The 288,358-nt window shown below is 39.9% G+C and overlaps 3 protein-coding genes across 3 annotated transcripts in view; 2 read left to right on the forward strand and 1 right to left on the reverse strand.

Annotated features, from left to right (window-relative positions):
- Positions 1-5,859: 5,859 nt before the first annotated feature.
- Positions 5,860-202,614, reverse strand: Tbc1d32 (TBC1 domain family member 32). The gene is made up of 33 exons (XM_051164597.1): positions 202,327-202,614; positions 198,684-198,845; positions 188,301-188,475; positions 174,411-174,479; positions 168,995-169,120; positions 167,920-167,998; positions 167,696-167,799; positions 167,547-167,608; positions 166,529-166,673; positions 164,139-164,198; positions 153,423-153,513; positions 146,745-146,885; positions 141,526-141,618; positions 138,686-138,828; positions 135,384-135,511; positions 127,565-127,766; positions 126,683-126,765; positions 120,711-120,849; positions 116,053-116,140; positions 113,512-113,630; positions 107,734-107,850; positions 101,274-101,362; positions 73,981-74,103; positions 72,765-72,873; positions 71,930-72,023; positions 54,360-54,485; positions 46,609-46,692; positions 35,131-35,200; positions 33,460-33,575; positions 32,643-32,797; positions 20,150-20,290; positions 15,080-15,268; positions 5,860-6,110 (listed from the first exon to the last, which is right to left on the reverse strand). Exons 1-33 carry the CDS (start codon positions 202,479-202,481, stop codon positions 5,991-5,993), a joined length of 3,897 nt encoding a protein of 1,298 aa, XP_051020554.1. The 5' UTR covers positions 202,482-202,614; the 3' UTR covers positions 5,860-5,990.
- LOC127205342 (male-specific lethal 3 homolog) lies at positions 92,484-94,482 on the forward strand. Its single transcript, XM_051164596.1, has one exon. It carries the CDS (start codon positions 92,797-92,799, stop codon positions 93,904-93,906), a length of 1,110 nt encoding a protein of 369 aa, XP_051020553.1. The 5' UTR covers positions 92,484-92,796; the 3' UTR covers positions 93,907-94,482.
- Positions 202,615-287,193: 84,579 nt separating the features above from the next.
- The window catches only part of Gja1 (gap junction protein alpha 1), an 11,238-nt gene continuing 10,073 nt past the window's right edge, over positions 287,194-288,358 (forward strand). The window contains exon 1 of the mRNA XM_051164151.1: positions 287,194-287,404. The gene's annotated coding sequence lies outside the window, so the exon portion shown is untranslated. The remainder of the gene's footprint in view (positions 287,405-288,358) is intronic.

Genomic DNA, 288,358 nt, shown 5'->3' on the forward strand with positions numbered 1-288,358 from the left:
GAACTGCAGATACACTTCCTAATTACCTGATGTGGGTGCCGAGAACCAAATCGAGGCCCTTCGCAAGAGTAGCTAGTGTTCTTAAGGACAGAGGTGTATCTCTAGCCCTTAGCACCATTTTTGTATGAAGCAATCAAGTAAATCACATCGAAATGCAGACATTTTCTAACAAAAGTGAACTAAGCTGGAAGGGTTTGGAATCTGACGTGGCCCCGTGGAAACAAGCCTTCTGCTGAAGGACACACTAATGCTGCGACTCTACCCCAGCAAGTTTTATGTGAGATTCTCTTTAGAGTATGTTGTTTTGATAAAGTCAGCTTTGTTAAGGTAAAGTTTGTACTTCAAATTTTACTCCCTTAAGTGCACGTTTCAAAGTTTCTTTAAAAAAAAACACATAGGATATGCAAATGTCTCAGTGATATATAGAAATAGCTCGAGCTTTTATACAGCCAGTCCTTTTTATTCTTTCTCTCTCACTCCAGTGCCTGGAAGCCACAAACATTCAGTGAGCCCCAATTCTCTTTTCCTAGAACTTCACGGTGGAATCATACAGCATGTTTTGTCTACCTTTCTTTATTCACCATAATGCATCTTGAATTCTTCCATAAATGTATGTAAATCAAGTGATGTCATTCCTGTCGCTGACTTACAATTCAAATGACTATTTCTCCATTCATTATTTGAAAGAAATCTAGGGTGGTTTCCAATTTGGAACTATGGAAGTAAAACTTTGCTGTTGTGTATTTCTTTTGGGGAACAAAATACCCAGAAAGGACATAGCTGTATCATGTTATTATGCTTAGCTTTAGTAAAGACAATCACACTGGAACTCAGTTACAGTTACCACAAGGGGTTCATACACCTTGCTAGTCATTTTTGTTGAGATTCATGTCATACATTTTGGTGTAGAAATTTCAGTGACATTTAGTGCTGATCTCCTGGGTTTCACTGACAATTCCCTTAAACTAATGATTACGAATATTTGTGAGTGTTACATAAATGTGTTTTGGGGAAGTATCTATTCAAACACACTTTATAGGACTGTAGATATAGCTAAGGTGTAGAGCACTGTCTAGCATAGGTGAGGCCTGGATTTCATATCTAGCACTGAAAACAAAGTGTGTAAAACACATCTAATGTAAGTATTTTTATTGTTAGGAATGTACAGATGTATATGGACATAAGTTAGCTCACTCTACTCTTACCAAGTGCCTAGAAGTCTGTATAATCTGAACAGAAAGGATTTTACTAGAAATGCTCTGACAGTCTGTTTTCTTGTCACTTGTCTGTCATTGGAGAACGTATTTTGTACTAGTTCAACTTTTCCTCTTAGAATGGCCAAGAGGAGAAACAATCAAACAAACAGATACCAAAACCAAATGACAGCAGGTGCTGATGAGGATGTGGGGCAAAGGGGGCGGGGACACCTCACTGCTGGTAGAAGTGCACGGTAGTGGGATAGTCACTACAGAAAACAGTAGAAGTTTCCTTAAGAAGCTGACAACAGACCTACTAAAAGATTCAGACATACTGCTCTCGGTCATATAGCCAAAGACTCTATATCTTCCTATAGAGATATCAGCTCTTCTATTTTCTTTGCTAATTTATTCACAGGAGTCAGGAAATAGCAACAGCACAGATGTTCATCGACTGATGAATGGATTATGAAATTTCATAGCTGTACAATGAAAAATCATTAAAGTGTTAAAGAACAATGAAAATGAGGAAGTTTTCAGGTAAATGAATGGAGCTAGGAATGGTTGTGCTGGAACCAGGTTCCAGAAAGACAGAAACTGCATGTTTTCTCATATGTGGATGTTAGCTTTTAAGTTTTAGCGAGAGTGTTTCACTTGGAATACCACACAGCTTATGTAACTAAGAAAAGACCATGGGAAAGGAGGGAAGAATAAATAAAATACAGTATAGTGCTCTAATGGGAGAAACAGAATGGGAGGGTTGAATCCCTTCCTTTAACCTGTCCTCCTGTCCCCTCGCCATTTAGTCCTGATTACTGCCTAGTCCTGGCATGCTCCTGAACACAAACAGGTGGGAAAACATACACAGCTTTGTGGACTCTTCTTACAACTCAAGAATTCATAACTACACTGCTTTTCACAGTTCACTTACAGTTTTACTGTCCTTGACACTTATATCACATCCTCTCCTCACCTAAAAGTCCTACCATGGTATCTTCCATGCCAAATCGTTTCCTGTATCACTGTGAAAATAACAGCTTCTGAAATGCCTACTATACATCTGTATTCATGGTGTTATGGTACCTTGAATGAAATATCCAGGATCTTGGCAGACGCTAACACTACCATGTATGCATCCTCCACCACCACTGCTGTCGAGCACGGTGCCAGGAGTATGTGGTTTTGCTTTTGTTTTTTTCCTTCTTGGTTTTTTGAGACAGGAGTTCTCTGTGTAATGGCAGTCCTGGACTCACTTTGTAGACAAGGCTAGCCTTGAACTCACAGAGCTCTGCCTGCCTCTTCCTCCCTGAGGGCTGGGATTAGAGGCATGTGCCACCACACCCAGCTATAGGGGCTGTGCCTTTAAATTCTGGAGATAAGGCCCACAGCCTGGTGCAGCCTGGAAAGCATACAACCACTGAGCTATTATGCTGGATATTATGTTTCCACCCACTAAATATAAAGTTCTCCTAAGATAGTTTGTATGATAAAATTTTATTTATCATTAAATTCTGTAAAATATATGAATCGGTTCTTCACAAGTAAGAGACAAAGTCTGTCCCAAGAGCACATACTTCAATTAAATAGTGGGGGCAGGGCAGCCTTGTTTAATGATATTAATCTTAAAATAAGCAGAAACACAAACCACAACAGTAGCCACACAAACTATATTTGATGTCTTCTTCCATGAAACCAACGTAAGTCATTCTTCCTAAGACATTTCTTATTTGTTTTTAATTTTGGATTGGTTTTCACTTTCTTGATTTTTTGAAAAATATTGCATTGTTTTTGATGGGAGACAGGTGTGGAGGAAGGGGAGGGGCGACTTGTAGGAGCCAGCGGTGGTCTGCTACTGTGTAGCATCAGACTCTGTTTATTAGGTTTGAAAATAGACATCATTATTAGATAAATCATCTTGCCTACTCTTATTATTTTTGGTTTTTGTTTTTTAACTTTCTAATGTATTAATTTTATTATTTATCTTTTTTGAGACAGGGTTTCACAATGTATTTCTAGTTGGCCTGTTACTTGCATCAGTGGACTGCTTCTGTTTCTTGAGTGCTGGGATCACAGATGTGAACCACCACTCCAGTTCTGTTTCTAATTTATCAAAGGAAAATAAAAAACTAGATGGTGTCACTTTTTTCAAAATGTAATTGTCATAATTTAGATATTCCTGAATTCCTGATAAAAGGCATCCATCACCGATGCTGTAACTCCTTTCTGTCTGCAATGCAAGAGCTTTCACATGAAAGGAGGCTCTGTCCTCTCAGCACTAAGAGCATAACTCAGGGACACAGGGCAGCTGGAACCTTCAGGATACACTCTGGCTCCACAGAGGTGCTCTGCGGACAAAGCCATGCTGGGGTCATCTCGCACTCTCTTCACTCACTTGGAGGGAGCCACATGTGCAATGTGTCTAATTAACTTGCTCAATTTGCCTTCCTCCAATTTACAATGCCCTTTAACAACACCATTACTGGAAAGCTATTGTTGGTCCAGACATGACAAAACCTGATTTGAGAAGAAGCATATTTCAAATGCCTAAATGTCCCCAAATTGAAATCTGTATAGAACCAGTTGCCTCACATGCTGACAGAAAATAAATTTGGGCAAGGACCATATTGTAGAAAAGACAAAAGGTGGTATTAGTTTAAAAAGTATGGTTATAAAAGCAAAGAATACAAAATAACCCATATGATATTTTTAAAAACTGTAACTGGTAAATTAATAGGGTATTTGAATATTGGCTTTCAAGCAGTAAATGGACAGTCATAGGAAAAACAGAGTCTCAAATGTTAATCTTATGGGCACAGAAACTCCTATTTAAATAAAATATAGTGTGAATCATTGTAATTTAGAAATCTATTCTTTTTAATGTTTTCGAGTTCGGTGCAAATCAAATCTACCACTAAGAAATGCCAGGAAATAACAACAGAACGCTCATCAGCACGCAGGAGTCAATCTGTCTTCTAAATGAACCATGTGAACTCTGTATTTCAAAGGAAAAGTTAGAAATTGATACCAGTATGAAAAGTGCCTCCTAGAAAGACAATTATATCTGCGGACAATGTCCTGGTAGACATCCTTTGTTCCTCAGCAGGGGAAATAAGCAACTGTGTTTTTCCATAAGCACAGTCATAAAAATGAAGAAAACTGGTTTTTGTTCCATCTCTGTGGACTCTTTCTGGTACTCAGATTCTTTGTTCTTTTTTCCCTCTCCCTCCTTCCCTTCCTTCCTCCTGCCCTTCCTTTTTTTCTTTCAACAATATTGCTTCTAGTTCCCAAGATAAAAAAAAAAAAAAAAAAAAAGTACCACACAGTAGAGATGATGTAGGTGTTGGGACATTTAATTTAAAAACTGTATTCACTGTATAAATGAGTTTCATTATGACACTCCCGACACACTTACAATATACTTTGTCTGTCTCCCATTACTGTCTTATTTTTTAAAACATTTTACTGTGCAGTTCCAGGCACATCTACAGTGTACATATGGAGGTCAAAGCAGGGCTCTTGAGAGCCCATTCTCTTCTTCCACCACTTGAGTGTGTCAGGCTGGGAGGCAAGCACCTTTAACCAAGGTGCCATGTCTGCAGCTCCTCATACCTCCACATTCTTACAATCCCTGGACCCTCACACTGTTCATTGTTTTGCTTTTATGCCTCACACCCAGCTTCCATGTAGGAGATAAAACATGTGGCACTTGTCTTTAGGGGACTAACTTGTATTACCCAACATAATCTCCAGTCCCAATATCCTGCAAATGTTTATATTCATTCTTCTTTATGGATGGGTAAAACTTTGTTGTGAACACACACCATGAATACCTTGGCTGATTCCATGACCTGGCTATTGTGAATAGTGTCATGATAAACAAAGATATGTAGGGTTCGCCATTGTAATCTGACATACATTTAGTTGTTGATATTATGTAAGTTATATGGCTAGGTCAAATTTTAGTTTTTGAGAAACCTCCATACTGACTTCCATAGCAACTAGATGAATTTACATTGCCATTAGTAATTTATAAGCTCCCCCAGCCAGTCCTGACTGGTTTATACTGCCATTAGTAATTTATAAGCCCCCCAACCAGTCCTGACTGGCATTTGTTTTCTTGATGATAGCCAATTTGATGAGGTAAAGTCTTTTGATGGGCATTTTCCAAATGGATAAAGGCCATGAACTTCTTCTCTTCCTGTCTTCATTTTCCACAGGCCCATAATCATCTGAACATCTGCTCTCTTCCCTGCTCAATTTTTGACTGGAATATTTTTGTCCTTTTATTATATTATAATTTATTTAGTTTAATATATGTCCTAAATATTAGCCCCTCATTGGGTGAATAATTTGGCTAGGGCTTTCCCTTGTGTGTACCCTATCTTCCTTTTCTTTTACTTTACAAGTACGCTGTATAATCTGTCTATTCCTGCTTTCATTTCCTGAGGTACTGGTATCTTACTCACAAGCGTTGCCTATGCTCATATCTTCAAGTGTTTTCCTTGTTTTCCTCTAGTAGTTCCAAAATTTTAGGTTTTACATTGAGGTCTTTGATCTTTTTATCTCAAACATAAAATAAAACACATAACTTAGAACTGATCCTAAAACTTTAAAGAACAAGGGACTTGAAAAAAGTGAATTTGCTTCATTTCGCAGTTTCCAAACCTCTCCCTACTAGTTTCCAGTGCATGCGTATACAATGCAAAGGCTGTAGATGTAGACAGAACACAATCAAGTTGCCTTGTCTCCTTTATGAATGAATAGAACATACAGTTAAGAGTGGCTTCCCATGATCTATATGCTCTGCACTCTAATGCTGTGCATGTCTCTTAACAGCACTAGTCGGTAGTTTTGCTCCAAAGTCTCCATGTATTCAAAATAGTTGCTTATGCGAAACCCACGCAGTGCTTCTTCCTGCCAGGAAAATATGAAGGGAAGTTCATTTACTTAGAGGAAGATACACAGGTCCACGTGAATAATGCTGAAGTAGCTGACGTATCATCTGTTTTCAGCTATAGATGCTGGGGCAGTTTACACGCCTAGTAAATATGTAATTGCTTTTCATTTGGGGAGCGGTGTCTGTGTCTGTCAGGAATGAATCATGTCCTTGTGGAGAAAGGTTATTTTAAAAAACAAAAGTGCTTTTCAGCTAACAGTAGCAGCAGTAGCAGCAACAAAGCCTAAACTCTCGTTTGATGAAATCTTCCCAATATTTTACCTATGTTTCAGTGGCAAATATGCATATACAGATGCCGACGATGCAAGAGATATCCACGCTGAAGCCACTGCTCCTAAAGCCCTGCATCACTATGTGGGTCACAGCACTGGCAGTGGGCATGTCAACAGGCATTTGTCCTTTAATGCTCAGTGTCCCAAACAAGACACTCAAGAATAAATGGAATGAACAGTAAGAATTTTATAGTCTTGGGCGTTAGGGGCTGGCTATGTCTTTCAGCACACTTAAATCTTATCTAGTGCAGCATCTACTTGAAAGATTTTTCTGAACATCTTCAGAATAGTTTTTCTCAGTTCAGTACAACCGTGTTAGCTTTTGAGGTTACAGCACTTTGGGACAATTCGTGTTTTTCACAAGTTTGTCGTTTAAAGGCAATAAAAAAAAAAAAAAAAAAAAGAAAGAAAGAAACATAACATACACACAACAGCATGCCAAAAGAATGAAAGGCATTATGTAGCATATACCAGATAGTTTGCTAGAAGTGACAGATGAGAGACACCAATGGAAGGTAGCTAGAAATACATGCAACTTTTCACATAAAAGAAAATTTTAAACCCTCTTATGTACAGATATATACCTCATGTATACTCATATATACTGCTGTAATAACTCACAGCAAATATTATTATTATGCTATGTGCCAGTTAAAATCCACATAATTTGAAAAAAAAACTGTTACTGATCTAAAAGGTTGACAGAAGCTGAAGAACCTGCATGTTTATAGATAATATCTACCCTACAGCTGTGGCAAACACTATCCAACACAAACATTTGAGCTTTGTTTTTAATTTTAAGGTAAAGGACACTGTATCATCTATTCTCCTACTGTTCATTCATACAGTGTGTTAGCATATATAAGTTCTTGACTATGCACGTAAGACAAGAGTGAGTGAGATACGGACAGAATCCTAGACTATTAACAGCCAAGGTCTAAAGTGTGTCTTCAGATGAATAAACTTGCAGCCTCTCCTAGGGTCACTATTGCGGGGAGGAAGCACCATAACCAAAACAAGTTGGCAAGAAAAGGGTTAATTTGGCTTACATTTTCAAGGAACTGATCATCAGCAAAGAAAGTCAGGCCTGGAAACCAAGCAGGGTGGGAATCCAGAGGCAGGATCTGATGCAGAGACCATGGAAGGTGTTGCTTATTGGCTTGTCCCTCATGGCTTGCTCAGCCTGCTTTCTTATAGAACTCAGGAGCACCAGCCAGGGATGGCAGCACGAGCTGGACCCTCCGCCATCAGTCACTAATAGCAAAATGTGCTATGGAAGCGTTTTCTTAATTGTGCTTTCCTCTACTCAAGTGACTTTGCCTTGGGTCAAGTTGACATAAAACTATTCAGCACACAACCCAATCAACTGGGTACAGTGGCGCACGTTTGTAATCCTTACCCACGATGGGCTGTAGCAAGAGATTAGCAAAGTCAATGCTACATAGGGAGGCCCTGTCTCAGGAAAGAAACCAAAACAAATAGCTGTTTGCTTGGTTGTGGCAGAATATTAGGTCTTTCTAAGTTTCTATTGAAAGCACTGTTTCACAAGGTGGGAAAGGATCAAAGTAGACCAATCTCTCCAGACCAGAACTCACCTTAAATAGCTATTGCTGTAAGACTAGAAATCTTATGAACCTACCCATTTTCTTTAAATTATATGTGAGTTGGCTTCGATCATTTCTACACTAAAAGTATCCCTAAGTTGGAAGGCAACTCCAGTAACATCTTTCCAAATAGAAAGGACCCAATGCTGTGAGAACTGCTTCCCCATGCATTCATGATTGTCAGATAAAAGCTATTATTCATTAAGTGCAAATTACAACAGAACACAGCAATGTTTCAACAATAGCTCTAATAATACTTTCCTGGCAAAAAAAAATTATCAGAATCTACTTGACATCTTTTAATTATTGCTCTACTTGCCTTTAAACATAAAGTTACCTAGGGAATCCACAGTTAATACTTGGCTTAAATATATTTCTTCTTTTAAATATATATTTTTTTCAAAAATATGTATAACTGGCTCTTCTTTTAGATATTAGCTTTAAAGTTAAAAGAAATTTTCTAATAACTACACTGAAGATGATAATGGCACACAAAGTTACTGAAGTCTTAATTTATAAGTAAAAGATTTAAATGTGCACCTTAAATGCAATTTTAAATGGTATTGTTCATTTTAAAAATTTTGCAGGCAATTTTATTTCTGAGTAAAAATTTAAAGTCCCCAAGTTTGACTTTTAATCTTTAAAGCAGATTTTTTTTTCTGTCATCCTAGACATTCTCTACCGCTCTCCTTAGGGTCATCTTACTTGTGCTGATGACAGGTTAGATTGCTAGGCTACTGTTCAAGTTACACCTGGCTGTCTCCCTCATCTCATCTGCAGATGTACGTGAATTGTCATCAGCCCGTCCTATGAGGAGGGAAGCATGGAGAGCATAGCCTCACTGACCACTTTTGTAACAGTAGTGAAATAGTTGCTCAAGAGAACACTTGACTACGTTGTGCTGCAGTAACTTAAAGTTGGTTTAGGGTGTTCACCGAGAGCACGCTATATCTGTGTTATGCCTAATTGCTATTCAATAGTTTGCTTTCAGTGATAGCTTTCATCATCATTGTTAAGCACAGTGCTGTGGGGTTATCACATGATATGATATAAGCACTGCTTCTTTCTTTCCTTGAAATATAAAAGCCCAATTACAAGTTCTTTTTCACAGGTGAGGACATTTGATCAGGGTCCAGTGAATTTAGAACATTACTTAAAAGGAAACTGCACTAGTTAACCAGGGACAATTTGATTCAATAGAAACATAGGGTTAATAGTCAGCCAATAACCTCTCTACACGATTTCTTAGATTATGAACTTATGCAAGTGTACTGACTTTAAATCTTGATTTTTCATGTGCCAATAGGACCACAATAACAGGGCTGTGTTTTGGATGACACAGGGTAAAACCCAAAAGTCTTATCACTGAGCACGAAGCCTTCTATAGTTCTGTCCTGTCTCTTACCAGATGCTCACCTTGCTCTGTCCACAACTCTTGTCCTGACCGTCTAAGTCAGTGGTTCCCACCCTGTGAGTCATAACCACTTTCACAGGGGCCACACATGATATCCTGCATACCAGATAGCTACATCACAATTCCCAACAGTAGCAAAATTACAGTTACAAAGTAGCAATGGGAGTTCCACCCCATGAAGTGTATTAAAGAGGCACAGCATTAGGCTGAGAACCATCTCTGAGCTTTGCAGATGCCTCTCTATGCTTTTATGAGGTCCCATCCCCTCCCCGAGAGATCTTTATAAGATTTTTCTTTTAAGATATTCAGGACCCTCCTATCCTTTTGAGTGTCTCAAACAATGTCTTTTTCACCATATCACAGTGTCCTTCGGTAAGAAGAATAATGTCAGAAATATTATCTACTTATACTGTTTCTCTCAGAAGAATTTAAGAACCACGTGAAGCATGGACACTCTATCATGGGACTCCAACTGTGCTTGGGATACAGGTGCCACACAGTAAGTACTGGGATAAGTCAAAGAGTGAATAGACACTCTCTCTAAAATCCTTTGCTCATGGCCTTGCATCTAATAAGCATTTATAGCAGTAATGTTGGTCATAACAATGTCAACTAACAGTCTGAAGTGGCCAGGATACCCTCTGCTGAGCATATCCACCATAGGAAAAAGCAAAGGTGATACATCAGGGATTATTGACTTCAGTTTTTGATCCTCAACTCCTTGCCAGTAATATGGAGGAAGTACCCAATATAGATACTAGGACATCTCTGTCTTTTCTCATAAATCCTCAGGGATATGCCTATGATGAAAGGCAAATTATACCAGCACTTTGAAAAGCTCTTTGTACATGTTATAATTTTCAAAGATACTAGAGACTTAATACCTGTCAAAAATGGTTTTCAGGCACCACAAGCCCATTAAGCTTGAAATTTTGATTTGTGTGAAGTAGACACAAGGTACAAAAAGATCAGTGCTGACATGAGCTACCTTCCTTGGCTTTGTGATTTTATGGTTAAGTCTATTTATTCCTAAACATTTCATCATTTATGTGTTTGCAAGGTTATGGTAACTTTTAAGTTAATTCATGGAGAAAAAGCTTTGTGTGGATTAAGTGGAAGATAATTGATTTACTAAAACTGTCAAGTTTAACAAAGATCACTTAAATAACTTGCAATAATGACAAATATCATAAAAAAGCATTTAAGAAGTGTTTTGCTCAGCTAAAATACTTATTATTAATAACATATGCCCATGTGGTTAGGGAGATGGGTCAGTGGGCAAAGTTACTTGCTAACACGCAGGAATCATAAAGCATGGGTCTTCAAGTGACAGAGAACAATGCAAATGGCACCTAAAAATACAGTCGAATCTGTACTATGTCCGCTTTATTTATTCCCTGGGATGAACTTCGTTAATAATATGTATACTTTTGTCTTCTAAAGCTTGGTATTTAATCAGTTTTTCTCTGTCTCATTTCCATTTTCTACTCTGTCATTACCTTCTGGCAACAGCAGCTGCATCAGCCATCAACAGAAATTCCCTCTCAACAATTTACTGATTGGGTTGAAATCAATCTGATTTTTCTCATAATTATAAATTAATTTCCCACAATATGCAGGATTCAGTGGAGGAATTTTAAATAAGCATTTTGAACTTTCACAGCCTGGTTTCCAGTGGAAGGCAGTCTTCCTGTAGCCTTCACATCTGGGTGAAGTTTGGCCTCAGGGTGCACAGACAGATGAATGGCAACTACCCTCACCAGAGTGTGAGCGTGTGAGAGAGGAGGTCACAAGCACGGTCAGTCCATGGGCCACTCAGACCTCCCCACACAAAACACTATGTGCAAGCTTCCAGTGAATCCATGTGTCTGAATATGCTTTTCAGCACTTCTGTTATATGGAAGTCTACTAATCAACATTTTCTGAAAAGAGAAAATGGTTTGGATTTTCTAGTTAAATGAGGTATTTTAGAACATTAATTTGTTGGGTGTTTTTCTTTCTCTTTCTGGAATTGTGGCGGCCAAAGCCTTCCAGTAGCTGTTGCAGATAAAAAGGTTTGAAATGCCATCCCCAAAGAAAAAATTAATGACAAATGAATAAATAAGTAAATATGGCCCGCTAACTCTCAGGACTAAGCTTGAGTGTGTCATTATACTTCAAAAGGTGTCACTACAGTGTGAGGATGAGGCACTGACTAGTCATCTATTGACCAGCTCACATTCTGATGCTATATACAAGGATAGTGTGAAAACCAAAACAAGCCAGGGCATGGTGCTGCATGCCTTTCACATTAGCACTCAAGGCCAGCCTGGTCTACATAGCCAGTTCCAGGTCAGCTGGGGCTAAGTAGTACAACACTGCCTTAAAAATAAGTAAGAAAATAAAATAAAACACTAAAATCAAACTAATGACAAAACGTAGACATTAGTTTATATTAGATTTATGTCATATCCATGACATTTGCTGACATAGCTTAATGGTATAATGAGGAGGGAAATAAAGTCCCCATCTAACCATGGTGCTTCAGCGATGCTCCCCACTGCCAGATCTGAGCACCTCTGCTTGCCTCTCCATGTTAGTGACTCAAGACATCAAGCACTCTTCACTGGGCTCTTAGAAATGCAGGCAAGGGGACTAGACTCTCAGTGGGGCAGTTCAAAATCCTGAGCCTAATCTAAAGTGAATACCGATCGGCTGACATGTTCTCTATAGAATGTACTTCACGCAGACTTTCACTTGCAAAGTGGGCTTTCCCATGGCACTTTCTTATTTTCAATTAATATGTGAAACTGAAGTTGGGAAATGAACCACAGATTTTCAACATTCCAGAGTCATCTAATTTTCTATAGGTTCTCGGGACAACTGGTAAACACATCTGAGGTTTTCAGTATTCGACACACAGTATATTTCACTTGTGCCTTAGTAATTGAAACTCATACATTTATATGCGGATTGTTTGAATGGTCATCTTTTATTCCTTAACTTACACTTCTGTGAGTGTTTCTGGGTACATGTGTACAGCAGCATCTCTGTAGAGGTCAGAGGGCAACTGGCAGAGTCAGTTCTCTCCTTCTACCATGAAAGTTTCTTGGGATTGAATTCATTTTTTCAGATGCTGTCATGCTAAACCATCTCCCTGCCCCCTCATTCATTATCTTCTTATAGATTAAATAAATTTATTCACGAAATAAAAATGTAAAGTTCTCTTAGTTCAACTTCTTTCCTCTTAGAAGTAGTATCAGCAGATATACAAATGGAGGAGTAAAAGGACGGACTTGTCAACATAAGGGATATATCATCATAGGTGGGGCTTTTCGTTAAATGGAGACCTATTGATAAGTGTTTTCTCCCCGTCAATACATCTCAGTCGCATGTTATTATATGTGAGTACATACTGTGAAACTTTTTGCACATATTTTGCAAACAAGATGTTAGTATAGGTCCTGATGGCGTTCACATAGTACATTCACATATGTATGCATTTAAGTAAACTACACCAAAATTTATCCTGCAAGGAAAAAAAATGCCCATCAAAAGAGAAGAGGCTTTTCAGAACTACACACTAAAAGTGCAACAACAAAAATAAAATCATTGTACCAGCCAGAAGAGCTTTTTTCTGGTATCTTAGAAAAATGCAAATAACAGAATTTATAAGGTTAGCCCTAGGACACATGCTAAAGTTAATCCCTTCCCAAGGCAGTCTTAGTTTGGATTTAACCAACTCAATTCAAATCCTAGTAATTTAAATAGGAATTAGAAGATAGCCTTTCCCCCTCTATTTAAAACCCTTTAAGTTAAACTGACAACACTGTGCCCAGCACACAATGGAGTTTGGTACACATCTGAAATGGTCACCCTTTTTAAACACTATTGCAACTTTTCTCAGCAGCTGTCCAGACACAGATGGTGATATTGCTGTAGTCACCAACATTATTAACCAGACAAAGATATGTCAAAACATTCTTCTAATGAGGGTTACAGAAGAAAACATTTCAAAAATGTAATAGTGTTTGTTGCTCAGTATAAATAAAACTAGTTTATTTACCTAATAGATTTTTCTACTTATTTTCTCAACAAATATTTGTTGAGAAAGTAGTGAATAGACCTCATCACCGTTCTTTTAAAGCTATAGGATATGCTGGAAGACGATGAAAAGAAACATAATCTCAAGTAGCAATTAACTGTATGCAATAGACTACATACATAGGAGTTTAGAGAACTATGTGCTGAGGAAAATTCAGATAAAAGAAGACCATGAAACGTTATATACTAAAACTGCAGTACCTGATCACCTCAGCTGATGAAATGGCCATGACTGAGTATGAGCCTGCACTGTCTCCATAACGCCAGTGTTTAAATGGCCTATTCTCTGGATCACCTCAGACAATTCATTATTTGTGGTTCTGCATGCCACAGTGCTCCTTCTACACGTACCACCATCATTTTGTCAAACATTTTCATTAATAATGATCTTAAAGTTCTAATTCTATTTATGTTTATAGTTTAAGATCTTTTGAATTCAAAATGTACTATGCAAAAATGATTGGCTGGCAGTTCTGAGTGATTAACGGCACTGTATCAAAACCATTACTAAATGGAAACTAATTCTGGCAAATACCTAAGAGCAAAGAATAAAACTAATTTCCTAAAACAATTCTTTCACCTAATAAAAGGCACTTTTCATTTTGGTGAATGTGTTTTTATGACTGAGGATGGATGGGAGGATGAACTGCACAAAGATGGCAAACTCAACGATGAGGGCAACATTAAACAGATTTCTAACAAGTCCAACAATATCTGTATGTAACAATGTATTTATATATCATGCTTGCTAATCTCCCAGGCTTCAAATAAATGAGCAAAATGATTATGTTTCAAGACATTATCAAATACTACACTCTTGTGAGTGCTATGGAAGAACATTAAATGTCAACATTTGATAAAAGTGGAAAAGTTATAAAAAGATTCTGTTAACATTAATTTTTTATAAACATCAAACTTTTGAACTAACAAAATAAACTAAGCATTCATTGTCCAAATATGATGCAGGAATATATTTCAGTTAATGTGGTTAACTGGAAGCTTTGTCTCCATCTCTACTCTTCACTGTATAGGATTTAGGCCACTTAACTCTATGCCTTACTCTCCTTATCTGGAAAATGAAGACAACCAGATCTACCAGTGAGAGTTCATTTGGAGATCAGTGTCTAGTTAAAGCACTTGACACTGTAGTGGTCTGAGGGTGAATGGCCCCCACAGACCAATATATTTGAAGGACTGGTCCCCAGTTGGCACAACTGTTTGGGAAGGATTAGGAGGTGTAGCTTTGTTGATAAAGGTGTGTCAGTGTCCATTTCTAGTAAGCTCTCTCTACTTCCTGCTTGTAGATAAAGATGTAAGTTCTCATCCACTGCCCCAGTGCCATGCTGCCTTCCTCTGCTAAGCACCATACCACCAAGTCCATGGACTCTAAGCCTCTGGAACTGTGAGCCCCAAATTAAATGCTTCCTTCTATAAAGTGTTTTGGTTATGGTATCTTTTCAAAGCAATGGAAAAATGACTTAAGACAACAATAAAGGGTCCCGAGCTAGTGATTAATCTTTAGTAACTTTCTCCCTAGACATGAACATACTTACTTTGAGAAAGACCTGTAGATCTTGAGTCTGAGTGTGCTGGAGAATGTCTCGCTGCAGATGTTTGAGGACAGCTATGCAGACATACACTTGATAATCAGGACCAAGGACAACACAAGTAGCAATGTAATGGCATATTTCCATCCAATCCAAGTAGTTCCAAAAACACTGAGTTATCCACTGTAGGCAAATCTTAAAGGAAAAAAAAAAAGTTCATTTGAAAGGAGTAAAAAAAAAAAAAAAAAAATATATATATATATATATATATATATTTGCTTATTAAACAGTGCCAACCAGTAACACAATGAAACCAATAATAACAACAATATTTAAATAGAAATAGAAAGGCATTTTATCTAGTGGCCTAAAAATTCTGGTTTTCTTGTTGGCTACACATGTACTAAGGTCCGTGTCTCCTGACTCAGGAGCTAAGGACCTGAGGCCGCCTGCCCTGCACACGCTCCTGTTTCTCTGGGCCTTATTCTGACACATCGTCCTCTGCTTACCACACACACCTGTCTGTTCTCTGCTAACAAATGCTAAGAGACTACCTGAGTTCAGAGGTGTTAGTTGTTTTCTATCCCATCTGCAATCACAGATGTATAATTATGCAGATGACAGATTGCAGAATCTTACATTAATGTCAACGGACTCTTGTTGAGTCAGAGAACAATTTAAACCAAACAGAATCAAAGTACATATAAACTAGGAGCTTTCACACAGAATTAAAAAAAAAAAAAACTTTTACAAAGTGCCTTCCTTTTTTGACTCTTTAATTGTATTATTGTTGTATATTATTAAGAAGCGTGGCCTTGTAGGTGTGGCACTGTGAGAGGAATTGTGTCACTGGGGGACAGGCTTTGAGGTTACAGATGCTCAAACCAACCCCAGTATCACTCTCTTTTCCTGTTGTCTGCTGATCCAGATGTAGAACTCTCAGCTACCTCTGCAGCATCATGTCTGCCTGCACACCATCATGCTTCCCACCAGGAAGACAATGGACTATACCTCTGAATGGTAGGCCAGCCCCCATTAAATGTTTTCCTTTATAAGACTTGCTGAGGTCATAATGTCTCTTCACAGCAAAAACAAAACAAAAAACAAAAACAAAAAACACAACAACAACAAAAAACCAAAAATCTAACTAAGACATGTATTAAAAAAATACAAAAAAAAAAAAAAAAAAAATCATCAAAGGCCCTACTGCTTACTACCTAAAAACTTGACCTTATTTGGGAGTAAGGTCATCATGAAAGTAGTCAAGTTCAAATACATATCAGGATGAGCCCTGCCCCAGTGTGCCTTGCCAGGCTTGGCTGAATATAAGCAGGATCTGAGTAGTGCAGGTTCAAGGCCATAGACTCCTAGGGTGACCAGGGCTAAGAAGGGAGCTTGGGAGGACAAAGGGGACAGGTGGGGTGGCTCATCTGAACTGAGCATAGAGATTAAGGACACAGATAAACTTGTTCTTTTTGTTCTGCCCCTTTGCCCTTCAGGAACTGTATCCTTCGATTATAAAAGGTGTTTTTCCTACCCCTTTCTCTAATCTGTAGCATGCACAATCTGCCTTCCTGTGGCTAATGTGATAAATTGCTAGTTGGACCATAACAAAGCAGCAGAAAGTAGGCAGAGAAAACAATCAACTTTCTCATCTTTCTAGGGAAGTCTAAGGTCAAGGTGTTAGAGGGCTGGTTTCTTCAGCGCCTTCTCTTCTTGGCATGTAGATGACTGTCTTCTCCCTGTCACACATGTGGCCACCCTCTGCAGCTGTCTTGTGAAAATGTCTTCCTACAAGTCACAGTGACTGAGCCAGAGCCACTCTGATAACATCATTTCAACTTAAACATTTCTCAGGCACCTTACATCTTACAGGTGCACTCTGACACAGAGACAGTTGGGACTTCCATTGTGATGACTGAGGGAGACATGATTCTTCTATACTAGCCTGCACCACTGAAATTTTGATTTCTACATATTATTACTATGTCAACTATGGGCCTTTGATTCTAGTCATTAAGACTAGTACATTTTTCATCTTACCCTATGAGCATAATGCCTTTTTAAGTCATGGCAACCACATGGTAAATGAAATTTTAAGGTTGTGGTTATGTTATCTATTCACACGTTTAAATAACATTCAGGATCATAAAGAAGATCACTCATACAATATGCAAACTGTACTATAGTTTTCCTAAAAATGTTGATAGTCTACCATACTTAAGTTTATATCAAATGGCATTAACATGCAATACAATATTACATTATTTTTACTGGTATCTAGATTAAAAGAAAAACCAAGGGATAAAAAACATTAAAGCGATAACAACTGATTGCAGATATCCAAGAAAGTCAAAATAGTTTGATTTCTAAATGATCAACTATTTCATTCAATGGCATTATTTTTAATGACTCTTCTGGCCTTACATGATTTGTTTTCATTACACAAATTAGTAAAAAGGAAAAAATAACTTAAGAATAAAAGTGGCTTTAAAGTCAGACCTGGTGACATAAACCTGAAATCTCAGCACTTGGGAGGGCTGAGGAAGGACGACTGCTTCAAGTTAAGACCAGTCTGGATTACACAGGCAGACCCTGACCTAAGTGTTTCTGAGTGATTTCAATCGGTTGATACATTCACCACATCATTCCTGAGTTTCTCCATTTGTCACATGATCCAAGTTACAAGGGTGAATGAATTACAATTGGCAAAGCACAGGCAAAGTTAGCAAATAGGACATTATATTTTTATACTTCTGGAAGATATGTTTTCACTGTATGATTTTACATTTTCCAAAAGTACCATGTCCTAAAACATGAGTTTTCTGTAGTCTTATCTTCATAATGGAAGTAGAAAGAAAAGATGATCATGGTGATTGATATGATGATGAAGATGAAGAAGAAGAAGAAGAAGAAGAAGAAGAAGAAGAAGAAGAAGAAGAAGAAGAAGAAGAAGAAGAAGAAGAAGAAGAAGACGACTACCAAATGTGGTTTCATGCACTCTCTGCAGGAAGGTGAGTCAAGTTAGCCTGCTTCCGAACACAGTCCTGGGTAGTAATTAATGCTATGTAGGATGGAGCCCCCAAGGAATAAGAGATGCACCATTACAGATACAAGGTACTTTTAAAACCAGGAAAAAGCAGAAGACAGTAAAAACATTTGTTAGCAAAGGGTAAAACTGTTGGAAAGTTAATTGGAATGCGATTTTACATTGTTTAACTTAAAAAGAGAATGTAAATTCTGATATCTGTTTTCTTTCTAGCTTCAGATACTTTGAGAAGAAATTCCAATCCCCAGATGTGCTCTTCTAACCACATTTAGTTTGGTGTACAGCGGCTGAGCTTATTATTGTCACTCGAGAGATCTGTATATTTCATCTAGCAATGCTCCTACAAATCCTTCACTAACTAGCCAATCCCCTTGTGCCTAACAGTGCACAACTTCAAAAGGCACTGCTCCTAACTAGATCAAAACAAGTAAGCTTCTAAACACAAAATGTATACGCAAATAATGAGTCAACCATATATACCTATTTAGTTACTTACACCTGCTTTTACATTTTATAATTAGCAATGAAGTGATAAATAATCAGCATTGCAGTGATAGGCACTTCAGACAAGTGGTTAGCTCACGGTGGGAGACGTTGCAAGGCTTTTTATACTATGAAAAAGAATAATATCACTGTCCAAAAATAATACCTTTTTGAATAAGTTGATTATTTATATACAGGCTTCTTTTACATTTTGCCTTCCTCTTTTGTTTATTTTTGAGACAATGTCTCATACTGTAATCCAGACTGGCCTAGAACTCACTATGTACCCCAAGCTAATCTCAAACTCATGGTGTTCCGGCTGCCTCACACTCTCAAATGGCTAGGATTGTGAATGTGAGGCACCATGCTGGGGTTTTATGCAGTTTTGTACTGATAAAGCTATATCAGACTCACAAGACATATAACGTTAATTTTGTTCTTTTGAACACAAAATTGATAATATAAGGCCTGAGATACTATAACCTCCCCCTACTCTTTGGCAATCCACTTCTAAATTAAAGTATATACATTAGAGACTAAAATGACTGGAAGCATTAAACAATACCCACCCCACTACTGAAAAGCAGGCTAGTCAATAGTAACTCTGAGGAGCATTGCTCTTAGCACAGACTTTTAAAAGCTGTGAAAGAAACAAGTGCTATAAATTGTAGTAAATGTATTGTGATTTTCAAGCAACTTTAAATTTCTGTGATTCAAAGTTAAATCAAATGTTTCATAAACTGAAATCTAAAAATGGCCACAAAGAATTAATTCGTCCCACTGAATAGAAGTCTGTGCTATATTTGAATTTCTTAATAACTTCACCAAACTTACAGCATGCAGAATACCTCACATAAGTGCATCTGACAAATGATGTGATACTTTATGAAGGTAAGAACAGACACATATAGCATGACAAGAGGAGCTATTGTCTAGCTAGGAGGGAGCTGTCTCTAGTAGGGTAAATGCAACAGAACGAACGCACAGTTTGCAACAAAGGAAAGTATCCACACATTACAAAATGGATCCAATCAGCCTCTGATTAAGCTAATGCTTACCATAAAGAAAGCTGCCATAATTCTACTCAGTTAACTGCAAATTTGAGTAAAGGAAATGAAATTAAAGATAAGCCTAGAATGGAAAACTTCCTCAAAAGTGATAGTGGATAACTTTTGGCAATATGTAGTTATTGCCTAATGATAAAATGATTGAGTTATTTCTTATCACTTTAATAGCAAACAACTCATAAATATAAAAATATAAAACATAAATAATCTATAATTTTAAACAATTGCAATTTAGACTTATGTTTGAATAACTGGTAAGTTTACCAAAACAAAGAAACAAAGCATGTTAGTTAAAAGCTGAAAAAAGAAGATTAATGCATATAAATATATAATCAAATTAATATAAATGCATTTACTTATGTTTGTCCAATTAACTTTTGCTTAAATTTAAATATATTTCCTATGTTTTATGGGAAAGCATTTTTCTTTAAAGTCAGAGATCTGATAGCTGACGAATTGGTACTCCCCATGGATTACCTGTGATGGAGCAAAACCAGACATGTGGAAAGCTGAGAACACAAGTGGCACCTCAGCCTTCAGTAGCATTTCAACATAGTGAGTGCTGCACGAATATATGGGATGGATGCCAGTTTCTAGGGTATCAACAGGGAGGAACCTCTGCAAGAAAGGGAAGTGGAAAACAGTAAACACATGGATGATATAGAAAAGCCAAACACATACTTAGCTGATTCATTCTGCTTAGGCCATGTTTTGCTGCTTTAAATTTTATATTATATATATCATATGTATGTATGTATGTATGTATCAGTTGATAGCATGCTTGCCTCGAATGCACAAAACCACGAGTCTGATACCCAGCACCACATAAGCCATGTGTGCTGGGTGCAAATCTGTAAATCTACAAATATCAGAAGGTCATCATAGGATAAATAGAGATTTGAAGTCAACTTGAGACCCTGCCTCAACAAAATGAATTAAAACTTGCAAACAAATTAAATTTTTATGGTGGTGTCACACTCCACAACAATTAAGTATGTAAATGCCAGAAAGTTAAACATTGTAGAGTAATATGCCTCAATAAAGGTCAGGTTATGTGTCTTTTCAAAACAGAGAATTAAGGGTAGTTTGTAATTCAGGAAACTTCAAAGCCTGTGGATGAGAAGAAGAAAAGTTGCATTAAAATGAACAATAAACATGTAAGTTTGAGTAATGGACTGTACATACTATCCTCAACATGAAATGTACTGTTTAATAGTGCTGGCCTCAGCCGATGAGTCTATGTGTAAAAGCCTTGGTCAACTCTTAAGACCATTTGCCTAGTTTTATTTCATTTGGTGATTTTAACTCATATCTGGACTTGAGTTGATTAGAAATCTGGACTGAGAGTTCCATAATAAACTCACTTCTAATCTGGGGTGAGATGTATAACGTGTACTTCAACGGTTTTCCAGTTTTCATGAAAAATACATATGCACACATTAAATTGTGTTTTAGTAAATATATTTGTATATATGTATAAGCAGGCTTTTCAGCAATATGCTTATAAAGTTAACAACTCTTAGTTCTAAGAATTCTTAGAACTAAGGCAACAAAACTTAGTTCTTAGGATTGGGGATCTAGCACAATGCAGAGCTCATGTGCAACAAATTTCAATTCCCAGCTTTGACTTAATAATTAGCCTTAGGTGTATAATTTATGATTGTGAATACTTTACTTGTTATGATTGAATTCAATAAAAAGAATCATTATTCATATCAAAGTATAAAAAACTTAAAGATGTAATTTTGTCAAGAAAAACTATCTTAATAGCAATAAGCTCAAGCAAAGATGACACCCAGTCCTGACGACTAAATAATTAAGAGATGGCCAGAGATATTTTATTGTCTTAACTTTACCTTATGTTTCAACTCCTCTTCCCCAATCTTATTTAAAATAAAAAATCATGCTCTTAAGTAAAACAAATAAAACTTATAAAACTACATCGGATTACAATATGCACGCACTGTTCTGGACTTGTTGCTATAGTATTTTTGAGGATTTGCTTATGTAATAAGTTTCTAAAATCACTTCACTGGTTTATCAGTGATTTTCATTTTTTGTCACTTAGCACAAATGATTTATTATTCTTTCAAATTACAGAAATATATAGCTGTAGGAATAAATCAGTATAAATACCGTGGGTTTTTACAGCAGGTTCTCTAGAAGAGCTTGTGCATAAAACGCTTAAATATTGATGAAGACATGGCACATTAAGTGGATGTCTTATGGTCACTTTTATATAGAGAACAAGGAGAAGACTGTCTATCAGGTAATTAAACATAATAGGCTATGAATTAATATCCATTGATTTAGCTCTTGTCAAACATAAAATGTGTTTCACTGACTATTTATAAAGCAAATAAATCTAATAAACATAATCATCAAAGACTAACTTACAGATCTGTGTTTTCAATGTGAACTTGCTAATTTTCTGTAGTATGTGCAGAGGTGGTGTAAGAACTAAACACACTGGACCTAATTCTTACACAGCATCATTCTGTGCTCTGGCAGAAGCACCTTTAGAACAGGTCTATGAAGAGATAACGACAGTGACATTAATTACACTGTCAAGGAAAACAAGCCATTGCCATGTAGGGGAGTCCCAGGGATAAGGAGAGTTCCTCTAGGCTCATAAATCACACACGGATGAAAGAACCTTAAGTCACACTTTTGATAGCCAACCAACTACAAAGACCAAACCGGGTATATGTAATATTGACTAAGTAGCAAGATTCTAATGACTGCAGTTATTGTTGTAGTAAACTCACTTACAAGCATAGATTTCTAGCTTACCTATTATTTGAGTATCAAAGCTCTAATAAATAGTAAATGGTATTCCTAAAGGCAGAACAAGAACAACAAATTCTTCATATGTACATAAGAAAAGGCCGCATGAACCATCAAACTATAACTTAAACTTTTAGACTTTTGTATACTTTGTTATAATACCCTGAAATAATACCAACTCTTTCTTATTTGGAGAACATTAGGGCTATTGGCATTTAAGGTAAAATAAGCATAGGAACTAGGCTCATTAAAAAACCAAACAAAACAGTAAACCAATGGCTTAGAATATGCTAGTCTTTGAGAGGATAGCAACCAGAAGCCTTGTAAGATAGCCCTAGAATACTATGTGCTAACAGGGAAAATAAAAGATACGCTCTTCAAAATGGAGCAGAATGGTCTTAGCTTTTTACTTTCACCTTAGGAAATTCTGTTAAGTCATTTTATTCCTGACATCATGAAACACAGAGTTCTGTGTTGCAATAAAAAATTAAGTAGAAAGATTGTACTGGAAAGCTTTAAAGGTTTCCCACCCAGCAGAGGCTGCTCCAGCGGAGCTCATTCTACCCCCTACATGAGTCTCTACAGACAGAGGATCAGCCAAGCTTCGCAGTAATAGTTTTTGTTAATTTGCACAAAATGGAAAGGAGTCCAGAGAAAATTTAAAGATTTCCCTAAGCACGGATAGTATAATACTATAAAACAGAACCATTTCACGAGCAAATGTGTTTTGGATGGCTTGCTTTTTGCAGTTGCCCCATAGATAGATGGTGTTCTTGACATTGCAGATATGTTTAAATTCCGTCACCATTTCTGACATTGCAATTTTTTCAACATTAAGTGCTTAATGGAAGCAAATGAAGCCTGTGTGCAGTTACGATCTACAGCTGTCTGCCACCTTCCTGGTGGACCGTGCCACTTCATCTGAGGTAGAGCTGTACTATACAGCAGCTGTCTGCCACCTTCCGGGTGCCCTGCATCACTTCCTCTGAGTGTTGTTTTAGGATGGTTCAACATCTGTGGAGCTCAGTTTGTAAATGCACATAAGTTAATGCTTCTTATTTTAACTGATTTGTTGTTCTTTTCATACCCATATGGAAAGCATAATATTTGGCTTGATTTTCTATGAAGTTCTCTGAAGAATTAATGTATTATGACTTAGAGTTTTTCTTATAATAAGTCAGGATAATTTAAGTAAATTGAAGGATTCTTCTAGTCGAAATAATTTCAAAGGCTAAAGCATTTAGTTGTTTTAGTTTATGAGTAGTGTAGCTATACTTTAAAACATGCCGAGAGCTTCTTACTGTTCCTATGCACTAGCAATTAAGCTTCATTATTTCCTGTTTTGTTCATGTTAGGCTTATTTTTAAAATGTTTGTGAAGGCTGGGTGGTGATGACACACACTTTTAAGCCCATCACTTGGGAGGCAGGGGCAGGCAACTCTCAAGACCAGCTTGGTCTACAGAGTGAGTTCCAGGACACCCAGAGTTACATACAGAAACCCTGTCTCAAAAAAACCAAAATCAAACCAAAACAGTAAACACAAGCAAACAAAAAACTCTTTTGATTTGTTTATAATATTCTTACAAAGATGAGTAATCAAATAATTTTTCAGTAATTTTTTTCTAAAGTAATAAAAGTATACCATTCCAAATATGTTCCAATTTAAATACTAATTCACATTCAGCATGGAGTAGTGGAAATAGGCTATAGCTTATGTGTCAGTGAACAGAACAAACCCTTCTTCCTAGGGCTAGCGGCAAAATATATAGATGAGAGATATCATATAAAATAAATAATACATTAGCAGATAATAAATGTTATAGTGATAAGGAGAGCAAAAGTGATATTAGGGAAACAAGATTATAATTTTTATTAAAGATTTTCTCTGAAAGAAAGTATTTTATATGCTCTGTGTGTGTCACTCTCCATTTCTGTCATTTCTATCTCCTCTAACAACCATCAGCCCATCTTGCCTTCAAGTCCCTTTCCCACATTCATGGCCTTTGTTTTGTTCTAGGACTCACTGAATGTAATTAGGGCAGTCTGTGTGACTGTGGCTTTGGAACTTATGGTTTCATTAACAGATAACCAACAGAAGACAATGCCTGCCCTAGCATCAACTCATAGCTCAGCTGGAAGACGTAAGGCCCCTGAACGACCCCTTCATCTATGACTGATGAGAGGCCCAGCAATGGCACCTCCAGCTGTTGTGAGATCCTGACAGCAGTGACTGTGTCACAGACTGAAGAGTGCGTGCCCTTCTCTCTGTCTCTTGGCTCTTTCAACCTTTCTACCCCCTGTAACATGAACTTTTCTGAGCCTTAGAGGGAAGTAGCATAAATGCCGTCCTTAGGGTTGGCTAACCACTCAGCCATCATTTATTCTGAGCATGATAAGAAGCCACGAGTCTCTTTAGTAACCACCATTCGTGGGAAAACAGGGGACTCTCTGATTGGACTAGAAGTATCATGTTTTATGGTATTAACATCTATATTCAAAAGGCAGTTTACATCATGTCAATTTAGCTAAGCAGCAATTGTAAGTCTCTCAGTAGGCTCTCAGACCTCCCAATAACCATGAAGGTGGGACCAGGTTTGTAGTTCCAGGTGTGAATACTCTCCTGTGGGAGCAGGACTTGAACCTAATCACAGAGCAGCTGGTTACCTCAATATGAGTTGTGTCATTACTGCACATCAGTGGACACATCTTGTCTGGCACAGTAGTATGATAGTTTCTAGGATTCCCAGTTGATTAAAACCACTGACGAATTCCTCACGCCCCACTGGAAGCCTGTAGTGCACCTTCCAGGATTATGAAAGCTAGCTATACAGGAAGAGGCTTTAGCTTACTTCCAGTCTGATTTCTCCATGTATTGCAAGGAAGGTAACTGATGTCTTCAGCAGTAAAACCACATCAACTAGTTTTAGAAGCCAAGAGGGATGGTAATAGCCTTTATTGTTTTGGTAACTCATGGGGCTTCCCCATCTACACAGGTTGATTTTTTTCCTTTCTTCTTTCCGCTTTCTTTTTTGAGCTCTACAAAAAGAATGTGAACCTGAGCTAAGAAGATAGACCACTACACTATGCTAACAGCTAATAAAGTGCCACAAAATGAAAGACTTTTTTATTTTATCAACCTACACCGAAAGTACTGGTACAACATTTGAGAAAATGGAGCAGATAAAGAATATTCTATTTTGTAAACAATGAGCTTTATGCATGTCTTCACTGATCAAAATCTTTCACGTCAGATCCAAATGCCCATTCCCCACAGGTGAGCCAGAAACTCATATCAAAGGAGACAAATGACAGCCTAACTCTAGATGCACAGATCTCATCACAAAAACATAAGCAATAGGAAAACCAAGAAAGTATGTCCTTTGGGAAAGTTACAGTAACACAGTAATGGTTAAAAAAATTACTTGAGATTTAAGACACAACATTAAAAAGAACTAATATAACATGTTCAAGGAGGTCAAAGAGTTGAAAGAAGACACAACACCACAATTAAATTAAAGAAGACAGAAGTAAACTCCTGATTGATAACCAAGGAAACACAAACAGCTGAATGAAGTAAGGAGGACAATTCAGGATATAAAAATAGAATTCAATAAATTGGAAATAATGAGAAAATACAAACTGAAATGAAAACCCCAGCAAGTCTAATGAAAAGAAATCTCAGTGGGAAGATTCTCCAACAGAATGGCTCGAGTGAATGACAGAGTATCAAGTCTTAAATCTTTTAAACGAATGAATGGATAAAATATGTAGGATCTTTAAAAAGACCAAATCTATGAATTATGGGCATAGAAGAAAGATAATTACTCTAGATATAAAGATATAGAAATATTTTTCAACAAAATTACAGAGAAAAATTCTAATCTAGGGAAAGAAATGTCAATATAGGTACAAGAAACACACAGAACACCAAATAGACAGGATCCAAAAAGAAGTTCCTCGTGACATATGTCAGTTAAAATACTAATTCAGACAGAACAAAGAAAGGGTACTCAAACCTGAAGGAGATAATCGAAGGCACATATAAAGGCAGACTCATCCATTGATTTGGTAATTAAAACTTTGAAATCCAGAAAGGCTTAGAGCACTGTAATTCAAGTTCTGAAAGACCACAGGTGCCAATCCAGACTACTAACATGGCAAAATTATCCCTCATAATTGAAAGAGAAAGAAATACTTTCCACAAACAAACAAACAAAAAAGCAGGCTAAGGGACTTTATAACTGAAAGCCAGCTTCATAGAGAATGATGGAAAGAATCCTTCAAAAATGAGAAAAAGGCTCTGATGGTCTTCCTGTGGAGCTCGTCTCTTCCCAGTCCCTCTATCCTTTGCCCCTACTCTTCCACAAGACTCCCTGTGCTCTGCCCAGTATTTGGCTATGAGTCTTAGCAAGGCACTGCTGGGTGGAGCCTCTCAGCAGACAGCTATGCTAGGCTCCTGCATGCAAGCATAGCAGGGTATTGTTAATAGTGTCAGGGGTTGGCTCTCTCCCATTGGGGTGGATCTCGGATTGGGTCAGGCATTGGTTGGACATTCCCTCAACCTCTACTATATCTTTATCCCTGTACATCTTGTAACACAGTCAAAGTTTTTGTGGGTGGGTCAGTGTTCTCCTCCCTCCACTAGGAGTCCTGTCCAGTCAGAGGGTGGCCTCTTCAGTCTCCATGACTCCTGCTACTAGGACCATCAGAGCCAATTACCCTGGGCCCAGGGTGGGCTTTTGGAGACAGAATCACCAACCAAAGACCATGCAAGGACTAGACCTAGGCCCCCTACACAGATGGGCAGCACAGTCTTCATGTGGGTCTCCTACTAAGGGGAGCCAGGGCTGTCATTGTCATGGACTCTGTTGCCTGCTTTTCAATCATCTCCTTCTGGTGGGGCTGCCTTGCCAGACCACAGGGGAAGAGGACATGCTCAGTCTTTTTTTTTTCTTTTTTTATTATTAATTTATTCAAATTACATCTCAGTTGTTAGCCCATCCCTTGTATTCTCCCATTCCTCCCTCCCTCCTGCTTCCCTCCCATTCCCCTCCCCTATGTCTGTGACTGAGGGAGACCTCATCCCTCTGTATACGCTCGTAGGGTATCGAGTCTCTTCTTGATGACCTATTATCCTTCCTCTGAGTGCCACCAGGCATCTCCATCCAAGGGACATGGTCAAATATGGGGCATGGATAAAGAAACTGTGGTACATTTACACTATGGAATACTACTCAGCTATTAAAAACAAAGAATTCCCGAAATTTGTGGACAAATGGATTGAACTAGAAATTATCATAATGAGTGAGTTCACCCAGAAGCAAAAAGATTTAAATGGTATATACTCACTTATATCGAGACACTAGTCCAAGGGGTACGTCCCCATGGAAAACTTTACCTACCAGGAAAGTGGGTCAGAGGGGAGGACATCCTATTGAGACTTTAGGTGTGAGAAGCCTGGGAGAATGAGGAAATAGAAGGATCTAGAGGGTCCTGGAAAACTACAGGCGGGTCTGGGCCCTGGGGTCCTCCTCAAACTATGACACCAGTCAAGGAAAATATAGGCAGTAAACTTTGAACCCCTACCCAGACTAGCCGATGGACAGGACATTCTCCACCGTTAAGTGGAGAAGGAGATCTGACTTTCACACAAACTCTGATGCCCCATATTTGACATGCTCAGTCTTAATGCAACTTGATGAGCTGCTGTGGTGCCAGGGTGGGGATGGGGAGATCCCTTTTTCTTGGGAATAGGAGGAAGAGGAAGGGAGGGTGGGACCAGAAGGAGAAGAGGGAGGGGGCTACAATTGGGATGCAAAGTGAATGAATGAATAAATAAATAAATAAATAAATAAATAAATAAATAAATAAATGTAAGAAAAAGGGTAAGCATATGTGGGAGGCCACAAAGAGAAACAGATGATGTTAGGACCATTCTTATGAAAGGAAGGCCAAGAAAATACCACAAATCAACAAAATGACATTAACTCCACGATAACCTCAAAGATTGGTAAATTCTGTTCTCCAATCAAATGACATAGACTATCCAAGTAGATTAGAAACTGGATTCATTTTAATGTTATGTACAAGAAACACTTCTCATCTCTAATTATAAACATTACTTTAGAGTAAAAGGATAGAAAGCAGGCATTCCAAATGATTAGGACCAGGAAACAAGCAACCATCACTACTCTAATATCCGGCAAAATGGACGTCAAAGCCAAAGCAATCAGAAGAGATAAAGAGAGATACTTCATTATGATCAAGGGAACAATCTACCAAAAGGGCATTGCAATTGTGGACATGTATGTATCAAATGCTTATAGACACTAAACAACAGACCAACCACAACACAGTAACAGTAGGTGACTTTAATACTTGACTTTCACGAATGACCAGGTCATTCAGAGAGGGTGTGGGAGGGAGAGGGAGGGAGAGAGGTGAGGAAGAAACACAGAAACATCACAGATCAAATAAACGTAAGAGGTATCTACAGACTCTCACCCAAGCATTATAGAATATATTCTACCTACCAGTACATGAAACATTTTCTAAAATATACCATATACTGAGGTACAAAATAAATCTCAACAAATTCAGAAAAACTGAAAGTACTCCTTATATTCTGACTACAAACAAATAAAGCTTGAAATCAATAGTTAAAAATACTTCAGACACACATGACTTTGTAGAAATTAAACAACTCACTACTGAAGGATAGATGGGTCACTGGAGAAATCAAGAACAAATTTCTTTTAATTCCCAGAATAAAATAAAATGAAAAGACAACATACCAAAAATTTTGGAATATAATCAAAATAATCCAAGGAAGAAAGTTTATAGCTCTATGTAACTACATTGAAAAATCACAGAAAAATAAAATCACTTAATTATATTTCTTATGAGTTTAGAAAAATACAAAAACAGAATAAACCCAAAATATTGGGAGAAATAATTCAAAGTAGGGAAGATAATAATGAAACAAAATACAAAGAATCAATGAATCAAAGGGTTGGCTCTTTGAAAATATAAATAAATTGGCAAACCTTTAGCCAAATTAACCAAAAGAAAACGAGAAAAAATTCAAATTACGAAAACTAGAGGTGAAAAGGAAGGCATAGCAACACATTGAATAAAATATAGAAAATTATGAGGGCATCCTTTAAAACCTGTATTTCTCGAAGTTGAGAAGCTGAAGAGAAACAAATGGGTTTCTAGACACATGTTAAACCCAGTTTACCCACCACAGTTAAACCCAGGTGATAAGAAAACTTTTAAAAAAATAGATCCACAACAAGCAGGAGATTTATGCAATAATAATAATTGATGAAACTCCCCCAACTACCAGAAACACAAAGCCAGATGGATTCACAATAGAACTCTACCAGACCTTTAAAGAAGAACTACAACCGATGCTTCTCGAATGATCTCATGGAATAGACATAGAATAAACATTTCCAAACTCCTTTTGCCAGTATTGCTCCACTATATAAAGCAGATAAAGAAAAATATCAATAGACCAATATCACTGATGATGACACATGTTTTAAAATTCAACAAAATACATGTAAATTGAATACAAGAATGAATCAAAGAGATCGTTCACCATGATTAAGTTTGCTTTCTTCCTGAAATGCAGGGCTAGGTCAACATATACAAATCATAAATAGGTTTAAAGGCAGAACTCATAAAATCATGGATAGATTCAGAAACAGTCTTTGGCAAAATTCAAAATCACTTCATGATGAAATCCTTTGTGAGAATAGTGTAGGCATAAGGTTATTGTGTAATTCAAATGTGGGTTTCTCTACCCCACACCCATATCTGGTTGCAATTTTTCTTCTGAGAATCTCCTGTCTCAATGTTGTGTAAACACTGCTCCACATATACTTTTGGTATGCCAATAAAGCAGCTTACAATCAATTGGTGAGCAGGGGAAAGTAGGGCTAGACTTCCTACTAGGAAGAGGGGAGGAGTCAGAAAGGAGGAAGTAGGGGATACAGCTACCAGAGAAGTCCAGGAAACATCAGAAGAAAGAGCTGGAGTAGAAAAGATACAAAGTGCAAGTATTGCTGGGATGTGTGCTGGCAGGAAACCACATTAGTTCTGAGGGTTATGAATATATTAGTAACTGCTCGGTTCTTGTGCTGTGAAGCTTGTTAAAATAATAGTATCTCAATAATTTATGTGATAGCTGGGTTAATAAAAAAAACTGAGAAACAAACACAGTTATATAAAAATAACTGTAACAGACTAGGTATGAAGGGAGCATATATACCAAAATAATAAAGGTTATGCACAGCAAACTACAGTCAACATCATAATAAATGAAGAAAAAATTCAAAATATTCCCATTAAGGTCAGGCACAGGAATCTCTCCACTCCAATACAGTGCAGTGCTTCAAGTCTTAGAGATATTGGACAAGAGAAAAAAAATCAAAGGATCTAAACAGAAAAGTGGACAAAGCATCTGTACTTGCAGATGATGCAATTCTATGCAGAAGAGACCCTGCAGTCTCCATCAAAAAATCCCTGAAGCTGATAAACATTTTCAGCAAAGTGGCAGAATACAAAATCAACTTGTAAAACTCAATAGCCTTTCTATATATCACTAACAAATATACTGAGAAAGAAATTAGAGAAATAATTCTACCAATACCCCCCAAAATACCTTAAGTAAATCTAAGCAAGGGGTTTTAGGATTTCTATAGCGAAATGTTAAGAACTCTGGGGACTGAGGGAGTCCAAAGGGTAGGACAAGAGGGTTAAACAAAACAATGTAGGAATAAAAATGTACAAGTATTGTACAACTTTACAAGCCAATTACATAACGCAAGTTTTTTTTTTTTTAATTAGAAGGGAAGATACCTTGCATGTCTTTATAATGCTGCTCCTAAAACAAATGAATTATTGAGCAAAAAATCCAAGTTCTAGGTATGAGATACGTCCGTGTGAGCTGTTGGTCTGGGAGAGCTACGAGGCTACCAAAATAATACAGGCTATTGCTGTTCTTTTGTTGCCCACCAGAACTAGATGGTAAGAACCTGTTGCTGAAGACACTACATACCTTCATTGCAAGATAAAGCAAAATAAAGCTGTCACTGAGGTGGACACTTCCTCCCTGATGGTCCTCGGTGAGCTGCTGGAGGATAAGAGGCAGCCAGTCTTACCCACCCAGGAACCCTACAAAGCCCAAAGCCTAAACTAACCTGCCAGGCAAGATGTGACCACTGGTGTTACAGTGGCAACAATTGTTATAGCAATAGTCAACCACTCTCTGATTGTGTTCACGGCCTGCCCCACAGGAGGATATTCATACCGGGTACTATCCCTAGTAGGAATTTACTACTTTTTTTTGGATAAGTTGAAAATAATGCCAAACTGATTTCTACATATTTATGTTTATACCTATAGAAAAAAATTATTTTCAGACTGAATCCGAGAAGCTTAATTTTTTATTTCTAGGAATGACTGGGAAATAGAGATTCTTAGTTACTAACCACACAAAGAACAAATGATGGCTGAGTGGTTAACCCATCTCAGAAGAGTGGACTTAGGGAACGGAAGAGGTAGAGATGAGGCTAAAGGCTATAGAATCCTATTTTCTGTGCATGACACAGTCACCGCCCTCACTATCTCACAGAAATCATGATTGCTTTCACTGGGGCAGCACAACACTGGGCTGTCAAAGTCAATTAGGGATCAGAAAAGGGCTCTCAGGGCCTTACCGCTCCCTCCTAGGCTACTGAGAACTGATGGCCTATAGAGGAAGGACAGTCATTTTCCAATTGTGTATCCACTGGTGAGCCCACTAAACGTCAGTGAATAGTTTCAAACCTATGGTTATATAGATATCCCTAGCTAAATGTAGTATGTCACAAAACAAACAAAACAAAACAAAACAAAACAAAAGCAGAAAGGAACTTGCAAGGAGGAAGGGATGCATTGCCAAGAGGTGGAAGGGAGATATAAAAAGGGAGGAGTTGAGAATAATCATAACCTATTATATACATGTATGAAACTGTTGAAAAAAGATTTGATAAAAATTACATTTATATCATTAAGATAGGAAAATGAGCACATATTAGGGAGCAGTGTATATACAAAATAATATTCTGGTAAAGTTAAATGTGATGTTTCTTAAGTTCAACTCTCCTTTAAAAACAGATTTTTAAGTCTTACAGAAATATGCAGCCTTGGCACCCAAAGGAAGGCAGAGGTCAGAAGCCTGGAGAAGTGCTGAAGAAACTGAAATGTCTTCTCTCTGTCCCCCTGCATTATCATGAACAGGGAAGACACAAACCAGTCGTGGCCTGTGTAGTTTCCTTGCAGGCACACTGCAGAAGAGCTAAGGAACTTTCCCATTATCTTAGGAAAGACACAATCTCATAAATACTCACCTTGAAGATCTTTACTAGAAAGAAATATTAATTGTACACAGGAATCATTATGTCCTCAGTTGGTTCATAAGTTACAGAGAACTGAAGATACTGAAACTGTTGAGGCATAATCAGTATTTTAATGTGCTGTTGGATTATGTGTGTAGGAGAGCCAATGGTAACTGACATTACAGGAAAAACTGCCTTGTGCCTATGTACATTTATAAGCAGGCATGTTTACCTGCTAAGCAACTAGCATAGTGAGGCAAAATCTATAGAACGTAGAATTCAGCAGCACAAATAGCTCCTAAATTTTTCTTAAAGTCAATTTTCATTTCTGAATATCCAAATGAAATAAATACAGTGCAAAAAGCAGCAGCCTTTTTATTACTCTAGATGTTTAAAATTTATTTTTTTCAAGTCTTGGATTTATCTGAAAATGCCTTCAGAATGACTTCCCTCAGTACATAATTCGTATGAAGGAATTATGGGAAATATAAATAAAATACTGTAAGAATACACTGTAACAAATCGCACAGTGTATTAATAAATCTTATGAAAGAACTATGGGAAATATAAGAATCCACTTTAGTTTGTGTAAACCCACTCAAAAAGGATATGAAGGGAAGAAGTGACAGGTGACTGCTGTTGTTTCAGGAACCTCTCACAATGCTTTAAGACCAAGGCAAGGTCATTTTCGGCACCATCTTTCAACAAGTTGAGAAACTTGCCATACCTGTGTGAAAGATCCAAAAACCACAAAATGAAAACTCCTGAGCTCTTCACTGCACAGCCATCTTTAGAAATCCATCAGAGTGTACTTATTCTGAGCTAACAAGGTCTGGAGTGCTCAAGGTCCCCCTTGTAAGGTGATTATTAAGCAGGGCACTCAATGTTCATTCCTGAGAGTTTACAACACATCTGGATCAGCAGCATTAACTGCTAACGTTTTAGGAAGGTGTAACAGTAATGAGAAAATAACATGACAGTACGTTACATATGCAATGAATGTACAGATTTTTCTGAAATTAATCTAAAGTATGGAGTTCTGAGTTTGGTTTCATGAAATGTAAAGTCTAGAAGTACCTTTGGATGGCGTCCACTAATACAAATACAGATATTGGGAGGAATTTTGGGCATTTTGAATTGTGACTAGGACAGTCCTGGACTTAAAATGTCTTGGCACTTACAGAATCAAACACTATAATTAGCTGAAATGAATTCGGTGTTATCTGAGTTCCTCTATTTTTGCACACACTGAATGGGTGTGTTGTCTTCACGAGGAAATAGTTGTTTGGTCCACTTCCAACCTTACTAAGACCTGACTTGGTCTGCATTAAGGAAGTGTCCTTTTAGTGGCAACACTGCTAGTAATGTCTATTGTTTTCATGGCTGTTTTTATCTAAATGATTCTATGGGATGGTAACTGTAGCATACTACCACATATCAAAACTCTACAGTATCTACTAGTTTCCACTTACTTTCTATGAATGAGAAATTATACTGAGTTAAAATATGTGACCTGGCTGTTTATGTAATCTATAGGTTCCAGAAATGGGGCAGTACAGAATACTTTTATTAAAACACATATATGGAGTTACATAACATGATCACAGCAATTACACTGGTATAGGTAGGTGATCCAGAATCCAGGCCATGATTTTCATTGAAGTGGGTATTTCTATGAGGCGCAAGCATTTAGGAGCTCTCTCATGTGCCTTCTTAGATGTGACACAAACAATGACCTTCCAATTACAACGGGACAGTTGAGAACCTCATATTACATAAGGTTCATTGAGAACAAGAAAAGGAGGTTAGTATCAAGTTTGTGATCTAATGTGTTCACTTTTTTGAAAATTAATATCTAAGTTCTGAAATATCAAACTATGACAATTTCAGTTTATTCATTTTAAGTTCTCAACCTATCCTTAAGGTATGTTTGTTATCACTGTAACCTGACAATTAGAACAAATCATGTTTTAGATGTATGATTGTGCCATAGCATGCTTTTTTTTTTTTTCCCCCCCGCAACGCTGATTTTTGGGTAGAAAAAAAAATGATAGTCATAGAGAAACACACTAATTAGGTTTTGGAATAATAATGAGATGTGACTGATTTACAGCCAGAGGTAATTTAATCATGTACCAATATCCTCAGAGATAACACTGTTATTTTCTGAGTGATAAGCTCTGCATTTAAAGTATACAAAATAGTTGGTTGTTAACTATTATTAAGTACACATCAGGTAGATGAGTTCTAGGAATGCATGGGGGAGCCATCTCCCTACATACCTGACAGTCATTTTAATGCCAAGCTGCTGAACAGATGAGAGCGTTTCATTCTTCACATTTGCATCAGTAGCTAACAACAATAGAAAAGGGAGTTATAAAAATGTATAAAAGTCTGCATAATAATCACATGTTAATTGAAAATTGATGAAAGCAATATTTTTGCATATTTTAATGTGAATTTCGAAAACACTGATGAATTTGTTCTTTTAGGAGCTGTCACTTATATTTTCAAAGAAATTAACAGGAAACTTTTAAAAAACAAACTCTTACCCTATAAAAATCATTTAAAAACTGGGAATGGTGGGAAAGATATATACCAGCACTAGGAATGATTAGGATTTCAAGGCAATCTATGGCTACACAGTAAGTTCAAGGCCAGCATGGGCTACATAAGCCCCTGTTTCTAAAAGAAAATCAAACCAAAGAGCATATTAAATGATTAAATTATTTGGAGCAAAACAATAAAAATGAACAAAATATAAAAGGCTAGAAAACATTAAAAAGTGACTTAAAATACAAGGTTTTCATCATACAATGATTGTATAAAATTCTAAATGGCCTTAGATGTAAGCACAGCTCTTTCTTCCTAACACTTATGTGGAGCTTTCTCAGTAAGCCCTGGAAGATACTGCATTCTAGACATGACATGGTTATTTACACACTATTGCAACACAGCTGTGATATCTTGCACAAGACCTTCACAAGATCAAGCCTGTCAAAATTCCAGGATGGAAGGAGGCTGGAAGAAGAGGTCCCACCCCTAAAGAAGGAACTATTGACAGTGAGTTCCTGAGAGAGATGGAGTTGGGGCAGGGAGAGAGGGAAGGATGGAGGTGGGGGAGGAAGTCTCCTTTGAAGACATGGTAGGTTTCCCGTGCCTAAATAGATGTCCTTACTCCCATGCACATACGGGTAGCGCTAACTGGACTCAAGAGGTTGCTGGTTACAATGACAGGAAGAGGGCATGATATTGGGAATAAGACAGGATTGGGACTCAAGAGAAGGTAGAGGGATAAGATTAAAACAGATCTATAAATGTATGAAGTTTCCAAAGAATAAATTTTTAAAATCTTTAAGGGTTAAGATATACAGCTCAGTGGTAAAGTGTTTGCCCCTGGTTTCACTCCTCAGGACCATGTACATAATCTTTCGGCAGACCATGTTCAACTTTTACTAAATAACATTGCACTAGGGTTGAGTTAATAGGTTTAACTTTTCAGGTCAGATTTTCTACTTCCATCTGAAGAAAGTAGAGTGACCACACACACACGAATTCTGTTCACGTACAGAAGTGGACACTATGAGGGGAATCATCCACAAAGCACACAGTGGCAGTGTGGAAAAACAGCTAGATTTTTCTGAATCCTACTATCACTGGGGTTTTCCATTCATTGCACATTGGCGTATCCATACTCCCGATGTAATCTATTTCAAGTGCAGACTTGTAATGAATCATTGCTGATAGGGCGAGGAACAGTGTGAAGAAGTCATAGGGATAAGTGATAAAATAAAATATCATACACTGACGGAACTTTTCATGTAGGGTCACAGATAAACTGTGTATACAGCTAACTGATAAAGGCATTTCAAAGCTCTAGGCAGAAGGCTGGTGCAGATAAAATACAATGTGAACACTCCAAAGACGAAGAGATTTCCTGAGGCTGCTTAAGAAGTGGCATTGAAGCTGAATCTTGAAATATGAGTAGATCTTTAGAGATGGGCAAGAACAAATTAAATACCGCTGCTATTGAATTCTGGCTTTCCAGACCAGCAACGATTGGTCTTCAGTGCTTGCAGTGATCACAACCAGTGCATCCTGCTTTGCCTGCACATTTCATGCTAGAATCTCTGAAAGCCTCATGCTGCAGGAACTACTCCAATTCCTGGAAAACTAGACTGCATGCTGACTATGCCCAGAGTGGCAACTTTCTTATAGAAAAATAAAATATAACAAACATATTTGTTAATACATAAAAGGGGAGGCCGTTTTGAGATGCTCAGCAAGTTAAGGCAGTCATACCACAAACCAGAGAATCTGAGTCTGGCCCTGGAACCCACATAAGGTAAACAGTAGCGCCTACTCCACAACATAGTCTCCTGACTTCCATATATGTGCAGTAGAAAGTGCATGTCTATACATGCCATAGGAAAAGATACAACTTTTAAAACCACCTTTTATAAGGTGCTGGGTTAGTTCCTGGTAGACTATAGCTCAGTCTTATTTATACTGGAATCCAGTCAGTAACATTAATTTATTTTGTCGCTAATGACAGCAATTAGGCTACAGTTCACATAGCTTAACATTTCTTGTTATAAATTTATATCTCACTGGGTTAGTTAGATAGACTTTTTTTCACTGGCAGAGGAGACCAGCTCTGACCTTCTAGTAGTAGATGATCAATCTGTGAGAATAGCAATTTGCACTACTCTCATCTCTAAGAACTGCATGCACCTATATGTAAGGAAGCTGCAAGGTACCATGGGTCTCTGGTAGAAGAAAATGCATCTATTGTAAAGAGATATAAAGGGAGCTCAGCTCTGATTTATTTGCCTATACAGGGTAAAGTTTGAATTTGGTTTCTATTACTTGTTAGCAAACACACACACACACACACAGGTATACATACATATATGTATATATACGCACATATACACTCACACACGTACCCCATAAATATGTATATACATACATAAATTTATACACATACATTTGTCACTCTAATAGTTTTATGGTCAACTTTTTTTTTTTCGGTTTTTCGAGACAGGGTTTCTCTGTGTAGCCTTGGCCATCCTGGACTCACTTTGTAGACCAGGCTGGCCAAGAACTCACAGCGATCCGCCTGCCTCTGCCTCCCGAGTGCTGGGATTAAAGGCGTGCGCCACCACGCCCGGCTTTATGGTGAACTTTTAAGACTATCATCACTTATGTGTTAACTATATTTTCCAATTTTCAGTTGAAATGTGTCTTTAAATTTTAGCCGTAAGTTAAGTATATTTGGATGTATGCATACTATAATGTAATGAGGTTAAGTCTGTGTAGAAACTGGGAATGTTCCTATGATTTGTGTTCAGTCCCTAAGGCTGAGCCTTTATTTTACAATGCACTGTGATTTAGGTTTCTAATTTAAATAATGTAAATTTTTTATGCTGTGCTATTGATGACAATGTCCGGTTTTATAAAATTTAAGTTGTTTTATGAACATAAAACTGAATATGTGACATTTTAAAAATGAAAGCTAAATGGGACCACAAGTTCCTATAGCCATGGAACAGACTGCCTATCAACGATCATGTGACAGTAATATGATTTCTAAAACTGCTTTAAGTTAGATAACATTGGAAATTCTAGGACATATAAAACTGTGTTACTTAGCATGGGAAATAAAATTCTCCCTCAATAACATTTGAAATAATGTTAACATTTCCTTCTGGAAAATACAATGCAATTAGGATTTACATTTGTTTGTAATGAGATCCAAGTCTGCAGGCTGGACTGACATTGAACCCACACAAACACTCCTGATTGTGGCTCCTAAGCGCTGGGATTACAGATAACGCGCCACCACTCCTGCCTCAGACAGCTATCACTGACAGGAGAGGAGGATTTGGCAGTGGCATTCCACAGGCCCTGGGTCCTATGAGACATGGGTGGCTTCCGCCAACAGACAAGGCCCTCCACAGCTGTGGGAAGCAGGATGCAGGTAAGCAGCGAGGTGAGGCATAGTACTTCAAGTGACTATGTGAAAATCTGCTGTCTGTCCCTCCTTATGCAACACGAGGTGCTTCCAGCTCAGGGTGGTGGGTCACACGATGAACCTTGACTTTACTTAGGTTGAATAACTTACTTCCAAGGACTACTTCTGTTCTAGAAGCTAATTACTGTATTTTCATGTTAAAACAAACAAAACCCAACCCTGCTCATGTCCAGAGATACCAGCTCCCAATTATGGTTCTGCATCAAAACCCAACGAGCGGCTTTTAAGCAGTAATGAGAAACAATCCTCACTGAAGAGCAGTGAATTCAATTACAAAGGCTGAGGCCTTGGTCATTTTTTGTTTTAAAGGTATATACCACTATTTCTTGGGCGTAAAGTTGAGATCGATATCCGACACAGGTAAAACTCAGATACTGGTACAAATGGACAGTAATATTACTACAGAATTCTCACTGAAATGGAGGTTGCAATTAACCTAAGCAATGTGTTTTTTAAAGTGTTGTAAGGAGGCACTGAGCATACCAAAAAGAACATCAACTACTTGATTTTTTTAAAAAAGTAGTGTTGTGAAAAAGATTTGAAAAGCAAACTTTGACATGAATGAAACCCTACAGAAAAACATCTCTATTTATGTTTTTTAAAAAGGTCTTCAAAGCAGAGATGAAGAAGTCTATCTGCTCCCTCCAAATGGTTTCAGAACATGAAGAAGAAGCTTCAGTTATTGGCTCATATTTTACAAATGTTGTGACACCTTTTTAAGAAGATGACAAAAGCCTTCTAAAGGTCTCATGAGAGAAACCTTCATGTAAAATCCTGGACTAAATGCGACTTACTGAGGAAAAATGAAAACTTTTAGAAATAAAAATAAAAAATAAATGATGTGGCAGAACCAATAAGAAAAACTCAATGATTGAAAAAAAAAAAAGTAGGGTCCTGAAGCAGGTGCGGGCGATGTGCTTCTGCGCTCCCGGCAACGGGGAGGTTGAGGCAGGAAGAGTCCAAGTGCAAGGTCATCCTGGGCTACAGAAAAAGAGACTTTCTCAAAAATAGAATAGTAAGATGAATGTCTTCATGGGGCTCCGATGTTCTGATGAGCAACATTTACTCATCACAAGAGCATGGGTGAGGAAGTCGTACCCAACAAAGAAACCAGCTAACCAGCAGGGTCTTTGGCTTATTGTGCAAACACACTTGTGCTCCCTTTTCTACCCATGATACCTTCAGTACCCTGTGATCAAGCTACCAGCAGCATCTTCAGTGCAAGCTTTTGAAAGAAAAGGCATGACTGCTCCCCATCTTGGTTATGCAATTACCCTTTTCTCTCTCCTCGGCTGTCCCCACAGACACTGCACTCCTATTCTTCTACTTGTGTTTCCTCCTTTCACCGTCCATGACAGCCGTCACCACATTGGCCTGTTCAACTGTCCACGTGCATTTACAACAGAACTTCTCAATGACAGTAACACCCTTCAAGTGTCAGCTTTTAAGGCACTAGCACGTCATCTGAAATAAAGGCACTATACTGAAAAAGCATGAGTTTCTATTGGTCCATATTTGTGTGCTATAATTTATCTGATCATTTTAGGTCTGTTCTATAGATCTTTCTTTGAATGCAGCGACATATGATATACCTCCTTGTAATTAGCAAACATTCCATAAAATTAGGCAAAAAAAAATCTGTTGGCCTAAAATTTGAACAAAATATTAAAAGACATGCAATGTACATACTACATTTAACAGTTACACTGTAGGTAACTGGAGAGGTGGCTCATCAGTTACGAGCAGTGGCTACTCTTCTGGAGGTCTTGCATTCGATTCTCAGCACCCACATGGTAGCTCACCACTGTTTTGTGCCCTCTTCTGGTCTCTGTGAGTACCAGGCATGCATATGATACATAGACAACATTCGGGCAAAACACCTATTGCTCATAAAATTTAAAAAAATTTTTAATTACATTTTAATAGCCAACAGTGAAACAATGGTGTCTTTCAGTCTATAAACAAACTAGTAACAGGAGAAGGGATTTTTATGAGTCTATTCCTTTGGAAGGGATACTTAAAATAACATTGCAAAGATTTGTTTACAATGCAAAAGTATCTAGTTTGTTTGAGGGACCGAGCTGACAAAAAAATGAACATCTGTTAAGATTTGCAAAGATGCTTGCATGGGTGTACCACTGACTGCAAATGCGCAGGACTTTTATCTGTTTGTCCATTCTTCTTTCTTTGAGAGGATAAACAGTCAGACTAATTTGTTTTCCCAGATTTGCAAATTTTATAGTGGGTTGAGCTCCTGGGGGAACTAACAGCAGATGGATAGTTGTTCTAATTTCAGCTACCTTGGGGCTTAGAAAGCTGTCATTTTTTTTCTAAAGACAATCAATTTCTCACTTTAAGAAACACAGAAAAGCAGTGAGTGTATCCAGAATATGTTTTTGGAGCATCTTTTATATTAAAGGATGGGTGGTGCCAGCTTGCAGTAATTAGAAGGCATTCTCACAAGAGCGGCCATTGTTCTATCATCTAGAAAACACATGGGGATGAGGACCCTTAATGCAACTGAGAGAAGACAGCACTAGAGCCCTGCATCACAGCACTAGACTTCCAACCATCAGTCAGCAGGACGCCACTTAGTTTTGGTTTGACTACAAGGCTCTGGTAGATAGCTGTGCATCACAACCCTTTAAATAGCTTAAATTTGCATTCAGGTTGCATCTGAATACAGAACACATTTGGTGAATCCAACATCTGGGATCTCACTCAGCACTATTCAGAAATGATGAGAGGAAATGCAGGCATATTAAGTAATCAGTCTTAAGTATTTTGATAACACTAGAAACATAATCTTATTTTCATATTGTCTGTGGAAAATGTGACCCAGTTGAACAATGGCCATGAAGATTGGCTGACACTGGGGATCGCTACATGTCAGCCTAAAGATCTGTCCACTCTAGGCACAGGGATCTGCATCCTTAGAATCGTCTTCTCGCCCCTGCAACAGATGTCACTGAAAAAAAACCTGTCATGTTCTCAGGTCAATTTTAAGGTTTACTCATAAAATTATAATTTCCTTCTCAAATGCATTTCTTCAGAATCTTCCCAGTTCGTGAGTTCTGTCCCTTACATCTCAGTTTCCTTGTTTTAAGAGCGGTTCCTCTTCAGAGAGGTGTTGGAGGGCTATATGGCACAATGGATGAAGAAGCGCAGCACATAGCTAAGCCATAAGGCCATTCAGTGGCTATCAGTTCCCTTCACCTGCCTTCATTTTTACAGATCTCTTTTCATTCTCTTACAGCTTCTTTTACCTTTTTCCCACTTTGTTATCAGATGTTGCCAGATGTAAATAATTATTGCAGAGTCACCTGTGCGTTTGGTTTAGGCCTGGGACATATAGCTCCATATTCTGCCCACACTCCTCAATCCCTATCTGCTGGCATACCCTGCTCTCTATCCTGAACTCTCTGGGGCAAGGGCTTTTCCATCCCCTTCACCATATAATCCAGACATTTTGTTCTCTTGCTTTTCTCTCCCTTTCCTTCCCCCTCTCCTTCTCTCCACTTCTCCCCCTCTCCCTCTCCCTCTCTCCTCTCTCTCATGGAGCCAAGAGCTGCTTCCAATGAACCTACATTTATACATGTTATACATGTTAACTTACTTTGCATGAAAATCAGTCCAATGTCCTCATTTTTTTTTAATTATAGGAAAATGGAGGGATGCTGGCATATAAGCAACCTGCCTCTGGGTTGCTTAGCAACCTCTGATGTCATTGTTAGCATACCTGCTTCCAGGCTGCCCACTACCAAGTGTATGCCCCTGCCCAGGATATAAAAGGGCAGACCTACCTCATCTCTCTTGTCTCTTGCTCTCTCTTGTTCGGTCTGTCTGTCTGTCTGTCATATTCATTGCTTGGCATCTTATTTTAATCCTAACATCTGTCATCACCTGCCACCTCTGCTGGGGCCCAAAGTAAAAAGGACAAACCTGGCACTTCATCTCTCTCCCACTCTCTTCCACTCCTCTCTTACCTCTCTCTTGCACTTTAAGGGGCGTCCCCTTTCCTTTTCTTGCTCTCTCCCACTGTGTCTCTGTCTCTGTCTCTCTAACCTCATGGCCCACTCAGGCTCTAGCTCATCCCCCATTTGTCTCCCCACGCTTCTACAATAAATCTCTCCATATCAGATCTGTTGCGTCTCACTCTAATTATTTTTAATCCTACATATCAGATCTGTTGCATCTCATTCTAATTACTTCTAATCCTAACAATAAGTACCAGTCTATCTGGAGTTGTTATGGAATTAAATTCATGAGAATAAAGAGGCTTACTATGCTGGATAGTTTGCTTATTTATTTATTATAATTTATTCAGATTACATCCCAATTGTTATCCCCCACCTCGTTTCTATCTTTCCATCCCTGCCCTCCCTCTCTCTTTCTCACTATTCATCTCCTCTAGACCTCTGAAAGAAGGGGAACTCCTGCCCCACCATATGATCACAGGCTATCAGGTCTCATCCAGATAGCCTGCTTCCCCTTCCTCTGTGTGCCCACCAGGCCTCCCACTGAGGGGAAACATCAGGAAGAATCAGATACTGAGTCAGAGCATGAGAAAAAAAATGACAATGAGCTGGGTTACTAGTTTTAATACCACGCTGGTGGCTTAATAATTAGTCACTCTAGCATAACTTTCCTCTAAAATGCAGATTCCCAGACCCAGTGAACAGCAAGCTTATAGGCTTGAATACTAACAAGTACCCAAAACACTGGATAAAAGGAAAAGGTAACCAGATCTTCCCCTTATCTAAAACAGACCCCTCCCCTAGTCTTCATTTTAAAGTGTATTTTATTTCTTTGAAAATTTTATACAATGTATTTTTATCATATTCAGCCCCCAACTCTTCCCCACAACTACTCCGAAATCCACCCTTATGTCCTTATCCTCCAACTTCCTGTGTGTGTGTGTGTGTGTGTGTGTGTGTGTGTGTGTGTGTGTGTGTTTCCTATTCAATACCCATCAACTCCAATTTAAGTTGTCCATCCATTAACTTTTGGGTATGGAGCCATTCAATGGAGTATGGCTGAACTATCAGGAGTCACACCCTTAATAAAACAAAACAAAACAAAAACAAAAACCCGAATCTGCGTTTCCTGGAAGCCATCAAGTGCTCATGGCCCCTCAGTGAGGAAGGGAAGCCCGTGAGCACCTTCCCACTCCATGCTCCAGGGTTAACTGGCTTGATCTTGTGCAGGCAACCATGGCTTCTATGAGCACAAGAGAGAATTATCTTCTTTGTTGAACTGTGTAGTCATTCCATCCTCAGCAGCTCAGAGCAGGGAAGAAAGCCCCCCTTTCTCTCACATCTCGTATTCAACTTATTACTTGGTCTTGTCAGACATACATTCACAGTGCACTCAGAATACAAATGCTTTCCCCTACTGCCACTACGCGAGCCGTCGTCCAAGTCATTGTAATTCTTCATCTGCCTCTCCCTGCTTTAGATTCCTTTCTTCCTTAAATCTTTCCAGTGTAGGAGCCATATTAAGCTTATAAAATGCAAACCACACAAACATTCACACCGAATGACTAGAAAAGTGCTAAGAGACACATAGGTTTGTTGAAAAAAAAAATGAATATGCAGTTATCTGGGGCAGGAGAAAGCTCGCAGTGGTGTTAACAATGGTATTCAGTAAAAAGAAAACTGAGTCATGGACAGGAAGGGAGGATACTAGAGGAAACAGAAGAAGCAGAACGATGTAAGGCTATGGGCACCATAAGAAGTTTAGACTCTACTTAGTACCTATCAAGGAGTAGAGGAATTAATAGGTCCAGATATGCATGGCAAGGATCCTTCTTATTGTGTGTAAAAAGTATCAGTTTTGCTGGGTGTCAGCTCTTATGACTGTACTAAGGAAGCTGAGACAAGAGGAAAGCAAGTACAAGGCCGCCTTACATTGCATTGTGGAGCTCTGTCTCAAACAAAACACCATCCCAGAAATAACAAGAAAAAACTGTATGTGCTAAACAACCAGACTGTAAAATGAAACATGTGCAAAGTCTCATTGATACCCTAGGCAAGAGGCAATGCTACCTTTAGTTAGAATAAAGAATAATGGGAGACAGATTGAAATAAATTTGAGATGTAGTTGAGATATACGAAGAACACAGGAGTAATATAGAAGGCAAATATCAGTGCTGAGTCCCCACTTCCCCTCTAGAAGTACCGCCTACCGAGCCAGAACACAGGGGGACAGTGTATATCAGTAGGTGCAAAAGAGTTCTTGCTGACACTTTGAAGTTAAAGACCACCATGGTACCCAGGCATCCAGGTAAAGCTCACATTTGGCAACTGAAATTGTGAGATTGAAACTGACAACAAACAAACAATAACAAAACCCAAAAAACCTCTGACTAGAAGATGCAACTTTTAAAAGCATTAATTTATATGCTGTAGGTTAATGCTACTATTTAATTTCATCTGAAAGAAAACTCAAAAATTAATCTCTAATGAGAGCTTTAAGAAGCAAAAACTTAAGGAAGCAAGTGGATGACTGCAAGAAAACAGTGCTTTCCAGAAACCACAGGGATTGCGGGTATGAGCGCACAGATTGGCACAGCGTGTAGGAGACCTGCACAAGCCCAAGACAGACAAAGTCCTATCATAGAGGGAGGGAGGGCAGGAGGGAGGGAGGGAAGGGGGGGAGGGAGGGAAGGAAGGGAGAAAGGGAAGGAGGGAGGCATAAAGTACTACCTTCAGCTAAGGAGCTGTTGACATTTGACAGCTGTTGAGAAACAGAGGGCCAGTTTTCTTTAAGAATGTGAACTCCTCTGGGTCACTGCAGCAGAGCAGGCCCCCAGCCAAGAGTATTTGGGAAACACAAATTGGAGTCAATAGGGGTATGTGTCAGGAGTGAATATAATCAAAATGCATTGCGGAAAAGTCTCAATGGAGTAGCATATCATTTTTTTTTAAAGGAAAGTGAGAGGCTGGAGAGATGGCTCAGTGGTTAAGAGCTCTTGTTCTTCTTTCAGGGGACCTGGGCTGGTTAACAGAACCCACACTGCTTACAAACAACTTTGGCTCCAATTCCAGGGGACCTAGTACCTTATTCTAGTCTTTATGAGCAACACACACATACATACAGACAGACAGACAGACACATACACACACACACACACACACACACACACACCATACATTCATACATGTAGGCAAAACACATATAAAATAACTATTTTTTAAAAAAGAAATAATGTGACTACTCCATTTTCAAAGTGGGATCCTCAGAACGCTATGAGGATTAGAAGAGAGAAAGAGCACACACACACCCTGATTGATGGTGACCAAATGATGTCACATAGGGAGCCAGAACTAAGAAGCATCACCAGTTCCATTTCTTTTGGTGTTGGGGCAAATGAGTCAAAATAAACTTTTTGTTATAACGTTTCCAGTCTTGTAACAGTGTGATGGAAAGTAGACCAGCAAAGTAAGTCAGCTGTGAATGGATGAGGCTAGGAAGAGACATATAATAAAATCGGAACAGTATGTGATGCTAAGAAAAAGGTTCTACCAAGACCAGAAACAGATGAAGTCCCAGAAGTGTGCAATGGGTACTGTATCTGGAACACATAGGTGTGAAGTGAGATTTTTCCAGATGGGAACCCTTGCTCATATCAATATTCTACAGACACAGCACTATGAAATGGCACCTATTTACAAACTGAACAGTTTTTTTTCCAAACATCACAATAATTTTAAAAAGGTACCTGTGTAATCCACTAAAGGGAAGTAACACTCAGATGGGTTTTCGGTGAGAAGAAAGACAAATTTTTCAAGTAGTTCACCTAAAGCTGTAACAAACAGAGCAATTAGAATTTTAAAAGTCAAGGGAGCACAATGTGTGACAACGCATCATTAAGTCACAGACTAGCACATAAAAGTCACCCGAACTCCACAGTTCTAAGGAGTTCAACTCAATATTCAGGCTTTTATTAGTATTCATAGTATTTCTGATTCAACTGAATTTTAATAACTTAGCTGTGAACTTATTCAATATATAACTAAAAAAGAAATATCATCTTTAGGTTACCTAACAATTACCTCAGAATTTGTTAATTGTTTCCAATGCATCCATTAGGTTATCATATCTCCGAATTTGCATACAGAAAAAAATGGTGAACCTTAAGAGCAAGATTAATTACAGCTCATGTCATTTTCAAAGCTGTGACATATTATATCTTTTATACTTTACAGCTGATGGTATCTTTTCAAGGAACCAGATCAGAAAAACCATGTACTAGCTGACTTAATGTGACATAATGACTCCTTTCTAGGCCTGTGTGATAATATCACAGTGTTTGCATGTATCCTACAAATGGATGCTCCAGGGGATTATAATTAATATGCAATGCAGAGGATTTTGTTTTCTTTCCTCTAAAGAAATGTATCTGTAGAGGACCTGATTGCTTCACGATGAAGCATGTGATGTTGTGTCACACTTCTAAATTGTGCCCTTTTTACACTTGGAATCCTAACCATAACCCTTATTAACTAAATGGATTCTGCTTTATATTCAAGTATATTTTAAGCATATAACTCCTCAAAGAAAAATTAGTGTTCAAAATGTTAAAAACACATAATAAAAAAGGAATGGTATGGTTTTCAGTAAATGCAGAGAGCAAGCTATATATTATAACATTTGACGGCTAGAGATGAAAATGAAGTGTTTTTATTCATTGAACCCCATTCATTATATGATTTCAATGCAAAATAAGTATTTAAGAACATGGAAACTCAATAGTCATGGCTTGAGAAATACCTCTGTATACAGATGTAAGTTTGCAATTGCTTAGGCTGGTTCTATATTTACAAACACAGTCATAACTCTACTGTATGTCTAAAACTATTTCAAAAATTTTTCTTTTATATGTTCACACATAATATCCACAGGAGAAAACTTTCGGCACACGCGCGCGTATGAGTGTGTGTGTGTGTGTGTGTGTGTGTGTGTACTTTTGAAGTAGATTTTTTAGAAAGGACAATGTGATGAAGTCCACATATGATTATTTTTAATTTAATGGTTCACATTCATAATGTAAAGTGCAAGATACACAGTAACAACTATTGCTCAGAAACATCATTTTCAGTGGATATGTCCATTGAAATCTTTAATTATAATGTATTACCTTCATTGAGTGCAACTGTATTTGCTATGTGCTATGTATTTAAGTATTATGTTAGAAATAATGGGACAAATCAAAACATACTGCTACACAATTACTGGTGTGAGTTTTCTATTTAAACAGAGCATGTCTTCTTTAAATCCAGGGTTTTGCTGCTGTTTTTGTACACAGGCTCACACGTCAGTCTGAATGTTACTTTGAGGCTCACACCAGAAAGCATGATATTTGATACCTGTAAGGTATGAGAGTTATTAGATTTGCTACTTGCCCATGGAAGGCTTGGATCAAGACAGAATGATCCGAAGGAGACCAGAGAAAAGTACAAGCCGTATTACTTGCTATAGTGGAAACAAAGAGAAACGGAGGGCTCTGCTTCCTAATCCTCCAGCTGTAATGGGGAAGTTTAAAAATCTCATTTTCCCCATTTGTTTGTTTTTGGAAGCAACATACTCAAAATGTCAAAAGGAAATTCCTAAAACCAAAAAAGTATCAAAGGCCATAGCTTATTGCTGTAAGAATTTAAAATTTAGGGCACAGGAAGCAACTCTTAATGGTAAAACCAAAATAACTATATAATATTCCCTTGAAAGCAACTATGGAATATTGTTTCATCTAGAGTGCATATTAATCTTAAATGAGAGGTCTGAAATTTCTATAAAGGCTTTCAAATTATGGCCTTTCTACCTTTAATTATGCCTGTTCTCTGGGGTAAGAACATAGTTAAAAGAGTCTACTATTTATAGGCCTCAAAGAACACACAGGTTTTCCGTAGAGAAGACTGAAGCCAGGACCTGAAAAGAAAGGTACTGACGTCAAGTCTCCCTTGGTGTTGCCCCACCCTAACCCCATCCTACCAGAATGGTAGCATTCCTCTAGGCCCACATGAGATAATTATATCCAACATGTCTGTTTTGGCCCTGAGTCCAGGGCCACTATGGACAACTGGCCACAGCTGGGGGAATAACAGTTGGTTTTCTTCAGAGGAAGGAAAGGCAGAGGGAGAGGAGAAGGAAGGAGCGAGAGAGCCACATAAGAAACTGGGAGGAAAAAGTAGTGGTGGGGAATAGGAAGGGTTAGCAGACAGGGAATAGGAGGTCGATTTAATCAATATATATTGTACAAATATAGATAAAATATATTTTAAGAGAGATGACACATTTGGGAAGTGAGCAAGTCAGGAGAGCTCTATTCCTGTGAATGAGTCTGAGGAGCCGCATCATCCCCTTTCCATGCTGTGAGGAAGCAGAGAGCAAACCATCTCTGAAGCAGATAACAAGCCAACACCATACACGGAATCTGCCCAAGCCTTGACCTCTGTCTTCCCAGCTTTTAAAACTGTGAGAAATAAATGCATATTTCTAAGGTTATAGCAAATTAAGATGCCATCACCATAGCAACTGGTTCCAAAACAAGGAAACACATTGCTTGCAAATACTCAATGTGTCTGCTGGATTCACTACCCAGGCACTTGGATTATATGGCTGGATCCAATCACAGCATACGAAAGCTATGCTAACAGTTCAATTTTCTCTCTTTTAAACCTGCAGGCACTGAGCAGATATTTTGTTCCTCACACCCTTGCATATTCAAGAATGTATTCTTTTTTTCCTCATGCCTTTACTCCCCAAACTTGGAATTCTCATTTTCTAAGAATTTAGTCCATGCAACTCTATCTAGTTTTAATGACTTAATGTTTTCAGGTTGTTCATCTTCATCTTTCTATTTAAAAATATTTGCTGTTTTGTACAATGACAGATTCTTGAGTTGTAGGGAGAGCAAAAAGGATAAGAATGTGCTTTAGCCATGCTGCAGGGTGCCCTTCCTTCTTGGTTTCTCTTCATTTGTGTGTTGACTAACGGTCTACTTCCATCTGACCTCTATCAGTCCTGAGAGGTCCGCTGCCCTCTATATGGCTTATCCCTAGTATGAAAGGTGTTGACTCTCTCTTTTTCAAGACTTTTTCTTGTCTTGCTTTTGAAGGTTTAATAATATTGCATTTGATGTGGGCTTCCTCGCACGTCTCAATGTGGGGTAAACTCGGATCTTCTGAGCTCACCTTTCTTTACAAATGAATAAGTTTCCACTCATCATTTCCTCTGATGCTTTCCTTGTCTCAGAACATCTTTCAGTACATATGTACTGAGCCTGGCTCAGAACCATTTCCCATGCTGTCTCCATGGGACAAGAAGTTACCTTTCTCAAAGTCTTCTGCCTTTGGGAAGCTGCCCTTTCCCTGGACCTGTAGCTAGAGGAAGTAGGGTTTTATTGTTACATTCCATTTTCCTGCATCTGTCGTCACTGTCAATCAATCAGGCTAGAATATAGAAGTCAAAAGAAAACACGGGCTGGGCAGTGGTGGTGCACGCCTTAATCCCAGCACTCGGGAGGCATAGGCAAGTGAATCTCCGTGAGTTTGAGGCCAGCCTGGTCTACAGAGTCAGTTCCAGGATAGCCAAGGCTACACAGAGAAACCTTATCTCAAAAACAGCAGCAGCAGCAGCAACAACAATAATAACAACAACAACAACAAAAGACTTAGGGTTTTTTGTTTTTTGTTTTTGTTTTTTTTTTAATATAGAAAAGAACAAAAGAACAGAAAGTTTACCTCTACAGATCCTAAGCAGACAGCTTGACTTCTGTTTCTGGAGTTATTTTGTTTGCTGTGTGTGTTTGCTGTGTGGATCCCCAAAAAAGGACAAAAGAAATCTGACCTACCTTTCACGGTTCTACTTTGTCAGTTCATTAAAGGCTAAATGTTATTTCTGTCAGATAAATGAGCCTACCATATGCTTTTCTTCTTTTACCTTCTTGGAAATTGTTTTCAGGGAAATGCTAAGAATTAAGCACGGGGAAGTCTACATTCTGCACAAGTATTCTACCATTGAGATATGTATGCATGTATGTATGTATGTATGTATGTATGTATGTATGTATGTATATGGTGGTTACCTACCAAATACAACCACCTCTAACACTGACTATTAAATATACTGTGCTGTTCAGTCACCAACTTAAACCATAGTAATCACACATGTGAATTTTAGTCATGAACTAAGTCATCAATCAATATCAATGAAGGAAATATATACAGGGCAGATATTAAACTGAATGTCTATGAGATCAATAATAAAGATTAATAGGGAATACTGATTAGAGAATAATGGGGAAATGGTGCTTTACTGGAGAGCTGACTTAAAATATTGGGTAGAATTTACCATGTGGGGGTTGATTCTGAAAGTTATTGCTCATGCTAGACAGATACTCAGAAGTTAGGGTGGGAAAGCCAAAAGAACACAAGTCAACTGATTCACTGACACTTTCCTGACAATGAAATGAGAAAAAACAAAGGGAATTCTAGAATGATCTGTATCCCAATGAATAAAAAATCAAGAACCCAATACAACAATTGAGATTCAATCAGTGAGTAGAGTGGCCCCTGTGCTCCCTTCTGGTGCTGAAGTGTCAATACAAATAGAGGACAGGACATGTTCTAGCTACTTCTTCATTAAGATGTTAAAACAAAGAAAGAAACAAATAAAAAACAGACTGGAAGATAGTTGGTTTGTGGTTGGAAAGATGGAAATTCAACTCAAAATTTGGGCCCAGGAGGGTAAGAATTTGACCTCTCTCTGTGTCTTAAACATTAGCATTTCTGTGGGGTCAGGAAAGAATCTGGGTCCTATAACCCATCACCTCACCCCAAGGCTGTGAGTGCAGAAACATGTGCTTTCTGTTCCCACAGGCTCACTCGTTCCTCTCATAAGCTTTATGTCTAGAAGGAAACTCACAAATACAAGGAGCCACATCCAATACATTGGGACATTTTCTCCATTAATCACCGTTAAGATGGTCAAGTTAAATTAAATTCATGAATACTACTTAACATGGGTTCTTCTCTCTTCTTTTGGTATTACCAAAAAAGGGTAGTATGTGCCCCCTGCAGCAACAACACAGTCAAAAAGCTAGTCTCAAATTGTAACAACATTTCCTTTTGTTTCCTCTTTTATCAGTTTGACATTTATAATCATAAGGAAATTTAAAACTAACTCATTCTCTTATGAAAATGTTAACAAATGGGTTTGTTATATTATTTACTATTCATTATTTATTATTCAATTTATTATATATTATGAAGCATTGCATTGTCTTAAACAAAAACTCAGAGTAGGTTAATTCACAAAAGGTAATTTATCCAAGAGTGCAGAGGTAGACTCTGTGTGTGTGTGTGTGTGTGTGTGTGTGTGTGTGTGTGTGTGCATATAGCCACAGAGGCAGTATGCCGGTTTTTGCAATGAGTTTGCCTTCAAAGTTAGTTCACGTGAGATTATAGATACTGCATGTAGAGACTGGAAGAAAATCTAAGTGAGGGAAGTCCTGCATGAATATGTATTATTGACACAGACACAGCCATGTGGAGGATACCAAGGTCTCCAGTCTATGGGAAATTTGCAAAGCTATTATTCATATGGGTGCTAAGACTTTCTGTAGGGGAAGCAGTATAAGTGTTTATGAACAAGTCACCATCCTGTAAAAACACTGGCAACTGCAGCCATCTCTACCTGAGTGTTTATAGCGTAACGATGCTCACCTTCAGGGACTTTCATACCAAGATTAGCTAACCCCTCCCCTGTGCCATAGTAATGAACACACTGAAGGTCCTGGTTATGTCTGTGTGTCCCTCTATTTTCATTGCGGTGCCATCCATAGTCAGGTGTTCACAACACAAGCCGATCTGATGGTTGCAAGACTGGCAACAAGTGTGCCATGAGATAATAGGTACAACAATGTAATTTATTAGGAAGCCTTTGGTTGTCTATGTCTATCTGGTAATTATTGTCTCTAATGGACAAAAGGGTAGGTATAAAAAGGTGATATAGAAAAGTGACATTAGATTGCCCGAACTCACCTCCTGCCTCTTCGCGTATAGAGAACTAAGCTATTACTAAAATTATGATTTTCAGTTTCATTGTTGATAAAATATAGATTATATCATGAAGTTGTTATGCAGTATGAGTTGTGCAAGTGAGTAAACATCAGGCAGAGAAGAATGGATCCATGGCTGACAGTGGCTCACAGTAAGATGGTGGACACAGCATCAGAAAGCAGTGCATAACTGAGAGAGGACATGTCCCCAGATGCCAACGAAAACCCTTATTTCTTCAGTTTACCTGTACCATTTCAGAGGATAATGGCTGGACATGTGACACTTCTCTTCTGTTTCCCTTTGAGAGAGAAACACTCCAAACTGTCTTTTGTAGTTTTGTTATTTTGTTTGGAAACAGGGTTTCTCTGTGTAGCCCTGTCTGTCCTGGAACTCTCTGTGTAGACTAGCCTGGCTTGGAACTCAGAGATCCTGCCTGCCTCTGCCTCCCAAGTGCTGGGATTAAAGGCATGTGCCACCTCCCCAAAGGCCAGAACTACATTTTCTGATGTATTAAACTGAACTATTCCAAACTACTACTCTCCTAATTTGCTACGTATTTTTTGGCATCTGCAAAACCCACAGAGGAAGCCTGTTTTAAATATTCTCTATCATACAATCATGAGTATATATATGTATATATACATACACATATACACATCTATATCTTAATAGATACTTTATAAATCTGAAGGGAAACTAAACAAATTTTAACTGCTCATTTATACTCATACTCTGGAGAATAATTTTGTGGTTTAGTTGCCACATAAATATATTTTTATTCTCTAAAAAAAATACTATTTCCCAACAAAATATAAATGTTATTTTTAAGTTCCTGTTTTTAATTTTATAACAAATATGAAACAATTAAGTATGGCCGATGAAATTAAGTCACTTGTAAATGACAATGTTTAGTAAACCTAGCTTATAACAGCAACAGATTGAAGTTACTGCTTCAGGACGCTAAAGCCCATGTAAAGAACTGAAGTTAAACTTTCTTTACGTTTGAAACTAGCGATGCTCCCTTAAGACAGAGCTTCCCTGAGAATCATTCAGTTAGGTTTCTGGAAGCCTGGCAGTGTTTTAAGATCCTATGTCATTGGTGAACTGGTAAGACTTCTACAGAGATACAGCAGTGTGGTATATGAAGGTGAGGACTGTAGAAACCAGGCCAACTGTACCCAAGGAAAGGCAGGGGAACCTCGGGGCTGCTTGCCATGCGTGAAGTCTGTTAAAAGGCATAAGAGTTCTCTGGACTTTGGTTCTCTCAGAACTTCAGGTCTTTAGTGGAGCAATGAACTTTTCCAACTAGCATTACATTTCCTGCATGCACATGCAGAAATATTGAGGAGCCATAGCTTCTGTTAAAATTATTTTATGCAGGAAGATGCCCAGTAGAAAATGCCACACTCACCGCCTCCACTGATGGCATCCGGCTTGGACTTCATTGTTTCACAAAACTGTCTTCGGCAGTTTTCTATCCACTCTGTTTGTTTATCAGACATTTTGAAGCATGATAACAGCGTTCCAATGTCACTGTCTAGTAAGAAAAACAGCAGGTTAGAATATTACAAACTGGATAGAGCGAAACATCTGTACTGATGCCAAAGGGGCCAAGAATAACCACTAATGACAAAACAGAGCAATGATAATTCCATACGAGAAAATGACAGCATTCCACTCTATACATTGGGATCATTAAGTATTAAGCGTTTTAATACAAGTCCTCATATACCACAATTGACAATTATCAGAATGGACACACAAATAGCTAATGGACAGAGAGCATGCACATAGCTAGACAGGGAAAGTTTCATTTGCAGGACAGGACAAGTGAGCTGGTAGCAGGGGCCCTCATCAGATAACCTCCAAAAATGAGCAATTTACAAATTATTATTTAGCTTTGATATTTTCTACTTAAGATTTTCTGATTTTGGTTGGTAGTGGGTAACTGGCCATAGGAGGTAATCCTACAGGTAAGGACAAACTACTGCATTCCCGTACGTATGCACACAGAAAACACGCAGAGACAACACACTCCATGAGGAGCAGAAGCTCCATGACCTAGGTTACAGCTTTAATTAGTCTTCAGTGGCTGGCACACACCATCCACCACTCCACGGTCATCACATCCAGAATTGTATTTGTATGCAATACTAACAAATAATAAGAATATTTGAGTTACCAAAGAAAGCTTTTAATGACCCCTAATGTGGCACACACTTGCACTCAGAATGTTCCTGCCTCAGACTCTGAAGTCCCGGAATTATAGGTGTGTGCCACCACATCTAGCCCCCACAAAAAATAATTGTGTTGCAAAATCAAGCTGACAGACACACAAGTAACTCCCTGCTAAAAAGTATCCATTATTATTTTTAAAATTAAAAACAAACCTGCAATCATCACAAAAGTAAAAGTGTGCAATATCCAAGTAATATGAAGAAAACAGAACACTGTGGCTTGTAACTAGTAAATAAATCAATTAATGACAAAGACTCACAAAAGGCTGAGATAAAGTGTTAAATGTGATTACTTTTAGAGATTTAGAGATACATAAAACTAAATGTTTAAACAGAGCTTAGCTTCTTATTAAATACTGACCTCCCACTCTATACAAAGAAACCAAAGAGCCTCTATAAATCTTGTGTCATTGTAATGAGCAAACGGAAAGTACAGAGGACACATCCTATACTTTACTATTTCTGTGAAATGCTAGCACCAAAAAAACAATCTCATAGGAAGCAGTGGTTCTCAAGTGGCTGCAGTTTTGGTCCCAAGGGGGCCTTGGCAGTAGGCATTCCAGCTGTCCCACCTGAGGAAGCAGAAGGAAGGCCCACTGACATCCATCCAATGAGCATAAGAGCCCAGGATTGCCACATGTCAACATACTGGCTCCTCACAGAAGTCCAACTTTCCAAAATATGTATGATGTTAAGGCTCAGCTGCAGTTGAAGAAACACATATTCACAGCAAGGGAAAAAGGCTGGTGTCTACCTGTGACTAAGGATGCACAAAAGATGACTCTGAGTACTAGAGATTTGCTGTGACGTCATGAGAAAACACTGTATTTGGTTGGTTATAGTGACTGTATGCCTAGAGATATTTGTTGAATTTAAAAGTATGTTCTTTAAATTAGTACATTTTATTACATATAAAAACTACACATCATATGTATATGTTTATAGATAACTGAAAAGCCAATGACTGAGCAAATTAATATGTCTCTCAATTACTAGTAGCTCTAGATCACAATTTGGTGTGACATTTACATTGGAACTTACTAAACTTTTATTAAAGGTATGTGCTTACTTAAACTGCTCATATATGAGGTCCCTAAGGAAGTCACGTGTGGAAGCTCATGCTAGTAAGCCCAGTGTTACAAGGATTACTAGCCTGGAAGCCACTGAGGACGCACTGTTGCCCTGGTCAGCTTTGGAGCCCATCTCCTGCTTCCCTGGTCATACCTGAAAGTTAAAATGCAATATTGAAAACTAGAGATGTAAAGGCTTTACTGAAGCCCATTAAGGAAAAGCTACTTCTTCCTGGCCAAAAGAATAAAATCAGAGTTCAGCTTCTGACCTGCATGGAGACATGAATTTCCAATCTGTTGCCAAGCTTAGATCATTACTTACTATTGTAACCCCCTTTGAAAGTTAATCCATCTGGGCCTATCAGTCAGCTGACTTACCTGAAGCTGTGTTACAGGATGGGCAGAATAATTATCCCCTTAATGCGACAACTCATTTTTCCTCCACAGAGGCCACTCTGCCAAGGTAGCTGTTTACAGGGCTTCTATCATGCAGTGCTGCAAAGTCTGCATGCTTTTCTGAGTCTTAACTTGGAAAGTGTACGTTTTCTTTCTCATTTCTTTATCTCTTTTTTCACACACCTCCCCAAAGCCTCAGCATGCTTTATTTGACACTGTGATTTCTTAATCTGTCTCTGAAGTGCCCACTGTTCCACCATGCAGCTGCTTGCTGATCACCACTGCTGAAGACAATGCCCAGCTTAGACCCTAAGTCAAAAAACGTTGGCAAGACTTCCTTCCTCTTTTCCATGTCCCTCCTCCAAGCTGCCGCCTAGATTTATGGCTTCCTAGCCTGTAGTTTTTCTTCCAAACTTTAATAAAACTGTTCTTGAGCTTCCTTCTGAATTTAAATTCCATAATTAACAAATCAGGCCAAGAACCTTAAAGGAAACCCCAATTTCCTTAGTTACACCCACACTGGCAAGGCTGGTAGGGTTGGCCCAAGTTCAAGGTCATCCTGGAATACAGAATAGGTCTTAAAAAAATAAGGCAGCATCAAGAAAACTCTTAATGATTAAATAATGGTATAATCTGTTTTCAAGAACGCGTTTTGATGAGGAACAGCAACTGAAGCACTTGGTGCTAGAACAATGTCAGGTGTAACAGATAGCTACGAGTCTACAGAAAGATAAGGCAAACTAGATAAGTTCTTCAAAAATCTCAGAGACATACAGAATATGGCATTTAATTTTTTTATTATTTTAAAGATTCATTGACAAGTGTCAGGTTAACTCCTAGCAGCACCCAGCCTACCTCAAAGAGGAATGATGAGCATCAAAGAACCTCCTTATGGAGATGACTTCAAATGTGGCAAACAAGCAACTGGGCAAAATGTTCTCATTTCTAACACAGAATTCTGCCTAAATAGGGCAAGCTTGGACGCAGGCAGAGTCGACAGGCAAACTCTGCCAAGACAGAGTAAGCAAGTCCTCAATAGTTCCTGCCTCACAATGTCTGTCAGATATATTGGGCAAGAAGGCTGAAGATGATACTTCAATGTTACAGAGAGCTTTGGTGACTGTTCAGGCAGCAAATTGTCTCTGTCATCTTCTCATTTGGAAAGCTGCTAACCTGCATTCAGGTAATTAATTTTATTTCTTCTCAAGTCTCTGATGAGGTTGAAGATCAGCTAGTTCAGTTTTACAATTAAGCTTGGTTGTTTAGGGATTAGGATGTTTTTAGGTCTAGATAGATGTTTTAGGTTGATAATGACAAGATATGATAGATATTTACATTCAGAATTTTAGATGCATCAATACAGGAAAGATGTTTTCTTCAAGGCTGCCAAATACAAATAGCCAAAACACTATGAATGTAACATTTATATAATTCCTTATTATTTCATGATTCTTCTTGCTGTAGGTAGTTTATTGTATATATGTGTAATAATATAAATATATATGTAAAAAATTTTAAAATGCAACCTCCCAAATAAATAAAAGTAAATAACCATGTTTATCTGTTTGTTAATGAATTAAAATTTTAAAGACAGTGACTCATATAGCTTAAGCTGGTCTCAAAGTCCTGATCCTGAGACCTATACCTCTAAGTACTGAGACTACCAGCCTATGCTCCTGTGGTGGTCTGGATAACTGTGTCCCCATGGGCTCAGATGTTTGAGCAGTGGTCCCAGTTGGTGGCATTGTTTGGAGAGGTGTGGTCTTGTTGAAGAACATATGGCACTAGGAGTCTTTGGACTTTTAGGGTTTAAAGTCCTCCTGCCATTCTGCATTCACTCTGTTTCCTGCATGTGATTTAAGACGTGAACACCCAGCTTACTGCTCTAGCTGTCATGGCTCGCTGCCATGATGGACCCTTTATCTCCAGAACCAGAAGTCCCCGTGAACCCTTCCTTTGCCATAGTGATTTATCACAGCAATAGGGCAGCCTATTAAGATAGACAGCCATCATACTAGCTTAAGAAATTTTATAATTATGACAGTTTTATAATTCAGGCTGATTTCTCGGTATAATACAGGGGCTTTTAATAAAACAAATCATGTGTGTGTGACCAAATGTAAAAATTCCATTATTGTCTTAAACATCATTTAATAGCAGATAATTCTATATAATCCTAATGGCATAATAGTTTTCTGGAAACTGAATATCACAAATCAACACTCAGCTACTATTATTTAGTCCTGATGAAATCACTACAAAAGAAAACTACTTTTTTTTACTCCAAAATTAGTTTGGTACATTTTACAAGATAGAAAAGGGCATGTGCATCCTGTCTATGCTTCTTTAAACCAATATAATTAACAGGTTCCTATGAGAAACTAGGTGAGAAAGAAATATTTAAACTAGTCTAGCTCCCACTGAAGAAAATTCAAAACAAATAAAGAAAATAAAAACAAGAAGTTCCTCATTTCTGATATTCACCAACAATTGACATTGTTTCCTCTCTAAACTCAAAGATTCTTGTTACAGTGAAAAGTAGAATTTTTCAACTCATTTTTTAAGAATTGGGAATATTACATAATTTACCAAAAATTCACAATTAAAAGATTATATTTATCATATAAGAGTCTAAACAATGGACAAAAGTAGACTATATACTACACAAAAACTTTTAACTTTAAAACAAGAAACAGGGCTGGAGAGATGGTTCAGTGGTTAAGAGCATTGGCTACTTGTACAGAAGACCTGGGCTTGATTCTCAGCACCCACAGGGCTGATCACAACGCTCTGTAACTCCAGTGGCAGGGCATCCATCATCCACTTCCAGCCTCCTCAAGTATTGCATGCATGTAGCTCACAGACATGCATGTAGGCAAAACACTCAGACACATAAACAATTTAAATAAATAAATGAGCTAAATATATATACGAAGAAACCTCACTATTCACGCAGGAAAGAAGCCTTAATTTTACTGGGAGATTGGGAATCTCTTCATACAAACAGATAAGAGACACTCTGGAAGGAACAGAAATCCCAAGTCCCAGACTATGTCATACAGCCAACATTGTATCATGAAGCTTATTTGTAGAAATGTTGATTTTTATTTGTGTTTCTATTTCTTTCCTTCCAGTCATATTAACATGGTCACCATTTCATATTATACTATAATAAGCAAGAGAACAACCTAGAATAGTCTCCAAGAAGCACAAGGAATACAGACAGACATTTTCCAAACTCTAAGTTTGAACTTAGTGACCTTTCTAACAGCTTTCATCACACTCCATACATGTATATAAAGTACTGTGATATTTGAGTAAGAATGGCCCCTATAGGCTCATAGATTTGAATGCTTTGGTCACCATGGAGTGGCACTACTAGGAGATGTGTCCTTCTTGGAGGACTTGGGCTACTGGGGGTGTGCTCTGTGCTTTCAAATGCCCAATCTAGGCCTAGTCTCTCTATTCTTGCTGCCTGCCGATCTGGATGTAGAACTCTCAGCTCCTTCTCCAGCACCATGTCTGCCTGCATACGTCCATGTTTCCTGCCATGACAATATGGACTAAACCTCTGAAAATGTAAGCCAGCCCCAATTAAATACTTTCATTTGTAAGAGTTGCCACAGTCATGGTCTCTCTTCACAGCAACTGAACATTGACTAAAACATGTACCTCTACTTACCTCTATTACCTTCTCTGACCCCAAGAGTTCCTTTCCTCTTCCAAATTATCTCCTTTTCACTCTCTTTTCTTTTTAGTCTAGCTTCTATATATGAGAGAATATGTGACAACTGCCATTTTTTAAAGATTTATTTTGTGTATGAGTGCCCTATCTGCATGTACCTCTACATGCCAGAAGAGGGCATCAAATCCTATTACAGATGGTTGTCAGCCACCATGTGGGTGCTGGAAATTGAACTCAGGACTTCTTGAAGATCAGTGCTCTTAACCACTGAGCCATCTCTCCAGCTCCCTGATATTTGTCATTTCAAATTTGGTTTATTTACTTAACATGACAATCTGCAGCGCCATCCGCTTCATTGGAAACAACCTAGCAGCTAAAGCTTCCTAGTCTATTAGAGCAACTGTATTTCCTAAAAGATAGGACACATTTTAAACAGGTATCCCTCTTCTTCAATGTAGCACTTCATTTTCCATACTTGTTGACTAAACATTTACTGCGGGAGATGTCAGCAAAGCTTGAAAAAAGGAGGAATCTATTTTTTTTTTAATCATTTAATTCAACTAAAGTAGTATATGATCTATTTTTCCTCACTGTTACAGATATATTTATTTCAAGTTTTAGGGAGAAAAACACATAAAAATAAAGCCTTATTCTTCTAAAGAGAATGGGTGTTTTATAGTTTAAACTAGCTATTTTAACAGCTGCCGCCCAGGAGTGTGTGCCATTATTTCAGTAATACTATCTTCCCAGCCCCTTTATTTAATAAGTTGATATCAAATAAGAGTCAACTACTTTTATCTGCAAAGAATAAATCTGAATCTCAAGAATAAAAGTACTAAAGAAATAAAAAAAGAATGAAAATATGTATAGTTTGACAAAAAGGACTAGATTAAGTATTTGAGAAAAGAAAGAATTTATTGCTAAATATATTTATATGCTTAGATGTGTAAGAGAGGCTTCAAAAGGCTTTTACAACAAGAATAACCAATTTCTGCTATCACGTTGCATGGCATTATATTCATACCATTCTGTTCCCAAGCCCTCATGGGTATGCTCATTGGATTGTCACATTGTTGTTGCTCTTGGGGTAAGGTAACCCCCAACTTCATATGTCATCAGACTGACCAAGATGGCAAGGCAATCTAGTCACTAGTTATTTAAGTATTTTCTATTACGCTAGCAAAATATTACTGTAAAGTTGTGCACAGTAGTATGTACTTGTAATTCTAGCAGGGCAGAGAATGAGAAAAGACCTTGAATTCAAGGTCAGCCTGGGATATACAGGTAGACAGAGGGAGTGTATCCATTAAAGAAAGCAAGACCTTTTTCTTCCACTAAGAAAGGAAAGTCACAATGGAACTCATTAGTTTTTAGAATTAGTATATGTTATCAGCAGCCAAGATTAGAAATCCTGGCACTTGCAGAGTAGTGGAAACAGAAGGGTCAGGAGTTCAAGGCCATCCTCAGACATATACTGAGTTCCGGGCCAGTGAGACCTGCATACAGCCCTATCTCAAAGGGATTTTTTTTTTTTCAGAAAAAATTTTCTTTATTCCATAATAAATAATTTACAATGTCTGTGGACTTATACTTTTCTTAATAGTCTTGTTATAATGTGATAGAATAGTTCAGATAGCATACATGTGGCATGCCAGAGAACACATATACTCACTTAAGATGTCATATGGTTGCTACAGACATTAACATATAGGGCATAAACATTCAAACATTTACACTGACTTTACTTAGACCTCAAAATGTATAAGCTGATGAGTGTGGCCTGGAATTTGCTTATCTTTTGTATTGTACACTCAGTCCTTATTTAATTTGTAGTAAGAAAATCAATTCCATGATAGGCAAGATTATAAATACTGCCATTTACAGTTACAGACCTTAAGTTGAGCCATTTTCTCATATGGAAAGATCTCAGAAGAATTTATCTGTATTTTAATATGATCTGGCACACTGCATTAAAGAGAATGATTATCAATAGGAACTTACACTTTCATATAGTAGTTAGAGAACTTTTTGGTAGGCAGAAAATCTATTTCCCATCAGATAAGCAGAAATATGATGGAAGAAGCAGTAAAAATAGAACACTGATGCTACAAAAGGCTACACTGGAAATAACTGTACAATGAAAGGTTGTACATTTGGGGATTTTTTTTCTAATTGTGAAAAAAAAGAGGACAAAGGCTAGTAATGCATATCTTTACGTGCCATTAAAAATGACAGTGACATTTCGTAGATGATGGAATAAATTTAATGAGGGTACCTAACTCAAGAGAGACGCATACTGAAGTGTGCTTCAAGGGGCTTTCAACCACAAAGCTCCATGTGCTGTGAATGCTTAGTCAGATCCAAGCTAAGCACAGCTGGGAGTAATAAGACTCTCTAAAGTCACCCACATTAGGCTGTAAATAATTTCCAATGTCTAATGACAGCAGTCTGAAAAACAGCATTTGATGACAGGCATCAAAGGGATAGGAAATCCTCTAGTCATTAAATGCATGTGTATTTATTACGCACAACCTGTTTTACTTAGATTCATAATGCTGTGGCAAAACAGCAAAAGGAATACAGATTTCTTTGGCTCACAGTTTCAGAGGCCTTAGTCCATGGTTGCTAATCTTATCACACATTTTTTATTTGAATGAATATGTCTATGAAAATACTATAAACTAATGAACTGTGTGCTTTAAATGGGTAAATTACCTGGTATATTAATTGTATCTCAATAAAGCTATTAATGATAGTGAAGATGTCTGTATGATTGATTCAGAATATGAAGGATAATTACTATAGAAGGAAGAGAGCTGAAGGACAGACGATAAAGGGGGAAGAGCAGGGAAGAAGTGCACTTGCCTACATAGCATAGGCAGCTCACACTATCTGTCACTCCACTTAGGTGCAAGAAAGTAAACCTTCTGGAAAGGCCTCCAGAGGAATGCCCTAGCAAGGGAACATTAAAGAGTTCCCTTCTGTGAGAAGTTATCAGTATATTTGTAACTTTCAATGAATTACATGTACACATTTGTAAGACCTGAGAAACAACCAGTGAGGTAGTGCTACCCTAAGGGACTTGTTAATAGACCTAACAACATACGAGAGAAAGATAGTGCACTCTCCTCTTTGAGGATGCCCGCATCCCTGAATAAAATGCACATCAAGATAATATCACAATAAAAATAGGCATGCCACTGTGTGTGGAAGCCCTGAGTAAATGTGAACTGTTGACATGGCCATGTCAGGGACCCTGAAGCTGCAGACTCACATGGAAGTGGCAAAGTTGGGAGCGATGGCAAACTACTCCTCGGGTCCACATGTAGACATCAATGGTTTATGCAAAAAATGCCCACTACAGCTTTGTCTGCCTGGATATGTAAAATCCTGACAGCTGTTCTCCTACCGACTGTTCCTGTAAGGATCAGCTAAATTTATTGATCCAGATGTACACCATAAACCCTTGTTTCTCTATAATAACATTGCCCCCTGGTCCACCTGAATGTAGTAATCTGCACTCAACTGTATATAATGAATATGCCAAGGCTACTCCTAAGAGTTGAGACCACCCAACCCCAGCTTTTATTGTATGCCTGTGTGTCTGTCCTTGTTTCATCCCCTTGCTGCCCCAGGCAGGTCTGCCCCTGGCACCGTGATGGATATGGTACAACAGCATCAAGACATATAAGATACAAATGTAATAGAGTTTGCTTATGCTGGCCATAGAAAGGCTATCTGCCTGTGCAAGTCTCTGGGAGTGGCATACCTGTGTGTGCCCTAGTGTCCAGGTGTGCGCACCTGTGCAGATATGTGCGGATATCAGAGGTTGGTGTTAAAATGTCTTCAACTGTTTCTCTTAAAATAAAAATTGTATGTTAAGATCAGGTCTCTCAGAGCACAGAGTTTGCAATTTGGGCTAGCCTGACTGGCAAGTGAGTCCATAGGATCTAGCTGTCTTTTTGTCCAACGTGTGTGTGCCATAACACCAGTTGATATATGGTAGCTGAGGATCTGAACCCAGATCCACATAGTTGCTCAGCAAGTATTTTATTTACTCAGTAAGCCCTATTCCTGCCTAGGATAAAAGTAATTTTTTTAACCATAAAAAATTTCAGTTATAGAATAAAAATTTCCTATTTTCTGAGATACTTCTCTTTAATGCCTTCAGTGTCTGGAGCGTGTTACTCAGTTCCTCAGACTATTTTTCAGTTTCGGCACGGGAAGTCTACATTTCGCTCACCTCTTATAAAAGGAGAAGTCTCCACCCTTAGTTCATGCAAAGAGAATAAAGTAAGTAGACTGGTCAATAGGTCCTAACAACTCCTGGGGGAATCCAACTTAGAGAATAAGAACAGACATGCCAGATACCATCTTACAAGCATCCCACTGCAAACAGGACTGGCACCAAGAGCCACCTTCCAACAGTTTGTGCCCACAGCTGACATGTAACCTGCACCTGCTGTGTGGGCACCAGAGTCCCCTTCTTCTCTTCTGCAATGCGAGCAAAATAAATAACACCAGAACAGTTTGGGTATATTCAAAATATTAATTCCTGCTATTGCTCTGTGCTCATGTACACATATGTATGCATATAACATATATACATGCATACACATGCACATGGAAATCATTTAACACTAGCTTTTAAAGGGGCACTGACATTTTAATATTTGCATTGAAATGTTCGCAAAGAGAACTAGCTGAACTAGATAATGTCTTCCATCTTATATTCACAGAGATGAATCACCTCACAACTCATACTGATGCCAAAGAGCTACCAGGAGACAACTTAACCGATGAGGAGATGCCAACAGTAACAGGTAGGATGAATCTAGAAGCTGGGAGGTAAATGAGGATCATTTCATCACGCGCACATAGCTGAAGCAAACTTTTTCAACAATGAAATAACATCCTAAGATTTTGTGTGCAGATGATGACTAACCTAGCACCTGTCAGAATCAATGAATCATCGCTTCTGAATCAAAAGGCAGATGCAAAATAGATGACTCCTGCTATTAAAATAACTTGTACGTCTTAAAGAACTATCAGCCTGAGCACAATACTGCACAGTTATTTAACTGTTTCAAGCACACTAGTTCTGAGTTAACATTATACCTTTTGAACATGAACTCGGTTTCGTTTTTTCTCATCAAGTTCACAAAGCTACAATGGCCAACTCATGTCTGAGCGCAAATGACATAATTTTCACTTCCTATAGCATTTCTGTTTTCCTTCCTCATCTACAATCATGGCAGAGATACTAGGAATATAAGCATGACATATAAAATGATGAACTTAGTATATCTTTGCAAAATCTCTTCCTGGGGTTCTCTTCACATGTCACTGCTGTGTAGATGACTTTCTTCCTAATATAGAAGCACGTCGAGTTCGGGCCAGTCTTCTTAGGGGGGTACACCATTAATACTACTCTTAAATTAGGACTAATGTCTGACTCAAACAGTTGTGGTTATTCACAAATGGAATCGAAATATAAACAAGTTCCTATCAGGTGGGAAAATGAGAGACTAAATAATTCTAGAATTGGACTACCCCTCCTGAAACAATGCCTTGTGCTGGGGGTAGAGGGCAGAGGTGGGGAAGCAGGGGTCGGGGTGGGCAGGCTCTATGACGAAGGCAGGGAATTTCTAAGCTACAGGACAAAGACTTTGCTAAGAGTAGTAACTTGATCCAATGAGTGTTTACAAAGCATAGATCTGGCTGCTGTGTGAAAATGGATTCAATATAAATACAGGCGGGCTGGATGAGGTGTTGTTTTACATCTGTAGAGTCAAGAGGACTTGCTATCAGATTGTTTGTAGGTTTAAAGGAAGGAATAACTCCAAAATAGCCTTTAGGCTTATTGTCTGGAAAAATGGGCACAAAAGTTGCCATTTCGGAAATGGGGAAGAATATCAAAGGAATAGAATTTAAGAGAGTGTCAGGAATTGATCACAGTCACGTCAGGTCTTCTTCTGAGAGAGATGTCTACCAATCTACTGAGAGAGATGTCAAGAGAACAGACATGGGAGCCCAGAACTCAAGGGAGTGTAAGAGCTGGAGACAGCACTCCGACAGCTGCTGGCATACTGGGTAGAACCTCCATGGTGACAAGTCAATCTAAAATCCTCCTAACAGTAAAATGGCCAGTAAAAGTAAAGGCCACTAAGGACTGAGACCCGGGGCACTGCAAAGCTTAAGAGTTGAAGAGATGAGAAAGATAAATATAATAAGAAAGAAAAGAAAACAGAATATAATCAAAGATGCATTTACCATAAATTCAGGAGGAAAACTGAACACATGAATTTTCCAGGAGACAAGAGAAGAAAATATTTCGAAAGAAGCAGCGGGGGAGGAGGGGGATGGGGATGATGATGGAGAGGAGGGCAAGAGCAGCATTACCTATGCCAAACACTGCTGTTGCTAGGCCTAAACAGAATGGAGATTCAGATGAGGCTGGCCTATCTGCTGAGGAGTACGCCTAGCGATTAGCTTACAGGATGGTTCAAGAGAGAAGAACGTAAGTATGTAAAGACATAAAACTCACTTGAGAAATTTTGCAATAAAATGAAGGACAGAAATGTGGTCTCCAATTTAAATAAGAGAATTAGGGTTTTGGAAATAGCTCAGTGAGTAAAGTGCTGGCCTTGTAAGCACACACAACCGAGTTTCATCTGGAGATTTTATTTTATGTAAAAAAGCTGGGCATGGGGAGACTCTTGTAATTCCAGCATCAAAGAAACAAGAATATCAGGATGGCTGATGCTTTTAGGCCAGTCAATGTAAACTACTTGGCAAGTCCCCAGCGACTGAGATCCCTCCTCCTTACCCCTGCCATATATGTATGTGCAGCAGCATATACATACACAAGAATAGGAACACACACACACACACACACACACACACACACACACACACACACACACACACTGTAAATAAATAGGTACAGATAGATAAGATAGATAGATAGACAGACAGACAGACAGACAGACTGACTGACTGACTGACTGACTGACCGACCATCCCTTTTGGCTTATGGGAAAGATCTAGTAGGGAGTTTAGGCTTTAAAAAGACCCAAGTCTTGCCACCATGACAACATGAGTTAACCTCTGGGATATTGTGCTAAGTAAATAAGCCAGGCAAGGAACGATTGATACTGCATGACCACATTCTGAGATCGTAGAAGCAAACTGGAGAATAATAGGCTAAGTCATAGGTTCTGGAGGAGATGTTGGTCAAGAGATATAAAATTTCAGCTACAGCAAAAAAGCTCAAGACACCTGTTTGTGACTTGGAAATCAGTAAAGGCATTGTCTCCCTGGAAACTATGGGCATTACATCCAGGGAACCAGGCAAGCAATGTTCACTCTCTCTGCCACCCTCCAATTCCAAGTCCTCAGTCATATGGCCAACATGATAGCAGGCCACCTGCTGCAGCTCTCCTTCCTCTCTGCCCCTATTCCACAGGGACTAACCAGATCTTCCAAGGCCTTCCCTTTGCCCTGCAAACATTTCCCTTCTCCTACACATTTGTCTCCCCTGCCAACACTCAAGGCAGGTTCTACCTGCAAACCCTGGCTTCACAGGGCATCTGGTAGCAGTCCTTACTCTCGACCTGTCCTTCACCTGCAATGTCCCCTTGTCACCCCCTATCACATGGCAGTGGCCTGTCATGCCTCTCTTGCCCCCTCCCCGTGGACTCCACAGACTCTCCTGGCAGACCTTCTTAGCACCCTGTCTTCTAGTCTATCCCCCTTCTGCCTGTCAGCCCCCAAGACCTAGAACTGAGATGGGGTGAGAGGAAACTCTTAAACCCTGTGGATGGAAATGTAAAATGGTGCAGCCACCATGGAAATCAGTATGGAGGTTCCCTAAAAAACTAAAAACAGAACTACCGTGTGATCCAGCTACACCATTCTTGAGCATATACCTAAAGGAATCTAAGTCAGCATATTACACAAATGTTGGACATCCATTTATACCACAATAGTAGTCACAAAAGCCAAGATACAGAACCCACATAGATGCCCCAATCAAGGATACAGTGTTATATACACACAATGGGGTTTTATTTAACAACAAAGAGAAACAAAATTGTGTCATTTATCTGAACAGAAGATTATTGTGTTAAATGAAATATAAGAGACAAAGGAAATAAATATCTCATCCATCTTATATGAAGAATCTAGCTTTAATTTTAAAAAAAAAGAAAGAAAGAAAGACAGGAATGTAAAGAGAAGGCCACTTGGGAGAGGAAGGAGATCAGAATGGGAAGGGAGACAAGGGAAGGCAAAACGAGCAGTGAAAACTATCACAGCACACAACATATTTATGAACATGTCCTAAGGAAACTGATTATTACTAATACCCATGAATAAAAAAATGAGACAATTATAGGAGAATACTGATGAAGGCTGAAGGGTGAGCTCCATCCAACTATGCTATGGATGTTGAAGGCTATTTTAGGGTCCTCCAGAAGAGCAGACTATGTTTACACATATGTGTATGTGTGTATAGTTATCTTTCCTTGCCTGGCTTATTTTACTGAACAAATACACGGGCGCGCGCGCGCACACACACACACACACGGGGGGGGGTTGGATTTATCTATGCATAAGCTCTGGAAATCAAGGATGCCTTCTAGGTTCACAGGAGCACAGGAGGGAGATCTAAAAGTGAGGCATAAACACAGACCTGTAAGAAGCACTGTCACTGAGGGGAAACAGGGAGGATGTGGAAATTGGCTTTTGCAAACCAGCCATTTCATTCCCCATCCTGTGCAAAGGCCTAAACAGGCCTGTGGGCAGGCAAGGGGGCTGGTGTGCATTAGCCACACATGGATGCTCCCTGCCATTTCTATTTCCAGCAAAATGAGAAATGTGGTTATTATCTAAAGAGGGATGGAGAGTGGGCAAGGCTCAAGGAGAAAAGAGGTTGAAAACACTCATCCAAAAGAAAAGAAAATAAACTCACGTGGAAACACACCCTATAACTGCCTGGCACCTTCCGGACAGACTATGAACTCAATATTGCTGTTCTATAAATCACTCCTGAACACAGCAAGAATACACTTCCTTTGGTACTAATTCTTAGGTATCAATGGATAATTTAACCTTGGAGAAATATTTATTTGTACCTTATTTTTTATTTTCATTTCCCTTGTTCAAGTTCCCAAAATATTTTGAGGAAACAATAAAGTTTAGAAGTCAGCTAATAAAACTGACAATGGATCTGTTATTCAGAAACATAATAAAGAAATGTTTTATCTCCAAATGAGACTTAGCCAAGAAAACACTTTTGTATTATGTCAAGAGAAATTGACCAAGAAAAGGGTCGAGGTACTGAAAGAAAAACAAACCAGTATTGAAATGTTATTTATAATTCCCGAGGAAGCGGCACTCTGTGCTCATGAAATGTACATCACAGAAGCAAGCATGTAGGTAAATACATGTTGAAACCTAAAAGATGAAAGATACCGTATAACCATCTGGACAAAAAGACTCATAGCAGACTAAGAAGATGAGAACAAACAGTTGAGAAAGCCCTGGATTCACTGGAGGATGGGAGTGAGTACAAAAACATCCAAAGGGCACCATCTCAAGAACATCTTCCTGAAAAATGTGTAATATTACTCTCAAGTCTCTGAAAAGGTAATAGATTTTTGTCATGCAAGAGTGAAACCCAAAACTTTCAAGTGTATTAAATGAATGTGAAATAAATCCTTTACACATGATTTCTTTCCAATGTTAAGTTTGATGGTATTTTAAAGGACAGGATGTTGATGTAAGAATTGACTTCTAAAGTTAATGAAAAGTTTGATCAAGGACCCTCATAATTCTTGGAGGAATTCTCTGGTCTAGGAACTCTCAGGATAACCCCTGGCAGTGTATGATGGTGATTGTATGTCATCAAACTTGGGTCCTTTGAGTCTCACCTTCTCTCACTGTTGCTTTCACCTTCAAAATTCACACACAATCCAAACTCACAGTTCCTTAACTATAATTTGTTTCTTTCAGTTTTCCTTATGGCTCTTGATTACAGAGTTCTATTACTCACTTATGCTACATGCATTTTTTTTTTTTTTTAAGACAGGATTTCTCTGTGTAGCTTTCACTAACCTGGACCTTCTTTGTAGACCAGGCTGGTCTTGAACACACAGCGATCCGCCTGACTCTGCCTCCCAAGTGCTAGGGTTAAAGGTGTGCGCCACCACAACCCGGTGCTAAATGCATCTTTTTATACAAGATTTTCTTTGGCAGAACAGTATGACTATGTACTACCCTCGCAAGCTAGTCTGTCCATTTCACTCGTGTTAAACGGCACAGCTAGACAACTATTCACTCATGATGATTGCTCCAAAGGTGGATAAAATACTTCTCAGTATTTTTCATTTCTTTCTTTTTGTTTAATTTAAGTAATTTATTGAGATTATATCTCATTTGTTGTCCCTTCACTTGTATCTTCCCATTCCCCCCTCCCTTCCTCTTTCATCCTATTCCCTTCCCCTATTCTATGACAGATGGGGACTTTGTCCCCCACTATAAAATCACAGTCTATGAGGTCTCTTCCTGGAGCCTGCTTACTCTTCCTCTGAGTGTCACCAGGTCTCCCCACCAAGGGGAAGTGGTCAAATAGGGGGCACCAGAGTTCATGTCAGAATCAGTCCCTGTTCTCCACACAATTGTGGAGAATGTGCTGTCCATTAGCTAGATCTGGATAGGGGTTCTAGGTTTATTGCATGCATTGTCCTTGATTGGTACAGCAGTTTGTAAAGGTCCCCCTGGGTCCAGATCTGCCAGCCTTAATGGTCTTCTTGTAGGTTTCTAGGAACCTCTGGATTCTTCTATTTTCCCATTCTCCCTTACCTCTCTCACCTGGAGTCCCAATCGGAAGTCCCAGTATCTATACCAATCTCTGGCCAAGTGAAAACATTCAGGGGACATCTTTGTTGGGCTAGTGTCCAATTATAAGTGAGTATATACCATATGTATCTTTCTGGGTCTGGGTTAACACACTCAGGGTGATAATTTCTAGTTCCATTAATTTTTGAATTTTTAAGTACATAGGGTTTATGTAAACACAGCACTAATATTCTAGTGAATAAAGAAAACGTCTACTTATGCAGAACTTAACTAATCAGGAACTATTGACCTAGTTTTCTAAAATAAGTTTTAAAGGTGTACTTATTTCCTGTGTATGAGTGTTTGCCTTCATGTACCACGTGTGTGTTGAATGCCTTGGACACCAGCAGTGAGTGTCAAGGTTGTGAACTACCATGTAGGTCCTGGAAACTGAACCTCTGCAAGAGCAACAAGTGCTCTTTACTGCTGGGCTGTCTCTGCAGTCCTTACTAATTAAGACTTTAAACCAACATCTATTGCCACTGAACACATTTGTTACACCTTTGCTGCAGGAGATACTTGTTTGGCTTCATACAGATACTAGTTAAAACAAAAATCAGGAGTAACTGTAAACACAAAGAGGGAATGGGCTACATTCATGCTCAATGGAAATCAGCACTTACTTTCTTGTCAGGCTCTTTCTCAAATTATAAAAAGAGCCTTGGCATATCACTAGGTGCGGAAGATTTACCTTGTTTTATGTCAGCACTCCGTGGACCTTCTGACATGTAGCAGTTTGGCAATGGATATGAAGAAAACATTGGCCAAGGATATGGGTCATCCCCCTAAGAACACAGCAGCACAGTTAACTTGAGGAGGTGGGCTAATATACTAAGCTTTGAGGTATCATTCATTTAAATTGACTTTTTTTTTTTTTTTTTTTTGCTCATACACATGCTGTCTAATTAATCAAAAGTTATTTGCTATTATGGTTGACTACTCCTAAAAGGCAATAAACAAAATGTAATAAAAATTTAAACAACTTGGACATATGATAACTGACTGTTGTGACTAGGACTGATAATGATAGAGTTAATTTTTTTCATGAAAAGAAGAATATAATCTTTAAAAGGCCCCGTATTTTCTTTTCCTCCATAAAAATATGGGGCAAACATAAAACTATGTTTCTTCTGCCAATCATGTCTAGCCCTTCTTTTCCAGGGTGGTAGTCAGAGAAAGAAAATTCTTAACAATCATCCTCCATAAAGACCACACATACTCCATATGGCAAACATGAGTAAATTGCACAACAGTTAAGGATCATGAAAGAGAAGGACATCAAAATTCAAACGCTCAAGGACACATAGAACAATGACAAATATGTAATAATCTACTGCCCTTAGACATACACCAGCAGCTCCTGGCCTCTTGGAGATAACATGACTAGTTTATTTTGAATGTGTTTACCTGTTTTGTAAAGTTGCCAAGCAACAAAAATGGAATACTGGTATGTAGGCACTTGGCAAATATTAGTGCCATATCAGTTGGATACTTTGCTTTAAAACATGTCAAAATACTACACTCACCTTCTCAAGTGTCCTTGGAGGCAAAGTCCGCTCAAAGGGCCCACCAATGAGATTAATCCTAACAAGAACATGATTCCTTTCTACTGATAAGCCATCAATTATAAAGTCCCTGAAAGAGAATGTATATCACCCTTGCTGTCTCCTTAATTAAATATGGTTTGATTTTTTATTTTCACTAGATTGCAAACACATACACACACACACATACACACACACACACACACACACACACACACATGAATCTGCAAAACATCCTGGTTATCAGCATATTTACAGTACAGAGGAATATGTTCATTTTTTTATATTATGACTTCTTTGCTAAAGAAGAAGAAATAATTGATGGATATGTAGTTGATATGAGGTTAGTGAAATTAATAAAAAGATTATTTCCTTGACAAATGATCCTGTACTTACAGAGGTGAGAATGGGAAACTGATTATTTCTGAAGTGACCACATTTTTAGGAAGATCCTCCTGGGCTGCAGGAATGGCTCAGCCATTGAAGACTAGGCTGACAACCAAGGAAACAAAGCTTTTCCTATGTTCTAGAGTCAGTGCCCCAAGTCTGCAACACACAAGGTGCTGATGGGCAGTTTCTGATGCTTCTAATGTTTTCTTTCTATATGCAACCTCTACATCAGATGAAACACCCAATGCCTGCCCATGACTGGCAAGAAGGAGGTGCACTACTACACTCTGGATTACAGACACGAGAGCAATGGCAGTAATTGAGTGTGCATACTGTAACTGTCAGCCAAATTGAGGTAACAGCATATGTAATTTATTAGTGTGCATCTGGTGGGGGATGGAGGATCTAAACCTCACTTGGCAAATAATGAAAATGTATGACTATAAACTGACAGAGGACAGAACGGCTCTGAGAGATGTAAAAGCAAGCATTTTAGTTGAAGGGTCATTGTGCAGAGTGATGGGAATGTAACAGTGGCATGACCTTGTGAAAACTAAAGAAGAAAATACTAAGACAAAAGGAACAAAAGCTAACTGTAATACTCTTCAAAAACAGACATCATTGTCTTGTTGTGACATGCATGCTTAAATGGCTCTTTACACTGTTATTTAAATACAGTAACTTGGCCAATATGAAAGTATACAGGAAATGAGTCTCAAATCCTTTGGAAGGCAAACTGCTGACAGTATCATCCTATAGCTGACACCCTGTCTTATTGTTGTTTATTTCTTTGTTTGTTTGTCCCAACCTGTGGTTCTCAGAGGTCTCAAAGGTGTTTTCTTCCTGAGCATGCAGCAGCAAGCTAGAGAGTTGGTACTGAGCTTCCAGTAAGAGAAGAGCATCCAGGTCGCAGCATATCACACTCAGCAACCTGGGAAGAGGAGAAAAGGAACAGTCGTGTAAAGTGCCACATGGGCATTCTTCAGATTCAAAGGATACCTGAGCCTATGATAGCAGCCTTAAAAGAATGTCTGCGCAGTTACTTCACGTTTGTTTTTATTGTCAAACAGATTCATGTTGCAGCCCAGGCCAGCCTGGAACTTACTCTGTACCATACATAGGCTGGTCTCAGACTAGCAGCAATCCTCCTGCCTCAGTTCTGCAGGCGCATTAGAAGCATGAGCTATACCCTGAACTCTCAAGATTTATTTTTAAATATTTAGAACTGTACTCTCTGTTTCAGAAGTTATTCTTAATTTTTAATCCAGATTTTTCTTTTCTTTTTTTCTTTTTCTTTTTCTTTTTTTTTTTTTTTTTTTTTTTTGTTTTTTTTTTGTTTTTTTTTTTTTGTTTTGGTTTGTTTTGGTTTGGTTTTTTTTGTTGTTGTTGTTGTTTTGTTTTTTCAGATTTTTCAAACTGTACCATTACAGATATGAAGACTATTCTTTATAGCTAGGCTAGGTAGTAGGCATCTACAATCCTAGCACTCAGGAGGCTGAGGCAGGAAGATTGCCTTACATTCTAGTATAGAATATAGATGATATTGTCTCAGGAAAACAAAACAGTAATATAACAACAACCACAGTTCATTCTTCTCAACTGTTACTCAAAGATTGATCCAGGAACATTAGCAAATCCAATAAAACTACAACTCACCATACCATTCTTTCAATAATTAATTACAGAAGTAATGATAAAACAGTAATTTTGTCACTAATTTAAAGCATTTTGTTCCCTAAATAGAATGATAGCATTAAAATGGAAGTACCAAAATTGTTTTTCTGAGCCAGACTTGGTGATGCACACTTTTAATCCCAGCACTTGGGAGGCAGAGGCAAGCAGATCTCCGTGAGTTTGAGGCTAGCCTGGTCTACAAAGGGAGTCCAGGACAGCCAGGGCTACACAGAGAAACCCTGTCTCAAAAAGCCAAAGAAAAAATTGTTTTTCTGGAAATGAAAAACATTAGGATATAAAGTGGAAACCTCAGAAATCAGTGCCTCATTCAACTCACATCAGAGAAGATACACCTTTCAGTGGACAAGAAGTAACAAAGATCCCCACAAATGGACAATGTGCAGAGAGAGACTTTGGACCACTCGAATCTAAATGAAATCTCTCCATCAAAGCCCTTCCCTCGGGGATCTATGGAGAACAGGAGGCAGAAAGATTGTAAGAGCCAGTGGTGATGGATGACTCCAAGGAAATGGTGTCTTCCAGACACAACAGGACTGATGCACATATAAACTCACAGAGACTGTAGCGAACTACACAGTTTCAAGCCGCACAGAGAAAGTGAAGTGGACATGGGCTTCAGCCCCAACCAAGAAGTTTTCTGCAATTGATACCCATTAGCAAAGAGAACATCAGTTTTCCTCAGGGAAGTGTCACTGGTGTATCAATCACACTCCAGGGCAGGCCTCATGCTCCGGAATAGTGGCACAGACAAGACGGACACCATGTTCCATTGTGTGCTTTTTGTTTTGTTTTGTTCTGTCCTATGTTGTTAGTTGTTGTTTTTAGTTGACCTGTTTTGGATCTTTGGCTTTTTTTTTTTTTTTTCAAAGAAAGAAATAGAACATGAAATTGGTTATATAGGGAGGTGAGGGAAATCTCGAAGAGGTATGAGAAAGGAAAAAATATTATATATATGAGATTCCCAGTGTTTGGTGAGAGGTACCTCTCTGATGAGTCAGGGAGACACTCAAAAGTTCCCGCAAATAATATGGAACATTATTGTATTGTGACTGATATATATACATTCACTAACCTATCACTACTTTTTCATGTCTTTATAAATTATATGAATTTCAGATTTTGGCTCAACTGTTCAAAACATAACTTAGTAAATTAAGGTTTTTTATTTGTTTGTTTGTTTGTTTTTAATCAAAAACAGTTGTTCAATGGCATTGTCTAGAACCTGGCTACAATGATTCAAAGAATATAAAACCAAGTCAAAGGCCACCACAATGGTTTAGAAAATTGTTCCACCCAACTTACAGAAGTCAAGAGAAAGACTAGATGTCTAGTTAGAGACTGCGCTGCTCAAATCCAAAGCCACGGAGAAAGGAAGGAAAGAGTACACAATAGACATTTCAATACACAAAGCAAGCTCAAGATCAGCCAATGACAAGTAGAAAAAAGGCTGCATAAAGGAGATGTGCAGTGAGGAAGTCTCTTCTCAGGAAGACCTGAGTTGAGTCCTCGGAGCCTATGTAAAAAACAAACAGACAAACTACTCAGCTAAGTGTGGCTATGCCTACACTATGGTGGGGCCCAGAGAGAGAGAGAGAGAATGAGAATGACATCACTGTAAAAACCTTAAGAGGGACTTCATTAGGAGAGATAATTCAGAGAGAGAGAGAGAGAGAGAGAGAGAGAGAGAGAGAGAGAGAGAGAGAGAGAGAGCTGCCATGGATAACATAGCAGGAGCCCTGAGGAAGAGTGAAATCCCCCAACTTTTCTTTCTTTTGCAGGTTTTCAGGAGATAAGATGTTCTCCATCATGTGGTTTGACGCATCAAGAAGCCAGGTACAGGGTAAGACCATAAATTTATCTTACGTGTGCAGGGGGCGCCTAGGGCAGTCTGTGTTTGTGTTCCCATGCCATCCATATGCACCTACCTCTAAAGCAGAGGCCTATCAGTTGCAGAGGAGTGGAGCTGAGAGTCAGGTAAAGGGTCAGCAATCTAGTGGACACATGGAAATTCCTACTGTACTGAACACATAGTGTAAAGAGAAGAATCATAGCTAGATGATGCTTAGTTCAAATAAGCAAGAGAAACTTGGCATCAACAAATACATCAGGCTACTAAATCACTGAATTGATGAAAATGACCATCAGTGGTTCTCTAAATTAACAAAGAAGAGAGGTCTTAGTGACTAGGTGGGCATGAGATGGTCCATGTGAATTGGAGCAACTCTATTTACAAAAAATTCATGACTGAACTAAATCTTCACTAAATGATGAATTAAGACCAACAGATGATGTAAGAATTTTAAAATCATGCAAGTAGTTCAAAGTTTAACAAATTTAACTGCACAATAAATCAAGAGAATGTCATATTGGAACCAAATACAATTAATTATGGGGATAAAAAGGCAAGTATAATATTAAACTATGTCTTGATGTAATTTGTGATAGGAATGTGCAACTGAGCAAAACCATGTCATCATTTGACAAGATTCCCATTAAGGTCACAAAAGACAAAACAGTCCACCCTCCCTTATTCTCAGAGGTCTAAAAATTTACAAACAAGAACATTTTGCTTAGAAACACAGATGAGGTAACAGTGGTGGCCTAAGAAGGGCTCTAGGGCAGGTTAAACTAATCCAGACTACCTTAAGTTCTGGCAAGATCTATCTGCTTTCTGCCAAGTCCAGCTAATAATGGACAGAAAAAGAATTCTTGGAAAATGGCAGATGGTATCAAATATTCCCCACCATTGCCATTTAACACTGAAAAGTAGGACCATGCATTCACAAAACAGAAAATAACCTTAAATGCAATAAACTCGTCAGCCAATAGTTGGTCCTGTCCTTTCAGCTACTTCCAAGGGACCTCATGGAGGCCTCTAAATGACAGAGCAAAGGCCAGGCCACTGCACCATCATGGTTGCTTAACTTCATCTGTCAACTTGACTAAATACCTAAACAGAGGCGCATATAGTTATGGCGACCAAATGACAAAAATTTAAACTCCCTAGAAACAAGGGTCGTTGCATTGTTTTTGTAATTTGTTTATTCAATTTTCAAGAGCTAATTTTGTAGGTAATAAGTTCATGACTAGAAATTATGTATAATACCATCTGCGTGTTCATGTGCACAACAGTTGTATATATGCACAGTTTCAATTCTACAGTGATGTGTGGCTTTCAGTGTGCTATCTTCAAGAACAGACAGTCAAAGTGCCATAATCAGATGTTTCAAATCTTACATGTGAGATTTACAAGCAAGTTTCCAAAATTGGGAAAGGTATAACGCATTTCACTTAGTAATTAATGCCACAAATATAGTCACTGTCAACATTTTAGCCATAAAGCACCAGAAGTAAAAAGGTTAGGGTCCTGTGCCATGTCACTTTTGTAATCAGTCACTTGGAGATACAGCCATATACTGCAATATATATGCTGCACAAAACACTATAAGATGAAAACAAGTCCCCAAAAGTGTAAATCGTCTATAAGGAACACTATAAAATTTTAATGAGCATAATTAAACAATACTTAATTAAATGGAGATATGTTTATAGACTAGAAAACTTGATGTTATAAAAATGCCAATTCATTCTATATTGATTACAGAATGAATACAGTGATAATTATAGTCCCAGTAGTGGGGTCAGTGTGACAAGCTAATTCTAAATTTTATGTGGCAAGAGAAGATCAGAAAGTAGGCAGGAATTTTTTTTCCAAACAGAGGACTTTCTCTACCACTACTTATAACCTAGTATACACAGTTACTAAAACAACTTGATACTTGTACAAGGATAAACAAAAAAATGTAGTGAATAAAATAGGAAATGTGAAAAAGCCTTTGTCTGTCTGAGAAGTATGTGACCACAGGCACACGCACACATGCATGAACACACACACACACACACACACACACACACACACACACACACATATGTAATTAATGTTCTACATGTCATATGAATTCTTAACAACATCCCAAACAGAAAAGGTCTTACATATGAACTTATAGCCAAAACATGGCATACCTATACAATGGAATATTACATGACAGTTAAACTAAATTATAAATATACTTCACATTAAGTTAAATAACAAATTGCTACATAGGAAAAGCCAGACAGAACAGGATATATAGTCTATGATGCCATTAACATAAAGCCCAAGGAGCAACAAATTAAAATGTTTAGGAATGCATGTCTAGACAATACAATATTAGTAAAAAAATTAAATACTCTAAAAATATCAAAAAATAGTAATGATCAGGGGAAAAGAAGTAGCCATGAAAAAACAAAATCAAATAATATTAGCAAACTCTTACTCAATTAGGATTGCATGAGTAACTGTTCTATAACAATTTATTGACTAGATGTTTAAATTTTATTTAATATTTATAATTTAATATTTCATTAAAAACAAGTGTTATGCTACAGTAGATAATTGAGAATAGTATATCATTATATCCATAAGAAGTATAAATATCTGTGTGACACATGGACAGATACAGAATACTAATAGGAGAGTGCATTTTAATGATGATGCATACATGTTTTTGCCAGACTTGATATCAGCTAATACCATTTGCAACTTAATTATGTGTGCATCTAATAAACAAATGTTAATAGCTCACTGATTATACCAGCATATTTGTATAAAATGGCAAACAGACTAAACACTGAAGGAAATAGAGCTTGAGTAAAAAGTAATATTTTTGCCAATGTGATATTAATTCTAAGTTAACAAAGTAAATAAAAGTATACATATTATTTTAGTATTCTCTCTGGTTAAAAAAAAGCAGAAAATGACTAGAAAATTGTTTTAAATCTTACATGTGAGATTTACAAGCAACAAACTGTCAGGTTTGATTTTTGTTTAACACAACTCAAACCATGAAGGAAAAAAATGCTTGTTTTACATTTGAAACAACAAGGTTATATTCAGAAATATTCCTTCAAGGCAAACTTGGTCTATACAGTCAGTTTCAGACCAGCCAATGATACAAAATGAGATCCTATCAAAACGAAACAAAAATATTCCAACAAAATTAAACAATTTTCTATCTTAAATCCAAAGTCACTGGTAAATCCTAAGTTTTCAGAACTTCTTAGAATAAACACACACAGACACACACACACACACACACAAATCCCATTTAAGGTAAATTTATATAATATTATCAACTACAAATTAAATGTGAGTCTTATAAGAGCGTATATAAGTAGCCCTAATATATTTAGAAATAGAGGGACTGCTGGCCCCACAGAAACCATCTTAGGCAATGTCTTATTAGGTCACTTTTGTCAAGACAGATTTTATGCACCAGAAGACAGAGACTAGGCAAAGGTCTTAGCTTCGTGTCTTCCCTATTTCACGCAACACTAAGCGGGGTACAAATGATGCACTAAATTGGGACCTTGTGGTTGCCAGGAAGCCAGACAGTCTAGTACTCTCGGGTACGTCAGTTGCTGAATGAAGGTGCCAAACACAGACATACTTGTTTGCCGACAGGACATCTTTTGAAAGCACACCATGAGCCTAAGGATGGACCGAAACACTTTCGTTACTAAGAAAGCACCTGGACAGCTGTGGAAACCCCCAAATGGCTTACCTCACAGAAACACCCTCACTGACAATATCCAAAAATGGCTGGCTCCCCTACCTTGGCCGTCAAAGGCTGCATCCTCACTTCTATTAGACACCAGAAGCACCTTTACGCGACCACTTCTTACACGGTTCTCACTACCGTTATATTTCTTTTCTCCCTGGCTACCAAAGGTGATCCTTTCATAGAGAAATACAGAAATCCCTAAAGTATATTCCAAATTAAAACAGTCCAAATTTAAGAGTCATGTTTGAAGCTACTAGAAAAAAGGGGGAAAGCGCAGGTTTCATTGCACAGCCAAGAGGTTTTCCCACCCAAGTTTCCTCGTAATAGCAGAAGTCACTCACACCTTTACTGTTGCTATCCGAACACTCTGAAACACTCTAAACAGATTCATGCTTCAGTAAACTTCTCACACACCACAGAGGAAGTAGAATTCCTGTGAAATCGACCCAGTGTGTTAACTTTCCCTATGCCCTGTTATAATATAGAATATATCTGTTCATTATGTGCAATGAAATATATTATCATATAAACACTCTTGACAAGAATGGGCCAGCATAGGCTACGCAACTGTTTTGATGATGTAGCAGGGTAACGGTTTCTCCATCCTGTCTCAGCTGAAGCCATCTTTGGCTTCTCCCCCTCTGCCCTAACAGTCCAGTGGGAAAGCACGCAATCCCCTTCTAGAAACTCAGGGCCAAATGCTAACTGCATGCTCTTGGCTCTTCTTAAACTTCTTGATTGCTTCTCCTGTGCAACTGACAATCAGGAGTTTTTCTGTATTGTCTTTAAAAACAAAAACAAAAAACTCCCTGTGACACGCACTCTGGGCCGCTCTGTAAAGAGCAATTCTCTCCTGGCAGATGTCAGCTTAATACAAACTCTGGATCTGAACTTGGGTCCTGCTGCATGGTCTCGGGGTTTTTACCCCATAACATTGATGTGGCCAATGTGCGTGCCAGAGGGTGCGTGTTTCCATCTGTACAGACAGAAATGCAGCTGCCATTCTTTCCGAACCTAGTGCAGGACAGTCTCCAAGTGCGGTACTGTCTACAGCATCAAGAAGAGCTAGTCTAATGGTCACACAATACTAGCTTGGTGAAGAGGAAGTAGCTGCCTCTAAATGTTTTGACAACTAGAAGGGAAGAGATTCTTAAATACCGAGAGGCTAACCATCTCAGTAAAACCTGAGTTTAATCCCCAGCAATCACATGGTGGCTCACAACGATCTATAATGGGATCTGATGCCCTCTTCTGGTATGCAGGTGTACATGCAGAGAGAAGACTATGCATAATAATAAATAAATAAATCTTTAAAAGAAAAAACAAACAAAAACTTCCATAACTCTAAAATGTTTCATAAATTGCTAAATTGTCTAATGTTGACCACCAATAAAGTGGTGTGGTGTGTAATTTTTGCCTCTTTGAGCTCTAGGAGCAGCGGGTACTGTTTATATACTGCTCTGAACTTATCAACACCGCCAGTTGTTTGTGACCTGGGACAGAAATAAAGCCTGAATGCCAGTCAGTCTCCAGCAAGCCCATCATTTGAGCCTTTAACCCAGTAAATTCAACAATGGTCTATATTTCAATGACAGGTTGAAGACTAAAGAGCTTCTGGCAAAATGAACTGCAAGAACTGCACACAAACTCCTAGAATTTTGGAGTAAATCCAATTGCCTTGTTTTAAAAAAAAAAATCCCATTTTGCTCTTATTTTGACAAAATAACTGCAAGCTTTCATGGGGCCATCATCCCATTTGGACAGGCTCACGGGAGCTGAGGTAAAGGTGACCCATCACAAAAGGGATTATTTGGTCTCCTTTGCAGAGGAAAACAGCCCTTTACTGAGCATTCATGTAAGGCAAAGTCATTCTTTCTATTGTCTTGCTCAGTGTTTGAAATTTTTCATTACAGGGGTCTCTGGCTTCTTCCATAGTTATGCTTTTCGCTAAGTTTTCTTCTCTTTCTGTTTTTCTTTCCTTTCGTTCTCTTTCTCTTCTTTCTTTCTTTCTTTCTTTCTTTCTTTCTTTCTTTCTTTCTTTCTCTTCCTTTGTAATTTCTTCCTAACATTTTTACCTCTGGTATTTAAGAAAGGCACTGATTTCTGTAGGGTTAACTTCAAATCTTTCTACTTTACGGGAAGTAAATTTATCACTTAGTTTTCTGTAGAGACTTTCAGATCTTTTAAGTATAGCTTTATTTTATGTGGAAGACCATGCATACTCATGAGTTAATATTGTGAAACTGTCTATATTGCCAAAAGTAATCTCCAGATTCATGTAACGCCCCCATAAAAATTCCAATGATCTTCTTCACAGGAAAAGGAAAAAATGCTTAATTTCTGCTGGGAAACAAAACTTGAATACCACAGGAAGCAATACCCAAAATTGACAAATAAAATGGCATAAAATTTAATAGCTTTTACACAGTAAAGGAAACAACCAAGTGAAGAGATAACCTACAGAGCTGCACAGAACTGTAACTATATCTCTGTCAGGGAAATCATGCATAAGAACACAAAAGAAGCCAATACTAAAAAAGCAAACCATCAAATCACTTAATGAGCAAATGAAATGGTAAACTTCTAATGAGTGGAGTCCAAGTGGCTGGTGATAATGGAGGCTGAGGCTGTAGCTCAGCTGAAAGAGTGCTTGCCTAGCATCCATGATGCTCTTGGTTTAACCTCGTCGCACATCAACTAGGTATGGTGTCATAATCCTAGAACTAATCAGTTCAAGGGCACTCTCAACTACAGAAGGAGTTACAGTCCAACCTAGACTATATAAGACTCTGCCTCACCCCCCCGCAAAAAAAAAATTCATGAAGAAATATTCAACATCCTTAGCCATCAGGGAAAGGCCAATCAAAAGTGTGCTGCTATTCTGTTAATATGATTGCTGTTATTCAGAAAATAAGTAACAATAAATGATGTTGAAGATACAGGAAAAAAGGGAAACTCATACTTTTTAAGTTGGAATACAAATTATCCTGCTACCACGGGGATCAGTGGGGGTGTTCCTCATATAACTGCAAACAAATCATCACAAAATCCAAATGTACTACTTCTGGAAATATACCCCCAAATTGGCCAGCTACAGTAACACCTGCCCATCTATCTCTACCACAATATTCACAATATCCAAGTCATGTAGCCAGCCTAGGCATATGTTAATGAAGAACAGGAAAGAAATTTGGTATGAATACACAATGTGAAGTTTTCATCAGCCATTACAAAAGAAAATTATTTCACTTGCAAGAAAATGGATGTGACTAGAGATCATGCTAAACCCAATGAGCTAGACCCAAAAAACAATGTGTCAAATATTTTTTTCTTATATGTGGATCCTAGATTCTACTTAAATACACACACCCTCTCCTTCCCTCCCCCTTTCTCCCTCCCCTGTCTCTCACACACACATATACACACAGGCACACAAACCACAAATACACACACACAAGAGAGAGAGACAGAGAGAGAGACACACACACACACACACACACAGAGAGAGAGAGAGAGAGAGAGAGAGAGAGAGAGAGAGAGAGAGAGAGAGAGAGAGAATATATCTGGGGAAAGAAAGGATACTAGAATGATTAGGAAGGGAAGAAAGATGATGGTATAGGGCAGGGTAAATATGGTCAAAGCGTATAGTACACTTAAATCAAAACACCTTCTTAGAATTAATCCATAAAATGGGGCAAAGACACCAAGAAAAATCAGGTTTATTTGCAGAGAACCCTTTAATTACTTCTCCACTGATCTTCTCTTTATTTTTCACTTACTTTGTATTTGACAGTTTCATATGGGTGCACGATATAAGCCAATCGCCAGATTTCCTCTTATCTCCTTCTCTTCTCTGTCACCCTCCCTAATGCCTGCCTACCAGGCCCTTTCCTGGATTCATGACGCTTTGTTCTGCCCTGTGACTTATTTAGTTTAATCAGGTCCACCTGTGTGTCCACAGGACTGGAAACTAGCTGTTGGCTCCTAGTGGAGTCAGAAGTGTTATATTCAACCCACCCTCTTAAGTACATCTTGTAATGACTGTATCCTGAGCCCCCGACCATCGTTTCCAGGCATCAGCCACGGCCCATAAAACTATAAAAATCAAGGCCTAAGTGCTTATCTGTCCAGACAAAGTGAGTGATTAGATATTGTACTTTAAAATCCCCTCTTTGTAATCTACATGGTCAAAAGAGCAGCAGTTGCACCCAGGCACCATCTAAAAGTCAGACTTGATCTTTTTTTTTTTTTCTTCTGGAGCTACAGAAAATTTCACATAAACTGAAGATTATGCTGCACATATAATTCATATGTTCATAAAATTTACTGTGTTCTTAGGGTCAGCTTAACCTTTTCTTATAAAAATGCCACTTGATAGCTGAGTGTAATGTGCACAAATAATTAAAGATCCACTTATATTTTTGGCAGGTTCTCCCTTGTCCCAGGCTTCTCCAAGAAGAGAGTGAACAGGCAGAACGGACTACAAATATGAAGTAATCTGTAAATCATAATTAACAACCTTTAAAACGGATAAAGCAACTTTAAAAAGGATCGCCATGACGGATTTAAAAGAAGCGGGTTTGAACTCTCAGAAGCAGCAGGGTACTCTCTGAGAGTCATTACAGGGAAGAAAGAAGCCTCACAGCTCTTGGGCTGTGGAGGTGTCAGCTGAGAGCAGCCCCTGGCAGAAAGAGCCCGCAATTCCCGCATAGCAGATCACCTTGAACCCCTGAGCTGTGGGATAGGTCGTGGTGTGGGGCCTCAGGTCTTAGAGGCTGGAAGCAGTGCCCACAGAGACAAAATGCCCTCCTGCAGCTGTGCAGTCTAGCTTTAGGTCCTCTCACTACCAACTAGTCATTTTGGAGACAGAAACCCCAAGTGTGAAAATGCCTGCAGCAGATTGATTGGTCTAGGGACAAGTCTGTCGGGCATTTTCTTGATTGATGTTTGATGTGGGCGGGCTCAAGTCACTAGGGGCGGTGCCACCCCATGGGAAGTAGCCATTTCCTCCAGGTTGAAACGTCCCCTCCAGCAGGGAGGAGGGGGCGCTAGAGATTCAGGAAGTACACCGGACAAATCCGGTAAAAACTGAAACCGGCAAGACTCGCAAGGTCACCACCCTTCTCCAACAAAGTTGCTAAAGCAGTCAACAACGTGGATGAGAAGGGACTGCGCCTGCGGTTGGCCTGGAGTCCTGTGGGCTAACTGTAGAGGTACGGCTTTCCGAATGCTCACTCGTGCGGGGAGAGGCTTTTCAGAGATGCGGCTGCTTTGGCGCACGCAGGCTCCACTGACTTGCACCCAACTCCTGGATTTGCCAAGCTGGACTTTGGTGGACTCTGATCTGTGGTCAGTGCCCCGTCTGGGCCGAGTAGATATAAGTTATACTTCTTTAGAAAAGTCTCAGAGGACTTGAGCGGTTCTAGCATCCCTCTGCCATGTGTAGAAATGTCAAGCTCTCCACATGGCACTGAACCAAAAAGCAGCAGGGCTGTAGGGACAGACTTAGTTACCTAGGACAGGGAGGGTAAGGAAGGGAAATGGCTTGGGTCTAGAGAACACTCTTAGCAACTCTTAAGAATGCCCATCTTCACGGGATGGGATAGCAATTGAGATGTAATATGAATGATTTTATTTTTCAATTTAAAAAAATAGAAAAAAAAATAAATAATGCCCATCTTGCACTAAAAACCAGCACAGGATCAATGCAACCCACAAAAATACAGCTTTAGACACGGAATTGGAAGCAAAAGTAGGGAAGATAAAAATACCAGTTCAAACTTCATAGTCAGTCATCTGTAGGGGTGAGAGTTATACTAGCAGTACCTGTCTCTGTAAACTAACTATTTCTATAGTTAACCTCACTCTTTCCTTCCGTCTCTACCTCCCTTCTCATCAAAGGTGCCGATTTTGTGATTTAGAGTACGTGTCTACACATATGAAGATGAGATTATAAATGAAGTAAGAAAAAATTGGAGTTCACCGGCAGGTGAGGAGCTTCAGGTAAACTACTTAAAGGGGGGGGTTAGTGCTCTCAGGCGGGGATGACTCACTATTTTAAGTACTTGGTGATTTCTGACAAGAACTACTGTAAATATTAGACACTATTATTAAAGACACTATATTTTGTGACAATAATCTTTATACAAATTATTGTCAGTTGCCTTTTGAAAAAAACTAAGCAGAGGAGTGAATTTTAGAAATTCTAGAAAAACAATAAATTTGGGAGGGAAAAGAAATCACTGTAGAGTTTGAAGTGGCAGTGTCTTATCTCAGCATTTCTCAAAAGCAACCTTGCCAAACTATGTAAATCCACAGATGCTCTGCCAAGGGAGAGGCCTCACGGACTCTGAAGGCAAACTGACAGAAACTGAACTGATCCCATGCAGGTCTCAGGCTTCACTGTGGCTTCTCAATGCCATTTTGGAAAGTATCTCTAATCTTTAGCATTTCTATACTCTCATAAACCCAAAAGATTATTTTGGAGTCCCTGTGTCATTTCCCACTCAAACTAAAATGCTTATGAGTGTCTGTATTCTGGCCCTACTCCATCAGTTACTAAATAGTTCTTAGCTTTACAACTCGAAGGATTCCGTTGTAGAAGACTCTATCGCATTCTCATTAGCATTTTGTGCCCCCATATTCTTTCTTATTTAGAAAATGGCTCCATCAAAGCAAGGGAGGGATCCAGAAAATAGGAAGCAGATGTGACGGCTGTGCAGGTTATGAATGTTACAGGTTCTAGAATCACAGAAGAGACAGACTTCCGGCCATATCTGTCAAGGGTTTTCTAGAATGGGTTCAGTGGAAAAAGCCAAATTAAATATGGGCAATACTATTCCATAGATTGGAGTCCCACACTATGTAAATAAGAAAAAGGGAGCTGAGCAGCAGTGTCTGGGTGCTTAAGCAATGTAAGCAGCTACTGCATACAGTACCACACTCCTGCTGCCAATCCTTCTACCATGCTGGACTGTACCTTCAAAGTGGGGGCCAAGAGACACCCTTCTTTACGTTGTTTCTCTCAAGAGTTTGCTATGTCACTGCAATGAGAGAAGTCATTAATCCAGTGATGTGCGTGTGTATGTGTTTTACCAGGATAATGGTAATGGGACCCTCAGCAATGCACTGGGTTGGGTGTTACGGTCTCTGAAATCAGAGAGCCTAGATCCAAATCCCAGCTTTACAGATTACTAATATCATCTGAAGTAAATAGTTTACTTTCTCTGTGCCCTACATGCATCAGAGATTTTTCAAAAGTACCTGAAAATAATTATCTTAGGGGATTGTTCCAAAATGAAGCAACTTAAATAGAACCAGTGCATATGCCTAGAGCATCATGGCATTATGTGTGGGTGATACAGTATGTTTTGAGATAGTCTCAAGACACCTGAGTAGAAGACACATACAAAATAAGACGACTATAAAATCATACTGGTATTTGAGTTATAGGAAGAACAATACAGCAATACTGTACTGATACTTAACCCATCAATGAATAATTTTTATATGACATGATAATGTAAGGCTTCAAGGATGATCCCATCAAGAATGTAATAAAAACTATAGTGAGGGAGAGAGAGCTGAGGAAATCTAAATTCTAAGCATCTAAGTCCCTAAAGACCAGAGACAAAATGTCTGATGTTGCAGCATCAAGACAGCATTCTACATTGTTTAAAGACCTATATATAAATTCCAAAGAAAATAATTCAACCTTCCCAATGCTGTGACCCTTTAATACAGCTCCTCATGTGGTGACGACCCCATAGCCATAAAATTATTTTAGTTGCTACTTAATATAATTTTGCTACTGTTATGAATCGTAATGTAAATATTTTTGGAGATAGAGGTTTGCCAAAGGGGTTGGGGCCCACAGGTTGAGAGCAGATAGAGACTATGAAATAACATATTCTCCATGTATTCTGTCAAGAACAAGAGCAGGCACTGCAAGGAAAAGAAAGTTTATACACAGAAGACCTTTGCTTTTGCTCATATGGAACAAATCAACAACGTTATGCTCTAAGCTCTACATTACACTTTAAAGAGTCTTTGTGCCTTACTGGGGCAATACTGAATAAGTGCATTTTTTGTTTGAGACCATTTCCAGTCGGACTGAGAGAAACACATGGGTGCACAACTGTCTGTCATCCCAAACAATTTTTTCTAATTTACATTTTAACCCTGAAATAAAATTCTTCTTGGTTGAAAGACTGAGAACCTTGGAAACTGGACCTACCAAGTGGAGATTCTCTTAGCAACAACTCAATATATACTGTCAGAAATTTAGGGCAAAGAACTATCTATACCTGGGATCAGTCTAGACTCCTAAGATTTTCAGGATTAGCTTGTTAAACATTAATATTTCTAGTGAAATTGCAATTGAGTTCTGCCAGCAAATAATATGCATATGTATGCACATAAATGGATATAAAATTATTATATTGAGTTGATGACATTTTACAATTCATGCTATATATGTATATTAAAATCACAAACATATAAAGTAAGAGGTTTTTATGTAGCTAATCAAAAAATATTCTAAGCATGTTTTATTTGATAGTTCTAGTAATTTAAAAACATCTGGTTTACTACTATAGCCCTACATTATAGCCTACAGCTAAAGAGCATACCAGAGCTTATCCACAGATGCCAACACTTCTTTGTGTATGTTCTAATATTCACAGGTAGCATAGCCTACTTTTGATCAAAACAAGAAATTGTTTCAATCAATACAGTTGGGAAATGAAGCAAATCAGCTCACACTAGCCATGTTTCAAGTCCCTATGATGTGACCCTGTCCATGCTAACTCCAGGAGCATTGTGCACAAACAAGGCCAGAATACTAAGGTTCAGTGATGTATTTTCGTGCACAACTACCAAGAAAGACTGTGTCGGACGCAAAAGGAGCATACTAAACTAGCATAGAAGAAGCTGAAATTTAACACTACCACACAGTACCTTAGTTCTCTTTCTCTTAATGTCCTCACTAGTGTCACACATCCACTCACAGTCCCCCTCCCCCACTTCATCCTATATCCTCTAACAGTTTGAGATATTAAATATCCCTCCCCCCAAAGACTCCTGTGTGCTATACAGACTTGGTCTCCAGGGCATCGTGTAGAGGAGGACCTTTTGGAAGTGACTGGCCATGAGGGGTGCTGACCTCATCAATGGATTGTCTCTAATGGATTCTTACTTGAGTAAATAACTAGGAATAGGGGAACTGGAAAAGCCTATCTGAAGGAAGTAGGCCAGTGTGGATGTGCCTGGGACGGTTTATGTCACACAGACCTCTTCCTCTGTGCTCTTCCTAACTGCCATTGGGTAAGCAGCTTTGCCTCACCCTGCCTGACCTCCAAAGGACTGTGGACAGCCGAAGCTGGCCGTGGCCTGAAACCTGAGTCAAAACAAGTCTCTTCCAAAAGCTGTTTGTGTGAATTATATTTTGTCCAGAAACAAAAGCCTGCACACTCACTTAACCTCCCTCACCGTTTCCCTCCCTCTCCTCCACCTTCGGCCCTTTTTCTCCTACTCTCTTCCTCTTCCTTCACTCTCCTTCCCTCCTCTTCCGCCCTGTGGCATCATCTTCTAACACTCCTTTCCTCTCCTATCTCTCCCACTCGTTTTCCCTTCTCTCTTCTTTCCTCCTTCACCACTAGAACTAAAAATTACTTTAATGTGAAATAGTTGGGCTGTTTGAATGAAATCTGTGAAATTAGAAACTCTTTCACTTGTTTTATAATGTGTTCTTTAATATAATGTAACCCATACAGTGTTTTTCAACCTTCCAAATACTGTGGCCTTTTAATCCATTTGCTCATGTTGTGGTGATGCCCAACCATGAAATCATTCTCCTTGCTACTTCATAACTGTATTTTTGTTACTGTTATGAATTTATTTCTGATGGTCTTAGGCAGCCTCTGTGAAAGGGTTGTTCAACTCCGAAAGGGGTCATAACCCACAGGTTGACAACCACTACCTTAGAAGTTTTTGCACAACCCAAGAAAAATTTCTGAATAATTCTACTTTTAATTACTGGAAACATTGTATGCTTCTTTTAACATGTTACATACCACTAGTGTGAGAAGGAAGGCACCTGTCTAGGGTACAGGAGTGGTGCTGTGTGGATAGGCCTTGGGTGTCATGCCCGAACACTCTTCGTTTATTCCCTTCCCACGACCTCAAACCCCTTCTCTCTCTCTCTCTCTCTCTCTCTCTCTCTCTCTCTCTCTCTCTCTCTCTCTCTCTCTCTCTCTCTCTTCCCCTCCTCTACTTTTTCCTGCAATCAATTCAGTGCATTCACACGTCATTTTTAACAGTAATTTAAGTCTATTTGTGTACCGTCATAAGTTCTATAAAGTATGCCTTTACAAACTCTAACCATATTACCATATATGTATCACATAAATATTCGTTTGTGTATTACATGTACTCATGCACGTGGATATATCCTACTCAACTACATTTCACTTATTTAATAGGAAGTTTTCCTACCACAGCATTGGAGAAAACTCCCTACTTTCCTGAAAGGCAAACCCAAAAAATGGGACACACATAATAAAAACAGTAGCCATGCACACAGTCTGAAGTTTCGTGATTTCAACATTTACAAAAAATCCTTTGTAGAAGAAAGAAGGGGGGTAGAGTCAGTTTGCAACCAGGACTGCGTGAGCATTGAGATGTGAGTGGAAACTTTGGGGAGTCTTCACCCCTAGTTCTATTCACCAAATGCAGATCTGAGTTGCAGGAAGTTCGGTTTGAGCTTTTGTAAATATATAGCTTGACAAAATATATATATATACATATAAAAGTATAGGTTAGGAGCATGCTAAGTTATATCTTTTGTTATGCATATGTATTGATGAATTTACATATTTAGCAAATCTGAATGTTCAGTAGAAGCTGTGTGTGTGCTCACAGCAATGCTTAAGCCTGGGGACACAGACACACACAAGGGTTAAGTAAAGAGCTGATCACTGGCAGGTCAAGTGGAACACATCTGTAATGCAGTGAAGGCAGTGTAATGCCTTGGCAGGGAAGGCAAGAGGTGGCTAGCCTGAGCTACTTGGCAAGACCGCAGTATCAGAAAACAAACATAAAAATAAAAGCAAACAAAAGCTCAGAACTACTTATTGAAGCCATGGTAGAAAGAACTGACAGAACTGAAGGCTCGTCTCTAAAAAAACTCTTATAACTGACAGAGGAAAATAAAAGAGTAGATAAAAGAGGAGAAAAAAATTGGCAAAGTGACCAAATAAAGAAAGAAAGAAATATAATACAAAAGACACACAACGAATAATAGAGCACACTGCTTGCTTGAGACTTAAATATTCTCTGAACCAGTGAACAACTGAAAGAAATAAATTTCATTAAGTTGGCAGAGTGCAGTCACACACTGAGACACACAGAGAAAGAGTAGACAAGAAAATGTGCTAATTGTTCAACATCGCCCACACCAATTCTAAGAATTTGTTGTAAAATTGTAATTATAGTTGTCCATATACTCATCTACAGGTTTCAATTAAAATTTTCATAAAGCCTAATTTTATGAACACTGAAGACTCTATCTGTATAATAAAACATTTATTTAGTGACTAATCAATAAGAAACAGATGATCATTTAATATAAAGAAGGTTGGGAACAGGAAGATACAAGCAAGTGGATAACAATTGGAACGTAATATGAGTAAATTATAAAAATTAATTTAAAGAAGAAGTACTGGGTGTGTATATAGTTATGTGTGAATGTGCGCACGTACATAAATTTTTTAAGTGAGGAATTTGTAGTCACGATTATATTCTAATGTCTGATATTAATAATTTTCATTAAATAATTTTAACTATGTCTCATTACTAAATTAATCAGTTAATTAGCAGCTAGCTGACTAGGAATACATAATTACGTGACTTGCTATGATGGAATATTAACGCTCAACTGTTATTTATTAACTGTTGAAATAACTAAACCTTAGTCTAAATTTATTTTTAAGATATTTTTTTCTTTCTATCCTAAAGGCATATAGGGGACTAACTGAATTTCAGTTCCACCCAGAAAGTGCTGCGCTTTCAGCCTGACCCCCAACTGAGGCGCGAGTGCTGAGCCGCTCTGAGAGCTTCATGTTGTTGCTAGGGAAGACAAAACAGAGAAAGTTCTAGACTCTCTGATCCATTTGAAAGGCTGAGATGGGAGATGGCAGCCTAAAACCTCGGGCTCCGAGGTGCAGATGAAGTCTCAGGTTTCAGTGTGAACCGGAGCAGCCACAGCCCCGCCTGAGGAGCCTAAGCTGGCGGGGAAAGCGCTGCGAGTGTCGGGAACCCTGGCGACGATGGCCACTCTGGGCTGTGGCCCTAAGGACGACGGAGAGGACAAGGATGATGAAGTGAGTGAACAAGGTGATGGAGACCAAAGGCCGAAAGGCAAACGGGACTCGGATCAGCACGCCAAGAGGGAACCGGACGAGAGGGCCGTCCGCATCCCCATCCCGGAAGTGCTCCAGCAGCGGCTGGCGGACGACTGTTACTACATCAACCGCAGGCGGCGGTTGGTGAGGCTGCCCTGCCAGACCAACGTGGGGACCATCCTGGAGTGCTACGTGCGCCACTTCTCGGCGAGCGCGCTGGCTTCGGGGGATCGCCGGCCGCAGCCCCCGCGCGCGGCGCCCGAGAGGAACGTGGGCCTGTGCAGGGAGATGGCGGACGGGCTGCGCATCACCTTCGACCATGCACTCCCCTTGGTGCTGCTCTACCCTCAGGAACAAGCGCAGTATGAAATGGTGACTTCCTCCACCTTTTTCTTTCCCACCGAGGAGAGAGCCTCCGACACTGGCAGGAGCCAGGAGGCGACCTGGCCTGGCCCGTCCACACCGCAGCCCACGGAGAGCCAGGCCGTGACTGGGCCAGCCGCCCCCAAGAGGCGCAAAGCGGAGGCGGACGCCCTGCGGGCTCCCAGGCGGTCCACGCGCCACAGCGGCCACTGGCAGTCGGAGGACCGGGCCTCCCCTCAGGCCAAGCGCAGTGTGCCCAAGTTGTTCCCACACTTGCAAAAGACACCTGTGCACGGCACGGCACCTTCCCCCAGTCCTCTGACTCCTGGGAAGGACGCAGGGGCTCTGTTTGCTGGCTTTGAAGGGACAACTGAGGAAATAAATGAGATCCTGTCCTGGAAGCTCGTGCCTGACAATTACCCCCCAGGACACCAGCCACCGCCCCCCTCCTACATTTATGGCGCACAACATTTACTGCGACTGTTTGTGAAACTTCCAGAGATTCTTGGAAAGATGTCCTTCACCGAGAAAAATCTAAAGGCATTACTGAAGCACTTGGATCTCTTTCTGAGGTTCTTAGCAGAATACCAGGCTGACTTCTTCCTGGAGTCAGCCTATGTCTCCGCCTGTGAGGCACACTACAGCAGCAAGAACCCCAGGGCAATCTGTTAACCTTTTTGCAGGCTCTGTAAGCACAGCTGCTCCACCTGGCTTTGTGTTTTGTGTTTGGGGTGGGCCCACCTTGGGGGAGGCCTGGGTATTTGAGTTGTTCACATAATGTAGTTATTTCTGTTAAGAACTACTTCCTGAGCTGTGTGTGGTTGTCATGGCAGGAGGGAGGTAAAGTTGCTTCATTAGCTAATTTAAGAAAAACAAACAAAACAAAAACCCCCATGCTATTGCTCAAGCTTGTATGACAGCAGGAAGCAGCCTGCTGTATTCAGAGAGAACATTCATGAAAGTATACTTAGGATGCTCTGGTAGACGTCACAGGGTGTTATTAGTGAGAAACACGTTTAGTTTGCTTAGCATCACGCAAACTGTTTTGGAAGATTCTTCTAATGTGATGAGACTGAAGGACACTGTTCAGCACACTGAGTTTATATTTGGACGAGTGGCACCTCAAGTGATTTTGGGGGAAATGAACTGTAACAACAAGAGAATTTGCAACTGCAGATTTGTAAATGTTCCCTCTCTGTGAAACATCATTCTTGGTCATCTAAATAAAGAATTTTTGTCTTGTTTGGGAAAAAAGCTATTCATAAAGCCTCTCTATTATAGAATTTGCTGTTGGCGCATAAATGTGAAATAAAAAGAAAACCAATAACTCATAAGCCATTGCACAAAGTAGATTCCCTAGTTTTGGTTTGAAAAGAATGAGCAACAATTTGATATTAGATATTACAATCTCAGTAAGAGCAAAGGAAATTATATTAACATTTTAAACTATATTAAGTTTAAATGTATACTTAAGAATTACTATGTAAGAAGTGAATTTTTAAAGGGAATTTTATAGACTGAAAGTTCATTGGCAATCTGATATAATGAAAAACTGCTGCTGTAATTTTTTTGCTTTGTAATAAGCAGTTTGTATGCTGAAACATAAAACATCCTGAGAAAAACATATTTCTCTAGATGTCACAGATGGCTAGGAAAACTAAACTGCTAAACCTTGGGAAAGATGAACGTTTTCAGGCAATTCTTTTAATTAACCAATAGATTTGGCAAATAAGTATAAAATAAAAGTACTGAGCAACAGGGCAGGCAAGAAAAGTTTGGAATTATTCAGTCTGTAGGAGCAACCTTAAAGGCAAAGGTCACACTGCGAAGGCGGCTCAGAAAGCAAGCTTTGCCTTCAGGATGGGCCATTCTGTGCGCAAACTGAAGACACTGTGAGAGGCGCAGAGGCGCGTTAACTGTTTCAGGGAGATAGGAACATGCCTTCTGCAGCGTTAAAGCTGAACAAATAAACAGTATGCACAGAAAAGGTAGGTATACATTATAGAAACTCTCCAGAGGTGTCTCACAATGATTTTCAAAATGGGAAAAGGGGAGGCCTAATTTCAATATATTTTCTGTATTAATTACATCACTATTAATTCAAGAACCCTCAGCAGACACTGGGGTTGGAGACAGTAATATTAACATTTTATTTCCTTGCCACTGATCACCCTCGTCTAGAACAGAACTCAATGTTCAGCAACCAGAGGCAGAGTAAACCACCGAGAAGAGGAATTTTTTTTCTTCTTATTTCATCTTATGTGTTTGGGTGTTTGGCCTGTATATATATTTATGTCTCTGTCACATGATTGCTCTATACCCACTGGGGCCAGAAGAGGGCATTAGATTCCCAGGAACTGGAGTTGCAGGTGGTTGTGATGTTGGTGCTGGAAATTGAACCCAGGTCCTCTGGAAGAGCAGCCCATGCTCTTAACCCATTAGCTAACCTCTCCTCACCTCCCCCCAACTTTGTAAATTTTGAAATTACACATATTCACTCAGTAGACTGAGGGAGGTGGATTGCTGTGAGTTTCAGGCCAGCCCAGTCTACACAGAGAGACCCTATCTTTTTTTTTTTTTAAAGTAAGAAAAGTTCTGTTTATATATAAAAGGCACTATACTGAGAAAGCCATAGCACTCGGGGTGGCCTCAGGTTCATGGAGGCAGGTTCAAGATTAGGCAGAGCCGCTAACTTCTCACACAAGGTGGAAGGACAGAGGCTTACCAGGGGTACCCTGATTTAACTGTCCTTTGAGTGCACTGCCCAAGAATTCATCTCCTAGAAGCTTGATAAGTGGTAGAACTTTTAACAGGTAGGGCCTAGCGGAAGGTGGCAAGGTCGATGGGATGTCTCCTTCAGATCGGAGTTCCTGGTGGGCCCATTTCAGTTCCCACAAGACCCTGGTTACTTTTATTACAAGACTAATTGTAATAATAACAACCAATGTGGATCAGAATCCATCCAGCTTCTTGTCCTGCCACATGAGTTCTGCCTCCTGGCCATGGTGGGTTCCCTTTCTGCTTTTCCCTTATATTACAGCCCAGCTAAGGACTGTGGCTTGGACACCAGCACCACACTGTTCATACCTTCCAGCCGTAAGAATCACAGAGCAAATAAAATGCTTCATAATTACCCAGCCTCGGGGATTTTGTTATAACAACAGAAAACAGACTAAGACAGATAGAGATGAGAAAAGCAGGAGGCCAATGGAAGCATTAATGTCTTCATCGTTCACAGAAGAGTCAATTCTGTCTAAAAATGAAATATAATGTTCAAATCTCTTGAAGGGTTTTACATAATCTTATTTCTTAACCTTACAGGGAGCCCGAGGAAAGTACTTACTGAAGTGAGAAAAAAAAGTTATTTGAAATTCAGCAATTCCTTCCTTCTCACTAGAGGATCTTTTTCTTCCTGTAGAATTCAGTCAGAATTTAAAGCGGCATTCTCGATTCCATCTTCATAACTGAATTTCTTTCTACTACCTACACAATGATGTCTAGAATAATTTTCTTCAATATTAATAATGACACTGTGAATTAAGAGGAATTGTACTTAATTTGTTATACTTAATTTCCCATATTGGTTAATTTATTTATAATAAAGATAAATTACTGTTTGAAAAACAATGGAAAAATTGAGTTTCAAACTAAAGCAACTAAAGAGATGGATGAGCCAGTTAATGAGACCGAAACAAAAAATTCTTTTTGTTTGCTTTTCTGGGAGGAATAGGAGATCCCGGGGTTCACTTTTTGACATATTAAGTTTCTGATGCCTGAGAAATAAGAATCAAGATGTCAAAAGGCCAAACGTGATAAGAACTAAAAATAGGGTATGGGAAGGGGGAGAGGGGCTTGCCCAGAACAAAACCTACAGCATTACATTCAAAGACTATTCTCAGAAAAAGATGCAGAAATTACAGCCCCAGAAGTATGTAGTATTACAAAAGCAAAAAAAGAAAAACAAATTGGTTTTGTTTTTTTGAAGCAGAGTCTAGGATAGCTCAGTGTGGCCTCAAATTCCCCATGTAGCAAGGATGGCTTTAAATGTTCTTGGTTCTCAGGCTACCAATTCTCAGGTGCTGGGATTACAGGCATGAGTCACCACGCCCAGGCACAGGCAATTGTTATACAGGGGTGGGAGTTGGGGGGGGGGGAAGTACTATTATTTCAAATGCTATTGAAAGTTACAACAGGATGAGAATCAGGCAAAGGGGGTTGCATCAGAATCACTGGCATGGGAGTGATCTTGGTCTTGCCAGGCAGATGGATGCAGGGCTCTGAGGTTACACACTCAAAATGAAAACAGAGGCAAACAGGGTGGGAGGCAGAGAAAGGGTGTGGCTGCAGGGAGAGGGGATCAGGGGCAGCTTCTTTCAGTGTAGGTCGGAAGAATGGAGACACTGTCACCCTGCTGGGAATGATCCAGGGTGACATGACATAACAGACTGGAAGAAGCACAGGGGCTCATTATAGGATCAATCTTCTTGAGGAAGAGAGTGGCCATGTAAGCTCTCCAAGGCTATCATGACAAATTAGACGTCTGGGTTCTACATAGTGTGTGATGTTGCTGAAATAAGAAAAGCCATAAGCCCCATTTCTTTAAGCCCCATATTATGTCATTGATGTGTTTTGACAAAAGTTCCTTCGAATGTGCCATTGATGGTATTTCTATAGTTTTGAAGCAGAGATAAAGGGACTGGTATAAGCATCAGAAGCCAGACACACACAAGAGACAACTGATAGAATCACAGACACAACAATGTGGCTGTGAAGGAGAGATCCAGGTAAAATTCCAAGACACAAAGAAGCAGAAGTTTCGGGCACAATGGAATCCCATGGTCTATCACGAGGCCTCGAGGAACACTAAATAGTGGACGGAACTGACTTCAGCTATCTCCCTCAGAAGGACAACTGAATGAGGCAATGAGAATCCTTTAAAACACAGCAAAATGAATTGGTTATTATGATAGTTCACGTTCATTGTCAACTTGACAGACTAGAATCCCTCAAGAGATGAGTAACTAACCAACTCTAAGCAAGTCTGTGAGGGGTTTTCTAGACTTCGTTCACCGAGATGACAAGACTGTAAATATAGGAAACACCTTTCCACAGGCTGGAGGTTCATTCATAAAAAGCAGACAGCCACCTGGGCTCCATCAGCATTCAGCTTTTTCTGCTCCCTAATGGAGAATATGAACAGTTGCCTCATGCCCTGCCATGACACTTCTCCCAATGTTATAGAATGTGCCGAGTGCGTGATGAAAAAAAAAAAAAAACTGCCCTTCTTTAAGTTGCTTTTCTTAGGTATTTTGTTACAGCCAAGGAGAAAAATAATGAATGCAACTATTAAAACAAAACAAAAACTCATCAAAAAGAGCTGGAGAGATGGCACAGTGGTTAAGGAACCTTACTGCACTTGCAGAGGATGCATACCATGGTGCTCACAACCTTTCGAAATCCCAGTTACAAGGAATTTGACACCCTCCTTTAGCCTCTGTAAGCAACTGCACACATATGGCACACATAAATTTAAGCAGGTGCATGTGCACAAAATTTATGCAGGTGTTGTGCACAGGCACCACATAAATAATTTTTAATGTTTAAAAAAAATCAAAGCACTAATTTTAAAAAACTGTCAAAAAAAAAAAAAAACCAATGTTAGCATACAAACTTTTCTATATAAAGTACTTTTCTCCTAGCACTAAGGTTGTAATGTAGTGAATTACTCTGCACTGTGTAGGAGACTGATGGCCTGGCAATGTTTGCTCCATAGTGAAACATAGACCAGAATAGAGCTAGTTAAATACTAAGACACACAAAGTGCTATTTGTTAGTACTGTGACTCCAAGTTTATGTATGTGCCAGACACTGTTTTAAGACCTTTGAATTGTTCATATGTAATTCCCACATCACTATAAGGATAATAGTGTGAATGACTTGGATTTCACAGCTGTATGACTGCAGCTCCACCTCACACTGATACCCAGTCCTGAGGGCCCAGGATGCAAACTGTGAGAAAGTATCACTCTATATATCCAGTCCTGAGAGTCTAGGATGCAGACTGAGAAAGTACCACTCAAATCTGTCAGCAATAGGATGGTAGTACACTTTCTACAAGACAGATAATTCCATTTGTACACTGGAAGAAAGGACACAGAGAATACTTACTGCAAGCTTTCATTTTTTTTATTATGTCATATAACTTAACCAATTTCTGTGAAATCTTTCTCTTTAAGAACAATTGGAGAAGAAGCCTCAGGTGGCTCAGTTAGTTGGTAAGGCACCAGCCCGTAAGTCTGGAGGTCTGAAGTTCAAACCCAGGTAGAACTAACTAAGCTGGAGAGATGGCTCAGAGGTTAAGAGCACTGGCTGCTCTTCTAGAGGTCCTGAGTTCAATTCCCAGAAGACACCATCTATGATGGCATCTGGTGCCCTCTTCTGGCCTGCAAGTGTACATGCAGGTAGAGCACTGGATACATAATAAATACATCTCTTTTTTAAAAAAGAAGAATTGGAAAAAATATCACAAAAGAAATGTAAGGTGGCAGGAGAGGGGGTGATTAGCGGGTGAAGTCACTAGCCACCAAGCCTAATTATCTGAGTCCCATCCCTCAGAGCCAACTCTTACAAGTTGTTCCCTGACCTCCACACATGTCATAGTGGGCATGAGCACACACATTAAATAAATAAAAGTAACCTTTACAAGTTTCCCAAATACAAAACAATTCTATTGATTTTTTTTAAATCTGTCATCTCCTGTGTCTTCTTGCTATGTGCTGTCCCAATTTGCAAGTTAAAATTTGATGTGAAAAAAAAAGTTTACCTATTAATGAATAGCAAAAAGGAAGTACAGAGCTATAAGAAACAGTGAAAGCAGAGAGGGCTTCTAAAAAGAAGAGCACACGCTGTATTTCTTAGTCAGCACATTACCCCTGGCTTCCCTCATGCCTGAGAAAATTACTTTGCTCCTACAAAAGAAAATCATGAGCCTAGGAAAACACGCATTCTCCTTAATCCAGCTGCTTTTCAGGGCACTTGTTTTTAGGTAGGAAAGCAGGCTACACATACACATAATAGCAAAATACTGATGATTCCTAACACTCTGTATCCCTGCAAAATCTGCATTCTTCCCTGCTTGGACACATTAAATGAAATGTCAAGGAGTATGAATTCAACCAGGAAATTTTCAACCTCGAGGCTCAAGGATCAATACCAAAGATCGATATCTGGGCCTCAAGATCAACCCTCCATGTCTGGTCCTGTTTCAGGGCTTCATTATGGCAAGGGTCTAATCACAACCCAGCTGAGAGAATCTTCATGTGACTCCTGAGAACACTCAGTCCTCCATGGGCCCCTATCTGTTGCGCGAAGGCGTGGTGGCGCACGCCTTTAATCCCAGCACTCGGGAGGCAGAGGCAGGCGGATTGCTGTGAGTTCGAGGCCAGCCTGGTCTACAAAGTGAGTCCAGGACAGCCAAGGTTACACAGAGAAACCCTGTCTCAAAAACAAAAACAAAAACAAAAACAAAAACAAAAAAAACAAGTAATCACAAGCAACCTAAATTCAGGCCACAGTATCAAAACCTAAGTGCTATCATTTGCTTTTACTATAATGTTACAGAACGACAGGCTATCTTTAAATATGATTTTGAAATTAACCCATTTAAGCACTGAAGGTAGTACATAGGATTGGGCTGTGAGACCACTCAGGGATATAAAGTGCCTGCTGTACAAGCATGATCGCAAGCACTCACATAAAGATCAGGAGCCCTGCCGCAGCCTCGGCACAGGTAGGCAGTGACAGGCAGATTCCTCAGAGCTCACTGCCAGCCAGTCTATCTCTGTCTGTGAGCTCCGGGTTCACTGACAGACCCTGACTTAATAAAGGAAAAAGCAACCAAGGAAGATATCCAACGTCAAACTCACCACCATATACATATATACCACATTTACATATACAATAAAGTCACACAAAATGTATAAATAACAACTGCTAAATTTATGCAATTTGTAAAATATGCTAAAAGTTTAGTAGCTTACCTTAAACCAAAGATGTGTGACTGTTCATAATTCAGTAAAGAACGAATCTTAGCTTCAGAGTTCAAAATGATAAGCCTATCGATTATATCCTAAAAATAACAAAGAAACACTGAGACTCTACTTAGCAGCAGCTATATAAATCAATTAAATCAATAAATATTCATTTAGATTTGTGATTCTCAAATGTGGATTCACACAGCAACTAGCAGGAAGGCATGAGGACCTGGGGTCAGAGATGCTCAGACCCATTCTAGAGTCTGCGAACTTATTGGCCCACACAAGGCTTGAGCATTATGACTGCAAAAGTTCCTAAACTGTGTTCAATTTCTACCCCAAAGGGAGAACCATAATATCCACCTACCTTTCAAATGGGCAAGCAGACTGTGTGTACAATAAAATAACAATAAAAGTGCCCAAATACAAACTCCTCTTAAAAATAGACATAAAATCTACAAATGTAAAGCAAAAACAGTCAGTATGAATATTTTTATAGTAGCTATTTGAGACTCTGTTAAGAGCCTCTCTCATATATGTATGTAAGTCAGCAGTTTAAAGTCCTGGAAGAATATTGGCATCATATAGGAAACAAAGAGAGATGACTGACAAATAGCTAATCAATAGATAGAAGGACAAACCCACAGAGAGACCAGTCTACTTACAAGCCACTAAGGCATGAAGCCTACAGGTGACAGTCCAGCATTAATACTCTAGATTTCCCATTATGTAGCCATTGCTCACAACCGGAAGCAACAAGCTGTCCACCACACAGTTTTCTCTGTGGATACAACCATCCCTAAAAGCTTTTCTTTTAAGCTTTGCTTGGTGCCTGATGTCATGGCCCATATGCATAATTCCAGCACTCAAGAATTAAGGAAGAAGGACTGCCTTGAGTTTGAGACAGCCTGGCCTATACTGTGAGACTATGTCTCAATTAAAAAAAAAAAAAAAAAAAAGACAACTAAACAAAATAATTAAAAACAAAACATGAAGGCCAGTTTTGTGTACATCTTAAGTACAAACCTAAGGACTTTCTGTATATATAAATACATTAATGATTTATTTTTCAGTTTGTTTTTGTTTGTTTTTCAACACAGGGTTTCTCTGTCCTGGACTCATCAAACTCACAGCAATCCCCCTGCCTCTACCTCCTAAACGCTGTCATTAAAGGTGAGTGCCACATCAATGAATTTCAATACAACATACTTCTGTGGCCAAAAGAGCAAAAGAAGGTTTCGGTAAAAGACAAAGTCAAACAAAATGTATCAATGCCTTCATGAATGATGACAAGAAAACAGTTCCATCTCATCGATAAGAGGTGATGGAATGAGTTTCTAAGAGAAGGAAGTAATAAATAACTCCAAATATATTTGAAAATACTAATTAAATCTCAGGAAAAAAAAGACAAAGTAAATTTATCCTACGAAGATCTAACGCTCAATACTCAAAAAGGCACATATTAGGCTAAGAACATCACACAGTTGGTAGAGTGTGTACTAGGATGCACCAGGCCCTGGGCTTGATTCTCAACGTGACAAAGTTAAGTGTGGTGGCTCATGCCTGTAATCCCTTCACTAGGGAGGTGGAGGTGACAGATCACAAGTTCAAGGACATACTTGGCATTACTGCAAGTTGAGGACCAGCCTGAGTTACATGACACTCAATCTCATTTATATGCATGCATGTATATATGTATGTATGGATGTGTATACTATCTCATACATATCCTATCTCATATATATAGTCACAAATGTATTAGTATCTTGTAGAAATGCACAGTAGCTAATATATAAGTTTAAACCAAAATATTAATGAATAATAGAGAATAAAAAACTCATTTTTAAAGGTCTGTCACTGTGGTTCGTAGTCTTCTTCTTAGCTGGGCACACTTTGTTCCAATCACCATGTGACAAACTGAACTATACAACTCACATTCATATCCCCAGCTGCAAAGTCATATTCTCCACAGCTGCCCCACCTCTGTCTTCATCAGTTAACAAATATCTGCACAGCTGTCTAAATACAGCACAAGGCATACTGACAACTGCTCACACCTAGGAGATCTGAAGTTGTGGTTCTGGATCTCAATAGTAGATTAGGACGAATAAAATGGTCAGAAGAGATGGCATTACCAACAGCAGGCTGATGGAAGGGAAGACTGAAGCAATCTATCGGCAATAAGGTATTTCAGAGAACAAATGTTATAGTAAGTAATTTCTTCTTCAAAGAGGATTACATTGATGTATCAGCACCCAGAGAGGAAAGCAGAGCTCCTGAGAAGCCTGCCTCGTGGAGGGCTTTGGTTTCTAAGCACCACGGCATGTCAGGAAAGGAATCAGCTTCTTAAATCACATTGATCCAGCATCAAGCCACTGTAAGCCCAGACCTGGCAAACAGTCTGCAGAAATCCTGGTTCAAAGGATGCTGTCCTTCTTGAGAATGCATTCAGAAAGGCAGCAGTCTGACAGCAACCACGGCTAGATAGGCAAAAAGGAATAGGCTCACTTCTGAGGGCCCGCTCTGGTCAAGGTAACCAGTAGCCACACTCCTGCTATCTGACGGCTTCTAGGAAATGAACAGATACAGGGTAAGGAATGAGTCAATGAGGCCTGAAAACTACCTTCCAAGCTGGACTGCTAATGGTTATCCTATGATAAAAATGAATCCAGTCATTTTCTGTGGGACTTTTCATAGTGGAGAGTAGAAGAAAAGGCCACTCTTGTATATAGTAAGTTCAATACCACCATCCTAAAAGCTTGTCAGTACTCTAATCCCCATAACTTCTGAATGTCACGCTATTTGATAAATATCCTGAGAAGAGAAATATAGAGGAAAATTTCAGTCAGAAAGAGGCATGGGCTATGTAAAGGTGGTTAGGCCTGTAAAGAACTGGACTCAGGGAGCAGCAAGATATGAAATGCCTAAAGTACATTACATGATTGACAGATGAACGACAGACTGATAGATAGATAGATAGATAGATAGATAGATAGATAGATAGAAAGAAAGAAGATGGATAGATGACACATAGAGATGATGAATAGATGACAGATAGATGATAGGTATTAGATGTAACAGAGATAAATAGATAATAGATATATGAAGATAGATTATAAATGGATTAGATAGATAGGTAAATGATAGACAGACAGACAAACAGACATTTTTGATGTAATTATTCTATATAGGGTAATAATGCTTCCCCCCAAAGCCACAGGCTATGTGACAAAAACCCTAATGCCAAGCAATGTAAACCTTCCTTTGGGTTTGGTCGGGTGGGTGGGGGCGGGGTGGTCCAAGAGACTCCCAAACCAGCAAAGGCTTTGTTGTTGCCCTTGTTTGAGTCCCAGAATTTTAAGGTTAAGACCCTAAAGACACAACATCCTTTGGGCCTGGAACTTGAGCTGCAATGAACTTGAAAACCTCCTGCACCCTGAGGACTTAGCATCAGGAAGTGCTATGCTGGCATGCCAGACTTAGCATCAGGAAGTGCTATGCTGGTATGCCAGCTACCAGGAGAGAAACAAGACCTCAGCCCCCATTGGCTGTGAAGGAGGTAAACAACGGCAGTGACTGGCCTGTCAAGACAGCGGCAGCTGTGTAATAGTGGCCCTTGTATTCTGTGAGTCACCAGCAACTCTCTAACTGGATTTAAGGGCTGCTTAACGGGAGGTGATTCATGCCTGATACTATAAACCAAGACAATTACTTATGGCTGGAGAAATTATATACCCTACACAAGAACCTACGACTGTCTTCCTCCTAAGCTAATATGATTTCTGATTGTGTACTAAGTACTTGTCCTTATACCCACTGATAAGTGAAGCTCTCATTCCTGACCAAAGAAGCTGCTTTTTGAGTAGATGGTTACTATATTAGAGTATCAAAATGGATCTAAATGCAGAAATAAGTAAGCATGGGGTTATAACCCCAAATAATATACTTAGAATGCAACTCTACACCTAAGGCTCAAGGAAAGTGCCAGAAGAGAGGACAGAAATATTTAATAGCCTGAGAGCCAGAATGTCGGCAGCGAGATAGTATCTTCTAGACTTGCTAGAGAAACTGTGCCCAGGAAACTTCCTTCAACAGTCTGATTGTCTGAACAATGACATCACCAGTCAACATGACAAAATGGATAAGAGAAATCTCACAAAACCCCACTCCAAGGTGAAGAGCTACAAGCAATGACTGGCTGCTGAAAGAGAGAGAATTGGTTTGTGTAGGGACACGTTCCCTGATAGGTTATTGTGCTGGATGGTTTTACGTTAACTTGACACAAGCTAAAGTCATCTGAGAGGAGGAAATCTCAATAAAGAAAAGTCCTCCATAAGATCAGGCTGTAGGCAAGCCTGTAGGGCGTTTTCTTTTTTATTTTTTATTTTTTATTTTTTATTTTTTTGTGTGTGTGCTTGGTAATAAGTTTATTGGGCTACTGCTGACAGAATAAACAACACAGATCCGAAGTGGACATGAACTTTGGCCTCTCTTTACGTTTGTGATACTGACACTTACAGTCATGACCAAGGCTGTACACAGTCACCACTCTCAGAACTTTCTTCACGTAGGGCATTTTCATATTTAGTAATTGATGGGGAGGACTCAGCCCACTGGGTGGTGCCATCCCTGGGCTGTTGGTCCTGGGTTCTATAAGAAAGCAGGTTGAGCAAGTCATGGAGAGCAAGGCAGTAAGGAGCACTCCGCCTCAGCTCCTGCCTCAAGGTTCCTGCCCTTACTGCTTTGGATGATGAACTGTTAAATGGGACCATGAGTGAAACACACCCTTTGCTCCCCAAGCTGCTTTTCATCATGGTGTTTCATCACCCTGAGACCGTTATCAAATCCCAAATGGTCAGCCCTAAACACATGTACATGCAAGCAGTTCTAAATGGACTCAATAAAGGGTGTGTGTGTGTGTGTGTGTGTGTGTGTGTGTGTGTGTGTGAGAGAGAGAGAGAGAGAGAGAGAGAGAGAGAGAGAGAGAGAGAGAATAATAAAAGAAGTGTGAATTTGAGATGGACTTGGGAGCATAGAAAGAATGTGAGGGAGGAGGAAGAGAAAGATGTAAACATAGTACCTATATATGATATCCACAAAATATTTTTTTTTTAAACTAAACTAAAACTATGTAGAAGTTGAAGAGGCAACGACAGAGTCTTGCCTGAACTCCTGAGGAAGGAGTTTGACTGTGGTCACTCCTTTAATGATTTGTATATCCATGAACTTCAAATGTTCTCTTACCTTCTTTCTGTGTCTGCTAAAGACATTCAGTTCACATTTGCTCTATTACAAGCATTTTAGGTATGTAATTCTGTGTTATTAATTATAAACATTATGCTATACAATAAATCTTTAGGTTATTTTTACCTTGGGTAACCAAACCCTTGTACATGTGACTAGAACTTGGCTCTGTGCTCTCCTGCCCCGCCCTAGCCCTGGAACCCAATATCCTGCTCTCTGGCTCTAATTACTAAAACTACCTTAGAGTCGGAGCATTAATGGCATCACACAGTATTTGTGCTTCAGGATCTGAACCACACAGCACAGCATCATCTCATGGTAGACAAGAAAACCAGTATTTAGCCCACTCAAAGCCACAAGCTAGCTAACAGCACAATAAAACAGCAAACTATAAAAGTACATGAGCACTGAGGGAACGCTGGGAACACAGAGGCGGCGCGGGAATGGTTTAAGAACATAGGCAGCTCCGGGTCCTTAGACTTCTGATGCGAGCACCTCTAACATCTTACTCCCCAATTGTCACCAAAACCTTCCACACTAAAAAACAATTTTAAGAATCCAAATGTTTAGAATTAACAAAGGTGAAAAGTATTCATAAAGGACAAAGAAAAATTTTCTAAAACCAATAATATGTAACAATGACAAGTAAAAAGTAATAATTAGAATTTCAGTATTAATATTAAGTAATTTTTTATGAGCCCTTGTGTATGTGTGTCCATGCACACGTTTATAAGCACTCAAAGGTAATGAACTACATCCCCTTCAAAATGGGCAATTTTGAGCATAAATTAAATTTCAAATTAAATAAATATGCATATACTGTCTTCATGGACATGATACATAATTCATTAAAATGGGTTGAACTCCTTGGGTATAATTTATTCCCAATTGCCCTACTCAGGGATGGAGCCCTGTAAATGTAGCTAATACCCCAGTAGCCATCTAAACCTCACTTATACAGACGCCTGTTCATATGGTACACTGCTTCCCTGGCTGGAGATGGCTAGCTTTGCATTCTGACAAGTAAAGGGCCAGATGCATGGCTGGAACCAAAGTTATTCACAGATAATTCAAAAGTTGATAACCCAGTGATGAGTAATCAATTCAGACTTTAGTAAGCATGAGGGTGGGGGGCTGTGCATATGTCAAATTAACATTTTTTGCTACCAATCTCAAGCAATGGACAATCAGAAAAGAGAACAATTTAAGGAAAGTGACTTACGATAATACTTGTTGGAACTTCACGAAGAGAATACTCCGCCTTATTAGGAAGTTCCTGATTGCCTGTCAGCTCATACACAGCAGGGTAGGACAGCAGGTTCACCAGTGCAAGGAAGGACTGGGGGAGGGGAAGAGACAGTGAGATAACTCATTTTTATTTTCAATATTGCATATAACAAGTCATTCGTGTAAATGTTATAGCCGATGTCTATGAGGGCTGGTTTTTTTTTCTTTCAGTAAACCTATTGTGAGGGTGTGGTATCTACTCATAGAGGTTAAAAAAAAATAACAAAAGTACCAATAATCTAAGAGCTTACAAGTCTAACATAACAACTGTTAAGGAGGACGTAAGAGAGTTAGAAAACACTTCAGAATGCTATGTGATTCCTGAAGTTAGATTCTGATGAAAAATAAAACGCTCCCTCTTTCTTGTTCTTTATTATATCTAAGAAAATACATGAGAGTAAAATAATAACATCTATATTCTCAGGGTTGGTCCATAAAATTATCACTTAACAAATCTAATGAAAATCACAATCATCTAGACAGCCTAGCTAATTTTCAAAAGCCATGGCCTTCCTAAGAAAAACAGCTCCACCGTCCTGCTCTAACCAACCAAAATCACCTCTCCAGGGCATGTGTAAGCCAAGGGCATCTCTCTGTGATGCTTCAGTTCGCCCGCCTAACAGCGACGGGACATGCTTCTCACAAAGACCTCAGGTTCAGCTCCTAGCTTAAAAGCATGCATGGGTGGGTAGTCATCATTAGACAGCAGGAGTCTGAATTCTTCAGATGACTTGAGGGCACTTGACTCTCTGCTCCTGTCTCAACAGCCTCATTTTTCAGCATCCCCAACATGAAGTCATACGGTCTTCTTCAACTGACTGCCATCTGCACAGCCGCCTCTCTTCCTGCTCGCGTGCCCCACCTGCCCTCAACTGTACTAACTTCAAAAGTGTCACTTTCTTTCCAGTCGACTCCATCTTCTTCCCAAAGTTTGACACACTTGGTAATTATTTGAAAGCATTGTGTTGTGTTTAAAAGTGTGATATTTTAAAAATTCAGTAGAATAAAATTTGTGAATCAGATTCTTCACTGTAAGAAACAGCAAAATTTGATAAAAATATAAAAACTATTTGATTTGATTTCTCACTAATAGGTGAGGAATCTTATGATAAAGGGATTGACTAATAACACATTTGCAAAAGAACTAATTTGCACTTTCTCTTTTTCTGGCTAAGGTCTCTCTGCAAATGAAAATATGGCCATCAGATACTGTGGAACAGGGATAGCCACTGTCCAGTCCTTGTTTGTAAGCAGGAAGAGTAGAGACCACTTCCTTTCCCCTCACTTTGTACTCAATGTAGTGTCACTTCATAAGTTACAGTGGTTATCTAGTGAATATATACAACGTATGGTGCTCTGTAGCAAATTGTGTCTCTGGATAAAGAATGAACATGCATTAAATTTAAACTATCCATATGTCCCCTCTCAGGTACAAATCCAGAATTTAAATAACAGAAATTTTTCCAAACGATAAGTATAAAATTTACAGAATACTGCTATACCCAGGGACACTATCACTGAATAGCACCAGGGAAACTCTCATTCTAAGCGAGGGCAGTAAGAAAGAGGAGGAAAGCATGTTAGAGAAATGCGCCTCTAAAGTACTATGAAACGAACTACAGGGAAACTAGAGGGATCTTCACAGCCACCAACAAAACAATTGCATAAACAAATTCACCAATCAGTTATTAAGTAAAAAGATGATTTGTCAAAATAACCTTTATAAGATCACTTTAATATCCAGAGAATATATCAAAGGTAAAATGCGAAAACTAAAAATTCTTTAGACATATCAAAATATTAATCCAGCAATATTTGGATATAATAATAAATGAATCTCTGCCTCTCTATGGTAATGGATTACAAATATAATTTATAAATTGGATAAGTATCCACTTTGATAGGAAATGGCAGATTTCTCTATCAATCATATAGTATCATACTGAGGGTCTCTTATTAAATTTACAAAGAATAGCTCCACTCATGTTCCTGGGATAGCCTTTCTAAGAAATAAAATGATTCTGTTGGCATGTAGTTGTAGTAGTTTTTGATATGGTACTCTAGGCAAATTAGGTAGAGCTTCACATGAAAACAATCCTGGGACTGTGCTTCAAAGCAAACAACAGGCAGATAATTTTAAAGAGACTTGAGAAGATTTTACTAGATTACTGTAAGAACTAACAAATCCATTTCTCACTCAGTAGACATTTTTAAAGGCACTTAGCATATTATAAAACTGTGATGTGCTAAGCATTCATGGGGATGAACATACTTTCAATGCAATCGTCAGTTCCCACAAAAGTACTTTAAATGTGCTTCTGGAATCAGACATCATTCTAAAATTGAAATAGCACCAAAAATCCACCTACCCATCAGTGTTTGAGAATAACAAGGTTTTACATAATAAAGCTAATGTAACAAGCTGAAGGTCTAGTGGCTAACATATTTTAATATTGGCATTTAAAGCTTAAAATCCTTAAAGTAACAAACTTCTTATCAACAAAAACTTAAAAGGTTCATAATGACTATTCACTGAAAGTATTTTTATTTCAGTTGGCTGCCTTTCTTCTTGAATGTGGGTCACAATTTTTAAATTCTTCAAACGTCTAAAAATTCTAGGTTGCTTTCCCTACTTTGTAAGCATATATTACATGGATTCTAGATTGTGTTGTACTAGCATCAAGAACGTATTACTAGGCCAGACGTGTTAGTGCACACCTTTAATTCCAGCACTTGGGAGACAGAGGCGGGTGGATCACTGTGAGTTGGAGGCAAGCATGGTCTACAAAGAGAGTTCAGGACAGCCAAGGATACACAGAGAAACCTGTCTTGAAAAGCCAAAAAAAGAAGAACATATTATTATTAATTAGCATATAAAACAATGGGTTTTGTGTTGCTAAGAGTACACTGAGAATACATTACACATATATATGAAATGGTTAGAGAACAAAGCTAGCAAATAATAAAATGTTTTCATTATGAAACTTTCATGCATTGTTAATACCTTCATTACTACTTCTTGCCATTGCTCTTTCTCCTGCCAGTACCCTCTCTTCTACCAAACAGTCACCATTCCGCTTTTCTGATATATATGTAGTGTGTGTGTGTGTGTGTGTGTGTGTGTGTGTGTGTGTGTGTGTGTGTGTGTATCTAAATCACACATATATTTAAATCTAGGTTCGAATGTGAGAGAAAATGTGGCATCTGTTCGGAGTCTAGCTGATTTGGTTAAAATGTTGATCTCTAATTCCATCCATTTGCCTGCAAATAACTAATTTTCTTTTTCTTTATGGAGGAAAGAAACTCCACTGTAATATACACATTTGGTGCATGCATTGGCTGATAGATGCTGATGCGGATTCCTAACTCAGCTACTGTGGATAATAATGCTGTGATAAACATGGATGTGCAGGTAGCAGCACAGAATAGTCACATCAGCCAGTAGCTCTAGTTCCAGTTTTCTTTAAAACCTCCACATTGATTAACATACACAGTATCTACAATAATCTATACTCCTCACAAGTATAAACTTTCCCTTTTCCCTGCATTCTGGACAGCACTTTGTACTCATTATGACTGAGGTGAGATGGATTCTCAGTGTAGTTTGATTTGCATTCTCCCATTGGCTAAATATGTTGAACATGTTTATATTAGCATATTTTTATTTCTTTTAACAACTATCTGTTCAGTTCATTATCCTGTTACTGACTGGATGATGTGGCTTTGGGGGAGGGCGGTTTAAATTCTAGATTCTTTACATATTCTAGATTTTAACCTCTGTTAAACATAACACTGACAAGAGATTTTCTCCCAGTCTATAGGCTTTCTCTTTATTCTTTGCTCGTTTCCTTCATTACTCAGCTTTCAATTTTCATAGCCTTCCCTATGACCACTGGGATGGCCATTCAGTTCCAGTTAATGCCCTGCTTCCATCTTCCCAGTGCTAGAGTGACAATCATGCGTCCCCATGCCTGGTTTGGAGACTTTGATTTAGGGATGGGGGCGGGGAGAAGTATTTTTTTTTTTTAATCTTATTTATTTTTTCACTTACTTCTTATTTGGAGTTAGAGCAGAGGGCTACAGCAACATGTGTGCATGCAACATCAGAGAACAACTTGCAAGAATTGTTTCTTACTATTACGATATGGGCCCTGGGGGTCAAACTCACACAGTCAGGCTTGGTGACAAATACGCTAAGCCACTGAGCCATCCTACCAGCCCTGTTCTTTGTTTGTTTTTACTGTATATTCTGGGGACCAAACTCAGGTCCTTGTGCTTACAAAGCAAGTGCTTTACCAACTGACATATTCCATCAGACTCAAAAGAACAGATGTTTTGAATTGCATTCTCAGCATATTTAGCACGAGTATGTAGAAGATGAGTTTTAACCAGTTACATTGGCTGAGGCTGAGCAGCAGGGTTACTAGTTTACAGGGATAGCTCGTAGTTTGGGGGCTACAGCATCTCTCTGGAATACCCACTTTGTCCTCTCCAGGCTCCCAGATCCATTTTCCGCTGCCAAATAACCCTGAACTTGGAGCCTGTTCTACTCGCTTTCTAGATTCTGAGTTTCTAGCCTTAGAGCACCAGCAGGCAGTTTTCCTAAAGTTAAAATCTGTAGCCAGGCATGGCGGCAGAAGCACTTGGGAGCCAGAGGTAGGGGAATCTCAGAGAGGTCAAGGCCAGCCTGGTCTACATAGATAGCTCAAGGCCAGGGTGACATAAAGCAACCCTGTCTCAAAACAACAAACAAACAAACAAACACTGCCTGTTAAATAGACTGTGAAGCAAGAGCATCCTACAAGTCACTGTCCTCCACTTACTGCCTGTTTTGTTTTGTTTTGTTTTGGTCCAGCAAACATTTTAAAATTAATTTTTAATGTTTGTGTTTTGTGCAAGAGTGAACTAGGCTCACATCCAAGAAAAAAGAAAAATAAAGAAAAAAGAAAAAAAAAACCTTCTGAAATGGTGGGGGGAGGGGGGGCACTTTAATTAATTTTATAGCACCTTTATACTAACAATTCTTCAGGTTTCCAGTGCAGGGAATCATTATTTTAACTAAAAGAAATTAGGACTCAGGAGACAGAGGCAGGTGGGTCTCTGTAAGTTTGAGGCCAGCGTGGTCTACAAAGAGAGTTCCAGGATAGCCAAGGGTACAAAGAAAAACCATGTCTCAGAGAAAGAAAAGGGAGGAAGGAAGGAAGGAACGAAGGAAGGAAGGAAGTTTGGAGCCTTTGTCACATATCGGAAAAGCCATTGAATTTTAACAGGACATTGTAAAAGTACTTTTTTACAAATTCCTTGCACACCTCTAACCAACAGCATCTTCCCTTGGCCTGTTCTACCTTCACTCTACACAGACAACTTCTTCAGATTCAAACCCAAAGCGCACAAAGCCTCGTGGCTTCTGCAGTGTTTGTTTCAGGGACTCACTGCTTTTCAGAACATACCTGGTATATTGTTAGCCTTTATCAAGAAAGATAAAATATAATAAAAAACAGAACAGAAAAGTATCCTTCTAATATATTTTCCAAAGAACATTGGTTTACAGTTCATTAACTTTACTTTTTAATGAAAAATACTTTTAGGTATTAAATGGGAGCAGGTCCACCTAAGACAGTTCGCGGCTTGTGACACAGGTCAGGTTTCCATGCAGTCTTTTCTGTGCAGTACACTTCATATCTATGCATTATTCCACCATACAACTTCATACCTTTTGGCAGCTCCGGTCAATAGGATCCACTGGAGTAGCTCGAGGATGAGTTACCCTGACATCATCTCTTCCACATTCAAGATTGGCCCATAACTCAGTTATAAGTGCACTAATGAAGCCTAGGAAGAAATATTACTTATGTCATGTTTATAGCATAATGTAGACTATAGGATAAAACGGTATAATATGGTTTAAGGGATAAAGATAGGATTATTCTTACGAAAAGATTTACTCATGGAGGAAAAATATTTGATTCTAACAGAAATGACAGTGTAATCTCTACCCTTACAGAAACAGTACTTGCTATTGTTACTAAAGGTTTAGGGTATCCTACCTCCTGGTAATATTAAATAGACCATGAGAATGAATTTCCCTGGAGACTGTAAAGAATGTGATCAGGAGTTGGAGAAAAAGAAAGAAGGCATCAGCAAGCAGGATAGGCATCCCACTTAATATTCATTTATAATTCCATAGGTTTAAAACAATTCTGAACTTTGCTTCAATGCAGTCTTTAAATTCTCTTGAGTCAAATACTATCTAAATGAAAATGAATATTAAAGCTGAGTATTAAATTCTTCAAGGCATACACTATATATAAAAACCTAGCATCTAATCATAAAATCAGTATGCCTTCATTTCTAACTACGGTCTAAATATTTGTCTGTATACCAGAAGATAACTACAGTCCTCACTCCTCCTCAATAAAACTTCTCTTTCCCACAGATGGAGACTATTATAGAAAGCCACAACCAAGCTAAATACAGAGTGCTGGAACCCCATCCCAGTGGATAGACTCCTCTACAACACAAACTTCACACATAATACTCAGGGAGCATTGCAGCAGGAGATTGGGTGCAAAGGCTGGAAGAACCTGAGGTCAGGGAGTCTGTTGTGAGGTTCTGTCTCCTGGCAATGTCAGAAGTTACACCCATAAAATCTCACCAACACAGCTGCCTAAGTGTGAGCTGAGCAGGGATGACAACTACAACTGTCAAGGTGGACAGGGGAAAGTCCATGAGGCCCCAGCCCTACTCAAAGAATTGCAGGCAACTAACAAATGCTGAGAGCAGGAAAAATATTCTTCCTCAGAGAAAACAAATGTGTTGTCCAATACCAAATGGTCAGCCCTAAAAGCATTCAAGTAACATTGCAGAGACTGAGCAGGTTGTTTTTATGTTTTTCTGAGACAATATGAATATACATATATGTATGCAACAATAATGAAAAAGAGGCCATGAATTTTAAAGAAAGAAGGGAGTATTTGGAAGGGCTTGGAGGAGGGACAAAGAATGGGAGAAAAAAAATAATTTTATTAGAATGTCAAAAAGTAAAATAAATTTAGGAAAAATCAATATGCTTATAACAAAATGAGAAGTGTTTTCAGGCACTTAAAAATGAGGAAGAAGAGGCTCTAAAATTGAGCTTATTAGGGTCTAATTTAAGAATCTAATTTAAAATTTATTAATTAGTCTATATTCACTGTGGGGGGGGGGGAATCTCTCATCTTCTTCAGAGACCAAGGAATTTTGGTATTTGAAAATGACACTTGCAGTTCCTACAGCATGCAAATAGGCCAATGCACGTAAAGTCGGCAGCACAGTGCCTGAAATGGAAGTGCTCAGGAATCAGCATTCATCCTGGGACCTACGCAGAGATTCTTTTAGCCATCACACAAAATGTTTGAGAGTATGAGGTTCAAAAGCTTAACAACTTAATGACAAGCAAACCTGTGATTAAATATAATATTCAAATGATTCTATTAATATATGCCTGTCCACAGTGCTAAATGGACTTTATTCCAAGTAGAAGTAAAATATGGTCCAGTTTAGAGTCAGTTTTCTCAAGGAACAAATCAGCCCAAATTAGTTGAACAAAACTACAAAAGTTTGCAAAGTGTTTTGGTTTATGTGGGGGACCAATAGTAATCACTGGTAGTGATGTGGTGATTCATTGCCACTAATTGGGAAGTCCACTTCTCCATCACTAAGTACGCACTGTCCATGGCTCAGGAAACCAAACATGTGGCATATGAAAATGACGGGGGCTTACACTCCTACAAATCCAATTGATATTCGAGAATACATACAGATGGCAAACTTCAGAGATCATGAGAAGGCTGAGTGAAGGAACAGCTTCAAATGATGACTGCACATTTGAATGCATGTGCAGATCGACTAAACAAAACACTGGGCCACTGCCTCAGGCATACCAAGACAGGATGAAATTCCTAGGGTTTATAAAGTAAAAGGGGTTCTTTAGTGACTGAGATTTAGCATAGACTATTGGGTTCTACTGTTCTAAAAAAAAAAAAGTGGGAGAACGAGAGACTCTACATTTCATAGAAAAATAATCAGTAGTGGAATTTCATGGAGAACAAAGACACTCCTGGAAATTTTATTTTTCACAGTCGCAAACCAAGAGGTAGAATTTTTAAAGTTAAAAATATTCTAGAACTTTATCATGCTAAATTTTCAGTTCTTCACTTTATTTACAATGATCACATTTTATTTATTTGGGGGGTGGGGTGGGGTGGAGACTTGCCTGAGTTCTGTAGAGCTACTGCGCCTGCTGCTGTGGAGGCCACCTGCACAAGCAAAACTTCATAGCCAAACTTCTTCACCCTGTTGATCTAACAAAGAATGAAACAAGAGGCAAAGAACATAGCATGTAGTTATGCACCATGCAAACTTACATGTACAGCTACTTACTGTTCTTTAACAGGTAGAAGATTAGAAATTTCCTCCAGGTGCTAACAACAGAAAAACAAGCAAACAACAACAAAATCCTCTCAGAGAACTAGTACTAATATGTTTTTACCATTTTATTTCTGACCTAAGTTTAATCCTAGCTCTTTGACTATGACAAGTCATTTAGTAAGGCACTGGAAAGATGCATCAGCAGCTAAGAGCATATACTGCTCTTACAGAAGACCCAAGTTCAGTTCCCAGAATTCAGTTCAGTTCCCAGCATCCATGTCTGGAGGCTCACAACCACCTGTAATTCTAGCTCCAGGTGATCCAACACCTTGGCCTCTGTGGACACCTGAACTCAGACATATGGATACACACAGTTAATAATAAATGCTTTCTGAAGAGTCACTTATTACTCCTAGCATACATTTTCTCATAAATAAAGTAAGGAACTTAGATCAGATAAAAATAGGACAGCTTGCAGTTCTAAATTGTATTGTCCTATTATTAGTAAAGTGTATCATCCTATTTTTACTTTCTAGGCTAAAACTTCTTCATTTGTAAAGTTTCACTGCCAGATTCTTAAACGTGTTTTTAAGAAATTAAAAAAAAAAAAAAAAAACAATAACAACTTAGAAAACTGGTACTTTCTCCTTAAAATAAGTATTCCTGGGGAATACAATTTTTGTTCCTAAGGCAGAGTTTCACAGTCATAATCATCAATATATCAGTAGAAGGTCTTCAGTACTTGGAATTTTCCAAAAATAAACCTACTTGGGGTAACTAAAGAAGTGAGCCTATCTTTGTGTGCTAATCAGAATAAAGAAGTTAAGGGGTATTGCAATACAGCCATCAGATTCTGCGAGCCTATAAGATGTCCAACCTTTGAACAGAGTTAACCACTCAAATTTCCTACTTTAGGACATCTCATTAAAAGCACCTGGTTTAAGTGCAAGCTTTTCACACATAAAGTGTACCTTCCATTTTAAGGGGGGAAATGTAGCTAAAAGGCTTATAGAGCATGCTGCAAGTTAGGCCTTTTTCATCAATTTTCTATTGCTTCTACCTTTATAAGTTGGCCTTCATTTTCAATCTTGTTAGCTGTATTTCCCATTTCCCTTAAATTACAATCCACCGTTCCACACAGAAGTCCAGGAAGAAAGACACCTGTCCTCTCTTCCCTGCATCTTCCTCCCAAACAGGACCTTACTCCTAAGTCCCTTCCACGGGCCCTGAAGATTGGAGTATTAGACATGTGCTTTACCCACATATTGTGAAAGGGAAGAAAATTATCATGAGATAGACACTTTATTAAGCAAGATAAGTCTTCATGTACATGGCCAAAAACTAAAAAATAAAGAAATCTGAGCTTTAGTCTGACTCTTACAACTAGGCAACTAGCAGGTCCATAAAGCACATTCTATAACTAACCTGAGCCTCCATTTTCTCTTCCACAAGATTAAGAAAATGGCCTAGATGTCAGGCTTTCTTGAAAAATATCTGAGGATGTAAATGATGAAATTATCTGGAATAGTGGGGCCACATTAAAGTGTGATGAATATGCTAATGAAAAACTATGGGCTGTAAATTCCGAATGTCAAAGGCACAGTTTCATCTATGCAAGCAGCCATTGTGATGCAAAGAACATTAGGTTTTGAAATTTACAAACATAAAAATGACATCTAATTCTAGATATATCATGTAAAGATATGCCTGCCTGCTCTGAAACACCTGAATGAAAAAGAAAATGCATATGAACTGCTTTCAAGTTTTCATAGTGATAAACAGGATAAGCTAAACAGAAAGCCTGAACTGTTAATTAGTATACAAGGACAGGGCTAAACTCCACTATGGAGGAATTCAAAATAAACGGAACATTTATAGTAACATAAAAAGCCGTGGGGGTGGGGGGGGTGTATCTGTGTGGGTGTGTGTCTGTGGGTGTGTGTTGTGTGTGTGTATGTGTGTATCTGTGTGTGTCTGTATGTGTATGTGTCTGTGTGTGTGCCTGTGTGTGTTTCTGTGTGTCTCTGTGTGTGTATCTGTGTTTGTGTATGTGTGTCTGAGTGTGTGTGTGTGTGTGTGTGTATCTGTGTGGGTGTGTGTCTGTGTCTGTGTGGGTGTGTGTCTGTGTATCTGTGTGTGTCTATATGTGTATGTGTCTCTGTGTGTCTGTGTGTGTGTTTCTGTGTGTCTCTGTGTGTGTGTCTGTGTGTGTGTTTCTGTGTGTGTGTGTGTGTGTGTGTGTGTGTGTGTGTGTGTGAAAAGGGGTATTACATAAAATAAACTCTTAAATGTGAAAGCCAGGGGAATGGGAAATGTGTACAGTGTGAAAATAGAACTAGCAGTCTGGAATGATGATAGAATAAAATAAATAAGACAGAACGGACACCGCACACAGATGGATGAGGTAAGCATGCCGTAAATTGAGGAAGAGAGGTAACTATGTTTTCCATACTCAGGGACCGTCTTCAATAAAACAAGATACAAATGTATTAGCACATATACACCTAACCTCACAAACCCACGAAAAAAGAGAAATATTTTATTTATACAAAAAAAAGCTTAGGGACCTTCCTCAGAAACCACTGATTGTTCATAAGCAGAAACACCAAAAAGGGTTATTTATTTTCTTATAGTTTTAAACAAAGGTAGGAGATTAGAATTTAAAAGAGTAAAGGGGGGGGGGGGTGTTTGCCATTAGGCAGCATATAAACTTCAAACACAACACCTGCCAGAGAGTTTAAAAAAAAATAAACATCAAACCCAAAACACTGTGGAAGAACTGATGCCAGGGCTTGGGACTTGGCTACAGCTGTAAAGGGCCCGCTGTGTATGCATGACTTCCATCTGCCTGATACACATTTGGGGATGAAGGGAGGCAGGGGAAGCTGGGCTCAGTAGCACAAGCCTATAATTTCAACCCTGAGGGAGAAGAGACACGATTGCTGGCCATAGCCTAGCCTACCCTAGGACTTCCTAGTTTAGAGATCCTATCTTAAAAAAAATAACATGGTGCTCTTTGCTAGCTTACAAAATTGTAGAAGAAAAGGCTGATGTGCCATACACAAAGGATACAAAACTGCAGGCAGGAAGGCCGAGGCATTCCTACAAAGGGTAACCCTAAGGCTAAGAATCCAGAAGGGAAACCTCACTGTAGCCAGAAGCCCAACTTGGACAGAGGAACGGGCAACAAGCTGCCATGTATTCCGGAGGAGTCCTAGACAGAGCAAGTACTCAGCTGCAAAATCCAAAGTCAAAAGAGAAAATGCACTGAAAGGGGTGGGAAAGGCTTGCCTATTGTCACAAAACCAGTTGATGCTGGACCACACTTGGTTAGGGAAGCAGCAAACCCAGGGGAGGGAAGCCTTCCATCATCACGTGAGCAGATGCCCACCGCACCACGACCCATGATCCACAATGGGGCCACCAGAATGGTTTTCCTGAAACAGCTTGGGCGTTGCTCAGTGTTTTATCCCTCAGAGTGGATACCATTTCCCTTAGGCTCCTCTGCACAGAACGCACCAGAAACCTGCCATGCCCACGTCCAGAAAAAAAACTGCTACCAGTAAGGTTAAAAATCCCCAGACACCTCGCTGATGCTTACTTCAAAAAAGAGAAATGGTGAAAATGCAGCCTCCAGGGAGGGGGAGCGTTGCAGGGAATGAGGAACATACAAGATTACTAAACCAGGGCAAGGCTGATCCACGAGCGACAGACTCGGCAGTTTGCAAAAGGCCAAGCTATTACTCAGCTCCATGGATGTATACAGTTCTTTCAGACTCTCACAAATGGAATTTTTCCTCACAAACGAAATCAAAATTAAACAAATGATACATTAAAAAAAAAAGTCCAGAGGAATTTAGGAAGGCAGCAGACATCAATCTACACACACACACACACACACACACACACACACACATACACACACACACACACACATACAGCAGCCTTGATCCTAGCCAAAAGACCAAGGAGCTATGGAGAAAAATACCCTCAACGGCATATATAAGATCCAAAAATCCCAGAAATATTATAACAGAAAAAAAATAGCTAATTATGAATCAATTACTTCAAACTACCTGATTAAACAAATTACTGTGTAAGTTTTATTTAACAATAGAATGTAATCCCTCTAAGGGGAAGTTTGTATCTTTTAAAACGTCTGAGGCCTACACCTTCATTAATACATACATTTAGACTTAATAGGATTTTCCCCAGACATCTCCCCAGTTTTGGTGCATATGGATGTATTATATCATGCTTATAAAACATCTGGAAAATTAACTGAATTTTTCAATTCCATCTGGCTGCTTGCAATTTCAAAATGCAGCCACTGACACCAACATCAACTACCTAAAGCTTTCCTAAAAAACCAAGTGTTACAACGCTACCCAGGATTTTAACTGGAGCTTAATGACTTCATCACATATGGAAAGCAGAACGATGTTCTCAATTGCTTTTATAGCAACAGCACTTCCTTTGCTTAGAGCAGATGGTGATTCATACCTGTGGCTCTTTTGCATATTGGCTGAACATAAACGTCACACATTCGTTGATGGCACCTGTTCTCTGCAGAAGCAGCAGTCCTTTGGGGGTGGCAGCAAAATTGAGTAAATCATCCAACAAATTGTCTTCCCAAGCCACACTGGAACAGGGAAAGGAAAGGCAAAGGGACATTTACTACACTCAAAATGAGAAAGATCGATGTACAATAATTAAACTGACAGGATACAGTGACTGCAGATTATCCACTAGACAGTGTAATATGAGATGGGAATGGTCCATGCGGTTTTTTCTCACTTGCACTATGACAGCTTCCCGTCAGTGAGTGGGTGAGCACTCATCTCAGGCATGGCTCTATGACTAAGCCTTGGTTTTCTCATCCATGCGTAATTTCCCACCTTGCTATGATCATTCTGCCGCACTTGCACTTGGATATTTTATTTGGAAGCAAAAAATAACATATTTTCCCAATTCACATTTTTAAGACTGGTAACTTTGCCAGAGGTAAAATAAATAAATAAGCACACAGATAGCAGAAACCATAAGAAAAGAATCTGAAATAACATTATACTCGACAAATATATTATATTGCTCAATTAAAATTTTTAAATACTGAGAATTTCCTAAAATTGAGAACTTGTGTATGAATTCAAACATTGTTCAGAGTATTAAGCAAGTTAACATAGGTCACAGAGATCAAGCAAATGGTTAAAATACATGCGAGAGCGCTCACATAAAGACACCACCTAGTTAGACACGGGCGGCCATACATTAAAGAGTAAGAGTTGTCAGGTGCTGCACAGTCCAGAAGGTACTGGAGTGACAGCTTCGAGAACTGGGAGGAAATGGGTGCCTGCCCCACCACGTAAACATACAATTAAACCCCTTAAGAAGAAGAACATGTGTTTGGGGTAGGAGACTCTTTGTGGTGATGCTATGGTTTGAAAGAACAGACATTTCCAGACATAAAAAGATTAGCTTGGCATGGTGTACACACCTGTAATTCCAGCACTTGGAACACAGAGACAGAAGCAAGAAGGTGTCTGTGAGTGTGTGGGCAAACTGGTTTACATAGCAAGTTACAGACCAGCTGGGGCTGCACAGAGAGAACCTGGCCTCTAAGTAAGAGCTCTTGCTGAGCATCCATGAGGACCTGAGACTGAAACCCCAGCCACCTGCCATGGAATGGGGAGGGCACTATGGGGCTTGTAGTAATATCTTTTGGGAAAATAGCTCTTGCCTGTGGGAGACTGAAGTTTGCCCAGACCTTGCATCCAACTTAGCAGTAGGCCCTGAGATCACCTAGAGCTAAGTACTCAACCACTATCATACCGTGTACTCAGCCTGTTCATGCAATTTGAACGTGCCTTTCAAACAACAACGTAAGTTACCTTACCAGGGCTTGTAGCTCTCATTTAGTTAGCTTTCCAACATAAGCTAAATGCATACCTTTAACTGTAAATTGGGTATTATTTCTTGCCTTTGAGCCAGAGGAGTGTGTGTGTGTGTGTGTGTGTGTGTGTGTGTGTGTGTGTGTGCGCGCGCGCACGCGCGCGTGCATGCATGTGTGCACTCAAGCGTGCAAGTTCTCAATAACCATTTTCTGAAAGTAGCCAAAACCACTATGGGGGAAAAGCAATATCCTATAAATGTTTTATGGATGACTATAGGATGATAATATCTGTTTGTGTTTCAAATGCTCCTTTGGGTTAGTTGGCATCAGTAAAATAACTTCTCGTAAAGCTGTTAAAAACTTCTGTACAAATGTACTCCTCATCTTTTCCCCATACTGTGTTTTCTATGACATTCAGTAAACATGGAACAAAGCCCTTTGTTAGGGACAGACACAGAGGCAGATCAGACACAACAGAAAATACAGGCAGTGATCACGAACTATACACAAATGAAAGATAAGGAAGAAAGGTGGAGAATTCAAATTTGGACTCACTCTTGAGCTGAACTACTCTTTTTTTAAAAAGTATTTTTCTTCATTCCTTGATGTGACAGTGATACCAAGGCCCAGCCTTGCCTGTTAACTGTGTGGTGGAGGGAGAGACACTCTCTTCCATGGTGTAACTTCTAGTCAAGTGTCAATGCTTCATAACAAGCCCTCACCCTTGCTCCCACAAAGAACCCTAATATAACCAATTGGGCCACTACCAAGGCCTGAAAGCAAAATGGAATGTTCGCTGGGGAGAGAAAGGGCACTAGCAGGAATGGAGTGGAAAAGGAACAAGAAAGGGTAAATATTATACACTATGTACATGTATGAAAATGACATAATTAAAGCCATTGTTATGTACAATTAATATATGCCAATAAACCATTAAAATAATGTTTAGAAAATTCAAGCCAAGTCACTCAAACAGGAATATACATATGCGATATTAGTTATTAAACCAATAAATTAAGTCATGAAATTGATGGAAAAAAAAGTTTCCATATTCATCACAAATAAAACAGGAAAAAAATCATGAGTAGCACCACCACATAATGTAAAAGAGTGTATATAATTCTGGAAAATAAGTGTTGGCATGCTTTAATAAATCTTCTCTGAAACTGTCTATTGCCCTTCAAAGTTTAATGAAAGGGACAGAAGATCTGAGCCACAGAGTTTACTGCCCTTTCCCTTAGCAAGGGGCAATGGCAAATGGTATGAAGTTGCAAACTCTACTGTCCAGTAGTGTGGTGGTGAAATGAGAAGGCCCCATAGAGTCACAAATTTGAATACTTGCTCATCAGAGAGCAGCATTGCTTGAGAGGGATTAGGAGGTATGGCCTTGATGGAATAGGTGTGGCCTTATTGGAGGAAGTGTGAAACTGGGCATGGGCTTTGTGGTTTCCACATCCCAAGCCAGTTCCAGTGTCTCCACCTTCCTGCTGCCTGAGCATCTGGATGTAGAACTCTCAGCTACTTCTCCAGCACCATGTCTGCCTGCATGACGTCACCTTTTCTGCCATGAGAATAGACTAGACCTCTGAAATTGTGAGCCAGCATCAATTAAATGCTTTCTTTTATAACGATTACGAGAGTCACAGTGTCTCTTCACAACAGTAGAACACTAACTAACACAAGTAGCAAGATATTTCCAGTGGAAACACAGTCTCTGGCGATTAATTTCATGGTATCATGGGCTAAACTTTTCAGATCAAGGAATCCTCAGTAATTTTATCATCCCATTTTGCAGAAGGTCTTTTAATGGTTGGTTGTGGTGAATTTAACATATCTTTCCTTCTTCTCTGTGAGTGAATCTTCTCCAACGTCACACTGTGATAGCATCAAGGAGTGTGAGGACACTTTGAGAGGCCTATTAGAAATTTTATCTGGTATTTTAAAGCAATACCTAGATTAAAAGGACATGAATAGCCCAGCAGAGCTATGCATCAACTTCTCCGTTCTCTACAACTATAGGTGCCATTAATGGAAAGTTGGGGCAGGATTCCATGAAAGTCTTCACTTACCAGGAAAGTGGGACAGAGGGGAGGACACCCTATTGAGACTCCAGGTGAGAAAAATATAGGAAATAGGGAAATAGATGGATCCAGAGGGTCCTAGAAACCTACAACAAGAACACTACGATGGGTGGATCAGGGCCCAGGGGTTCTGCTCGATCTAAGGCACCAACCAAGGACAATACATGCAGTCATCATCAAACCCCTACCCAGATCTAGCCAAGGAATAGAACATTCTCCACAGTTAAGTGGAGACTGGGGACTGACTTTCACACAATCTCTGTTGCCCCATATTTGGCCATGTCTCCTTGTTGGGGAGGCCCAATGGCACTCGGAGGAAGGATAGCAGTTTACCAAGAAGAGACTTAATACCCTAGCATCATATTCAGGAGGAGGGGTCCCCCTCAGTCACAGTCATAGGAAAGGGGAATGGGGTGAAAGCGGGAGGGAGGGAGGAATGGGAGGATGCATGCGATGGAATAGCAAATGAGATGTAATATGAATTATTTTATTTTTCAATTAAAAAAAAACAAGAAAAAGAAAAAGAAAAAAGAAAGAAAACTCAAATTTCATAACTTCAAAGCAAAAGAAACCCACAATTTATCAGTTTTTACATGCTACTATTATTTTATTGTTATCTAGTTTTAGTAACTTGGGCTAGAAAAAGTCCCATTCAGTGATTCACTCTTTCCTCACTCAACAAATTAGGTACCTGCTGTACACTGACATGAGACCGGTTAACTACTCCAAATCTTACCAAGAATCAAGGGGGAAATAATGCCTAGCTCGCACAGGCTCAATAAAGCACAGGAACTAAAGATGCTCAAGTCTTTCCACAGGTGAACTGAATTGTTAGGAGAACAATGATAAACACACTGCTAATTCACTGGGAACCATAGTAAATCTTTGGCTTTTCTTGAGACCTTGTAATGCACAATCCCTATGTCAATCTGACTAGATAGATTAAAAAACAGCTAGAAAACTGGCAAAGCATTATTTGACGGTATGTCTGTGAGGTTGTCTCCAGGGAAGACTGGAGAGCAGACCTCAGTAGATATGGTGAGATGATCTTCAGCATAGAGAAGAGGCCGTTCAATTGGATTAGGAGCAGGGGCGGGGGGGGCTCAGACAGAAGGACAACAGAGTAGAGAGAGCAACCTCATCTCAGGAGACAAGAGCACTCTTCTGCCCTTGGAAGCCAAAGTCACAAGCCGCCTGGCCTTTCTAGCCCAAGTCTCTCAAGACTTGGACTGAGCAACACTAGCAACATCCCAGAATCTACTTTTCAAATGTCCTGTCCGCCATTAACAGTGTGAGCCGATTCCCTCAGTAAATTCTCCCCTCGCTCATACACTGGTACACGAATCTAAGCTACTGGTTCTCTCTAGAAAGCCCTAACTAACAGATAATAATAGCAGGGGTTAGAAATCCTTTTTCCCTGGCAGCGCTTTCCTATAGAGCACTTACTCAACTGTAGCACTGCCTTTCTCCATCTATTAACCCCTTCCATACTCCATATGAAAGGAGAATGAATTTAGGGCTCTCTGGAATCAGCCGTGCCTCTCGTGCAGTCCACTCCCTCTGTAGGAAGCAGTCCCTGCTGCAAACATGGGTTCTGCTATGCTTTCTATGCACTGAGGTTTGATGGCAGCGAGGTGCACCTTTGGGGAAAGTCTAGGGCTGCAGACATTAACGGAACAAAGCTTTTCTCAATTTTCTGCACTCTCTCAATGAAAAGAAAAACAAAACAAAACAGGAGTTGATGTGTTTGTTAACCATACTAGAAAAAAAATGTATGCATGAAAATTTTCAGAAGATGAACTACTTTGAACCTTTAAACTTTTCCTAAATTTTACAAAAGTAACTGATTTTGTAAGTTAACTCTAATATATAAAAAAGAAAAATCCAAATTCAGTATTTAACAAACAGCATTCCTTAAAGTTGCCCCTACTGTGTTTCACACCATGACAACACTCAACTATAAAACTAAGATAAAAATATGGAACAGGTAGATCACCAAACCTTAGTTCAATAATCTATCTCCCTGTTAGCCTGACATCACATCCATTAATATTTATAAGGAAGCACAAATATATACACTGGACTATTAATTGACATAACCTTCAGATGCCAAAACTATAATTAAACTGCCTTCTTGCCATATTTCAAATAAGTAAAATGAATTTCACTACCATTTGAAAACATTTTGCTTCTACTGTCCATTCAAGTTAATGTTGCAGTTTTAGTATTTGATGTTTCTTCAATTTTTCTGAAAACTTTACATTCCATTAAGCTTCCTACCACAAAATATAAATACAGGACGAAGCAAAAATTATTTAATACTTCTAGATTTGTACAAGTATTACATAATCTATAAATAATAATAATCCTATAAAGTATAATTTTCCTTGAACCTGAATGTATATAGTTTAACTTTCTGAAAAAAGTTTTGTCACAGTTTCTCATTGTCTTTCAATTATTTCAACAACTACAATGGAGATATGCAGAACAATTACACTTACGTGTTGGGAGACTCCTGGCTTACTGAGGAAACTGAATCCGAGCCCTCCACTGGAGTGGGAATCCTTTCGGATAGCAAGCTTGTCTAAAATAATAATAACAATGATGATGATGATGATGATGATGACATGACGACGATGACAGATGAGTTTGTTTCCCTGCTTTTCTACGTGATAGCACTATTCACATGATCGCTAAAGCTCTAGGTCTACATTTATCCTAAATGCTTTCAAAATTAAATTACCTCGTTCAATGAAATTAAAAGGCTGCTCTATGCACGGCTCCTGCTCTATTACGTTCTTGACATCATAGTCTCCACAGAAGAAGGGGAATCTATGCCAAGAGAACTCACCTCAAGCTTCTGCTACCAGAGTAAAAACCATTGTAGTAATCAGCTAAAGGCTTTAAAAAGCTTAAAAAGCTCTACGGAGAAAGAGGTTCTGAAGTCATCGTGTGCCAAGTTAAGAGGCACAGATGGCTACTACCAACTACCACAGTGCTAAAGAAGTTACACTTCATCTGGCATAGTGCACACGCCTTTAACACCAGCACTTAGGAAGCAGAGGCAGGCAGACAGAGCTCTGTAAGTTTAAGGCCAGAATGGTTTATATAGTAAGTTCCAGATGAGCCAGAGCTACATAGTGAGACCCTGTTTCAAAAAAGGAAGGACGGACAGAATGAAGAGAGGGAGGGAGAGACGGAGGGAGGGAGGGAGGGAAGGAGGAACGGAGGGAAGGAAGGAGGGAGAGAAGGAAAAGGAATAGCAAGGAAGAAAATAAAAACAAAAAGATACATGTCTTATTAAAATATTCTGTCCATGACAGGATAGTACAATGGTGCCTGAAACTGAAATAAAGATCTGCAGAGAAATTTGAGACACATACCTTCTTCCATGCCTTTGCTATGGATTCATGTAAGGCATAAGGAAGCAACACCTGCAAGCCTTCACATGTGCCATATATTTGACGACACACAGAAATGAATGCTCCTTTAACCACAGGCAACATTTCCAATGCAGAAAAGATAGAAATATCTTCATCAAGCAGTTTCTTTGAGAACTTGGCTATGATATGAGCACCTGTAGGACTAAGAAAAGATCACGGATGTCATCCCAATGCCAAGTGAGCCTGACTTCACGGAGGGAAGCACAGCAGCCTGTCTCAACCCAGCTCACTGGCTAGCTCCCTTTTAGGTATCGCGGGGCTTTTCTCTAACAATCAGTAGGCCTGGTCCACCAATGTGTGCACGTCCTGTCACGACAAAGGTTTCTATGGAACATGGGAAAGGGTAGCCAGATGGGGGAACAGCAAATCTGCACATACTTAGAGAGACACTGATACCACACAGCCAAGGACATACATGAGTGTTCAGGATCTTACAGATGCCACACCGCCAGGGTCATGCATAAGCATTCTTGATTTTACAGATACCACGCGGCCAGCCAGGGTCACGCATGACTACTCCTGGTTTTACAGTGAAAGTATCGTATTCTTTGAGCTGTTGCTATTTTCCCTATTAGAATAAGAACACAGCCACCCTACCTCAAAGCTGGAGATCACTTTCCTGGAAACAATAATAGCACAGATAAAAAAACGCTTCCAGGGTGAAAGCTGCTGTTTTAAGTATTTTGATATGCTAATGCAGTTTTTTAAAATAATCTTTTGAAATAGAAGTTTACAGATCAGAGGATATAAGTACAGATTACAGAGGTAACTTGTACAGTATGGCACAGCTAATATTAAGAAAGACACAAGATAACCTAGCCTGTCTAACACCAGCATTCACACTTTTTCTAGATTTCAAAAAAAAAAAGAAAGAAAAAGAGAGAAACGACAGTTAAAGGAAAAGCAATAAATGTTGGATTTAAGAGAAGACTCAGCTGCCAGCCACCGTTTTCCAGCAGCATTATGAGCATTTTGTCATCCTGTTTTTGCATTTGTAACCCAGTGTATATCTCCAAATGACAAAATCTCCATTTTAAATGAAATATACCCACATAAAAACTACAATTTTTAGTAAGATAGCCTACATCAAACTTCTCTTCAGTCTCTTCAAGATGTCACTTTACCTAGATATGGCTGTGCAAACTACACGTCACACAAGTCCTACAGGTTGTAGGAACATGATCCGGTGGCTCTATATCTGAGCAACTATTTCCCCACAGTGTCTTCCAGCCATTTCCTATTTGCCCAAATGTTCTCTAAAATAGTCATGATATCTACTTTAGCTCTGTTTCTTCCTGGGCAAATAGCTCCATTGTTGGTTTGTGTCTCACTTACTCAGTGGCCCCAATTAAAGACTAACTTTGCAGAGGGCACCAGGCTGGCACTTCTAGTCAGAAAGGTTTTTTGCCTGGTAGTTTTAGCAACTACTGTGATGATTACCAAGATTTCCTGAAGATATAGTACATGTATCTTTTCTGACTCAAGAATTTTGTTTGTATTTAGTAACTAGACTTCTTTCACAAAGAACCATTCCTAGGTAATTTGTTATAAAAACTGTGTAATGAAAAGTTGAAAAGACATTCTAATCTTTATCAATTTGTAAAGTAATAAATACACTTGGTGTCATAGCAATGTCAGTAAAAAAAAAAAAAAAACTATTCAGCCCATTTGTGCTCCATTTCTAATATTTTATATTTTAATGTATTTTTAAAGACCTAATATACTGCACCCTATTACACCTATTATTTGTTGATCCTCAAGTTGCACCTCCTGAAGACAGAAGAATCCTCCTTGAGATACGTTAGGTACTATCCTGCTAGTTTTAAATAGCTACCTTGTTTTCATGATTCTGTGAATTTCTTATCACTGATCTAAAACCAGCCATTTCTTCTAGGCTTCCTGTCTCCCCTTATCGGAAAAAAGAAAAGATACAGAGATATCACAATGCGAGAATCTGCCCACTGTCAATAATATCATTGCTTATAGGATTTTTCTGTGGTGGTGACCTGAAAAAAAAATGCAGTTTTTTAGAAGAAAAAGTAAGTTCATGACTGTATTTTCATTATGAACTGACTAGTCCTAATTTTACTTGTTTCTTTAATTTTATGCTTTTTATATTATATTTTTTACACTGAAAAAAAATCTTAGTACCCAATGTCTTACCTATTCATTTATTATCAATAACAATTTGAAAATAACACCACTACTGCTTCTAAGCATCTGAAAACAGCAGCCACTGAAGAGTATTTCCCTTGCACAACGCCCACTACAAGTCCAGTGGCAAGATAACTTGAAGTAACCATCTCCATGAGCTTGGCACTCACTTGGCTGTTAGGCTTGCTTATTCACTTGCTTCGTAGGTTTTAAAAGCTGAGAATTCTTCCTTTTTAATTTTGTTTAACATTTGGAGCTGAAAGTAGCTACATAATTCTAAAGTGGGATCTAAGTATGATCAATGTGTGTCCCACAGGACATTTCTCCATATGTGCTGCAGTGCTTGTCTTCTGTTCCCTAGAACTAACAGTTTTCACTGCCCATCAGTTTGCACTAATATTTTCCTTCTAAGCAGTGTAAGCAAATGAAAAATGCATACCGTCCCATACACAAAGGCAGATTCCACAGTCATCTACCTGCTTTCTCTTTTATTCATTTAATATCATAAAACTAACAGCATAAGCAGTCCATGAAAATATTTCTTATTCCTGTGTCTGTCTGTCTGTGTGTGTGTGTGTGTGTGTGTGTGTGTGTGTGTGTGTGTGTGTGTGTGTGTGTGTAACAGTCACAGGACAACTTGGAGATCAGAGGACAATTGCAGGAATCAGTTCTCTGGTTCCACCATGTGAGTCCCAGGAATTAAACACAAGTCATCAGGCTTGGCACGTAGCATGCTTCCCTGCTAAGACATTTTTCTGGTCCCCCTAATTCCTTTCTACACCTTGCTAACTGCTCAATGCTCCACTGTGAAAAACAAAATTTAATGAGCCGACTCTTGTTAATTGCATTTGCAAATATTCCAGTCTTTCTACTAAGGAGACAATGAGGGGATGAACTTTAACTACACAATGCTGATTCAGAAGTCACTTCTGGTAGTTTATATCTTGTCCAACCAACTTCAGTGTGAGAGAACCTTTCTTTAAAACCAAAAATACATAGGCATCATAAAGGCAGTAATTGACAAAACCCTGATTTCATCCAAAGTAACGATATTCATACAGAGGCAGAAAAACTTATATAAGGATACTAGCACTTTAATTTTAAATTTTTTAATTTAATATCTAATTAATAACTTATTTTTAATCTTATAAACTTTGTTACAAAAATAAAAAAACCTGGGAAATAAATAAAATCATCAAACACCAAAATTAACCAGACTCAAAGTCCATACAACTTACATACAGTTAGAACTGACATGTTAATAGGGATCAACATTCAAGGGTGGCTTGTGTTATTAGTGAGGAATTATTTAAAACAACAAAAATTTAAAAATTAAATTTACAGAGGGTTAAGCAATAGGTGAACTTAGAATTTGTGACAAAGGATACATCTTCCTAATTAAAAAAAAGATTGTTAAATGCTCAACACCTTCAGTTGAGGAGGACAAATGGAATGTATAACATCTGTTCCTTGCATGAATTCTAAAATTTATAAGAAAAATAGTTTTTAAATGCATACAAGCCCTCCAGGACAAAGAAAATAGAAAGGATGATGAGAAAATTCTACAACCTGGATTGCAGAAGAGCTGAGTAAGACTGGAAAACGTCAGCCATCAGCCATAGTGCAAAAGCCAGAGTCATCTGATTCAATTCAAGAAGTCTGGAAAAAAGTAAGCCAGTAACTGATGAATTAAATATCTCTGCAACCGTGGACAAAAGCAGAGCTGAAAGCCACAGCTCCCTGGAGATAGGTTAAGGCACACGTCATCCTCCAGATTCCACTTAAGATGGCAAGCGGCCAGCCCACGTACTTCTCCAGGGGCACAGAGACCAGGGAACACAGGAGAGAATAAGAGCAAATCAAAATGGACACACTGACTCTCGCAATCCAGCCCCACTTTTGCCCCGACTCCTATGGAGAGGCTTGTGCTTTTTCAGGCAGGTGACTGCAAGAGGCTTCCTTAAGGCTTTCCCACCAAAATCTATGCAATACAAAGTACAGACAAACAAATGACAACTGCCATTGTCACACTTATCAACAATTTTTTAAACATTTAAGGAGGAATAAAAGAGACCAGAAGAGCAAATTAAAAATACATGGAGGTAGAACTATTCCCAATTTTCTGAGAAAGCACCAAATTGATTTCCAAAGTGGTTGTACAAGTTTGCATGCCCACCAGCAATGGAGGAGTGTGCCCCTTCCTCCACATTCTTTCCAACATGTGCTGTCGCTTGAGATTTTGATACCACTCTTGGGCCTATACCTAAAAGATGCTCCCATACCACAAGGACATTTGCTCAACTATGTTCATAGCAGCTTTATTCGTAATAGCCAGAATCTGGAAACAACCTAAATGTCACTCAATCGAGGAATGGATAAAGAAACTGTGGTACATTTACACAATGGAATACTACTCAGCTATTCAAAACAAGGTCATCATGAGATTTGCAGGGAAATGGGTGGAAGTAGAAAAAATCATCCTGAGTGAGGTAACCCAGACCCAGAAAGACACACATGGTATGTACTCACTTATAAGTAGATATCAGCCATACAGTACAGGATAACCAGGCTACACACAATCCACAGTCCCAAAGAAGCTAAGTAACAAGGAGGGCCCAAAGGAGGATGCTTATATCTCACTCAGAAAGAGAAATAAAATAGACCTCAGAGGTAGAGGGGGCGGGGAAACTGGGTTGGAGAGGGGGTGTAGAATGGAGCAGGAAGAGTCAAATGTAGGGAGGACGGAAGGAAAGAGAACTAGGAAAGAGAATTGATAAGGGGGCAGCTCTGGGAACCTATGATAAGGGAAACATCCAGGAATCTATGAGGGTGAACCTGGCTGAGACTCCTACCACCAGGGGATATGAAACCTGAGATGGCCACTCCTATAACCAAACAAGACTTCCAGTGGATGGATGGGGACAACAACCCACCCACAAAACCTTCATCCCAAAATATATCCTGTCTATAAGAAACGCAGACATTGAGGGAATGAATAATCAATGACTGCCCCAGCTTGAGACCCATCCCATGAGAGAGCGTCAACCCCTGACACTATTAATCATATTCTGCTATACTTGCAGACCAGAGCCTCGCATAACTGTCCTCTGAGAGACATTACCCAGGAGCTGATGGAAACAGATGCAGAGACCAAACATTAGGCAGAGCTTGGGAAATCCTGTGGAGGATGGTGAGGGAGGATTGAAGGAGCCAGAGGTCAAGGACACCACAAGAAAACCTACAGAACCAACTAACTTGGGCCCAAAGGGGCTCACAGAATCTGAACTACCAGAGAGCATGCATGGGATGTACCTAGACCCCCTGTAATGGATGTGCAGCTTGGTTTTCATGTGGGCCCCCTAACAACTGGAGCAGGGGCTGTCTCTGATTCTGTTGCCTGCTTTGGATCCCTTTCTCCAACTGGACTGCCTTGTCTTTCTAGCCTTAATGGGAGGAGGGTGCCTAGTTCTATCTCAACTTGATATGCCAACGAAGGCTGATATCCATGGGAAGCCACCACTTCTCTGAGGAGAAAGTGGGGCAGAGAAAGGGAGAGGAGAGGGAGGGACTAGGAGAAAAGGATGGGAAGCTGCAGTCAGGATGTAAAATAAATAAATAAACAAACAAATAAATAAATAAATAAATAAGAAAAAGTAAATGGAGGGAAATGAGAAAATAACTTCATTATCCATGGAGGAAGACAAATTTACTGTATTCCAACAGGAATAAGATGTTCTTCTTTAAACACACACACACACACACACACACACACACACACACACACACACACACCACCATCACCACCACTACCCCACCACCCATATACATACACACACATAAACACATACACCACACTCACATGCACAAACACACACACACACACACATACACACACGCACACACAGAGGCCAGCAATATTGCTCAGCAGGTAAAAGAAGTCACTATGCAAGTGCAATGACCTGAGTTTTATCCCCAGAAACTATATCAATGTATAAAAATAAACTCCACAATGTTGTCCTCTGAAGCCCACATATGTACAATGGCACATGCATGCCTGTGAGCACAAGCATGTGCATGCACACACACACATATGCACACATGCACAAGCATACATGCACACACAATATACAAGATCAATAGTTGATTTTCTGGAAAAAGCCACAAAATTGTTATTTCAAGTTAGTGCAAATAATAATAATAATAATAAGTATGTAAAAATTACAAGTACCAGAATGAGAGCTGAGGTTTTCACTACTACTGCCCCGGGCCCTAACAAGATAGCAAAACATCATTACCAGTAACTCTAAACCATAAATAGATAAGATATCTCCACCATTTCTCTCCAAGATATAACCTGCTAAATTTCACACAAAATAGAAATAACACTGATCAAGTCTGTACATCTAATAAAGAAATAAGTAATGAAGAGAATTGCATAATGCCAGGCACACACTGTCTCACAGATGAATTAGAAGTTACAACAGTTCTCTGTAATTCTTTCCACAAGACATAAGCAGGAGGAATCATTTCTAACTTATGCAACCAGCACTGTAGCAATATCAAAGAACAAAGCTATTCCAGGTTAGAAGCTGATGTTGTTTGGCAGCATGGCAAGGATCCCCAGTAACCACTGGAAACTCAGAGCCACAATGGGGAAGAGGAGTATTCACTACAACCAGCTGTAATGTCCTCCCTGAGTAAGGCTGCTTGGCGCTTAAAAACCACTCAATGTAATCCATCACATCAACAGGCTAGCAAGAATAGAGACTGAGCACATCACAGTGTCCTTTAAGGAGACAAGATCTGAGGCACAACTTGCTATCTATTAAGAGGGGTGGGGCAGGGGTGAATCCGGAATAAATTAGAGCAAACTGAAATAAGAGCAGAATGCTACAATAGCATGATGTTTCACTGTACTCACCCAAGAAATTGTCCATATTGTATGTAAGAAGTGAAATGTCAGGGTAGCATATATGATGCCATTTTTACATACCAGAATAAACACATTTGTCAGTTCACAGGTTTGCCTGAGTATCATACCATCAAAAGCCCAGAGAAGCCCAGAAGTCTAAATACCACAAGGCCACCACTACCAAAGCAGCCAGGACAGATCGACTGAGGAGGAAGAAAGGGGGTGTGGCTTTTCCCTTATGAAGTTGCTTGACTTGAACCACACACCTGTGGCTCAGAAGTCTTAAGAGTGTCTTGGGGCAGGGAAGATGATGCTGTGGGTCCCATCTGGAATGATGCCTGTTATCCTTACTGTGAGCTAGGATTATATGGTAAAGGGGATGAAGGGGCGGCTCGGTTGTTACAAGAACTTACTGCTCTTTCAGAGGATGCAGGTCCGCTACCCAGCACTTATATGGCAGCTCGTAACTGCCTGTTCCTCCATTTCCAGGGCATCCAACGCCCTCCTCTACCCTGCGGTGGTACCTGCACGCAGGTGGTACACACATGCATGCAGGCACATACACATACATGTAAACACAGTAAATAAATAGTTTAAAGGACTGCATCAACAGTGGTTTTCTGTGTCGCTAGTACCCGATTGGGCAAACTCAACCACACCCCAGCAGTTACGCGGATTCAAATGTACACATACCTTTCGTCTTCCGAGGAGTTCATATTTTCCCCATAAAGAAGTAAAATAAGCCCTTCCTCTACAGAAGCGATTCTTGCCAAAATATCAGCTATGTGAATTAGAGCAGTCTCAGAGCATTCTGGAGCAGCCTGCACATTAAAAGACAACGACAAGGCAAATCACATCATTTTACGACACAGCAAGTGTGGTATGTACTCTCTAATAAAGTTATATGGCTACCACCACAACAGAAACAGTCACAACTTCTGGTTGTGAGATAATATACCTGAGGTAACTGTGTCATTAGATTATATTCTTTTGCCAGCAGAGCTGATGAGGCAAATAAATCCGAGATTTCCCCCTAAGCCTGTTATTGAGAATCACTTCGTGTGTAAATCTGGTTACCAAATGTTGCAGCTCCTTCCGCATCTGCATTATCTGGTACTGTCCAGACAACACATTCCTGAAAATTCCTCATGCTGCATGTGGTACCTGATACACTATGATTCTGGCCGGTTGATGGCTAACTGGATAAAGACTGACTAGAGACAGTTCATGAGTTCGACAATAGCCAATAATATCACCCACTTGGAAAACAACCTGGACCAATCATATCTGTCCACTTTAAGTGGAAGTGTTAATATAGCTTGGCCCACATGCAAGAAAATAGCACCAAACCAAATATGGAAACCTGGAAATTATGTTAATGAGGCTCCTTTACAGAAACTCCTATTAACTGGGGTCTACTTATTGCCTTATGCCTGCATGGATGCAAATGTCCATACTCGTGGTATTTTAAATGTGTATCTTACAACTAATACAATATTTAAAAAGTCACAGATTCCATTAACAAGTATGATCCAAGTATAGTCCCCTATAATTGTATATGGCGGGGGCTAGAAAGATGGTTCAGTGGGTAAGAACACCTGCTAAATAAGCACGAAGACCTGAGTCCAAATACCCAAGATCCGCATATAAAGCCAGGTGTGGCTGTGTGTATCTATAACCTCAGTGCAGAGGCAGGGGTGATAGACAGAATGCTGGGTCTTCCTGGTTGCCAGTTTAGCTCCAAGCTCAGGGAGAGGACCTGTCTCAATGGAATAATGTGGAAAGTGGAAGTGAAGGGTATATAAAGTGTTCCCATGACCCCAGAAACACATAGGCATGGAAATCTTCACACACATGTATCTACACCCCACACACATATACATTCATTGTGTGTGTGCGTGTGTGTGTTTGTGTATGGGGGGGGGGGATGATGGTGATGATGATGATTACTGCTAATTGGCAACTTGAAAAAACAAAGAGGTGCCAGGCCGCTAGACATCTGTAGCGATTACTTTAATTATAATTAACTGATATGGTGGTGACACGCCCACAATGAGTGGCACCATTCCTTGGTTTGGATCTGGACTGTACAAATGTAGAAAGGCTGCTGAGCAGCAGTGTGTCTCAGTTTGTTTCTTAACTATGAATGCAACGTGAACAACTCCTTGAAGCCCCTATGTCTGTACCATGATAGAGCACCCCTTGAACTGGGAACTAATGTAAACATGCCATATTCTTTCTGATACTTGTAATGCCTGGCACAGGGCACTGATGTGCTGGTAGATTGCTGCATGATTAGATGTCTGAAATTAGGTATCAGATGTCTAATCTTTTCTCCTTTAAGTTATTTTCTTGAGTTATTTTGTCACAGCAAACAATTAAAAAAAAAAAAAAAACTACGTAGACATACCTATCTGTAGTTATCCGAGAACTCACAAAAGTAAATGAGAAACAACTGAGAATCTGAGGTCAGCCTGAACTACATACAAAGACCCTATCCCAAGGAAAAAAAAAGACACATGTATGTATATATGTACCTAGGTATTTTTAAGTGTGTGTGTGTACATATGAACACAGAAAATATAGAGATGGAGAGAGAGAGAGAGAGAGAGAAAGAGAGAGAGCTATCCAGCCAACTCTATTAGATAATCTATTTTCATATGAACTACTTTGCATGAAACATCTAGAATGGATTCCTTCTCTCAAACATATTAATGCATAGTTACATTTGTATGTGCATACTCTGTCATACACACAGTCCTGCTTTCTGTTGCTTGTGTTAAATATCTGCTGTTTAGAAGGTGATTTGAGTGGGCAAGCTACACTCAAAACGGAACAATTCAAAGCCACCAAGCCTGATGATCTGAGTTCAAATCCTGGGACACACATAGTGGAAAAAGAAAAAAGACTTGCACAAATTGTCACTTGACCTCTACGTGGGTAGCACAATGAATGCTAACAAAATAAATAAATAAATGCAATACCAAAAAACGCAAATAATAATTCAAATACAAGGACAACTGCAGAGCATGGCACAGGAATGCAGAAAGAAGGAAAAAATCCTTTGTCTACACAGGACAAGCTGTCCTCATGTGCAGTCAGTATCACTCCAGGGAGAAAGGGATTGAATAAATATAAAGTGTATCACAGCATGGCTTAGAAAATGTAAACAGTACAAATATACAGAAAACTTTGTAAGTGCCAAGTTAAAAACAGTGACATTTATGCAGCAAGGGACAATCCACAAAATATTTTATAACCCAATTAAGTGGGGCCCAGGAGGGAGACACTACAAAGCAGATAAAAGACACTAGCTTCAGCTTCTTGTACTTTCTAAGGTCTCTGACAAGAATTTAAGTCAGAGAAGTGGAGGGCTATATTGGACATACAGCAGTCCTGGTGAGGACACCAACATCGCCGCATGTTGGATGTGTAACATCGATTAGGTCCCTTCCCTCAGCCTCAGTTTATTTTGTGGTGAAATTCTCTAGGACAAGGAAGGGCCTGTGTCAACTGTGAAGACAGCATGGCTGCTCAGCTCTGAGGCTGCAAACACCTTCCTTCTCACACCAGTTCTCCCTCCTTGCAGAGTTGGCTCTTCAGGAATATAATCATATCTCGAAAAGCTATAAAACTGCCATTAAAATACATATGGCATTCACAAGATTTATTACATCCATAAGACAAATCGCTTCTTAATAGAATAACTTTTTCTAAGTTTTTCACATCAACAGAACTGAGTTTGATTAGGAAAAAAAAAAAATGAGATGTGAGATGTGGTAAGTGTATGTGCCATTCCCACCCCCCATCGTGACTAATAAATCAAACAGCTGTGTGAGGTGTGATTAACAAATAGAGATCCATAGGTGCCAAAAATACACGCAAGAAGCATCTGTACGAACGCATCTCAACGGTGTGAGAACGGACGGCAGATCCGCTGAGTGTTGACCTATACGAGGTGCTGAAGAGGCTCCTCTGCTCTCAGTGACACCCACCGGAGTTCCTGTCATCAAGTTATGAATGGGCTGCAGAAGCGCCTCCATCACCGTGCTGTTGTACAAGCACTCGACGGCACACTCTTTCTGGTCGCAGAGGATCTGCAGAACGTCAGTCACCATGCTTGCAGGAGAATAATTCTCTGAGAAACATAAAGAACAAAACAGAAAGTCAAAGCACCACTTAGTGCTGCTTCTCACTAGGAACTGCCTACTGTTTCCATAAAGTTCAAAGGGAATTCAGTTGCTTTAAAAAAAAAAATCACACACCTAAAGCCCAGAAGATGAGAGTAATAAACTGAAACTTATCTCAATTACTTTACTATCTCCTCAAGCTAATAAAAGACAAAAGACAATATAACATTTTTCAGTTAGACATAAAATCACACCTTGATACTGAAGATATGACTGGAAGATGACTCAACATTTTGCCTCTAAGAAAACGTGCTGGGAGCTGGAGAGATGGCTCAGTGGTTAAGGGTGCTGCCTGCTCTTCCAGAGGTCCTGAGGTCAATTCCCAGCAACCACATGGTGGCTCACAACCATCTATAATGTTATCTGATGCCCTCTTCTGCACATAAAGCAGTCATATACAATAAACAAAATAAATAAATCTTAAAAGAAAACATGCTCGTTTACATTCCCATTTGTTCCTGTTCTTAAATGTACTCAGGTATATGAGCTTAGTAGGAAATTAAACGAAGCATTTAGATAAAATCACAAGCAAAAAGAAGACACAAAAGAATGGACGCTTCCAGAAGGTGATTCACCATGTTACCACATGGCAGGGATAGCAGGGGCATTCCTAAGAGCATCCTTTAAAATATGAGCTAGAAAACAAAAAGTGTGTAAAGTGTAACACGGTTGGAATGGCCACTGAAATTTTTTTTATATTAGATATTTAATCTACTTACTCTAACTTCCTTATATGAATGTGATATGAGTGCTCTAGAATGAAACAACGTAAAACTAAAAACATTTTTAATCAGTGTTACAGTACTCTTCATTGCATAAGCGTGCTAACTTCAAGTGCACACCTGACCAGAGGAGGAACGGTTTAGTGTTCCGTTCCAGATGAGAGACTCTGTTTGCAATACAAACCCTATCAATGAACACTTAGCTATTCACATGAATACCTACTTAACAACACACCAAGAATTGCAATCTGAGAAGAAAGACAGAGACAATGGGCCAAAATTCTGAGTACTTTTAACAAGGAAATCGTTTTCATTGTAAACTATGCTGTAGACATATGTAGCAGGGGTCTAAAGCTAGCAGTCCAATTGTATAAATGCTGTAGAGACAGAAGAGGGTCTTGGAATCAGTTAAGAACAATAATACACTATTATATCCACAACAAAAAAAAACCTCTATTGATACATATATTCTATAACTAATATTTATCCCAATCCATTTTTCTCTTTCTCTTTGCTCTCAGAGTTTGTGTTGATGTTTCCAAGTTATTTCCCAATTGTAGAAGACTATGGTCTACATTACTATTTCTGACATTGCGTTTTCCTTTGAAGACTTTTATTGATGTATAAAGGAAAAGTAGCATTACCTAAATGCTAATACTAATAATTTAAAACATCTTGTAGTTGTTTCAAAACAGGGTTTCTCTGTGTAACCTGGACTCATGTTGTAGACCAGGCTTGCCTCAAACTCACAGCAATCCATCTGCTTCTGCCTGCTGGGATTAAAGGTGTATACCACCACACCCAGCTAATGTAAAACACTTTTACAGGCTGGTCAACATGCTTAGGAGTAAATGGCAATTTACAAGAAAACATGAAGGCAATCTCTTTTTCTTTAAACTTAACAAATGATCCAAAAAACAACTGAAGTTTTTGACTTGAATGATGTGACTGTGCCCTAGTTCTTCCCTCTTGAAGAAAGTATTTAACTTATTTTTGATTTGACAGGAGGCACAGACTTTGAATTTTAAAAGATTTTGGATCTTAAAAGAGACTGGCTATTTTAAAAAGATTAAATTTTTAGTTGTTTGAATGTATAAAGATTGTGGGACTTTTAAATTTTGGAATCCTGTATATTGTGCTGTTACTGTTAATATGAGATCTTGGGGATCAATGAGAAAGGAAAGGTTGTGGCTTAACAGTGATGTGTTTGTGTGTCAAGTTGACAAGAGATCAGTTGTGCTGGCTAGCTTTGTGTCAAGTTGACACAATCTTGAGTCACTCGAGAGGAGGATGTCTCAATTGGGAAAATGCCTCAGTAAGATTGGGCTATAGGCAGGCCTGCAGAGCCTCTGCATCAGCTCTTGACTCCAGGTTTCTGCCTGTCTGAGTTCCTGTCCTGACTTCATTCTACAATAAAGAGAGATATGGAAGTATAAGCCAATTAACCCTTGCCTCCCCAAGTTGCTTTGATGCTGTTTCATCACAGAAGTAGTAACTCTGACTAGTACAACCCAAAACAAGCAAGTTTATCAAAATACTTTAGAAAGCACAAAGAGCAGAAAATAACAAAGAACACATCAACTAATCAAGTTTCGCCATATCATCTTAATATTAAGAAAATATTACAATTCTCAGCCAAATAGATTCTAAATTAAAAGGTTAATAGATTACAGATGTCTTAAAACATCCATGAACAAAATAAAATTTTATGGGTTACTTCAAAACCAATGTAATGTCTTGTATGTAGCATGGAGTCTTAATAAAACTATTTACCAAAATAGATAAGTAACTCAATCCACCTAGACAAGAGAATATTCAAATCTTTGATTATTTCTTTTCCTCTATTTAAAATAGATGTATCATGGGTTGAAAGTCTACCACAATTAACCAATTAGCCAATCAATTTAGGGATGGGACATTTACCTGAATATGCAACTGATGTCATCTTTGGACAACTTGGTGAATAATAGATAAGTTGAGTAAACAAGACCAGCAGATTTGTGAGAGATACTGAATCTTTACAAAAGAAAAGAAGAAGTAATTTGTAACATGCTTACATGCTAAGAAACATTTAATTCATTCCTCTCACCAGTAAAGATTACATCACAGTTCTATGTAAACCCAGTCTGAAGAGGGCTACGGACCAACAGGCATTACTACAGAATACAATGCGGTCCGAAGGCGGTGCCTAGGCCACTGTCTTGCACAGCCATCTCTTTGGAGCTGATCTTTTAAATCCACAACAAATGCATGACTCTCATTATGGCTTTTTAAGTTAATTCAATTACGGTAAGTAAAATTCAGCTCAATGTGTTGGTTCAGCTAACTTTCTTAGTACAGTAAACATGGTCAGCCTTTTTCCCATCAAAGACTAGGAAGTAAGTAAGTTAAGCTTTGCACTCAAACATCTCTATCACAAGCTATCAAGTTGGATATCATAGCACGAGTCAGCCATACACAACCAACAAATAAATGGCAAGTGTCATTGTCTACCAATTAAACCATCAGTATTTAGTGTTCGTGTTTTCCACATGCCACAAAATAGTCTATTTAATAGTTTAAAACCACGCTTAGCTCACAAGGGTACAGACAAGAAAGAAGACCCCAAGTTAGGCCCAAAGCTACACTTTACCAAGACTTGCTACAGAATCTTTCATTAAAACATTCAGGAAAACCTATGAAATTTAAAGTTGATCGCTGGTTTCTGTCATTTTCAAACACAGTTTTGAAATGAGCTGTGATTCTTTATAAAGCAAAATACAGTCATTTAAAAAAGAACATAACGTACTAAATTTATTATAGATGAGAGGCATATAAAGTTGAGTACCTGAAAAAATATCAAAGGAAATTCACTAGTGTTTCTAGTTCTATAAAAGTCAGCAATGCTATATGAAATAGTACACCCTTAATTGAAGATTTCATGATATCCCCACACTGTCTTAAACTATAAGACACAGCCTTGAGCATTGTAAGAGAAGTGCATAACACCTTGTCGGTTCTCAAGGAGCTCAAATATTAAGGCAAATAAAACATCTAGACAGGAGGGCTCTCCATGAATAGACTTTGTAACAGTATCAATAAACTACCGTTCTTAGGATCAGATTTTGAAAGGCTGACAAGCTAAGAATGGATTTTCCACTTTTAAAATGTGTGAGGGGCCCTGAAACCCACTTTCAGATTTAATTAAGTTGAAAGACCCACAGGACCCACATAATCATGTTTATATGACACATTATAGTACAACTATACAAAGCAAAATCAAAAACAAAGGCCACAGAAGACAAAATCCCCAGCAAAGCAGGCAGAAGCTTGCGAGGGCCTCTCCCGAGGGATCATGCAGAACACATTCAATTCCTTCAAAGTAATCTCACTAGAGATGCCGTGCTCATGGTTCTCATAGGAGGGTAAGCACAGAGATACCCTCTGTCCAGTACCTATCAAAATTTTAAACTCTCAAAAGCAAACCTGGTGTTCAGCATAAATGGTAATGCTCATACAAACAGTATACAAACAATGAAAGTGCCCTTACCAGTCTGAGACTAAAATGACTCCAACTCCCCATATGCCAGCCAAGATGCAAACCTGCAAGCAGGGCATTCTTGGGGCAGGGTCCCCTTAGGCATACTCTGTTGGCTTTCTTGCACAACCATAAACATGGTATATTATTCACCATGGACAAAACATTTACTGTCACTTTTCAAAAAATTTGCTGAACTCTTCTCTATCCTGTGTTCTTAGTACAGATATAATTTCTTAGGAGAATTAAAGATGATAACTGGTCTCAATTTGCTAAATTAAATAAGACGGTGTAAAAATAATATAGTAATACATAATATGATACTCTCCCCAACATCATCCTATGTGCCGACTATATTTTGTGAACTTGACACAAAGGTAGAGTCATCTGAGAGGAGGGAACCTCAGGTGAGAAATACCTCCATAAGATCAGGCTATAGGCAAAACCGTAGGGCGTTTTCTTAAAGTGATGGATGTGGGAGGGACCAGCTTATGCTGGGTGGTGCCATTTCTGGGCTGGTTGCTCTGGGTTCTATAAGAAAGCAGGCTGAGCAAGCCATGGGGAGCAAGTCTATTAGTAGCACCCCTCCATGGCCTCTGCATCAGCTCCTGCCATGGCTTTCCTCAGTGATGGACTTAGAAGCTTTCAGGTGAAATAAACCCTTTCATCCCCAAGTTGGTTTTGGTCCTGATGTTTTATCACAGCAACAGAAACCCGAACTAAGATGGAAATTCCCATGTTGTCATATTAATATCAAAGTACAAACCTTAGTATAACTTTGAGTCTCACAGTCTTTTAAAATTCAAAAACTTTAAAAGTTTAATCTCCTTAAATCTGCAAAATCCCTAAAATAGCCAGTCTCCCTAAAATATCTATGGCCCCTCTAAAATATCTAAAATCTCTGTAAGGTTCCTAAGCCTCTCTAAAATTCAAAAGTCTCTCGACTGTGGGCTCCTGTAAAATAAAAAATAAGTTACATACTTCCTTGCTTCAGAGAGGACTGAGTCACAGCCAAATCAAAGCACAAGGATGACCCAGCAGTGTACAAAGATCAGGGTTTGATGTATGGGGCCCAGTCACCATCACCGGGCTCCACAGGGCTCCTAACCCTAACTCTCACCACAAACAGCTTGCCTCGGAGGTTCAGGATGGCTCCACTCCACACTGCTGTTCTCTTTGGTAGTTCCATGGTCCTAGTGTCTCTGGAACACTGCAGTGTCTCTGGCAGCTGGGCTACACCTTCAATGGCTTTGTCTAGCCTCCCTTTCAGGACTCTGACCCTGCCACGTGATGACACTCCTCAACGTCTCTCCATGACTCCTTCAATCCTGGGGCTTCTACTGTTAATCAGTCTTCCCTTTTGCCAATAGCTTCTCCGTACTCTGACAGTGCCAAGCCTCACCTGCTCTGCATAAACCCCTTGTGCCTTCCAAACCACTACCACCCAGGTGACTCTCGCTCATTACCAAGTTGGAGTACCAGCACAAGGTACAGCTTTGGCCACCTCTGAACCCCAGCTTCTATGTGCTGACCCTGAGGAAACACTTCTCAGAGGGTGTTGCCTCAGGGATGCTGGTCTCTTCTTAATCACAACTGATTCTTTGGTCCTAGCTGATCACCTGAGTGAAGGTTTCTCTTCAGTGATTCTTAGTTCAAACTATCACTTAAATCTGCCCCAGCAGAATCTTCAAAGGACTCTGGACCTTAACAAGCCAGGCCTCTATTGTCTGCGTTCTGCTCAAGATCCTTAGCATCTAGGCACCCACAGAACATCGCACAGGGCTTTCAACACTCAGTGGCTCTTCAAGCCCAAAGCCCTTCCACAATCCTCCTCAAAACAATATGCTCAGTCCTGTCAGAGCAATACCCCAAGACCTAGTACCAATTTCTGTCTTAATTCGGGTTTCTGTTGCTGCAATAAAGCACCATGACCAAAACTTGGGGAAGAAAGAGTTTACTTCACCTTAAAGCTCCTAAGTTCATCACTGAGGAGAGCCATGGCAGGAGCTCAAGGTAGGAGCCTGGAGGCAGGAGCTGATGGTACTGCTAATAGACTTGCTCCCCATGGCTTGTGCAACCTGCTTTCTTACAGAACCAAGAACTACCAGCCCAGGAATGGCACCACCCAGCACGAGCTGGTCCCTCCCACATCCATCACTATGTAAGAAAATGCCCTACAGGTTTGCCTACAGCCTGATCTTATGGAGGTATTTTTTTTCAGCTGTGGTTCCCTCCTCTCAAATGAGTCTAGCTTGTGTCAGGCTGATGATGATGATGATGATGATGATGATGTGTGTGTGTGTGAGAGAGAGAGAGAGAGAGAGAGAGGAGAGAGAAATGAAGGAAGTAAGGGAGGAAGGGGAAGTGGGAGGGAGGGAGGAAGGAAGGGAAAGACAAAAAAGAAAGAAGAAAGAACAGAAATAAAAAGAGTAACTATCAAGCATATCCTAGGATTATAAAATTTCATCATCATTGATATAATTATTCCATTTTCACAAACAGAGAAACAGAGACACAGAGTGAGTGGCTTCCTCAAAAGGTCAGAGACAAGCTGCAAGCTACCCAGAAGTTTTATAAGGTCTTCTAGTTTTATACCCAGAATTGAATCATCAAGTATGTCTAGTCTAGGGTTCTGAAAAGAGAGAAATAGGAAAAGAAGTAAATACAGATATAGTAATAATAAGCATATACTAACACTAAAAAAGAAAAACAAAAAGAAAAATCTCAGAAGTGCTAATGACTAAAAGGAATGTAGCTAGGTGCCTGTGCTGGCTACTTTCTTTTGTCAACTTGACACAAGCTAGAATCATCTGGGAGGCAGGAGCATCTATCAGATTGCCTGTAGGGCAAGTCTGGGGAGCATTTTCTTGTTCGGTGATTCATGGGGGAGAACTCAGCCCATTGTGGGTAGTGCCACCCCTGTGCAAGTGGTCCTGGGGCGTCTAAGAAAGCAGGTGGAGCAAGCCATGAGATGCAAGGACAGTAAGTAGCACACCTCCAAGGCCTCCGATTCAGGTTAATGTATCGAGTCTTCAAGGTTTCTATAATGAATCCCTTCCCTGACTTCCCTTCATGGTAGACTATAAGCTGTAAGATGAAACAAAGCCTCGCCTGTCAAGTTCCTTTTGATCACAGTATTTAATTACGGAGATGGAGAACAACCTAATATAGTGCCGAAGCAGACACTGTGGTGGTCTGAGAACGTCCCCACAGGCTTCTAGGCTTGGGTGCTTAGCCATCAGGGAGCGGCACTACTTGAGAGGGATTAAGAGGTCTGGCCTTACTGAACAAAGTGTGTCACTGGGAAGGAGCCTGTGAAGTTTCAAAAGCCCCATCCAGGCCCAGTGCCACTCTTCCTGCTGCCTGCATATCTGGATGTAGACCTCTCAACTCCTTCTCCAGCACCATGTCTGCCTGCATGCTCTCATGCACCAGCCCTGATGATAACGAGTAAACCTCTGAAACTGTAAGCCAGCCCCAATTAAGAGTTGCCACGGTTATGGAGTCTCTTCACAGCCATAGAACCGAGACCAAGACAGACAGCAAGCCAGGCTGATAAATGTGGACCTGTGTGCTGTAAACCTTATCATGTCTTTTCCTACTCACTAGTCCAAGTTGCACCTACCTTTTCTGTTCTTCAGCTTTATGGGGAATAATCTTCTGCCTTGTGTATAGATCAGCAATCTTCCTAAAAGGCACAGTGAGTGAATGAAATAAATATATTGCAATTCTTGTCCTGAGTAGTAGAAGCTCTTTTGCTTGTTTCCTAAAAAGAGGAGCAAACAAGATTATTTATTTTAATAATATTATATTTCATAAGACTTGTCTTCAACTCCTCACCTGAAAATCAAACACAGTATCCTCTATGTTAGAGAAACTACTGGTATAAATTTTAAACATTTATTTTCTTTATTATTTCCTATAATATTTTACAATAGATCTGAGGGTCAGTAGTTATTATAAAATTAGAAACAACTGTTGAAATACCATCATATTGCCAGAGTTACCCAGCAGTAAAAACAGGCGTCAAGAAAAGGTGGGAAGAAGTCAATAAGAAAAATGTTTAATTTTATGACTGTGTTGGTTTTAGTTGTCAACTTAAAAGAACCTATAAACCACTAGGATGAGAATCTTAATGAGAAATACCTAGTCCATGCTGCCTTGTGAGCATGTCCCTGGGAAATTGTTTTGATTGATAACTGGTATACAAAGACTATGGCCATTGTGGGTGGTGTGGTTCCCTAGGCAGGGGTCCAGAAGAATAAAAAGAAAAGAGCAAACTGAAGCAAGCAAGAAAGGATATGTGTTTTTATTCTCTCTGCGTAATTAGCTGTGGAAGTGATATTTTAAGCTCCTGCCTTGACTACCCTATAATAACAGACTGTAACCTGGAACTGTCAGCCAAATAAACCCTCTCCTCACATCTGTTGCCTTTGGTCACAGCAACAGAAATGGAACTGGAGTAAGCACATGAAAAGCCAACACAGATAAGTCTATGGAAATATTCCAATGTTGAATAAGCTCTGGAATACATTTGACATGGCTCTGGTCCCAACATTCTGAATAAAGAATATTCCATTTGTACTACATACAGTAGGTCATATTGATTACAACCATGTTTGCAACTAAAGTTAGAATCTCTAAAATAGGTATTATATATATATTCTCCATTCTCCATTCATTTACTCATCACGCATATACTCAAGGTATATTATATATCAATTTTACAAGATTCTAGTCTACTTACTGATGTGTAGAACTACTCAGAAGGACTAGGAACATAGCAAAGTCAAGGAATTTCTTACTTTGAAAGAACAAAGAATTGAGTTTCATCCCCAGAACCCATTAAAAAAAAAAAAAAAAAAAAAACCCAAACCACACAGCAACACAAAGGCATGATAGCATGTGTCTATAATGGCAGCTCAGGGTCAATGAGACAGTATGGTCTTGAGGGTCTGTGCCTTCCAGGTTAGCCTGCTCAGCAAACCATGTTCAAAGGAACTAAAAACCACAGTTTGTCACATCAATGAACCCCTTTCTAATACTTTTCCTTGACTACCTGACAAAAGCAACCTAATTACAAAGAAGTTTATTTGTACTCCTAGTTCAGGAATATTGCCCATCATGGCAGAGAGGGCACTACTAAGACAACTCCTGTGGATGCTTGCTCATAACCTGGTGTGCATTTGCAAAGACAGCTCACTCCAGAATAGGATAAGGCTCTAACCTTCAGGTGACACTTCCTAGCCACACTCTCCTTTCTGGTAAAAGCCACCTCCTAAACTTTCCACATCCTCCAAAAGCAACACCTCCAGATGAGAACCAATAGTTAAGACACATTAGCCTCTGGGTGATGACATCTACATCCAAGCCAAAGTAACATCTAGCCAGATTATAAACTAATTCAGAGTAACTGAGGCAGAGAATCTAAATTTATGACCTTACTACCAATATGGAAAATCCTCTCTGTTCAATACCTTGAGTACCAAAAATAGTGGAAGGCCATACCAATCCAAAGTTAGCAAACTACCGGAGAAATGAACAGCATTTGGAAATAAATGGCAAAAGAATAAAGTGAAACAACCTGAAATGCAAATTCAAGAAAAAGCTAATACAATAAAAATGAGGATGCGCGCGTATGAGGTGCAAATTTAATATCAACAAATTAGAAAATTTAACAAATATGTGAAGTAACACAAATTAATTATGAAAAAATAAAGTAGAATTTTTATGCTTTCTCATCTACTAAATGCATCAGCTTTTAAAATGTTATCTTAGAAGATTTTCATCGCTTTGAGCTTAAGAATTTACCCAACAATAAATTATAAAATATCTTAATATTCTTGAAAAAACTTTTTTGCTTAGAAAAACAATATAAAAACAATAGGATAACAAAAGCTATCAGATTAATATCTTGAGCTACAAAATGTAAGAAAAATAGCCCGAAAAACAGGTGAAACAGGGCTGGAGAGATGGCTCAGCAGTTAAGAGCATTGGCTGCTCTCCCAAAGGACCCAGGTTCAATTCTGAGCACCACCGACAGCCCACAACTCTCTGTAACTCCAGTTCCAGGGGATCTGACAGCCTCACACAAGTAGACAGACATACATGCAGGCAAAACACCAATGCAGACAAAAATGAATGAATACTTTTTAAAGAAATTTCTTTAAGAAAAAGAGAAGCAGGTGATGCAAAGTAAAAATGTTGAGCATCTAAGATGAAGTTAGCTGCTTTATAATAAAGAGGCATCACTACTGTGGTCACTGTGGGTGAGGCAAGCGGAGCAGAAGTAAATAACAAAGGCACTGGTACTCAAAGGAGCCGAAGAAAAACAGATCACACATGGAAGGAAGTGAGAGCCATGTTATGGAGCTCATACTGAAAATCAGTGGACAAAAACACAGGGTGAAAGTGTCATACACATACACACACCAAACAACAACAACAACAAGCCTGCGTATTGTGTAGCTCTTGCTCCTACCAAGCTTAAGTGCCTGACTAAATGAAATATTACAAGGAAATGGCTATAATGCACAAGTGTAGTTTTAAGAAGGGAAGCTAAAAATGCCAACGTTAGCAAACCAGGCAGATATCAGATAAATAAGGACATAGCTAAGGGCTTTGGAAAAACAGGAACAGACAAAATTGAACACTGATACACAGAAAGAAAAAATTATGACCAGAGCAGAAATTAATGACATAAAAAGTGATGATGAGACAAAGAGTTGGTGAATTGGTTCTTATTTTTAATTTTTTGATTATTTATATATTAGCTCTGTGTGTATGTGTGTGTGTGTGTATGTGTGTGTGTATGTGTGTGTGTGTATGTGTGTGTGTAAAATGAGCATAAGTGCTAGCATTTGTGTACTACCTCACTGTGTAAAGGTCAGAGAACAACTGACAGCAGTGGGTCTCTCCTTTCACCATGAAATCTAGGGATTGGATTGAGGTTACCATGGCTTACATGAGTTGTAATTTTACCCCTTTGAGCTATCTCATCACCCTAAGAGTTAGTTGTTTGAAAAAATGAAAAAGATTGGCTAACTCATAGCCAAATTAATCAAGACTAAGAAAATCCAAATTAATAAAATCAGGGATTAAAAAGAAAATAAATAACAAGAAAATTCAGAATATCATTATAACGCATATAAGACCTAAAAGAAATGAATAAATTTCAAGATAGACATAACCTGCCAAAATTGAACTATAATGAGATAAACAATATTAAAGTTGTATCTTACTTTATGTGGATAGATGTCTCATTAATGCCTGGTGTACTTGGCTAATAAAAGAGGGCATCAGATTAGCTAAAACTAGAGTTAGGAATGGTTCTGAACCACCATGTGGATGCTAGGAACTAAACCAGGATCCAGTGCTCTGAACCTGGGTGGGCCATCTCTCCAGCCCCAAGGTAAACAATTTTATATTAAGATATCTATAGAAAGCAATGAGTTTGAAACAGAGAATAAAGTCTCCCAGCTAAAGCAAGTCTAGGCCCACATAAATTCACTGTTGGATCTACCAGACCTTTCTGGAAGAGCTGCCAGTGCTTTTCTAGCTACTCAATAAAAGAGAAAAAGAACTGCTATCAAACCCCTTGTACAATGGCAGGATTATTCTGATGCCCAAGTCTAATAGAGACACAAGACAACAAAAAGAACTATGGACCAATCTCCCTGGTAAACAGTGTATGAGAACCTTACAAACTGAATTCAGAAACAGGAAGAGATCACTCATGGTGACCAAGATGACTCCACTCCAGAGACACGGGGATGGCTAATATACCATATAAATGAGCTCAAGGGAAATCACAAAATCTTCTTGATGCACTTGAGGCTTTTGACAAACTACAATTCCCTTTCATGACAGCAGTCCTGAATAGAAGACAGAGAGCAAGAATAGAAGGAATACATCTCAACAGAGCAAAGGCTACATACAATGGCCTTGAGCCACCAACTATACTAAGTAGGGGGAACATGAAAGCATTTCCACCAAGATCAGGAACAAGATGGGGTGTCTGTCCACTTTTTCCAACTATTACACAATAGAGTATTTGAAGTATTCACTAAAATAATAAGACAAGAGAAATAAAAAGGATAGAAATAGAAAAAGTCAGTGTATCCTTACTTGCAAAAATAAGGACAATACATAGAAGGCATCATAAGAAAAATTTTCGATCTGCTGAACACTTTCACCAATATGACAGGACATGAAATTAACGTACAAAATCAAATAAAAAATCAGTAGCAGAAAAACTCGCTGAGAATAAAATCAGAAAAACAATTCCATTCATAACCACCTCAAAAAAGAAAAAAAAATCCCTAGTTATAAATTGAACTAAGAACGTGATTGAGGTCTACAATGAGAACCTAAAAACACTAAAAAGATTGAATATAAAATGAAAATGGCTATGCTACCAAAAGCAATCTGCGGGTTCAATTCAATTTCCATCAAAATTCTGGCATCATCTGTCACAGAAATACTTAAAACAACCTCAAAAGTCACATGGAAGTACTAAAGACCCTAGGGAGTCAAAGCAATTCTTATTTTTAAAAAAAAAGTCTGGGGGAACCTGATTTCAACTTATCCTGTAGAACCACAGGCACAGAACCTCATGGTACCAATACAATTCAAATAAATATAAGCACCTCATTTTTTTTACAAAGGGACCAAAAGATACACACTGGAGAAGACGGCCCCTTCAGTAGCAGTACACGGGCTACTGTTGTCTCAGATACAAGATGAAACTGCATCTTTATCGGAACAAAAATAAACAGACAAAAAATAATCATCTCAAAATGGATCTAAGATCTCAAAACAGTACCTAAAGCTCTGAGACTGCTAAAGAGTAAAAATTGGGGAAGACACTCCAAGATATGCATTTCTCAATAGGACTTTTGTTTTCAGGAAACAAAACCAACAACCAACAAATGGGGCCTCGTGTCAAAAATGTCTGTACAACAAAGCAAACAGCAGATAGCACAACAGGTGGAAATCTGTGCTAGCTACACATCAAAGAGATGGCTAATATCTAGAATATACACTCCAAAAACAAAACAGGAAATCAAACACCCCAATCAGAAAGTGAGCCAATTAAACGAATGACAGTTCTCAAAAGGTAAAACAGAAATGATCAAAGAATGTATGAAAAATGTAGCCTCACTTGTCATCAGAGAAGAGCCAACTAAAATCCTCCTCGCCCAATCAGATGAGCAGGCATAAAGGAAATGAATAATGAGTAGGAAAGGAGAAATGGCTCAGCAGTGAAGAGCATTTGTTGCTCTTCCGGGGACCTTAGTTCAAATCCCAGCACTCACAAGGTAGCTCACAACCATCTATTAACATTAATTTCAGAGAATCCAATGCCTTTTTCTGGCCAACACAGGCACCAAACATGCATGTGGTACACAGACATACATACAAGCAAAACATCCATACATGTAAAAATAAAAATAATAAAAAGATAGCAAGGTAGTACCAAACTCAGGGGAGGCTGTTAGTAAAAGGGGGCCCTAAAATTGTTGCTGGAAATGTAAATTAGCCCAGGCACTATGGAAATCAGTATAGGAGTTTCTCAAAATACCCAAAACAAGAATATCATAAGATCCAGAAATGGCATTCCTGGGTGTTTGCCCAAAAGAACTCTCGGTCAGTGTACAACAGACATGTTTATACATCAAACTTATTAAGATACCATCCACAGTAGCTAAGTTACAAAACCAACCAAAGTGTCCAACAACAAAAGAATGGAAATATATACACATATACACATGTATGTGTGTGTGAGACAAAATGTTTTCAGCCACAAAAAAATATGAACTTTTACCATTTTGAGGAAAATACATTTAACTAGAAATAATCATAATAAGAAATTCAACCAGTCTTGGTATGTCTTCTTTCATTTTTGGTTCCTAGATTTAATATACATAAAATCATGCAAATATAACATATACATCTAACATATATATCATGTATATACAAGTACATACATATGTGTGTTTGTATATACATATATATGTATTATATGTGTGTGATATTAAAGCAAAGACCAAATAATCTAGGGGAAAAAAGGAGAATGGGGTGGAAGGGGAAGGGAAAGTAGAGGGATATGATAGAAATAAAATGTGCTTACCACATAATATATATGTACAAAAATGTCCTTACATAATACAGTACTATATACGATGAATAAAATAAAGCTTTTTAAAAAATAAGATTTTTAAGAATTTTAAGGCATTAGTAAGCTCTTTTAGTAATAAGGTTAGCCATTTTAACATCTGTAATAGAAGAAAACAACACTTACCACAATGCTTTGAATGTCCTAAAATTTCATCAGCTTTCATAGCTTTACACAATTCCAAGTACTGAACACACTGCTGAACTGCTGTAGTTATCTGATTTAAAAAAAAAAAAAAAGTACATAAAAACAACTGATTAGTTCCAGAAATACATCGTCTCTGTGTCCAAAATTTCAAAAATCAAGGCTATTAAAGTCTAATGACATGGCGGGGCATGGTGGCGCACACCTATAATCCCAGCACTCAGAGAGGCAGAGGCAGGTGGATGTCTGAGTTCAAGGCCAGCCTGGCCTACAAAGTGAGTCTAAGACAGCCAAGGCTACACAAAGAAACGCTGTCTCAAAACAACAACAAAGTCTAATGATATGTATGTATACACCCAGACTACCTCAAAGAGGACGATGAGCATTAAAGAACCTCTTTATGGAGATGGATTCGAATGTTGCAAACCAGCCACTGAACAAAATGTCCTCGTTTCTACCACAGACAGAAGTCTACCTAAAAAACAACAAGTTTGGATGTAGACAGAGTCGATGGCAACTCTGCCAAGACAGGGTAAGCAAGTCCTCAATAGTTCCTGTCTCACAAATATGTCTGTCAGATATATTGGGCCAGAAGGCTAAAGATGATACTCCAACGTTATAGAGAGTTTTGGGTGACTGCTCAGGTAGCAAACTGCCTTTGTCACCTTCTCATTTGGGAAGCTACTAACCGCACCCCCTGTGTACTCAGGTAATCAAGTTTATTCCTTCTCAAGTCTCTGATGGGGTTGAAGACCAGATAGTTTAGTTTTTTTGTTTTTTGGGTTTTTTTCCTTTTTTTATTAAACATTTTTTACTTTTTACATATACATTTATATTACTACACATATATACAATAAACTACCTATAGCAAGAAGACAGATAGTTTAATTTTATAATTAAGCTCAGTTGTCTAGGGATTAAGATGTTTTTAGGTCTAGATAGATGTTTTAAGTTGATAATGACGAGATATGATATTGATTTACATTCAGAATTTTAGATGCACCAAAATACAAAAGATGCTTTCTTCAAGGCTGCCAAATACTAATAGCCAAAACACTAAGAATGTTAACATTTATATAATTCCTGATTGTTTCATGGTTCTTCTTGCTGCAGATAGTTTATTGTATATATGTGTAATAATATAAATGTATATGTAAACAATAAAATAATATTTAATAAAAATTTTGAAAAAATACTATATGTAATCCTATCACTGAGCATGCTAACTTTAAAAATTGATTTAAGAAAATGCAAATTGAGAAAAATCACTCCTATAATTGTTAAATAATTGTTAAATTTTAAACTACATGTGTTAAATAGATGGAACAGTGGTTAACAGCACTTGTCCTTACAGAGGACCAGGTCTGTTTCCCAGCACCCACATGGTGGCTCACAACTAAACCTCTACAAGCAGCAGGTGGACATATGACGCACAGACACACATGCAGGCAGGCATATATAAATTTTAAGAATAATAAAATATGTTTATAGAAATAAAATACCACTCTTATTTCACAAGTTCTGCACACCTAACAGAACTACTCTGTGCTCAATATCATAAAACTCTTCTCTCAGCTCCCTTACTGTGGGTCTTTTATTCTAAATCACCCAGCAAAACGCCAAATGGACCAAGCACTTGCTTCCACCTCAAATATCAGAATCTCAGAAAACTAATTTTAAAAATTTCAAAGATCAAAGTCACAATAAAAAATGATGAACATTCTTGTTGCCCCCAAAAGTCTCAACTATCATGTCTCCGTTCTTCACAGCAGAGAATTCCAACTGCCTTCATCACAGACATACTTCTTTTTAAGTTTATTTTATATTATTTTATATTTATATATCCATATATATTTATATTATATTTATTCATATTATTTTGTGTATATGTGTCTGTGTGGGTTTCTGTGCACCATATGCACGCAGGTACCCTGAGAAGTGAGAAGAGACTACTGAATCCCTTAAAATGGACTTACAGGCGATTGTAAGCTGCCATGTAGGTTCTGGAAAGCAATTCTCGGATCTCTCAAATGCGCTTAACCACTGAACCATTTCTCCTGCTCCAAAGACATACTTTTTATCGATGCCTTTTAATTCTAATTTCTGAACAAAATAGATACCCTCAGTAAGATAAGGGCTGGTGAGAGCTGACCCTGGTGGTGTAACACTGTTGGTGAGCAGTCTCTGGTGGGTGGGGAAACCTAGAGTAGAAATGAATAGGGACTGAAAATGTAAAGGTCCCAAAGAAACAGATAACAGAAAGCAGCGGCTGGTGTGTGGTCCTGGAGCAGGACCTCACTCTTCTGGTGGGTAGGCTATGGTCATGTGGAGGTTCTTTTTCTGTTATTGCTGTTGTTTAGTTAATATTCACAAAAATTATAAGAAGCTTTCCACATACCTAAACTGTTTCTACAAATACTGCTGTTCACATGGCACATCGGTTTTCAATCTACTAATCTGAGATCTAGAACCAAACCCAGTAAGATAATCTGAGCACAGAGTCCTTAACTCACATTATCACAAGCCAATGCTGGAAGACATAAACTGGCCTGTGATAACTCAAGGAGAAAAAGAAAGCTAGAAACTTACCCTTTCACATTCATTAGGCACCTGAATCTTTTCCTTTTTATTTTGTTCCCTTCCATTGTAATACATGACAAATCCACTTCCACCTTGCCTAAACCAAACTTCAGAGGGCCAGATCTATGTCCGATGAGGTGTGTATCTTAAACTCAAGATACCCAAACCAATCACATCTGAGCAGCAGCATCTTTCCCAGAAAGTGTCCTTTCTCCCACTGTGACATTTACCTCAGCTAAAGGCATTAATGAATCCATTATCCAAGTCTTCACCAGCTGCCCTTTCAAAAGCCACAGCCTCTAAATCCTGCTCCCTAAATATGGCATCGCTAAACCATCTTGTATCCCAATTCTCTGTCACTGGCTTAACTTACACTTTTATCATCTTTTTCTTAGCTTACTGTCCAGCCTCTTAACTGTCACTTTATGCTGTAATGCTTCTCTGTAGTATACTCAACCTATTTTCTGACAAAATGCAACTATCACCTAAAGTGATTTAAAATAGCAACTGCTTGAAATCCTGACATTCACAGTTAAATGGATAGAGCTAGAAAAATCATCCTGAGTGTGGTAACCCAGATCCAAAGGTACAAAATATGATATGTATTCACTTAATGTGGACGTTAGCTCTTAAGTCTTCAATAAGCAGGCTGGATCACCACAGAGTACAGAGTAAGGAGCTAGGGAGGTGGGAGGGCTCTTCCTAGTAAAGGAAAATAGGCTGAATAGTTTTTGATGACTGGGGGTTGCAGGCGGGTGATGGAAACTGGGATGGGAGGATAAAATGAGAAGAGGGAGAGAAGGAATTAAGAGAGGTAATAGGGGGAGGGACAGCCAAAACTAAGGACCAATTAAGGGGTTTTATGGAAGCCTGCTACAATAGGACTTTCTTAGAAGTAAATGCACACCTGAAAGTAATCTAACAGGAATCACCACATAATGGGAAAGAGAAAGCCCCAACTAAACATCTTCTAGTGTCAGGAATCTGTTACATCTAATTGAATTCATGGCCAAAGGGTCCCATGGAAACCCCAAAACCATTCATGCTATTGCTAAAACTATTGGTTCCTCTCCACAAACTGATGGTAAGGCCCCACTGCTGAAGACAACACCTACATAACTTAACCAACATGGGGAATTCGAGCTGGTTCCTACTTGGAGCCTTTAATCTTGCTGACTAGTGTTTATGGTACAGGAAGGTATTCGCACACTATCCGGGGAGAAACGTAACTAGCCAGCTACAAACCCTTTGATGTACAACAGGACCCTGCCCAAAAGATATGTTGGGACACTAGCGACACAAAAGTTGTAGGTGTAACTATGTTAGCTAGTTTTCTGTCAACTTGACACAAGCTAATGTCATCAGGAGGGAGCTGCAGATGAGAAAATGCCTCCATAATTAATGATAGATGGGAGAGAACCTAGCCCACTGTGGGTGGTGACACCACTGGGCTGACAGTCTTGAGTTCTGTAGGAAAACAGGTTGAGCAGGCCATGAGAAGCAAGCCAGTAAGCAGCCCTCCTCCATGACTTCTCCATCAGCTCCTGCCTCCGGGCTCCTACCCTGTGTGAGATCCTGCCCTCACTGCTTTTGATGCTGAACTGTGACTGAAATAAACCCGTTCCTCCCCAAGTTGCTTCTGGTCATGGTGTTTCATCACAGCAACAGTAACCCTGACTTGGAAAGAAACCCATCAATGTATGATTAGATTTAAGGCCAGCTCCATATGAAGTAACCCATACCTAACACTGCTTGGGTGGCCAGAATCCTGAGGCCAGGGGCCCGGGAGAAAACCAAATAGCACTGTTCTGCTAAAGGAACCCAGCAATAAAGTGACGCCTAGCAGCAGTCGGCGATACTCATAGATCAGTGGCTTGTTCAGCCATCAGCAGCGAAGCTTCCTGCTACAGTTGATGGAAATACATACAGAGACCCACAACTGGACAAAAGCACAGAGTGAAAGACTTCGGAAGACTCAGTCCTAAATGGGATGTCTCCGTTAAAATGCTCCCCTCGGGGCTCAAGGGGGAACTCTGCAGAAAAAAGAGGCATGACAATACTACAAGCCAGTGGGAACAGATGACACCAAGGAACCAAGGCTTTCTAGACACAACAGGACTGATGCACATATAACCTACCTCACAGAGACTGTGGCAGCATGTACAGCCTGCACAGTTCTAAGCCAGATGAAGTCCCAGCACTGAGAGAGGAAGCCCCATTCCCTAACCCAGAAGCTATCTACATCTGGTAACCAGCCACAAAGAAAAAATTAAGTTTTCTCCAACAGTCTCACTGGGTGAACAAAAAACAGTTAATGGCAGGCCCCGTGCCTAGCAGGAGTTGACCAACACAGAATAAACTCTTTGCACTGTGGTTGTGAGCCTACCCTTTAGAGGCTGACCCATCTCTCCAGCCCCCAAACAAACTCAATAGTATTTCATGAAGAGATTTTTAGTTGTTTGTTCTTTTTTTTTTACCATGCAGTTGCTTTTTATGACATTTCTGTGTGCAAGTCTCCGCATCTACGTGTTTCTTTTGCTTTTGGTTTGGTACCTTTTCTTTCTGGTCATTTGTTTTGTCCTATTCGGGTTTGTTTTTATTTTATTTTATTTTATTAGATGTCTATTAATTTTCTAATGAAAGATAGCAAAAAAAAGTGAGTAGTTTTTCTACTTGTTGACATCCAGTTAGACCAGCACCATTTATTAAAGATACTATCTTCTCTCCATTGTATGGTTTTGGCTTCTTGTCAAAAATCAATTGTCCACAGATGTATTGGGTTGTTTCTGGGTCTTCAATTCAATTCCATTGATCAACCAGCCTATTTCTATGCTAGTACCATGCAGTTTGTTGTTGTTGTTGTTATTGTTGTTGTTGTTTGGGGATTTTTTTTTTTTTGCCTTTTTTTTTTATTAATTTATTCTTGTTACATCTCAATGGTTATCCCATCCCTTGTGTCCTCCCATTCTTCCCTCCCTCCCATTTTCCCCTTACTACCCTCCCCTATGACTGTGCCTGAGGGAGACCTCCTCCCCCTTTATATGCTCATATGGTATCAAGTCTCTTCTTGGTAGCCTGCTATCCTTCCTCTGAGTGCCACCAGGTCTCCCCCTCCAGGGGACATGGTCAAATATGAGGCACCAGAGTATGTGTGAAAGTCATACCCCACTCTCCACTCAACTGTGGAGAATGTCCTGTCCATTGGCTAGATCTGGGTAGGGGTTTGAAGTTTACAGCCTGTATTGTCCTTGGCTAGTGCCATAGTTTGAGCGGGACCCCTGGGCCCAAATCTGCCTATCATAATGTTCTTCTAGTAGGTTTCTAGGACCCTCTGGATCCTTCTACTTTGCTATTCTCCCATGCTTCTCTCATCTAGAGTCCCAATAGGATGTCCTCCCCTCTGTCCCAGTTTTCTGGTAAGTGAATACTTTCATGGGACATGCCCCTTGGGCTAGTATGCAGATATAAGTGAGTATATACCATTTGATTCTTTCTGCTTCTGGGTTAACTCACTCATTATGATCATTTCTAGCTCAATCCATTTGTCCACAAATTTCGGGAATTCCTTGTTTTTAATAGCTGAGTAGTATTCCATAGTATAAATGTACCATGCAGTTTTATTATGGCTGCTCTATAGTACAGCTTAAGATCAGGGATGGAGATTCCTCCAGAAGATCTTTTATTGTACAGGATTGTTTCAGCTATTCTGGGTTTTTTGTTTTTCCATATGAAGTTGGGAATTGATCTTTCAAGGTTTGTAAAGAATTGTGTAGGTATGTTAATAGGGATTGCATTGAACCTATAGATTGCTTTTGGTAAGATGGCCACTTTTACTATGTTGATTCTCCATGAGCATGGGAGATCTTTCCATCTTGTGATGTCTTTTTCAAGTTCTTTCTTTAGAGACTTGGAAGTTTTTTTTCATAAAGGTCTTACACTTCTTTGTTACAATTATATCAAGATACTTTGTGGGTATTTTTTGGCTAATGTTAAGAGTGTATTTTCCCTAATTTCTTTCTCGGTCTGCTCATCATTTGTATACAGGAGGACTACTGATTTGTTTTTTTTTTAGTTGATTTTGTATCCAGCACTTTGTTGTAGGAATTCCTTGAGAGAATTTTTGGAGTCACTTCTGTATACTATCACATCATCTGTGAATAGTGATACTTTGACTTCTTCCTTTCCAATTTGTATTCCCTTGATCTACTTTGGTTGTCTTATTGTTCTAGCTAGGACTTCAAGAACTATATTGAAGAAATACAGAGAGAATGGACAGCCGTGTCTTGTCCCTGATTTCAGTGGAATTTATTTGTTTCTCTCGTTTAGTTTGATGTTGGCTATAGGCTTGCTGTCTGTTGCCTTTATTATGTTTAGGTATGTGCCTTGTATCCCTAATCTCTCCAAGACTTTTAACATGAATGGGTGTTGTATTTTGTCAAATGCTCTTTTTTTTTTTTTTTTTTTTTTTTTTTTTGGCATCTAAGGAGGTGATCATGTGGTTGATATGATGGATTACATTGATGGATTTCCATATATTGAACTATGCCTGTATGCCTGGGTGAAGCCTACTTGGTCACGGTGAATGCACAAAACTAAAGTCCAAGTGAAGTGGATTAAAGACCTCAACATAAAACCAGACATGCTAAATCTGTTAGAAGAAAAAGTGGGGAAGAGCCTTGAGCTCATTGGCACAGGACACAAGTTCCTGAACAGAACACTAATAGCTCAGGCTCTAATTAATAAATGAGACCTCATGAAACTGAAAAGCTTCTGTAAGGCAAAGAACACTGTCAACAGAACAAAGCGACAGCCTACAGACTGGGAAAAGGATCTTAACCAACCCTACATCTGACAAAGGGCTAATATCCAAAATATACAAAGAACTCAATAAATTAAACACCACCAAAGCAAATAGTCCAATTAAAAATGGGGTACAGAGCTAAACAGAGAATTCTCAACAGAGGAATACTGAATGGCTGAGATACACTTAAAAAAAATGTTCAACATCTTTAATCATCAGGGAAATGCAAATCAAAACAACTCTGAGATTCCATCTTACACCCATCAGAATGGCTAAGATCAAAAACTCATGTGACAGCAGATGCTGCTAAGGATGTGGAGAAAGGGGAAAACTCCCACTATTGCTGGTGAAAGTGCAAACTTGCACACCACTTTGGAAATCAACCTGGCATTTTCTCAGAAAATTGGGAATACTGCTACCTCAAGACCCAGCTATACTGCTCCTGGAAATATACCCAAAGATGCTCTATCACACAACAAGGACATTTGCTCAACTATGTTCATAGAAGCTTTATTCATAATAGCCAGAATCTGGAAACAACCTAGATGTCCCTCAACCGAAGAATAGATAAAGAAACTGTGGTACATTTTATACAATGGAATACTATTCAGCTATCAAAAACAAGGAAATCTTGAAATTTGCTGGCAAATGGATGGAACTAGAAAAGATCATCCTGAGTGAGGTAACCCAGACCCAGAAAGACATGCATAGTATAATCTCACTTATAAATGGATATTAGCCCAACATAGATGTCCTCTGAAACTCTACCCAGCAAGGGTTCAGGACAGATAATGGGACTTACAGCTGGACTTTGGGTAGAGAGCTGAGGGTTGTATGGAAGAATGAAGGAGGGGCACGGAAGGCCCCGGCAGGGTCAGGAGCTCTAGAGGGAGACCAGCAAGGCTAGAGGATCTGGCCCCAGGGGGCCTATACAAACAGATGCACTAACCAAGAGCAATGCATGCAGAAACCTAGACCCATGTTCAGACCCAGCTGATGGGCAGCTCATGCTCCATGTGTGTGGGCAAGGGGGGCAGGGGGCTCTCGGGTTCCTGTGATTTGATCACTGCCCCTTGGTGGGCAGGCCTTGTAGACACACCGAGGAAGAAGATGCAAGTTATCCTGATGAGACCTGATAGATTGTGATCAGACAGTGGGGGAGGAAGTCCTCTTCTGTCAGAAGTCTAGGAGAGGGGAATAGGATGGAAGAGGGAGCGAGGGTGGAAACAGTAAGATAAGAGCAAGGGGATAACAATAAGGCTATAATGTGAAAACACTATAATAAATTTTAAAATGCAACATAATCCATACCAACCCTCGCTTTGGGGTTCCAGGTAACACACATCTCTAGTAGCTCATGGTTATGAAGTAGCTTTGAAACGAGTATGTATGTATTATATAAATAAAAGACGGCTCATGTTTCAAATAAAAATAAAAAGAAACAGAAACAAAGAAAAGAAAGGGAGGAATTGAGGGGTGTTTAGGAAGAGAAATCCTAAATAGAATGTTTCACTAAAATGTGTTTAGGAATATGCTTTTCCTAATACCCTTCACTGTGAAAGAACAGAATATAGTTTCTTCAACTGAAAACACAAAGCATTACCTCCAAAACAATGTTTCTCACAGTTCAAATTTATTACTTAATGCTTCAAACATCCAGAAACTTACTGCGCCTGCAGCCAAGTTTCCACTTCACTAACCACTTCAAAGTCTTCTATTCTTTCTATTTCTTCCCCTAACTTTTAACTTTAACTACTCTTTGTTGGAAAAAAGTAGAGTAATAATAACATGAAAAAATTTTCATGACAGAAAAAAAATCAAAGCAGACAGCAGACAGACAGGGTGAACGTAGACACGAAAGAATCAAGTTAAGATTTGCCTAGTCCTTGCGCAGACAGACAACACTTTGCTCTCCAACACACTGTGCTATGCAATTAAACATATAACCAAACTGTTCATTTCATTGTTGTTGCTCAGACAAGGTGAAGGGAATTAAATAGAGAAAGGCAGAGAACGCCAAGAGAGAACCTAGCTTGCAGGTAACTTGTGTTTATAACTGCAGGTGCTGGGATTCGAACTCTGGTCCTGTGCAAGAGCAGTGAAAGCTCGTAAACACTGCACCATCTTTCCAGGCTCCTAAATTAACCTTAGCTTTATAGATAATATGAAGTTTCAGGCAAGGCTTTGACAAGGCTTGATCTATTTTACATTAGTGAAGTGTTTGACCAAGTTGACAAAATATAAAAATGACTTATAATAAAGCAGTTTTATGGTAAGTTCAAAATTGCTTGATGAAGTTAGCTTTCAAATAAGAAACAGAGTCTAAGGGTTACTCTCTAAGAAGCATATTAAACACTTCCACTGGGGCCTCTGTCACAGCATGGTGAATTTGTACCTGCATATAAATTCTGGGGAATAATCTTGGCCCTTTTCTCTCTTGCTTTATAACAGGATAAGGCTATGTATCCACAGCAACAAATTTCCCTTCCAATAGGATTCACAGAGAAATGGGATGCAAAGGAATCTATTTCAACTGTTCTAAACATTTTCTAGGACCACTGACCTCTACAACTAAATTCCCTCCATTAGTCAATGCTCTTCTTTCCTGCTGCCGCTAGGTTCTCTTGACTGCCAAACACAAAACAAAGTTTCCCCTTGTTTACTTTTTGCTCCATTACCCAAATCCAAAAATTCACAAGTCCAGAAATGCTGCCTTCAAATAGCTTCTAGACTCAAGGTTCTGCCTCAATACATGAACCATAATTAGTACCTTCTTAAATGTTTTTTAAAATTACATGGTTTCATGTTTGTCAGTTTTACTGATTTCTTTTCAATTTCTTTCAGTGCCCTTTTCATTGTTCCATACTAGCAATGAACATAGGTATTTTGGGTAAGACATTTATACAACCGATCTGTATTTGGGATAATTCAAACCAAGCTTTGCAAACACAAAGGCATTTCTCAGCGAGTCTTTTTCATGCCACTTCAACAAAAATGTATCAGTATATTTTACAGAAGTAAGTCCCTTTTTAACAACTGACCTGCATCAAATTGCACATTATTACTCCTCTCAAATAATCCGTCATCTATGGCAGCCCAACTTGACATACACTTAACCTATTTGCCAACCAGTTTCCTTATGCTACTTCAAGACTCAACTTTTGTCTCTTTACATTTCATAGAATGGTAGTCTCAGGTCAAGTTAAAAGGGAGTGCTTCATTACCCAATATTTGTCACGACACTCTGTATATTTAAGGCAATACACCATGTATCTTTTTGTGATATTACTTCTCATAAAAACTGGTGTGTAGCTTACCAGAGATTTATATTTCTTTTCAAGAAGTCTCAGTACTGCAGTTCTGCTATAGTATGCATGCTAAAATTAAAAAGAATGGCATTGAATGTTAAAGGTCTGTCATTTAAAATCTATTTTTTCTATCATTTACAATATCATAAACCATACCATCACTTAGGTTTAAAATATTATAATCAATGTCAAGCAGGTTCTCCTAAGTGCAATGAACTACAAGTGTAGTAATAAAAGGAATGAAAATTACATAAAAAATAGTATAGATCATTTAGTTACAGATTAGAGGTGAGAGGAACAATTCATACTAGTGTATGATCCAAGAGAAAAATATGTAAGAGGGAAACGAGACCACCAATTGTCTACGGACTACATCCAAAGAAATTGACAAAGGTAAAGGATTCCAACATAACAGCATCTTTGTCACCTTACGCCAATATTTTTATATATATGGTTATATCCCAAATAGCTTGGCGCCAAAAATGCACGGCACTAAAACACATGCATATATAACATTGTAGAAAGCCAAGGAAAACCCTTAAGTATTTTAGCTAAATTTTGTCAGGCTGTTTTAATGCTTAAATTTGGCCCTTCATTTTATTTAAAAACAATAAAATAATTAAAATATCATTTTAAAAATTCACCATAATTCTGGTAATAGAATTTTTACTTCATTAGAGATCTTTAGAGTTTAATTCAGTTCATCAAAACCCTGTGTGTTTTAACCCTTTGGCTTAAATGTTTAAATATCTATATATCCCTTTCTCGGTATTATTAAAGAAAATGTACTGGTGCATAAATAAAATTACTTTCAATATTATCCTGTTCTGCCAGGCATGGTGACTCACACCTATAATTCCCAGCACTGGGGACATGGGAGACAAGACTCAGGAGTTCAAGTCCATTTTCAACAACATAGTGAGTTCAAGACCAACCTGGTTTACTAACAGAAAATGCTTACAACGAAACCTTATTGCATCTTTATCAGCAAGATCAGCAAGCCACAGCCCTCAAACCAAATCCACCTACCATGAACCTCTGTAAATAATATCATATTGGAAGACCCTGCAGCTGTTATCACTTATTAAAAAGCTGCAAAGACTGTTCAGGCCACAAAGCTAGAAATAATTACCGGCATTCTACCTAAAATATTTGCCAACCTTACCTTAACCACAAAGGGTATAAGAGAATGAGATAAGTTTCTGTTGCTTTGATAACATAAATGAAACAATTAAAATTTTCTAGTGTTTTGGTTTTTGTGATCTGCCTCATTAACTTATGCATTGAAAATCAAAGTGTTCAGTGAAAAAGCTTTACAAATAGTTATTAGAATATAATTTCATTTTTAAAACAAAGTCTTAAACATATTAATATATATAAATATGAATCTATATAAACCTAGGGCTTAACAATTATCCCTTTGTTGTATAGGATTTTCTTCAATGAGCCTTTATATTTTTGACATATTATCTTCAGTAAAGCTAGTTTCATCCTTTAGAAAATTAAGAAAAAGTTTCAGATGTAGAGTACAAAAGATTCTGGCTAATTAATTAAATTGACTGAATTAACGATAATAAATTTGAAAGATTTATCAACCACAACTACACAGGTGATAGAAGGGGTTAGCACTAGAGACAGCTCTGCACTCTAATTAACTGGATGGACAGCACAGACTTGTGACACCAAAAGACAAAGACTGCTAGGCAGTCATCCAACTGCCCAGTTAAGTACTAAATGAGAGGGTCACTGTTGTATGGCAAGTCCCCGACCCCTTTCTCTGCTCCACTGAGACAAAAACCTAGAGCTGGGTAGACATCGTGAGAAAGATGAAGACAGAAGCATAGAAGTCTGCGTTGCTGCTGCTACAAGAGGGACCCTGTTATTCCTCATCAGCTGACAGGGTGACAGCATAAAGAATACTTTACCATGACTTTCAGTTTGGGGCTGTCACAAGCTTCACTGAAAAGTGCCAGATTCAGGCCTTAAACATATCCCCAAATCCAGGTTCAGGAAGCCATAAACAGAAACTGATTCAAGGCATTATCCTCCAAACCTACGAAAACTGAGCCTTGAATCTTTATGTCCTGCAATACCTGTATAAAATTTTTGAGGCGTTTAGATTCCTGGCAATTAGGATCCTCAGGAGATCATTGATCTTAAACATATTCAAATGGACCACCACTTAAAATCCTCTCCTGACTTTGACAAGGCAAAAAATCCTAGACAAAACAGCTTCCCCGTACTTTAGATCAGACACTCCCAAATGGGCACAGCTATTTCCTGCCATGTCCAACTGTGTACAGAGTAACGCACAGAAAAGCAGTCAGAACTTGGCACACAGCAAACACATAACCTCGGGCTGGTCACTAAAATGACAGAGAGCAAACACTTCTCCTTACCATCCATTTCTTGAACCACACAGCTTTAGTATCAACTAATGCAAAAAAATAGATGGGATCCAAAATCTTCTGTGAGACAAGGTGGGTCTGGTCGTGTCTGACTGACAACAAGGACAACGTGCTCTCCACGATTTCCTCCATATACCTGCAGTGTGGGAAAGAAGCAATTGTTAAAAAACAAACCACAGTTAGTACCCGTCACATCAGGGATGTTCTTATCCTCAAGGAATACCAACATGGACTGTAATCCTTAGGGCTCTTTTCTATTTCCTGTAAATGGTGTAGGTTCAGAGCTACATTCAGTTTCAGTTTTCCTGCTCTAAAAACGTAAGTTCTTTCTACTTCAATACTCAGTTCTCCAACCGTCACTTTCACCTTTACATTCACAGATGCTCTGACAACCTTATCAGAATTTTTAAACTGAATGGAAAAATAAAAAAGCATTTAAGAAACCTGTTCAAAGTAGCAAACATTGCCAGAACCCAAGACCTCAACATCTTATTTCTTCAGTGTTGTAGGTGACATCAAAACAACATTTGACTAGAACCATTTACACAGCTAAGTACAAAGAAAAACTGTAGTAAAAACTTCTGTCCTAGAGTACTTCTAGGATGCTTACAAGTTATACTCCGTCATCAAGGAAAGACAGCGCATGAGCTCAAAGTAGGAACTTGAGGCAGAAATCATGGAGATGCTGCTAACTGGCTTGCCTTTTCAAGCTTGCTTCCTTGGGCTCACTAAGCTACTTTTGTTGTACAGCCCAGGCCTGTGAGCCTATATGAATTACTGCCCACAAGAGGCTTCTTACTATGAAAATACCGCCATAGGTCCATGTGATAAGGGCAGTTCCTCACATGAAGGGTCCTGTGTCCTGGGTGATCCTATTTTGTGTCAAGCTGACAAAACCTCAGCACATATAGAACCATGTAAATCGCTGAAGACCCCTGTTCCCTTCTATCTTTGAAACATTTGAGGGGCATGGCCTGTGCCTGACATTACAGGACTTGTGGGGACTTACTTCTCTGGGTGACGAATCCAAAAAGATGGAGCCTCTTTCTGATATTCATTCAGAAGGCGAACCTATAAGCAAGGCACAAAAGCTCTAAAGTACTATAATTCTGAAATACGGGCCTACTTTGCATAAAGTACGTTCTAGTGAGTGGATACCTTCTTTAGTAAGCGGGTCACAGTAGGATTGGTTATGTCTAGTCCAGTGGAAAGAGTAAGACTGTGGTTTTCTCTAGAGAGAAAGTATAACTCCAGATATTTAGCTGAAAACAAAAGTGAAAATATAGTCATTATATTACATAATGATTCTGGAAAAGGTCATTGCTTATGCAGTTTTAAGTACATATCAGAGAAAAACATTTGTAATGATTTAATAAACATACCTAAGCTTGTATAAATTTCCTTGGTCATGTGTAATGGTGAGAGTGTAAAGGTCTGTGCATAGAACTTTAAAATCCGGTCCTACAGAAACAAGAAAGCACATCTTCATTTAAGCTTCTTACAACAGCATAGATGAGACACTTTTCCCTTTCATTTGTTTAAACAGAAAATGAACACAAAACCTATGAACCTATGAACAAGAACCTTGTTTATATCACCCAGGGTAATATTTTCACAGAAAATTGGAGGCCAGATGGCTAAAGATGTCTTTGGGTAACTCTAAGACAGTCCCACTAAACAAAGGCTATTAAGTATTTCAAGTCCATATTTATACTTGCAGTAACTCATAAACATCTGTAATTTTTCAAGCACACATAACAGTTCTATACAACAGCAATGATGTCGTTAGCAATTTAGATGCATCATGAACTTAAAATAAAAGGATGTCATATTTGTTTTATACTCCAAAATGATATGATCCTACCTCAAATTTTCTTTATTACACTTGTTTGTAAATTGTTAACATAAGTAATGAGCTGAATCTTGTTGCACAGCAATGTATAAAGGTTACATGAAGCAATTTACAATGACCCCCTAGAAACCCAACATGTTTACAAAGTTATAATTTCTAAAATAAAGAAAATATATTCAGGCATAATTCTCTTCCATCAAATACAGAAAAAAATCAGTGAAATTGACAATTGTATTTCTCCTAAGCTTTGAAATGCTAAAAGTGACCTTAAAAACTACTTCTTCCCCTCATTTGAAGTCCTCGTATCAAAGTTTTTATAGAACTGTAGAATATCCTGTGGTGCGCGTCACTTTGCACTGCATCCAAGTATTAGGCAAACATCTTTTTCTTTTGATGTAAATAACAAAAGTGGTTCCCAAATCTTTTCTGCTCCACAGTCCAATAATATCTCCACTGATGGAAGAGGGCAATACAAACAGACAAATGTACCTGGATGCTGTGTTTTCCCATAGCTATTTGCCTAGTGTCTCTGTTGTGGTTTAAAATTCTAAAGCTCCACTGCTGAGCTACAAAGGAAAATGATCAAATCGTGCTTGGGTCCTTACAGTGAACATGGGGTCTGGGCTGGACAGAGATGTGGTCAGCTTTTCACAGAGCGTGGTCCAGTTTTCACAGTTTAGGACATCGGATGGAGGAGCTGAGCAGAGCGTTTGCAAAGCTTCGTATCTCACCTATAGGTTTTCAAACAGCAACATTAATGCTAGAAGAATTTCAATTCTCTAAGACATTATTTCACAAACTACTAAAAAGTAGAACCAGAGATACTATTTTGTTTTTGTTTTTAATCTCCCTTTTTAAAGTTTGAATAATTTATTCAGGTTACATCCCAATTGTTATCCCCTCATTTGTATCTTCCCATTCCCTCCTCCCTCCCTCTTCTGCCCTATTCCTCTCTCCTAGGCCTGTGACAGAAGGGGACCTCCTCCCCCACCATATGATCACAGCCTATCAGGTCTCACCCTGATAGCCTGCTCACCCTTCTTCTGAGTGCCACTAAGCCTCCCCACCAAGGGGAAATGGTTCATGTCAGAGGCAGTCCCCGCTCTCCACCCAACCATGGAGAAAGCACTGTGCATTGGCTAGATCTGAGTAGGGGTTCTAGGTTTACTGCATGCATTGTCCTTGGTTGGTACAGCAGTTTGTGCAGGCCCCCTGGGTCCATACTTGCCAGCCTTAATGGTCTTCTTGTAGGGTTCCTGGACCCTCTGGGTCCTTCTATCTCCCCATCTTCCCATACCTCTCTCACTGGGGATAAACTGTTTTTTAATGAGGCCTTTTTGAGAATCCAATGCCCTTTTATAAAATTGCTCTGAGGAATACTGTTGTGTAAGCTAAGTACTAACTAGAGAAAATGAAAACAGGTTGTGTTTTGTAGTGAAATCTGAAACAGTAGTGTACCAGAGGCTGCTACAGCTAAGAGAAAGGGATGGCAGCTGCACTGGAGCCACCAAGCAGCGCTGTCCAGGGGCCTCATCCTGGATGTTTCTCACACAGTGCCCACACAGGCCCTAGAGAAGCCTTCCCGTCCCAGCCTCTCTGAACAGAGGAACAACCTGATCAAACACTTTCATTTTTCTGCTCAACCATATTTTCTGACCTCGCCACTGAAGTAGAAAAACTAATTCAGCAGTGAAATGCAGAATTGAATTTCTGCATTCCCTCGGGAAGGCTACTTCCTAATCAGACATCTTAGAATCCAATCAGAATTCACCCAAACCACCATGACCCGCAGGACATGAGTGGAGAAGGTTCCAAGTCAGTAAAGCACAGCTTCCTTGACACTCTCACAACTGCTAAACAGCAACACGGCAAGGCCAAGCTTCTACTCAAAGCCTGCTCACTTGAAATAACTGCAGCCCACTGAGTGACAAGGAGAGCATCACACACGGGGGCAGAGATCTCCATCACAGACTCCAGATGAGGCGGAAATGCAGGAAGTCTGAAAATATCTATATAATCCCGCTGAGGTAAAACTCTTAAGACACACTGGTGGGACAGGCATTAGGAGAACTAGAAAGAGGGTCTGAAAAATCAGGAGCTTCCAATATTAAGTAACTCCTCATTTACAGTTAACTTCTAGAACAAAACCCCATTAAAAACGTACTACTCAAAAGAAGATAAAGGGTTTGTGAACAAGAGTATATCTACAAGTAACCAATTTAAGTTAAAGACAAATTTTTAATTTATAAAAGTAGTTTAAATAGTATCATATCCAGTTTCTTTTAGCACTTTTTACTAATAATCAAGAAAATAAGCAGAATGAAAAATGCCAAAAGGAAAATAAAGTATTCTCTGATTTAGATTTCAATGGGATAAATTATACCTATTCATTTAAACTAAAACATTTCTGAAAAGTAATTCATTTGAAAAAAATGAGACTAAATGACATTGACAAAAATATAACGAAGAATATACCCAAAAGGCTGAGGTTTAAAACCCTTCAGCCAGGATCCCTCTTCAGACGACCTGTCTCAAGTGGCCTAACCAGGAATGGACCAACAAATGCTACTCTAAGTCTTAGTCAGAAGCCGCTCCTGGCAGTGAGCAGAGGTCGATGCAGAGACTCATGGCTGCAGAAGATACTGAGAACAAGCGACAGCTGAGGAAGCAGGGTCAGCACAGACGTGGGGCGAGAAAGCAGGAAGATATGGAGAAGGCTTCAGAAACGCCATCTTCTAAGCAAGACATAGCCATGGCAACCATGAACTCCAAAGGCCAGCCCTGCTCACAGTCAGCTGTGGATCGGAGAGGAACCCATGGACCCCAGCATGTATTGAATTGTTGCCAACTCACAGATGCTGGCAGAAGGAAAGCAGAGAACCCAGTTTTGTACCCACTGTTGAGCCCACAGGCTGCAGAAGGCAGATACGACTCTAGGGCCATACAGACAGTCCTACTTAATTAAACTCATAGGGAAACAAAATGAAACAAAAAGTCAGGAATGTGAGAAGAGATTTAGTGGGGGAGGGGCTGGCAGGGGTGAGACGGAGCTAATGGAGAGTGAGGTGAGTCGTCAAAATACAGTAAATACACGTATGAAATTACCAAAGAACGAAATGCGTAAATAAAGATTTTTACATTTTCAAGGAAATTCAATTCTGTGACACAAATTTCAAGATCCTCACTAAGGATGAATCCATACTGTTCTCATTAAAACTGATTTGCTAGCCGACAGCACTATATATAGTTCCTCACAAAGAAATTTATTTTATAAATTGATGCAAACAAATGTGCAAAGACTTTAGGGAGAGGCTGATGAAGAAGGAGTGAGAGTAACCAGTAGGCACTGCATACACATGGACAACTGTCTAAAAAGAACCCAATTTTTTAATAAGATGTTTTTATACTTTCCATAAGGAAAATGAAACCAATGTTATTTAAGTGAAGGAGCAAAGAAAATACATTAGGAACACTGGTTAAGTTTTATAAATATAATTAAGATTAACTTTTTTTTTTTTTTTTTTTTTTTTTTGGTTTTTCCAGATAAGGTTTCTCTAGCCTTGGCTGTCCTGGACTTGCTTTGTAGACCAGGCTGGCCTTGAACTCACAGCAATCCACCTGTCTCTGCCTCCCCAATGCTGGGATTAAAGGCGTGTGCCACCACGCCCAGCTAAAATTAACAATTTTTAAAGACAGATTTCATTCTTACATATAAACATCATTTTCCTTGGCTATCTAAACATTAAACACAATTATTCCTGATTTTTCTGTTTCCATATGCAAGTGCTTTCCAGCTCCTGAAAAACACATATCTCCAAAAAGCTTTATCTGTAGTGGGTGTGGTGGTTTGAATAAGAATGGCCCCCTTAGGCTCCTGTACTTGAATTCTTGTTCCCCAATTGGTAAAAATGTTTGGAAAGAATTAGGGGATGTGGTCTTGTTGGAGGAGCATGTCACTGGGGGCAGGCTTTGAGACTGCAAAAAATTCCTGTGATTCCCAGGGCCTTCCCCCCCCCCCGCCCGCCACCCCTCCCCCCTTCGCGCCTCTCTCTCTCTCTCTCTCTGCTTTGAAGTTATGGATTAAGATGTGAGAACTCAGTTGTTCCTTCACTCTGCCATTATGGAATCTAACCCTCTGGAACCATAAGCCATATTAAATTCTTCCCTTTATAAGTTGCCTTGGTCACGTTGCGTTATCACAGCAATAGAAAATTAACTACAACACTTGTCTTCCATTTTCACTGTGCCCTTTTGGGACCTTACAAACACAAACTTTAATCTTAGTTACAGTCTTATGAATTCTTCTTGTATAAATTTCTTTTTTCATCTATTCTTGTACATTGTGCTGTGTGTGTGTGTGTGTGAGTGTGTGTGTGTGTGTGTGTGTGTGTGTGTGTGTGTGTGTGTGTGTGTGCAAGACATGGTTTCTCTGTATAGCCTTGGCTGTCCTAGACTAACTTTTAGAGCAGGCTGGCCTCGAACTCACAGAGATCTGCCTGCCTTTGCATCCCTGAGAGTTGGGATTACAGGTGTGCACCACTGTGTCTGGCTACACTGCTATATTTTTAAAGCTCTGTTCACCTTTTAACCTCTCGCTTTGCTAAAATTTGTTTCTACCAACCAACAACATATGAGCCAAACTCCCTCACTGGACTTCAGAGTCTTGACATGGCTCTGGTCCCAGCAAATAGCTCAAGCAAACTTCTCTTCCCTCTCTTTACTACCATATTTCTAAAACTGAAGCCATATTAAATTCTCTTTAATAAACAAAGTATGTTTATTTGTTCCATGAAACAATGTAAAATATGTAATTAGGAACACTAAAAAGTAAATGCTCACTGTGCTATTAGTTATTTTTAAATCTTCAAAAATCCTATTGCAGTTTCTAATTCAAATTGACTTTCTAATAAAGCAAAATATCAATAAATAGTAATTCTTAAAGTCTCTCAAAATATAAACAAGTATAATTTATTCCATTTTTTTCTTTTTAAAATGTTTTTTATTACTTTATTTATTTATTTGCTGCATGAAAGTGGATGTGGATGTGTTGAGGAACATGTGTGAAAGTCAGGGGACTTGGAGAAATCAGTTTCTTTTTGCACCATTTGAGTCCCAGGGACTGAACTCAGATCATCAGGTTTCGTGGCAAACACTTCCATTGCTGACCCATCTGGCTGTCCCCAAACTCTTCTTTTTTTTTCTACTAAATTGTTAAAGTTTCAAGCATAAAAGTTCATGAGATGTTTATCAAATGCAAAATATACAAGAAAAAAATTGATGCGATCTATCGTAGAACACAATTTATATCTATGAAGTACATAATACTGAAAACTTGTCAAATAAGAATGTAAGCCACTCACAATCAAACGTTTTTAAAACCCTAAGTATGACAGTTTACTAGGGAACTTAGTCACCACCCATATTTCAAGACATTATACATAATATACCATGTTATCTATTAAAAACTAGTCTTTAAATAGATGGTCACATTGTCTAAAACTGAAACAAGCAGTGAGTTTTCTTAACAATAAAAACAATATTGTAGAAGGGGAGAGATAGAGGAAACTGATGGTTCACAGGCCAGCCAGTGCAGACAACTGGTAAACCCCAGGTTCAGTAGAAGAGATTAGATAGATAGATAGATAGATAGATAGATAGATAGATAGATAGATAGATGGATAGATAGACAGACAGATAGATGATAGACAAGTAAATGAGTAATCAATAGAGCATGACAAATGATCTTGATCTCTGAATTTCACACACACATATACATGAACACACATGTATATGTGGACACACAGGAAGAAAAGGAAAGAAGGAATGAAGGAAGTGAGTGAGCAAATATGAGTGTTCATTTCAGACAGAGAATTTAATGAAAGTTATCAACCCATATAATAAAGGCCTATCATCCACAACACAAAAACAGAAAGGAGAAAGAAAATAGCCTAGTTACTGCTGATTGCACTCTGGACAAGCACATGGCATCTTACTGAGCTTGACAACTATCCTTAAACTTACCTCTTCCGGCTGCCCGGGATCCAGCTGATCTAAAATCAGTTGTAGTTTTCCTTGACAAAATTTGTAGCTCTGTAATGAAATTGAGAGGACAGACAGTGATTTAGGACAGCCATAAATGACTGTGCTAACACAGCTGCAGGCAAGGATCACTCTCAACAAGAGAACTGTCATGTTTTGATCTGGAGAGACCCGTAACTTCAGTTTACCATAGTTTTATAGTCAGAACTGACATTCCTGTACACGAAACTGATCGCTAAGTATCCATAATATACACACCATTGTAAGACTCAAAAGATAGTTTTAAAAACCAACAAAAACAACACCTTGTGTATCCAGAAATGTGATATGAATAAAGAAAAACTACCAAACAGCAAACAATAGAAACGTGGGAACAGCACAGCCACCCTGCTGCCTATCCGCCCGTGTTTCCCTCTTCCCTGGACTTCCCTTGGCCTTTGTATTTGGTGAAAAATTCCCAAAATAAAGCCATCCATCTAGAAAAGGGTTTATAGTGCACCCATAGGCTTCTCCAGAGATTACTACTTAGACCTTACGTCAAAAACCTTGAGGAAACATGTCCTGGTGACACAATGGAAGTCTGTACCCTTCACCACTGTCTACACTACTGCTCTGTTGACAGCATGGTGTCATTACTGCGAGTTCAGAGTAGGGCAGGGGTATTTCCCCTAACTACACACAGTTCTGGATCTTTTTCACTTTAGCATCCCCATACCTAGAAAGTGCCTACTACAGGGTTAAATACCCAGTCTTCTGCTTAATAGAAAAGTCACCCAAAGCTAGGCTTTGTCCTATTGTCTTTCTCTATGAGAACAATAAGACAGCAGGCCTGGCTACCCCATCACAAGAAAATCCAAATGAATTACAGACTTCATATCACACTACATAAACCTTCTTTAAAGGCCTCCCAAACTGGGGCTGGATATATAGATCTGAGGATACTTGTTGCTTTCTAAAGGATCTGAGTTGGGGTCAGGAAGTTCACAACTGCCAGCAACTCCAGTTTTAAAAAACCCAAAGTCCACCTCCCATACTCCACAGGTGTGTATGCGTGCGCACACACAGTACATGCTCATACATCCAACTTCGCACATTAAAAATAACTCTTCTAAAGTTAATAAAAAAGACATCAAAATGACCCCTCTTACTCATTTTAAAACTGAATAGTTTGGCTATTGAAAAGTCTAGGCATATTATTTTTTAATTTTATCTATAAAAGTGTTTTGCCTGTGTCTTGCAACATGGAGACTAAATAGGTCAGAAGAGGGCATTGGATTCCCCAGAACTGGAGTTATAGAAGATTATGAGCCACGATGAGGTGCTGAGAACTTAACCAGGTCCTCTGTAGGAGCAGCAAGTGCTCTAAGCTGCTGGCCCATTTCTCAAGCCACTGCTGCTATTTTTAAAAACATGAAAAGAGAGCTCTAGCTTAGAATTCCAATTGTATTACAATTAAATAACTAAGATTATGAAAGATAATGACAAAGTATACAGAAAAGCAGCTATCTTGTTTAGTGGAAAAGTACATAAACATAGATAACTTGTAGAATAGAGATCTTACACAGAACACATATAAACATGTGCCTTTATAAGTGCACATCTGAATGTACACGACATACACATGCATATGAATATGTATAATATATACATATGAATGACAATATACACACTAAAGCATGTGTCTATATTACTTTGTATACATAGTCATTCAGCTAATGGATAAGTTAATATGTTTCTTCTACCAGGCTCTTGTACCTCTCTCTTGTAAATGATTTATTCTGCTATTTCTACCACATTATTTTTACAAGATGTTATAGCATTCAAATGTCTTACCAGAAAACTTGTTAAAAGGATTTTTTAAACAGAGTGCTAGTTAGTTTTTGCCAACATGACATAAGCAGAGGAAACGTGGTTTCCTATCCTGGGAAGAGGGATCCTCAATTACAGAACTGTCTCCATCAAACTGGCCTATGTGTACATCTGTGGGGCATTGTCTTTATCAGTGACCAACGTGGGAGGCTCAGCTAAGCAAGCATGAAGAGCGCGGCAGGAAGCAGCTTTTCTTCATGGCTCCTGCCTCTGCTCCTGCTTGAGTTCCTACCCTGACTTTCCACAAGGATGGACTATGATTGGGGTGTTAGCCAAATGCACCTTTTTCTCCCCCAAATTGCTTTTGGCCAAGAGAGAAAACAAGAACAAACATTGTCAAGAATACAGGATAGAAGGTGTGTTCAGAATTCTAAATCCTAGCTCCCTTGTCTAGCATAGTCATCTTCAACCCCTTTTTCTCAATGCCCCCTCACCCCTGTCCTGACATCTCGTGCAGCGTCACTGCATCCATGCACCCCCTACCCCCTATCTCCTACATCATCATTTGCATCATGCACCCTACCCCCATCCTACATCTCCTGCAGCATCACTCATCCATGCACCCCTACCCCATCCTAACATCTCCTACAGCATCACTGCATCCATGCACCCCTACTCCCATCCTAACATCTCCTGTAGCATCACTGCATCCATGCACCCCTACCCCATCCTAACATCTCCTGCAGCATCACTCCATCCATGCACCCCTACCCCCGTCCTAACATCTCCTGCAGCATCACTGCATCCATGCACCCCTACCCCCATCCTAACATCTCCTGCAGCATCACTGCATCCATGCACCCCTACCCCCGTCCTAACATCTCCTGCAGCATCACTGCATCCATGCACCCTACCCCCATCCTAACATCTCCTGCAGCATCACTGCATCCATGCACCCCCTACCCCCATCCTAACATCTCCTGCAGCATCACTGCATCCATGCACCCCTACCCCCATCCTAACATCTCCTACAGCATCACTGCATCATGCACCCCTACCCCCATCCTAACATCTCCTGCAGCATCACTGCATCCATGCACCCCTACTCCATCCTAACATCTCCTACAGCATCACTGCATCCATGCACCCCTACCCCCATCCTAACATCTCCTGCAGCATCACTGCATCCATGCACCCCTACTCCCATCCTAACATCTCCTGCAGCATCACTGCATCCATGCACCCCTACCCCCATCCTAACATCTCCTGCAGCATCACTGCATCCATGCACCCCTACTCCCATCCTAACATCTCCTACAGCATCACTGCATCCATGCACCCCTACTCCCATCCTAACATCTCCTACAGCATCACTGCATCCATGCACCCCTACCCCCATCCTAACATCTCCTACAGCATCACTGCATCCATGCACCCTACCCCCGTCCTAACATCTCCTACAGCATCACTGCATCCATGCACCCCTACCCCCATCCTAACATCTCCTACAGCATCACTGCATCCATGCACCCCTACCCCCGTCCTAACATCTCCTACAGCATCACTGCATCCATGCACCCCTACCCCCATCCTAACATCTCCTGCAGCATCACTGCATCCATGCACCCCTACCCCCATCCTAACATCTCCTGCAGCATCACTGCATCCATGCACCCCTACCCCCATCCTAACATCTCCTGCAGCATCACTGCATCCATGCACCCCTACTCCCCATCCTAACATCTCCTGCAGCATCACTGCATCCATGCACCCCTACTCCATCCTAACATCTCCTGCAGCATCACTGCATCCATGCACCCTACCCCCATCCTAACATCTCCTGCAGCATCACTGCATCCATGCACCCCTACTCCCATCCTAACATCTCCTACAGCATCACTGCATCCATGCACCCCTACTCCCATCCTAACATCTCCTGCAGCATCACTGCATCCATGCATTAATCAAGTGCTTTGCTTTATCATCATTAAAGTCTGAAAATATTTCAAATAAATCTTACATTTCTCTGTTATCTATATAAGAAGATATGAAATAACCGCTTTTCACCTACAAAAGCCTATTTAAGAAGAAAGCTGAAAACATAACTTGCTGATCGCCACACTAATCCATTCTTATCTACAATACAGTTACATGTTCCTCACAGCTGTGACAAATGGTGAGCGAGCAATTACTCGAACACTCTGTTACAGCTGATGAGACAAGCAGTATTATGCTAAGTAGCAGTCAATTAAAAAGATAATCCTTAGTTCTTAACAAAATTCATCTCTTTTAAGTGGTCGCTGTAACAAGACTTCGTGTTTCAGTCTCTTTATGTGCATTATCCCAGACACTGACCTCTCTTCTCTTGTCTTACAGTTACACAGCTGTGCACGCTGACCAACATGTGCTTCCTCAGTGTCCCTCTCGCTCTTTCCTACTTCTCTCAGGTCAACTACTAATCACAAAATGTGTCAGTTTGAATAGAGAAATGGCCTCCATAGGCTCATATATTTGAATACTTGGTCCCCAATTGGTGAAACTATTTGGCAAGGGTTTGTGGATGTGGCCTTGTTGGAGGTGTGTTACTGGGGTGAGCTTTGAGGTTTGAAAAGCTCAGACCACTCCCCGTTAGCTCTCTCTGCCTTGGGCTTGTGGCTCAAAATGTGAGTTCTTAGCTACTGCTCCAGGGCAATGACTGCCTGCCTGCTGCCATGAAACTTGCCGTGATGTCCATCTGGAACCTTGATCCCTAAGTGAAGCAGGTTCTAAGTTGCCTTCATTGTGGTGTCTTATCACGGCAGTAGATACGTAACTAAAATGCCAAATTTAAAAATCTTTCATTTTTGCTTCTTCAGGAGAAGTTCCATAGCCCAGGCAACACTTGACTGAGCTCGCTGTCTAGCCAAAGCTGAATTTGAACTCCTGATTTGCCTCCATCCACTTCCAAAGTACAGGACCACAGGCATTTGACACCACCTACTAGTTCAGCCTCATTGTCCTTAATGTCCTGTGATCATTCATTGTAGCTAATTAACCCTCCTTCCTATCTCCAGATTTACCTAATCTAAAGTCTATAATGGGCAAGGAGGCACACACCTGTAATCTCAGCAATGCGGGACCCACGCAGCAGATTTGCCATTTCAAGGTCAGCTTCATGCCAAAATCCTGGATCATACTTTAAGGTTAACTAACTTAATTAACTAATTAAAAGGTGGCAATAAAAATGAGACACCAAAGCTCCTAATATCTCCTCTGACAATTCTATCCCTAATGATACTGAAAACATGAGCCACATCAAGTGTCACCTACTTGCTGTCTACAGCTAAACTTCCCAGATGATTCACAGTGATGTGTTAGCTCGAACACTTTCCTGTCCTGAAAATCTGGCATGTTTTGCTACTTGGCGTATTAGTAGCATCTGATCTGAAAAACCTAACTTGACCATGTCTCGACACCTGACTCTCCACTTGAATACCAAGTTCAAGATACTGCCATCTTCTGAGCCATCTGAGCTGAAAGGAGGAGGAGGAAGAGGAGGAAGAAAGTGAAGAAGGAGAAGGAGGAGAACAACAACAACAACAACAAAACAAAAACAACTGTAGCTACAACTTTGCTGATACTATCTGCACCAACTTTTGGACTCCATCAATCAAGTTTATAGATCCTACTTCTGCAATGGTGCTTACTCCTGTCCTTTTCTATTTACTACTACCAAGACATCTCAGTCCAAATTCTCATTGCTTCTCTTAACAACAGCGACAGTTGTCCAACCTGTCTCCTGACTACTACGCCCCACCACACTCTTCAGCCCACGACTGAGTGAAAATCTTCCTGAAACTGTTTCTCTATAAAGCCTGGAAATGCCTTCCATTGCTGGGCAAGCATGATGCAACTTGGCCACCGAATGTAGTTGTCTTGAATATTTACTCAGCATTCTCATTTTATAGCTAGGACCTATAAATAATGATTAAGGCATAACCTTTGCCTTCACCTCACAATCTGGTCCTCATCAACCATTCCGAACTACTCTCCCCAAACCTTTTTCTAACCTTACACATAAAGTACCAATAGAGTCTCATATATACTGCATGCTCTCCTGCTTCAAAGCTTTTCTCCATTCCCTTCCTGAAATACAGTTCTCTGCAGTTCTCTGAGGTGAGTTGGAACAGTGTCTCTCCTCAATGGCTATAATCCATTTCTCCCTCACATTCCTCTTATTTAGGTGCCTCCTTAATCCCCACAAAAAAAATAATGCCTGTGATTACTATTTGCATTTTTTGCAGTGGTTTAAGCAACACAGTATACATAGTAGCTGCAGAATACACCGCTTTTAAGTACAAATGCACACACAAACAGGTACTACCCCCTCAATTCTACTGTATCTGCCTTTCCTCCCACTTACACAAAGTATATTAAATATATATGTATTCTTGGAAGAGAGGTGAAGGGCAGTAGTACAGCACTTTCCTAGCATGTGCAAGACCCTGGATTCAATTTCTAGCACTGTATATGCAAATATACGTGCACACACATAAGCACATACATACATAAACAAAAGCACACAAGAAAAAAGAAAGAAAAAACACAACATTGTCTCAATCTGTTTTCAACTCTATAAAATTCATTTGTCTTCCCAAGCACAGCCATGTTTTTCTTGGGAAAAAAAAGTTTCTAAACATTAAATGACTTTTTTTTATAGCGTTCAGCATAACTCTAGTGTCTGACTTCAAGCTGTTTTTTGTGTTATTGCTTGTCATTGGATAAATATAAGTAGCCACAGCAGCTAAAAAGAACACATCTAACTTGAGCGTGTAATGTCTTTATTTCAGTACAGGTTTGCTGGGTTTCAGTGGGTCCAAACACTTCTTAGATGGAAAACTCCCGAATGTACTAATTTGTATCTGTGGTTTGATCTGAGAGGCACCACATATTTGTGTTGCTGGTAAAGATATGGCCAAAGCAATATAAGAAGCTTCCAAAAGGAATTAAGACATATTTATCTGTGTTAAAACAGAAACTGAACAAACCATTTCTAAGCATAGCATAATGGAGAAAAGCAAGAACAAATAATGGTTAAACCTTTGTAATGTATTTATAGTGCTTTCTAGCAACTGTCATCTGTTGTTCTCACATGCTCTTACACTGTTACCTGTCTAAGGTATCAGGAGTTTTCATTGTCAACTTGACACACCCTAGAGTCATCTGAGAAGAGGAACCCTTACTTGAAGAATTGTCTCCATCAGACAGGCCTGTGGGCATGTCTGTGAAATATTTTCTTGATTGATCGCTGATATGAAGACCCAGCCCACTGTGAGCATCACCATCTCCATGTAGGTGCCTATAGGCAAATCTGTAGGGCATTTTCTTAATTGGTGATTGATGTGGGAGTAACAACCCCATTGTGGCCATGTCACCCCTGGGCAGGTGGCCTACTTGGAGTATGTAAAGGGGCTGAGCAAGCCAGGAAACTGCATTGTTCAGCGGCTTTGGTTTCAGTCCCTACTTCTAGGTCCCTGTCTTGACTTCCCTCACTGATTAAGTATAAGTTCAGAATTGTGAACTGAGATAAGCTCTTTCCTTCCCAAGTTGCTTTTGATCATGGTGTTTTATCACAGCAAGAGAAACCCAAAACTAGGACACTGGCAAAACTCTCAATCACACAGATTTCAAAAGAAATCTGAGACATAGAAGAGGTTGAGAGCCAAGGTCTAAGGTCATCGGTGGCACAGCCATAGATTATTTCAGACTGATTTAGCTCAAGATAGATTCAGAATGAATTAGGCTCACCTGGAATGGCTTTTTCAAAATTGTGGTACATCTAATTTTTTAAATTATGCACCTTCTTATGAATAAACTTTAAATATAGAATAAAGTAATTTCAAAACAAAGAAAAATATTTTATTGTTTTCAAATGTTACGCTTATTCTAAAACTTCCTAGCTGTTTTAGTTGCACTGATGAAAAAAATTGCACTTTCTTTTAAAAGTGGTACATTTAATAATGATAAAGCCTATTAATATTTTATGTTATGAAGAAGCAATGAAACATTCATTAAAAAAGAAATAATACCATGGTTAATCAAAGTAATTACTTTAGTTTGCTGGTGTCAAATTGTCTCCTCAAGGGAATAATACCAAACCAAACAAACAGGCACACATAAGCTTAAACCTGCCTCACCCAGGCTTTCTCCCAAAATATCCATTGTTCCCAGGCTGGACAATACTATAAGTCTCATTTTTTTTTTAAATCTCAGCCATTTTCCTCTTTCACCACTACATTTGCAAGATACCAGGCTCCTGCTTTTCTCTGCTTATCACAGCAATCAGAAAACAGCAAACTCTAATGACTACAGCAGCCGAAGATAGAGAGCTCTACCACGTGTCCGCTGCGCTCCAACCAACCTTCCTGCTCGCATGAGGCTGAAAACTTCCACTGTGATCCCCATGGCATCATGGAATCCTCGCCAGAACACTGCAGAGTCTCGAGGATTTGAGAAGAGGCCAGAAAGTGGGTTAAACGCAATTAACATCTGAGGGGATGTGACAAAAATGATAATAATAAGACATTAGGACAAATGAAAGCCTACATTCTGACAAATGGGAGAAAGGCTGTACACCCAATATAGGAAGAAAGTACTCCACAGAATTCTAGCTGGAAGAACTCAAATCCAAGCAATAAATAAAGCTTAAGCTGGTCCAAGAAAAAAACAAAATAAATAAATAAAAAGAATCCATTTCCTTGCCTTTTTCAGCTCCTAGAGCCTGTCTGAGTTTCCTGGCCATGGCCTACTTCATCTTCAGGCCAACAGTCACATTAGCCCAACAGGCCTGGCAGCCTGGACAGCACATTCTCTACCTTGAGCCCATTAGGTTTTTCTTCCATAAGCCCTTGTGAGTGCACTGGGCCCCGAGGAATCCAAGGCACTTCTCCACATGACGACCACTTTCTACTATCAGTAAAGTCCTAATTGCCCCAGGCTCCATGTTCCCAGGCTCTATGGATTAGCACATGGAGATCTTCGGGAGGGTAATTACTCTGCCTACCACAGGAAGCAAAGGGTGGCTCATCAGAAAGAGAACTTTCTTACAAAGCAAAGAAGAAGCCAATTCCTTCAGCAAGAAACAATGTAAGAGCAACAGTGACACTTATTAACATCACCTTCTTCATAAAACTGCACCTCCAGAGGTAGGGCTCCTTTAAGAAAATGGCTAGCACATTACAAAGCAATGTAACACTTAATGTGTAGTATGTTAAGTAGTATTAGGAGAGAAGATGGCAGAAGAGAGAGGACATTAATTGTGGAATCTTAATGTATATTAGAGGGATCGTTCCAATTGCACAGCAGGAAATGGCCCAACACCAAACTCTACCATTGTTCTGCTCCAAATCATGGTAAAAACTACTGTCACTTCTTTATTCTTCTATATCTCTAAGTCTACATATGCTAATAATAGTCTTCAGTTTTTCACTAATAGATTAAAAATCCAGATATGATGAGGTTACAATTTTTCATGTTGCAAATAATAATGAAATAAGGACTATTCCATCACAAAAAAATACATCAAAAGTAAAACACAATCACCAGAATAAATAGGTGACCTACAGACAACAATCTGCCATTTATATATTAAACAGGAGATTAATGTCTGAAATTAATTGAAGTGAAAAATTAAACACACAAAATCACCCCATCAGTAAATGACCTAATAAACCAAATAGATAGTTCCCAATAAAAGAAATGCAAATGGAAAATAAGCATTTGAAACAATGTTCAATGTCCTTAGCTGTCAGGGAAATACAATTCAAAACTGCCTTGAGCCAGAACATGGTTAATCCCAGTCGCAATGACTACCATCAAAAAACAAAGGCTGGTGAGGTTATGGAACAAGAGATCCTTTACACAGCTGGTAGAAATGCAAATGAATACAGCCACTGGGGAAATCAATAAATATATATGTTCCTCAAATAACTGAAAATTAAACTATGACATTACATACTATGATATAATATACTTCTAGGTATATTAATATTCAATCACTTTAAGTCAACGTACTATAAAGATATTTGTGCATGAGTGTTTATTGTTCCTTCGTTTTAATAACTAAGAAATGTATTCACCTTGGGCATCTATCTAAAGATGAATGGATGAAAGAGAATAGTATATATAAACAATGAATTTTTTTTCAGCCATAAAGAATAAATAGATACTGAAGAAAAATGCACAGACCTAAAGATGACTGTGTTGAAGAAATAAGCCAGACTCAGAATGACAAATGCTACACTTCCCTTCATGCAAATCTAGATGTCAGTGTGTGTGTGTGGGGGGGGGGGTGTGTAGGGGTGGGTGGGTGTGTGTGTGTGTGTGTGTGTGTGTGTATGTGTGTGTGTGTGTGTGTGAAGGTCATGAAAAGTAGAAGAGAGAGAAATTATTTGGAAGAAGGGAAGGGACTAGAAGAGAAAGGCATGGAGGACTCTGAGGGAGTGAAAGACGGGGTGAATAAACACAAAGTACAGCCAGGTGTGGTGGCGCATACCTTTAATCCCAGAACCCCAGGAGGCAGAGGCAGGGGCAGGTGGCTCTCAGTGAGCTCAAGGCTAGCCTGATCTACAAAGTGAGTCCAGGACAGCCAAGGCTACACATAGAAACCCTGTCTCGAAAAACAAAACAAAAGAAACAAAGTACAATGACATATGCGTATGAAAATATCATAATGAAACCCATTACTTTGTATGCTAACTATACATTTTAATTATAGAAAAGAAAAATCCAGATGCATTGCTTTCAGCCCAGAGCAAGTACTGATTTTGAAGGAATTAATGAGAATGCCAGTATTTAATGGAGTTGTTACAAGGCACAGAGTCCATCTTCTTGCTGCCATAGTGCAGGATCCAGTGTCCAGCAGCAAGCAGTGTGCAGGCAGTAACAGGAGCAGCTAGCTCTATCACAGTGAGCTAGCTGATGGCAAGGTATAAGACAAGGTAGCCCTAAAAGGCCATCTTTCTTGGAGGCTGATAGGGAAACAGATGACTTCAGACTAGTGAACAGCTTCTCAGAGGTACGTGGTCAAATGAAGAGCCTCTGACCCAAGTCCCTCAGAAAGAGGTACTTCTCAGTTCTGCAAGTGCTCGCAGCAAAGCGTCATCATTTCCTTGGTCTATTCCTGTCACTGATTGGTGTGTCATCATGTAGTTCCTGGCATGTACACACTGGACAGAGTAGAGCAGAAAGCTGTAGAGTAGTTTTCCCACTGCTCACATGAACCTCACAGTCATGAAAGAAAACACGGCAGCTGATCATAAGGAAGACTGGGATCAGGACCTTGTCAGAGTAATTTAGCCTGGCCCTGATCAGCTCCCTGTTGCAGCATCTCCATGCTAAGCAAAGACACGAGCACGTGTGTGCGCACACACACTCACACACACACACACACACATCCATACACCTCTGTGAGCTCACGAGTCTGAAGGAGCTATCTGGGATGTTCTAACATTCAAATGCTTGTTTTAGGAAGCTCAGGCAACCCATAATGTCCTCATGGACAAAGTTCACTTTCAACCCAATTGAACTCTTCTGAAACAGTCATAGTCATAGGTAGATGCTAGAAAACGCAAGCACTACGTGTGCATGCCAAAGGAAGCTATGGATCTGAAGGCAGGGTTCATCTGAATAATCCAAACAAAAATATCTGAAATCATGACTTCATTCACTCTAAACCTTAAAAGATCTGTTATTCTAATCACTAGAAATGACTTAACATTTGGAAATCAGCAACTGATGAACTCCTCACTATCAACTAAGCTTAGGCAGACCTGACCACTATCATTTTGGGGGATGTGTTAAGAATGGTTCCTTCTTATTCTTCTCCTGTGTTTCATCATATTAAAGGGGTTCATAGACAATTAACATCATTCAATGGTGAGCTCCTGAGTCCTTAATGCGAAAGCTTCTGTCTTTTCATTGCTGAAGAAGCTTAGCCAAGCAATTAAGCTAAGGTCAAGGATGCATTAAGGTTATCTGCCTCCCAAGAGCCCATCAACAAGGGATTATTATGGGCTATAGCATGGGAACTTCCCAGTCTCTATCACATCCTCTGTCACATCACATCAGTCTACCTGGTGTAGTTCACAGGTCGACGTGGTCTCTCCTGACCAGGGATGCAATGTGCAGTCTCAACGTTTTTCATGTTTTATCCAAACTCATCCAATCAATTTTGAAACATGCTTGTGGTCCACTTTGTAATAATGCCCTTTCTCTGTGGTGCTAGAGGTTAAGCCCAGGCCCTGAGACATGCAGGGACTCGATCTGTATCCCCTGCGGAGTAGCAGGAGCCTCCTCACGGGTGGAGTTTGTTGACAAATGATGCAGAGCTGATCCTAAAGGCCTAGAGTTGCTTTTCAGTTCTGCAAACCTCAAAAATAAAAAAATTTTAAAAAGAAGCATCACAGGCAGGCAGACGGAGAGATTGACAGTGTTTGGCCTGGAAGACTGTGGAGGATCACCACACCTAACTGACTAACTTCAAGTTCTTTTACATTTAAAACGTTTTAATGTTTGATACTGACCATTTACAGCCACTTTCATTCCCAGAAAAATGCATTAAATTCATAAATATTTTATCTATGTATCTCATCTGTAAGTTAGTTAAATTTAGGTAAACATTGATAATAAACTGTTTCAACTAAAGCTTAAAGGGATTTGTTAATCCTGTTATTGTTTTTTTAATTAAAAACATAATTTTCTACTTAAGAATTATCTGAGATATAATTATTCATCAAACAAATAATTCCATAAAATAGCATTTCATTGACCAAATCTTTTTTTTAACACATTTTTATGGGAAAATAAAATAATTCATATTACATCTCATTTTCTATCCCATTCCATGCATCCTCCCGTTCCTCCCTCTCTCCCACTTTCACCCCATTCCCCCTTCCCTATGATTGTGACTGAGGGGGACCTCCTCCCCCTGAATATGGTGCTAGGGTATCAAGTCTCTTCTTCGTAGTCCGCTATCCTTCCTCCGAGTGCCACTGGGCCTCCCCAACAAAGGGACATGGCCAAATATGGGGCAAGAGAGATCCTGTGAAAGTCAGTCCCCAGTCTCCACTTAACTGTGGAGAATGTTCTGTCCCTTGGCTAGATCTGGGTAGGGTTTGATGATGACTGCACGTTTTGTCCTTGGTTGGTGCCTTAGATCAAGCAGAACCCCTGGGCTCAGATCCACCCATCATAACGTTCCTCTTGTACGTTTCTAGGACCCTCTGGATCCACCTACTTCCCTATCCCCTATATTTTTCTCACCTAGAGTCCTCACCTCTATCCCAGTTTCCTGGTAGGTGCAGACTTTCATGGGACCTGCCCCTTGGGCTAGTGTCCAGTTATAAGTGAGTATATACCATTTGAGTCTCTCTGCTTCTGGGTTAGCTCACTCATTATGATCGTTTCTAATTCAATCCATTTGTCCACAAATTTCGGGAATTCCTTGTTTTTAATAGCTGAGTAGTATTCCATAGTGTAAATGTACCACAGTTTCTTTATCCATTCTTCTACGGAGGGACAGAGGCTGTTTCCATGTTCTGGCGATTATGAATAAGGCTTCTATGAACATGTTTTTTTGTTGTGTGCTGGAGCATCTTCTGGGTATACTCCAAGGAGTGGAATAGCTGGGTCTTGAGAAAGCCCTATTCCCAGTTTTCTGAGATAGCACCAGATAGATTTCCAAAGTGGCTATATTAGTTTGCATTCCCACCAGCAATGAAGGAGTGTTCCTCTCTCTCCACATCCTCGCCAGCATGTGTTGTCATTTGATGTTTGATTTTAGCCATTCTGATGGATATAAGATGGAATCTCAGAGTTGTTTTGATTTGCATTTCTCTGATGACTAGAGATGTTGAGCATTTCTTTAAGTGTGTCATTGACCAAATCTTAATAGGTCATTTTATTCTCTTTTTTTTTTCCCTGAATGTTTAAATTGGAAAACAGAAAAAAACTGAGGAGACATACATTTAAGCTAGAGATTACTAAACGCTGTGTTAAGACACGACTGTGAAATGGACAGCCCACCTGATTGAAGGAAGAGTCGTCGGAGCAGTTGTCCGTGCAGCAGCTGCTGCTTGTCTCCTTCTGCGTCCTCCTCTGCCTGTCCTGACTCCGCGTCTCATCTTCTTCAAACTTGTTCATCATGGACTCTACCACCACCACCATAATGTTCTTCAGGGAATGCATCATTTCCTTATACCTTTAAATTGAACGTACACTTAATAAATGAACTCAAGGCACTTGACTATACTTGCTCTATGAAAAGGAAAAAAATTTATGAACATAAAACAAAGAAAATGTAAGTCTGTTTTGTAAAAAAATAGATAAACAGGCTGGCGAAATGTCAGGGCTACACAGAGAAAGCCTGTTTCGAGAAACCAAATAAATAAGTAAATAAACAATAAATAAAACAAAAAGAATTCCTGCATATCATCCCCGTATAGTTTTTCACCTAGAAATATGAAGGTATGTGGGAAAATCCACTCATTCTAAGCCAAGCTGGCCCAGTGACATACATTCCTGAGACCAGAAATGCAGTGAAATGTTCACCACACTTCCAAACGCTGGGCTAGGTTACACCTCGCTTCCGTCCCTTGTCTCACTTCTGTCTCCCTTCCCCACCTTCCATCTTTCCTTTCTTCATATCTCCGGGTACCCACAGCCTCACCTGAGATATTCTATGTTTTCTCAAGTCTAAGTAGGACTGAAGCGGTCAGTAGGTGCTTTCAAAGAAAAGCCACAGAACCAATCCTCAGCGGTGGCAGCAAAGATTTCTGAAGCAAGACTTAAAACTGGACAACGTCTAGATCCTCTCATCTCGGCAAGTCTAAAAATGTCTCCAGAAGAAAAGGCTTATAACTGGAAGACTTATTATTGTCTATGTGTCGCTGTTTGGCCTGCATGTGCTTCTGCGCAAGATACGTGCACAGTGGCTCTGAGGATATAAGAGGAAGATGGGTGAGTTCAAGGGCGGCCTCAGCTGCACAGGAATGCCCTATCAGAAGGAGGAAGGGAGGAAGAAAAGTACCCTGGTGACCTTTAAGATGTGTCCATCAAAAGATGTTCTGACCAGGCATGGTGTCACATTCCTTTAATCCCAGCACCCAAGAAGCAGAAAGAAGTCTATCTCTGTAAATTCAACGTTGACCTGGCCTACAAAGCAAGTTCTGGGCAAGCCAGTGCTACACACTGAGACCATGTGCCAAACAAAGGCTGTTTGCTCCTTCCACAGTAATTGAAAATAGCAGCTAAACTATGCTTTCAACACCTTTTGCAGTGAAGTATCTTCACATGAGCATCATGATGTCTCTATTTCTTTAAAATTTACAGTCTTGAGATTTAGCCAAATGTGGTGTGGTATGGTATGCCGGTAATCCCAGCCCTCCAAGCGGAGACAAGAATATTTAGTTTAAGCTTGCTTCAAAAGAAGAAAGGAGGAGTAAGGGAGGAAGGGAAGGAAGGAGGAAAGAGGGAAGGGAAGGAAGGAGGGGGAGAGGAGGGAGGCGAAGGAGGAGGCACACGAGGAGGAGGATAGATAGACAGACAGACAATTTGGTAATTTAATGAAGAAGTATAAAAAGTAAAGCATGAGAATTATTTAAATCCATACAATATCTGAAATTTCTATTTGGACATAAATGTTACTAGCAGGAATTTTTTTAAGACTACCATGAACTCTTCTGCAAGAACCATCATGAAAACGGTCAGAAGGGAAAATAAAAGCAGTGATCTTTTAAAAACTAAGTAGCTGATCATAATTATCACGGGTCAAATGAGCTGGAACGCAACAGCAGCTACTGCGGGCCTTAGAAAGCAAATGATAGTAGATACAGACTATAGATACCATCTGAACCCTCCTATAATTGTTCTAGAAATATTCAAATAGAGGCTAGAGAAATAAAAAGCTTCAAGAGAAGGAAACCAGATTAACAATGGAAATAGCCTAAGTGTTTCCAAACTCATTAAATAACATGAAAGACCTAAAAGGAAGCTCTCCCAAGTGCCAATATTGAAGAAATAAACATCAAGACTTTTAATTAGGGAGATGACTTATAATTATTACAATAAAAATGTACTGTTGTCACATGAGCTCTAAGTAATTTCTCAAGAACCACAAAAAATTACTTTTAAGAGAATAACACTCTCTATGACTTAAAGTCTATCATTCATAGTTCAAAAAGCACAAGGGAAACGTCCATTAAGTCCTTCTAAATCTCTGTGAAGTCATTATTACTGTTTTAAATGTTATACATGGATGAACTAAAGTAGGACAAGTTAAATCGCTTACCTAGAGATTTTTGAAGTAATTTTCTAATAGTGTCATATCAAATTCTGTACTTATTCAAAGGCTTCTACTGTCTGACTAATTTTAGTATTCTTTTTGGAATAAGTTGTTAGACACAGACAACCGGGTATTAAAATACTGCCAAAAAGTTTACAGAACTTCTTTATTTTTTTTTTTCTCTAAAGTAAGAAATAAGAAAACTTTATGGGCTTTACTCCATATGTTAATGGTTTGAACTTGCTATTAATATCTATATATTGACATTCGTCCCAATGAGCAACAACAATAAATAGTTATTTTCACAAAAGAACTCCTGTCCACACTAACATTTTAAATGTATATTAACACTAAGTTAGATTTAGTGCTGTACAATACAGTAGTTAATAAACACTCAAGCACAAATTCTAGTCTCTCTGACTCTGGGTTGGCAGAAGATTGTCTCAGGTAGTTTAAATCAAATTGGCCCACAAGAGTACATGTATTTGAATGCTTGGTCCCTGGTTAGTGGAAATTTTCACAACAACACAAAGCAGCTGAGACATTATTTTATTGACATAAACTCACTTTCCATAAAATAAAATTTTACTGAAACACATGCACATTCTATTATGTATTATTTTTGGCTGTTTTTAATACTGTTCATAAAGGGTATAGGTAGTAAGACCTAAAATGCTTACTATATGTCCCTTTATAAGAAACATTTGCCAACCCCTGCCATAAGAGAGGGTCGAGTAACATGAAGGGACTGTGTGACCCTGAATGAGACAATGAACAAATCCACCCACACTCATCACAATGTGCTCCTGTTATGGTTATTTTTATATAACTGTGTTTTGTTTCTCTTAGTTTCTTTCTTAGCCCAACTATCACACAAATAACTAAGACTCTTATATTTGTTTATAAAACTTTACAACACAATCTTGAGCAGTTTAAGTCTGTTTTTAATCCTCTATGTTATCCTAACTCCATCTTTGCCAAAATCCCCAAGTTAATTGCTTTTTAGTTCTCTCTTTATTCCAGTCGAATCTTCTTCATCTCTTCTGCACCTCTGCCTGTGGCTGAATCCCTTACTTCTTTTTCTAACTTCTCCTCCCCTGACTGGCAGGAAGTCCAGCCTATTCTCTCCCCTGCTCAGTGACTGAATATAAGCTGCTTTGTTGACATGCCAGGGGGACAATTGGGGAGCAGAGTTTATGTTGAGACAGGAGGTTCTCAGACCATGGATTACAATCAGATATGGGGGATTGAGAAAATAGCATTTGAATTACACAATAACCTTATGCCTACATGCTCCTGAGGGAAAATTAGTTTCTTTGGGGCTTATGTTTCAATGCTTCTTTGTTATCAGTACTCATTACACATTTTTCATACTGTATTTCTTCCTTGATATTTCTATACAGCCTTTTGCATATGTCATAGCACTTATACTGAATTGAAACTGTTTAGTTTCATTTCAGAGCAGTGTCCAACTCCTCTCTTCACACTGTGGATTAGTGAAGGCTAAAAAACAGCTTACACATCTTTACAGTATACCAAGTTGCTCATTCAATACATGAACAGAACTTGACATATAAACAAAAAAAAGGGAAGAGGTTACTTTAGGCTTCAGTCTATTTTCCTTTGCTAAAACTAAACTTGAGCCTAAGAACATTAATAAAGAAAGAAGTATATCTCATTATTTGGGGGATCACAAACTTGCACTATTTTGTGCCCAGCTCTGGTCAAAACTTCATGGTAAACAGCACACAAATAGCAATATTCCCTGAGAAAGGTATAAAATGACAAGACTAGAAGAAGCCAGTAGGTGAGAAAGGGGCAGACTTGCTTTTTATAACAACTCTATCTCTTTCTCTGTGCTAAGTATGCAATCTTGCTCACTCTCTTATTAGAGCTATTTAGGGTACAAGAACTGCCTTAATCCCTCTAAGGCGCTTGTCATCAATGACCTAATTTTCTTGTATTTAGCCTCTCTTCAGGGCTCTATGACCTCCTAATTCTGCCACATTGGAGACCACACCTCTAACACTGTTAGAGAATAAAAAACATTTAAAGTATTATAATCTGTAACATAGAACTGACTATAGTGGCAAATAAAACACTCTAATTTCATTAACAACTATCTATGAAGCATCTACAATATACAAGGCATTCTCTAGGCATTAAGATACAGGAACTTAAAAACAGTCAGGTAAAAACTCATCTTTGTAGAACACCCATACCAGTCATACCAGCAAGGAAACACTGAAATAAGCAGAAAATATATGGAGATTTTATCCTTTATTAGTGACAAAAGAGCTGAAAGGAAAATAAAGCAAAATGGAGAAATAATAGGAACAGGGAGCAGTTGTTGGTTTAGGCCTCAGTTAATGCCTTGAAAAGAAGACAGTGAACCAAGATGCCCCAAAACTGAATGTTAAGTCATATAATCTAGAGAAAGGGCGCTCCACTCAGCAAGGCAAATTGGCGACATTCCTGGGCAATGTGCTTACTTGACTGTTTAGTACAGAGCAAGGCCAGCATGGAGGGAGAGGTGGGGAACAGGGTGACAAACAGGTGAGGAGAGTGTGTGGAGAGCTCATGGCCAGCCCTGTGGCTACGCAGAGCCCTGTTTGCTCTATAGCACTGCTTCTCCACATTCCTAACACTGTGACCCTTTAAGACAGTTCCTCATGCTGTGGTGACCCCCAACCCATAAAATTATTTTGTTGCTATGTCATAACTGTAATTTTGCTACTGTTATGAATAGTAATGTAAGTATCTGATATGCAGGACATCTGATGTGTGACCCCTGTGAAAGGGTTCTTCAACTCGAAAAGAGGCTGTGACCCAAGGTTGAGAAATGCTGCTCTCTAGAATGTGAGGCACATGACTTAGGGGTACTGCCAGGAAATCTTAGTGAAGTGTTATTGTGGAGGGAGCAGCAGAACTGAAGGGAAGTGTGTCCCCAACATATATCTGGCCTGCAAAAGTGCTGGGATCCAAGGAAACTACCAGAAAAGGACTTACAACTTCCCCTACATGCCAGAAACCCTAGCCCACTGAGGCTGCAGAGACCAGCCATTCCAGCTCTCCCTTCCCCCACACTGCACCACATGGAACAAGAAGGATCAGAGGAGCTCACCCTTCAATCGAGTGATGGTATGCCTGCAATTCACTCTTTTTGCTTCTTATTTTCTTATTTTATTTCTAATTTTCTGATTTATTCACTTTATATCCTGGTCTTAGGCCCATTGCTCCTCACATCCAAGTTCTACCCTCCATCCCTCTCCCAATCCCCCCTACTCTTATTCCTCAGAAAAGGGGAGGCCCCCCCTTTCCCATCTATGCCAGCTCATCAAGTCACATCAGGAGTGAGCATGCTCTCTTCCCCTGTGGCCTGGCAAGGCAACCCCATCAGGGGAAAGTGATCAAACAGCTAGCATCACAATCCATGTCAGAGACAGCCCCTGCTCCCCTTACAAGAGAACCCACATGAAGCCTGAGCTGCTTATTGGCTACATCTGTGTAGGGGGCCTAGGTCCAGTCCTTGCAAGGGCGTGGCTGGTGCTTCAGTCTCAGCGGACCCCTCTGGGCCCTGGTTAGTTGGCTCTGTGGTCTTCTTGTAGAGCTCCTGTCGCCTCCAGGTCCTTTTCTCCTTCCCCAACTTTCCCACATGTCTCCCTATACCAATGTTTGCCTGGGAGTCTTGGCATCTGTTTCCAGGCGCTGCGAGGTGGAGACTCTCAAAGGACAACACTTTTTACTTTGGAATCATAACCTCCAGCAGCTTTAACAACCTCTAATGTCTGTGGACATTACCAGTATCCCAACTTTTCCTTCCTAGCTAATTTACCCACCTTAATGTTTTTCTTTTCAAAAGTCAAGCCAATACTTAATCCTTATCTACCCTACTTTCCTCCCCAAACCTAATCTTATTAACTAAAATCTTTCTATACTCCCTACTGTTGTTGGGTGTTTATGCTCCAACAATATTGAAGACAAGGGGGAGCCTGGTATTAATTGTTCAGCACAACATTCAAATTGTGGTGACATCAAGCAGCCATGGATGCTACTGCAAGATCCTGTCCTTACTCAGAGAAAAACATAAGCGTTTCAAACAGGCACATGGAGCTCCTAGGCTGAGCAACTATTTTCTGAACTACACATTCAATTCTGCTACATAAAATTCAAATACTTCAACTGAAAAGAAATACAGCTGATGCAAACAACAAAGCAAGCTCAGAAATAACACCAGATGAATAAATTAATCCCAGTGAGGTAATATAGGAAACAAAGAACGCAACAACATGACTCTCCTGAAAAGCTCTAAGACTGCAGCAATGGCATGTAGTGAGAGTTAGAGGAAGCCACAGAAAGAAACTCAAAGGAATGATCATAAACACATATGTATACACGTGTGACTCAAAGAACATTAGCTCCAGATTGAGACTACAGACAACTGAAAGAAATAAAGAAGGGAATGCAAGATGTCAGAGAGAAATTCAACAAAGAGATAGAAATACTGAATAAAAATGAAATCTAAAATGCTAGAAGTGGAAAGCCTAGTAAATCAAATAGAAAGCTCTGTGGAAAGTCCCATGAATTGGATAGGTCAAGGAGAGGGCAGAATATTGAAACTCGAACACAGAGTCGAGGAACTGCTGCAATCAAACAAGAAAAAATAGCAAGGAGTCCAGTGAGAATCACAAGATTTACATGACACTCTAAAAAGACCAAATTTACAGATGATAGCTATAAAATGAGACAATTCTAGTTCTCTATGCATAGAAAATGATTTTTAGAGAATTACAACAGAAAATTTCCCAGAGTTAGAAAGGAGATGCCAAGCCAGACAGACATAGAATGCATTTATAACACCAAACAGATAGGACAAGATAAGGACATCTCATCATATTATGGTTCAAACACTAAATACACAGCATGAATAAAGCACATTGAAAGCAACAAGAGAAAAACACCAAATCACAAAGACAAGCCCATCAGAACAACAGCACATTATTCAACTAAAATTTTAAACGCAGAGGACCCTGGACAGCTGTACTTTAAGTTCTCAAAGACAACTGCCAACCCAGACTACTATACCCAGCAAAGCTATTTGTCATAACTGACAGAAAAGTAAAATTTTTCCATGATAAAAATAGGCTAAAAAATGTTATGATTACTAAGACAGTTCTACAGAAAATACTTAAAGGAACCCTTCTAATTGAAGAAAGAAAGAAATAAAAAAACAAAACAATATCAACACCAAAAAAAAATTATGCACTAGGCCACAGAATAAACAAGACTAGAGTAACAGTTGAACAATAGAGAAGGAGGAAAAAAAGAACAGTACAAAATGGCAGAAACCAATACAACTTTCAATAATAACTCTGAATACCAATGGCTTCAATACCCCAATCAAAAAACAAAAAGCAGTAGAATGAATTGAAAGTCAGGGGCATCTACTTGCTGCCTCCAAGAAAACCGTCTCACCACAAAAGACAACACAGTCACCTCTGATGAAAGGATGGAAAAAGATGTGTCAAGCAAGTGGACCTAGGAAGCAAGCAGATGTCACTGTTCTTGATATCAAAGCAAAGCAGGTGGGAAAGACAGGCATGTCACTTCATATTGATGAAGGCAACAATCTAAAGAGGGCGTTATAACTTATAATATCCACTCCCAGGACAGAACCCCCACTTAGTTTCAAGAAATAAATCTTCTTAGACATGAAGTCGCAGATTAAGCCTAGCACAGCAGTAACAGGTGATTTCAACAGCCCATGCTCCCCATTAGGCAGGACTTCCCAACACAGAAATAGATGACTAGATGACTTCACATATCAGAGATGACACCATAGATCACATGGACTTAACACGTACCTTCAGAATACTCACTCCAAATGCTATAGAGCGTACATTCTCCTCAGCAGCCAACAGAACTTTTTCCAAAATAGATAACATATTGGGGCACAAGGCAAGGCTCAACAGATACAGGAAAATTAAAACCATTCCTTGTGTTCAGATTACAATGGGATGTGACCACAAACCAACAGCAATGAAAATCTTAGAACATACAGCAACTCATAGAGCTTAGACAACACGCCACAGAATAACGAACAGTCTCTAAAGAAATCAAGGAGGAAGTAAGAAAATTCCCAAAATCAAGTGACAATGAGTACACAACACACACAGAAAGAAAAATCTATGCCATACAATTAAAGAACTCTTAAGACAGAAGTGTTTGGTTCTATGTACCTAAGTTAATAGATCATAGAGATCTCAAATAAATAACTTAATTATATACTTTATAAACCATGAAAGAAAGAGGAAGAGCCAAACCTGGAGTTTTGGTAAGGAAAGAGAAGTGCCCACCAGCCCCTACCACTAGCTAAAGAACTACAGACAGCTAATACCTTCTGGGAGAAAAACAGTTTCTTTAAGCTATGACCCCCAGTAGGCCCACCATGCTCTGGTGGATGGCCCCACACACATACATGGGCAACTCTAATTGTATTCAGTGGGGTTACAAAACAAAAAAGGGACCAGAAGTTGAAAGGGTGGAAGGTTGAGATGGGTGTATCTGGGAAGACTTAGGCACATAAGTAGGGATAAATATGATAAAAAATACATCATATGTATGTATGAAATTCTCAAGCAGTTAATAAAAATATGTTTTTAAAAGACCAAGGCAGAAATTGATAAAGTTAGTGTAGAGTTGCTTCTTTGAAAAGATATACAAGATTGGCAAACCCTTAGCCAAACTAAAAATAAAGAGAAAACTCAAATTATCAGGTTTCATCTTGAAAATGTCATCTACTAAAATCTGAAAAGCTAAAGGGTGTGGACAAATTTCTAAATGCATATGACCTACAAAATTAAACCAAGATGAGATAAACAATTTAAATAGCGTTATAGCAAGCAGTGAGGTTGAAGAGTGACTTAAAATGTCCCAACTAAGAAATAGTCCAGTCCCAGACAGATTGATCCATGGATGAATTTCATAAAACCTTTGAAGAAGAAAGATGATTGCTTCTCAAACTAGTAGGAACACTACCAGACAGTTACAAAGTTTACACATTGGAGAAAAGACAGAATCTTCAAAAGGGGCTTGAAAAACTAAATTTCTACATTTAGAATAGTGAAACTAAGTCATTATTTCTCTCTTGGCACAAAAGTCCACTCCAGCTGGGTGTGGTGCCACACGCCTTTAGTCCTAGGCAGGTAAAGCTGTGACTTTGAAGGCAGCTTGGTCTAGAAAGTGAGTTTCAGCACAGCCAGGGCTGTTACACAAAGAAATCCCGTCTCAAAATAAATAAATAAATAAATAAATAAATAAATAAATAAAATGACAACTTTAAATGGGTCAAGAACCCCAACTTAAGACTTGAATCTCTAAAACTGCCAGAGGGAAAGAACAGAGCACCCTTCAAGGTATAGGCAGGGAAAAGCCAAATCACTCAGAAAATAAGGCCAGTATCTATAAATGAGATTTCAAGAAATGTAAAGTATAGGAAATTGCCAACTAGGTAAAGAGATGGCCTACATAATGGGAGAGAAATCTTTGTCAGCTATATATCCTACAGAGAATTAGTATTTAGAATACATAAAGAAATCAGAAAATTAAACATCAAAACAACGGAATCCAAGAAAACAAACAAACAAACAAACAAAAAAAGAGCGATGAACCAAAACAAAGAGTTAACAAAGGAAAACCAGAAAAGGCATTTTATTCTATTACAGAGATACTTGCACATCCGTACTCATTGCTGCTGCTCTTCTCACAATAGCTAGGGGATGAATCAGCCTAGACATCTGTCAGCTGATGAAGGGATAATGAAACTGTGGTACCTATATACAATGGAATTTCATTCACCAATAAAGAAAACTAAAATTTGCAGGACAATAAAACTAGAAAGTACTACACTAAGTGACATAACTTAGACCCAGCACGAAAAGTATTACAAGTTCTTTCCCATATGTGGCTCCCAGATTTTACTTTTTAGATCTACGGTTTTGATCTGGAGTATCTGCAGAGGTAGGGAGCCAGAAGGAGCCCCAAGTAAAGGGGAAGTAAGAGGTCGTACACGGTGTGGAAATACATGTATTATAAAATGCATATCTACTGATTATGGTCATACTCACTCTTTAGAGTCCTGGGTTCTTTTGGTAACATGCTGAACAACAGTGTCATAACCAGATTCCTCACCCTGATTCTGATCAGATGTGCATTTTTCCATTTCTTCTTCAATCATAGATCCCAACGTGTTACATATGTGCTGTCTAAGGTATTTCACAAATTCATAGCTGAAACAAACATAGAAATAAAACATAGTAAATATCATCATCTCACGTATCAATTAGATCCAAGAAACAGAGCACACAAAGGCCTGTTATAACCTGTTATATTTTTGCCTTGTCATTAAAAAAAAAAAAAAAAAATGTTAGCAAGAAGACCTCCAGCCTCTCAACCTTTTATCTTCTTTATTTGGAGAGTAAAAGCAAGGGAGCAGGGTTTCTCTGTATAGTTCAGACTGAACTCAAATTCAAAATCCTCCTGCATCAGCCACCTGAGTCCTGGGATTTCAGGTGCACAGCAATATGCCAGCAAGTTAGATTAGACTGACCAATCTTCCACTTAGGTAAAACACCTAACCAACTGACCTTGGCACGGTCCAGTCACCTGACTGAATGAAAGCGAGAACGCCAATGTAGGAACAACTTACTGCATAGTGTTTCCTTACGTTTTGGTGTTTTTCTTGCAAAACATGTCACATACATCTTATTACATTAAAAAATAAGTTGGAAAAGGGTCAAACTTCCTTTCATGGACACCAGAAACTACTTAATGTATTCTCCTTCAGCTGAGGGTAAAGCCCAGTGGTAAAGAAAAAACAAAGGTAGAGAAAGAAGTTAAAAAAAAAAAAAATGCCATCAAAGATGTAGATCTGAATCTAGTGGAGTTTTTTTTTTTTTTATTTTCCTCATAGGGAAAGCCACCTGAGAGTCACCACATCTCAGAAGCACCTCAGAGCACACACCCATCAGCCTCGCTGTTTCCTCCTCCATGGATAAAGCCTTTCCTTCACATACGAAAGTTTGCTAAGGTGAGTAAAGCCACTCAAGTCCCCATGGCTCTTGCTCCTGCGGTATTACCTACATTGCCCAAGAAAACTCAGTGATTGTTTCTCCATGGTGAACTTGTGACTGATGCTGATGCAAAACTACATCTTATAATGTCATGTATAATTATAAAATATCATAGCTATGACACGAAATTATCATATATGATATAAAATTATCTTATATATGATAAGGACATAAAACACGTACTCTCTCCCTGTCGTCCACCCCCAACCACCCCTCCCAGAGGCCTCAAGTGTTTTCTGCCATATTAAAGGGGAGGAGAACATGCAGCCACAGCCTAGAGAAAAAAACAACAGAGGCTGTGGAAGGAAGGGACAGGCTAGCATCTCCACATGGCACATCCTCTCTAGGGTGGAGCCGGGCGTGGTGGCGCACGCCTTTAATCCCAGCACTGGGGAGGCAGAGGCGGGAGGATCGCTGTGAGTTCAAGGCCAGCCTGGTCTACAAAGTGAGTCCAGGATGGCCAAGGCTACACAGAGAAACCCTGTCTCGAAAAAAAAAAAAAAAAAAAAAAAAAAAAAAACCTCTCTAGGGTGGTACTGCCTGTCCTAGTTTTTCCCCTCAATAACCTCACTTACCCCCACTTTGGTTTATTATATCAGAAATCACATTACTTGTTGACTCAATTGTCTTCTTATAAAAATGCTAACATCACAGAAACCCGGTATCCATATAAGCTTTTTTTTTAATGTGGAATGATAAAAGGGATATAAAATTGCAGCCCTTATAAATATTAAGGTAGCAGAAAGTCAACAGAAATCTTTATGTAAGTTAGTTTGAAAATCTAGATAAAAAATTTTAAATGCTCAAAATATAATATGATACTAAAATTGCTGGCTTACTTAATATTTTTGATTACAAATTCTTTTTTTTTTTTTTTTTTTTTTTTGAGACAGGGTTTCTCTGTGTAGCCTAGGCTGTCCTGGACTCACTTTGTAGACCAGGCTGACCTCGAACTCACAGACTCTGGCTGCCTCTGCCTGCCAAGTGCTTACTTAATATTTTTAAACCACAAATGTAAGGGCTGGAGAAATGGCCCAGAGGATAAGAGCACTGGCTGTTCTTCCAAAGATCCTGAGTTCAATTTCCAGCAATCACAGGGTGCCTCAAAACCATCTATAATGAGATGTAGTGTCCTCTTCTGGCCTACTGGCTCACATGCATATAAATAATAATAAATCTTAAAAAAAGAAAAAGAAAAGAAAAAAACACAAATGTGCAGGGTATTGTGGGTATAACTGCCATTCCAGCATTCCAGAGGCAGAGACAAATAGACCTGAGTTCCAGGCCAGTGAGAGCTACATAGTAACATCCTGTAAGGAGGAGGAAGAGAAAAAAAGAAAAAGAAACAAAAAGTAAGTGGATATGTAATAAGTTCACTGTTGAGAATGTGCCAAATTTTTATTGTGCTTTTTGCATAATAAACCTACGATTTAAAAAAAAAGACTGCAAGTATGTCTAAACAATAGTATCATCCACTATTTGCAATTAATATTTAATATGACAATAAGCAAAGACAAAGGAAACCATAAGTACAATCATAAATTTTAAAAAATCAAGCTGGGTGTGATGATACATGCTCCTACCACTTAAGACGCTGACGCAGAATTGTCATTTCCGTGCTGGCCTGGGCAATACTGCAAGCAGGTCTCGAAAATACTGAGTATTAACTTAGAAACTCTACAGTGATTCTTTCTACATCTTTTTAAAATTCCCTTGAGAATCTGAGGAAACTGTAAAGAACAACCCCATAAAACTGCAAGCAAGCATGACCTTTTACATAGAACACTAAAGGACCGAAGGGTCCCCTGCTGCGTATTTCTAGAAACACTGAACTTTGGGATATCCAAAAGTCACAAAAGCAAGATGAAATGCCTCCTGCCATGCATGAGGCTCTGGGTCCCATCCGCTGCACCAGAATAAATAAGTCAATACGTGGACAAAAGCAATATCGCAAGAAAAATGTGAGACCAAACGAAGGGCAAACACTGGATTTTAAAAAGCTACAACCAATCATAAATCGGGCGCCTGGAGATAGTCTTTGAAGCTGAGAGCGGCTTAATTAACTCATTATATGAATAACCTCGACGCTTAGACGTTTACATTGTTAAAGGTCCTTCAAGTGGCATCTGGCCACTTCCTTTCTCCGTGTTTCTCTGTGCTGGGCATCCTGCCTCTTGTCAGTGGATATAGGGCATTTGCACGGTGCCTTACCCATTTACTGGCACCCAGACCTCCTTCAGCATGGGAGCCCCTTGCAGTGTTGAGAGGCTACCAACACCAGGCAGTAAAGTAATAAACAAGCAAATAGTGATTGGGATGGGGGAGGGGGGCGGTCACTGCTTTTAAGTAATGTGAAAGGAATCGTTATAAGTGGTTACGATTTTAGAACACAACGATTTGCAAGTGATGTTATTAACGTGCTGTGGCACCAAAGAACATAGAGGCAGAGGAGGCTCTAGAAAATTAGTTAAAAATAAAAATAAAAATAAATTCAGCTACGGGACAAAGGAGAGAAAAAAACAGAGCCACTAATTAGCTATATTACCAAAAAGCAAATGCATTTCTTTATCCAAAACATTTTCACATTTCCTGGACCAGTGGTTTGTTTGTTTGCTTAAAAACTTAAACTAGACTTTACTTGTGGAAATTTTCGTCAGTTTCCTCCAGCCGCAGGAGGATCTCCTCTGCGCATTCCAAGGAGGGAGCGCCGGTGATTTTCTCCTTCACACTCTGGAACAGCTGCCTGAGCATCCCCTGCAGCATCACCTCATCCTCGCTAGAGAAATGGGCCATCCTGTGCAGCAGCCAAATCTCGGCAACCACCGCGGGGTCGCCACCAACAGAGCGCACTGCGCACGCGCGACCCGGCCCAATCGCGGCAGACGCACAGCGTCGTTCCCTAGGAAACCACAGGCGTCCGGGGGCGGGGCCGCGGCTGAGTCGCGTAGTGCAGGAAAGCGGCCTGGGTTAGGAGACTAGGAGATAGCTGAAGCCAGCGACCGATGCTTGACGTTCATCGGCAGCAGCAGAGTTCAGGCAGTCCCGGACGTGAACAACAGACACATCAGGATCTGCTGGGCGGGCCTGACGGGAAACGCCCCGACTGCGCCTGACGTCAGCTCGCTGACGCACGGGGGGAGGGGTGAATCCCAGGAGGAGACTGGTACCCCTCCTAACCCCTACCTGCGGGAAGGAGGGATGAGAAAGAGTGGGAAGAGACAGTCATTAAAAGCCTAAAAAAGGAAGCCAGAGTGAAAGTAGGCTGACAAGTGTCAACTGGAGAGTGGATGGTATTGAAATGTGGAAAAAACTTTTTTCGTGCAGCAGCGGTATCAACTGTTGAGCGCCTGCTGCTTTCCAAGTATCCTTGCCTGCCTGTGAAGATGGCACTTCATAGTGTGGCATAAAAGAAATTAACAAGTCACCACACTTAACTACAGTTGAGCACCTTACTAAAGAAACGCCACATGACAGACTGGAAGTACCTCTTGAGTCCTTGTCCCTAACTAAAGAGCTACCAACTGGCTTCTGCGAAAAGTCCTTTGTCTTTTAGGGTGTGACCATGATCCAGAGGATGGCCCAATATCCATGAAAGTATAGGCAGCAAAAAGTGAATTTGGTGTTTTGTTTGGGGGCCGGGGGTGGGGGTGGTAGAGGGTAATCCTAAAGAGATGAATTGGTGGTTAAGAGCACTGTCCGCTCTTCCAGAGGACCCAGGTACAATTTTCAGCCCCAACATGGTGGCTCACAATCTTCTGTAAGTCCAGAGGCAGGCGGATCTCTGTGAGTTTGAGGCCAGCCTGGTCTACAAAGAAAATTCCAGGATAGCCAAGGATACACAGAGAAACCCTGTCTCGAAAAACCAAAAGAATAAATAAAAGATGACAAACCACTGATGAGTGGTTTGATGTCAACCAACTTCCAGAATCCAGCCGTATATTCTATCTCATATCAGATACATTTCTTAGGTTAGCCAGATTCAGTAACTCTGCCCATGCAGGTGCTTCTCTCAGCTCGGGCAGCATAATTATTCAGAAAATAAGTTCTTTGTTTGCTTCTTAGTATAAAATATGGCTTTCTTTTTTTTTTTTTTTTAATTATTTAACAACTTCATACATGTGTATACTGAGTTCCATCCCCTATTCCCTTCCCTTTCTCATTGAAACCCTTTCCCCAGCCAACTTCCTCCTATTTCAATGCCTTTCGATTTCCTATTGGCCCTCTCAGTCAATTACAGTTGCTTGCATGAGCATCTTCGGTGAGGGGTTGCTTACCGAAATATGGGCAATGAGGCTCGTGGACCCTCAGCAAGGAGTAGGGCCTCCTGAGCTCGTGTGCCATGAAGGACTAAATCGGCACAAGTCCAATTCTGTGCAGGTCTTGTGCCAATGGCCACCGCCTCAGTGAGTTCCCAAGTGCAGTGGGTATGCCATGTCCAGAAGACACTGTTTTGAATAAATCCTCTCCAACCTCCCCTCCTATACTCTTTTCACCCACGTCTTCTTAGATATTCCCTTAGAGGCAGACGTTATACAGATGCCCCACTTAAGGCCAAGGACTCCATACTGACCAGTTGGGAATGAACCTCTTTATTAACTGCTTGCTGCATACTGCAAAAAGAAGTTTCCTTGAGAGATGCCGACAGCAGCACCGATCTGTGAGTATGAGCGTAAGCTTTCACATGGTTCAATGATACGTCAATTCAGCAAAATTACAGTAATCGGTTCTCAGCTGGAGCCTGAACTTAGTCATCCACAGGTTCCTTTATTATTATTATTATTATTATTATTATTATTATTATTATTATTATTATTATTAATTTTAAAACCAGGTTTACAATAGCAGGCATGAGTTTGCTCATGTAAAACTAACCTCAAATCCAATCAGAAAACATTTTGTTTCCCCCATAACTTTTATGCCATTATTACACCAGTGGTCATGTCTTGCTAGAAAGGTCAGAGTGGCTCATCAGATCCACAGCTGGGTAGGAGTATTGATGACTTTTCTCCCCAGCAGCTTACATAGTAGCACCCTTTGGCACTATGAAAGCTAGCCAGCCAGGAGGAAACTTCCAGCCTAGGTTCAATGTGATTCCTCCTTTTTCTTTTTTAAGTTCTCCCAACATTTTGAAGTAGTCTGTTTTTACAGAGTATTAATTTCTATGACAAATTTCTTTTTGAAAAAGATTCATTTGTTATGTATATGGTATTGTTCCTGCATGTATGCCTGCACACCAGAAGAGGGCACCAGACCTCACTCTAGAAGGTCATGAGCCACCACGTGATTGCTGGGAATTGAACTCAGGATCTTTGCAAGAGTAACCAGTGCTCTTAACTTCTGAGCCACCTCTCCAGCCCATAATTCCTTCTTAATATGCTGCAACCAAGTGTGGGAAATCATAAAATGTGTTCTTAATCGTATCATTGTACCACCTACTGAATTTATTAATAAAATGAACTTGGTAGAGTAGGTATTCTAAATCTTATTAGTAGGTGATGCTATACACTCGGTACATACCCATGCATACATGTATGTACATGTGCAAAGACTCACCAGCAGTGAGACAAATACATATTCATACCAACATAGAATGAGTTGTGTTTGCCACTCAAAATGCCAAAGTGAAATAATCCCCAGTGAGATTTTCATATTTTAGATTCATAATGTCACCTAAAGACCACAAATAAAGGCTTCCTCCCCAGTTCATGGAGTTCTTAGAAGCCGGGGAGATCTTCAGAAAGTATGGCTTAATAACAGAGATTTATCTCTTATTCTCATTTGAGTCTGTGCTGTGAGAAAACCATGACAAAAAGCAACTTGAAGAGGAGAGGGTTCATCTGCCTTACACTTTAAGTACACAATCTGTCATTAAGGGAAGACACAATGGAAACATGGAGACAGGGACCATGGAAGAATGCTGGATCGTCCTTAGCTGGCTTCCTTATTTAGCTTAGGAGTACCTGCCTAGGAGTGGTGCTACCCACAATGGGCTGGGTCCTCCTACATCAGTTAATTAACAAGATCCATTACATACATGCCCACGAGCCAGCTAATCTAGGAAGTTCCTCAAGGCTCCCGCTTCAGATTTAGGGTACTGCAGGTTGACAGTTAAAGCTAACTAGACTGGACGTTCATGAAGGTCTGCCCATCCAGGCAGTCTTGAAGCCCTGGCCTCTTCCGGTCTTTTTCTTTGCCCCACAGCCTCTATGGGGTTAACAGTTTTGTTCCGCCAGTTGCTTTCCACTGTGATGTTCTGCCTCATCAGAACAAAAGTCCAAAAGTAGAGAGCCAGGTGACCACGAAAAGAACCCCCATAACTGTGAGGCAAGACAAGCCATTCCTCCTCTTACTTTAATATATGTAACAGTAACAAAATAACACTTCAATAACAATTGAAACACAATAACAAAGATGATAACTTAATGACATGAGGATAATGCTTTATTGAATAGTGTGGTAAACATGGCTGCTAACTGAGAGCTGTACATTTCAGGATGGCTAAGACTAAAGCTCATTCTCACCACAAAAAGACAAATGTTAAGGTGATAAATAGGTAAATCAGCTTGAATTAATCATCCGAAGTCCATTCAAAACTCATGGTATCGCTTTATATCTTATAATTATATGCCACCATGAATCCATCAATATATAATTGTAGGAAGGAAAAAGAAAACCAAAAAAATCTAAACTTTAAAAGGAACCTACAGTGATGTGATTTTCCTGGTCTGCTAAATAAAGATACTTGATAAAATTCAGAACATGAGAAAGTATACTTTCCCATTAACTTACCAATTTTTTCATCCCTGAAATTTTTCGTATAGTAGTGACAACTGGATTTTCATATAAATGGATTAGCACCCGGATTCAGATATGTGTAAAGAACATTTTAACCTAAATGAATGACCAGCAAAACTGTTAAAAGTAGTATAAGAGAGGCTGTGGCTACAACTCAGTGGAGGAGTACATCCTTATAACAACGAGGTCCTCAGTCTGTCTGGTGTGCCACAGAAAAATTATTTTGAAAACAGAACACACTCCTTTGAGTTGGTGAGATTGCCCTGTGTATGTATATTTCAAGACGCATAGGTTCCCTATCTTACACTGTAGATGCTAGCAATTGCCTCCTAGCCAGCTTGATGACAAAAAAATATCCTCCCATATTTCAAATGCCTCCTGAGGGAAAATAGAGCCGTGCCAAGGGAGAATTGTGATAAAGAATATACTGAGGAGGAAGGACAAGAGAGGAAAAAGAAGCCTCAGATACAGGAAGTGCAGGAAACGTACATTTAGGTACATCTCACTAAACATCATCTCCACTAAAATAATAATTCTTCTCATTTGCAAAGGTTAGAAATGTGCACCACTGGATGAGAGAAGGAATCAGACTATAGAGGGGCATCTGCCCCTGCCTCCTGAGTGCTGGCATTAAAGACATGTGCTGTCATGCCTGGCCTGAAAATGTCTTTACCCTTTTTATCATTGCATTGATTTATGTGTGTGCACAAGCATACCACACCAAAGAATGATTTCAAGAGACACTTCCCTCTTTCTAGAATGTGGGTCCTAGAAGTGGAACTAAGATTATCAAAGCTTGGTGGAAGGGAGCTTTACCTCCTAGCCCCACTTAAATATTTTAAGATTTACTCATTTATTTATGTTTGTACATTGTATGTGTGCATGCATGTGCTTGGGCATAAAGTCCAGAAAGGGTATCTGGGCCCATTTATATCACTTTAAGCCTATACCTTTGAGGCAGGGTCTCACCCTGAACTTGGAGGCCATATTGCCAGCCCTTATAGTCAGCATTCTTAGGCCTGAATTCTTTGTTTTCCTGTGCTTATACATTGATAACTTGAAGGAGTGTAAAAGTAACATTCCTACTGCATAGCCAGTGTTTTCTTGGCTAGATTGGAAGCCAGCAAGCCACAGCGAACTCCTATGTCCGTTTTCACTCAAGCCTGATTCCCAATTTCAGTTCTCATTGTACAGCAAACTCATTTAACCACTGAGCCACCTTGCCAGGCCTTGACATGCACTTTTAGACTTGCTCTCACCCTCATTTTTTTTTATTACTTTATGCTTCAATCTAGGCTACTTATTAAAATAAAGAGAAGGGTGTGTGTGTGTGTGTGTGTGTGTGTGTGTGTGTATAGTAGCTTAAGGAAGGCAGAGGTTTATTTATGTCGTATGTGTGGGTCCAGACTACGAGAGTAGCCTCCTCATCTCCAGCAGGGAGTCTTTGCCACTGGATCCAGGCTTGCTTCTCCAGCTTCCATCATGCTGCATCTGCCACCCAGCGAAAGTGAACAGCAAAGGCACCGTCTGGGCCCAGGGGTCCCGCTCAAACTATGGCACCAGCCAAGGACAATACAGGCCGTAAACTTCAAACCCCTACCCAGATCTAGCCAATGGTCAGAACATTCTCCACAGTTGAGTAGAGAGTGGGGTATGACTTTCACACGAACTCTGGTGCCTCACATTTGACCATGTCCCCTGGATGGGGAGGCCTAGTGGCACTCAGAGGAAGAACAGCAGGTTACCAAGAAGAGACTTGATACCCTATGACCATATACAGGGGGAGGAGGTCCCCCTCAGGCACAGTCATAGGGGAGGGGAGTAAGGGGAAAATGGGAGGGAGGGAAGAATGGGAGGTTACAAGGGATGGGATAACCATTGAGATGTAACAAGAATAAGTTAATAATAAAAAACATTAAAAAAAAAAAAAAAGAAAGAGACATGGGCTACTTCTGTTTAAATCTTGTTAAATCTGTTAAATCTAATATGAAGTTTCATGAACACAAGTACCCAGTGCTGAAGCCAGGAAACAGTGGCCTGGATGAGTGTAAGCGGCGATCTTTATAAGAAGGAGAAGAAAGGAAGAACGAATACCACTGGATACCTAGACATCTCTGCCACATAGCCCTATCCTAACTTTTCCAATACAAATTATTGTGAACTGGCTAATTTACTTAAGGGAAGACTGTGGTTTTGGTTTGGGTTTGGGTTTCTTAAGTAACAGAAGACCATACAGGGCACACCAGTCAAATGGCAAAAGCAGATTAAAGATGAGAGTGAAGTGTTTTAAAACAATGATCATTAATCACCAAATGTTTAAGTAGAATAATCATTGGGATGATCTTTTAATGTATCAAAATTATCTCAAAGAATGCTAGCAATTTTTTAGTAAATTCTGTACCTATGAGTGTCTTTCTTTTCTTTTTTTTTTTTTTTTTTTTTTTTTTTTTTTTTTTTTTTTTCTTTTTGGTTTTTCGAGAAAGGGTCTCCCTGTGTTAGCCTTGGCTGTCCTGGACTCACTTTGTAGACCAGGCTGGCCTCGAACTCACAGCGATCCGCCCGCCTCTGCCTCCCGAGTGCTGGGATTAAAGGCGTGCGTGTGCCTATGACTTTCCTATGCTACTCTTACAGCACTATTCCTAGGGAGAGTGATTGTTGCTATATAAAACACTTTACTAAAATTCCATTACCCACAGTATACATTTAAAGGCAAAATAACTGCACAGTCATGCAGGTAATCTTCATTTCACAGTGAATTTTTAATAGGATTGCTAATCCTTATAATTTCTTTGCTTTGAGATGTTTTAAATGAAAAATTCACAAATAATGAGTAAACAGAAAAGTAAAGCATAAAATACTTGTTTGAATGATTAAAACTTAATTAATAATGGCTGCAGAGATGGCTCAGTGGCCAAGAGTACTTACGGCTCGTGCAGAGGACTAGGGTTCAGTTACTAGCATCCATACTGTAATTCACAAATGTCTATAACTCCAATTCCAGGGAACACAACATCTTCTTCTTCTGGCCTTCAAGAGCATTGCATACATGTGGCACACATGGAACCAGGCATCACGTGATCTCTGGTCTGCATTTTGATTGCCAGTGGTTTTCTGTAATGCTTCCAATCTGTTGAAACAAGAAGAGTGTGACAGCATCGTCTGGTGCTTTGTATCTGATTGTTAACTATGTTGGTCCCCAAGGTCTGTTTGCTGTCTTTTATAAGCAAGACACTCACGTACCCCAAAATGATGTTTGTATCCTTGCTAAGAAAATTATTCCTGATTGGCTGAATAAAAGGCCTACACCTGGGCAAGGCAGAAGGGAGGGGCAAACCAAAGATCTGTAGGGACAGAAGGATGAGGGAAAGGAGAAAGGTCCCTGAGGAGAAAGAAAAAACAGGATCTCCATGGGATAGGTAAAGAGCCACGTGGGCCAGGAGGAGGAACTCTGAAGTTCCCCATGGAAAGAAGTGGCCCAGATGAACAACATAAGCAAGCATTTTGGGATTGTGGATGGGAAATAGAAATGATTAAAGCAGATGGCATGGGGTGGAGGCTGGAATATAACGGGATGTGGTAGTTTAGGGGGTTAATATCTGCCCAGCCCCAAGTAAAATAAGGCTTATTCTAAAATACAAGTTATCTGTGTCTTTTATTGATTATGATAGTGAGTTAGATAATAGTGCCATAACAATTATAGGCTAATTTATTAGTTATTTTTAATTTTTTTTTACAAGAAGAAGAGTCTTTGATATGGCGTGAGGACTATATTCACCTGTGGGTATAAAGATAAATATTGAGAATGTACTTGGAGATTATTCTGGCTTTGTAAAGTGGCAGTTGTAGGTTCTCTTTCAAGATTCATGACTTCACTGTCCTTACGTATTTGATGATGTTTCCATTACCAAGCAAGGTCTCTCTATTGTTGAGCTTACCTTAAATCTAATTAGAGAGATGTTTGCTACTGTCAATGTATATGTGCCATGACTACACCTTCTCAGCTCTTATGTTGTGCTGGTCATTGTGGCACACAAGCATCATAGCTGTAGGACCAACCATAGTAGGACTATTGGTTGCTTCCCTTCCTGAAAGCTTGCATGGAGCCTCTGGTACTCTGAAAGCGAGCTCTCAGGGTGAAGGATTTCAGGTCAGATCTAGGTCAGGTCCTCTGAATCCGATGTCTTCTGCAATAGAGACTTACCTTCCACCTCTGGGAGCTAAGATGGAGAAGCAAGTGTAATGCCAATAGCCTATAATGTATGGGGGAGTCTCTTAGACACCCCTGACCAATAGTGTGAAAAAGGGCTTCTTGTGCCTGATGTTGGGTTAAGCAGTCAGTAGCTCTTAGCAGAGAGGTGTCAACCAGGTGGGGAAATTTCACTTAATTTATACATGTGGATGAATACATATTATATGTTGATTTTGTTAGATATATGGGTGGGTAGATATAATTCGTTATGACTTTTTAAGTGATTATTCTTTTATAATAATATTAGGAGTATTAGAATTGCCTTCTTGGGTCTCTGATGGGATTGAAGACTAGACAGCCACAGTGTTACTAGAAGCTTTAGTTTAAGAATTAAAAACACAGCCGGGCGTGGTGGCGCACGCCTTTAATCCCAGCACTTGGGAGGCAGAGGCAGGCAGATCTCTGTGAATTTAAGGCCAGCCTGGTCTACAAAGTGAGTCCAGGATGACCAAGGCTACACAGAGAAACCCTGTCTCGAAAAAAAAAATAATTAAAAACACATTTATAGATTGATAATTGCAATTTCTCATGAAAGAAAAGGACTCTCTTTGGTAGGATAGTGGAATACTTTCTCTCAGGTTAACAAGTATAAAAGGACTTGGTTGTGTACTTGATACCTGATAATTCTGTATATATGTATATTTGTGTATATAGTTCTTAATTTTTTTTTTTTTAAAGAGAAGGGGGATGTGTGGGAAAGACTGTAAACTTTGTTACAGGTGAAAGCAATCTTGGCAGGCTTTACCCTTGGACACACCATGGATACTCCCTTAGATTAACCTTGAGATAGACTGGGTAGAGCCATCCTGGGCCTGGAATTCAGGAAGCAGACCTGGGGACTCCACCTGGACTATTGTTTTTCTAATCAACCCTCAATGGAAGAAGGAGACTGCCCTTCACAAGTGAGGCAGGCAGGCAGAGAGGAGAGAGCAGCAGCAGGTTCAGACCAGGCTTGAGCTCACGTGGATAAGAAGGAGGATCAGCAAATAGGCCAGACCAGCACACAGGCCAGAGACACCTAGGGACCCGTCCCGTGGAATGGATACCAGAAGGTTCACTTTTTTTCCCCTTTAACCTTTTTTTCCCTCTTGGGTAAGCTAGTTGGGTTGTATAATAAAGTTTAATTGTTAAGAAAAAGAGCCTAACCAAGAAGAGACTTGATACCCTATGAACATATAAAGGGGAAGGAAGTCCCTCTCAGTCACAGTCATAGGAGAGGGGAGTAAGGGGAAAATGGGAGGGAGGGAGAAATGAGAGGATACAAGGAATGGGATAACCATTGAGATGTAATATGAATAATTTAATAAAATATAATTTAAAATTAAAAAAAAAAAGAAACAGAGCATACATAAAAGTATCTTCTGGGAAAAGAAACTAGCAATGTCTATCAACAACTTTTGATTCAGTGATCCCATCTTTTGGGTTCCACACCAAGCAGGGATGAGGCTGTTGGTTTGCTGTATGTATGTTTGCAGACAGATTGTTCATAGCATTAGAAACTTGGAAAGATACTGAAAATTCTACAGTAAGTTTCAAGGTTAAAGGAATGCTGCTGTATCTGTAGTCTGCTAATGTCACCCACTCAAATTGTTTGATAATAGAAAGTAGTCACAACACTTACAATGGAAATTTTGAACTTAAGATTTTATATATTTCTATAGTATAACTAATGTCTGCAAGGCACAGTGCATAATTATATACCAAGCAACACATGCACATCTGTGTATCTCACATTTGGGGTGAAATCTTCTTTGCCTTCAATTATGAGGGGGGTGTGTGTGTGTCTGTGTGTCTGTGTGTGTGTCTGTGTGTCTGTGTGTGTGTGTGTGTGTGTGTGTGACTCTAACAAAATCATCATACAGAGATGGCAATAAATCCCCACACAAAATACTAAAAATTCAGTAAATATTGCCTATGGCTAGTAAATTGACAATGGCATAGTTGTGCTGTATTTGTGACAAAACTGTTAAATAGAACATTTGAATACGGTTGTCTCTGAAATGTAGAAACTGAGTCCAGGAAAGAGATGAGACAAAGGGCTTTCTTTTCTGTGTAAGAGTCAGCACACTGTTTAATTTTTATAGAAATCTATTAGTGCTTTCATTTTTTTAAAGTTGCCTCTTAGAAGTGGGGAAACTAGGAATGAATGGCATCCCTCTTTCCCATCCATGAGCAAAGTTCTCAGAGAGTCAGACATAGGAGCCAGGCAGCTAAAAGTAAAATACCAAGTTCCATAAGGTTTCTGAGTGTGATGGATGGAGGTGGCTCATGTGACTGCTGTTTCACTACTGTACTGAGCTGTACCAATGCATTCCGTTGCACAGCTGCTAAACAGGTTGTCCCTACAGAGACAGACAGAACTTGGGAAAGAAGCATGCATCATTTACAATGACTGCATTTAAGAATCAAGAGGAAAGGAGCAGAAGTAAGCATATTCTGTGGATCCCTCCAAAGCCACTGGCCATCACCATCAGATCACCCACCGGGTCATCTACTAATCAAATCTACACAGGTTGTCTATTTTGTGCAAGAGTCTTTACTACGGACAGTGCAGTGACTAATGAGGTAGATGAGACAAGACTACTGTTCTCAGTAGCTCCAAGTTGGTAAAGGAGACATATGCCATGAAAGGGAAATGTGTATTCAAATAATTAGATAAGTGTTATCCAATGACTCCTCCAGTCTGACTATTTATTTGATCATATATATATCACCTCTTGCAGCTACAGCTCAAATATCATTGTGTGCGTGTTGGGGGAAGGGATGGTGAGAGCTAGAAAAATTGGCTGTGAGAGTCTGTCTTTTAAGAATATCAGGAAAGGCCTGGAGAGATGGCTCAGAGGTTAAGGACACTAACAGCTCCTCCAGAGGTCCTGAGTTTAATTCCCAGCAACTACATGCTGGCTCTTAACCATCTATAATGTGTTCTGATACCCTATACAAGCCTGAAGGGGTATGTGCAGCCAGAACACTACAAAAATAATAAGTACATAAATTAAAAAAAAAAAAAAAGAATGTCAGAGAAGCTACACCCATGCTTGTACACTCATCAACATGGCTGCCTAAACCAAGATCTGAACAAAAACTGACACCAATAAGCATGCTAACACGAAAGTCCTTTCACCTCATCAATATTTGCCTTGATAAATATAGTACTACTGGTCTAGAAAGAAGACTAAGAGCACTTGCTGCACAAGCATGAAGACCTGAGTTCAAATCCTCAGAGCCCATACCCAAAAAAAAATGTGTAGGACATGAGTGATGGCTCCATGGTTAGGAGCATTTGCTGCCCTTGCAGAGGATGAGGATTCAGTTCTGAGCATTTACATTGGGTGGTTTATGACCGATGCCTTCTCGCAACCTCTGCAGGAACCAGGCATGTATGTGGTACATGCAGACCACTCTCACACACATAAAAGTAAATAAACCTTTTTTAAAAGTATATGTAACCACTCACCTATGTGTAATCACATTGCTGTGGGTGTATACAGAGACAGGATTATAACACACACACACTCACCTTGGCATAATCTGTGTAAATAAAGTTGTTGATTCTCTGAATTGCTTACCTCAGCCATATTTGCTTCCTGAGCATTACAATCTATTTCCAGGCTTTTTCTTCATATACAGATTTAAAGTAGTCTATATGTTTTGAAGTATTTAGTCATTTCAGTGGCAGTTTTCAAAATAGTTTGCGTAACCATAAAACATTGTCTTTTTAAAACTCTTAAATACCCTTTTATATAACCATGAACCTGAAAAATCAAAGACAGTAAGAAACTAAAATTCTCTTCCTCAATTCAGGGGTGGTGGTGCACATCTTTAATCCCAGCGCTTGAGAAGCAGAAGCTGGTGAATCTCTGTGAGTTCAAGGCCAGCCTGGTCTAACAGAGTGAGTTCCAGGACAGCCAAGGCTGTTACACAGAGAAACCCTGTCTCATGAAACAAAACAAAACAAAATCCCTTTCTCTGGGAGAAGTACCCTAAGGAATAGAATTTGGTGACTTGGGTTTTCTGTAAGTAAAAACTGAGTTGTTTTTCTTCGAAGACATATATAAAGTAAAGCTTGTGCAAATTCACACTGCTAATATTATTCTGCTATGTTACAAAATTATATTAAGGCACCAGAAGTACAGTTAAATCACCAAAAGTAATCACAGAGTAAGTTTTAAGGCATTTTTTATCGCTTCAAGAAATGTAGTTTGCTGTTAAGCAAGGTCATCTACATAATACATACTTGTTATAACCAAAAAACTAATCTGTGGAACACTTTTCTGGGACTTAGCCTGCTAAATAAGACAGTTTAAACACGTGTTTACTTCTGTCCTGTGCAAATACAGCATCAAAATTATAAGTAAGTATGAAACCCACAGGTGCAATGGGAGCATGAGAGAAGTTAGCCAAGAATTTGGTTGTTCACATCCTCTTGGTGGGGAGGCCTAGTGGCACTCAAAGAAAGAATAGCAGGCTACCCAGATGAGATTTGATAGCCTATGACCATATAGAAGGGGAGGAGGTCCCCCTCGGTCATAGACCTAGGGGAGGGGAATAGGGTGAAAGTGAAAGGGAGGGAGGAATGGGAGGATACAGGTGATGGGATAACAATTGAGTTGTACTCTGAATAAATTAATAAAATTTTAAAAAAGAATTTGGTTGTTAATGTGGAGGCCATAGGTTGAGGCTTTGCTGTACGGAACTATGGAAACAGGCTGACCCCCTGAGAAGACTGCTGAGGAGGGATATTTCAGGAAGAAGGAAGGCATGCTCCCTGCAGTTAAGAAGTGAGCTATGACGCACAAGAAGACAGAGGCCTGTGACAGACTTCTCTGTGTTGAATGTGGGCCAGCTTCATTTCCAGTCAGGACAGCATTGTGTCACCCTTAGCATGCTCAGAGACAGCTTCCCAAACCAGACCTTATCATCCATAGGCAGACATACTGTATAAAAGCCTTCTCTGTATGTAAACAAATCTATGTGTAGGCTCTCTGAAAAGGCAAGGCCAAGCAGAGAGGAGGAATCTTATTTATTTGGGAAAAAAAGAATGAGTCAGAGGCATAGCTCACCAAATTGAGACAGCAACACCCTACAAAGGCTTAGAGGTCCCGTCTTCAAAATACCAAGTGTGCCATTCTACTGGATACTTTTATGCAAATTGTTACAATCAACAAAGTCATCTGAGAGGAGGAAACCTCAGTTAAGAAAATGCCTGCATTAGATCAGGGTTGTAGGCAAGCCTCTAAGGCACTTTCTTAATTAGTGATGGATGTGGAAGGGGCAAGCCTATTGTGGATGGTGCCAGCCCTGGGCTGGTCGTCCTGGGTTCCATACGAAAGGAGGTAGAACAAGTCCGGAGGAGCAAGACAGTAAGTAGGCAGCATCCCTCTATGGTCTCTGCATCAGCTCCTGCTTCCTGGTTCCTACCCTGTGTGAGCTCCGGTCCTTACTTCCTTCTGTATGAATAGTGCTACAGAAATGTAAGGTAAGTAAAGCGCTTCCTCCCTTAACTTGTGTTTTTGCTCAAGTGTTTTATTGCAGCAGTAGAAACTCTAACTCAGACAATCATTTAGATCACTGATAGAAAAAAGAAAAGAAAGAAAAAAGGAAAACTTAGATCAGCAGAGAGAAGCCTTTACAGAGCTCCCTATATTTAAAAAGACATAAATCTCACAGAAAATTGTGGTGCACGCCTTTAATCCCAACACTCAGAAGGCAGAGGCAGGTGGATCTCTGAGTTCAAGCCCAGTCTGGTCTTCCAGATTGTTTTTTTGAGCTGTTTTCAGCTGTTCCAGGACAGCTCAAAGCTACACAGAGAAACCTGTCTCAAAAAACAAACAAACAAGCCGGGTGTGGTGGTGAATATCTTTAATCCCAGCACTCAGGAGGCAGAGGCAGGCAGATCTCTGTGAGTTTGAGGGCAGCTGGGTCTACAAAATAAGTTCAGGATAGCCAGGGCTGTCACACAGAGAAACCCTGTCTCAAACCAGCCCAAACAAACAAACAAAAAGACATAAACCCAAGCATTTCAGGAAGTTCTCTCATATGTAGTTATTTACTAAGCCATTAAAGAACCTTGCAAACTGGGTGTGGTGGCTGGTGCACGCCTCTAATCCCAGCACTCAGGACGCAGAGGCAGGCAGATCTCTGTGAATTTAAGGCCAGCCTGGTCTACAAAGTGAGTCCAGGACAGCCAAGGCTACACAAAAAACAAACAAACAAAAGAACCTTTCAACTCTCTTTTAGCAATCATAAATGGTTATTTGAATGTGTAATTTCCCTCATAGGAAGGTGTTTTGGAACACCGGATCCCCAGTTGTGCTACTTTGGGAGACTGGGGTACCTGAAGGAAGGGGGTTCCTAGAGACTTTAGGCTCTACAGCCTGGCCCCACTGCCTATCTGCTCTCTGATTCCTGTGAGCCTGGAATACTGGGTTCCACTGAAAATTTTTTTTTTGTTATTCATTATTGTGTAATACTAACCTTTTTTATGTACTACTTATTTATAGCACTAATTTGAAAGTTCTAATCATTTAAGGGTATATTTTATATTTCACTTTTCTGTTTAGTCATTCATGGTTCTTTCATTAAAAGAAATCTCAAGGGAAAGAAGTTTTAAGGATTAGCAATCATATCAAAATTTGCATTGAAGTAAAAATTTACTGCATGGCTACTTACATTCATTTTGCCTTTAAACATATACTGTGGGTAATGGGATTTCAATAAAATGTTTTATATATCAGCAATAATTTCCCATAGGAATAGTGCTACAAAAGTAATGTAGGAAAATAAAAACTTTAGGTACAAAACTATTGAAATCTTATAATATTGAGCTGAGATCATTTTTGTAAAGTAAAAAACCAATGGCAATGCTAATTAGAATTATATAATGGTTAACAACAATTGTTTTAACTCACTTCTTTCTCACACTTCATTTAGTTCACCTCTCTTTCCTCAGCTTGCATCCTGTCAGGTATTTTCTCTTAGTGAAAAGTCACTCACCTTGCCTCCATTTTAGCCCATGACATTTGGGACACTCTATTTTTGTTGCTGGCAATAGTCGTGATAATTTTGAGACTCGGTTTCGCTATGTACCCCTGGCTTGCCTGAACTTTCTTATGCAAGCTCCTGATTCTGCCTTTTAACTTCTAGAATTGCTGTAAGTGTGCATTACCTATGCCTGGTTGGTATTTGGAATATCATATATACATTTACGTTCATTTCTCTGTGGAAAATTGCAGTTTGATGGTATAGCAAATGCATTTTATTTTAGGCTTCTCTCACTGGGTTGTTTTCTCCATTCGTGTCTCTCCAGAATCTCTAATACTCTAGAATGTTTGTTGAAGGCATGAGTGAGTGAGCACAGGGAAGACTTGGAGATGCTTCCCGTTGATAGAGGGTTTGCCTAGATGTGCATGGTTCCGAGTTCATTCTCCAGCACGCCAAAGAATTAATTAACTAAGTTTGCTCGCCAAAGAAAGTTAACATCTGAAGGGTGAAAGGAGATAAAGTCAAAGACGGCTGCTTGTAGGACAAGAAGGAATTCCCATCATCCTTCCAGTAAAAATCCAGTCAAGGGTTTGCCTAGATCAGTGGTTCTCAACCTGTGGGTCACATCCTCTTTGGCTGTTGAATGATCTTTCCACAGGGGTTGCCTATGACAATCAGAAAACATAGATATCTCCATTCTTATTCGCAACAGTATCAATATTACAGGTAGGAAGTAGCAACAAAAATGACTTCATGGTTGGGGGTGGGGGTTGACCATAGCACGAGGAACTGTATTAAAAGGTCACAGTGTTAGGGAGGTTGAGAACCACTGGCCTACATGTGCGTGGTTCTGAGTCCAGTCTCTAACACTCCAAAAAAATTAAATAAGTTGCTCACATCAGGAAAATTATACTCAAAGGATAAAGAGAGAAGAAGCCAGAGACTGATGCGTGCTATTGGCCCTTGACGACTAGATCCTTCATCGGGCGATCATGTTTACAGGTACCATTCCCATGAGAACCAGCCAAGAAACATCCACCGAATGTTCAGGAAACAATGTGTCTGAATAAGGAGACTCCTTTTCCTATGGTTATTCCCTAAAACACAATAAAAATAGCTATTTACATAGCTTTACATTGAGTCATATATAATATATAATGCAGACATGATTTAGAGTATACCGAAGGATGTGTGTGCATTGTATAGAAACACCATGCCATTTTATATAAAGAACTTGAATATCTACACATTTTGGTACCTACAAGGAGTCCTGGAATTAATTTCACACGTGAACTAAAGATGACAGAACATTAACTTCTAAAGATTTATTTATTACATACACAGTGTTCTGCCTGCATATGTGCCTGCACATCAGAAGAGGGCATTAGATCACATTATAGATGGTTGTGAGCCACCATGTGGTCACTGGGAATTGAACTCGGGACCTCTAGAAGAACAGTCAGTGCTCTTAACCTCTGAGCCATCTCTCCAGCCCATATTAACTTCTAAACCATTATTTCATTTCAAAATAGATTTTCTGGATTATGAAATGACCTCACAGAATGATGTAAAATATTACCTGTAAAATTCACAACTTTGTAGGACAAGAATTCATGTCTGTTTGGGAAGAAACTCTCAGCGTCCTTCCTGTAAAAATCATCAACGAGAAGTTCAGCATTTCTAAACTGTATTTAGTATCCAGACTCCGATTAAACTTTTGTACTAACAGTCATCTTCTCCTTCATCTTCATCTTCTTTCTCTTCCTCCTCCTGCTGCTCCTGCTTCTCCTCCTCCTCCTATTTCAGTTTCATCTTGGATTTTCTTTTTCCAAAATCATATTTTTATTGATACTTTGGGAATCTTATTCCATATACCCTGATGACATCCACTTCCTAGTCCTTCCATGACATAAATCCCTGCCCTTAACCTCCCTCAACAAAATTTAAAAAAATTAAAAAGAACAATTCTAATTTGTTTCCCATATACTTATTGGAGCATGGCCAGATTCCCAGCAGCCTGCCCCAGATAAAATTGAGTCCTTCTCCTGCCAAAAGCCATCAGTTGTTGGGAGCTACACCTCAGCATCTCCATCATAGCCATCAAGAGTTCTCCTAGATGGCTTCTTGTTTAGGCTGTTACTTTGAGGGGAGGGATCTGTGAGAGGCTAGGGCTAGCACAGAAGCCTTCCAGGTCCCTCTTTCTCAACTGCACATCTGCAGTCATCTGTATCACTGCCTAAGTAGCTTCCTTGCTCTTTACAGGCAGCTGAGGCTCGAAGCATGGCCTTCCTCATGGTTTCTGCTGACAGCACCTATGTGCTGGTAAATCCATTCTATTCCTATCTATTTATTTTAAAAACTTGTTAGTATTATCTATCGCTTATCTGACTGTGACTCTCTGTTGTGGATTTTGCTCATAGCTCTCCTGATCAGAAAGCTGGTTATTCTAGCCATCCTCTGAGGAGAAAGGTGGAAGCAAAGGCTTATTTAGCTCTGGCTCAACTCTTACCTACTGAAGGATTTGATACCCTAATTCCCTTGGGGGGGGGGACATTACACTGAAAGACTCCTCATTGCAAAGAGGCCTTGATTCTTGTTGAGATACCTGTTGAGGCCCTAAAGAAATGTGGTTGTAAAAGAAGCCATTTCTGTTTCTCCACTTGCCTTTCTCATGTCCTAACTTCACCCAGACTTAAGGTTTTATTATTGTCATAATAAATAAAATAAGTATGTGTTTACTGTCAATTTATTGTCTATTTAAGAAAATTCTATTAAACATCTTTATTTAGAATGCTTGATTTCTTTCATTGTAGCTTCTATCTAGGCTTTTAGTAAAACAATAAAATGAGTTTTATAATAAAACAATAGAATACATCACTTACTCTTATGTAGCTTTCTTGAAGTAAAGCTAGTTTCTAGAGGTGTTTTGTTCTATTTTGTTGTTATTGTTTTGTTTTGATTTTTGAGACAGGGTCTCACTATATAGCCAGAGATGGCCTAGAACTCACAGAGATCCATACCTCCGCCTCTGCCTTACAAGTCTTGTGATTAAAGGCATACACCACTACACGCAATTGCCTAGTTTTCTAAGATGTTGTTTTGTTTTAAGGCAAGATCTCATTGTATAGTCTAGCCTTTCCTTAATTCATGATCCTACATGGTCTACAATAGATTAAGAAAATTTAGAAGGAAAGAAAAAGGGTATTTATTACATGCTAAAATCATGTCATAGTGAAAATCATGACATATTACATGAGTAAGGTGCACACAGTCTTTTGGTCTTTTCTCATTGTTAGTTTTAGCTTTGTTTTATCTTTGATTGGGTTTCTTTAAGACTATCTTGCCAGAATAGGCTTGAATTCATAATTCTCTTTCCTTCACCATCCAAGTACTGGAGTTAAAGGCTTCTACCACCATACCTAGTTTACATATCAAAGTTTGAACCCCAAACACCTACACAAAGTTCATCATGTTTAGCTGTTAATTCCTAAAATTAGTGTTCACTCTTTCCTCAGAGATTACATTTATTCTTTTGCAGCCCATTTCAGTTTTGAGTTTCTAAAACGCAAACTAAGAAACTCATAGTTTTTTTTTTTCTGAAAACATTTTTGTACTAAACAGAATTGAGATTATTCATTTGTACAATGCTAATTAGAAAAGTTTTTACTTATTTTGAGAACAATAAAAGGTGTTTAAAAAAAATCTCAATTCTAATTTATCATGGGTACTCTACATGTGACCATTCACTGCTTATTCGCTTTCTACTTAATTAAATATTTACTTAAGAAACTGAAGATTTTTGAATCCTATTTATTTATGGATAAACTGAAGTTATAAGGCTTGGTTTATAAATTTAGGAAAATAGCATGATTTCTAAATTAAATTATATCATTAGTAATTTTAACTTTTGAATAAATTTTGTTGTTTAAAAACAAAGTATATCAGTTTTCAGAAACAAGACTTTTTTTTATATCTATGATGTCCAGAATTAAGTAACATGTGGTCAAACCTAAATGTTTTTTAATTAGTAATAATTTATAGAGATCAAATAGATTTTCCCAACTATCTCAGGAAAATGTTTTAGAGTTCAGGATATTTGTGTTTCTATTTCAGCAATATCCTTCCATCTATAAACAGCAACTGAGCATTTTTACATAACCTACACTCACCCTCTTGTATACCTTAAATCATTTCTGTATTACTTTTAGTGCCTAAGTCTAAGAAATTCTCCAGACATAGGTACATTACTGAATTATTTAAGGAATCACAAGAAAAGAATATATGTCTAGTTCCTTGGTTTTCTTTAAATATATTTTTAGTACTATATAGTTTGAGTGATAATTGTCCCAATGATAATTGTGTGCCAAACTGGGCCTAACTTGAGCATAGGAGACCTCAAAGCCAGGCCCCACAGTGACACACTTCCTCTAACAAGGTCACGCTTAGTCCAAGGCCACACCTCCTAATAGTATCACTACCTATGGGCCAAGCATTCATACACACGAGCCAATGGGGTCTATTGCTATTCAAACCACCACACTTTGCATAGTCAAAGAAAATCTCCATTGTAAACGCCTATAGGACGGTCTTGTTTATTGTTTATGGTTTTGTTTGGTTTTGGTTTTGGTTTGTTTTTTTGTTTGTTTGTTTTGTTTTTGGTTTTGTTTGTTTGTTTGTTTGTTTTGTTTTTCAAGACAGAGTGTCTGTCTCTGTGTTAGCCTTGGTTGTCCTGGACTCACTTTGTAGACCAGGCTGGCCTCAAACTAACAGCGATCTGCATGCCTCTGCCTCCTAAGTGCTGGGATTAAAGGCGTGCACCACCAGGCCCCAGCATTGGGTTTGGGGTTTTATTTTGAGGGGGGGGGATGAGGGGGGAAGGTTCAGTTCCTAGAATTGAACCTAGGGTCCTACACATGCTAGAGAAATACTCCATCATTGGCCTACAGCCCCAGCCGTCTTTTTACCTTTTATTTTTGAGATATTCTCACTAAATGGTACAGGCCAGCCTTAAAGTTACAACCTTCCTTCCTAAGTAGCTGGAATTACAGGCCCATGGCATCAGGAACAGCTCGTTTTTTACCTATATGAAGATGATATGAACAGCTATGTTTTTTACTCATAGAAAGCATAAAGATGTTTGTTAAGGGTAATTATGAGAGTACACTGATTTTTGCTTTGCAAATTGAATTTCATTTAACAATGCTTATGGAGGCATGAGTAAAGGAATCTTAGAAGCGGGCGGTGGTGGCACATGCCTTTAATCCTAGAACTTGGGAGGCAGAAGCAGGCAGATCTCTGTGAGTTCTAGGACAGTCAGAGCTGTTATACAGTGAAGGCCTGTCTTGAAAAACAGAAACAAAAACAAACAAACAAAAAAGAAGTCTTAGAAGTACAAAAAGCAATAATGGAAAAGGCGTGGGAGCAGGATAAAATATCATGTTAAACTTTGCACCATTAGGGCTGGCAAGATGGCTCAGTGGATAAAGGTGCTTTGTGCCAAGGCTGACAGCCTGAGCTTGATCCCCAGAAACTATATGGTCAAAGAAGAGAATCAGCTTCTGCCAATTGTCCTCTGATCTACACATGTGTGACAAGGTTTTTACACACACACACACACACACACACATGCACACACATGCACACACGTACACACACTAAATACATACATACATGTAATTTTTTTAAGCTAGCACTTAGATGGGCTTGATGGCACACACACACACACATATACACATACACTACATATATACATATGTGTAATATTTTTTTAAGCTAGAACTTAGAGGCACACACACCTTTAATCCCAACCCTGGGAAGCAGGTAGAACTCTGTGAGTTCAAGGCCTACCTGGTCTATATAACAGGTCCTGGGCCAGCCAAAGACATGGTGAGATCCTATTCCAAAAACAAAGCACAACAACAACAACAATGAAACCTAGCACCTTTATCTTTTACACAGTTCATGGTAGTATATCACCTGTTTAATATGTGATAGGTGCCCTACTGGCTTCTTGTGGAGTTCTCATTGACGTGTATATCAAATCAAATGATGTTCATTGAGGGCTTACAATAACTTTGCTTGCAACAGAAACAAGGAGAAATGCCATTGCAAATGTTTCATTAGAGGAAGTGCACACAAAAATGAAAACATAAAGGAAAAACACATAAAATAGGAGCACAGGAGGTAAATAGGGGAACAACACAAGAGTATGTTATTACATACTTACTAACTTTGGAATCATATTTAGAAACTCTACTTAAGAAAGTGGTTAATGACTATAGCAACAACTATGCTATATAAACATACACCAAATAATCACATTATATACTCTGAATATGTATGATTTTCACTTTTCAATTAAGTATTTTTAAATTAATAAAGTGTCTGAGTTCACTAAGTTCAAATGTTAAAAATAAATTTAGTATAGGCACACAAAAACATGTTTCCTCAAATTTAATTACAGCAAATGCAAACATAAGCTGTTTTTACCTAATGTCAAATAGCTTATTCTGTCAATACTTAATTATTTTTACTTAGCTTAGTAAGTCAAGGAAGACGTTTGTAATTCATAGTATATTTAATAATGTCATTAAGCCTCTGTACTTTTTCTAGTAATCAGTGATTATAAAGTATGCAAATTAGTAATTGAATAAAATAAGAATGTTTTATTGGAGGCTGGAGGCACTGGTTCAGTGCCTGGAGCGCTTGTTCTGCGATCACTAACAGGGTATGGCTCCCCACACCATGTGACAACTTCCACAGGGACCAGTGACAGGAGCATCACCTGGGTTTGCTGGCTTTTAGTCGAAGAGACCCTGCCACAAAACAAGCGGCCCAAGAGTGGTAGGATAGCTAATGCCATCTTCTGGCTTCTGTACACAGATGTGTGTCTGCACAAATTCACATAAATACATACATTCAAATAGATCGATGGTAGATACATAGATAGATAGATAGATGGATAGATGGATGGATAATAGATCTTCATGGATGGTTTTATGTATGTTTCTCTTAATAGTTTGCCTGCATCTATTAAACAGATCTGAAAGACAGATTCAAAAGCTGAGGATGCAGCTCAGCAAGTTGAGTACCAGCTTAGCCTGCATGAAGCCCTGAGTTTGATGCCCCGTATTACATAAAACTAGACAGACACAGTGCCGGGCAGTGGTGGCGTACGCTTTTAATCCCAGCACTTGGGAGGTGGAGGCAGGTAGATCGTTGTGAGTTTCAAGGCTAAGCCTGGTCTACAAAGCGAGTCCAGAACAGCCAAGACTACACAGAGAAACCCTGTCTCGAAAAAACAAAAACAAAACAAAAACTAGACCCAGTGACTCATGTTGCAATATCAGCACTTAGGTTACTGAGACAGAAGTTCAATGTCATTTTCGATTACACAGTGAGTTGAGGCCAGCCTGAGCTACATAATATCCTGTCTCAAATAGAAAAAAATAAATAGTGAAAAAAATGGAATAAAATTCTTATCAAGAAAATACTTTTTGCCCAGGCGAGGTGGCACAGCCTGTAAGTAATCCCAGCACTCCAGAAGCAGAAGCAGGCAGATATCTGTGAGTTCGAGGCCAACCAACTCCACACAAAAGGGAGGCAAGGATAGCCAGTTCTGCACACAGAAATCCTGTCTCAACCAACAAACAAACAACAATAATAAAAGAAAACAAAAAAGACTTTGCCATCAACTTTTTAAACACTTTTAAAAAAATTATTTATTTAATTTTATTTTAGTGTGAGGGTGTCAGAGCCATTGGAACTGGAAATACAGACATTGTGAGCTGCCAAGTGGTGGCTGGGAATTGAACCCCAGGTCGTTTGGAAAAGCAGACAGTGCTCTTAACCACTGAGCCATCTCTCCAGCCCATCAAACACATTTTAAAGCAGAAGAGGCGATCTCAAGGGTTTGTGATTAAAAAGTAAATGACAACCAGGGTTTTGCCCTCCTTAATTCAATATCTTGCTCTTTGGTTACCTGAAGAACTAAAGTACACAATTAATCTTAGCAATGAAAGCTTACAAGTGCCTCTCTTTATTTTGAGCTCTTTCCTTTGAACAATGCAAATGAGTAGTTTTATATGGGTAGAGAAAGCAGCCAATAGAACAGGACCATAAATAAGTTTCTATGAACTTGTGTCCTGTGTATCATCATTCCTACAGCAATAACCAGGATTTATGATGTGACAATATACTCTGCATATGTCTTCAGAAATTAGGAAACCATCATGATGGGAATTAAAGATGAGTCTGACAGCTACTCTGATGAGTAACAGAAGTTTCTAAAGTCACTAATAATCTCTAATGGCACTAACATGAGAACATATCCTCCTGAATGGCCTGCTAGGATATCAGTAATGTATTTCTATGCAAATTTCTCTTACAATTAAACACAATTATTATATATACCTACCAGGAGACATTGTTATCATACAATTGTGATGGAAGCAGGCGAGTTTACAAGTCAGAACAGATTCCCTTTCTAAACCAAAAAAATTTTAATGTTTATATCTACTTTAAATTAATTTTCTTTTTTCTTTTTCTTTTCTTTTTTTTTTTTTATTTGTTTGTTTTGTTTTGTTTTGTTGTTATCCGAGGCAGGGTTTCTCTGTGTAGCCTTGGCTGTACTGTACTCACTTTGTAAACCCAGCTGGCCTCAAACTCATAGCAATCCACCTGCCTCTGCCTCCCAAGTCCAGGGATTAAAGGTGTGTACCACCACTCCTGGCTTGAAATTAATTTTCAAGAAAAAAAAAAAAAAAAAGCAAAATAACGATGCTGATACCAAGCTGTTAGGATCTGAGTAGGAGAAACTGTAATAATTTACAGCTAATGGCTAAAAGACTGAGCTTAGAATATTACTATTGACTACATTTTTATTTTAAAAGATCAGTGAATTTCAGAAAAATACCTCCCTGAGGTTAGGAACAATGCCTTAAATCACAACTTTCTTTAAAATAGCTAAATAAGTGTGCAGAGAAAAGTGATGTTTGCCCCTAGATAATCTCTTTATAAATAGTAACTCACCAAGTATAAATTTCATTCCTAGGATATTTTTACTTTTTAATACCAGGAATATAAACATTGACTTAATTTCATTTAAACCCCAAACAGAATATGAGATAAAAGACAGAATCTCAGGCATTGAAGATATATATGATAGAAGAAATGGATAATTTAGCCAAGAAAAATGTCAAAACTGAAAAAAATTTCTGACATAAAACATGTAGGAAATCTGAAATCCTATGAGAAGACTTAAACCTAGGGATACTAGGAATAGATGAAGGTGGAAAAAAAAATCCAGCTCAAAGACCCATACATAAATGATGGAAGAAAATTCTCTTAACCTAAAGAAGGTACTTATGAAGGCACAAGAATCATACAGGACATCAAATAGATTTGACAAGAAAATAAAGTCCCCTTGTCACATAATAATAGAAGCATTAAACATACAGAACAAAGAAAGAATATTAAAAGCTCCAAGGGAAAGAACAAGTAACATATACAGGCTGGCCTGCTAAAACTACACCTGACTTCTCAATGGAGAGTTTAAAAGCCTGATGGGACAGGACAGATGTCCTGCAGACTCTAAGGGACCACAAATGCCAACCTAGACTACTATACACAGAAAAACTTTCAGTCATTATAGATGGAGAAAATAAGATGGCCCATGACAGCTGGGTGTGGTGGCACACGCCTTTAATCCCAGCACTAGGGAGGCAGAGGCAGGCAGATCACTGTGAGTTCGAGGCCAGCCTGGTCTACAAAATGAGTTCAGGACAGCCAAGGCCACACAGAGAAACCCTGTCTCAAAAAAAAAAAAAAAAAAAAAAAAAAAAAAAAAAAAAAAAAAAAAAAAAAGATGGCCCATGACAAAAATCAAATTTAAACAATAGCTATGTACAAATCTAGCCATACAGAAGGAGTTAGAAGAGAAACTCGAGCCTAAGGAGGTAAACTACACCCATGAAAACACAGGAAATAAATACTCTCACACCAGCAACACCAAAAGGAGGGAAGCACACACTCCCTCCCCCCCCAACCACCACCAGAAAAAAAAAAAAAAACAGGAATTGATATTCACTGGTCATTAGTATCTCGCAACATCAATGGTCACAATTCCCAAATAAGAAACTAACAGAATGAATGAGAAAACAGGATCCATCCTTCTGCTGCACCCAAAAACCACACCTCACGATCAAGGATAGACACTACCTACGGTCAAAAGCTGAGAAAACACTATTCCACGTAAGCCGGGCATGGTGGTGCATGCTTTTAATCCCAGAGCTTGGGGAGGCAGAGGCAGGTGGAGCTCTGTGAGTTCAAGACCAGCCTGGTCTATAGAGTGAGTTCCAGGACAGCCAGTACTCTGTTACACAGAGAAAGCCTGCCTTGGAAAAAAAAAATATCAAGGAGGATTCTAGACAGGATGCATGGATCCCCTGGGAAACAGAATAGATTCCTCAAGTGGGCTGGGCGTGGGGGTGGGAATAGGAGTGATCAGGTGTGGGAGAGATAGGTCATCCCAACCTTTCTGATATATAAGTAGTTTCTGCACTCTTTTTCCAAGAGAGAAACAATAGACAAGATGCTCAAGGTTCCAGTCTACCAGCTGGTAGCCAAGAGTGCAGGCAGGATTCAAAGGCAGGCACTGCGATCCTTGAGCCTAAATCTCTCAACCTCTAGATTTTCTTGTTTCTTAAATCAAAATTCATGTATACTTTGCATTAACTTTTAAACATTGTGTTGCTGACACTTTAATCAAACAGAAGCAGTTGTCTCACTTACCTTTCTACTGCCGTGATAAGACACCAAAATCAAAGCCCCGTACAGAAGAAAGGGTTTGTTTGCAGCTTATGGCTTCAGAAGGTCAGAGTCCATGGCCATCCCTATTATGGTGGGGAAAATGGCAGCAGGCAGGCAGGCAGGTCTCCGGAAGCAGTAACTGAGAGCCTATGTCTCATCTGTAAACATGAGGCAGACTTAGAGCTAATTAGGAAAAGCTTGAGCTTTTTAAACCTCAAAGCCCACACTCAGGGACATACTTTGTCCAAGGAGGCCATATTTCCCAGTCCTTCCCAGTTTGGCTGTCTTCTGAGGGCAGTGATAAAGTTAAATAGATGGACAAAGAGGTAATAAGTATTTAACATATGTGTCTTATATTTAATATAGGTTGTATATATCTAGGGAAACATGCTGATGAATCTGGATTGATTCTAGAGAAAATTATTCCAGATATCTTCACTGATGCCCAAAAAGACATATTAATACCAAAACACCATGAGACACACCATCAGTGACAATTTTTAGAGAGAAAATGGATAGTGTGATGCATGCCTGTGATTCTTGGGCTGGGGTGGCTGAGGCAGGAGGATTAGGATTTCAAGGCCAGTCTGAGCTATATATTAATATTTCCAAAACAATTTTTATAAAAATTAATACATGGTATGGAAATGCAGAAATAGTCCCAGAAAAGTGCTAAAAAGGACCAGTCTGTGTACAATCATAGTCAGTGATCACCTCGGCAACAAGCCTGATGGACTAGCTGTATAGTAACCTTTTCATTTCTAGAAAGAGAATTGTCCTGGGGTGACCTGGACTGGGGTTTTAGCAGGACTGAGTCTGTGTTGGCAAATACAACCAGTCACTTGTGTAGTAATTTGACTTAACTGTGAAACAACAGCCTAGAAAGTAACTTCAAAATACAGTCCTCCTGGGGATGACCCAAAAGGGGTAAAAACTTCATTAGAATGCTAAAGGTACAGCCAGGCATGGTGGTGCATGCCTTTAACCTCAGCACTCATGAGGCAGAGGCAGGTGTATCACTGAGTTCGAGGCCAAGCTGGTCTACAAAGTGAGTCTAGGACATCCAAGGATACACAGAGAAACCCTGTCTTCTCGAAAAACCAAAAAAAAAAAAAAAAAAAAAATCTAACAGTGTCCTCAGGCTGACCTCCCAAACAGCCAACCATGGCATTCCATAGCACGCCTCAAGTGTAAGCTCCAAGATGTTGTAATGCATGGTAGCATTAATTCATCTGCAAACCTTTTCGGTTTACTCTGAAAATACTCTCTACTTCTGATGAACTTGGAGTACCTGCCAGAACCATATTCACACCCACAGGGAATAAATCCTCAGCTCCAAGTGCCTTGCTACTCCTCACCCAGCCTCCCTCATATTTGCAGTGGTTGATGATGACTCTCTGTTTCTAAGGAGAATAGAGGAAAACTTGCTCTCTGTGCTCCAAGTGAGGTGAGGGGACAGTGAGTGGCACTCACAGAGGGCCCACAATTCCTTTCCAGAGGAAAGCAATAAGCAGGGCTGGAACATTTTCTCTTCCCTGATATGAAGAGAGCCCTACAGGTGGAGGCCCTGCTGGGGGTGCAGAGCAAACCCCACTTCCAGAACTTCAACCACTTCAAAAGTGAATCTCACCTCCTAGCAGAGGTCAGGAACCTTGGAAGTTACTTCTTGAATCAGTGGATATTGTTTGCCACTGTTTTTGAAATAGACTAAAAATACTATGAAGCTTTTGGGTGGTGTTTTCTGTAACTTGAGAACTTCTTTACCCTGAGCAAGTTTCAATAACCAGACTAACTCCAAATCAGGAAAGTGCCTTCACTTTTGATGAGGCCTGGAACAGTACTGATACCCAACATTAAAATGTTGCAAAGCAAGGGCTGGAGAGATGGCTCAGAGGTTGAGAACACTGTCTGCTCTTTCAGAGGTTCTGAGTTCAATTCCCAGCAACCACATGGTGGCTCACAACCATCTATAATGTGATCCGATGCCCTCTTCTGGCATGCTGGTGTACATACAGTCAGAGAACAGTATTCTTAATACTAAATAAATAAAATCTTTAAAAAAAAAATGTTGCAAAGTGGGACACCACTTTGTTTGAAAGCATAGGACTGAAACAACATACCTAGTGGTTGTTTTAAAAACTCACAGATCACTCGGCTGTGGTCCCAACACTCAGGAAGGAGACTGAGGCCAGCCTGATCTACAAGTCGAGTTCCAAGACAGCCAGGGCTACACACAAAAAAAGCACTGTCTCAAAAAACTAAAAGATAAAAAACAAACAAACAAACAAACAAAAAACAGCTCACAAATCAGGGAACAGATACAGAGCATGAGGTGATGGAGTAACACGGAAAGGATGTAAACCCTGCCAGGCTAGAGGCAAAAACAAAGAGAGAGAAAAACGAAGTCCATCATCACAGAACCCTACTTCAGAAAGAAAGAGAGAAAGAGGAAGAGTTTTGTTTGCTTGTTTTTGTCAGCAGTGGTGTTAGCTTAGCATGGAGCCTCTTAAATCTTCATCATGAACCATCCCTTTGTGTCTCAGAAACTTTTACATAATGTTGCATATATGAATACATAAAATATGTATACATATTAAACATTTGCTGATTTTAAATCATAGAGAAACTTATTTTACGACAACCTGAGCATGCTTGCTTATTTTTACATAAAGAATAAATATTAGCCTAATATCTGATGCCATGGGATGAACATTTTTACCATTTTTACAGTTGATCAATATTTTGATTTTATAAATGACAGCGTTGAGAACGTCACTTTGCAAATATATGTAGTACAAAATGGCAGCGCTATGTTTACGTTCATTTCAGATATTGCAAACCCTGGTCTAAAGCTGAGCCAAAATTCAGTTAAGCATTTTTCCTGACACTGGAATCAGCAACTGAAGCTGCATTTTTTTTTTTAATCAAGCACTCTAAGAGAATTCAAAATCATATATACTAATTTGCCTCTAACTTGCTGAGGAATGACCGTTGGAAAGTATAAAGTCTTTGTTTTCCATAATTAGCCCACCATGTTTCTGTCAGAGCCGAAACCTTTCTGCACACAGTAAAAACACTGCAGTTCGTAACATGGAGTAGCCTTGAATCTGACCTGAGGTGTTCCATGCAGTAATCATGACAATGCGTGAAGGAACAGCTCATGCAGTGCCAAGTGGGCGTGTCCTGTGCTCAGAACCAAGGCCATAAGGAAGTTCTCCTGTGTGACACCAGAGAGGCAAACCAAAATCACCTCAGACTCCTTACGTTTGCGTTTGGAATTGATTTCTGTTTGATGCATGTGCACAAGCTGTCTACTGTCACTGAATTTTTATACTCATTTACCTCACCTCATATAAAATTTTTTTTATTAATTTATTCTTGTTACATCTCAATGATTATCCCATCCCTTGTATCCTCCTATTCTTCTCTTCCTCTCATTTTCCCCTTACTCCCCTCCTCTATGACTGTCCCTGAGGGGGACTTCCTCCCCCTTTATATGCTCATAGGGTATCAAGTCTCTTCTTGGTAGCCTGCTGTCCTTCCTCTGTGTGCCACCAGATAAGATTCTTACCCACATTGTAAGAACCTGTGGCTCACAGCGCTGGAGAGATGGTTCAGCCAGTAAAGTGCCCAAAGAGCACACAAGAGAATCCCCGAAACTCATGAAAACAAAACAAAATGAACAAACAAACAAATGAAACAAAACAAAAAACAAAGCAGACAAAAACCCACACCAGATCACTACCTATTTGTAAGTCCAGCGCTGGGAAGGCAGAGACAGGAGAATTCCTGGGGAGCCAGTCTAGCCAATCAGGGAGCTCCAGGTTTGGTAGAGAAAGCAATTGAGAAAGACACTGAATTCCACCCTCTGCCCTCCACAGGTGCACAGAAGCAGCAAAACAAGGATTTTCCCCCCTGTTTTTCTTATTCAGTCCTTAGTTTAACAGTTCTAAGACTCCCTATTTCCTGTGTTGGAATCTAAACACTAAGTGAATGGATTGTGGATAATGGGCCAAGAAAATGGTTTTCGAGGGAAGTCATGGCACACACTTTTAATCCCAGCACCGCAGATGCAGAGGCAGGGGGATCTACAGACACATGCAGAGGCCAACCTGCTCTACAGAGTGAGTTCCATGACAGTCAGGGCTGTTACTTAGAGAAACCCGATCTCCAAAAACAATGGGGTGAGGGTGGGGTGGGTCTGGTCCTTTCATAGTGGAACTTTATAGGTGAACAAGAGAAAAGAGCACAGAATTGATCCATATGAGAAGGGTTAAAGTTCAAAGCATTGGTAAGAATTCATGTGTAGGCTGTGTGTAATGGAACATGCCATTAATTTCAGTACTCCAGGAGGCAGAGGAAGGTAGATGTTTGAGTTTGAGGCCAGCCTGGTCTGCATAGCAATCCCAAAACAGCCAGACCAAATAGTAAAACCCTATTTTAGAAAAAAGTAATCATGTTTATATTTACATGTATAAATGCTTGCACACACACACATATACATACATACATATATGTATGGATTAGTACACACACATGTATGCATTTCCTTATTCTAGCAGCTAATATGGCCAGGAAACAATGATCTCTATAAAGCAAAAAGCTCACCTTGCATCCAGAGTGGGACATTAAGACTATTTTCTATTGCTCAATAAAAGGATTCAGGAACTCATGGATTCATGGCTGGTTCTAGGACTGAGGAAGGCAATATATAACACAGCGCAGATCATCTTGAGACGTCAGAAGCCAAGGAAGTGCTCAAAATTGAATGAGCCCACAGTGACAGAGTTATGGCAAGAATAAACAGCAGCCAGACAAAAATATGCCCATTGGCCAAAACTAGTCTGATCCAGGTGACAAAATTAAGAATTGCATTATAACTCAGTGTAAGATAAATATCTGAGCCCACACTAAAATAAAAATTGACCTAATAGATAATGAGGAGGGACCAATCTCTCTCAGGGAAGTGTTTCAAATAATTTAGGATGATCCTCTGTCCTCAGAATGGTGCGACAGTCACCATTCATCATCAACATCCATGCAATGACCTCCTTTCCAAAGTGTGTGGCATAGAAAAGAGAAAACAAAGTGACTTCACAGTGGAGAGTCCTCTCACATAGGACCAGGTCAGATGACCAAGGTCAGCATCAACAGCTTATGTCATGATGGTAATTTGTATCCTGATGTAATGTGATGAAACAAAACATTTCAGGTCCAGTGAGGTACATCAAAGGTTAAAGATACTTGCCACGGAGATTCATGACCTAAGTGCAATCTGTAGAAGCCACAGGACAGAAGGAGAGAACTGACTCCCATGAGTTGACCTCTGACCCCAGGAGGGCACTGTGGCTGACACATCTGCATAAACACTAGCTAAATGAATATAGAAATCTCTCTGTCGGGGATGGAGAGAGAGAGAGAGAGAGACAGAGAGAGAGAGACAGAGAGAGAGAGAGAGAGAGGAAGAAGGAAGAGGAGGAGAAGGAGGAGGTGGAAGAGGAGAAGGTGGAGGTGGAGGAGGGAAAACACAACATTTCCACCTCTGATATTGTTCTCCCAAAACCAGTAACAACAGTCTAATACAAGAAAAATCGTTGGGGCGAGAATAAGAAAAACTGGAGGTAAGTGTGCTCCTCACATACACCGACCTACAGGACAAGAATGGGCAGGTGTGGAGTGCAGATGCCCAATGAAACTTCCAGGAGAAGACTCCCCTTCCCCCTGACACCAGAAGTCCAGGAACACTGAGGCTGCAGAACCCAATACTCATTAAAAAGTGACATGTTATAAAAAACAAATCTGAAAAGCTATCCCCAAGCAAATCTTACAGACATGGTGGTACACGTCTGTAATCCCTGTACCAGGAGGCTGGGGCAGGAAGATCGTTAAATTCAAGGCCAACCAGAACTGGACAGAGAGGCTCCCCAGCCACCTCCCCACTCACAGAGCTTAAGGCTGTGTGACAAACGTGTATAAAGTGACATGCTGGATGAGGTCCCAGAAGTCAAGAGGACAGTAGAGAAACTTAAGACCTGAGTGAAGAAGAGCGAATATATAAACTTTGATTAGTAATGTATACTTATTGATTCATTAATTTTATCAAAGAGTGTCCTATTAATATATGACGTGAGTAATAAAGGAAACTAGGTGTGGAGTACTCTATACTATCTTTGCTTATCTTCTGTAAATATAAAAGCCTTTCAAAAAATAGTCCATTAGAAAAAGTGAACACTTCTGTGTGTTTCACTCACTTTTGGTATTTTGCAATCACTGGCAGATATTCCCTCCCCCCCCCCCCCCAAGACAGGGTTTCTCTGTGTAGCCTTGGCTATTCTAGACTCACTTTTTAGACCAGGCTGGCCTTGAACTCACAGTGATCCGCCTGCCTCTGTTTCTGGAGTGCTGGGATTAAAGGCGTGCGCCACCACGCCCACCTCACTGGCAGATATTTCCAATTAGGTTTTTTTTTTTTTTTTAATGATTTACTAAATTAAGAGTTTAACACATGGAACTAAGAAAGACTGACATGGAAAATAAAAGCTGGATGAGTAGCCAGTTACGTTAAGAGTTGACGATTTAAGAAAATTAATATGACTTTAATTATAAAAGACTGAAATGACTACTGTGGGTGATGAAATAATATGGAGGCATATAACTGTAGAGTTAACTTTCCAAGTAGCTATCAACAGTCAGGCATGCATCCCCCATCATATCCATGTCTATGAGATGCTACATACATTATATACTTTAGTGGAGTGTAGTACATACATTATTACACAATTACACTACTTTATGCCACACTGTGCATGAAAATCTTTCTACAGCAGTATGTAATCTCACTTCTGTAGACAACTTCACGACATTCCATCCTTTGTGGTCTATGACCATGTAGCCAGCCATTTATGGATCAACCTTTATAGGTCCTAATCGTGTTGTGCCTTAGGATTACTATTGGTGAGACACCATGACCAAATGCACCTCGGGGAGGGAAGGGTTTGTTTCACCCACTGTTCTCTATTAACAGTTCACATCAAAAGCAGTGAGGGCAGGGCGGGAGCTCGCACAGTGCGGGAACCAGGAGGCAGAAGCTGAGAGGAACTTCAGGAAAGAGATATGGAGGTCCCGTCCACACCAACAAGTGGCGGCCCCTGGGGAGCTGGAGGTGTGGGTAGGAAGACGCAGTTATTTGAGTAGGTTGCAGCAAGGCAAGGAATAACCTAGAAATACAGGGATAAAAGGATTGAAGAAACCCTGGGTCTGAACCAGGTGTTGGAGTTTCTAGCGAATGGCGTTAAGTTGGGAGGAGGGGCACCTATAAGCAGGTTGTTCCTGGGGTGAGGATGAGAATAGATGATAATTGAGGACAGAATGGTGTGAATCAACTACCTAAGTCGCAGCTGGTGTGGTCACTGGGTGTCCCGGAAAGAGAGTGTTTTTAGGTATTGGTACCTGACACAAAGGGCTATTCCCAAACTTCCATCCTAGTCTCAAAAGACTTTGTGGGAAGGATTGTAAGCTTTGTCACAGGTGAAAGCAGTCTTGGTGGGCTTTGCCCTTGGACACACCACCAATACTCCCTGAGATTAACCTTGAGATAGACTGGGTGGAGCCATCCTGGGCCTGGAATTCAGGAAACTGACCGGGGGACTCCACCCAGATTATTGTTTCTAATTGACCCTCGATGGGAGGAGGAGACCAGCCCTTGCACATGAGAGACAGACAGACAGACAGACAGAGAGGACTAGAGGAGGCAGCAGGTTCAGACAGAGCTTGAGCACATGTGGATAGGGAAGAGGATCAGCAGCGAACAGGCCGGACCAGCGCACAGGCCTGAGATACCTAGGGACCCGTCCCATGGAACAGATACCAGAAAGTTCACTTTTGTTTCCCTTTAACCTTTTTCCCCCTCTTGTGTAAGATTGTATAATAAAATTTATTGTTGTATAAATTGTAGAAAAATAAAATTTATTATTTTGTAATAAAATTTAATTGTTAAAAAACAGAGCCAACAAGACGTTGGTTCCTATAGAACAGAATGTGTGAACACACACATACACACACATGCGCACATGCACATATGCAAACTAGAGAGTTTCAGATGATACAATTGATATGTACACAAAAATATATAGAGCATATCTCTGGCAGTTGGATATTACAAGCTGTTAATAGTTTTGGCCTCCTGGAGATGAGAAACCAGCTGGCTATTAGAAAAGAAATGTGAGAAAAGAAAACTTACATTCCTCTTTGAGTTACTCTTTTATTGCTTTCAGATTTTCTACAGTGCATATATTAACTTTTAAAATCTATTAAAAATTAATACAACATTCCCCAAACCCCAAGAGACTATTATTAGACTTTTAATAGCCAATGGAAAAAGAAGGCTGCGAAACAATACCTTGTTGGGGGTTGGTCTGGTGCCACGCACTCTAATGTTATTTATTTTGCTCCCCGAGGTCTGCTTGCTGTCTTTTATGAGCAGACACTCGCATACCCCAAAAATGACATCTGTAATTTTGCATAAGAAATTATTCCCTAAATAAAAGGCCTAGACCGGGGCAAGGCAGAAATGAGAGGCAGAGCTAAGGTTTCACAGGCTTTGGAAACAGAAGGATCTTGGGAAGAAGGAGAAAAGGAGAGAGAGAGAGAGAGAGAGAGAGAGGGAGAGAGAGAGAAGGGGGTGGGGGTGGGACATGGGATACAAAAGTACCATGTGGGCCAGGAGGAGGAACTTAGAAGTTCCACATGGAAAGAAGTGGGCCAGATGAACCACGTAAGCAGATATTTGGTATTATGGATGGAAGTGGCCCAGATGGCATGGAATGGAGCCTGGGAGATAATGGGAGGTTGTTTAGGGGGTTAATATCTGCTCAGCCCAAGATAAAATAATGCTTATTCTAAAATACAACAGTATCTATGTCTTTTATTGATTATGATAGTAGGTTAGATAATACCACTGTAATGATTTAATAATAAACATTTTTAGTTTTGTTGTTGTTTGTTGTTGTTTTTGGTTTGGTTTGGTTTGGTTTTTCGAGATAGGGTTTCTCTGTTTTAGCCCCTGGCTGTCCTAGAGCTCATTCTCTAAACAACGCTGGCCTCGAACTCACAGAAATCTGCCTGCCTCTGCCTCCTGAGACTAGCTATTTAAATATTCACTTCAATGATGCCTTTATGTTCCTGAAGGGAAATTATTATCACATGCAATCCTACACATAGTCAAACTGTCAGACAGTAGACAGAATAAAGCTATTTAGATGTTTCTGGCATGAAGTTTAGAATATACTCTCTGCTATGATTTCTCAGGAAGTTCCTAGAAAACGCTTCAAATATGGACCAGATGAACTTAAAAGCACAGAGGGGAAGGAATAGAAAACAGAAAACTTAGTCCAGGAGAGAAAAGAATCTTCAGGTAAAGGATTAACCCAAATCTAACTGCTGTGCAGTCCACTGTGAGCAGGCCAGAGGTCTTCCACAATACTTCCTCCAAAATGAGAAGTGAGTGGAGCGCCTACAGCAAGGTAGAAAGCTGGCTTGTGCCATCCCTCGGCCTGCTTGCTCCCAGATGCATCCCTCATTTGGTTCCCAGCCCTGCATTTTCAGCAGAGACTGGCCGGCAGGTGAACTTTCCCTGCCTCCTATGTAAGGACACTGTGCCTGAAGGCTGTGGTACCAGTATGGCAGGGGCTATGGCAAGGAAACCCAACAGTGTCTTTATTCCTCCACCTAGGGCAGCTTCTTTAGTATTCTCTTCCCTCCCTTTCCTACTTCCAGCCATCCCTAGACATGGATAGCATGGCTTTAGACCCTGGGCTACAGTGATGCTATCTCTCTCCCTTTTCTCTCTATCCTCGAGAGAAGAGCGAATCCTCATGGTGCTGTTACTACTGCGTTAATTACTTTATGGCCTCATATTAGCTCCCCAGCTGCTCACTATGTTGCGATTCTTTGCATTAAATTCCCTTTCTTGTTAATTCTTGAAGTGGTTTCAGCTTTTGCTGCTGAGAACTGGGTGTATGTTTGAACTCTAGAAAAGTGACTGGGAAGCTAAGAAAAGAAACAAAACCAAAACAATGAAAAACAGAGACCAAAATTTGGCAAGAAAGAGCAGCTGCTCCTAGTTTACTATGTAGTTTATATCCTATTTTAATTTAAAAATGATCAAAGTAATACAAATCATTAATGTTATTATAAGCAAGAAACAATGTTAGTCATTTATTAGTATCAATATGATATGAAACTCATCTGTTTACCCAAACTTCACAGCGTGATAGAACAGGCTATAGAATATATTCTACAAAGCAGGAAAGAGACTCTTTCCCCATAGAAGGCCAAAGATGAGTTCCCCATCTGGCAACAAAGATAAAAGGAAGCAGGGGACACCTGCCTGTCCTGCTGCATTCTGGAAGCCTTCTTTCCCAAGATAGTGGGGGAAGCCTAGGAGAAACCGAATACAGGGGATCAGCCTTCGCTCCCCAACACTTCTGGACTATAAAAGGAGGGCAGCACTCAGAATAGGAGTCAGGATCCATCATCTGTTTCAATCTGGCAGGGACTCTGGCTTCTCCCTGGGAGCTTGTCATGGGTGACAGCTGGAGAAAACTCTGGCTTTTTTGACAGCTGTGATTTGATGGACAGAACATTCTGAAAGACCCTGGGGCGTTCAGAAAGCTGGAAGAAGAATCAGGGTGGGGCTGACTGAATCCATGATAACAAGAAAGGGCAAGGCCACAAAGAACTGAAAGTCCGGCAGTGAGATCAGACAGACAGACAGCCCGCCCTAGACCAGGGCCAAGGAAATCCTGTTTCTCTCAATTTGCTCAACAACCCCCTCCAAAAAACAAAACAAAACAAAACACTCTCCAGAGTCCTTCACCTCCCCCCTCAAAAAAAAAAAAAAAAAAAAAAAAAAAAAGAAATACAGATGGAGGTTAAATAATCCTATTCTCTTCCAAAAGATGTTACATTGACATGAACCCAGTTAGGAAGCAGAATGCCCAAACATTTTAAGTAAAACAAGATAACTTGTGTTGCCCTAAGAGAAAAATTAACTTGCTAATCCCACTGCCTCAGACTGAATTGAGATCAAACCAGTTTCTATGTTTCCTGACTCTCCAGGAGGCATAATGGAGCTGGGTTTTCCGGGCCACTGGAGGTATGGGGGAGTCAATTTGTAACCTCACAAACACAATCGCTTTTTTACAGAAGCAAAGATCTTATCTGCAAGAAGGCTGGAGCATAGGGAACTTAAATGTCAGAGCAGAGCTTAAAGCTGAGAATAGGAGAATTTTAACTACACTTGACCTTAGTGGAAGTCTTGGTGTCTTGGGAAGAGCTTTACTCCCTGCGTTTGGACTCTAGCTGCTGCTCCGCCTCCCAAACTAATGATACAGCATTACACTTTGCCCACAAAGAGGTGCTGGATGCATATCACAGGCAGCCATGGTTACCTCAGATTATGCTCACAATCACAGATGGCTAGGAAAGGGAGTTATTTTACCTCAGATCATCTGTAAAAACAAATCAAAGAGGAACTCAAAGTCCCCTCTGGGACCCATGTAACAGTCTCCTGTAGCAAATTTCTAATAAGTTTGGTACGTCTTACCTTGTTGAAGGATCGTGTTGAAGGATCATCACCTCTGATAAAAATGCAGTATTTCAGCTGACAAGGGAATACGATGAGGCATGCCTATCATCCCAGCACTTAGGGGTTAGGGACAAAGTAAGTGCTCTCTATGAGGTTGAGACCAGCCTGAAGTACTTAGTAAGTACCAGGCCAGCAGGGAGGAAGAACAAAGTGTGTGTGGGTTAGAGGAGTATATTCAATCGGAATTGACTCAGAATTCCTCACTTGCTCGAATCTGTGGGTGGTCAAAATAGATGCCAGAGGAAGCTGGACAGGAGGAATGCTGTCCCTCTTATGGGGTGGCTTCCTTTTATAAATTTAAGGTGGCCCTGAATAATCAGGACGTTATTATGTCAACAATTACTTTAGGCCCTTGACGAAACTGCGGGGCTGTGTAACAGTACTTTGTAATTTCCTTTAGATAGATTCCTCGCTGTCGAAATGCTCTGTGTGATGGATGGCAGAGACGAGAAACTACTGCTCTGAGATTGAGAGTGATGCTGCAAAGTCACACTACCGGAACGTCATGAGCTAGAACCCAAAACCAAGCCCGCAAATCCCTTTCCACTCCAATTCCTCCTTGGATTGATCTGATTTGCAACAGGGCAGTCGTTCTCTAACCTTAACTGTGCCCCGGCAAATTACTCATGCTTTTTCTTCATCATCGAAAAGTAGCTTGTCAAGAATCTCTGTCAAAAGCCCTTACTCTGGCGGGCCGCACTGCCCTTCTAAATTTATCTCTCGACCAAATTATGCCCAAGGCAGAGATTCCTTGGGCTGCAAGCTCAAGACTCTGAAATTTTCTGTGGCGCTTCACAGACCTTTTTGTACTCGTCCTACCAATGATATCATCTCAAAGAATGCTTTGTGAACAAATAATGCCACCTGATTGATGGGATCAGATGTGACATGGGACAATCAAGTATCAGTTTAAGGAGCAAATCAGAGAAACACTCGATTCTCTCTGAGGCTCAACACAGTGAAGTCTCCACTGCTAAAGATACAAATGCAATTTCTAGGCTCTGTTTTCCCACTGGGAAAAAGAAGAAACACAGTATATGGGAATAGTACAGTGTGTGTGTTTATCCACCGCACATGCAGGAAGCATTTGAGACTTAGTATTTCCATTGTATTCCGAGGCCAGCTCTAACCCAGCAGGGCTAACCCACTGGGTGTGAATAATGTGTTTTAGGAAATGAAATATTTATCTTGACTGCGCACATGGATGAGGACATTTCAAACACTTAATATGTTACACTAAGAAAAAATAAGGATTTTAATTAGATGTGAGATATAAATTATATTCCTTATTTTTAGTGTTCAAAATAATAGTTTTCAATATGACAGTGATAATTTTTTGAAATTCTCTTTCCCTCTTTGTCTCTTTCCCTCTCTCCCTTTCTCTCTCCTTCCCTTTCTCCCCCTCCCTCTCTCTCTCTGTTTTTTAGATTAATATTTCTTTTAAAAAATATTTTATTAATTATTCACATTACAACTCAATTGATATCCCCTCCCTTGTATCCTCCCGTTCCTCCTTCCCTCCCGCTTTTCCCCTATTCCTCTCCCCTATGACTGTGACTGAGGAGGACCTCCTACCCCTGTATATGCTCATAGGGTATCAAGTCTCTTCTTGGTAGCCTGCTATCCTTCCTCTGAGTGCCACCAGACCTCCCAATGCAGGGGATGTGGTAAAATATGGGGCACCAGAGTTCATGTGAAAGTCAGTCCTCACTCTCCACTCAGCTGTGGAGAATGTCCTGTCCATTCGCTAGCTCTGGGTAGGGGTTCAAAGTTTACTGCATGTATTATCCTTGGCTGGTGCCATAGTTTGAGCAGGACCACTGGGCCCAGATCTGCCCATCATAATGTTCTTCTTGTCAGTTTCTAAGACCCTCTGGATGCTTCTATTTCCCCAATCTCCCATGCTTCTCTGACCTAGAGTACCAATAGGATGTCCTCCCCTGTGTCCCACTTTCCTGATAAGTGAAGACTTTCATGGGACATGCCCCCTGGCCTAGTGTCCAGATATAAGTGAGTATATACCATTTGAGTCTTTCTGCTTCTGGGTTAACTCACTCATTATGATCATTTCTAGCTCAATCCATTTGTCCACAAATTTCGGGAATTTCTTGTTTTTAATAGCTGAGTACTATTCTATAGTGTAAATGTACCATGGTTTCTTTATCCATTCTTCTACTGAGAGACACTTAGGCTATTTTCATGTTCTGGCTATTACGAATAAGGCCGCTATGAGCATTGGTTGAGCATATGTCCTTGTTGTGTGCTGGAGCATCTTCTGGGTGTATTCCACGGAGTGGAATAGCTGGGTCTTGAGGAAGCCCTATTCCCAGTTTTCTGAGATAGCACCAGATAGATTTCCAAAGTGGCTATATTAGTTTGCATTCCCACCAGCAATGAAGGAGTGTTCCTCTCTCTCCACATCCTCGCCAGCATGTGGTGTCTCTTGAATTTTTGATCTTAGCCATTCTGATGGATGTAAGATGGAATCTCAGAGTCGCTTTGATTTGCATTTCTCTGATGACTAAAGATGTTGAACATTTCTTTAAGTGTTTTTCAGGCATTCGATAGTCCTCTGTTGAGAATTCTCTGTTTAGTTCTGAGACCCATTTCTCAATTGGGTTATTTGGTTTGGTGGTGTTTAATTTCTTGAGTTCTTTATATATTTTGGATATTAGATCTTTGCCAGTTGTAGGGTTCGTGAAGATCTTTCCCCAGTCTGTAGGCTGTCGCTTTGTTCTCTTGACAGTGTCACCTGCCTTAAAGAAGCTTCTTAGCCTCATGAGGTCCTATTTATTAATTGTTGACCTTAAGGCTTGGGCTGTTGGTGTTCTGTTGAGGAAGTTGTCTCCTGTGCCAATGTGTTCCAGGCTCTTCACCACTTTTTCTTCTAACCGATTTAGTGTCTCTGGTTTTATGTTGCTCTCTCTGGTTTTTTGAGACAGGGTTTCTCTGTGTAGCCTTGGTTGTCCTGGATTCATTTTGTAGACCAGGCTGGCCTCAAACTCCCAGAGATCCACTTGCTTCTGCCTCTTGGAGTGCCGGCATTAAAGACATTCACCACCATGTGTGAGTTATTAAGAGTATTTTTAAAGCAGTTTAGGTAGTGAATTTTTCAAAGTGGTTACATAATGATAGTTGCTACAGATTGTGACTGTTTCTTTAAAGGTCTTTTCATTGAGTTTTACTTTATAATGTAGGCCCATATTTTAAAAGATACCCAAAATATATTAGGTGTGGAGTACAGTCTCCCCTAGACCTCATGACAGTGGTCCCTAAGTCTGTGACCATCATATGCCCAGAGTGTCTGCCTATTAGTTCAAAGGTAAAATACCATAAAATGTACATGTACCACACATGTTTAAAGTTGATGTTCTTAGTTTTTCATTATATATTGAAATAGGTAACACTTTAATATTTAGGGATTTCGATCAATCCTTAATAATTCAGTTACAGTCAACTTAATGTTTTGAAGACAATTGTTTGGCTTGGGGTGTTTTATTTGTTGCGTAGGGTTTTTACATTTTTATTTATTATCAGGGAAAAGCGAGTGGAAGCCATAGTGCACATAAGGATGACAGAGCACGATTCTGTGGACCATTCTCTCCTGCTACTTGTGTATGAGTTCTAGTGATGCAATTCGGGTCCTCAGACTTGCATTGGTACATGCTTTTAACCAGTGCTGAGCCATCTTATCAGCCGCATTGCTGGCTTTTGATTTTGGAGACAGGGTCTTACAGCCCAGTCTTCCAGTTTTTAATCTTCCTGCCCCACCCCATTATATTTTTTTAACCAAAGAAACTCCCAGAATTCCAACACCTAACTCTTAGGTGTTGTTCTGACATGTCTGATGTGCACTGGTGGTGTTTGGGAAGCCTTTCCCAGAAACCACTGCGCTGAGTCCCCACTTTGTGAGACCCAGGCATGGCCTGGGCCCTGTGACTTAATGCCTGTGCTCCAGGTTTCCTATCTTTATACAGCACACCTCAAGAAGAAATTTGTGAGCATTAGACTGAGCACCAGCTGGACCAGAGGGCAGAGCTGCACTCACAAGCAACACTAACCTGAGACCAGCTGGTGTCAATGCCCCAGATAAAAAGGATTCCTGCTGACCCAAGAGCCTCTAAAGGCTATGAATGAAGGCAGGGATTTATCTCTGTAACTGGCAAGCTCGATTTGGTGTGGGAGGTGTGCTGTTGTCATTTGCTTTTGAGGCCCTTTATGTTGCTCTAATACTTCCCTTGAGTTTCTCACTGTGGCCAGCCTGCTGGCAAGACAGAAGCTGTTTCCAGCCTTTTGTAATGTTCAACAAAGAGAGCTTCCCACGGTTGTAGTCAAAGTTCTCTGTGTCTCGAATACTTCTTTTTGGTAAGGAAGGTCCATATTTAAATCACTTTGCTCCTAAAAGGAATCACTACAAAGAATGACTCCAGGGCTTCTAGAACAATGGGCTAAAGAAGAGATGGAAAATATTGGCAGAGGACATTGGGAGAGAAAAGTTTCTGAAGTGTCTTAAAGAACTTAACCAGCCCTTCCTGTCTGTGCAGATACTTCCGTAAAAATCTCCCCTTGGGAAGATTGTGCTTTTAAATTTTTATTTTGGCACGCATTAATTATTAATAACAATGGATCCCCCTATGGCATCATCTGTACATATAATCCGTTCATCCCCTTCACCTCTCTTTTTCCTCCTCACACTCGCCACGATTCCCTTCTTCCTTACTATCCTCCCCCCACCCTTTTTTTTTTTTTTTTTTTTAATGACTCAGTGAGTTTCCTTAAGTGTCTTACGGAATCACGCACCAGGGGTCATTACAGGCCATGGGCAGCTTACCAATGCCTACACCACCGAAAGAGATCTCTCTCCTTCCCCTAATAACCAGTAACTAACTATTAATCTGCAAGCCACCCCCCCCCCTCCCGGGATCTCATGAGCCCCTCCCTGCCTCCAAGACCTGGGCCCACAGCTGCTGTGACTGCCCTGTATACTGTCTTATGTCATGCCTAGAAGTCACACTACATGGCATTCCAGCCCTTCCTTTGTCTCTTTATCTCTGACCCATCTTCACCACGTTCCCTGTGTGAGGAATTGCTTCTTGAGACTGGTAACTCTAGCACAGCAGGTGTCATCTGCCGGTCAAGCTTTTGGATGTAGTCCTGACACTAATCTCTCTCCAGTTGTAAACAACCTGTTTCTTCCCTCCTTAGCCCCAATGCCCAGTGTCTTGGTGTTGGTTGCCCTCAACACTTTAGGGACTGGGATCAGACTTTTGAATTGTGGCTCTGAAGTCCAGAAGAACCTCGGGTTTCCTAGACACTAGGAAGAGAATAGATTTTGTTTACCTCCCAGGCCCCTGGTTTCAGAAGACCTTGGCTCCCCCTGACTGACAGGGTTTCTTGACTAGGGGTTATATGGCAGTGTGAGGAAATAATCTTGGATGTCATGCTGGGTAGAAAGTATGCTACTCACTGGGCGTTTGTGGCACTTGTCTTTAATACCAGCATTTGGGAGGCAGAGGGAGGTGGATTTCAATGAGGCTAGCCTGGCTAACAGATTTCCAAGGCAGCACTGAGGGATAAAGAGAGAAATTCTGTCTCAAGAGACAAAGCAGAAGAAACAAAGGGAAAAGAAAGAAAGAAAGCTACTCGTGTCTAGTAGATAGAAACCAGAGTTGTTGCTAAGCATCCGCAGGGTTGTTGCTAAGCATCTTAGAATGCACAAGACAGCCCCAGCAACAACAAAAATACTTCATTTAAAACGGCAATAGTGCCAGACAGTCATGATAGTGTTGGGGAGGCAGAGCAGGTGGATCTTTGAGAGTTTGAAGCTAGCCTGGTCTAGCAAGTTCCAGAACATCCAAGACTACATAGAGAGATCCTCTCTCAAAACAAAACCAAAAGCAAGCAAACAAACAAAAATAAATAATGAGTTAAAATGACAATAGTGGCCTGGGCTACATAGTGAATTCCAGATCAGTAGGCCATATAAAGGAAGATCCTACTTTTCCCACATACTCCCCAATAATGATAAGAACAGTAAAATATCAGTAGTTATTTTTCTTTGCCAACGTGGCATGTGTCCTTGACTGTGCCCTTATTTCCTAACCTGTTGCCTTGTTACTGTTGTTGAGACAGGGTCTCACTGTGTCCCTATGGCTGTTCTGGAATTGCTGTGTAGACCAGGCTGACCTCACACGCTGACCTGCACCACACTGCCCAGGCTGGTCTTGAACTTACAATCTTCCTGCTTCACCCTCACAACTCAGGTACTGGGATTGCAGATTTGGCCACCTCACAGCAATCACATCTTCTCACAAGATATTTTGGATCAAGGTCTTTGCCAAGGAACAAAAGCAAAATTGTCCCATTCCTTCGGTGATTGGAAGAAAACTGGTATAAGAGCATGTATAACATAAGAGGGAACACTGGAGAAGAATCAGGCTGGCCTGCAAGGACCCGCAGGTAAGATGGTGCGAATATTTATGTGTGTAGCAAACTCTCCATCATCTAACCACAGGAAGGTGGAAATGTCTCTACTCTCTCCACAGTTGAGTATATTTTTAATGGAAGCCTGATTTATTATTATTATTATTATTATTATTATTATTATTATTATTATTATTATTATTATTATTGCTCTTTTGTTGTTATTATTATTGTTGCTGTTATTACTGCTGTTGTTGTTATGATGATGATGATGATGTTTTTTTGAGACAGGTTTTCTCTTTGTGTAGCCCTGGCTGTCCTGTCCTGCAACTCGCTCTGTAGACCAGAGATCAGCCTGCCTCTGCCTCTGCATCTGCCTCCTAAGCACTGGGATAAAAAGGGTACATGGCCACCTCCCAGCTTGATTTTTTGTTTGTTTGGTTTTGGTTTTTTTTACATAGGCTTTCTCTGTGTAGCCTTGGCTGTCCTGGACTTACTTTGTAAACAAGGCTGCCCTCGAACTCACAGTCATCTGCCTGCCTCTGCTTCCTGAGTGAGGGCCTTACAGGCATGCGCCACCAAGCCCAGCTCTGGCTTGATTTTTATTTACCTTTTTGCTCTGCATTAGTAGGCTGTTTCACAAATAAATACTTGGCTGGACTGGTACCACACACCTGTAATCCCAGCCTCCCTCCCCCAAGCTTCCAGGCCCCGCGCCACCCACCCCCGCGGTATGATTAGTTCAAGGTCACTGTCTACTACATGAGTAGACTAGCTACATGAGACCCTGTCTAAAACAAACAGAAAAGAAAAATAACAAACAGTAAATGAATTCATGACTGAATAGATAGATAATAAATAAACATACATAATTTAACGAAAATAAAAGAAATGCCGCTAGTGTGAGGAGAAACCGCTGTAGGATGTTAAGCGTGCCAACCTTTCTCTCCTCACAGGCGTTTCCCATCACTGGCAAACCCACTTTTCCTAGGCAAGAAGACTTCTAGTTTCTGTTGGCAAGGGGTAATGTAAGTTTCTTGCCTTGTCCTGCTAGCTAGCGGCAGGGGAGAGCTCAGAGTAGCCAGTTACTCAGCTGCGCCTTGCATCTGCGTTCTATGGTATGCTTCCTCCCTCTAGTGGTACATCCTAGAACTGCAGCTGACTGGACAACGCCCTACTACCCTCAGGTGGCGAACCCCCCCTTGCCCCCCCCTCCCCGAGTACTCTAAAGGCTAACCCTTGCCTGTTCCCTCTGTTCCCAAGAACAATATTCTCCTAGAGGTGTAATGGAGCTTTGAAAATTGCACGAGGTCGTCTTGAGAGAAAACTTAATTACACGGTAGCATCACACAGTCAGGCAGCTTTCAAGAAGACAGAAATAAAAATAATTCACCAATATTGAGTGTAACTCATCCTTGTCCCCTGGGCACGGTAATTTTTTTATTTTTGAACTATTTTTAGTTAAGTCCATTCAAAGTAATTCACAATAGCTTAAACATTGAACATATTATGGGATAACACATGATGTGCCCGTGCATGTATATAGCATTTGGGTCACTGTAGCCTCAGGTAGTTATATCACTACCTATGTCACCAAATAGGCCAATCAGCATATCTTTCCTGTGAAAACTTTTGAAACACTTTACTCTAGTCCTGTGAAAGTTCCACGCCACTGGACCTGCCATTCTCTATCCTGACTTCAGAGTCCAAGAAGTTACACATAGAGTTTGTGGTGGTTTGAATGAAAATGACGCCCATGGGTTCTCAGGGAGTGACACTATTAGGAGGTCTGACCCTATTTGAGTGGGCGTGGCCTCGGAAGAAGTCAGTGCATCAGTGGGGGCTGGCTTTGAGGTTTCAGATGCTCAAACTATACCCAAGTTATTTCCTCTTCCTGCTGCCTACAGGGTCTGGATGAACTCTCAGCTACTCCTCCAGCTCCATGTCTGCCTGTGAGCCGCCATGCTTCTCGCCATGATGACAACGGACTGGACTTCTGAACTGTGAGCCAGCCCCGTTCTAAGGGTGGCCATGGTCATAGTGCCTCTCCCAGCAATAGACACCGTAACTAAGACAGAGTTCAAAGCATAAACTTAAGTAAAAAAAGAAGAAAAAAAGAAAATCTACCAGTGGTTGAAATCTTGCCTCAATAGCTTCTAGAAGCATCAGTCCTTTCATATGTTTTTGGTTTTGTTTGTTTTGTTTTGTTTTTCGAGACAGGGTTTCTCTGTGTAGCCTTGACTGTCCTGGACTCACTTTGTAGATCAGGCTGGCCTCAAACTCACAGGAATCCACCTGCCCCTGCCTCCCAAGTGCTGGGATTAAAGGCGTGCACCACCACACACGGCTCATATGGTTTTTGGCTGTTCTGGACTCGCTTTACAGATCAGGCCTGCCTCGAACTCACAGCGATCCCCCTGCCTCTGCCTCCCAAGTGCTGGGATTAAAGGCGTGTGCCACCACACCCGGCTCATATGTTTTTTTTTTTTTTAAAAAGCTCCTTCATCAGTGCAACAGTACCGTTTGTACCTACCTATGCCACAGGGGTGTGAGAGAAGCTGTGGCCACTACTCAGAGAATGCCTGAGAACAACGTTTGGAATTCCAGCAATGGGCGTTACAGTGAGTGTCAGGCGATCTGGACGCGTGAATCTCTGCTTCAGAAACAGGCAACACCTGTCACATTTGTGCATTGTGGTAAGTGAGGCAGGAGACATAGGGGATGAACTGGCCTTTGCCTCTTCCCGGAGCTCTCCAAAACTTCCCTAAGACATTGCAGCAGGAAACTGTCTGCTTTGTATTCCTGTGTAGAAGAAGTCTTCAGCCAGATATCGTGGGGCATTCGTATCTGTAACACCCCGCAACCCCCAGCCCCACACCACCCCGCATTGAGGGGTGCGACAGGATTCAAGTTCAAAGCCAGCATGGGCCACTCAATGAGAACCTATCTCATAAAACCACAAGGTGGCGCCTGCCTGTGGTCAGTTACTTGGATCTAGTCAGTTGGGTAACTGAGGCAAGAGGAACATGGAGGCCAGCTGGAGCCGCTAGTGAGCTACACACCAGCCTAGGGCATTGAGTGGGACCCTTTATCAAAAACAAACAAGGGTGTGGGCCCCGTACCACAAGAAATAAGAAAGAGAAAGGCAGGAAGTAGCGGGTCATGGTGTCGGTCCAGGAAGTGCGTTTGTCTAGAAATGAGCTCAAGCTGTCCAACAAGGATTTCGGGACACACCCACTGCCTGAGATCTGACAGGACAGGCGGGAGAAAGGGAAAGGGGAGCATCGCAGTTTATTTGGAGATTCTAGCGGGAGAACACAGCTACCCATTAAGCCTTGTCTTAAGTCCTATCCTACTCTGTTCAGCTGGATCCGTACATTGCCTAGCCAGCCAGATCAGTGGAATCAATCGGGTGACAGATATTGCAGACAACTAGCCCTCATATTCAGGGAGAGGAAGGGAAAAAGGGAAGACAAATGAAAAAGAAACCAGGCATAGTAGTTCATGTCTATAATCCCAACACTTTGGAAGCTGAGGCAGGAGAATTACAGTGAATTTAAAGCTGGCCCCAACAATGTGTTCAATTCCAGACCAGTTTGCAGTCAAACTCTGTCTCAAAAACCAAACAATAGCAATAACTGTTAAGTTGTCCAAAATAAAGAAAAGAAGGAAAAAGAAAGGAAGGGGCAGGGGATTATCCACTGGGTACTACCAACAATGTCAAGGTAGACCAGATAACCGCTCTCCTCTGCCCCGACTCCTAAGCAGGAGGCTACATGGATTGCCTAGATCAAGCTGATGTCAAGACTTCTCCAGGTGGACCTTCATGACCATAGTCAATGGCATCCACCTGCTACTGCCTCGTTGTCACTCAAGAGGCCCAGGTACCCATGGTCTGATTCAAAGGCCCTTTCTGTGGAGAGAGGGTGGAAGAGAGAGGAATTTCTGTTTGGTGCAGATGTGGTAAAACCACAAAGAAATAGGATGGTTGTAATGAAAACAGTCTGCAGTTACTGTAAAGGGCAAGGAGAGGGGCCATGAAGCTTCTGGCATGTCTCAGCACTGAGGAGATGGAGGCATGAAGACAAAACTTATTTACACGGTAAGTCTTTCTTTAAAGGGAAATGAAAGAGACACAGTGAGGTGCCACTGTGGGAAAAGGCATTTGCCACCAAACCTGACCTGAGAGAACCCACAAGGTGAAAAAAAAGAAAACTGAGCCCTGAAAGTCCTAAAAGGGGGGATGGGTTTCTGGATTTCTCATAATACAAAAGTTGAGTTTTAAGTATTTGTTCAACTGTACCAATATGTTACATGATTTTTTTCCTGTATGCTTATTTTATGCATAATTAGCTCAATGATGTACTTTACTGCTAATCCTCATTGATTGCACTCAGAACAATGTAATTACAAGGAAAAGTAGCATGGAAGCCACTATTGTATATAATTAATACATGCAAATAAAAAAGTTTGAGTGTCAGAGAATGAGGAGTCTCGTATCAGACTCTAAATGTGAGAAAGCAAGCTTAAATATTATTTTAATGTATTTTGCTTATGTTTTCCTTTTTGTACTTGTCCAGAAATAATACATAATAAAACTTAGTATTTCAAGGAACCGGGGGCATAGCTTACTAATAGAACATATTCTTCTTAACAAAGATAAGGGCCAAGGTTCAATCCCCAGCACCAGAAAAACAAATGAATTGGTATTTAAATCCAAAGTGAACACTTCAGTAAATAGATTGTTAAAAAGAAAGAAAAGAAAATACTTGTCCGTGTGTCTGTTGGCTGCTGTAGTTGTCACCCTGATTGATAATACAGGTGGCTTTGAATGCCAGCCTACATTCTTTCTTGGTAGTTTCAGAGGTGTCGGGGTACAATTTGGCCATAACAGTCTCCTCTAAGGCCTGCACAAAGAAATAACGTCCTTTCATAAAGCTGAAATTTCAAAGGGTGGCGGCCACCAATTGTTATCACAAAATCCTTTTGTCCAATAAACTGTATAACCTTTCCTAAGCCAGCAGATGAGTTGAAAAGTATTCTTAAGTGAGTATTAACTCACCATGGATAACAAACTCAAACATTAATAAGATAACACATTCATGGGATGCTGTTAAAAAGATTACCATTGTAGGGGCTGGAGAGATGGCTCACAGGTTAAAAGTACTGCCTGCTCTTCCAAAGGTACTGAATTGAATTCCCGGCAACCACATGGTGGCTCACAACCATCTATAATGAAATCTAGTGCCCGCTTCTGGTGTGCAGGCATGCATATAGGCAGAATACTGTATAAATAATAAATAAATAAATCTTTAAAAAATATTGCTATTGTAATTTTTATATCTTTTACAAAAGCTTATTACATACAGCATACAGAATGCTCCAGGACCCCAGCCACTTCATTTTGGCCATAGGCGGATGAAGATGATATAACGGGGATTCCAGATGTTTACATAGGACTGCAAATGGTCATCATCATCGTATCAGGAACAAGGAACAGCTTGCTTTTCTGCCCGGTCTAATTCCAGCTGTGGTCAAGCGGCCCCATCTCTGTGGCCTCATGTTTATTTTCCCACCAGCTCCTTGGCCTGCTTCCTGTTCTACTTCAGGGAATTCTTGCCTACTTCGCCAGCCAACCTAGTGCCAGCAGCCCTTCCCTATTCCCAGATATCGAGCCCTAAATTACTTTTATTATTGCAATTCAATGCTACTTTCATTGACTGTAATTTCTTCACTCACAATGGTTTGGCCAGTGTAGGTGGCATCATATAGTTGGTCACCTACTTAACACCAAGAATGGTTCCCACACCCCAGTCACTACAACAGCCTTCCCATTGACCCATGGTCATTCCAAAGTTTTCTTACTTTCTTAATTTTCAGAAATTTCCTGGAGTGTTACTTTTAATCCAGGCAACAAGTCATGCTTAGTTGGATGCAGGGACAAACTCTGTCCATCGCGGGTATCATCTATGGCTCCCGTAGAAGAATGAATACAACTGACAGCAGATTTTATGAGATACACAGGGAAAGAGTGTTTCCTCAACCACTGAAAAGTGATGCTTGGAATATGGTCTGGATTTGAGGACTCATTAGAATTTCAGTTTGAATGCAGAGACTCTCTCAGCTATCTATGATAAACATATATGAAAATTTGGAAATTATGAGGAAAATAATAGGATAAGACTCCCAAAATATTCATTTTATGAATAATTGAATTTCAATAGTTTTTGTGCTAATTATTACTTTAAAACTTTTCCTAGATTTGTTTCCTGTGTTTTTAAAGACATACACACACACACTTTATATTACCTTATATTTTGCCCTCATGAATTTGTATAATATAATATTATTTCCTCATAAACACAAAACTGCTTTAAACATTCATCTAATAGTTCCTTAATACATTTTCCATTCTTTAAGTTTATAGTTTTTGCCTTGTTGGACAAGAAGATTATTCAAGTAAGGTTTTCTTTGTTTAATCTTTTGAACAAAGCACTATAACTAAAACAATAATTAGCATTTTGATGTAAACCTTTGCACTTACTATTTCTTAACATTGGCTTACAGGTGCTGTTAAAGGGTGAAACTGTACAATGTTCATGTGTTTATTTTCTGGCGGGGCTTCACGTCCCTTTCTTGTGATGAAATCACCTCACAAGAGCAAGGCCGGATCCACCTTATGCACCAAAGCTTGAAAGGGGACCTGGGTACAGACATACACAGTGGTGTGGCATCCTGACGCGGTGAGCCTCCTTTCTGGTCTTTCCCATGAGTTCCATAAGAAATCAGTCCCTTGGCACTAAGGACAGCCATGTTATGAAGCCAGATCAACTCTCAAGCAGCCACAGAAGAAAAGCAGGCTGTTCATGAAGCCAACAGAGACGAAAGACAGAAGAAGCTAGTGATGTGAAGAGGTGGATTCCTAGTAACATCACGGAGTAAATGCCATTTTAAAAAATTAAGAGGAGGGGGTGGTGGTGGTGTGGTGGTTCACACCTTCAGTCTCAGCACTCAGGAGGCAGAGGCAGGTGGATCTTTGTGAGCCTGAGGCCAGCACATCTGCATAGAGAGTTCCGGGCCAGCCAGAGTTACATAATGAGGTCATATCTCAAAGATAATACAATTAGTATAGTGCAGTATAGTATAATTAGGATAGTATATTACAGTACAGTATAGCATCATATTTAGTATAGAATCACTAATAGAGCATAGTATAATTAATATAGAACAGTATAGTGTAGTGTAATATATTAGTATATTACAATATAGTATTGTTAGGGGTTGGTCTGGTGCTGTGTATTCTAATGCTAATTACTGACCCTCAAGATCTGGTGGCCACCCAGATGAGCACATACTGAGGACACCTGTCCTTATGCGTAAACCTTGCTCTATTTAAAACTGATTAGTTACTTTAAAAAAAAAAAAAAAAGCTAAAGCTTGGGATTCGGCAGAAGAGAGAGAGGCAGAGTTTGCGGTTCACAGGCCTAGGGTCAGGGGACCATGAGACAGAGGGTGGGGGGAGGGGGACAGGTACAGGAGGAGGAAGAAAGAAGAGGTTGCGATGGGTTAGCGGGGAGAGGAGCACATGGCCAGGTCAGCGTGGATGGAGGAAAGCAGCCCAGATGGAGAACATTAGAGGGTATTTTAGGATTGCGGATGGGAAGTAGCCCAGACGGGAATGATTGAAGCAGATGGCCTAGGATGGGGCCTGGGAAGAGATAAGGATAGTTTAGAAGGTTAATATCTGCTCAGTCCCAGATAAAATTAGGCTATTCTAAAACACAACAGGTGTCTATGTCTTTTGTTTCATTTTGTTTTGTTTTTTGCTTTTTTTGAGACAGGATTTCTCTGTGGAGCCTTGGATGTCCTGGACTCACTATGTATACCAGGCTGGCCTTGAACTCACAGAGATCTGTCTGCCTCTGTCTCCCAAGTGCTGGGATTAAAGGCATGTGCCACCACGGCCGGCATGTGTGTCTTTTTTTTATTATAATAGTGGGTTATATATTATCACCATAATAATTATGGGCTAAATTTTATAATAAACATCAGTAGATACTTTTATATTTTGTACAACAGAGTACAGTATAGTAGGTATAGTACAGTATAGTATAATTAGCATAGTACAGTATAGTAGGTATAGTACAGTATAGTATAATTAGCATAGCACTGTATAGTAGGTATAGTACAGTATAGTATAATTAGCATAGCACAGTATAGTAGGTATAGTACAGTATAGTATAATTAGCATAGCACAGTATAGTAGGTATAGTACAGTATAGTATAATTAGCATAGCACAGTATAGTAGGTATAGTACAGTATAGTATAATTAGCATAGTACAGTATAGTAGGTATAGTACAGTATAGTATAATTAGCATAGTACAGTATAGTAGGTATGGTACAGTATAGTATAATTAGCATAGTACAGTATAGTAGGTATGGTACAGTATAGTATAATTAGCATAGTACAGTATAGTAGGTATAGTACAGTATAGTATAATTAGCATAGCACAGTATAGTAGGTATAGTACAGTATAGTATAATTAGCATATACAGTATAGTAGGTATAGTACAGTATAGTATAATTAGCATAGCACAGTATAGTAGGTATGGTACAGTATAGTATAATTAGTATAGTACAGTATAGTAGGTATAGTACAGTATAGTATAATTAGCATAGCACAGTATAGTAGGTATAGTACAGTATAGTATAATTAGCATAGTACAGTATAGTAGGTATAGTACAGTATAGTATAATTAGCATAGCACAGTATAGTAGGTATGGTACAGTATAGTATAATTAGTATAGTACAGTATAGTAGGTATAGTACAGTATAGTATAATTAGCATAGCACAGTATAGTAGGTATAGTACAGTATAGTATAATTAGCATAGCACAGTATAGTAGGTATAGTACAGTATAGTATAATTAGCATAGTACAGTATAGTAGGTATAGTACAGTATAGTATAATTAGCATAGTACAGTATAGTAGGTATAGTACAGTATAGTATAATTAGCATAGTACAGTATAGTAGGTATAGTACAGTATAGTATAATTAGCATAGCACAGTATAGTAGGTATAGTACAGTATAGTATAATTAGCATAGCACAGTATAGTAGGTATAGTACAGTATAGTATAATTAGCATAGTACAGTATAGTAGGTATGGTATAGTATAGTATAATTAGCATAGTACAGTATAGTAGGTATAGTACAGTATAGTATAATTAGCATAGTACAGTATAGTATAATTAGCATAGCACAGTATAGTAGGTATAGTACAGTATAGTATAATTAGCATAGTACAGTATAGTAGGTATGGTATAGTATAGTATAATTTGGTTTGAGAAGCCAACCTTGGGAACATGTTGTGTAAAGTATATTAGACTTTAGAGAGCTTCTCTACACCAGCTAGTCCCCAAATAATCGAGACAGGGACCTTTTAGATCAATAAAAACTTTAAAGCACGGTATCTGGTCAGATATTAACCCTCTAAGCTATTTTGCTATTTCCCAGCTACACAACCCAAGTTACCTGCCATAATTGTTCCTGCCTGGGCTGCTTCTGTCCCATAAGGCCAGCCCTCATGGCCATGTGCTCATGGCTCTTACTGCCCTGTGGCGACTTTCTTCTCTCCATCTTCCTCTCCTGCTTCTCTCTCATCTCATGCTCCCCAACCTGACCCGTATGAAGCCTAGGAAACTAAACTCCACCTACTTCTTTTCTGCCCAGTTACAGGCTTCCAGCTATTTTATTAACCAATTAACTTTCAATTAGGTAGAGCAACATTTCTGCTGCACCACTTGGTTGTATGAGAGAATGCACTCATCTGGGTGGCTACCGGATCCTGGGGGCCAATAATTAGCATTATAATACATAGCAGCAGACCAACTTCCAACAGGAATACAATATGAAGGTTATACAACATGACCAAGTGGGCTGCATCCCAGAGATGCAAATTAGCTTATCATATAAAAATCAGTAAATAAGCAAACCTAAGGACAAAAATCACATAATCTTCTTACTAGATTAGAAAATGCTTTGACAAAGTTAATCATGCCTTCATAATAAAAGTCCTGAAGATATTATGAATAGATGGGATATACCTCAAAATAATAAAGGCAATATACAACTAACTGATAACCAACATTATACTAAATGGAAATAAATTGAGAACATTCACTCTAAAATAAAAAACAGGACAAAGATACCCACTCTCCCTTCTCTTATTCAATGTAGTGCTCAAAGTTTTAAATATTGCAGTAAGTGCTGGAGAAATGGCTCAGAGATTAAGAGCACAAGTTTTGATTGATGGATTGATTGATTGCCTTACAATAGCACTTTTAGGGGCTGGAGAGATGGCTCAGCAGTTAAGAGAAAAATCTGCTCTTCCGGATGTCCTGAGTTCAATTCCCAGCAACCTCATGATGGCTCACAACCACCTATAATGTGATCCTAATGCCCTTTTCTGATGTGCAGGTAGAGCAGTGTATATAGAGATCTGCCTACCTCTGTCTCCTGAATGCTGGGATTAATGGCATGCCTCACAATGCCCGGATAAAATTTTTAACTGACTTAAATTTATGTCAGGAACCAGGTGGTGGTGGAAAACACCTTTGATCCCAGCACTTGAGAGGCAGAGGCAGGCAGATCTCTGTCAGTTCGAGGACAGCCTGATTTACAGAGCAAGCTCCAGGACAGCCAGGGCTGGAGAAACCCTGTCTCAAAAATAAATAAATAAATAAATAAATAAATAAATAAATAAATAAATAAACTAAAAGAAAAAAAGAAAAGTTTATTATGCAGGAATGGAGAGATGACTCAGGGGTTAAGAGCACTGTCTGTTCTTCCAGAGGTCCTGAGTTCAGTTCCCAGCAACCACATGGTGGCTCACAACCATCTATAATGAGATCTGGTGCCCTCTTCTTTAAGGCACTTTTCTTCTTTAAAAAATGAATGAAATCAGCAAATTAAAACCAGAATGTGCGGTTCTGCTAGAAAGATCGAAGTCTGGCCTATCCAGACAGCCAACTGAGCTGGGGTATTGGGGTATTGTGATAGATTCCATTTCTTAGTGGGGTTCTCTCTTCACCTGGTCTGGGGAATTGCAGATCATGTCAGGAGCATCACATAGCCTTCAGGAACGATTACAGGCTGGACTCTTTCTTAATAAAACCTGATTAGCTAGTACCTGATTATTGCTGAAGATACCCCACCCTATGCTAAAGAGATCCTAGCCTTCAGAAATGACCTTTAATCATACCTGGAAGTTCTTCCCCCACCCATAGAATAATTAAGTACTGTGTTCTCCTTCTTGTGATAGGACCTCCTGCTACTGCATGTAAATGAGGCACTGTACCACTGCAAATAGAATAAGTATCCTGACACCCCTAGCTCCAGTGAATCTGATGCCTTCTTCTGGCACACAGGTATACATGCAGACAGAGCAGTCATATACATAAAATAAAAATAGACAAATAAAAAATAAATAAATGGCTCTCAGTTTGATACATGCACACAATGCATTGTGGCCAATGCACTTCCTTCTTTCTCTTAACCTTAACCCTTTCCACTCCTGAAGACGCTTCTTCTTCCCAAATAGCTTCCTCCTTCTCCTTTATGGGCCTTTATGTGTGCAGTTCTTCTGTAGGAGCCATCACAGTTGCCCAGCAACGGTCATGCCACATCCAGACAACATTTCACATCACTCCTCTCTATCCTATAGCATGTAAGATCTTTCTTCCCTACCCCCCATGATGTTCCCTAGGTCACAAAGGTATGTGGGTGTATTGTTAAGGGCTGCACACTCAGCAATCACCTATTCTCAACGCTCTGCCCATTAGCTGTTGTTTCCCACAAAATGGAGCTTCTCTGTCAAAGGCTAACAGCGGGACTAGTCTATGGGTATAAATTTTCATATTTAGGTGGTAGTTGGACCATCTGCTTTTTTGACCTATACTGAAATGGGGCAGTGGGCTCCATCATTTGCACCTGAAAATAGCAGACTGGTGAAAGGTGTGCACAGCTTTCAGCCTTATGATTTATCTTTTCTCTTATTAAAAATTCAAATCCAGTACCTATAAAATGTAACATATATATTAAAACATATACTTGACATGAAAACTAGAAGCAGATTAAGGCAGTGAGAAAGATGTCAGCAAGAGGAAAGAAGAAGGCAGGACAAGAGAGGACAAGGGGGGGCGGGTATGTCCATGAGCGATACATCACATTCACCTGTGTGAAGATATCACATGAAACCCACTGATTTGTAGGCTAACTGAAAGTGAGCGACATTTCAATATTTCCTTATTAATTCTTTGATCTATAGGTTACTTGGACATGTGAGCTGATCTTTAGGAGGGTGTTATATTCAGACTTGTAACTGCTCTCTGGGTCATTTAGACCCCACTTACTGATCTGCTTTTTGTTGGGGGTGTGCATGCTTATACGTGCAATTGGAGGCTGGAGGATAACCGTGGGAGTGAGTTCTCTCCTTCCATTGTGTTAGTTTCTGGGGATTGAACTTGGGCTGTCAGCCTTGGGGACACACTAAGCATTTCACCAGGCTCTGACTTCCGGTGTTGTTCAGCGTCTGGTGGCCAGCAGCAGCCTGGGTTCCGCTCCTGGGTTGGTCCAGGTGCTGCTTGCTTCCAGATGAGAACAGACAGACCTCAAGATCAGAGGTCCAGTTCCTCTCTCAGGAACAGCTAGAGGGCTTTAGGGTGAGGCCAGTGCACTTGGCCAGGGCGTGGAAAGAGCTTTCCACGGAGTGTTATAGTTTAGCTCTTTTAGAGTGAGATTGTAGGTATCCGACAGCAAGGGAGACTCGGGAGCTTCACAAGCCCGTGATACCAAAGTGTTACAGCCCTAAAATGAGCCAGAAGGAAGGTCTGGTGAGACACAGGTGCAGCAGGTGCAGAAAAGTACTTTGATAAATCAGAGCTTGCATATACAGTAGCTGCAAATAAATCTCCACACACTTATCATCATTACATATTGCCTTCTTAAATCATTAGCTTTGTAGGAAATTTTATTTTATTAAATTTTTTTCTGTAGTGCTAAGGATTAAACTCAAAGCTTCACACTTGGTAGGTAACCAATCTACCACTAAGCCATATCTCTAACAGTTAAAGCTTACTTTTAAAATTTTTTAGTGGGAGACAGGGAGTTGGCTCAGGAGTTAGGAGCACTTGCTATTCATGCAGAGGGCCAGAGTTCAAGTCTCAGAACCAACATGGTAGCTCACAAACATCCATAACTCCAGTTCCAGAGACCTTCTTCTGACTACCATGGGCACCAGGTGCATGAGCGCGCGCGCGTGCACACACACACACACACACACACACACACACACACACACACACACACGAGAGAGAGAGAGAGAGAGAGAACAAACTCATACACACAAAGATAATCTTTTTTAAAAACTACTGAGTTTTCTCAACATGTTAGTCAAATATTATGAATGCCAGTCAAATGTTATGAATCAAATATTTTGCACATATAATGTCTTATTGCTATTGATAGTGTTATGTGCGATCTGAATTGATTTTGCTATATTTTTATAAAGATTTGTTTTACTTCCTGTGCACATATGAGTGCCTGCATGTATACATGTACTCCACATGTTCCTGGTGCACATAGAGCTAAAAAGAGATCTGGGTCCCCTAGAACGGAAGGTACAAAGATTTGTCAGGTGTCGTGTGGTTGCTGAGAACCAAATTAGGGACCACTGAAGAAATTGCAAGTGCTCATAACCAGTGAGCCATCTCTCTCTCTGCCTCTTTACTTTTATTTTCTCTATGTGTTAGAAATTGATTACGTGTCTTTCACGTATAGAAGACTTCACTTCTAGGTACATTTCTCTAATTTGGAATTGAGAAAGATCTGCGAGCATGGCTTATGAATCTTCTTATTTAACCTACTTAGCAGAAAACATAACTTTGGAGACCATTAAGCATGCCGAGTCCTTTTGCATATTCTTGGTGTTGTTCCTAATAAAATAAACACTGCTGTTAAATATGAACAGGACAATATAAATAGCTCCCATTCTTCAGCCTCTTTCTAGGAGTTTATCAGAAGCAATAATGGAATTCTCCAGGGAAGACAGTTTAGATGATGAAAAGGCTATTAACACTGTTTTTATTAAGTCTTTTAAATTATGGCAACAGGATTATACAACCTCTTATAAAAGTCAAAGACAGCAAGTGCTATCAACCTGAGGCAAACTTAATTGAACCCTCTTAGCATATCTTATCTAAGCTGCCCCTGCAGAAACACATTCTGCAAAGCTACAGTCTTGTCCAATATGTCCACGCCACACTACACAGGAAGATAGAATTCCTAGAGTAATTACTGTCTCCATGGAAGTGGATGAAATGGCTTTTCAGCAAAATGCATTTGGCTATCTTTGTTTTTGTTTTTGCATCAACCTGAATATTGGGCTAAACGTATTCCAGCTTTGGACCAAGCCTGTATGTTTTACTATGGCACTAATATGATATCACTAATTTTTGGAAAGAGGCATTATTTATCTCCTTTATTCAGTGGGGACAGAATGCTGTGTTGCCATGGGGGGGGGGGAAACAACAACAAGATATGCAATTGCCCAGCAAGATATGTAATTGCCCAGTGCCCTATCAACTCATTTTCTTAATAGTGAGGAGCTGATAGTTGGAGTTAGGATACTTGTAGTGGTTGAAGTGAGAATGTGCCCCACAGACTCATGTATTTGAACTCTGGGTTTGAGGTTGGTGGCGTTGTCTCGGTAGCTTAAGTCTTGTTAGAAGCATGTCCCTGCAAGAGGACTTTGAGAGTTTGAAGACTCCACCATTTCCAGCTGTTCTCTCTGCTTCATGCTTGTAGTTGAGATGTGTGCGCTCAGCTTCTTGTTCCTGTTGCCATGCCTGCTGCTGGCTGCCGTAATTTCCAACTAATGGATTCTTTTTTTTGTTTGTTTTTTGTTTGTTTGTTTGTTTTTTGAGACAGGGTTTCTCTGTATAGCCTTGACTATCCTGACTCACTTTGTAGACCAGGCTGGCCTTGAACTCACAGCGATCCGCCTGTCTCTGCCTCCCAGGTGCTGGGATTAAAGGCGTGCGCCACCACCTCCCAGCTCAACTAATGGATTCTTATCCCTCTGGAACCGTAAACCCAAATAAACTCTTTGGCCAGGTGTGGTGGCTCACGCCTTTAATCCCAGCACTCGGGAGGCAGAGGCAGGCAGATCCCTGTGAGTTCGAGGACAGCCTGGTCTACCAAGCACATCTGGGACAGCCAAGGCTACACAGAGAAACCTTGTCTCAAAAAACAAAACAAAACAAAACAAAAAAAAAAAACAAAAAAGAAAAGGGCTAGCTTTTTCTTAGTTCTGTGGAGAAAAATAGTTTATTAGACTAGGTTAAAGATTTATGTCGTTTCGGAATCAATCTTGCTGTGTGTGTGTGTGTGTGTGTGTGTGTGTGTGTGTGTGTGTGTGTGTACTTTATTGGAATGATTTACAGGTACAGTCAGCTAATCCAACAATGGCTGGCTGTGAATGGAAAGTCCCAGAATCCTGCAGTCACTCAGTCCATGAGTCTCTCATGCCAGTGAAGAAATAGACTTGCTAGCAGAGTGAGGGCAAGCAGTCAAAGAGCAAAAGCTTCCTTCTTGCACATGCTTAGATAGGCTCCCAGCAGGTGTGTCTTCCCACCTCAAGATCTGCACTAGAGGTGTGCCTTCCTAACTCAGGAGATCCAGATTAGAAGTGCTTGGATCATCCTATTTCAAATTAGGCAAAATGTCACTCACAGGTGTGCCCTCCATTTGGGGGTTTTAGTTCCAGGTGTAGTCAAGTTGGCAACCAAGAATAGCTGTCACAGAATTTAAGAGCAATTTATCTACTGAAATGACCAGGGAAAACCTGTAGTTGGGCCAAGGCTTTAATGTCAACAGTGCTTTCCATTGTGTTGTGTATAGTGCTGTCCCTTCACTGTGGTTCCTGCCTATCAACAGACACATAGCAAACACGTACAAGGAAAGCTGCAAATGCTCCTGTCATCAGTCTTTATCCCAGTCTACTTTCTAAAGGAAATCAATGTTAAAAGGAAACAGTTTTAAGAATAAAAACTCACACCCAGTAAACCATGTCTATTTACAAGAGTAAATTCCTGAAAGGTTATTTAGAGCCACATCTACTGTGCAAGTATTTTTCTTTCTAATTATATAACAAATTTGTGGACCATTGGCGTGTGTGTGTGTGTGTGTGTGTGTGTGTGTGTGTGTGTGTGTGTGTGTGTCAAAAATCAAAGCTTACAAATTGGCATGATAAACACAACCACCTGTAGGCAGGTCAATTACCTTCTGAAAATTTCAGTAAACATCAAAGTTGGGTAACTAGAGAACAGCCACTATATGGAGAAAAAAAATCTATCTGATAGCATTTAGTTTTCCAAACAATAGCTTACCAAACCAAGCACTCCTTGAGTAAAAATGTAGCTTTTGGAAAGTGGTTGCATTGTGGTTTGATTTTGTGTTTGTGAACTTAAAGAAAATGTTTCCCTAGATTATGAACCTAATTTACCATGTAGGAAATGATTTAGAGATTGAACCAAAATCTACTCAGGGGCTCAAACCTTTGATAAATGAGAGACTAACAATAAGGAGAGAAAAAGAGGAGGGTTAGGCGAGGGGGGGGGGGACTACAAGTGAGAGGGAGAAAGATGATTTAATGTACAATGCTAAATATGTAAAATACCTATGGAGTTCCTAAAATTTGAGGGGGGGAAGTTGCACTCATTTTAAAGTCCTCAAGGTTAAATGATTGAATATTGTAATTATGGATGATTAAAACATTGCGGACTATAGACTATTTTTAGTACCTTTAAAAGCTATCCTTTCTCCACCCATGTGTTTAACCCAACACCCATTTGACCATCAAGTATAATCATTCTAAGCAGACCACTAGCTTCTACTAATTAAAAAAAAATTAAGCCTATCATCAGAGAACATATGAAAACAGAGTTTTCCCATGTTGCTACAACAGGTCTACCTATGACCACCACCGATATATTAAGTTAAGTCCATGCCCTGGTCTCTGAATTTCTTTGTTCTCTCTTCAATAAACAACCTCATGCAACCACTTCCACAGTGGAACTGCCTTTCAGGGTGCATGAGTTTGTGACCCTGGGCCATGCTCACTCATAAATGGCTTTACTCTCTGTGAGGTAAAAGATGTTTATTTGTATCACCAAGTGTATAGTTAATTTATGCCTTTCACTAAGACTCTGAACATTAAATACTTTTGTTAGTAAAATTAAAGAGTGGAGAATGAAAAAGAAAGAAATTAAGAGAAGTCCAAGGACCTGCAAGGGGTAGGAATCAGCAAACTTGCTTTGCAAAGGGTCAGAGGCTGGATATTTTTGGTTTAGGGACTATAACATGTTGGTGGCAGTGATTCAGTGATTCCATCACAGCCCAAGGAACATTTGTGGTATTCTAACACAAATGATCATAGTTGCATTCCAATAATGCAGTAAAATAAAGCAGAACAGAATAGAATCTGCAAGAATAAAATTTACAACTCAGATAGCGTTGACCAGTGGATCACTGCTTGTCAACCTACTCTTTGCAGATCTAACTTTATAATGCTTACAGAGATATTCGAGACACGGTTTCTCTGTTACACAAAGATCTGGCTGTCCTGACCTCTTTGTAGGCCAGGCTGGCCTCAAACTCACAGAGATCCACATGCCTTGCAAGTGCTGGGATTAAAGGTGTATGCCACCACCCCTGGCACACCCCCTTTGTTTTTGAGATAGGGTTTCTCATAGGCCTAAAAGCAAGGCTGGGTGGCCACCAAGCCCCAGGGCCCCACCTGTTCTAGTGTCTGTGTACACGGATCACAAGCACTTGCTATGCCTTCTGGTTCTACACACACCTGTGTATCATTGTGCACTCTCCAGCTAGAGTTCCTTGTGCTGAGTATGCATAAGAGGCCAGACTTAGAAATCAAATGATCATGTTTGAGCTTTCAGTTTTATGACTTACCTGATCAGAATATCTGTTGCTTTCTGTCGAATACATTCCTAAATACACAACATCTACTGTTGGGTTATTATCTGGATTGTGCAGTGTATTAACACGAAGAAACGATTAAAATCTCGTGCACTTTGAAAAGTCTTTTATAATGTTGTCATTTTCTAAAGTCAGAGTTGGATACATCAGTAGATCGCTGAGCTAAACCTAGCAGACAGCTGACTAACAATAATTTTGTTCATAAAAATAGTTTCTGACTAGCCCCCATAAAGTGTCTTTGCTGGAAGAGTGCTGGTCTATGAAACAAGTTACCTTTTCAGAATACTTATTGATTTTTAAGATTCATTTGTTTTTGTTTTCTGTCTATAAGTGTTTTCCAATATATATATATATATATATATGCACCACATGTGTGGAGGCCTGAAGAGCGAGTTGGATCCCCTGGAACTAGAGTTATACATAGTTGTGAGACACTATGTGGGTGCTAAGATCAAACCGGGTCCTTTGCAAGAGCAGCGTATGCTTGCCATATCTCTTGCTGCCCCAACTTTAATTTTTTTTTTTATTATCACCACTATTCATATTGCTATTGTTGTTGGAGGTGAGTGTAGGAACAAATATATACAAGTGCCTATGAAGGCCAAAAGAGAGCATAGGGTCCCCAGGAGCTGGCATTTATAAGTTGCCCAATGTTGGTGCTAAGCTCCAAACTCCAGTCCTTATGGTAGTGTATCAGTTGTCCATCGCTGGATAACTCAGTTCTCGTTGTTGCAACAACCTTTATTCCAGCCATCACGCAGCATAGGCAGGCAAATCTCAAGCTTGGTCTACATAATAAGTTCCAGGTCAGCCAAGGCTACATTTTTGGGGCTCTGTGTAAAAACACAAACAAACAAATGAATACAAAACCCATTGTTTACCATTATTAACCTAAGATCAAGGGTAGACGATGCTGGGGGCACCTGGAAGATAACCTGAAGAGCTGGGAACCTGGAGCCACTGAGGAGAGTGGGGTAACTTTGGAGTTTAAGCGAGGTCATAAAAGAGATACTGGGTCTGGAGATATGGCTCAGTGCAAGAGGCATCCTGTTAAAGGAGCTCATTAGGTATGTAGGCTTTCTGGGCAGTGATCTGGTATTTTGCAAGGTCTGCACACCAGAATTGCTTCCAGCCTTTGACATGATGTCAAGAGCCATTGATTTGGGGAAGAGATACAATATTTTGCAAGGTCTGTACCCTGATGCCTCAGAATTGTTTCCAACCTCTGACAACCCCATTAATTGTGCCCTGCTGCATCTCTCTAAAATCTGGCTTTGGGGCTGGGCATGGTGACACATGCCTTTAATCTCAGCATTCAGGGAGGTAGAGGCAGGGGGATTGCTGTGAATTCAAGGCCAGCCTGGACTACAAAGTGAGTTCAGGACAGCCGAAGTTATATTCAAGGCCAGCCTGGTCTACAAAGCAGGTCCAGGAAAGCCAAGGCTACACAGAGAAACCCTGTCTCCAAAAACTAAATAACAAAAAAGCCGGACATGGTGGCGCACATCTTTAATCCCAGCACTCGGGAGGCATAGGCAGGTTGATTGCTGTGAGTACAAGGCCAGCCTGGTCTACTAAGTGAGTCCAGGACAGCCAAGGCTACACAGAGAAACCCTGTCTTGAAAAACCAAAAATAAATAAATAAATAAATAAAAATTAAAAAAATCATGTCCTATACAAATCACAGTAAGATTATAGCCAGATAAAATAGCACACAGCATAGAAAAAAAAAAAAATCACAGAAAACACATTCTCAAAAAAATATTTTAAGAATATGATCCAGCGTTGCCTTAGGACAGTGGTTATCAACCTTCCTGATGCTGTGACCTTTTAATATAGTTTCCCACGTGATGTTGTCTCCAACCATAAAATTATTTCATTGCTACTTCATAACTGCAAATTTGCTACTGTGATGAGTTGTAATGTAAATACCTTCTATTCAAGATATCTGATATTTGACTTCCCACAAGACCCACAGTTTGAGAACTGCTGCCTTAGGAGAAGCTAAGAGGATGGAATACAGGGCCAACAGAGAACATCAACTAGCAACATCCTTGAGATATTGGAACTAGAAATCACAGATCTTAAGTGGTCGTTGTAACTACTCTCAATAAAGTATGGGGGCAGGCTGTGTGTGTGCTATCTTCATTTACAGGAGATTGGATTTCAGTCCCCAGCAGTCACATCAATAAGCTTACAACCCTCTGTAGCTCCAATTCCAGGAGATCCAACACCCCTTCTACTCTCCATGGGCGAACATACACATGCATTTATAAAAAATAAGTTCAAATAAGGATATGCTGTGTCAATAACACTGCTCCTACAAGCTAAGGGTTATTAAATTAAAATCCAATTGCCAGGAATTGGTTACCCTATTAATTGTTAGTCTTGGCGATCCCAGGGGCCCCTTGATAATAGAGGCTATTGTCTTGGTCCTTGATTTCCTACCAGAATATGTAGTAAAAATCTATTATTGAATATACCACACACTTTGGTTGCAGGACATAGAGAAAATAACTTGCAACTAAGCTAGAAGTTTCCTCCATGACAGCTAGCTTTCCTAGTGTTGGAAGATACTATGCAGGTTGATGGGAGAGAAAGGGTATCAACTGTCTTACCCACTTATAAACATTGCTAGATACAGTACCAACCTTCTAGCTAGATGTGCCCACTGCTGCAATAGTGGCTTGAATGTAATAGGAGAAACTAATTGCTTTTTGATTGGAGTTGAGGCCCATTTTAAAGACGGAATTCACACTTGGTACAGTAATCCTGGCCAGAAGAAGCCCATGAGCAGGGAGGTCATAGACCCTAGGGGTCACCCTTCTATTGTTCTTTTGTTTTGGTTGGTTCATTGGTTGGTTTTTTTGTTTTGTTTTGTTTATTTCAAGACAGGGTTTCTCCGTGCAGCCTCGGCTGTCCGGGGCTCACTTTGTAGACCAGGCTGGCCTCAAACTCATAGTAACCCACCTGTCTCTGCCTCCTGAGTGCTGGGATTAAAAGCATGCGCCACCACGCCCGGTTTATTGTTGTTTTGTTAATCTCAAGTTGCTTTTAAAATATTTGCTTGCATACTCATAGCTCATGCTGCTTTCAACCTAGATCAGAGAAGTTTCTCTTTGGAGTGGGTGATGGTAAATACAGTAACTGGCCAACATACTGAAAATAAGTGATGAGTTGCTCAGCCTTAAAGGTACAGCTGTGTCACTCCCTCCAGGGCAGAGAGTTACCATGGTAGGAAGCGCATGGAAATAATGTAGGACCAGGAAGACAAGTATGACATCTGCCGCATGCTGTCTTCTTGATATGACATGACTATTTTTTCTCACTAACTCACAGGATCTGTTATACACAATATAAAACCACAGCCTTTGACTGAAGAAAGGTCCAGAAAGTCATCTGTGGAGAGCAGGAGAGCAGGGCACTGATGAAGAAGTTGTATGCAAAAGGAGATAGGCTGAAGCTGTGGCTGACGTCATTTTCTCATCAACTAAGAATTAACCTGGAGATTGATAGCTCTGAACTTGAGGCTACACCTTTAAGGCCAGCATTCAAGAGGCAAGGACAGGAGGAGGAAAGAACCAATATGAATGTTGGGGGGGGTGCACGGGAGGGGAGGGGATAGAGTATCAGCTCCTACTAACTGAGCGCCAACAAATGCCATTTTGGTTCCACAAAGGCTGGCACCTCATTTGAAAAACCACAAACAGCTTGAATGACTCAAATAGTTCAGGGCTGGAACCCTTTTCAGTGACATGTGTATGCCTGGACTGGGACTCTTTGAAACCCAGGTGCAGCTAAGAACATCAATTAAATGCTGATTCCTGGCCTCTTCATGGGAGCTGGTCTTGCCATATCGTGGTGGCTGCTGGGAAATCACGTTTCTTATGCAGCAGCTCAAGACTCCAGTTTAGCATGTGCCAGCACAGCAATGTGGCCTTCCTTGACCCAGTCTCAGAAGTCGAATGCTATTGACTCTGTTATTCTGTATGAACTGATGAAATCAAAAGCCCACACAGTAGGGGGCAAGCCATAAATAAAACCAGTACCCAGGAGTATAATTTAAGGACCTATTGCAATGTTTTAAAACTGTTAGGTTCAGCCAGGCGTGGTGACACACGCCTTCAATCCCAGCACTCAGGGAGGCAGAGGCAGGGGGATCTCTATGAGTTTGAGGCCAGCCTGGTCTACAAAGTGAGTCCAGGATGGCCAAGATAATATAGAAAACCTTGCCTTGAAAAACAAAACCAACCAAACAAAAAACTGTTACATCCAAATGCAAACATAGGTATCTATAAAAAATATAAATAAAGTAGGCTGAGTATGTTGTATCTGGCCTTAGCTTGGCTTTCAGTATATTGAAAGCCCAACATTAATCTAATTTAACCTCTGAGAGGCCAAGTTCATCATGATTGCCTACACATGAAAGCACAAAAATACTAAAATAAATAATGGGCTTTCTGTGGTGTAAAGGAACTTTTGTTTGCCTGCTTTTGTTGTTGTCTTGGAAGACTATTGCCTTCTGATAACCTAGGCCTAGCCCTGAAAGCTTCTAGCCTCTGTACAATCTAGCATAGACCCAGAGTGTTTTCAGGCTAAGACTTACTGCTTAATAAGCTCAGCCTTTCTTGTTCTTACTGAGCTCTGGGCTGGCTGCTTCAACGCAGCTGTTCTGGCTCAAACTCTTCTCCCAGCTGACTTACACAAGCTGGCTCTGCTTGGCTTCAAACTAGCTCCAGCAAACTTTCCTAATCTTCTGGCTCATTCAGTCTTCACCTGAGCTCTCTATCTCTCTGCAACCTGTCTCTTTTGCTGTCACAGTAAAACTGCCTCCTTTCTCCTTTTCTGTGTTGCTACCTTAAGTGGCTTCTGTTTTCTCCCTGCTCTTGACAAAGTTGGGCATATGCTACTCTGTCAAATCTTTCTCTGCTTTCTCACTTTTTCTACCACTCAATTAGATATTATTTTTAAAACATGGGTGCTTCCCTCTACAAACTATCTTTACCTTCATTCTTTGGGATTAAAAGTGTGTACCACCACACCTGGACCTAAGCTTTTCTTTACCTGAAACTTGCTGTATGCCAGGCTGGCCTTAAACTCAGATCTGTTTACCTCTGTCTTCCTGAACTAAAAGTGTGTTGTATGCTATGCTGGGTGTGGTGGTGCTCTCCTTTAATCCCAGCACTCGGGAGGCAGAGGCAGGTGGATTGCTTTGAGTTTGAGGCCAACCTGGTCTACAATGCAAGTCTAGGACAGCCAGAGCTACACAGAGAAACCCTGTCTCGAAAAAATCAAAAAAAAGAAAAAGACAAGTGTGTTTGTATTCCAGTGAGATCACAGAGACATAGAAAGTTTTTGGATGTGATCTCTTGCCAGAGGGGCCATGTTCTGAATTAAAATTCCTCTACACTGTAGTGGCTAGTTTTATGTCAACTTGATCCAAGCTAGGGTCATGAGAGAGCAGGAAGCCAGAATTGAGAAAAATATCTCCATGAGATCCAGCTATAGGCAAGCCTGTAGCGCATTTTCTGTATTAGTGAGTGATGGGGGGAGACCCAGCCCACTATGGGTGGTGCTATTGCTGGACTGGTGGTCCTGGGTTCTACAAGAAACCCAGGATAGGCAAACTGAGAAAGCCATGGGGATCAAGCCAGTAAACAGAACCCCTCCATGACCTCTGTATCACCTCCTGCCTCCAGGTTCCCGTCCTATTTTGAGGTCCTGCCTTGACTTACTTTGATGATGAACAGCGACATGAAAGCAGAAGCCAAATAATCCTTTTTCTTCCCAAGTGGCTTTGGTCATAGTGTTTCATCACAGCAATAGTAGCCCTAACTAAGACAGTTTGCGCAACTGTTCCTCACATCTAAATCTAAAACTGCGCTTTTCATCACCTAATTAAGGCCCAACACGAAGATTGATTCTACATCCCATCTAGTTTAGTGGCAAATTCATGAAAATATCTGCAGTTTAGGCTGTGCACGCAGTATGCTGTCTCCTTATGGATGAGTGTAATCAAAGGGTCTGACTCATAGTATGCAGTCTTCCTTCGCTAAGTAAACCAATAAAAGACTAAGTTACTGAAAATCTTTATGCATAAATCCATCCAAGAACCACCCCACTAGCTTACCTGCATGAGACTCTGTTAATGCTTTAGAAAATTCTCAAACATTCTCTTTGTTAGTTATAACTTCCTGTGTTAATTAATTTATTAAAAACCTTCTGCTTTTTAAATCCTTGTGAGGTTTTTTAGTACATTTTTGATTGTTTGTTTATCTTTCAAGACAGGGTTTCTGTGTGTAACAGCCCTGGCTGTCCTGGACTCACTTTGTGAACCAGGCTAGCCTTGAACTCACAGCAATCCACCTGCCTCTGCCTCCCTAGGGCTGGGATAAACGGCATGCACCACCATGCCTGGCTTACTTGTGGGGTTTTTAAGTACAATTTTGTTTGTTTGTTTGTTTTTTAAGACAGGGTATTTGTGTATAACAGCCTTGGCTGTCTTGGCCTCACTTTGTAGACCAAGCTGGCCTCGAACCCACAGAGATCCGCCCGCCTCTGCCTTGGTGAGTTGTGTAGGTCTTATATATAGGAGTTTTTTGAGACAGGGTTTCTCTGTGTAGTAGCTCTGGCTCTCCTTGAATTTGCTCTGTAGACCAGACTAGCTTGGAAATTACAGAGATCCTCCTGCCTCTGCCTCCCAAGTGCTGGGATTAAAGGCCTGTGCCACCACTGCCTGACTTCAATAGTCTTCTTATATACAAATGACAAACAGCTGAGAAAGAAATCATAAAAACAACACCTTTCACAATAGCCTCAAAAAATATAAAATATCTGGTGGTAACTAAGCAAGCAATAAAAGATTTGTATGATTAAAAAAAAAAACTTTAAGACATTGAAGAAAGAAACCGAAGAAGAAGCCGGGCGTGGTGGTACACACCTTTAATTGAGGCTAGCCTGGCCTACAAAGCAAGTCTAGGAGAGCCACGCTACGCAGAGAAACCTTGTCTTGAAAAACCAAAAAGAAAGAAAGAAAGAAAGAGAAGAAGATATCAGAAGATGAAAAAAATCTCCTGTGCTCATGGATCAGTAAGACTAATATGGTTAATATGTCTATGTTAACAAAAACAATCTACAGATTCAATGCAATTCCCACCAAAATTCCAACACAATTCTTCACAGGTCTTGAAAAGATAAGCTTCAGTTTTGTATAAAAACACAAAAAATCCAGGATAGCTAAAACCATCCTGAATAATAAAAGAAGTGCCAGAGACATCAGCACCCTCAACCTCAAACTGTACTACAGAGCTATGGCATTAAAACAAAACAAAACAAAACAAAAAAACCCCAACAACAACAGAAAGAAAGAAAAGAAAAAGAAAAAGAAAAGGCACGTTATTGGAACAAAAATAGACACATTGATCAATGGAATCAAATTGAAGTACAGGCACGAATTCACACACCTATGGACACCTGATATTTAATAAAAAAGCCAGACATACACACACTGGAAAAAAGAGAGCATCTTCAACAAATGGTTCTGGTCAAAATAGGTGGAAGTATCTAGAAGAATGCAAACAGATTCATATTCATCAGCCTGCGCAAAACTGAACTCTAACAGATCAAAGACAGATGAGAAAGTGGGAATAGTTTTGAACTCCTTGGTGCAGGAAAAGAATGTAAACAGAATGTTGTAAGCGCAGCCACTAAGAGCAACAATTAAAAAATGGGACCTCATGAAACTGAAAGACTTCTGCACAGCAAAGGACATTACATATGGACAAAGTGGCAGCCTACAGAACGGAAAAGATTTTTACCAACCACACATCTGGTAGAGTGCTAATATCCAAAATATATAGAGAACTCAACAAACTAGATATCAAGAAAACAAACAACCCAATAAAAAATAGGGTACAGATCTAAACAAAGAATTCTGGATAAAGGAAACTCAAATGGCTGAGAAACACTTAAGGAAGTGTTCAGTATTCCAAGAGTCACCAGGGAAATGCAAATTCAACCTACATTGAGATTTCATCTTACAGCCACGAGAATGACTAAGATTTTTTTAAAAAGTGACAGTTCATGCTAGCAAGGATGTGGAATAGGTGGAACACTCATCCACTGCTTGTGGGAGTGGAAATTTGTACAGACACTGTGCAAAGCAGTGTAGCCATTTCTCAGGAAGACGGGAAGTGGTCCTCTTCAAGATCCAACTATATTAGTTTTGGGAAATCTTAAAATTCACAGATGGCTAGATCTAGAAAAAAATCATCCTGAGTCAGGTAACTCAGATCCAGAAAGACAAGTAGACAGATAGATCTCCCTAGAAAAGGAAACTAGAGATCCAGGCAGAGTGAGTTCAAGTCAAGCCTGGTCTACAAAGTCAGTCCAAGACAGCCAAGGCTACACAGAGAAACAATCTTGAAAAATAAAAACAAAAACAAAAGACAAAAACTAAAGAAAAAGCCGGGCGTGGTGGTGCACGCCTTTAATCCCAGCACTTGGGAGGCAGAGGCAGGTGAATCGCTGTGAGTTCGAGGCCAGCCTGTTCTACAAAGTGAGTCCAGGATGGTCAAGGCTACACAGAGAAACCCTGTCTCGAAAAACCAAAACAAACAAACAAACAAAAAACAAAACAAAACAAAAAACTAAAGAAAAGAGAGAAAGGAAGAAAAGGGAAATAGAACAAATAGTTAAGGATGGACAAGGACAAGGGAGGGACTGAAATAGGAGAATCAAGTGACAAGGAGGAAGGAAAAGGGGACTAGGGAAGGAATGCAGGAGAGACAGGTAAAACTAAGGGCCATTTGAGAAGTAGTATGAAAACCTAATACAGTAGAAGCTTCCTAAAATGAAAAGTGATGTAAATGAAATCATCAAATAATGGGAGAGACAGAGCCCCAACTGGACATCTCTTATAACCAAAAGAAGCTTCCGGTACCTGGAATTAGTTACATTTAATTGAGTTGCTGGCCAAAGAGTTCCATGGGAACCCCGAAAAAACCCATGCTGTTGCCAAGACTACAGGTTGCTCTCCACAAACTGATGACAAGACCCCATTGCTGGGACAACACCTACACAACTCATTGACTATAGAGAAGTTGAGCTGGTGCGTACATAGAGTTTTTACCCCCTACAAACTATTATTCATGATACTGGCTGGTCTTCTGAATGCTACCAATGGAGAAAAGAAAACACCGGGCCAGCTATGAGCTGCTTGATTTACAATAGTTTCCTATCTACAAGATATGCTAATGCAATGGTGGCACAAAGTTGTGGAAGTAACCAACCCATGTCTGATTTGACTTAAGATCTACTTTATGGGGGCTGGAGAGATGGCTCAGAGGTTAAGAGCACTGTATGTTCTTCCAGAGGTCCTGAGTTCAATTCCTAGCAACCACATGATGGCTCACAACCATCTATAATGTGATCTGATGCCCTCTTCTGATGTGCAGGTATACATGCAGGCAGAGCATTATCTAAAAATAATAAATAAATAAAAATACATGTTTAAAAAGAAATGTCCTGAAGGATCCAGATGGTCCTAGAAACCTACAAGAAGAACATTATGACGGGTGGATCTGGGCCCAGGGGTCCTGCTCAAACTATGGCAGCAGCTAAGGACAATACATGCAGTAAACTTCAAACCCCTACCCAGATCTAGCCAATAAACAGGACATTCTCTAGTTGAGTGGAGAGTGGGGACTGACTTTCACACAAACTCTGGTGCTCCATATTTGACCACGTCCCCTGGATGGGGAGGCCTGGTGGCACTCAGAGGAAGAATAGCAGGCTACCAAGAAGAGACTTGATACCCTATGAGCATATATAGGGGCAGGAAGTCCCCCTCAGTCACAGTCATAGGGGAGGGGAGAAGGGGGAAAGCAGGATGGAGGGAGGAATGGGAGGATACAAAGGATGGGATAACAATTTAAATATAATATGAATAAATTAATAAAATATTTTAAAAAAGAAAGAAAGAAAGTAAGAAATATCCCAGCCGGGTATGGTGGTGCGCGTCTTTAATCCCAGCATTTGGGAGGCAAAGGCAGGGGGATCGCTGTAAGTTTGAGGCCAGGCTGGTCTATAAAGTGAGTCCAGGACACTCAAGGCTACACAGAGAAACCCTGTCTCGAAAAACAAACAAACAAAACAGAAATGCCCCCCCACACACACACAAAAGGAGAGGAACATTTTTCAGCCATATTCCAATGGTTCTGGTAAATTGTGCTTTTATTCTCATGATTCTGAGAATTGTAAAATGTCCTGTCTGATGCTCACTAATCTTTGAAGATTATACTGCTCAGTATCCAAGTAGCTGTGTAGTTTCTCTTTTTATTGATTTCAAGCAATATTCTTTTTTTTTTTTGTTTTTTCAAGACAGGATTTGTCTGTGTAGCCTTGGCTGTCCTGGACTCGATTTGTTGCACCAGGCTGACCTTGAACTCACAGCGATCCATTTGCCTCTGTCTCCTGAGTGTGCTCCACCACTGCCCAGCCTTCTTTTTTTAATTCTTTTGTTATTATTATTATTATTATTATTATTATTATTATTATTATTATTATTATTATTATTATGTTTTTTGAGACAGGAGGGTTTCTCTGTGTAGCCTTGGCTATCCTAGACTTGCTTTTGTAGATGATTTCAAACAGTAATTTATTGTAATGTGATACAATATAAGAAATTTGGGTTTTGGGGCTGGAGAGATGGCTCAGCGGTTAAGAGCACTGACTCCTCTTCCAGACGTCCTGAGTTCAATTCTCAGCAACCACATGGTGGCTCACAACCTTCTATAATGTGATCTGATGCCCTCCTCTGGCCTGCAGATGTACCTGCAGGCAGAGCACTGTATATGTAATAAATAAATATTTTTTTTAAAAAATTTGGGTTTTGTTGTTGTCTGTATTGTTTTGGCAATGCTTCATTTATGTTCTACAATGTGGTCTGTTTTAGAGAAGCTCCCATGGGCTTCTGAGAAGAATGTGTTTTCTGTATCTATTGGATGGAATGTTCCGTAAATATTTTTTAGTCCATTAGCTCTATATAGCCATTCAACTCTGTAGTTTTTAGCTTAGGGAGACCATCTGAAGATAAGACTGGTCAAGCCAGTCAAAACAGTCCAGCTTTAAGGACTTATGGCTCCCGAGAGAAGGAGAATCAAGGTTCTGGCTGGTGGGAGGTGCCACAAGCTCTGAGTGGATAGCCCTACACCTGTGCACATATGGGCAGCATTAGTTGTACTCAGTAGGTTATAAAAGATGATTATGAAGAAAAAGACTTGAATTCATGGAAAGCCACCTGCCTCTACCTCCTCACCTTTGATGTTTAAGATGTGCTCCACCAATTCTGGTTCCAGTTAATTAATAATCAAACTAAGCACTGGAGGACCATATCAACTGACCTTTGCCCTTTCTTTCAGAAGCCAGACATGAGGCCCCTTGCAGGTAATTGAAGGTTTTTCAGATGTTCTCAGCCAGGACAGACCCAACTCTGAGCTTGCTTTCATTCTCATTTAACTTTATTTTTCATCGTGCTTACGTATGAAAACACTTAGTTTTCAGTGTTAAATGAGAACCATGGGGGAATATTTATTAACCATTATTTCCCCCAAGACCTTCCTATCCATCATGACCTTTAAAAAAATAATCAAAACCAGATGGGTGTAGTGGTGCATGCCTTTAATCCCAGCACTTAGGAGGCAAAGGCAGGCGAATCGCTGTGAGTTCGAGGCCAGTCTGGTCTACAAAGCGACTCCAGGGCAGTCAAGGCTAACACAGAGAGACCTTGTCTCGAAAACAAACAAACAAACAAACAAACAAAAATAGTGTTGGAGCAGGTTCCTGTTGTAGTCTGCTAAAATTGGACACTGAGAATTAGGGTATGGATGCTAGAAGTAATGCTCCCGGATACACACTTGGGGAGTCTTGTCTTACCCACTCAGCTCGCCCGGAAGGGTCTGTCTTCACATTGTTGGCTTCCCTTCTTTGCTTATGTAGAGTCCCTGAGCGTGGTGCTTGGCTTTGCAGCCTGTAGGCAGGGCAAGTTCTCTCCTTCTCCAGGGATTCCCCAGTTTTCGCCACCTAGAGTGACTGCAGAGAGTGGGAAGCAGGCACGTTAAGTGGAGGATTTTGGCTTTCTACCTTCAAGACCTCTAAAAATATTGAGCACACAACAGGGTTTGGCTTTCAGAGCCTTGGGGCTGTAGGACAATAGGTGGCGCCAGAGATCGACCCACTGACTCAGACCCCTGGCAATCATCTTCAGGGTTATTCTCATTTGAGATCTGCTCTCAACCACCTTGGACAAGTTGGGTAAGTTTCTTTGGGCCGGTCTCTGCCTGCATCATGCCTCCTGCTGCCCGTGATTGCCAGCAGGCAGCGCTTCTTTTCTGCACAGCTACCTCCCAGTGCGCTCTCGCTCTCTCTCTCTCTCTCTCTCTCCTCCTCTCTCTCTCTCTCTCTCTCTCTCTCTCTCTCTCTCTCTCTCTCTCTCTCCCCCGCCCCCGCCCCCAGGGGCAATGACTGGTTAAATCTGAGTTCCCAGACTGATCTTTCTTTTCTGTTCTCACTTGGGTCCACAGAAAGGCTCAGTTTTAAATAATAGTGTGCCTCTCAGCATGGCACCTGATTACTATCCTCTGGTCATGCAGTGTGACAACGTGAAAGTCTTCCCTACTTACTGGCTGGTCTGCCAGATGAATTACTGTCCCATCAAAACCCACACTGGAGTGAGTGCTATGGTTAATTTTGAGGGTGGGACTGTTGTGGTGTATCCATGAGAAAAGACACGAGTTTGAGCCAATAGGAAGTCTTTATTAGCAAGCCTGTCTTTATTAGCAAACCTGGTGGTTTGAGGCCGAAGTAGCCCAAGCCTTTCTCAGCGTGAGCTTTTAAGCACAAAAACCATGTTCTGGGTTGACACACTTCAGTAAACAAGAACAGTTAGCCAGAAGCAGAACTACAGAAGCCAAAGAGGAAGCTGAGCACATTTAGAGACTTTCCGAGGCCTGGTGGCACTCAGGAAGGATAGCAGGCTACCAAGAAGAGACTTGATACCCTATGATCATATACAGGGGGAGGAAGTCCCCCTCAGGGACAGTCACAGGGGAGGGGAGTAAGGGGGGAAAGCAAGAGGGAGGAAGAAATGGGAAAGTACAAGGGATGGGATAACCATTGAGATGTAATATGAATAAATTAATAAAATATATTTTTTAAAAAGTTAAAAAAAAAAAAAAAATAGAGACTTTCCCAGAACTGTGTGCTTTGATGAATTGGGTCTTTGTTTTCATTTTGGCTTGTGGTGTTGTCTATGTGCTGAGTTTTATGGCCTGCATGGTACTTCCATCATGGCGTCAGCTGTGCTGAGATCTGGGAGCCTGCTACAGGACTGCCAGTATGACTTTATCATCTGACTTGCTTCTGCATGAAACCTCTGTTTTCCCTCTACACATAAGAAACTGTGTTGCTAGAGCTGGAGAGATGGTTCAGAAGTTAAGTGCACTATCTGCTCTTCCAAAGGCCCTGTGTTCAATTCCCAGCAAACACAGGGTGGCTCACAACCATCTATAATGAGATCTGGTGCCCTCTTCGGGCATGCAGGCGGCATACTGTACAAATAATAAATAAATAAATCTTAAAAGAAAAAGAACACTGGGCATGGTGGTGCATGCCTTTAATCTCAGCACTTGGGAGGCAGAGGCAGGTGGATTGCTGTGAGTTCGAGGCCAGCCTGGTCTACAAGTGAATCCAGGACAGCCAAGGCTACACAGAGAAACCCTGTCTCGAAAAACAAACAAAAACAAACAAACAAACAAACAACCCCCCCCCAAAACAACCAACCAACCAACCAAACAAACAAACAAAAAAACCAGTCTATTTCTTACACGGACTCTTCTTAACCAGCCAAATGGATGGCAGCTTCTTTTTCAAGATCTCACCCAGAAGTCAGGATTCCTGTAGAAGATAAAGGATTTCAGTACCTTTATTCAAATGTGGAACTCCAAGGAGCACGTGATCTTACAGCATTTGGGAGGTTTTGAAAAGAGAGTGGGTTCAAGATAACCCTCTGCTTCTTGAGTTCAAAGCCAGACTGGGCTCTGTGAGACTCTGTCTCAAAATAAAACAAAAACATAGACAAAAAATAAACATGGGAGGCTAAGTGTAGAAAAAATCTAACTTCCATCCAAGGCCAATGGAGAGGATGGCTTGGGTCTGAAAAAGTCTGGAAGTTTTAAAATAAAAGTTATTCTTTAATATAAGCTTAGTTTACACACAGGTTCTTTACAGTATTGCCTGGCAGGAACCGCCAAGAGATTAAGAAGTCACTAGAGGGAGCTGGAGAGATGGTTTAGTAGATAAGAACAAGAAGTTAGGTTTCCTACCATCAGTAATGAATAGCTCACAACTGCCTATAACTCCAGCTCCAAGGGATCCAACTCCATCTGACCTCTGAGGACACCTGCATATTCCCGCGTGCGTGCGTGCGTGCGTGCGTGCGTGCGTGTGTGTGTTGCACTCTAAAATAAAATTTCAGTAATTTTTCAGCTTTAGTCATCTGTATCTCTTGAGGCGGAAATATTTTCTAATTCAGTGAGAATTTATGGTTATTATCATAAATAATTTCTTAGGAGTAATTGTGTTGTTTTATGTTTATACAAATAAGAACTCTGTAAAGTTTGGTGCCATCTCTCACAGACATGCATGGTATAAAGCTGAGATAGGTCCCTCTTCCTGTGTACCAAAGCCAACGCAGACATACAACAGAAAGGCACTTTAACGACCTTGGTAAGTGGTAGTATAACCAAGCATTGTAAATATTTCATTTGGGAATTTTTATCTCAGCTGACTTTTAAAGCAATGTTAAGTCAGTTTGTCATCCTTCCTTTCTTTTTTTTTTTTTTTTTTTGATTCAATTAAATAGTGGTGTGAATAATTTTGTTCTTTAATTTCTTGTTTTAACTATACACTTGCTTTCATTCTTAAACTTGTACAAATTACACATTCAAGAATTTTTTTTTCAGCACATAGAATGTTCTCTATGTTTTCTAAGTCTCCAGAGTATGTAGTACAATGCTGAATATAAACTGAAGGCAAATATCACACAGAAGAGAGAGCTAACTGTCTTGCTGAGTGACTTTTCACGGGATGACTCTGGTTGGCCTAAAACTTGACATGTAGACCAGGTTGGCCTGGAATTACAGCAATCTGGCTGCTTCTGCCACCTCCTGAGTGGTGGAATCAAAGAGTGTGCTGGTGGCATGTGGTGGCATGTGCCTTTAATCCCAACACTTGGGAGGCAGGGGCAGAGGCAGGCAGATTGCTGTGAGTTTGAGGCCAGCCTGGTCTACAAAGGAAGTCTAGGAGAGCCAAGGCTACACAGACAGAGAAACTCTGTCTCAAAAAAACAAACGGAGGGGGGGGGGGGGGATGGGAAAGACATGTGCTGAATGACTTTCAGATAATTGAGTAATGTTCATGTTGTTTAACCTAAAATAAAGGTTTAAAATATTTTCTTTTTTGCTGAATAACCAGCAGACTGAAATTTCAAGTATATTCAAAACTTAGAAAATCAGTGCAAATAGCCCTTTCTTGTTTTCTTTTTTTAAGCAGAAGAAAAATAGACTTAGGAAAAGTGAGGGAAACTCCCAAGACTGGGAGGGGCTCCTCTCTTTTAAAGCTTTGATTTTTAATCGACACAGAGCAATTATGCAAATTGTGATGTTTTAATACACGGATACAATGCCTGGTGGTCAGAAGATCCGGGTAATTGGATGTTGTTTCTCTTTATATAATCAAAACTTGGTGGTGTGTAAAATCATCCTAGTTTTGAGCCAGGCATGACAGTAATTGCCTGTAATCCCAGCACATGGATGATCAGGGACTCAGTGTTGTCCCTACCTACATAGCTATCCTGGGCTAACTAGACCAGAGTTAGCCTGAGCTATAGGAGATCTTGTCACAAAACAAAACTCAAAACCTCTCTATCTTCTACCCTAAACATTTCCTTTTTTTCTGAAGGGTGTGGAAGTAGACATATTGTTTATAAGATTTTACTCAAATTTACTTATTTAACATAGGTGTATGTGGGTACATCCATGCCAGAGTAACATGTTGAGGCCAGAGGGCAACTTCCAGGAGCCAGCTTTCTTCTACAGTGTGTGTCCTGGGGAATTAAACTGAGGTGGTACATCTTGGTGGCAACTGTTTTGACTCACTGAGTTATCTCACAAGCCTTCTTTTCATAGGATTCCTACGTACCTTACCACCTAGTTATAGAGGGAAAAACTGGTGTTCCCTTTTGGAAAGGAAAACTAACATTGTTTTGTGTGTGTGTGTTCCTCTAATTTGCTGCTTTTTCAAAATTCTCTTATGAGAGCATGAAGACGTAAGCTTGTGGAGGTTTTTTTTGTTTTCACTCCATAATTTAAAATCCTCTAACCAGCATATAGCATAGTTCCTAAGACACAGTGAATATGCACTGCATCAATAAATGTAAACACCCTAAAAGATTAACCTAGCTTCATAAAAAATTGACATCAAACTAATATTAAATAAATAGCAAGTGGTTTAGCGGATGCATTTTTTAAAAAGCAGAGTTGATATTTGTTTAAAAACACTATTTTATATAGACTAAGCATAGAACCAAGAGAAAGAGAGAGGCTGGGAAGAAGAGAGCGGAGGTGGGAACGTCTCCCAGAGCCACAGTTGCTTCTGTGAATGTTCATTTTCAGTCTGTACAGAAGATGGAGCCAGACACATATTTATCCACCAATAAGCTTCTTTTCCCTCCAACAAAACAAAGCAAAACAAAGCAAAACAAAGAAAATTCTTCCTTCCCTTTATAAATACTTTTTTTTTTTTCTGTTTAGTGCCACAGTCACATTCACTAAGAGGAAAATGGGGGATGGAGCCATTGAAATTTTGCCTAGGTGAAGTGAAACTTTGACCTGTACGTTGTTTTCAAGGATGACGGGGTGCTAAATAAACGGGGAGCAAGGTTTCAGATACCTGAATCCTCTGGAGTTGCATTGAGTTGAATAGAGATGTGAGTTGTCAGGTTTCAGAAACTTTGTTGAGAAGAATTCTAGTGCAATTTGCTTGTCGCGGCTCCCTACCAGTCACATTAAGACACCTCTTTTGGCTGGTTGACCAATTTAAGTAAAGCAGCCCCGTATTTGCATGCTATTAAGCTCCAAATTCACACTCACTCCTTCCTTGCAGACTAAAACACATTTATTTAAATTGAAATTTGATGCATAAGAAACATATTGAGATGCTAATGAAGGGAAAGCCAAACCAGGGGCGCCACCCACCCCAGCACCCCAACCCAGGAAATGAGGGAGGAGGGTCGTAATTTATCTCAAAGGTTAAAGCCACAGCAGAAAGCTCAGCATCAGATAAAAGTGGCCCTGGAGAGAGGTGGTGCACACCTTTGATCCAGAACTGGGGAGTCAGAGGCAGGTGGCCAAGCAGCCAGGGCTATATAGTGAGGTTTTGACTCAAGAAGAAGAGAAGGAGGAGGAGAAAGGAGGGACAGAAAAAATAAAGAAAGAAAGAGATAAAGAAAAGGAAAGAAAAAGATAGATAATAGTATCTGGGACCCAATGCAGTGTTGTATTTGACCCTCCCAGTCTAAGATAGTTGTATCTTATACAGATCCATTTTAATTCCCAAAGATATACATTTACTTCCTCAGTCAAGAGGGAAACCGCCTTCACATTCCCATCCCGTAAAGCTCTACCTTAGCACTTCTTTAAGGTCTGCACCCACTCTTGTTTTCAGTGAATAATTTCCCTTTCAAAGTTAAAGACCTAGAAAGCCCCAGGCTAGAGGTATTGTCCACACGACTAAACCGACCCCCAACCATTTTGAATGCCTTTCTCTTTCTCTATTCTACTTGCTTTTGTCATTCTCTTTCTTTCTGGGCTTGAGAGGAAATTCACTCAAGCTGTGTGCTTTGTCTTGGAGATTCACTTCCCACATTCCCTCTTTTAGCAAGCATTTCAGAGCCTGCAGCTTTAACTAGTTTCTTTTCAGTTAATCAACCATCTTTCAGCAGTTTTAACCTGAACACCTTACCCCACAGTCTCTTGTGTATCTTTGCCTAGGCATTTTCGCTCCCCTCCCCTTTTTTGGTTTGTAATATTTTCCCAATTAAATTTCCAAGCTCAGTCTCTACTTCCTCCTGCCTCTTGTTTTCTCACTTAAGTCTATCAACAGCTTCTGAGATTTCTGCCTGCCTTTCTTGGCTTACGGTTGGCACAGCGTTCATATTTACAGTGCACCCATCTTCCATTCTAGCACCCATTGCAATGCCCTTCACAGCAGTCTCTACAGCCTGATGCTGAAGATACTTGGTTGTCCTGCCACATGCTCCAAAGTGACTAGGACTGTAAGCAGAGACCACCGAGTCCCTCTCAACACCAGTAGTTTTTTTTTTTTTTTTTCTTTTTTTTTCTTATTTTTTTTAATGTTCTTGCTACTCAGTAAAATAAGAGTTATCCTGTGCTCAAGGGCAGCCTGGTCTACAGAATTCTATGCCAGGACTACATGGTGAGAGCCAGTCTCAAAAGAAAAAGAATCATCTACCAGTTTACATAAGACAAACCTTTAAAAACCTTAACATTTGGACTGGAGAGATGGCTCAGTGGTTAAGAGCACTGACTGTTCTTCCAGAGGACCTGAGTTCAATTCCCAGCAACCACATGGTGGCTCACAACCATCTATAATGTGATCTGATGTCCTCTTCTGGCCTGGGGTACAAGCAGGCAGAGTACCGTATACATAATAAATAAATAAATCTCCCCCCCCCCAAAAAAAACCTTAACATTTCCTCTGTGTATCTCAAAATTCCAGAAATGTGTTTGTAAACAAAAGTAAAAATGTAAAGAATGAAGTCATCTTTCCTACTAAGAAGCACAGTCCTAGCTGGGCGTGGTGGTTCACGCCTTTAAGCACAGCACTTACTCAGGAAACAGTGGCAGGTGGGTTGCTGTGAGTTCAAGGCCAGCCTGGTCTGCAAAGTAAGTCCAGGACAGCCAGGACTACAAGAGAAACCTTGTCTCTAAAAACAAAAATGAAAACAAAACAAACCAAAAAACCCCAAACAAACAACAAGGCACAATTCTGGAAAACCATCTGCCATCCACAGCTACAATGATGTACAAATACATTAATACATTTGCTTACAGCCAGCATGTAGCAAATCTGCAACACCTGTGCTGGCAAGTACACACAACAGGGAGTTCAAGAGTTAAATGCCAGCCTGGGCCAATATGAGACACTGCCTAAAAAAAGAAAAGACAGACAAAAAACCCAACCATAAATTTGCTTTTAAAATGTTGTTGTTTCTTTAAATTTTATTAATGACTGCTCTACCTGCATGTACACCTGAAGGCCAGAAGAGGGCATCAGATCACATGATATATGGTTATGAGCCACCATGCAGTTCCTGGGAATTGACGAGCAGACTTTGCTCTTAACTACTGAGCCATCGCCCCAGCACCATAAAAATACTATTGTAAGGCAATCAACCAATCACAACTTAGTTTGTTTTTCTGCAACCAATTTTGAACTGATACCATAGAAATTTTATTAACAAAATAGATTTTGTTGTTGTTTTGATTTTTTTTCCAGACAGGATCTGTTTTCTCTCAGTGTAGCCCTGGCTGTCCTGGAACTCACCTTGTAGACCAGTTTGACCTTAAATTTACAGAGATTTGACCATCTCTGCTTCCCAAGCACTGGGATTAAAGGCGTGTGCCACCACGCCCCGCAAGCAAATTTTCCTGTAAATTAAATAAAATTTGTGTTTGTAAAGAGGGAAAGAGGAACAGGGGTGGATGATTTTAGTGAGTGTGGTGTAGTAATCTTGGGTAAGCTCAGTACAGATGATGGGGTATTATCTGTTTCAAAAAGAATTTCTTTAGGGGTCTGCATTTTTTTTGGGGGGGGGTCTGCATATTTTACCATAGGGAATGATAAATGCTTCAACGGACAAATATGTTCATACTGGGTTCAACATCACAAACTTTTTTTTTTTTTTAGTGTCCTAGTCAGGTTTAATTTTCAACTTGACATAGACTAGAATCTTCTGGGAGAAAAAGCCAACACTGAGAAATAGCCTACATCAGGTTGGCATGTGTGCATATCTGGGTACATTTCTTTAACTATTAACTGATGCAGGAGGTACAAAGCAATGAAAATACTCCTGGGCTTTCTAAGAAAGCTATATATTCACGAGTGTGTTCATTAGTGAGCCAGAGATCTAGCCATCAAGAGTTTACCAGTCATAATTCTTGCTTCCATGTTTTTTTTTTTCTGTTTCACATTTCTTTTTTTTTTCTTTTTTTTTATTAATTTATTCTTGTTACATCTCAATGTTTATCCCATCCTTGTATCCTCCCATTCCTCCCGCCCCCCATTTTCCCATTATTCCCCTCCCCTATGACTGTTCCTGAGGGGGATTACCTCCCCCTGTATATGCTCATAGGGTATCGAGTCTCTTCTTGGTAGCCTGCTGTCCTTCCTCTGAGTGCCACCAGGCCTCCCCATCCAGGGGACATGGTCAAATATGAGGCACCATAGTACGAACATCACAAACTTTATACTAAAGTTTACTAAGCTTTGTGTGTACCAGAACAGCACATCCCCCCAATACTACCTACAATTCTTACATTCTTTTTTTATCAGTTAAAAATGAATTTAATAAACCAAGCGTGTGGTTTGCACCTTTAATCCCAGCACTGGAGAGGCAGAGGTAGGCATATCTCTGTGAGTTTGAGGCCAGCTTGGCTATGTAGTGAGTTTCAGGACAGTCGTAGCTATGTAGAGAGTCCCTGACTCAAAAACAAAACAAATCAAAACACAAACTAGCTAACTAATAAATAAATAAATTTTGGAAGGCCCGAGAAGATGGCTCGATGTCACCAGGTCTGAAGATCTGAGCTCAGCTTTGATGTGGAAAAAGGGAACCAACTTTCACAAGTTCTCTTCTAACTTCTGTTTGTGTACACACACACACACACACACACACACACACACACAAATACACAAATATAAGAGACAAAAACAAAACAAAAATTTTTTAAAAACCTAACTTCAGGTTGCTGAACACAAAACCATGAAAGTCAGGTTATAGTTTCTGCTTCTATAACATTATTTTCTTTCTTTAACTTAAAGACAAACAAACCTTAAGGGTGGGATAATCAAGAGAAGGAGAGCACGCTGGTATCTTAAACGCCGAGATCTCAAATGGTACCTCCTTAAGTCACTCCAGCGAGAAGACACTTGAGGATTTCATATCCCAGGAAGACATTGCTATCCTTCTTTGTTCTGCTGTCTGTTTTAGTGTGAACGGCTTAGCACAGTCGGATGGATGCCTGGACAGAGGCTAAGAGGTGTCCCGTGTCTAGCCACAGGAGCAGCACTGAAGCCTGTTTATGGCAACTGTCCTAGCACAAGCCCTCTTGGAGGACATCTGGGAGCCCTCAAAGGAGCTGCCCACTCTAGGAACTAGGCTTCATTCCTCAGGCCTTCAGAAGCCCGAGTCTGGTGTGATGAGAGAGCCATGAAGCTGTGGGCCAGGCAGTCACCAGGCAGAACTCTCTCCGCTGGAGGGGTGGTGTGTGTGTGTGTGTGTGTGTGTGTGTGTGTGTGTGTGTGTGTGTGTGTGTGTGTGACGTCCTCAAACCCACTTTATACCAACACAACGTATCTGGGAACTCTAGTTTGCAGTTGTTGTTTTTAATAAGAGATAGCGAGAGAAAGAAGGGGCGGGGGAGACCTCTGACATCTCCCTGCAGATTTAAGTGTTAAATTGTTGGTATGAATAGGCCTGAGATATAAATTTTCACTTCCTTGGAGAGCTGGTAGAGGTCAGTATCAACATTTCAGTCAAAACGTACATACACTGATATATTGTCCCAAATATAGAACACATCTTCTTGTGCTTAACTGAAAGAATAAGTAAAAATACCCAAGGCAGGACGGGAACGGAAGGGATAGACATACCACCACACGCCTCTGGTTGTGAAATCTCTTTCCAATGCCCACCGTATCTTTCCTTTGTTAATTGTCCATGTTTTAAGAGGAAGAGAATTAGGTCATAAAAAGATCCCTCACACCCACCTCAAGATTCACACACCTTGGGCAACACAGAGCAAGTCTGCACTAGTAAACGTTGCCCCCCCCCCCATTTTTATTTATTGCACTTTTTTTTTTAATTTAGAAAGTGTAACGTAAAGCGTACTTCTTTTTCACTCTCCCAGGTCAGCTCCGGAAGGGACGCACTACATAATCCCAACACTTTAGGAGTCACAGCCGAGTAGTGGCGGCCGTATACCTAGGGCTGTTTCTTTTTCTTTTTCTCCTCATCAGCACATTGAAACTACAACTTTATCTTGACCTGGTTGCTTCTTCTGCCTGCTCAGCCCCACGCACACCAACCTCCTCCCCACCTCCTCCCTGCCTTTTCTTCCTCCCTCCCCTTTCTCCTAGCCCCTCCTTCCAGTTGAGTCAGTGGCTTGAAACTTTTAAAAGCTCTGTGCTCCAAGTTAGAAAAACGCTTTTTACGAGGTATCAGCACTTTTCTTTCATTGGGGGAAGGCGTGAGGAAAGGACCAAACAGCAGCATACTTTTAAACTTTAAATAGACAGGTCTGAGAGCCTGAACTCTTTTCCTCTGACTTCAGCCTCCAAGAAGCTTCACCGCTTTGGCGCGCCGGCTTCACTTTCAATAAGTGAAAGAGTAAGTTTTGAAAAACCCACTTTACCTATTAGCGTCTTTTTCTGTAAGGGAAATTCTGCTCTTGTGGCTTATAAATGCGTTGTGTCTTCGACTTACGATACTGTAGGTAGATTGGTGATCTTCAAAGTGCCTTTGTAGTTTCCATGTGCTGTTTCCTATCTTTGGTTGTCTAAAAAGCTCTGCTGACAATGCAACAGGTAAAAGGCTTCAACTTTTTCCAGCTAGAGTAAAGAACCAACTTACTAGACTTGGCTCTTTGTTGCGAAGCCTAATTTTACCCTTCTGCAGTCACTAAGGGAGAAGGTGTTGCAGAAGGTGTTGCGGGGGTGGGGTGGGGGTGGCGGGGGCTTGGGTCGGACACCTCAGTCAAGTTTGCTTAGCGTGCTTCCTACAGTGTTGTACACTGTGTGCTTTTTTTTTTTTTTTTTTTCTTATGGAAATCCGGACGGCCGTGGTGTAGCCTTGAAAAAGCAGCCTCCTTTTGTACCAGTGCTTTGTTGAGAAGCTGAGGCAACTTGAGTTCCACGTGGTTCCTTCTTAGACTATTCAGGATTGAGCCTGAAGATACGTAGATCCAGGGTGCTGCTGTATGGGCTTTTAGGCCAACAGTAGTTACTTTGTGGAAGCCAGCGCGGCGCTTCGGGACGAACCCACTCAGCACGCACACACAGCCAGCTTTTCACTCCACGCTGGCAACTCCAGGCATGAGAAATCTTGAATGGGTGGTGGTGGTGACTTACGGAGCGTTAGAGGAGGAAAAAGGCGTTTAGAAAGAGTGCGTAGCAAGATGCTTTTTTCCAACATCAACTGCTAAAACACAAGCTCCTAGAAGGAATAGGAACCACGGATTTTTGGTGTGGTGCTTTAGAAGGAGTTGCTCCCCCCACCCCCACCCTCGCTCCCGCTCCTTCGTCTGCCTGCGGGGACCTGTAGCTGCTTCGGAGCTGATGGGAC

The sequence above is a fragment of the Acomys russatus genome, chromosome 21, assembly GCF_903995435.1.
Source record: "Acomys russatus chromosome 21, mAcoRus1.1, whole genome shotgun sequence".
Classification (NCBI taxonomy): Eukaryota; Metazoa; Chordata; class Mammalia; order Rodentia; family Muridae; genus Acomys; species Acomys russatus.

Coding starts and splice junctions, on each gene's coding strand:
- LOC127205342 (XM_051164596.1), top strand. CDS start 92,797: ATGGCCACTCTGGGCTGTGGCCCTAAGGACGACGGAGAGGACAAGGAT.
- Tbc1d32 (XM_051164597.1), bottom strand. CDS start 202,481: ATGGCCCATTTCTCTAGCGAGGATGAGGTGATGCTGCAGGGGATGCTC. Junction 174,480..188,300: donor ACGACTCTTCCTTCAATCAG/GTGGGCTGTCCA, acceptor ATTTCATTACAG/AGCTACAAATTTTGTCAAGG. Junction 33,576..35,130: donor GGCATTAAAATGACTGTCAG/GTATGTAGGGAG, acceptor TCTTTCACACAG/GTATGGCAAGTTTCTCAACT.